This window comes from Falco cherrug, chromosome 1, assembly GCF_023634085.1.
Source record: "Falco cherrug isolate bFalChe1 chromosome 1, bFalChe1.pri, whole genome shotgun sequence".
NCBI classification, from domain to species: Eukaryota; Metazoa; Chordata; class Aves; order Falconiformes; family Falconidae; genus Falco; species Falco cherrug.
The window spans coordinates 121233680-121522037 of NC_073697.1; the positions used below are offsets into that span (position 1 = coordinate 121233680).

At 38.5% G+C, this 288358-nt stretch overlaps 1 protein-coding gene across 3 annotated transcripts; it reads right to left on the reverse strand.

Moving 5' to 3' along the window:
- Positions 1 to 26050: 26050 nt before the first annotated feature.
- On the reverse strand, positions 26051 to 235883 carry CA10 (carbonic anhydrase 10). 3 transcript variants are annotated; one of them, XM_014281538.3, is made up of 11 exons: positions 235578 to 235883; positions 234769 to 234909; positions 234423 to 234510; positions 196907 to 196981; positions 153239 to 153381; positions 74685 to 74870; positions 40149 to 40244; positions 37801 to 37873; positions 30156 to 30310; positions 27643 to 27817; positions 26051 to 26796 (listed from the first exon to the last, which is right to left on the reverse strand). In XM_014281538.3, exons 3-11 carry the CDS (start codon positions 234481 to 234483, stop codon positions 26774 to 26776), a joined length of 987 nt encoding a protein of 328 aa, XP_014137013.1. In that variant the 5' UTR covers positions 234484 to 234510; positions 234769 to 234909; positions 235578 to 235883; the 3' UTR covers positions 26051 to 26773. The 3 variants fall into 3 exon arrangements, with proteins under 3 accessions (XP_014137013.1, XP_055556742.1, XP_055556741.1); XM_055700767.1 differs by lacking the exon at positions 235578 to 235883 and adding an exon at positions 234991 to 235057; XM_055700766.1 differs by having other exon boundaries at positions 234423 to 234909; positions 235578 to 235882.
- Between the last annotated feature and the right edge of the window lie 52475 nt (positions 235884 to 288358).

Genomic DNA, 288358 nt, shown 5'->3' on the forward strand with positions numbered 1-288358 from the left:
TGGCAAAATTTAAAGATTTAGTCAAACATCAAAGATTTTCTTATTCTGCCACCTGAAACAAACGGATCTAAAGCCAGTTGAGTAAGTGTAAATTTACTGCCAATGTGTGGTGGAATAATTTATGCTCTTTAGTCTTTTAGATGACTTGAATGCATAAATAATACCAATTTTTCAGCAAAGGAAGATTATGTGAGAGTTAGAGTTCTCTAGCAGTTAACTTTGTGGCTGTGTGTTGGTTAGTTCAGTCTGTATTTTCATGAACTTTTATTCCCATGCTTTTCAGTTGTAAAAAAATCAGGGAGTAGTCTAATCTAACTCCTTTATCTTTAATGAAAAATGCATTATTCAAGTTTTTTTAGTGTGTATATAATTTCTGTGATAACACAAGTTTGAGACTCTGAGTCATGCTTCACAGGTTGAGTGTGATGGACAGCAAGAGAAGGGTAAATAAAGCACCCTGTGCCCTAGAAGTCCTATCATGAGCAAAGATGAAGTTTTTTTTTTTTAAATAAAATATTTATTGAAGTGAAATATACACTAGAGTAATTAAAACCACTTTATGAACAGAATTAAAAAACCAAAGTTCTTAATAAAAACGTAACAGACATTTTACCCCAGCTCTTTTGTAAATCAATGCATATTAACCCTACTCTTTTTCAGTGTGTTTCTAGGGCATCATTCAGACATTTATTTCTTCATACACAGTCAAAATGGTGTTCAGGGATACAGATGATGCAGCTAGACATCCTCTGCTATGTGATATTTTGGTGATGATTTTCAATAAGAAGAGAAACAATTCACGTTGAGAAGCAAACATAACACTGGCAGAGGTATTGTGCTGTATAGCAGCATTGCAAGGTGTAATGTATAAATTGGCAGCAGGACCTGGGTTCTACCTGAGCTCTTCCACTCACAGCTTTACCCAGAACAATACTCTGCAAAATTCTTCAGTGAGATAATTTTAATTTGTAAGTAACTTTGTGTGGATTTTGGAGGGCGAGTTTTTTTGGTTGGTTGGTTTGATTTGGGTTTTTTTCAGGGTTTTTGTGTTTTTAATTAGTGAAGGGAGTAGAAAACTTCTGAGGAAAAAAGTGCTATTGTATGGTCAAGGGAGAAACCAAATTTAAAAACTAAACAGCTTTTTGTTCATTAAGTACATTTTTGCATTTACATGGAATTTTATCAAAGGCCATTGTCTCCATTGCTGATTTATTATTGAGTAAGGAGTCATCTCTAAGATAATCACAAACTACGTGTAGTCGTTGAGGCAAAAGTAATACATATGACAGGTGGATTTTGATGATACTAGACTTGAAACTAGAGGCTGTATTGGTAAACTAAGACACTGTTTCAGTACTAAAGGGAAAACCAATGTGGAGATATCAAGTGAGAATTATACAAAGCAGCTAATGATGTGCATTTCCATTCTCTCTTGTTCTTCTGTGGACTTTGAGGAATCTCAGTCTTTTAAAATTCTAAGATACATCTCTGACTGCATGATAAATTTGTGATTATCTAATCCAATTTATATGGTAAGAGGGTAATTTCTTTATGCTCTGCATTACAATTCTTGTCCATGATTTGGTAGTTCCCTGTGGAGGATAGGTTCTTTTATAGGGTGCTTAAATTTGATTCTAATCAAATGTAAAATCTAAAAGAACTAGGAAGCTTATAAAAAAAAATGCTTGAACACTAGCAATAACCGTATGGATTTTTTTAAAGCAAATTGTAAACAAATTGTTTTCTGCAACACCATAATGTAATAAACATAGCACTAATGATCTTGATAAACTGTAATTTATCAAGCCTTGATCATTGCATTTCAGATGATCTGCACTGTGCACAGGAAGGTTGTGAGCAGGGGATTAGCTGACTGCATGCCCTGCAATACCCAGAAACAGTCCTGGGATCTATTTTCCAAGGCAGATTATGAAATAAGGAGAGGGCATTGGTAGGCTGAGGAAATGGAGACAAGACCTGGCCTTGTGGATCATCCAAGGGTAGGGGATCTGGGTTTGGGGGGAGAAGGAAGCAATATGGAGGAGTAAGACAGGGTGAATGTGAGGCCTGTGTTGAAAAGATGAACTGTTTGGGGGGGAAGTTGTGGAAGTGGTCTTGCAAAATTTAAGCTGGGTATTTTGGGGGGCTTGAGACAGGTTTGTTTTTTTCTTTTTTTGGAATCAACTATTTTTAGCACAATTCAGAGACCTGTCTTCAAGTCTTGCTTGGAGTGCTATTTATATAACATATAGTCATAGAGAACTACTACCTGATACATCTTGTGTGCAGGGAGTTTTAAAAAGTTCCGATTATGTGTGTGTTAAATATAATTACATAAAACAAATGAAACCACAGAGAGAAAAAAAAAATGGAGAAAATAACACTGTTCAATTCCCAACACAAATTCAGAGTCCGTGATGAAGGCTGCAATCATTTCCTGAAGTGCCCCATCTAGATTTTAAGTACTACAAGGGCTTTCAAAGAGGTCACTAATCCTACTGCTGTGATTCTAACATATGGTGGAAGAAAGACCCATTATAGCATTTAATATTTTAGACAAAATCATGCTTTCCAATGTTTTGAAGTTCTTGTGAAAGAGTGGTGGGGTAGGCAACTGGAGTCTAATAGTGGTGTAGCTATTTCTGTGCCTATATCTAATGTCTTTCCCGCCCTGCTGTTAACTCCTCATGCCTTTCTGTTCTCGAGTTGTGCATCCCAGCTATAGGTATAGCTATCTATCTCTTAAAATGCGCTGAATATAGGTGCAAAGTAAGCTTGCTAGTTTGTAACCTAAACATGTTCAGAACCTACTTCTCTGTGGTCATGCTATTACTAGGCATATGCCACAGGTGAATGAAAAAATGGAAAGTAAGCTTAAATACAAAACTATTTAAATGGCAAAAAGAATTTGTAATTGTGGGGAAAGACCTTTCACTGCACAGCAGGGACTAAACTTTTGCTGGCAAAGATGTGGCTCTGTCTTAGGCACTGCTCTGAAATGCTGAAAAACTTGTAGGAAAGTCAAGAAAAACCAGGTGACTTTCTGTCTGTAAATGACTTAGCACTTACATGGAGTCTTTGGTTTGAGAAGCTCAGAGCACCTGACAGATATTAGTAAAATCCCATGACCCTGCTGTGAACAGCTGTATGGCATTCTTCCCTTCTAAAAGCTGGAAGTTCCCCAGTGTAACAAATACAAGTACTTGTTGCAGTGGGCTTCTGAGCATAGAAGTATTGAGAAACTTGCAAAATGGGTAATTCTTCAGAAGTTTTGATGTTTTCCAAGAAGTCTCTTGATTTTTCTTATTATCTATTTTTACCTCACACCCCCTCCACCCTCCTCCAGTATGTTCTAGATATTTGCCAGTGATCTTTGGTTAGCAGGGAAACGGGTCAGGGAAGAATCATGTAATATTTAAAATATGCTGTCATTTGTTTGTTTACCAGTTTGTTTCAGTGCTGGTACCAGGGTGCCAGGAAGCACTAAAATAGCCCTGAAATAGCACTTGAATAATGTTTAGTATTTGCTGAAGGAAATGTAATGATACTTTGAAGGATATAATAGATTAGGACTTAATAGAAATTTTTTGCCTTTTCCTAACATTTGTTGATCTAAAAGATTCTGTCTGTCATTGGGGATTCCTTACAGGTCTTAAGCATCTTATATTTTATTTAGGTCACATTGCTTATCCTTCCTTTTTCTGTCCATGTCAATGCAGACTCTGCTGTTATTTCAGTCTGCATACCTGAGGAAGAACTAAATGCTTAGCAGCAGTCCAAAATGAGTACTCTGTTCCATTTAATCCCATCACACAGCCACCATAATTGAACAAATGAGAGTATGTACTGTTTCTGTCAAATTACTAAACCTGTGGTTTCACTAATGCCATAAGGTATTGAAGGTAGCACTTCTACTCTTTGCTTCTGTGCTCATTTTGCCCCATTCTTTGTGCCAGCAGTGGCCTTTACTTAGGAGCCAGGTTAAAACTGAGTACATACTTTTGATGGACACATTTTAATTTGGTTTTCTGATCTAACTCACGTCTCACACATACCTCTTCAGATACAAGGGTCTGAGGCAAGATTGAACATTTTTGAGGAGGGGTTAAGTGGAAAAAGGCTGTGATCAAAGTTAAAAGCTGCTTCTAACTTTAGCATTGGCTTATGCAGTTTAAGGTGTTTCCAAAATCATTGCCTTGAAACCAGAGGAGCTGAAATGGGCCAGGTCTGTCCTGTAGCTACAGTGATACTTGCATACAGGAGCAGAGTGAAAAAGATTTGAGTGATAAAAAGGGAGATCAAAAAAGAAGCCAAAGGTGCTCTGTGCATAGAGCTATGAGGAGCTCTAAAAGGGTGTCTTGATGACTGTCACTGGAACATGATCCATTCCCCTTTCTCATGCTTTTTTTTGCTGTGGTAAGAAAACTTCTTGAACTACCAAGCCAATGCTTACACATATTGACTTGAAATCTAATGTGCATGTTTGTTTTAAACCACCACCTCTGACAATTCTTATTGCATACAATAGAAAACCAGACTTTGAATTATTCCTAAACATTTAAATTCTCCTTTGCTTCAACATATTTCTACTTCCCTTGTTGTATAAACTACTTTATAAATTAATTGCCTTATTAAAGTATGCAGATGTATATAAGTTTGTTGTCTTCTTGTATCTGGTTTTGCTCATAAACCACCCTAAGTATGCTGATTTAGAAACGTGGCAGATAACTTATCAAGTATGAATGAAGCTCTGTGTTTCTGTGGGACCTGTTTGGATCATAGCAGTGCAGTAGTTCATTTAAATACATTGCTACAGTGCTATCAAATTCATGCAGTGTTTGTGGATTTCTCTTGCAGCTCACGTCTCTTTTTCTTCCTGTATGTGCTAAATGTAACCTCCGGCTGTTTCAGATGAACTGAAAACGAGGCTACAAGTGTATCAGCATATGTTCCTTAAGTGATGATTGCAGACAATAGTTTGGCAATTGTCTGTACCAATGCAATTGTTTTGAAGCCAGATGGCTATCAAAAATCCTAGCAATCCATAACACTTACCGGTCTGCAAGATTTATTTTCTAGAAAACGATCATGCTATATATTTAAAAACAGAAAAATGTTGTGGGAAATATCTACGTTTATTTAGTTTGAGACATGTTGTGTGTTCCTGTATGGAGAGTCTAATGAGGCACTGTTGAGACAGATGTAGGTACAGCACACCATCCGCCTCGGTGCGGTCATGTGTGCAGACTGTTGTGTTGCACTGCTTGGTGCTCTCTGTTCATTTAAGGTGCACTGTGGGCTCTGCTATCACATGCTGCACAGAGGCTGGCTTTGTACTGGAAGAAGCTTTACGTAGATCTTGGGACGCCTGAGTTTTCACTCTTCTATTCTCCTGTGATTCTAGGTACAATCACATTTGTATAAATAACTGTGTGTAACAAAGATGGTACAAAAGTTAGCACAAAAGGTACTTTATTAGCTTTTGGAACAGCTGAACGTCAGATTAATACATAATAAGCCATTACTACCTTGCAGTAAACCAGAGAAAACTTGATATAGCCAATTGCTATAGTTACTGCATGGGGCTTTCTATTTAGTTAATAAAATATGTTGAATTTATTATTAAAGTGATTTATAAAATGTACTTATGTATGTTTAGTAAATTCTAAGGCAATATCAAATCCCCTCTTAGTAAAGAATATATATTGAAGATGTTATGGAGTTTTGAGACTTAATTCACCAATATTTTTGTGTTTAATAGCCCTGTACGACGCATTCTGTGAGTGTCAAGCGGAACAGGATTACAATGCTGAAATGAAGCAGGGTTCAAAAGTAAAATTTATTGTGGTAGTGTCTAGATGTGTCTGTGAAATTTTAGACACATTTTTTTTAGGGACCAGAAGTTTTCCATTCTTAAGTAGCTGTTTGTTACTGTGAAGAATTCCCTTCTGAAGTAGCTAATTAAGTAATATTGCACAGTATGAATCGCAGTGTATTTCCTACAATTACTTCTTTTGACTACTAGATACATGTATTTTCCACTTAGGAAGTCTTGGGTTTGATCTTGCTGGCCAGTATGAGTTCTACAAAATCAGTGTGATGTAAAGTGATACCCCACGTGAAATTTAAATTTCTGAGAACACTTGCTCAGTGACTCATTTGTTTTTTACAGATAAATATGGTCAAATACTACGATGTTAGCAACAGTGTGATGACATAGGCATTGGGCACGTTAATTCAAGGGCATACCTTGATGTTTTTAATAAAAGAGCTTTTTTTAAGCCCCTGCCATACTGAATGCAATTATGGTTATTATTGGCTCTCCCTCAACTCAGAATTGTTAAAGCTGTGAACAAGTAACATTCAGTTTTGACTGCAGTAAGAAAAATATTTATACTTGCTGTTTATGGAGTAGATACTGTTTGTACAGATCCCAGAACAGCAGCCAGCTTCTCTCTCTTTCAGGTCACTACTTAACTAAACATTATGTGAAAGTAACAGATTATTTCCTAGAGTTTTAAGTATTTGAAAGAACTGCTGTTTATTTCCCCCCTTACATTCTCCCTTTAAGTAACTGATAAACATTTATGTTTTAGTTACAACAAAGTAACAATTTTCTCTTCAATGGAACCTTTGAGGGGGGTGACCTCCCCTATTTTAATTCAGAGAAATAAGAACTGCATGTACTTGGTATCACATAGGCTCCAAGCACTTTATAAAAGAAAAAAAAAAAAAAAAAGAAGCACGTTTCTATGCTCTTGAAAGGAAATCCGATGTTTTATAATGGGGAGAGTAAAGGTGTGCAGCTGTAATCCAAGAGAAGAGTGAGTGAGCACTAAGGAAGCTCTGGGTAGCACTGTTTCCAGCAGGCTGTTTGATGCTTTGATGACATCCAGCTGCATGCCTGAGTGTATGCAGGGCGGGCATAAAGTAGCTGCTGGGGGGGGGGGTGGAGGGGCTTGGTACTTCCAATTTTACTGTGGGTTTTCTGGCTAATATAAATGAAGTGATAAACCATGTTGAGCAAGTGATTTATAGCAGGTTGGAGTCCAGCAGGGTGATTATATCTAGCACTTGAGGGAAGCAGAGGGTATGGAAATAAATGTGTCAGAAATATAATTAAATGTTTTCTGCTGCTGCCGACAGATGTATAATTACAAATACCACCATCATCTCGTACCTACAGGGAGGGAACAATGAACAAGGCTACATTTGTGAACTTCTTGCTCTACAGGAATTCCCCAGCTTTTCTCTTACCTCACAATCCTGCTGGTTTTATTTTTAATTGAAAGGGAATAATAAAAGGTTTTCTCTACCACAAATACAAAGTCGGTTCATTCAAACCTAGATGTTTTTTTCGTAAAAAAGTAAACAACAAATGAAAACACCACCAACAAGCTGTCAGCTGTGGTGAAGATGTAACTTAATGTCTGTTATTTGGTTAGGGATTATTTGTCATGGCTTTAACCTGAGCAGTGAACTTGGATACTAAACTTGAAAAGCTATCCTTGCTGAATGCAAATAAGAAGTGATACTGCCCTTTTGAATACTGAATTAGAAGACAAGCTGAACAGTGACTTAAAATTAACATCTACCTGAAAGTCCAGTCCTTCAGCTCACTAATACTTGAATACTTGAAATCTTATTCCAAGGACTTTGCTACGCTATGAATGACATTTTTTTTCCCCCGGTAGTTTAGTAGTTCAGGCAGATAGCCACAGTTGATACTCTAAGTAAAGACAAGATATAGGCTTTTGGGAATGTCTGTCTTTCTGTCTTTCTCTTCACTGTCCATCATCTATGCTTGTAATTCAGCAGTCACCCAAAAATGTGAATCTGACCTGCCATTGTCCTTGAAATAAAGATCTGTGATTATACACTGTAAACTTTTGACCAAAATGTATGTTTTACATGGTTGGTTTTTTTTTTTTTTTCCATTTAGCTAATGAGGACTTCAGTAAAATTGGGATCTGGTCAATGTTTATGAAGATTTAGAAAGAAGCGTTATATTTACTATTCATAATTGCTGAAGCAGCTACTACTTTAGGGAAAGCTGGAAACATCTTTCAATTATTGTTAAATCCAAAATGAAACAAAAATGCAGCACACATACCTTTGACATTTGAAAGACAATTTATGTTTCCCACTGGCATGGCACCTTGAGTTCTGCATGAACAACGATTAATTATATTTTAGATTATGGTTAATTGCGCTAAAGTTAAGGAGATACATATGTATAGATTTTATGTTAAGTGTGTTAATACCATATAGTGGAGGTTTTAAACTGGACATTGAAAGGTGAGTAGGTCTTGTGATCCTATGCTTAAATTTCTCCGTGCTTTCAGATGGAACAGGAAGGTCTGTGTTTCTCTAGCATGGACATTTTTTCTGAAAAGTGTTTGCCACTTTGTTCTGTTTTGAAAGAGAGGATAGGTGGGATAAATAAGGTGGTTTATCTAGCAGTACATGATATTTATGGTTCATCTGCTGGCTTACCTCTTTGGACACATCATTATTTTACTTCTTAAAGAGTGATTCTAAAAGGGTGCGTAGACACCCTAAACTCTTCTCTTTCATCATCTTCCCTTTGAAGAGAAGAACTAGATCCTTGCAAACTGTGTTTTATTTTCTCCAGTAATCATTTGTAGCAATACTTCACGTTTCAAAATATGCTTTTAAGGTGTCAGTTTTGCTTCAACACCTTTTGATTCACTTTGCAGCTGTATTTACTGAATCCTTCAGCAACCAAGAAATGTTGGCTGCAGTATTAATTGTGTTATTGAGTATTACCCTGTATGCTTGAGATACCAGTAAGTGTAACTTCAGTGTATTATACAGTCGGATACATTTATTGTACAAATAAAAAATACATTGAAGTTATGGCATGCTTCAGATCCTTTAGTCACAAGACACGTTACATTTAGAATGTGAAAATTATTAATCAGTCCTCATACCTTATTTATAACCTACATTGTTCAGGTATTAATACTTAATCATTATTTTTTGCTGGTGTAAGCACCATTAGAATCAATTTGTTAGGACACAACATTCCTATTACCTTTCCTATAATAAAAATATTTCTAAAATTTATAAAATACCCCACAGATTAAATAGTGAAACATGCCATCTGCACTAGGCTGATCTGCTTGGTGAGTAGGAATGTAGAATTTGAAATGTTTGGTTTTTTTCCTTACTGAAATATCAAAACTAGCTGGATTAAATCACTCATCTTTAGCATTCATTAAAATAAGTCTGTGACAGGAATTGTGTAGCTGCTGAATTAAAGCAAGACAATTAGCTGCTGCTTAATGCTTGAGAACTTAATCCTTTTTTAGAAAAAGCAAGTGAAAAACGTGTGTCCCACAGCATGTTTGGGTGTTTAAAAGAGGCAAGATAAATCATACTCTATAGTGATTCTTTCTTTCCCCCATTTACTGCTTAAATGCCTTTTATGCTTTTGTGGTGTTTGTATTTGTTCCTATAATGAAAGAGTGATTGTAGTTCAGTAATACAAAATTAATTGATAGCCTTTGCTTCTTAGAGAAATTATATGACCCACTCTAAAACAAATGGAACTGAGTAAATGTTTACCTTGAAAAAAACTGAGGAATGCTGTTCTTGATCCCCTAGATTTTTTTGCCAGGGAATCAAGGTTGCATCCCATTGGGCTCAAGTCTTAACACTAAAAAAGGTTATGGGCATCAAATCTGTGGGGGAAATTGAGGGCATGAACTATTCTGAAAGGGAATATATATGGAATCACAAGGAGAAAAAGGAGTTAAGTGCAGAAAGCAAAGAAGATTGAAGGTCAGGCTGCTGATCATGCTTTCAGAGTATGGAAAGAAAAAGATATTAGTGGCAGAGATTTGAACTTTTCCAGAGACATAAGATTTAAAAGCCTTAATTGAAACATCACTTCTTTCCTCTACACTGAGAGCATGGAAATCCTTCTCATAGATATGCATAATGTCATCAAGAAAGGAGAGATTTAGACATCAACAGCTGTAACTTTAAAGGAACCTTTTAACTTACTTTTTAAAGGCACATCAGGGTTAGCTTAGACTACAGGGGTTTTTAATCAAAAAGAAGAGATTCGGACATATGTTGATCCTAGCAAACTGCTCAGCCTGGACCCTCTCTTCCTTTCCATAATGGGATCAACTTCTGCTGCTTTACCATAATAGAGTCCACCACATGCTCCCATGTATGACACAGCTGGCAAGAGAGGAGGCCTTTAGGATGTGGGGTTTTTTGTTGTTGTCGCTTGAGGAAGCGATTTTTGGTTTTAAGAAATGTGTTCAACATGTTTTGATCAAAATGCACGCTTGTTATATTTTGGGGGAGCTCTAGCCGTTTTAGCTCTTGCTACATCCTGTTTAGCTTAAGCTGTCTAGGTTATTAATAGTAATACAGTCAACCTGAAGTCCTTTTTCAGGTAACAGTAGCATGAAACACATTTTTCAGGCTGAAAAACAAGGCCTTTAGGGGTTTTCCAGAGATGACATTTCAATGTTGGGCTGGGACAGTGTGTGAATAGAATAATTCCAGTTGAATTTAATACATTTATTCTAAAGGAACTCACAAAAAGGTATCCACTGCCATTTCTTCTAAAAAGAAAAAACAACAAACCATTGTCACCACAGCGGTATGATGGATTGGAAGTTTCTTCATAAATATCAGCAGCTGTTTATTACAAACACAGCCATCTGTGGTAGAATCTGCCTTGCATATGTGTACAAGCCTACAGTGGTTGGTTGTTAAATGGTCAGAAATGTTCCACAGCAACTCTACAGATTTTCCTTCTGACAGAAAACAATGGTGACTGTTGAAGTCACCAGAAAGTGGTAAACGCTCTCTAGAGCTGGCATTTTTTCATGTAGTCATGGAAAATTAAAATTTCAAGGAATGATTTCTTTTAGTAGGTTTATTCTCGGGTTGACAAAAGCCTACTCCATGGAAACTGCTTCGCGTCTGAACAAATTCTGTTCCACCCCTTTGTAAATAAATGGACAGAAAATGGGAAGATTTGATTGCATCTGAAGGCTTATCCCAAGTGAGATTTTTAATACTGTTAAATAATCAACTTGATTAGACATTAAGATTATTAACAAACTATGAGTGTTTTGTGGTTGTCATGACCAGTTTGGTTTCAACTAAAAAGCTATTTTGTTATTGAATTATTGCTGCTGTTCTTGAGGACTAGCCTGCCTCCTTCTCAACTGATCATCTTACCCTAGCACCTCCTTTTGCTACCTGAGTGTTCTACTGACAGATGTTCTTCAACTCTGGTAAATCTGATGTTTAGACTCTGGTTATATGTTGCAGTGATTCTTAGCCTAAAGAGCTGTTCTGGGGAAACATCACACAAACTTCTGTTTATTGACTGGTGAAAGGAAGGAGGAATGCATACTTCTTTCTTTAGAAATTCACCCATAGTAGTTTTCATTATGGTGATATCTGTGATGGGGAGTAGTAAACCAAGTGCTAAGATACAGTATTTATAATAAAAAATCATGATTTCCCTATAGCATGGATCTCCATAGAAAAGTATCTACTAAAATAATCCATTGAGTTCTCATCTTCCTAAATCCTGGGCTGAAAATCTGGGTACTAGTTGAATGCCAATGGGCCATATAAAAACAAAGCTTCATTGGAAAGGAACAGCTAATTGTACTATAACAGAAATACATTTAAATGTGTTGTCTCCGTTGAATTTATTTTCACCTTAAAGTACAAATTATCTTTCTCGTAATTTGAAAAACTTTGAATTAACTGAGGGAGAGAAAACAAATGCACAAAAGGCAACTTCTTGACAGTCTTGTCGATACACATGTTTGGAACTGACAACATGAGAAATTAGGATATCAACCTAAAAAATGAAAATCCTCGGGGCTCTGAAAACATGAGATGAAGATGATAACATTGGTATGCCAGAGTTGTGATATATGAATCCCCCTAACCATTATAGAGTAATCAGTGACTACCACATGTATGGCACTTTGTGTGTGTGTATAAAAATTATATATAAAGTTGTAATGTTTTGAGCAGCAGGGGAAAGAAGAATTGGTATCTCTCTATTCACACTGGTTCCTTATCAAATGAGCGCACAGGTGAATAAAAAAAAAATATATCTCACAAATTTAAGAGAAATTTTTAGTCAATTTTAACTTGCATAATGCTGTGAAGCACAAGGTAATAATTTAATGAGCTTTTTACAAGCATGTTCATCTTGTACTTTAGAATGGTATGCAAAACTGTGGAAAGGAACTTACTTTAGTGTGATGGATTTAAGGAACTAATTGGAAGATACAAGGAGAAGAAAATTTGCTGTTAAAGAAATGAATGTTGTAACTTTGCTTACGGTTCCCAGCTGGACTTCAGATATGCTGGCTTTGAGGGATTTTAAGAGAGGATACAACAACAAAATGACTCAGCTGTTTGTTTTAAAAACTGGACTGCTGTTGGGTTTATGTAGTGTAGTGTGAACACTCTGTGTGGGTTTATATGGAAACATTCTGTTTCACCAAGGCTCTAAGTCTTCACACAGATTCTGCAAAGTCTGCAGGTGCCTGGGGTTTGCCATCCAAGTGTGGGTGATGCAACTTAACTCAAACTGTTTCTGTCTGATCTCTATTAATTTTTGGTTTCTGCCTTTAGGACTTCTGCTTACCTCCTTCACGTGACAGTTTCAGAAAACTGAAGAAACCCTGCTTTGTGTCCAGGCGATATGGAGTTGAGGATACAATGCTGATTCATCAGGTTTCAAGTCCCCCTACTTCAACAGGTAGTGTTGCTTCTGTCAGTTTTGGAATTGGGATTCATGACACTTTGTGGTTGAATCAAGATTGCTGCTGTACCCTTTTGGTGGGAATTGGAGAGTGCTCTGTGAAGGCTATTGATTAGGTTACGATGTCTTTGCTCTTTGACCACTTCTGAAAGAAAGGCCAGGCCCCAGGATTTGACTGTCTTAAAGGGATGAGACCACAGATATCCCATGAAAATTTGAGGGAATAAAGCGACATCAGGTTTCAGGCATTCTTGTCTGTAACCCGGCCACTGTGAACACTGGGTAGTCCTAGCTTGACACACTTTTTATATTTTACTCCTAGACTCATCAAGCTCCTTCATGAATCTGTCCATCCATGATACTTTATAAATGAATATAAGCAATATCCTGGCTTTGTCTGCAGTTTCAAGTGTCAAATGAAAGAACTTGAATGAAAGTCTTGCCTGAGTCATGTCCCTTGCTGTTGGTCTGTGGAGAAGATGAGTACAGTGTTTCTGTGACTTCTTCCAAAGGGATGTGAGGGAAGGGATGGGGCAGTGCAATGCCCCAGGTATCCACTGGGAAGGTTTCAGTGATACATGATATGTCAGTATATCAGTGCCAGCAATGAAGTCCTGGATTACTTTTTATTTGTTTTATTTGTTAACAGGAGTGACAGGAGTGTATGAGATGAGATGCATTAATTTTAGCTTGTTGTTTCTTGTGCATTTGGAGGTACAGAGTATGTTTTTGTGCAGAATCTGAGGTCTTAGTGCCAGTTTTTCCCATTACTGTATTCACGTGGGCTGTGAGTGTTCTCTTATAGCCCCTACATCTTGCATTTCTGTATCATCTTCCGTTCTTAAGAAGCACAAAATGGTTTACCAAGTAGAGAGGATTTTTCCAGGTGGAATCAAATGCAGATATTTCTGGGGTGGTGAAGTGCATCTAGGAGAAAGGAGTACTTCAGCTAATGCTATAAGAAGGGGAAGCAACATGTTAGGACATGAAGTTCAGCCTTGAGCAGCAATAGTCATTGCGCAGCTGCTGACAGAAAATAAAACCAAAACCAATTAATGCAGTTCATGAGAGAAGGCCTTCTCAGTCTTGTCTAGGTAAAGGATGCAATAAAACCCAGAGAAACAAATAATGTCTAGGGATTTGCAGGGGTGTTACTATATATAGTAGGATAGCTCCGCTTTAGAATTACATCATGCACATGCTGTAGAGCATTAATGAAGCAATTGTTTACAGTGAGGCATTTTAATAAGTATGGTACTTCATACTTTTCATTCTTCAATAAGTTTTAGTCTGCCATTTGTATGTTATCACACTTGCATATTGTGTGGTCTCTGTAAAGTCACTATCAAAAATTGATCATTGCTGAACTTGGGCCTTCAAATACATGAAAAGAATTTGGCAGCACTTGTCTCATGGCAATGGCTCTTCAGCACAGTGAAAGATGATACAGAGGTCTGAAAAAGAGATTTCTTTGTTTCATAAAACATAGGACATTCCATACATGGTTTTGTATTCCAGTTCCCTTCAGGAAGGTGTCTCCCACTTCTTAAAAATTGTGTAGACAGGAATATATCTTAAAAGTACTGCTAATTAAGCTGAATCATATCACTTATACTTCTCATTCAACACTGAATTTGCATACTTCTTCTATGCACTGTTAGACACTGCTAGTTCTTCTGTTCTCCCCATATTTTGCCCGTATTAAACAGCATCCTGAAAGGACAGTGTTCAATGTTATTAGAAGCATTTATTGTCATCTTACTCGAGTTATTCTGACCAACATGACACAAGAATAGTTACTAATGTTTTAAGTTTCATTTTACTATCCTCTTTTTTTAATCCTTAACCTTACCTTTTTGCTTTTAAAGTACCATTTTCCTTTTTTCATATTTTGTTTATCTTGTTTGTGGATTTTATGAAAGCTTGTTTTGAGCTTTGATGAAACACACTGGTATGCTTGCTTTTTTTTTTTTTTGTACATTGTCTGATCTTGCTCAGCAAGCTTTTCTGTATGCTTATCTTTATGCTCAGTATGGAGAGTGAGAGGATGCAGAGAAAAATATACAAGCAGTGAAATGGGCTGGAAAGAGAAAACAACTATTTGGAGGTGCAGCCTGCGCATAGAACTTGGTGTTTGGGTGGAATTACTTTTTTGAGTAGCCCTGTACTAGCCACTGAAGTCTACCTCTGTTACATCACCTAGAAAGAGTGGTATATAATTTTCAAGCCATCTGGAAAAGTAACAGAATTATCCAAATGCTAAATGTTGTTATCTAAACAACACTGGTTGTAGTTTGATAGCTCAGTTCTTGCTGGTCAGGCAGATCTAACAATTCTTCATGGCATTGGATGGGGATTAGATTTCTCCATATCCCTGGAGGTATCATTTTAAAAAGTGATGGGAAATATTGCACTGTTCTGGTTGTGTCTGTGCTGTGAATCTATACAAAACTTTACAGGGGCTTCCGTTACTGCAGTATCTGAATTGTTTATGTGGTGGTTCTTGTATCAACGCTTCCCTATTGTGCTGAGGTTTTATCGCATTTTTGTAGGTGTGAACAGAGACATAAGAGGGGACAGTGATTTGTCACAGATTGCAAGGACAGCCTCTTGGGTGGAACAAACATCTCACAAGCCTCTGGCTGTGGGGAAGTCCCAGAAAGCTGATTACTTCTCTTGAATGTCCATATTTCCTATTGCAGTGCTGTCAGCTTCTCATTCTGCTCAGTTCGCATTATAAATAACACTACAAATGTGGAATGTTTTAAAAAGATGGCTTCTCTTGGTGAGCTCTATTCCCATGAATAATACTGATGGCTATTGAGACAAGTCAGCCCTTTCAGTTCATTTTTTTGCATAGTATATACTCTGGGTTCTTTTTTTTTCCTGGGTTTTTCTTCCATCAATATTTCCTTTTCTAAAATATTAATAGTATTTGATCTTTCAGTAGCTTTTAGGTTACTTTAAAGAGGAAAATTATGAATATTTTCATGAGTGAATGTTTTGAATTAATGTTCTCCTCACCATTAAAAAGGGTAGCAGAGGTTTATGTTTGTGTATTTATCTCTGTGTTAATATAGTTCCAGCACTTATTTTGTCTGCCAGTGTTTCTAAATATCAATTAGGAAATATATTCAAAGTGAACTTGATTTCCAGTGACTGTGCATAATAAACGGACATATGCTAAACATAATTATGTCTTTTAATGCATTAAAATTCAAGAACGATTTAGGATATTTCTACAAAGCTCAGTAAAGAACTTTGGTAACCATCTACACTAATTGCTCCATATTTAATTGTACCATTAAAGGCATGGGTATTTATATTGTAACAATATAATATATATTAGGAAGAACTTGCAAAAAATGGCAAGTAATTGTAAGTTTTCTGTAACTAGTATTATTTCTATATGTATTTGTGTGGCAGCACAGTGATATCCCTATTCTTGTGGCAAGTGGAGAAGTTCCAATAAAATATCATTGATATTTGTAAATAATTATTTTCTGGAGGCATAACATGGTTACCATAGAATGGATCAGGTTTTTAGATCTTCGCATAAGCCAAATACCCTTAGACCTTTTGTTAAAATCATATAGGGGAAACTGTCACAGAAGAAAAGCTCTGTCTGACAAGTGTTGCCAGATAACCCTTGTGTGAAGTTAGTGCTTTCAAAAGCTAAAATATAGAGGAAAAGGGGTTGTTTTGTTTCCTGAATTAGCCAGGTGTAGGACCTAGATAATAGCTCTAGAGGCAGAATCTTCTAAATTTTTCTGTCCTGTTTTGCATGGATTGAAGTGAAAAGACTGATGTTCAGAAATGATACAAAGCGGGCAGCTGCAGAGGAAAATTGGGTCAGTATTGAGCCTCTCGTAACATCTGGGTTATGAGGTTATCACAATGTAGAGGAATCTGAGCTTCAGGCTATGTAGGATATAGCGGACTTCAATGTTAGCCTTCTGAATAGAGATACTTGAAACCAAATCCAGGTAGTGGCTGGTTAAAGTATTTCAAAATATTTCAAAATACATACCTTTTGTACGTACACGGTGCATTTAATGTGCAAATAGACTCAGAAAGTAGATGCTGCCACCACTACTTTTTTAAAAATAAACTTCCATAACTTGTTTTAATTATGGAAAATAGCCAGAAAGCAAAACAAAGAAAAAGCCAATTTGACATAATTCTGAATTTCAGTAGTATGTCACTAAACCATAAAACAAACAAAAGGACCTTTGTGTCTGTGTTCTTTTAAAAACCTATTCAAGGTCATGGTTTGAATAGAAAAGTAATTGGATTTGAGACACCATATGTTGTGGGATGCTTATGACATCCCTAATGAATGTTACAGGGTACTACTTCTTCCAAAGAAATGTTGACATTAGCATTGGAATGACTGTTGACATGAAAACTTCCATTAAGAGAGACACCTTGAAGTCAATCTTGTCTGATTTTTTTCCTCTTTTTTTTTCTTCCCCTCATCATGATAAGATGCCCACTCCTGAAATGCAGAGGTTTTGCTTACCTTGCTAAGCTCCATCCTGTCACAATCACTCACCAGACTTTACTACCTTTTCACAATACCTTCTGATTCACAGTGACAAATCCTAGACTATAAAGCAACTAGATTCCATTGCTGCATGTCTCTTGTTAGTCATTTCACAATATTTATGGAGCTGCTTGCAGAGAACATTATTCCTGTGCTCTTTTTTGTAAATCAAATAAAGGTAAATTCTATTTAAAGAAAATATGTATTTTAAGGTTGTAAAGTTTGGGGAAGTTTCTTTGTTTTATGTTTGCCTGTTTTCTGTGGTTTTGGCTTTGAGAAGCATGAAGGTCATATGAAATATGCTACCTGCTTCCTGTAGAGTCGAACTTTGAAGAATCCTTTATGTAAGGAACCTTAGTAGAGTTTTCATAGGACATCTTCCCCTAAATGCCCCAAACAGGCAACTTTCTCATTAACTTGTGAAAACTTATTATAAAACTGCAAGTAAATAACAAATATGAGGAAAAAGAACTTGATACAGTTATTCTGAGATGTTAAAACTGAAGAGGTAATAAAACGTAAAAAAATTTCACAGCAGCCACGCAACAAATTAGAAAAAAGCAAGCTGTTGTAGTCTAAATAATCTAACCTCATTCCTGACTTTAAGACAGTCGCTTTCTTTTTCATCCACTTGTGGGTAGCAAGATCACAGACCTTTCCAAATCACAGTGCAGCATCAAGTAGGTGTAAATAGAGCACAGTTTTGTTAGTACCGAGTACAGTTTCTTTAAACTTGAACTAGGACCCAGATTTCCCATGTTTTCTGTTTACAGGGTTGCGTGCACTGCTTGTGAATGAAAATCATGCATCAAAATAGAACGTGTAGGCTGTACTTTTGCAGAAACATTTCTGTGTTGGAAACCAAAATTCATATGTGTGTATAAGCACTATGGTAAGAGGTAAAGAAGGCCAAGCTAATTTGCTTGCTCCTAATAGTTACTTTGCTTGTCCCCAGTACCTGTTTTAGGTGTGGGCAGTAGGACAGGCCAGTGGTAACTAGCTTAGGTATTTTTCTCTCTGATCTAGCTGATACTGAAATTTTTGTGATTAAAAACTAGCATGGATGTATAGAGGCATGGAAGCAAAAAGCATGCTACATATTCCTAGCGCTGTGCCCCGTTAACAGCAGTCGGTGTGATCTCCGTTCTTTTGCTTGATTTGTAGTGTAGCAACATGGTGAATCACAACCGCATATCCATATATCAGCTTTTTGATGTGTTTCTGTGGGCTATGCAGTCAGGCTGCTGGAGACTCGCTTGCTTTCTGGCTTGCAGCCTCAGGCACTGGTCTGTGCAGATGAGCCTCCTGTGAAATGTAACTCATACAAAAGCATAACAATCCCGAATGCCAGCCACAAGGGTCGCCTGGTAGCTTGCCATGTAATGGTATCAATCCTTGCTCAGAGAATTGAGCTTACAATTTGCCCTTAGCCTGAAGGTAGCCATTGTTCGCATGTGCAGTGAAAATCCAGACAGTGCTGTAACTGCTTTATGAGCCAACTTCTTTTATCTAGTTTGGAATTTTTATTTTTAAAAGATAGGGCTAATTACTCTTTACACAGTGGATGAGAAAACAGGGCTCTAAAGAACTAGTGGGAAAATATATTTCAGCCCTGGGAATAATTATTTTGCTGTGCATGGTAAGTACATGGGAGTAGAAGAATCTGAAAGACAGGTTAATAAACTAAAGAGCTGGCTGAGCTGCCAGCACATGAATGATGGGGGGGAGGAAGGAGGCAGGCGGGCTCTGAGCTGAACGCCAGCAGCAGGCCTGTACATCCACAGTGAAGCTGTACTGAAAATGTTATACATTGCCTCCCTGGAACAGTGTGATGCAAAACCAGAGTTGAATGATAAATCTTCAGCAGAAAAAACCCGTTTATTAGAAGACTGAGTGAATTTCACCTGCTTTATATTTTTTTTTTCTTGGCTGTATCAGTCCACCAAAAGGTAGAGTTGCATTAACATTTCAGTTCAATCATTTAGAGACCCTACAGTAAATCTTACCAAGGGTAACGACTATGTCTTCTGGCATTTCCCACGCTTACAGGAAGTATGTTCCCTATGAAGAAGTTCTGTTTGTAAGAGAAGTGACATGTAAGGAGGTGGGGGAAGAGTCAGTCCCAAAAGTTGAAAGCTGGAATTATTCTGTACCTGCTTCATCATTTGTATTCTGAATTATGCTGGGATTCATCTAGACTTTTAAGAGCCAAAGTCCTATTGGTCTGTAACTTGGGACTGATGATTTAAGATCTCAAAAGGAGATGCTTGCTTTGGTTAGTTCACAAGCTTTAAGGAGACACCACGTGGGACAATCCATCTTGTAACTGCTTATGGTATGGCAGAGTTTCAGTGATTGAGTTTCTAACACAAGCATTTCAGCTGGCCATCTGTGTTGGAGGAATGCAGACAGCATTCGGGTGAAATGTTTGTCAAAGGAGACCCATTTCTGTAAATTTTTCTGCAGCTCATAGAACACAGCTATAAATAAATGTTTAATGAATGAGGCCTCCAGTATGGCAAAACTTTGGCATGAATGTCTGAAAATGTCACTATTATTTGTATTGCTGTCAAATTTTAAATTATGCCTGAAAGAAGGCAAAAAGTTGAAATCAGCTTGCTGCTGTATTGCTGCATCATTAAGGGAAAAATTCAGGACAGAGGGGAAAGATTGATCTTTTCCACTTGTGATTCTCCTGAATTCTGTTTTCTGCTGTTACGCTTATGACTTTGTGTGTTGTCTTAACGTACCTTCATAAGATTTTAATCACATATTTGAATATTAATATGGTGTTTCCTCATCATGTTGACATATTCCCACCTCTTTACGATCACGTGTGGTTTACAATCACTCACTCATCTTGCAAGTTAAATCTGGCTGTTATCCAAGAGCGTTTTAGGCTATAAGTCTGATGCGCTAGTGTTAAAGAGGAATTAGCTTTCCCCATCAAATGGTCAACTACTTAAAAAAAAGTAATTGAGAACTATCTTGCATAGATGTATAAATGGTACTGCCTTAATCTTTTACTTTTGGTCTTTTCATCAACTTGCTCATGATGAATTTACTAGTGCTGTTGGTAGAACTTCATCCTACCTATTGTTCCTTTTCATTATTTACACTTTGGGGGGGAAAAAATCCAACGGCTTTTTTTATAGTTTTCCCAGTACTATTTTTTTTGTGTGTCTTCCCAGGGACTCAATCATTGCACAACCAGGTGTCACAAATTTCCTGTGACTTTTTGATAGTCCTTCCTGTCATTTCCTTTTCCTTCTTTTTCCACTGTTTCATAGTTTTTAGCATGCCAACAGATTTTAGTGTTAAAATTTTGTTCAACTGTGTGACTGCAGCCAAAGGACCCTCAGCCAAAGCGGGGTGTTTAAACAAACCTTTATGTTTGCCTCAAACTTGCATACAGAGCTGCATTTCTCAGGGAATCTTTACATTTTTATTTTCCCTGGAGAAACACCACTAAGGTGGAAGAAAAATAGCAGGAATAAACCTTGAACCATCTGCAAATGTGGAGTGCTCTGAATGCTGGCACTTGGGAGAAGTTTGGAGGTGAGGCGCTGTCAGCAACCCATTCTATGTGCCCTTGTAAGACGTAACTGCAATGCAGGTGAGTCAGGGTGCAACAATCATATTTGCAGTGGCTTGTAATTAGGTTCTTCTTCATGATTCATATTTTGATTGCCCTCTCTTTTCTTCAGCTAATCCTACATCATTGTAACTGAAATGAGGTCTGCTTTGCCTTTCAGACACCAGCTTTGCATAGATTAGGTTCCAGGTAGTCTCAACTAAAGTGTAGGTGTGCAGCAGGACAGCAAGCGAAGCAAAGCACTGAGGTATTTCTGGCAGACTGTGATTTCTTTGCAAAGCCCTAGAGACAGGTTCACAAAATCCCTCGATACAGCATTGAGAAGGCATGTCCATAATGGTAGTCAAGGAATCAGGAAGGACATTCTGAATGTGACTCAGCATTGCTTTCCCTTGATCAGGCAAAACCACTACGGCTGCGCATCTGATATGCCATGGATGCAAACATCAGAATGTCTCAGAAAATTGAGATCCCTTTGCTGGCTGTTGGTTGTTGTCTTGTGCTGGGAATAGCCACCCAAGCCTGAAGTTCATAGCCCTAACCTTTGTTCTTGGGCAGCTATAGCATTTTGCAGCTGTAACTTTGTTACACTTGGATTTACTTTTGACTCTAGCTCTCTCTTCACTTACAGGGTGGGTACATCTGCCTAAATTAATAAACTGTGTTTGTTTTATTTTTCTTTCTATTTTTTCTAGTACTTCCAAGGATTTTTTGCTCTATTTAAATACTAAGGGTTATTTTCCCATCCTTAGAAGATTTATTATCCTGTTTTTCATTTTCTGTTCTGAGTATGTGTTTGACACATCTTCAGTTATTAGAATAGAAGCCTGACACTGCAGGGAAACAGAAAATGTTTGCCTGCTTTACGTTTCACATTATAAACGGTTCTTGTTCTTTACCATGCAAACAGGCTCCTTGAATAATTTTATGGTATGCTGTTGAGAACTGCGGTAAGCCATTTGCTAGTAAATCAGTATTTCTTACAGCAAACTCTCTATGCTTTGTCAGCCACTACATCTAGGGAATAAAATCTAATAATAATAAAAAAACCCTCACACCATCAAACATGGAGCAGTTATGGCTGATCTCCCTGAAAAATTTATACTGTTTTGAGTATAGGAACCAAACATCTGGGATTTTTTGGGTAATGTACAGCACTAAAGCTTTGAGATGTACAGTAGAATATGCAAGACATCTGCCTTTTAGCTGCATTTCTGGTATTTACAATAAAAACATACTGACCAGTTACAGTTTTCCTTTTGGTTCTTGACTTCTGGGGAAGGTTCAGCTCCTGAAATCAGTGGCTAAGGAAAGTTTTAGCTTTATTTTCAAATTGTGATGGAATTTTAATATTGCTAGTCCTGAGCACTTTAAAAAAAATAAAAAAATTAAACACCCCTCCTCCTTAATATTAAAGATTATGAGGAATACCTTAAATGTTGGAGGGGGTTTATTTGCTTTTTGGTCTTGGCCATTTGGGTGCAATTGTATCCTGCATTCCAGGTTGTCTTCACCAACTAATAGATGTAGCAGCTCTCTTTATATTATTATTTCAGTTTTTTTTTTTAATGGCAGCTGAAATATTTTGATTCCAGCAACAGTTAATGTCAAGAGACTTACCCACTCTTGTATTTTTATGGCAGTATTGTGCTTCTGTGAGGTAGGCTCTTACTGCATTGCTCAGAGCTACTTATAATTTTGAAAGTGAAGGCTAGTGCTGTAAGTAGCAAGGTGTGAAACCCCCAGAAAACCATAATGAGGGGAGTAAAGGCAGGGTCTGTCTGAAGCAGGAAGCAATCTGAAGTATTATCCTAATTATCCTTTGTTTTATAACAAATTTTTTGAAAGGTCCTATGGATTGAAACACCATTGGATGCAAATGATGTTGGCTGTTGGCAGCCCACTTCCACCAAGCCCCCAGTGCCTCAGGTGCCTGACACACTAATGTTATATCAACAGCAGTTATTGTTGACATTTCTTAGGGCCAAGATGTGGAACAGTTTAGGGATGCTCAGAGCAAGCAGTGCTATTCATTCGATTTGGATGATTTTCAAGCTCTTCTGACCTTTGCTGGCCAACTTACCTTTTTGATTGAGATGCTTGTCTGAGTTGGAGTTTCTGGATCAGTATAGGGGAGCGTAGCCTTACACACCTTAAGGCGTAACTTTCCCCAGCCTTGCTGGAGGTTGCCAGTGCCTTGACCTCCAGCATCAGTTTCTCAGCACCTTTTCCCTTGCCCCCTCTTCTTTCAGAGTATATACCTTACAGAAAAGTGAGAGGTTTTAAATGGTGAGAAAGGAAGTTTTTTGATTGATAGGAGTTTCATTTATAATAAAATATCCAAGCCTCTTGGCAGATCCTTGAGATGTTTGTTTGCTGGTTCAGCTTTCAAGGCTAGAGTAGAATGGTGGAAGGACAGAAATGTGTGGTATCTATAGGTACAATTATGCTGAAGGTCTTTGCTTTCTGCTTTCATCCCACAGATCCTATTTAGTTCTTATTTTCTGTATAGAAATAATTTTTCCCTTTGATTAAAGGAAAAACTGAGCTTATAAAGCTTGGCTATTACACTTTCTTGAATACTACTTGAAATAGATGCTTTTGCAGTACTGTAAATTTGATGTTTCTCATGCTTTTGATCATCAACTGAGCTTGATAAGTTTGATACCTAGTTTGATATTCTTAACCATGCTAGCAGAAGATCATATCTGAGCATTTCCTCCCACTATTAGGTTCTTAATGTCAATTATCATCATGGTATGGCAACCTGCTCCTGCCTGTGGTGTTGATTGTTCATTGAGGACTGTTGCCGGGTTTATATTCCCTGCCAGGTAACTCATGCCTGTACTGAGCCTTATCACAAGCAAAGAATCTCATAATCTGAATGGCTCCGGCAGGGATGGTATTGAGGCCACAAATTCAACTCTTTACTACAAAGTCCTGAGTACCAAGCTCCATGTGCAGCCAGGCTTCTGGTGAGTATTGTGGACAGAAAGCACTGAAGTTGGAGGGATTACTATGTGCACACGTTACTGTGCAGCGTAGACTCTGAACACTGGAAGATTGTCTGTGCCAGCTGTTTGATACTGAAACATTATCTTTTTGCTTAAAGGCTTTGTGATAAAGTGTGGCTTTCTTTGGATGCTCAGCATCTCTTGACACAGAGATACGCGTCTGATCTGAAAAACTGGAACTAGATGTATAGATTTGAGCACTACTGAAATGTGAGGGATGTGCAAGGTATTTGATACTAAGGTTTAGTTTGATCTATTTCTATTGCAATCTATTATTAAAACAAAAAACTCCACAAGTCATGGCAGGATGGAGTTCATTAGCTCAGAAGATAGAGTTGGAAATGTGGACAAGTACATTTGTGGTGTCCCGGTATGATTGTTCCATTTCCCTATTTGCAGGGCTTCTATATTGCAGCCTCACCTAATCCAAAGCACAGCATGACTCCTTCCCAAGACTAGTCCCTTCTATCGTATCTCTTCCTTCTCTTAAATCCCTTCAATCAGCCTTCAGTAAAATAGAAAATGGGTTTTATTACTTATTAAAAGTTTTATAATGGAGGCCTGGCTTATCTTCCCTACCTTCTGTCACTGACAAACTTGGATCAACAACTGTCAGCTATTCGTCCAAAAATATAGATTGAAGCATTGTGGACTTTGTGCTATCAGTAACTTTACAACCTTAACAATCCTAGGAGAAGCTTCAAAAAACCCAAACCACCCAAACAAGTAGTGGAAAAAAATCCCAATGGCACAAGTTTAAGTTGTAGATCACCTATGGCAACACAAAAAATACTAAATGTGTGTGACTTGTGTTGTTTTTTTATTAGCTAGGTAAAACTAAAGGTGATAATTTTGCTTTATTTCAGCTGCAGAATTTGACAATATTAATCTACCGTGCAATACTGTGTAACATTTCTTTGGTTGTGTTGAGGATTTTTCAGATCACTGCACAGTGTTAAGCTGTTATATGGAAGTCATTTGAAATGCTCAAAATGAAATAACTCAAGGATCAGGGACTATATATGTGCTAATAGGATCCTGAGCCAGGGTCATCAGTGCAGAATCCTGCTTCAAATACGGCATTGCTGTACCACAACCCATCTAGGCCAACCTCCACTCTTTCACCAGTGGTTTCTCTGCACCTTTCCCTGAGCGATTTCTTGACAAATTTGGGTTCCTTAAGGTTTCCATTTACATTCATGTACCTACTTTGAGAGTCCATGAATGCCAGCTCATGCATGTTATCACTTTCCTGATAAATTTCCCTTTTGTGTCACAGAAGTTATGATCTATCCAAACCCCTGACAGCAACATAGACTCAAGAATTTCCTGTCTGATGCTGCCTGCATTGTTCTTTTCAGCCAAAGCCAAAACAACGCGTTTGTCATGTTAAAGCTAATTGGCTTGAACATCTGTAACTTCTTTACAGTGGTTCAGTTCCCTCACACTTCTTGTAGTGCCTATTTTTGCTTGGTATAAACAATTCATTAGTCAAGCATGGTACTTTTCAGCTTTGTCTTATTTTCTGTGAACCTCAACATGTTATGTGTTAGAAAGTGAGGGTTAGGAACAGAATAGCATAGATCTTCCCCCTCACCATGTAAAAACAAAGAACAATAACCCCTTAATGTGCAAGAAGGTCAAACATGCACTATGTGAACTTGTTAAACACATTTATTGAGTTCTTGACAGTAACCAAACACAGTGAATGACCATTATAAACAAGAAAAAAGGCATTCGCTTTTACTTGGTCAGCTCCTGCTTTACCTGTAAAGAAAAGATATCCCTTTCCACCACCAATTTACGGGATTGAATCTGTTTGTCTCAATAATGGATTCAGCAGGGAAAATGGCAATTTTAAACTGAGATAAGGTTCAACTGCTTTTTGCTTTTGAGCCCAGCTCCTATTAATGATAGACCATAAGTGGAGTTAAGTTATACTAGCTTTAAGTACATTCCCAATTGCCATTGACTCAAATAGGCTGTAAACAAATAAATGAAATAAAAAAAATAAAAATAAAAAAAGAAAACCACAAATAATGCAGCCACAAGTAGTAGAGGCTTATTATTTCAGAAAGGAAAAAGTAAATCAAAGCAAATTTACTAAATTAATTTGTTAAACACATTTATTGAGCTGTTAATAGTAACCAACACAACGTATGACCTGTTGTAAAACAAGAAACAGAAAATGGATCAATTCTGATTTTGGCAAATCCTACTACAGATATGTGACAGAGGGAAATATTTCAATTTCCTTTATATTCTGCAGTGATATATTTACAATACTTATCTCTCAAAGTCTGTCCCTTTTTAAATTAAATTAACAGAAAGATCATAACCTAGAAATAAGTTTCCTCTACAGTCGTCTTGTTCTGTCTTGTCAGTATCCATTAATGATAGTGAAATAATGAGAGCTTTCCAAGGATTACTTGGCACACAGAACACAACTCCACTTTGATGCTGAACCGAGCCACCTTTTTTCGTTCCTTTTTTTTTTTTATTTTTTTTATTTTTTTTTAATTTGAGGGAGGGGGGGAAAGAGGAAGAATTTCATATGTACAAAGGCTGAAAAGTCTTTCTTTGTGAAGCTAAATTAGTTCAGGAAAATTGTAATCACATTTACTGTAATATTGTCTTTTTACTTTTTTTTTAATTACCACCGATCATATGAATGAATTTTTAGTTGAGTCTCCAACATGGCAGCTCTTTTCCTACAGCACGTTTGCATGTGCTGTCGTGAACCCAAAGAAAGTGAGGTTGGGTGCATTCTAGATTATGTCAACTCACAGTAGTAGCATTCCACCGAGGTTATGGGTTCTGCCTGCTCTGTCTTACTTGAGGAGCCATTCATTTACTGAAAGGAAAGAGAAACAGAACAAAAACAGTTATGCTTTAATAAACTCCAAATACGAAACTGTCTGGATTTAACACTGTATTAGGCATTTAAAATGTCTTGAAAAAACCAGGAGGTTCAGTTTCCTCCTCTTTCTGGAAAAGAATTAACTCTGACTGACTGTTTCTTTGAAATATTGCAACCCAGGCATCAGTCTTGTTGCTGAAAATGTGCTTTCTTTTCCACCCTTCGTTTGTAGTCCTTCATAACCATATTATTGGTAAGAAGGCACTTTTACACCATTATTTCAGGTAATATAGCTGTATGTGCATAGGCTAAAAGACACATAAGACACACTACAGCTCAGTTGCAAGCCCCCCGCTGTGGCAGTGTAACGCTCTGGTGTAACAGCTGGTGACTGGGTTGGTTCCTTTGTTTAACATCCATTGTGTAATACAACCCTTTCCAATCTGGGTGTTATGGTGGTGCACTGCCAAAGTGAAATTTATTCTTTTGTTTGAAATCAAGACTCACACATCCCCCTTTTTCTTTCTGAGGTGGGTAAAACAGAGCAAAATGCACTTCGTAAGGTGAGAAGACTTTAAAATGAGGCTAGAAAACTGAAGGCCTCTCCTATCTGCTTTTAGGAAAATACCAGATGTCCCAGACTGGTTTTTTTTGTCATGCCTTTCCTACATGTTTCTGGGCAAGTTTCCTCACCCATTTCAAAAATTGACTCTTACCATTAGACCCCCAGATCTGGAGTTTCATCTGCTTTTGTTTGTATGCTTTGCCATGCACTTGGGTTTCTCAAAGAAAAGAGCTCGGTGTAAGCATAGAAAGGATTATCCTGGAGGTAGAACGTACCTCTATACTGTAGTTTCTGTGCTCTATTGTTTGGACAATCTTTTCCCTGTAAACTAAAGTTGATATTAGTTCGGATACATCGATTGTTGAGAGGCTGGACTGGTCTGAAATTGTCGCTCATGCTCAGAAATATCTGTGATGGCTGATTCTGGCTTAGCAGTCGTAAAGAATGCATCTATAGAAAATACAAAACACGAAACAAAGATTTTCAGTGCTGGTCGTTCCTGTAAGTAAACAGCATACAACACTATTAAATATACTACTTAATAAATGAAAGTAAAACAGAATTTCAGTGATTTGTAGTCAGAGGTGAGTTGAAAGTTGTAGTCAGAGGTAACTTGAGATAAAACTGTTCCTTCTGTGGTCCTCTGTTTCTGAGCCCCATTTTAAACAAAAGTAATTAGTTTTGTGCGGAGTAAATGAAAATGGTATGAGGTGTCCTTGGCCGATCAGGAAACAAATGGAATCCACAGTACTGGGTGGCAGCAGCTGGTGCAGAGAAAATGAACTTGATGAATAACAGGAGCTTATTTCCTAAGTTTTGTAGCTGTTAGTGTAGCTTCCAGTTGAAAAGACACAGTTTTGGATGACTGTACTCAAGAATCAGGTACAGCCAGTCAGGATGCAAAGGATAACTGACAGTCATGCTGCTGAAGTCATGAAATTAATGATGTTAAAAAGTGAAAGTCTCTTTCCATTGACAGGTCTGTCTTGATACTGTCTGTGCCGTCTATAGTGGTCTTATGGTAGACTCTGGCCTTCTTTTGAGGTGATTTTACAGATCAGCAGAGAGGGAATTACTGAATCATCCAGGATTTTCAGTGTACCCAGAAGTGGTTGGATGCAAACTACAAGCAGGCAGCAATTGTTCTTATGATGACTATACAACTGTGCTAAAAGCATGTTAATTGGTTCAAGTCAACCAAAACCTTTCAAACTTTGTACAGGAAACTGGAGAGACAGAGGGAAAAAAAATATCTGCCACTTGTAAATCAGAAGCACTCAAAATATTTTGGCTTATAAATTTTAAAAGATGGTATTTTCCATGGCGGTGTACAATTTAAGAGGTTTGGTTGTGGTATTTAATGCTTAAATGGGGAAATCCAGTAGCTGGGGTTTGTGTACTGAAAATCTTTAATAGCTTCCAGGGAAAATTTGAGCTGTGCATTACTTTTTCTGTCTGAGTACACAATGTAATTAGTAAGTATTCCATGAAATCAATTTGCAGCACTAATAATGGAGGATGTAACTAACCGGTAAAGCATGACAGGGAGTAAGTATCGTGAGGTTATGACCCACAGACTCCAGAAGTATTTCATTCCTTGTTTTATACATTAATGTTGCAACTAAAAATTTTGCTTGTAGGAAAACGTTCAGGTCCCCTCCTTGAAAAGTTCAGAATGTACAGCATGTTTGCCTGTGTTCAGCTGTGTCATTCTCCCAAATTACCCATTTTAGAAAAGAAACAAAGTGCTCTCTCTGCATCTAGACAAAATTGGACAGAAGGAATATCACAAAGATAAAACATCTCTCAGGCTTTTTAAAGTCATCTTATTTACAATGTTAATATGATTTTAAATCCCAAAATAATATTTAGAGTTGTTTTATGGTTCCTCATTTAATTTTTCAGGCCAGATTGCTTCTGCTGTATGCTTGGGATGGGCAGATGGTGGTTCAAGTATTCCTTTGGGATTCTAGTACACAAGAGAATAGTTTTAGCTCAGCTCGCAGCTCTGTAGAGCTGACAGAAGCTCTGGAGAAGACTGCAGTTGGTGTTAAATTTTTTGTTTTCTGATGTTAGGCCTTGGATTGTAAGCAAGCTGTATAGAATGTAGTCTTTATGATTTTTCCGCTGGTGTGTTTCCCCAACAGCATAATTTTGACTATGAAATTAATTGTGTTTGCTTTTGGATAATTTATCCTGCCCCTTTCTAACAGGGGCTTCAATTTGTCAATCTGATTTTTCTGAAGATATTTGCAGTGTCTATCCTGTCATCTTAATTCTGTGCCAGAAAGCACTAGCTGATTATTTTTCTTCCAAGGCCCTGTGTATTGGATCTCTGTCACATTAATGGGCTGCCTACATGTATTTAAATGGCCACAAGTGCCACTCACAAATTCTCTATTTCTTTCCGATCTGAGAATCATCTCTGTTATACATAATAACCTCAGTTATTTTTGTACAACACTGCTATATGGGTCTATTCACAGAATCATAGAATAATTTAGTTTGGAAAAGGCTACTGGAAACTGTTTGGTTCAAACCCTCACTGAAAGTAGGGCTCACCTCAAAGTACATACATGTGTGTATAGATACGTTGGGAGCTCTAAATAGTTAATATTTTTATTTTAGCAAAAAACTCTTCAATGCTTTTTCAAACTGTATAAATTGCAGGCAGAGATCCCTACAGCAAAACATTGAATCTAATTTTGTATGTAAAACTACAAATGCGTATGTTTAAAATATTCTTTTGTACCTATACTAGATCAAGTAATTCTTTTATTATTCTTACCTGCATCCTTGTTATGTAGACAGGTTTGTTCATTATTATCCAGCTTGCTGTTTCATAGCAGGGTGGAATTGTCATTGACCCATCATAGGTAATGAAACTAGATGTCTCTGGATAAAGTTCCTCAATATTTAGCCCCTGTAGTAAGTATGCGTCATCTGGAGAATAAAGAAGGAAAACAACTGATACAAAACAGTAGCTTCACAAAAAAAATATCCCACTTTTTTAATATATAATTCTTATTCCAGAACATCATAATCAGTTTCACAGAAATACGAAGTGTAATGACTTCACTTTTCTGAATGGTCCAGTGGTTTGGACAAGAACAAGTAACATGAGTTCACTAACCCTGCTTGGGTTGAGTTCTACTCTTAGATGCCCGTGAGTACCTTCTGTGAGTTTAGCACAAGCATTCACAGTGAAACTGAATCATGTTTAAGAACTGGAGTTCAAAGCTTCTTGAAGTTGCAGTTATTGCTTTAGATGCAGAAGTCTTTGGAGAATGTCAACTTACCATATTTTTGAGTGATTAACTATTTTTGCTCAACAAAACTTTGGGAAGGCCAAGATTGTTAAAACTTTAATTGCCCTTCTACCACAGGAGGAAGTTAAGGTTAATGCATGATAATAAAGCTGCTCAATGAAGCCTGCTGGCCTTTCATGTACACAGTGGGGGTGGATGCAGTGCAAGCTCACTCAGAATGCTAAAATCTGGGTCGAAAAGCATGCCAGTAAGCAGCTTACTAGGGGTCCCTGCTTTTATCATAAGTCTCCCGGGGAATTAATGAGGTATCCCTCTGCAACAGAATTCACTCTGTGGACATGTATCAAAGTATAATGAGATATGGTTATATCTCAAAATTCATCAACATTCCTCAGCCTTTCCTATACTGTGTGCACTATTTCCCTTGGGTAATGCTGGCCCTACAATATTTTTGGAAGTGCTGTCAAAACGTGAGCTCAGATATTCCTGACAAATCTTAGGTTGTGGAGTTCCTTAACAGGAAATACTCAGGGACATAGACACTCTACTTCTTACATGAAACTGCTATCGTGTATTTCAGAGAAAGCTGGGCTGGTTATGAGCTGTAAGATTGTGAAATCTTTTTGTGTGCTTTCACTTGCATGTAGTGTGTTCAATACTGTTTGTTTGCAGAGCAAGCACTAAAATGCAGGTGAGGAAAGCTGTGTATTTAGGCATGTTTCCCCTTTCAATACACAAGATGAACTAGCACTGATTTTAATGGAAGGCAAGGAAGATAGAAAAAATAAACAAGAAGATAGTGCTCAGACTAAAGACGAATGTTGAAGTGCATCTTTTAAATCAATATAAATAATTTAGGCATTTCTGTTGGATTCTCTGAAGTTTTTCATGTACCATTCACTCTAAGTTTAAACAGTTTTTGGTTTTGTGTGGTGGTGGCTTTTGTTTTTGTTTTTGTTTTTTTTAAGCTGATAAATGGTTTCTTAGCCATCAGGAAAAGATTGTAAATGGAACGAAGGAAAGAAATATGAACGATCAAGGAAGTGTATGAGGACTAAAAAAAGAAAAGAGTAATTTAACTTGAATTTAACATATAGCTGAAGGACAAAACTTAGATGAGCAAAATGCTTGTCTCATACTACCTAATGGAAAAAGAAAAGGACTGCAGACTACTGTCTTGGGTAACAGAAAATCAAAGAATACAGGCAAAATAAATGTGACTTTTTTTAAATTTTGACATAGTACAGTCAACACGCTACAGGCTTCTGGGGTAGCAATATTAGTGGCTATAGCATCAGGTGTATGTCAAGTCAGAGTGTAACATTTGTACCACATTGACCAGTGTCTTACAATTATTTCACATTTTAAGTGTGTGTGTTATTTTAAAAAATATAATCTTGGCATGTCCTTTCAAGTTTGTCAGAAATACAGCCATCTGCCATATTTTTGCACATCGAGCCTGGGTAACTGCCATGGCATACAGCTGGATTCTCAAGTAGGGGGGAAAGTACTATTAGTGTCTTGTAGGTGGCTGACTGTCACCTTTTTTTAACATGCTCAGCCTTCATTGGCCTATGGCCTGGGACACAGATTCTTTCTAAACCTAAAATTTTCCAGACAAAAGTGCGAAACCATTGCTATAGTATTAGAGTCAAAATGCTGCTAAATTTTAACAGCTAGAGATGACTGAATACACCTGTGTCCTATTCATTAAAAACATTATTTGCAGTGCAGTGGTAATTTTGCTAGAATTACGTGAGAAGAGAATGAATGCATTTTTTCAAGCCAGTGCCTCTTTTCAATGAGTCATCACACATTTTTCCCTTTCCCACATGAACATCCTGTTCATTATTTATGAACCATGGAGAGTGGTGTGTTAGCTCCAAATGGCACAGAGTCAGTCAGAATAGATACTTTCAAACTCTAAGGACCAAACCTGCTTTCTCGCTTCCATGCTGACTTTGGTTGGGCTAAAATGATTTAAGCAAGGTAGGATTTGCCCTGAAATGTTTACTAGGAGATGGAAAGCTAACTAAAGATTAATACAGATAAGGGATCTTGATGATATATATTGTGTGCATGCCACATTCTAGTTGACTAATTTGTATTTAGAACAGTGCACAGATTATTAACTATAGGACTACTTATCAAAAAGAAGATACAGAAACATATTTACGGCCGGCATTAGTGCAGGTAGTCATGGGGGTTTGGGAGTTGCCTCACATTGCTTTAATAGAGAATGCAATTCACTATTTTGACATGGATTTCTAACTTTTATCTGTGGATTTGCAGTGTTTAGTTATTCTCAGAACATAGTAACACTCCAGGGATGGAATATGGCATGTAACTGTGTGGGAGCAGTGTGGGGCACAGTCCTCCTACTCATTCAGGCAAGCCTGATGTATGCCTGTGCTCTCAAGATCAGGAGAGATGCTCTTCTTAGCCCTACTGATCTTCAAATTAACTCTTAGGTTACCTTGTTTGCATACTGAAGACCTAAAAAATGTGTGGCCATCTCCCCCACCAGCACCCAGCAGTGAAGTGGCTCCAAACCTGGTTCTTTGCCTCTTCCCTTGGAATATGTTTAAGGAGAGACAGCGCATTATGCCAAGTGTCAAAATTCATCAGGGGTCATTAATGGGAAACTGAAGGAAAATATCACTTCAGGAAAAGGGGAAGACAGGGGTGAATGAAAGAATGAAATACAAGAGTTTGGTCAAGTAAAAGCAGTATTTATTCTTGCTTGTATATGAAATATACTCCCACGGGAAGTCACATGACTCCCTGAGAAAAGACTACAGAATAAGCATTTAGTTATAAGCATATTTTTCTCACGAACAGCTCTGCTGTTTTCCTTTCCCCACATCTTGATAAAGTTTCTCATTCTGGAACTGAAACAGAACTGGTGGGTTTGCACTAATACTCGACTGCAACACTTTAATGTCTTGTCTTATGTTTTTTGCAAGTATGTAGTTCAAAATGGTCAAAATCACCATGTGTGATCTCTTGCCAGTAATAAACTTCCTTTAATAAACCCATTCAGTCTTTACTAGATTCTCAGCATCATTCCTATCTACAGCCCACATTCTGGTTGTCTTGACTGCTTGTGCCTTAGGGTGATTTCTGAACTCATGAACTCGTATCTATAGAAATCAGATTTCATTAGATTTCATATATATTTATAGAAAGGCCTTGACTGACGATTTTCTTAGCAAATGATGGAAATACTCTTATTTTATCCCTAGATTTGTAACAGGCATGTGGAGTCTGCTTTCACAGCAAATTCTATGTACATTCTCTTTAAAACAATAGTATTTGTAGGGAAGATACTATTTACTGAATGAAGGAATGTCCATTTGGTTTTGAAGTTCATACAGTGATAATCCAAAAAGGGAAAGTACATCTTTAACTAGATTTACAGGGTAAGGAATGTAGAGATTCTCAGCTTTTTAATCCTAAAACAGTTTCTCCATTTCCCAGCCTTCACAAGTCACTTAGACCCAGGCTGACAAGAGACTCATTTTGAATACCAGGGTTATCCCTTGGGGCCTGTTTGAGACTGCTGAGCTTTTACTGCTTATGACAGAAGGTGCAAGAGCTCAGTCCTTCAGAGAATGCACTGAAACATGAACCTTGAGAAATTAATAGTCTTATTTCCAGAATTCTGAATCTTCAGCTTTTTCGAGATGATCTCTTAAAATCAGAATAGTTTTATTCACTTGTGTGTTATGTATAACATAGCTAAAGACTGAATTTGAGGAAATTCAGAATTTTACAGCTTTTCTGCCTAGCTGAACATGTGGCAGTATTTTGGTGGAGAATGGCGAGCCCAAATTTTCATATGGAATTTTGGGAATCTAAAATGTTACTTCTTTCCAATGTTATGCAAATACTGGGTGAAAGCTAATGTAGCGTACCTGTTCTGAAAGAAAGCTAACTTATCCACTCAAATGTCATACTCAGAGGAATATTAAGGCAGTTTTTCTTTAGAGATATTCACATGGCCTCTGACTAAAGCCTGTTTGAAAAAACACTTGTTTCAATAGTTCACAGTAGATTTTTGTGCTGTGATAACAGAATAAAGTAAGCCTTTAAAATCTGCTTAAAAATTCCTTGGGGTCCACTTCACTACACTGTAGCCATTAATATCGAAGAGTAGAAATTCCCCTTTTAATGCATTTTGCCCATGGAAATTTCATGCAGCAGCAGTTAGCTCTGAATTTTGTTGCTGTTCTGCAAAAAAAAGTACTTTAGTTATGTTACTAACTGTCCTGACCCTGAACCTCAGCTTAATCATTCGCTCCACACTCCTTTTGAGCACACTGGGACTGGTCATTTTGTTGGTAGCCTGCTGAGTATTGACTTCAGGAGTGGACCCCTAAAGCACAAGCTAAAAAACTCCAGCTGCTGAAGGCAGAATAGAAATCCTCACAATCTAAGAGGTAAAATTAGTTTTCAGCAATGATGCTATAATCCATCACGTAAGACAACTGCAAAATTACTTTCAATAACACGTTCACATTCCCAATTTACACGAAAAATTCCCAGTCAATACTTGTTACTACAGTAAGTAACCCAATGCCCTGCAGAATATTGTGTGCATCGTAGCTACCAAAGATTTCATTTTAACAAATAAACTTGTTAGTGATAAACAATGGCTAAAAATTAAAAGAGTTCCGTTAATCATTGATTTTGCAGCTTATGTTATGGGCTCATCTTCATGTGAAAGTTCATTTAATAAACCCAAATTAGGTGTGATTGTAATTGCATTTTCCTTCTAAAGAGGCAAAACAACCAATGAAAGGTTGTAGGATGCTGTCAGCTCCAGACAGGAGGAGTGCCCGCTTGTAAACACAGCACACAAATGAAATATTTTGTATTGGGAGGCTATGCTTGCTTGCTGGTGTGGGTGGCAGTTGCATGCTTACTCACGCACCAAGGGAGAGATGCTGCTGGTGCCTTCCCACCCTGTGGAGCTGTATATCCCTAATCATGGCCTCTCCTCTTCTCAGAGCCACCAAAGATGCCCGATCTTTGACCCTGCTGGCCAGCCATTGTAGCATGTGGGGCCAAGGACTACAAAAAAGGCTGTGACACTCATGGAAATGCATGAGATAAAGCTGCTGTGATGGGAAAAATGAGGCAGGGGTCTTTACTTGCTCAGTGTGTGAGACCCAACAGGGCTCATTGTGTGTATGTGGTGAAAAGCCGCTTTTCAGTGGTACAGAGATCTCCTGGCTGGTCCCCAGACAGAAGCCAGGAATATGTAATCTGGGAGCCTGAAAAAGCACATACAGCCGTAATGATAATTTCCCGTTCCCAGGACGCTCCAGCAACACTGGTAGGCAAGAAGCTCTTACAGAACAGCATTGCTGTGTTTTTGCAAGAAATCAAGACAAGCAGTTTAAAAACTGGGTTAATCTCCTGCTTCTTCCTTGCAGAGAATACGACATTTCATACTGACAGGACGATCTGGAAAAAAATATTCTGAAGGGAACACTCTGTCACCTTCCTTTCTATAGGTATTGTGGAGAACAGAGTTTTATCGTAATAGAAGCCTCTTATTTGGATCAAAGATGTAACAAGATTTGTTATCTGTAAGGTCAAATTAGAGAAACATCAGGGGGAAGAAAGGTGTGTGCTATAGGAGAGGACAAGGAACCATCTACTTCAGAATGGGGTTGGATTGGCTCCGTTATTCAAAGTCTGCAAGGCTCAAAATCTTTCTAATGTTCCCTTGTTCAGGAATTAGTGGGTAAAATTCAGTGCTTTCACTTCACATTAGCCTCAAATCTACACTCTTTGTTTTTACAATCCTGGCTTTGCAGGGATGGGGAAAAGATGGAATCTTTGGAAAGAAATAAGACCGTATAATTTAGGGACATGTTAGAAATGTCTCCAAACTTTTCCATCATAAACCTGAAGTTCAGTGACTTTTTGTTGAATTTAAATGGATATTTCAGATCTCTGGAGTTTCAGATGCAAAGTTTTCCAAAATTGTTGTAGAATATATAGTACAATATACTTAATTTACAGAGAGGTAAACTGAGGCAAACCCTAGCAGAATTGTGAACCAAATCCTGGGGTCCTGACAACCAGTCTCATTTCAGTTATCATGAACCATTCTCTCCCAGCTTCTGTAAACAAAAGCAAGATTAATGAAGCTTATAAAAAATGTCAAGTCATTGTCTACAGAGTAACAAACGAAGGCTGAGTTTTACAATACTTATTTTTTCTGTTTGCTGTATACTTTCTGCAAGTTTAAGTTCTGTTATTGTTTAACTTACTTTATTAACTTAATGGCTGCTTGGAATTCAGTGAGTATTTGACAAAGTGAATAAGGTTTCCAGGAGAAGAGGTTTAATTTGTTCCATTGAGATGCATGTATTTTTTATGACTTTCTCTAAATTAGCCTAATTTTCACTGACACTTAAGCTCCAGTTTTCCACAAGTTCAATATACTAGCATGGAATTATCAGTTAAAGGCTTTCCAAATGTGAATACAACAAATATACATGCTATGTTAATGACCTCTATAAATATCCACTAAATGCAGCAATAGTTGAATAGAAATGTCATAACTTTTCTGTACAGAAAAAAAGCATTAGTGAATACTAAATCTACAGTTAATGATGCAGCATCTTGACATAACTTGATTTGGTATAATCCAGGCTGCTCCACATGTTACTTTTATTGCTAACAGTAGGCAGTTTCTCCTGAGTATTCTGTGTGAATACAGTATATATATTTATCAAACATAATTTCATTAATTTATTGCTTGTTCAAACATAAAATAGACTTTGAAGTTCAAAATTCGTTTGATGAACTGATGACCTTACTAGATTTTTTTCGGGTTGCCAAAGTTTATCATGCAGAGTGGCTGGCAATACAAACTATAATTTTTGTCCATAAGTGCCTCTTGCTTCAGTGCCCGGAGCAGCTGTGGGTGCCCCATCCCTGGCAGGGCTCAAGGTCAGGCTGGACGGGGCTGGGGGCACCCTGGGCTGGTGGGAGGGGGCCCTGTTCATGACAAGGTGGTCAGAACTAGATGATCTTTAAGGTCCCTTCAAACCCAAACCATTCTATCATTCTGTGATTGCTAAACACATTATCTGATGCTAAAAGCATACAGATGTTAGCCATAGTAAATTAAAAGAAACTTACTTTTATACGTTATTCTTGTTATGGTGTCTCTGTTAAGCATACGATTTAGAAATGGATTTGATGATTCAGATACCTACGAAAGAGAAAATGTACAATGTCAAAATCTTCTCAAAAACATTTCCTTTCTGGAAGTGTAGCTGTTCTGTGTGTGCATGCACATGCATACTCATTCTCTCTCTCCTGCCACCTCTCCAAACTGTTTCTGCCTTTTTTTCAGTGTTGCGGGAAGACGACATAATTGTTGAGATATTTTTCTAACAAAACTTGTTAAAAGTTGGTATCTAAAAATAAATCTAAAAAACCAAGGATGGCAGAATATGATGAACAGAAATGAATGCCTGAATGCAAGTGTGAGTACAGGTTTCTTCGCCCACAGCTCTGATGCAATTTGCAGGTGGTTCATGTAATTAGGGAGGATTTTCATATAGTAGTCTATTATTTTTCTGTTTATTGGGAAATACAGTTTCCTTGCAGCAGACTATTTAGATTGCAAATAAAATCTGTCTTCCCTTTGTTTTATATACAGGTATGAAATGCCAAAATTTCACCCACATGCACTCAAAAATATGTATGCATACATGTATACATACACATAAAATGTTCAGTCTACATTAACATAAGCATACCTGAAAGAGATTTAATTGTGGGCTTGGAGGCGTTGTTGTTGTGTTGGGTTTTTCTGGGGGTGGGAGGGTAGGGCAGTGGATGTACTTTATCAGCAACATAATTGTTTATTACCAATGATAATTTAATGAGAGATTTTATTGCGCTGCAAATGGCAAAATTATTATTGGTTAGCAACATAATTAGAGTCACTTTTAATGGAGATATTTTAGTAACTTTGTAGCTAGCCTTCTAATATCTTACTTAACTTCCAATTATTCTGTGACACTTTTTTTTTTATCAGACACTGGATGCTGCTGTTACACATCTAGCATTGATCCAGAATGAAATCAAGGTATTTTGAAAATGGAAAACGTCATAAAAAGTTTAATTAAGATTTAGGAAAATAAATGGACTATTAGTCAAACTGTAATCCAGCTTTGTTTGGCAGGTAGCCTTCAAGAAAGTTCAGTTCAGGTTCTTTTTTGTGGAAGATCAGATAGTTATATCTCCACTCAGAAAATTTTCTAACTACTTTGGACATTTAAAGTAGAATGCATCTTTTCATGCCAGTGAGAGAGGCCTAGAGAAATATATGGTGAGGCAGATACTAAATTTTATTGCTTGTTACAAGAGTTGAGCAACTCACTCAGCAAGTCCATGAGCGATGCACTATTTAGACAAAATTGGCATGCTGGGCATTTTGAAGGCTTGTTTCAATTTTATCCTTTTGCACCAATTCAAGTCAGATCATTTGCTTATAATAGAATACATTTTGGATGAAAAAAGTAACCTAAATATCTTTCTTAAGTATTAGACCTGTATGAAAATTGCCCTTTTACATAAAATTAGTCAATAGGCTATGTGAAATGCATGTTTTAATTCTAAGGTTAACACTTTATCAGGAAATTTATGAAATGGGATTAGAGAGTACTAAAGGGAACCGATACATATCCAATACATAAAGTCTGATGATTAAAGCGATTTATTCCAGCATAAAGCACTTACTCAGAAATATATGCTTGTTTAGACTGATGACACAGAGATCACATAATGGCAGAATATGAACAACATTTTGGGAGGAAATGCATTCTTCATATAAAATGAGAGCAAAGGTCTCTCCAACGTAAGCAGGAAGGTTTGAGTAAACTATTAAGTCTCGAGTTCAATGCTAGATTACTGTAATTCATGAACCTAACTATGCATCTTGAATGCAACAGAACGGGGCCTTCAATATGACAAAATATTCACATGTCTGGAAGATATTAAGTGTCATGCTTTTAATGTTCTTTCAGTTCTGATAGTTGAAGATGTTTTAAATAACATTGTGAGAAAGACTTATGTTGCTGCCTTTGAAACATCAGCATGTCTACAAAGAGCAAATGTGCCCTCTTTCCCAGGGCCTCAACCTATTAGGAGAGATTCACTTTTAATTGAATGAATAACATTTCATGAAGAAACACCAAATCTGCAAAATTAGTAGCTTTTGTCATAGCTACTAAAGTGTTACGAGTGATGTTTATGATGTAAGGATTTCTCCCCTGCTTTCCATTTTCCTTACGTTAAACTGTAAAAGCTTTGGAGTAGAGATTGTGTGTTCAGTTCCTAGGATGATGCTGCCTCTGGATTTCAGATCAGAGCCTCTAGGCATTGCTATAGTATAATGAGGAGTGTAATTCCTAGATTTACAGTTCATGGGAAAAGTCCATTGTCTATATGTTGTGTTGATGATACTGAATACTTACTTTCATAAATATGGAAACTACCACCAGCCCATTAGGACTTTTTGCAGCTTCTGTGACATTTGTGTACAGCTCGTGGTTATAGTGGATTAGTTGAACCTAGAAAACAAGAAGGGAAAGATTACAATTAAACAGTAGCAACTCATACCGTACACTGTTTGCAAATACTGTTTATACACTAATTGGTTTGTATTAGGATCCCATCTATGCTTAGGATATTTTGTAACAGTGCAATTTTTCAGAGGTTTGCAACATGCATGATTTTAATAATTTCAGTCACCATCTGGCTCCAACTGGCACAGCACCAGCATGTTTTCTTCTAAATTGCCAGTAAGTGAATTTACCCACATCAAGTTATGAATTGCACTGCAGGGGTTGACATAATTTCCCTGTTGCAACAGCACTTGCCATGGGCATCAAGTAATCTGTACTTTTCAGCCTCAAGCCAAACACAGAGGAGTCAAGGGTTGAAATATTTGAAGAAACATATGGGCTATGGGTTTGAAGCTGTTTAAACCAGCACTCACAGAATTCAAAATATTAATATTCAGATTTTACAAACTCGGTTACAAAAGCTCCTACAGTTAGGCACTTACTGTATTATTGTTAACCAGGTTCTCCTTAGCTCCTACAGCTTTCCTTCTGCTTTTTAGTTTTATGATTTGCTGGAACTTTTAAATTATGAAGAAACAGTTCACCTTTCTCCCTGCATATATACATGTCTTACCCAAAGCAATGGTATTTGATTTGTCTGGGATCACTGGACACTGTTACTATTTGCATTGCGATTTGTAGCCTCAATTTATTTAAAAGATGAATGACTTCAATGAACTTGTGAGGCAGTTAAGTACTTCTAAGAATTTGAAAGACTAAAGATCTCTCTTTTAGTTTTCAGATGTCAATTAGAAAAATAAGGTGGTTGTTCTGGCATTTTCAGAATTATAGCAGCTTGATATTTGTATTTAAAAATTAGGTGTGTTTTCCATGTGCTGGCATAAATCTAAAGGCTGTCCACTGAAATTTCTGGACTTACATACTATGAACAACATCAGTATTAACTTGATCTATGTCTGGTAGTCTTTTTGACTGTACAAATAGCCAAGGACTAATACTTCCAGTAAAGAAATTTCATCATAGTGTGTGTTCCATGTTTATTATTAGGAAAAAAAACCCACCCCAAAAAAACCACTGAGATGGGGTTTAGTGCCAGCATTGGTGACTTTGTCTTTTGGATGAATGCAAAGTCTGGCGCTTCAGTAGTGAAATAAAACTGCAAAGATTTTTTGCAAGAGTGACCTCCTTATATGATCTGCAGTACACAATCAAGTGACAAAGACAAAGCCTTGCTTTGCCATCCAAATATGTATGTCCACCAACACGTGTACCAGTAGTGATCTGAATTATAACAGCACCCCAATTCATGTGTAACCTATACACCATTATTATCTCAATCTATGATAAGTGAGAAATAAGTGATGCACCTGAACTCTGGGAGTGTTCAGACAGTTCTATTTCCTACACTCTGCTCTGACTGCATAATTTATCCTTCCTATAAGTAAATTACTCAGAATCAGATCTTATGAGCTTTCCTAATACAAAAATCCACCAAGCACTGTCCCTCTTCACCCCCAAAATCCCTTAGTGGTGCTGTTTTAGTGCTTAGACATTGGTGTAAAAAGCAGTAGTGGAAATTCTGAAAAGAAAGAGAATATTTGCATTGATAAGGTTAAAAGATCTTTGGCACATAGCTTTACTATTTACACCTAACAGTTCACAGACCAAAGAATACGGTACGGGTCAAAATTACTGCTATGTGTTAATTTCAGTTAGTTTTGTCCTGTCTGGATTGGGAACTATTGGTTGTCCTTTTTGCAGTTCACACAGTAAGCATTTTTTAAGGCAAGCAAACAAACCAAACTGGAACGAAAAAGTAAAAATGTCAAAGTAGGCAAAGTCATCTACTAAATTCTGACAGCTAGGAAGAGGATGAATGCAGTATGTTTCCTAAAGGTCTTGTAAAGAATTAATGAGAGCATTTACTCCACAGCACACAGAGGTTATAGGCTCATTAGTCATCACTTTGTGGTACTACTGAACTTTGATAACATCATGGTTCTGGGTACTGTGCTCTCACTGAAATTTTTAGGCTTAGTAACGTATTTTTCTTTTTATGTACAACAATTCAGTCTGGCAGACAAACTAACTTGTGAATTATCAAGAAAATAAGTGATGAAATGTGCTTTAGACTAAAATTCCCTCTGTACAAAGTCCCAGAATAACAATGACTTGGTATCATGGTTTAACCCCAGCTGGCGACTAAGTACCACGCAGCCACTCACTCACTCCCCTCTACACCCAGCAGGATGGGGAAAAGTATTGGGGAAAATGGTAAAACTCATGGGTTGATATAAGAACATTTTAATAATTGAAATAAAGTATAATAATAATTACAATAATATTTGTAATGAAAAGAGGAGAGAAAGAGAGGAATAAAACCCAAATGGAAAAAACCTCCAACCCCAAGCAAGTGATGCTCGATACAATTGTTCTCCACCTGCTGACAGATGCCCAGCCAGTCCCCAAGCAGCGATCGGAGTCCCTGGCCAGCTCCCCCCAGTTTATATCCTGACCATGACTTTCTGTGGCATGGAATATCCCCTTGGCTAGTTTGGGTCAGCTGTCCCGGCTCTGCTTCCCTCCCAGCTTCTTGTGCACTTGCTAACTGGCAGAACATGGGAAGCTTGAAAAGTCCTTGATTTAGAGTAAGCATTACTTAACACACTGATGTTTTAGTTGTTGCTATCAATGTTATTCTCGTACTGACTCCAAAACACAGCACTGTATCAGCTACTGAGAAGAAAATTATTCCAGCTGAAACCAAGACACTTAGATTAACTTAGTTTATCTAATAAACCAAAATGTCTACTACAGGAATGGGTAAAAGTAAAGACCAAGTTCTTGCACACATAGAAGCCCTGAGTCAGTGTCAAACTCATTTTCACTGATGGGACTTACGGAAATAAACCTCCTAAAGTATATATGACCACATATAGGAAAGTATATATGACCATATATAGGATATTTGTCCCAGCCTCTCTGGAAGGAGCCCACTGTTCAGTGCAGCTCTAGTCTTGCATAACGCACTGTACTGCAATAAGAGATATGGGCCTCAGCACGTAATGCTGTCTTTATTGGAGACCTCTCTTCATGTCAGAGAGAAACACAATTCACTCTGCGCAAAACTCACACCCAGACTGCAGGCAGTCAATAGGTATTCGTGGGAATGAGTTAACAGACTTGAACTGATTAGAAATTAGAACAGTTATTTCCTTTGGTGATATAGAAATGATCTCTCCACACTGTATTGCACAATCTTAACAATAAAAGTACTTGTCTGGGAACTGGCATTCTTTACTGTGCTTTCAAGTGGGTTTGGCTTCAAGTTTCCCATTCCTGCAGGTTTGTATGTCTCTGCCCCATTCCTCCTCTCCTTAACCCATCTCTGTTTGGTAACGAACCATCTTGGAGAGTGTGCTTGAGAGATTTTCCTTTGATATAGTTTGAAAAGATCTCCTTGCCTTCTGCATTATTGTTTCTCAAAGATCCCAGAGCCGAATGAAGACAGACCTTTTTTCTTTTAAAACCTGTCAGTTTCTCTGTGTTAGAGTTGTATCCTTCTTCCCTGCACCCAAATTAATTTTAAAGCTGTTTCCATGGCACCATGGTCAAACTCATTAGGTTTTTCTTTTTTTTTTTTTTTTAATGTAAGAAGACATCATTTTCAGAGTTTCTCACATGGAACAGACTAATTTAGAAAGCTACAAATGAATAAAGATGTCTTAGATGTAGAATATTACATGCAGGATAAAAAAATGTAATACCCTATTAAATTCCTTCTTTTGAGAATAATTTCTTTAAAGTTGCTTGAGATACCTGTAATCTTATAGTCTGTATTAATATTACTAGAGTCTCCCATGAAGGTAAAGCCACACATAACTAAAATTGCTCGTATGTGAAAATCTCAGTTTTCCAAATGATGACATGGCATTAAAACCAAAGCACAACAAGAGCAAACTTGTGGTGCTGAAAGTACCCTCTGATTCTAGTTAGGGTTTCAGGGCTCAAACACTATCCAGAATCTTGTTATAAGCTATTGATTTTCTTTGGAAGATTTCCCCCTTTAAGATTAATTTGCCACCGAACAACTGATAGCTCTTTGTTTTCCTCAAGCTATGAAAGTTGTATTTTTCAGGAAGAAGAAGAGAATTAAGATTAATTACTCTCTTTTAGCTGATGAAAAAACAGAATGTGCCCTTGTTCCATCACCCAAGTATGTGCCTTGGACCAGGAGCAGACACAGCACTTTTTAGATGCCTGAGGTGGTTGTTGGTGGGAATGTCAGCAAGAGCTGACACCAGTAAGTTAGGAGTAATCTCCTCAGACTGGTAGGCTGTGTCCTTGGGGCAAAATAATATAGATAGGCTGATATGATGGCTCGTGTTCAGGCCACTGCAGGGAGAACACCTGATTCCCTTTCCCAACACATATGCATGTATGTTTATAACGGTAATAACCTGTTCGTTGCCTGTAGTTTGTTAAAGTTCAGCCCTCTACTCATAGTACTCATATTGCTTGTGCTGTTTTTCCTCTGCAATGGGTTTGGCTGTTTTTCTTGCTCCTTCACCCAGGTGAAATGTGCGTCTTCGGGCAGAGCTAGTAGCAAGATATTTTCTGTGTGGCATTTGACCAAGGTTCTTTGGCTAAGCAAAAGGACGCAGTTTGCTGTGTTGATGGTTGTGGGTGCCAAAAATTCCAGGGACTCCTTTCAGCAATTTTTTAGCAATTTTTTAACTTAGACAAAGAGCTAATGTGCATGCATAACGCTTTTACAAATGTCACATCACTGTGAGATGTTCTACCATGGTGAGACATGGAGAAATATGAAACAGGGAATTTAGAGTATCACAGTACTTTACATACACATGTTTACAGAGTCCTCTTGGGAATGATGGAATACCCTTTATTCTTATTTCTAACTGTTTTAATTGAGTGAATAAACATTTTGATTTGACAGAGGATCTAAACCATGAAGTGAATGGCAGCTAGGAACAGCTAATCTGCAACTATAATATTTATATTATGGGGTGCTACTTGATAAACCGTTGGGATACCTGACTGACAGCAAGCAGAAAGCATGTTTCTAGCACAGCAGGGAATAAAAGTAAATGAAATAGCCGAAGAAGACAAGTTAAAGGTTTGTTTTGCTTCAAAGTCCTTGTAAAAAGTGACTAAGATTTTTTTAAGGAAAAAAATTGCACTTTTTTGTTGATCCAAAGTTTAATAAAAACAGCAACAGAAATGTAATTTCTGCTTGGCAGGAAAATAATTTTAATGAGTTAAAACCTACTGATATCAACACTTGATATTCCAGTGTTAAAATATAGTTGCTCTTACAGGTTTTGTAAAACCCTTTGGAAAGAGCAGTAATGTCATATCACCTGAGAGTTCTTTATGGTATTAATTTTGTGTATCTGAATAAGTATGAGAATTGAGATGTTCGCTGTTTTGTTAAATGTCACCTGGTTCTAGGATGTGTAATTTGTATGGCTGACAAATTTGTCCGATTTCTCTTAAATTAAATTAAATGAACCTCTTGCTTCATGGAGAGGTATAGCACCATCTGTGCAAACATGCACCAGGCTCCTTAGAACCCGTGGTCCCAACTGGACCAATATCCGGCAGTGATGCAGTGGAAATTTTCCTGTCTTTGGCAAGCGATGAATGACTTTTTATGATGTGTTGCTTAATAATAGGCCTAAATACCACATGGGGTATTCAAGGAAGAAAAAACCCCAGACTTATTTTTTTTCAGTTGCTTGTCTTTTCCTGAGTTCTTATACTGACCAAACTTTGTCAACACACATGCTCAAGGAGAAGATTGTAAGTATCTTGGTGGATACTCCTGAGCTGCTCAAGGCACAAGTTATTAGTTTTCTCATGCACAGGGCACTCTACGACGAAATGTTAGGATCTGCCAAGGTAGTATTACCCTCATACTTATTAATTAATCCATAGATCTACCTCAGCAGCGCTACCACAGCAGTGAGGTACTCTTACGTTGTCGGTAAATTGGTAAAATAAATTTCACATGGCCACCTGTATTTCCAGCAGTTTACTTAATATTTTAGCAACCTATTGTGGTTTTAAGAAGATCAGCTATAAGGATTAACTTAGTTTAATATAACAAAGGAGAAATGCAAAAAATGTTTCTTTGAAATAATTTTAAATCTCTGACTCTCTTTGACGTTCTCTCTATTAAACTGAGGTCCTTTAGGCTGTTGCTGACATATGTGGTTTGTGTTTTTGGTTTTTTTTTAATGCTTTTGACAGTTATTTTGTGATTTTAAAGAAATGCCTATAAAATGCTGGTTTAATAGAAAGGCTCATCATCCACATTTATAGCAATATGCCAGTAATTGTACCCCTGAAAAATAAAAGAGATTATAATTCTTTTTTACTTAAAAGAATGCAAGGAAAGAACTTGTGTTTTCTCCTGCTTCTGAGCAGACAGCTGTATAAAAGCAACAGAGAAATGCAATAATGCATCATGCTGTATAGTGGAAATGCAGTCAGGAGTTAACTATACTTGGCTTCCAAATCTACTTTACCAGAAATAATGGTACGCTAGGAATTAGCATTTAAACTGCAAGTGGTGTCTAACTCTTCATTAGACCAGTTGGTAACAAGAAATAACTTGCAATACTTCTGTTCAACAAATGGTGTTCAATGGCAAGCTTTATCCAGTTAAGCATTACTTAGCATGGTAAGCAGTTAACACTGTGTTTTATTTTCCATATATTATGACTCTTAAAAAAAAAAAAAAAAGTAGCATAATCTGCCTGAGGTTTATAGTTGTTATCTCTAGATGCAGGCGTACAAATGAAAGGCGAGTGAGAGTCAAGCTTTCTGGGGCATCTGTTCTAAGGTACTCTCACTGGCTGTTTAGTAGCAATTTGAAAAGAGATTGGTGAGAATCCGATATGAAGCAGGACAGTCATTTTGGCTGCTCACTTGGTATCTTACACTGATAAGGCTAATAACAGAGCAAAACATACTTATTACTTGTTTATATGCAACCATAGCAGCTAGAAAATATGAAAAATACGACATGAATAAAGTGTAAATGATTTCAAGGTACTTCTCTTTAATATTATTATGTTCTTATTTCTTTTGTAAGTCTTTAATTCACTTGCATGTGAAAAAACGGTATTTTAGACAATATTTAAAACTTAATGTTTCTTTTAAAAATCCACAGGACTACAGTAAAAAGTACAAATTACCAGCTTATGAGATCAGATTGCATGTGCAGGTCTTGGAATTTGCTATTAGGATTTTTCACCTTTCTGCTAACACCAAAAAATTAAGTAAATGATAGGCTGAAGAAGTAGATGTGAAAGGTGATGGACTCCTGCCATCCAAATGCTGCTGCAAGTGTTGCAAGTGTCACAATCATTTGTACTGTCTTCCAGATAGTAGAAAACACAATGAAGGAAAAATCCAAATTGAGCCCCAGAGGTACAGAGATGTGTGTGATGCTGGTTGCTGTGTGACTTAGGAAAATTTTTGACAAGGCAGTCGTTTGCTGAAGCCTTCCACCACCGATCACTCTAAACATGGGGTGTTTTTGGCTGACCTGCTAGTCAACCACTCTTGTCATTCATTGTTAGCAGATGAGCAAGAGCTGGATAAACATAAATAAATGACACTCTTCTGCAATTCACTTTGTGTGAGGATCAAAATGAAGTCTTAGACTCAAATGTTTAATGTTGATTATGTCTTGGCTAATGCAAAATTTCATTGCAAGCTGTAATTTGGCACCGACCCAATCCATCATCTACAAAAGTTACATCTTAGAGAGAATAGGGGTAATGTAGGAAAAAAGGCTATTAGATGAGCCTATCATCATTTCTGGATTCGTGCAGGATTTTCTGACTAAACACTACATTTAAATTGTTTTCTCATTTTAAATACAACAGATGCTCAGGCACCATGATGATGAATTCAGTATAAACGCTCCATTTGTGAGATTCAGTTATATAACGGTGCTCTGAATTTCTGGGGGAATTCTGTATTTCTTTAGCAATCAGTCCAGAAAACAGCAGAAAATGGTTCCTGCAAGTCAGAAATGTGATGAAGTAGACGATTGATGCTATTTTGGTTGTTCACTGTGTTACCCTGAGACATCGAGTCAAAAGGACACACGTGCAAGGTCACTGAACGGTGCGACAGAGATGCATTAACATTTCGAGCCTTCTCTAACAACATGTGATGCCACTACAGCTCTCAGTCTACCTTGCCAAAGTACCATCTGTAGCTACATCTCTGTTCAAAGGGTGGGCATGATGGGCAACAGCAGACAGTGAAATATCACAGACTGATGAATAAAAGAACAAGCAAAAAAAGTGAATAGAATTCGAGCTAGTGAAAATCTAGTTGTTGATGTAGCCCTTATCCCTTTTGTCCTCATTTGACAATCTAGTAGGAAAAGGAATTGTCAAGCTTAATATACTTGATATTAACTAACAAGCAAAGAAAAGGTTAGTGTTAGGATTACAAACCAGAAGCAGAAATAAGGCAATTATCAGTTTTACCTGCTCTCTTGGATATGGAAGTGTACTCTTAAGAATATAATTTTTTTGTGGTAAAAATGAAGCATGGGATTTTAGGTTCTTAAAAGCACAATAAGGTGTATATACGAGGAAAGCACAGAGTATCATTGAGGGTGTATTTCAAGAAGCTCTTGGTGTGGCCCATCTGAGGTTTGTGGAAGTCCTTGTCCATCCCATTTGGGCAGCAACTCCTGCCTAGCTACCCGAAGGCTCTCTTTTGTTGCCTGATCTCAGCCTAGTACAGGCATCCAGTCTGTCATTACCGCTCCTGCCACAGCGCATGGCCTGGTGACCTCTCCTTCCCTGCTCCCTGCTGGCAGGTGTAGCGTGGGAGAAGAACTTGGCACCCGATGTATGGAAATTGGCTGCTATTGAGGGAGGCGGGGAAAAGGGAGGTGGTCTGCTTGCCCTTTGGGAAGGGAAAGCGGTGTGTGAATATGGAGGATGGCCATAGGCACTTGGTGAGATGAGACTTTCTGTTTTAAACCAGTGGAATTGTAAAATATTAGTAGTATATCCATGGCAACTGCAGAATAACCGGGGGATCAGGCCCAGCCAGTGTGGGTTTATGAAAGGCAGGTCCTGGCTGACTAACCTGATCTCCTCCTATGACAACGTGACCTGCTTAGTGGCTGAGAGAAAGACTGTGGATGGTGTCTACCTAGACTTTAGTAAAGCTGCTGACACCATTTGCCACAGCATTCTCCTGGAGAAACTGGCTGCTCATGGCTTGGATGGTTGTGCTCTTCACTGGATAAAAAAGTGGCTGGGCGGCCGAGCCTGAGGAGTGGTGGTGGATGGAGTCACACTCAGCTGGTGGCCAGTCACAAGTGGTGTTCCCCAGGGCCCAGTGCTGGGGCCAGCCCTGTGCAATGTCATTATCAGTGATCTGGAGGAGGGGATCGAGTGCACCCTCAGGAAGTTTGCAGGTGACATCAAGCTGGGGGAGAATGTTCACGTGCTGGAGGGCAGGAGGCTCTGCAGGGGGGTCTGGACAGGCTGGACTGATGGGCCGAGGTGGTTCAACAAGGCTGAGTGCTGGGTCCTGGACTTAGGTCACAACAACCCCACACAACGCTGCAGGCTGAGGGGAAAGTGCCTGGAAAGCTGCTCGGTGGAAAAGGACCTGGAGGTGCTGGTTGACAGCCGGCTGAACATGAGCCAGCAGCATGCTGGGAATATTTAGGTTGGAAATTAGGAAAACTTCACGGAAAGGATGGTCAAGCATTGGGACAGGCTGATCAGGGAAGTGGTGGAGCTACCATCCCTGGAGGTATTTAAAAGTTGTGTAGATGTGATGCTTAGGGACATGGTTTAGTGTTGGACTTGGCAGTGCTGGGTTAACAGTTGGACTTGATGATCTTAAAGGTCTTTTCCAAATGAAACAATTCTATGATTCCTTGACACATGCTTTTCTTTCAGGAGTGTCCTTCCCCTTTAGTGATTGGGTTGCTCATCTATGACTTAAGAAAATTATGTTCAGCTCCTTCTCTGCCCTTAAGCAAATCTTCCTACCCTTTCTACCCAGCTTGCCATCTCTGATATGGGAATAGCTGCAATTCTCCATTCACAATGCTGTGAGATGCTCAGATCTAACATTAACAGTGTTGGAGAAAGCATCTAGATAATGTATGTCATGTTATGAAGTTCAATTTATGTTATTGATCCATGACAATCAGTGACACATCACCCATTAAAAGCACAAAAAGAAGCTCAGAATAGTTTTGGCAGGAGACTGTGGGACACTGGTTTCCAGCACCTTAAAGAGTGATAACAGGAAAACATTTAAAGCGTGATAAAAGAGGAGAAGAACCTGAAATAAATGTAATTGCTAGTGATTGTAGCATTAAATCTTTGAATGTAAGTTGATGGCTCAAACAGAGAAAAGTTTGAGGAAGCCCAGCTTGACTCAAAATAGCTAAAAGCATTTCTGGAATGAATGTTTTATTGAATTATTGAAGATCCTTTAGGATATTAATGCTGCAGTAGGTGAGATGATATAATACAGAGTCAAATTTTTAGAAATCATTTGAAGAATTCACACCAGGATTTCCTATTTAAGGTGCAGAGTCAAAGACTGAGAGGAAAGAAGGAACAGATCTACCCTGTAGGCAGAAAATAAGGGTGGGGTTTTTTTTTGTTTGTTTAAGAATATACTGGAAGCTTTTTTTAAAGCTAAGGGAAGTACAACTGCCTTTAGTTGTTTATGTAAATTGCATAAGAGTTTCACATTTGTAGTTTAAAAGGTAAGTTTGAAGCTGAGAAATAATGAGCACAGACGAAACAAGGCGACATGAATTATCTAAGAGTATGACATAGTACAGCTTAAGGCAGACAACTATTAAATTATCTTGTTTCTAAATGAGTTGACTGGCATTACACTCAATAGGAAAGATAACTAACACTTAGAAATAACTAAGCCGGTTATCTAAAGTAAGCCTTTTAGCTCTATCTGCAGATTTGGTGAAAGCAAGTAGGATATTGGCAAACACTACTGAACAAGTGCAGTACAGCATAAATTAAAAGGGCACGAAATTGCACACAGCAGCATTTGTTTATCATAAGAACACATTCTTCTGGGTACCTTGCAAAGGGCACTGGAAATTGCCACGTGGTAAGAGCAGTTCAGTAGAGCCACACACCTGCAGATCAGTGCCATTTACAAACAAGCAGGAGAAGATGATGATGATAATCACAGAAGCCTTTCCAGTAGCCTTAATTATAATGCAGTTGGTTGAAGTTCACAGACCTAACAGTGGTTTTCTTTCTTAAGGGTATTTTTTGCAATTTCCTGTTCTGTATCATCCCTCAAGGCTGCTTCATTACACCCACAACAAATAAATGTCTTGGCTTCATGTAGACAGGAAAGGAACCTGTCCTTTTCCATTTGCTTCAGAAACTTTCTCATTACATATTTCAGCACAGTAGCAACCTTTTTCTAACTTATTGGTGACTGTTGCCCAGACTAGCTAAGCACCAACGACCTCTGTTTCAGTTTGTCTTGTCTATAGAACACGAATGCTTAGAAACAAGAAACCCTCTGAAAATCCCATCTGAACATTAGGAAGTAAAGCCGAGAGTTACCTTTGTGAATACACCTCAGAATTACACTTTTATTCACAAGTTTTTAAAGTTTGTAAGTTAAGGTCATTGAAAAATAATGAAAACCAATTGCATCTCCAAGAGAAATATGGTACCTGCCATGTCTCTGTGGGCTGTCTGAGCAGAGAGATGTAAATATTAAATAGACAAAAGGGCAAAGAAAATGAGTTACGCAGACAGCACAATTGTAAAAAAAGCGAATAGTGCTTCAGTTAGGAATTAGACGGAGGGAAGAATGAACAGAGGGTGAAGCCATGGTCACCATCTCTACCCTTAAAAGTAGATCTGCCTAATGTGATTTGAGGTTTGTGGAAGGGAGGTTCCTGAGCACAGAGTGCTTTGGGGATCCTGTATGTCAGGGTTCAAAATGTAATCCGGCTCGTTATGAATCTGGAATCTTTTAACTGGTAATTCAGCTCTTCACTGGATGGGGTGGTGAGTGCGGCAACGGCACTTCAGATCAATACCGCAAGTGTTTTAAAACATAGATGAGTCCAGAGTCCTTTTAGTACTGAAATTATACCTCTTGGACATGATGGTGGTGAAAGGGGCAGTAGTACAGTCACACTTGCAATTTGTATCAGCAGGCTATCTGCATCAGACAACAGAAGTTAAAGCTTTTTTTTCCATTATAAAATGCAGTCTGTATTCATTTGCATGTTAATTTATGTAGCTGAAATGGTGAAAATACTGGCATGGAAACACCTGAAATGCCAAACAGATATTTTCCCTTAATGAAAGCAAGCCAGGGAACATGCCATGCTCCAAAATGCTGAACTCCCGAAGAAATCTTTAGTCAATCAGACTTTCTGCAATTAGAAGAGGTGAATTTGGGTGCTGATCTAATTAAAAGTCTTTGAAATTACTTTTGTCCACATACTAAACTATTTTTTGTTGGCAGAAAGCCTGGCCTCAGTCAGCCTGTGAAAGCAGCTCCTTATTCTTGCTGGCAAAGGGCCTGGGCTTCAGAATGTTTCTGACTGCCACGCAGATTCTACACACTATTTATTTCTTGCTGCTCCCAGTTCCCACTGGAAGAGCTGTAGATCCCTAAAAATAGTAACTGAATGGGGGTCTGCAGTGGCACTTCCATGGGGAATTAATGTCTGAATGAAGTGAGGGATTGTGAAAGGTACAGCTGCAGCCTTGCAACAACCTGCTTTCAACTTGCCTCATCACAGCACTATTTCCTTGAGTGGCATTGCTGATCATCAGGGAGGAGGGGAGGCAGAGAACAGTGATGGTGCCTGCCCTCCCATCCCTGACAGCGGCCACCTCCACCTGCCGAAACACCCTTGGGAGGATGGTTGCTTTAAAGAGCGAATTGTGGGTGCTGCTATCCCCACACAGTTAGGGAGCTGTGTGCTCACAGCGTGGCTGTAAAGCTGGGCTGTGGCAAATACTGTGGTTAGCTATGAATTCATGCTAGTCTCGTAAAATCATGCCAATATTTACCAGTGTTGGTGCACAGTGACTGGAATGGTATTGCTTTGTTAGATGTGCAAGAAAAGTTCTTGTAATACAAGCAATGTCTCCTGTGGGTTTTGTCTTGTTTTTCCCCCATGAAATTACTATTCACAAATTTGACCAGCTGTAGTTTCTTGTTAGTCCTAACGTTGTGCCTGCCACTTCTTCCTTTGTTTAATTTCTTTGTTATGTACGTTACCCTGTGGTATGGCTCTTGTACAGCAAAAGAGAAACCTTCTCCTAGTGCACAGATGAAATGGAGCTGAAAATTACAGTGGATAAAAATCCAGCTCTTTGAACTGTAATGTTAAGAACTCTTCAACCAAAGTAGACACCTAATTGAAGATGTTGACTCTAAATACTACTTTATTACTTTGTCAACCTTACATCATTAAACATGTATTTGATTTCATTATACTGCAGTAAACAGTTGTTGTAGTCAGATATGCTGGTTTGTAATGTCTGTAGGTAAAGCTGCATTAAACTTTAAATGCAGATAGTGCCGTCTTTATGGAGCAATAGTGTAATTATCCTGCTACCTTGCTAAAACATCTAATTATTTGTCAATGATGTGAAAACCTGAGAACTTAAATTGAGAAATTATAATAGAAATGTAGCTATTCTTTTTTTCGTTGACATTTTAACAATATCAGTTTGCTAGGCTGTTGTGAGGAATGGATCCCATATAAAATTATGGTAATGGGGACTGCATATCTAAAATGATATCTAATAAAAGATTGATTTCTGATTTTTAGTAACTAGTATATACACAAAGTATGTGTTTAGCTTTATAATTCGTTTAAATATACATGATTATGTTTTACTGAAAATTATGTGCTACTATTACTCTAGCCTTTGTAAAGCCCATTACTACAAGTTTAAATTGAGACAGACAGATAGAAAAAAGTTAAGGAAAAAGCTAGTTCTTCCTACTTAATAATAAAAAAAAAAATCATTGAACTGTGAGCTCAGTTTAAAGTCAGAATTCAGTCCCCAGTGTTCCCTGATCTCAAGAAAAGAAGTTTCTGAATTCTATTAAAAATTGCTGGTTTCTCAGCAAACAGCATGAAGAGGTTTTCCTAGGAGAAAAGCTTTAATAATTAAAATTAGTCAATACTGAAGCGCAGGAGATTATTTGATCTTGTTCAGAAAATGACACTTTCCAGAAGGGGAAAAAAAAATGCGATCTCTCTAATAAATCACTTTGTGCAGAACTGGGAGTCAAGTAGAAGAAATTTGCTGCAGAAGAAAAGAGGGCAACTCACCAGGGAAATAGGTTTGCTCAAAATAATTGTGAGTTTGAACATCAAGGTTGAGATTTTTAGGACATTTCCAGAAAAAAATCTGTAAGATTCTCAGGATGAGATGTAAAAATGCATTTGTTAGTACTTCAGGGCATTACATCTCTCAAACACATAATATAAAGTTGCTGTTGGCTCTTGTGCTCCAGTCCAAATTTCAATTTGTCTACTTTCCCCCTGTAATTTCAATAACACTCAGCTGTTTTATCAAGTCAGTCTATATTTTGTGCAGAACTGAGGATGCCCACCTTCATTTAATAGACTTGAATTTTGCTGCAATAGCCCCTGTCAACTTTGGTTACTGCCAGCAGATGAAGAGATGAAATCAAAAACATGCTAGTGGATAAATGTGCCCAGCACAGACTGGATTCCTTTCGAGCCATGCTCATTATTATGCTTTTCTATAATGATGCCTGTGCCATATCTATGACGTTTTCCTTGCCCATATTCAGACCCATATATTCCACTTCTTTTATGAAAACCTCTCCCCTGCCCTTCTCTGTCCTGTTTCTTCCTGTCACAATCTGTCATTCTTCTAATGTTAGCACTGCTATCCAGCCGTGCCATTCCTCACTATGCATTTCCTAGAGAAGCAAAATGGTCCTTAAATATACCCTAGTTTCCTTTCACAGTGGTGTTCAGAGGTTAGTGAATATATGTTTGAAATCAGACTGCTGCTTTTTCAAGGGGCCATCACTGTGGGAAAGGGCAGCACTGCTGCTCTGCTGTCTACATCATTCCAAGGATGTCACAGGTTGCTCTTGCAAGTGTTTCTGAAAGCACAGAAAAATAAGTTCAGATGCTCTGGTGGGTTAGAGTATTGCACCTTTTCTTTGTACTGTCAAACTGTGTCTGCATTCCGTGTTTTAGCTTTGATGTTCCATAATTAGAATCACTAAATTTCAAAAATTCAAAAGATCTCAAATGTTTCATTAACTTAACTGTGTTTTAAAAATATTGTACTACAGCTTGTTATCATATGAGGAGGGCAACGTTAAGTACGACCTAAATGTACAGAGTGATGCTGCAATTCAGAAGAATCGATGGCTGTGGCTGAAAAATCCCCAATGTTATGAGTTGTTTTGACTTGTTTGATTCACCCTGTTTGATCTTTCGTTGTGGCAGATCAAATGAGATAGTGAAGAGGGAGGCAAAAAAAAGACTGCATGGACAAGCAAACTAATGCAAGCAAAACCAGCTTTTCTGTTCTCATTTCCCAATTTTGGAGCCCTAAACTTTTACATTCTGTAATTTTTTAGTTAAGTTTATTCTGTGTTATCTGAAGCACTACAAAGTACCTATGCTGTTTGAATAAAGAAAAAAAAAGATGACACAAGAACTGCCTTTAACTTAGAACATAGCTGGATGAACTGCTATAGGCTAATCTGCTCATACTCTGAGTTGTGATGTTAAAGTATTTATACTTCAGATTAATGATCTGATGTCCTTACTATCTTTGATAGAACTTCTAAGTTTTTAGCAAGGAACAATAGAACAGAACTTATTTTTTAGCATCTTTCATGCCTCTGCTGTACTTTACAAGTGAAGTATTTAACACTCAGAAGTAGAGGAACACCTTGGAGTTGGGGCTTAGCATCTGGCAACCATCACAAATTCTCCTGATATCAAGGGCAATTTCATGGGTGGAACAGGGACAAGTTATTATGCAGGCCTACAAGACCAGCAGTAGCTGGTCCCATTCCTGTGCAGCTTTATTCCCCCACCATACATATGCTGGTCTCAGCCAACTGAGTCTGGTGAATAAACAGTTTCACAATGGATGAGAATTGATCTACTTTGACAATGTAATTCCTACTACTTAAAAATACCCAGATAAAACACTCTGGTCCCTTTGGCTGAGGTTCAGTTACAGGTCACTGTTGCAGAGTAGATGAGACAATGTCACGTGAGTGATGCTATTGAATAGCTCCACTGCCACTGACTTCTGCAGTCATCTGCCTGTATTTCCCAGAAACTGCATTTCAGTGAAGTACCTTTGACCATACAGATCCATCCGCATTACAAACCCAAGCTCTAATGTCAATGCAGACAAAACTTGAGAGCAAAGCAAAGAATGAATGAGGCTGCTGCTGCCACGACAAACTCATCTGCAGTCAATGAGCCAAACGGATCGAAGACGGGGGCAACCAGCAGCTAGGGTTCTGTCAGCTCCTCAGACACACTCGTTTCCTTCTGGTTCCTCCATGGTTAATATTGAACGGGGAGAAGGGTAAAACTACTAGCAGCAATAAAAGACTAGCAATTCCACAGTACAATCTACCTAAAGAGAAGCTGTTCACATTGCTTCAGAATAGGAGGAGGAGGAAAATTTTCCATGAATCAAAACACCGAAGACAGCTTCTCAAGCAACGAAGGAAAATATTTTCACCTGGCCAACTATTTATAGCAGATTGTTCATACAAAACAGCTCAGCATTCAATTGCTGCTCGTTTGATCTCATATATATATATATACATATCTGTATGCATGTAGTTAGTCTGTAGCTCTTGCTGGGCTGACTACTCAGACCAAAAACTTGAAAGCTGACGCATCACAGCATGTCACAGACTTCTGATTACAAAGGCTATGCTGTTCTTTCTCACGTTATTGGCAATAGTTTTACTTTCTTGCAGCTGGAGTTGTTCACACAGCCATACATGGCTTTTTTACTTTTACACATAGCAGCAGTGCTGTAAATTAGATTTCCAATATGAATTAAAATTAAAAGGGAAGCCTGTCGTTTTGCTGTTGTTACCACAGTGCAGTTTGTTTTGTAGAAACTAGTAAGGCTCGACTTTCCACACAGATGAATGGTGTAAGTAACGTATACAAATGAAATGTGTGCATGTTAAGGATAAATTGCTCTATTTGCTTCATTAACAGCAATTTGATAAGCAGTTATTCAGTTACAGATCTACTGATTAGAATCAATCAACATCTCAAAGTTTGAAGATGTCAAAATAATTAAATGGTTCAACAAATTTGAGACTATATATCCAAAGAAAAAATACTAAATATATTTAGAGACATTTTGAAAGATACTTACCGTACTAGCATTCTGTGAACTTTGAGGATATATCTTGTAAATTATTTTCACTGCTTCATTGACTTTTAATATTGTCAATGCTTACAGCCCTACTGCAACTCAGGAGAAAGTATTTTGAGACCTACTTAGCTTGGCATATTTATTGTACAACAGCCTTCTGTTTTTGGCATTGTTTTTTATCTGCCTCTGTGGTGGTTTGACCACGGCTGGACACCAGGTGCCCAACAAAGCCACTCTATCACTCCCCTTCTAACCACACAGGGGAGAGAAAATATCATGAAAGGCTCGTGGGTTGAGATAAGGATGGGGAGATCACTCAGCAGTTACTGTCATGGGCAAAACAGACTCAACTTGGGGAAATTAGTTCCATTTATTACCATTCCAATCAGAAAAATTCCTTCCCCCCACCCCTCCCTTCTTCCCAGGCTTAACTTAATTCCTAATTTCTCTACCTCCTCCCCCCAAGTGGTGCAGGGAGATGGGGAATGGGGGTTACACGTTCATCATATGTTGTTTCTACTGCTCCTTCCTTCTCACACTCATCCCCTGCTCCAACGTGGGGTCCCTCCCACAGGAGACAGTTCTCCATGAACTTCTCCAACATGAGTCCTTCCCATGGGCTGCAGTTCTTCACACACTGCTCCAGCGTGGGTCCCTCCCATGGGGTGCTGTCCTTCAGGAACAGAATGCTCCACTGTGGGTCCCCCCATGGGTCCACAAGTCCTGCCAGCAAAGCTGCTCCACCATGGGCTTCCCACGGGTCACAGCCCCCTTTGGTCACCCCCTGCTCTGGTGTGGAGTCCTCCATGGGCTGCAGATGGATATTTGCTTCACCATGGACCTCCAAGGGCCAAGGGAGATGGCCTGCCTTGCCATGGGCTTCACACAGGCTGCAGGGGACTCTGCCCTGGTGCCTGGAGCCCCCCTGCCCCCTCCTGCACTGACCAGGTGTCTGCGGAGCTGCTGCTCTCACATAGTCTCACTCCTCTCTTCTGCTGGCACAGATATTTTTATTTCCATTCTTAATATGCTCTCCCAGAGGTGCTACCACAGTCACTGATGGGCTCAGCCTGGGCCAGCGGTGGGTCCATCTTGGAGCTGGGCGGCATTGGCTCTGTCAGACATGGGGGAGGCTTTTGGCATCTTCTCATAGAAGCCCCCCCTGTAGCCCTCCCCGCCCCCCCCCCTCCAAAACCTTGTCATGCAAATCCTCTACAGCCTCTTTTGCTATATTTACATTACAAATTTGGAAGTTTAAAAAGTAGCTGGTAAAGAAAGAGGTTCAGGTATTGATGATAAAAGATTTTCTGGGTGGCAGAATATTGTGCATATACAATGGAAAATTCATGATGGTCCTTTAATACAGCTGGAAGTTGTACTCTGCACAGTGCAGGGTGATTAACTTTCGCTGTAGAGGTAACAATGACAAGACTTGCCTATTTAAGATATCCATCTATCACTATGAGTGATTTTTGAGAAATCAGGCAGGCAGAATTTCTGGGACTTTGAAAACACCATGAAATCTCACGTTCTGGTCCTCACTATGCCATGGTCTGTTGTCATGACTGCAGTTGACTCAGTCGCTGTCTCGGTCTACCCTTTTGTAAAACTGGCAAAATAATTACACTGCAAGGTAATTGATAGTTAATGGCAAATGTGTTAATGACCGTAAAGCATTTCACAAAAAGCATTACAAGGGGTATCATTAGTGTCTGTTGTGAGCAGCTATCAGCAGTTCTGAATATCCAAGGGGGCCGCGATGTGACTGCTTTCAAACGCTGGACATGTCTGAATTAGGGTTTTGGTTCAGGCCCAGCCCTAAGCAAAACAACAAACTAAAAGGAGACAGATGGTCTCTTCCAGCTCTTCATTGCACTTTTATTTTCCTCTTCACAAACATTAAAGGACAGATTTTCAGCTGATATAAGATGCTACAGCTAAGTAATTCTGATGGCTTTCTAGAATTCCCCATTTTTTAAATTTTATTTTAAACCATGTACATCTTTAGATTTAATAATGGTCATTCACTTTGAGTTATAAGCTGCCACTTTCGGAGCACAAAATAAGGAATACCATCTCGCAGTACACAGGTAAAATCGATCTACTTCAAGCTGCCCAAAGGTTGTTTGATGATCACAACCAAAATATTGATGAGTTTACAAGATCATTCGAAAGATGGATGGCATCACAAAACTGATGTGTTCTGTGCTGGTAAAGAAGTCTGTGTCTTTTTAAAAATTCTGTTTTCATTCTAATCACTTGGTGATTTCTGCAGTATTAGCCATTTCTAGATACTTTATTATTTGGTACATCAAATAAGAAAAAATGAATGTGAAGTTCATATATGAGATCACAGTGGAGCCAAAACATTTTAAATGTGGATGGATTTAAATACTTTACATCCTAGACATTGCATCCTGCTCTCCTTGTATTGTGGCCCAATGTATTGTGCTCCCGACAGAAACAACTGCAATGTAAACACACATCCTACCTTACTTTACATTTATTGGCAGGCCCATGGTTTCATTTATTTCAATGGGGCCGTTAATGTATACAAAGATTTGTGGGGACAGGCCTGAACGTGCTGCCTGAAAGCTCAGAATTCTAACAAAAGATTTCCAACTTTCTTTGAAGTATTTATTTCCAGTACTGAGTCTATCTAAAAAGAATGTATGTATTTTCAAATAGGCCACAGGAAAAAAGGCTTTTGGAGCTTCTGATACTGATTTTATTTTATTTTTTTTTTACCCTGTCATTTTTTCTTTCAGCATTTTCCTGGATTTCTAAAAGAAAATCCTATGAGAATGGAACAGACAGACGTTCATTAGAATATTAGAATCTGGAAAAATAAAGGTAATTTTTTTATTGCCCCCCCCCCCCCCCCAATTAACTGCCTCAAGGAATAGCTCTACCAGTTAGGAGGAAGAACAGTCCCGCTATTGTGCCTTTTGTGACTTAGAAACAGTAGACGGGGAGGTTTTAAGCTACAAATCAAACAGTGAAAATCCTCTTAACTCAACACACCCTTGGGCTTCACACAGAATCAGGCCTTGCACTAATCATAAGCAGAACTAGTTGGGATTTTTTTTTGCTGAAACAGGGTTTTGCTGGAAAATGCTTACATGTCAAAACCAAAGTACCTCATGGAGGGAAATTGATTTCAAAGAAATTTTGCTGAAATACAAGCAGAGGCTATCAGAAATCTGCCTGATTTCCTTCCAGTTTGTCTTGTGATTTAGCCAAGAGCCTGGAGACCTGATGTCTTCATCACTCTAGTTTATCTTACAGTAATTTGTGGGTTTTCCTGTGATGTCCCTGCCCTCAGCAGGGCTGTAAGTGTGTATAAAGTTTTGTTTGTGGGTACAGGCAGATGGTCAAAGGGACAATCTAGAGCACGGGAACTTTAAAACTTCCATAGAGAACTATGCCTGAAACCACAACTCCTAGAGTTAGGCTTTAATTTGCAGCCTTGGATGTGCGTGGAAGTATTCCTGTCTGATACCTCTCTTATGGCACTAATCATGCCTAAAGCAGGAATGGTCAGGACTGGACCATTCTGCTTAAAACCACAGCAGTACCATTCTCCCAAGCTTGTCCATTAGCCACCTCACTGAAAATAGCTCAGTGACCGCCGTTCTGAAAGTAAAAATGGAACAAAATATGCCCAAATCTACCTTAGCTGGAGCAATCTTGGTGTAGTAATTTCTATTTTGCGTAAAACTGGCTCCACAGGTCAATGCCACAATACTCTTTAGAAACAATCCACAAACCCCAAAGCCACAAAGTAATTTCACAACCTGCAGAATTGGGACCAGAGCTCTGACTCTTTGATTATTAGTTTCTGTCTTTGAAGTATAGGCATGTCCTGCTAAAGGAATGTGTGGTAAACAGGGCTTTAGGTTTCACCCATGATGGATTTTTCTGCAAATACTTTATGTATTTTTAATTAGGCTTTTATTGGTAGCATATTTTTATGATATTTTATTGACCCTTCCTTGTTGTTTTTATGTGAAGAAAGCAAGTAATGAATAAAGTAATGAATACTACCTGTCTTCTCTCAAAGCACTTGACTGTACTACATTTAGTACTGTGAAGTCTTTTAACCTTTTCTGAATCAGAATTCCTTATTTCAGATGAGTATGCTAATTCATCATTTATGCATGTTACCAAAAGTTTTTTGGTCTCTCAAAAAATTAAAAAAAGAGTAAAGGTTTCTTTCTTGCTGCTTCTGGAGAATTTTAGCAGAACCCACAATTTGAAAGCCATGCTTCGCTACTGCTTTATATAAATGAATTTTAGTGCAGTGCAACATACTGCATTGATAGTTTGTTGGATTGGAGCAGCTGGAAGAAACTTCTGTCTGCCTCAGACAGGGTATTGCAAATGAACAACCTCGCCAGGGTATTTCAGACTTACGTGGTATGAAGCAAAAAAGCAGCAGGCAATGAGAATTGGGTGGCTGAGCTCCTGTAGCCATGGATGTTGTAAGATTAAGTCCTGTATAAACACAAAAAATGATGGGCCTCTTGGGACCATACCTACATGCTGTGCTTTGGACACAGACCTCAAAGTATCAGGCTGGACTGGGGATACTGTGTAGGATTGATAGCTCAGTCTTTGATCGCTTTGTGCTTAGATTGCTGGAAGAAATGGGAAAGATATTGCTAAAGGTGAAAAAAGCAAAAATTCACATAAAAAATATGCCAAATGTATACTGTTCACATTGAATATGCCTTGAAGAATAAAAACCCCCACTTTTTTATTGATAGGAATTATGCAACTGAGACACTTTGACAGCTGTTTCTGACCAGTTCTATACTCAAGGTTAAGCAGATTAAGACTATGTTGCCAACTGGTTCTGTTATTAGCAGAATTTCCAGAGACTAGATGGCAGTAGCATGTTCATATTTTGATAAGAAAGAGTAAATAAAATTTGAGATGGTGGAAAGAGATGGGCAGTAATGGACTTGCCCCTTCTAGCTAAAATCCAGAACTCTCTTTGCTTTTGATAGAACTTTCAGAGTAATAACTTGTATATGGTCCTTTTCTAGTGTGCCTATGGCAAATAGCCAGTTAGAAAATGTTTTCATGGCTGTTAGATTAAAAAAACCCAACCTACCTACTGAAAAGTAACTGAACACGTTGAATTAATTTCTACTGAGTTTTAAATCAGCAAATCTTGGCAGGTGTGTGCAGTAATGTCCAGTTAGTTTATACAGAGATAAGAGTGCAGACAGATAGTGGTGGTGAGATATTAAAAGATAAATGGAAAGGAAGTGGACTTCGAAGGAATGTGGTTTAACCTTGTTGATTCTGATTCTCCGCAGTGTTAACACTGACGCTGTTATGCCAGCTGTCACTCACATGCTATTTTAAAGCTAGGTAAGCCTAAGAAACTGATCTAATTGTAATAATTTTAGAAATATATGCTTATGACATGATAACAAAAACTTGTTTGCCTCCCTTTATTGTTTCTAAAATATCCTCATCTATTATCTATCACAGTTTTGTCTACCGTGAACAAGATTTAGAAGTATTTTCTTCTCAGTCTCTATTGAAAATATCAATTACCTAGATGGTTAAAATACTTTAAATTGGAGGTATTTTGTTTTGACTTCTGGGAGGCAGTGTGTGCCTGTGTCCTTTTAATTAAGGAAAGGTCTACAGTGATGGTGGAAGGTCAAGTCAGTATGCTAAATGAAAACTGTAACTCTGCAACCCCACAGTGTTCCCTGAAAATGTAATAAAAAGGCAGCTAGAATTGACATGATTTAGTTGGCTTTTTACTAAGATGCTAAAATGTCTCATAAGCAACTATTAGACATAAGGTAAGGGACAAAGACCAACCAAAGGAGTAGCTGAAGCTACAGAAATAAACTGAAGGTTAGACAGCTAACAGTAAGGGCTCACAGCTGTCACCATGTATTAGAAAAGGTAATTATTATCAGGGAGGAGGGAGACTTCTGAGCTGGAGCTCCTCCTGGGCTAATTCAGTCCTAGGAGGATGTGGTCCCTCCCACCGTTCAGGTCCCAGGTCCCAGCCACCAGGGCATCCATGTAGGACATGGAAGAGCTTTTACGCTGTCTTGGCTGCCTCCTTTGCCTGATTTGGACACGGGTACAAGCCAGGCACTCCTGCCTCTTGCAAGAGAGATCTACCAACAAGTATAGACTGTTCAAAATCAGGGTCACATTTGCTGTCTGAAGCTCTTCCGTTTGTACGTGGATGATAGCTTCCAAAGTGAATCCTCACTCTCTGGGCTACAAGGGCCATGCTTGCTCTCAGAACTTAGTTGGCTTTGACTCCATTTAGGCTTTAAACAGATTGCTGCAGTCAAGACACGCGTGGCTGTGTGAATGCTCAGCACCAAACACGAAAGTGCCTGAGGAACTTCGCTGTGTTCGCTGGTGACTGATCAGTATTTTGAAAGTGTAGCATCTCACCTGTTATTAACTCTGGATTCTCCCGTTTATGATTGATTGCCAGCACTCATCCTCCAGTGCACAGGCAGCATCACTGAAGAGAGACTGGGCTAAAAGGTTACTATGGTTTTTTGCACTCTGATGTCTGTGCATCAGATATTGATCAGATATTGATAAATACCAAATCATACAATTTTACCTCAGACTAAAGTCCATTGCCTTCATGAGAGTTTTTTTCCAGGGTGATGTCTGCAGTAATTATTCACTGTTTTTTTATTGTTTTGGTAAATTGCACAGATAATAAAAATTCACATATGCTTGCTTTTTCTTTTCTTTTGTGGTTGTCCATAATGGCTGCAAAAGCTTTTATATAAGAAGTTAGTCTGAGTCCTCCTTTCTCTGTAATGTTACATTAAATACATTTTTGGGAAAAGTTAAAATTCTCAAGAAGTGTAATGGAAAAATCACTACCAAGTGAAAAAAAATAATTCAAAGTGACCATAGTTTTTCATCTGCAGAGGTAAATTACTCTTTAATTAAGGAAGAATCATCCCGTAGCAAGTAAAGGCAACCCAAGCAAATGATAATAATTTGGAATGAGGCAGAGCGAATACTTCCAAAGTGACACTGGAGGTTTAGAGTGCTGAATGTTTTAATGTCCCAGTGGTTTAAAAGAGCAAATCCTACAGCTGCTACTCTAAGCAGAAAAACTCCACCTTATTGCTTTATGATGCTGGATTTTAAAATTGAGGCACCAAAGGGATTTAGATTATAGTCAGTGACAGACTGTGCTCTCAGTACATTGACACTCTTTTCCACTTCTCCCTCCCCCCCAAAAAGAGAACAGTTGGTAACTGAAAAATAAACACGTGCAAAAATGTATTTATTATTAAAGGGATCTGTTTCACTCAGTTTCAAAGAAATTCAGTATTTATTATTTCACGCAGTAGATATTTTGCCGTGTCACATGCTGCATTAATATAAGGTTGCGATTTGTTTGGACAGGTCCTACAATTCTGCTAATGGATGGATCGTTTATAAGATTGAGCAAAGTAGTTTCCAAAGAAGGAAAGTTTTCTGATAAGGAACACCCACGTATATAGATAATGAAAAGGAAGAGGGGAAAAAAACCCAGTATTTTTGAATATTTGCCTTGAAATATTTGCCTGTACAGTTTCTTAAATTTCAGTATATAGCAGACAGTATCTATGGAGCTTGTGTCACAAAATCTCCAGGAGGTAATACATAGAAGCAAAAAACCCTGGGCCCCAGAAATGGAACTCCTTGTATCAAGCATCCAGAATTTCCTATACAGAATCCAGGAAGAATAATGTGCTTTGGTAAAGCATTGAGAAATCTAGGGAATCTGGATGCTTTCAGACTTAGGTGATAGATAAGCAAATATTTGCAAAAACATTTTTGATTCTTGCTATAACTGACTTGAGAGTAGAAGTCCTATTGCACATCAGTGGAAATAATGAAGAAAACGTCAGTGCCATGTAGCAGCTGGTACCTAACTTAACAGCCTTTCACTCATTGCTTTAAGAATGACTCCCTTAAACCTTATATATAAAATTTTCAAATACTTAAATTTTTAATAATGCTTTCTAGAAACCAATTAAGAATCTACAGAAATCAGGTGATTTCTGTATAGTTCGTTGTCTGAAATGTTAATGTATTTAATTATTCCAGAAAGACTTAATGTGATTTGTTTCAGACAATTTTACCATGTCAAAATAATCAAAATGATGGCATACTAAAATATTTCTGTAAAGGTCCTTCATTTATCTGATGTGACAGTGAACTGTAATTTTTCACCTGCAATGACTACAAAAAAAACTCAGTAATCTGATAAAGTGACAAACTGCAAGCCTAAAACAAAGATCAAAATCCTGCTTGGGTACCTGAAATTTAGTCTCAAGTTTTGTAAGTGGTTAAACACTTGTTCTAAAGCATCATTCAAACTCCAGATGGTATCTAATGAATGTTTGGGATTATAAAATTAGATGACTGTTCCTTTCAATTATATGTTATTGTTAGTCTTTCTGCTAAAAGTAAATATGTAATTTTCCCCCCATATCTTTTTCTTAGTTTGTATTCTACGAAGAGCCATAGCTGTATCCAGGTCCAATCCTGACTCCCTGTTGGTGCAATAACTAAACCTCTGTTGTTTATACACCAAGAGAAACATCCTATTACTGTTTGCTTCAAATAAAACCATTAAACTTGTGCAGTTTTATCTCTGCTATCATAAAACGCACACTTAGGTCTACAGTGTGAAGTGTAAATTCTTCCCCTTGCAAAAAAACAAGTAAAAAACCTCATTTGTATTTCCACTGGTAATCAGGTTTTAGAAAGGTGAAAAAATAACATGAATGATATTTATGATATGAGAAGCTGATTATACATGAAGTAAAATTCTTTATTGCTGATACAAAGTTCAGACATTATATAACTTGATTTGTGTAATTAACGTTTTTTCCTAGGGGAAGGATAAAACAGGCTATTTCTAGAATGCAATTTTCCTTTAAAAATGGCAGTATGACTACAACAGCACTAAATGTAAGACTATGACTGCAAGAGTACACTGGCACTGCCTAGCAATGCAGCCATTCATAGAAAAATGAATTTTACTTGCTGTGTATTTTTTCTATTTATATATTTATGATCAGTGATTTATAGCTGCTACACCTTCACTTGATTCTATAACTTCTCCTGGCTATTGAATTTTGGGTTTTGTTGTTTAACAAGCATGTATTGCCCATGACTTCAAGATGACTGTCTAGCAAAAAAACACAGGAAGGAACATAAGTTAAACGTCAACTATTCCACTTCAAAAGTGTTAAAGATGAAACTTCTCTTGAAGGTTACTAAGGATTAAGATACATTTTTAGCACATAGCTAATGTAGGAAGTTTACTGCATTTTGATGTAAAATACACCACTAAAATTTCTGTTCCATATTCCTGGAAAGCCATCTTTCGTGTGGTTTCCAGTTGAGTAGTTCAAAAGGAGAGACTTCCTTGCTACAAAACACTGACTGCATTTTAAATATTGCCCATTTGCTGCTTTCAAAATACCTGGATGCCAACATGTTATTCTGACTGGTACTTTAAAATTGTTATTACTGCTGTTGTAGCCAGGGATGTTTAGACGGTTCCATTCCTGCCTGGCTTTCCACCCATTTTCAGCTTTTGCTTTCAAGGAATCACTCGTTGTCATCTCCTGTCTGTAATTCATATAAGTGTACATAATGCTGAAAATCTCACACCAAAAACCCCCTACAAAAATCTAATGGAACATGAAAGCAAGTAAATGGAATTTGGCACAGCAATTAGTTTGCATATTATCTTCAGACCTTGTTTCTTATCCATCGACAAAGTAACAGTTAAATATGTATAGCTCAGATGCTTTGAATTCTTTAAGAAATGTAAGTACAGAAGGGTCAGAACAAAATAACATGAGACATCTGGGAATTAAAACGTAGCATTCAGTTTTTCAGTATTAGATTTTGAAAAATTATTTGCAGTAGCTCATGAAACCTGCAGAATTTTTTATATTTTGTAGCTTGTTCCTTTATATAGTCCTGTGTAGCAGCTGGGGGATAAGTTTATTTCTTCAGTTGCTATGTGCCCCAAACTTTTCTGTCCTTATTCCCATTGAAACTATTCAGGTTCAGGTGGAAAGCTGGTGCTGAGCTGGCTTGCAGAAGTGCAGGAACGTAACTGCATTGCAAGGTACTTGCACTCCACAGAGCTGAGAGGCATCGTGTGCCTCTTCCTCTGAGAGCAGAGAGCAGCCACAGATGATGTACCGGTACATGTGTCAAAGGCTTGTTTAAATGTTGCACTTTGACGGGGAGCATGAGGGATGTTCAGGTTTTCTGCTTTGCTCGGGAGACTCAGAGCATTTTGATCTCCCCCTCTAGCTTCTGCCTGCTCTCAGCTACAGTCCTGGAAGGGAGGCCACAGTCCGGCAGTTTAACAGGCTGCGTAATCTAAATTATACGTTTGCACAGACTATGGTTAATTATTGTGTATTACTTCATGCAGTGGTTCTGGAACAGTATGATCCATACCTGACAGAAAAATATACCATAAATTCAAGCATTACCTTTTATTTTCCCACTCCATTTATAGTGTCTTATTGTTACCTCTGTTTTATTGCTGGTTTCAGGTACAGTAAGTGTTGTATTAGCCTTAGCACCTTAATGACTCTTTAGTCAATAAAACTTTTGCTTAGAATCTGCACTTATAATTTCATTTTTCTTTGGGAAGTATTTTGGGAATATTTACAAATGTTTTTGATAAGTTTCGCTTTAAAAAATAGCATGGGTTTCCAAGCATGCCTCCCTGCAAGCTTTGCTGTCTAGATTACCTCTGCAGTGTTCTTCCTCGGATCATACTTTTTCTTTTTTTCCTATGGACCATGCTTTTAAATCCAAAGGGCTCTGCTGACCGGAGGGACACCCATTTCATATCCACAAAGTTTTACAGGGGAGACAGACCAGACAGCCTGCTACTAAAACACATCTCTGCTGAAGAGCCTAATTTCTTTATAAAGTCACTAGAGAGTGGAAAGGAATTTCCATTGGATGATTCAGAGCTCTTAAATTAGCAGAGGACAGTCAGGTGTGAGTATCCCTCAATCTGCGTTAATATATTGTTCAATCCTATTTTGTGTTATATTAACCAGCAATAAAACCCCATTTAACTGTAAATATAAAATTGATTTTGGTTTAGAAAAACACAATAAGCGTGTGATGATGAGTAAGTGTCTTTTGGATTCTAACTCTGCTTTTTGTGGATATGAATATTTTACAAAATTTCGGGTGACACCACTTGTAATCTTTAGGATGGACAGAGGTGCATTCTTGTAACTAATGCACATGTTCATTTCCCACTGATTTTGAATTACTCATGTGAACAGTCTCCTTATCCTGTAGTGATGACAATACCACCACCTCTTCCTGATTTATATTCTGTTCCTATAGCAATTTAATTCATTATCCCATTGACTTTCTCCTCTGAAGCTGAACATTAATCTGAAGGTTATAGAGATTTTACTAAACCACCCTTCCATTAGACATGTGTTCTCTCATCTGGTACTTTCCTCAGAGGCTTATTTTTCAACATTAATAAGCACCGGAGTACAGTAAACTTATCTTCTGGCTGAAATACTTAAAAATGACCGGCATCATTTCCAATAAAGTCTCCAAAATGTAATACAGATGGCCTGTGGCAACTGACAGATCTGAATTTCAAACTTCCTTCTGCAAGCCGTTGGCAGGAGTGCCAGTGTTCTGAGGCATAGTAGGGGCTGCTTAGAGCTAGGTCTGCTTTGGTGTTGCAACCACCTGTAAGGACGCGGTTACGAAGGAGCACGAGTGTCCTGTCCTCCCTGCTCAGTGGCATCACTAGCTGATTTAATGCTCCCTTCCTCAGGAAGGACTATGTGCTAGCAAAATCTGATGTGAAGCCATGCTGGACTCACAAATCCTCACAGCAATGAGGCTTCCTATAGAGAACAAACCAGAAATCAGACCTGGGAGAGGAATCTAAATATTGGGTAAGTGTAGGGAACTGTGTGGAGAAAACAGGAGGGTTTGTGCAGAACTGACCCATAGGTTAGAAAGGTAGGCAAAGCCTCGAGCCAAATGGCACGTGGGAGGCGCAACTGAATGGTCACCTTCTAGGGGATGAAATTCCGTGGAAGAAGACAGGGGCCTTATCAAATAAAAGGAGATGTAAATGGCTTGTAACAAGCAATGCGATATAGTGTTGGCCTGTACTTGCTGTTTGTTGTGACATGTTAATTGGCCACGACTTGTTCTGCTTTGCCAACGTAACTGAAGTCATAGCACATATACCGTACTACAATACTTTATTCCAATAAAGGTTTTTTTTGTTTGGTTTTTTTGGGGTTTTTTTTGTTGTTGTTTGTTTGTTTGCTTTGGGTTTTTTTGGTTGTTTGTTTTTTGAGTTGTTGCGGTTTTGGTTTGTTTGGTTTTTTTTGGTTTTGTTTTTTTTATATAGAGAATACCAACATTAGGGTTTTTGGGGAGGCTGTTTGGAACCACACAGGTAAGTCAAAGGTGCACAGAAGGTCTCAGTGACAGAGCTGCATTTCTGATTTAACAATTCAGACTAATTCTGCAGCAGGCTGGATTAAATTATTCCAGCTGGCTGGATGCTTCTCATAGGCTGTCTGTCCGACAGTCCTGCTTCTAAAAATATCAGAAGTTGGATTTGCAACACTGATCCCTGTGATAAGTAATCCTTTACTATCACCAGAAGTTACCCACTCACATTGAATATGACTGCAGTTAAGAGAAATTGCAGTAGCAGGAGAAGGCTGATGTTTCAGAATTTCCATCTTCCCCCTTTGATTCCCATTTTCTTGAATTTTATTTGGTTTTCTTAGTGGCTTTTAGCAGCAGCAAAAATAAATGTCAGTTCCAAGCTGTGTGTATAGCTTGCAATATGTATTCATTTATCTAGATACTCTTCTGCCTTTTATTTTACTTCTTATGTAGTGAATGAAGTAATTGTGTGTTTATAATCTCTGTCAGAAGAAGAAACGTGGTTTTTTATGTGTTGTGGGCTATGGTCTGTTGTTTGAAAGTCTCCAGTTGCTGAGTTTGTGAAAAGTGCATAACCCCAAATAATTAAGCTCCTTGACTTTCTGCCTTTACATTGATAAGGCTACTATAGTGCACAGCCATAAAGTCGTTGGAGGTCTTGGCAGCACATTTTTCATTATTCTGCTTGGGGGAAAAAAAAAAAAAAAGGTATGGGTTTTTATGACTTTGTCACATGGTAAAGTTAACAGGTCCCATTTCCACCATGGACTTTTGGAAGTTGTTACCTTTTTATTTTAACAAGGTAGACAGAGCTAGAACAGCAGCACTCTGGTAAATTCTGCTGTAGTTTGTACTGCTGCTGTCTGAAAGGAAGATCGTCTTTCTTATTAAATTATATGGACTCTGAAGCATTAAAACCTGTCTTGCATAGTGACATTAGGCAGCAGACACAATTGATTGGTGTCTTAGTTGGGGACTTTGCTTGACCCAAGATTTTCTTTTAATCATTGTAATACAGTAGGATGCTTATGCAAAGAGCAGGGAATTAAACACACTTAAGTATGTATCGGAGGGACAAGTAAATGCTTGATGTATTTATTTAAGTATTCCAATGCCTGCCTTTCTTGCTATGTTAGCAGTGCCAAACATATTGATGATAATCTGATACACAGTTTTAAAGCCCTTACACTCAAACTACTTAAGCATGAGTTCAGTTATTCTGCCTACTAAAGTGATAATTAGGGGCTGAAAGGTAACCAGATTATTGTAGAGATCTCTCTTGACAGCCTTTAACACCTAGTTAAATGTTAAAGCCTGGAAATTACAAGCCTCTTAGTATCATTCAGACCACAGTATATTTTGAAATAATTTGCTGTTCCTAGATTGGTTTTCATGCCATGGTGCCACTCCCATGCTGTCTAGCCTGCTCTGTGTGCCTGCCCACTTGCATAACATCTTCACTAGGCAAAAATAAGTCGCTAAGAACAAACTGCTTGCTTAGTAAGGCTGTTAGGTGGGATTTCCAGATGCGTAAAGAACATTGCAGCTGATTCAAGATACATTGGGGCTGTTTAAAAGCTTCTGCCTTGTCCGCACTTGGATTTAATTTAGATTTGTTTGAGCCAATCTGATAGTTTCCCAGTGCTGTGAGGGAGAGGCATTGCTCCTTCCCCTGACTCCTCCCCAGGTTCTCCTTGTCCCTCTGCAATGTGCTGACTTGAACATGCCTTGGAGACCTCAGTGAAAATGAAGGGTCAGATCTGGGTGGGAGTGGAGGGAAGAAGGAGCAGGAATTATCCAATTGTGATCTACTGGAATAGTTTGCACTTCTTGGGTGACTTCATCCTTGGGTATTGTTTCCATAGGAAAAAAGAGGTTTCAATGTAAAACCTGTAGTGATTTTGTCCGACACAAATAAGAACAGCAGTAACAAGGCAGTGTCATGGGAGTTAGTGTGCAATTAGCAGTCAAACAGTGTAATCCTGCAATGATTTTTCTCTAGTTGCCTACAATGGCTAAAGCCTAAGCCAGCAAATATTCATTGCTATTCTTACCTGCACTAGCTAAATTAAACTAATGCACTTATACAGTTATTTTTCTTTATCCCATCTCCTCTGACAGCATTAGCCAAAGCAGAAGTGAACAGTAATTAGCAGCAACAGTCTTGAAAGCATACGTTACATTATAAAGACATGCACTCTATCATAAAGTCAGCTAGCTTGTTTACAGTTTTCTTACTATAGTTGCTGGGAGCTGTAGACATTACATTTTCCAGAGCTGAGAGCTTATCGAGAATCACTTACTTATACAGACAGCACTTGTACAGGTGGATATATATTCCAAGAACACTGTCAGCTGCCATCCTTCACTGAAAATGTGCAGCCATGCTATTCAGCGCGATTGATTTGAATCTGTGCTTGTAATTTGGAAACAGTATGTGTTCTGTAAATAAGACTTAATGGTGCAGATGCAGGTTCAGATTAGTAATTAATACTTGATCTTATTGGAACTTACCTGTCCAAAACAACTATCTGAAACTTTGAAAAACACATTCTCAAAGGCCAGAATTCATCCCACCACCTGAAAAGGAGGGGTCTAGTCTAAGGTATTTGGCCTGTTGTTTGTCTCTGCTCTGTCGTCAAGGGAGATGCATCTCCACAGAGTGATTTGTCCTGTCCTACAAGATGCATCTCTGGCCCTCAGGAATGATCATCCTCTGAAGATGCTAATCTCTTTCTATTCACTGTAGGAGGCATTCAGATAACTAGATGAATCCTGCATATGTGCATGACTGACTGACAGCAGTTTCCACTTAGCTAGGTTTGCTGCTTTTATTGAGGAAAAACTGAAGGTCTCTGTTAGCAAATACCAGACATTACCAGTACTTCAATACCACTTTCAAAACCAGGGAGCTTAGTTAGTTAGTATTGCAGAACAATGCTCTATGTTTTTACCTTTTGTTGCAGTCTATGACTGATGAATTTATAGCTTAAAACCTCTTAAAAATGATGCTGATACATCATATCAAGTGCAACGGTATGCTTCAACCAGATTTTTGCTTTGTTCTTCAGTCAACTTGCTTTTGTTTGAATATTGCTCTTCTGTAAATTGGAATAGCAAAGCAAGGACCTTATTTACTACAGCATTCTTAACTTTCAGCTTGTAAAGGAGTAATACATCATATGTTCACTTATCACAGAATTTAACGAAGGCAACCAGCAGTCAAATGTGTAAGACATGAATAATTTCATAAAAAAGCTGGCATTATTATACATCTATGTATCTTATAAAACAAAGCAAATTATTACCATCAATTATAATACCATCATTTGACAACTCTGCAATTAATTTCCTACTCTTAAATAACTGCTGTTGCACAGTGCCAAAGAAAATGCCATGCATTAACTGACTCATCACCAGAGTCTGTGATAGATAGTACAGATGGTAATTTGATTATTCATCTCCAAGAAAATAAATGCTTTATTATGAAAACCTATTCATTTAGGTCTTCTGAAAGAATGATGACAGGGATAACTAGAGTGTCTTTAAAAATAATCCCTACAGGAATATACAGTTATTCTGAAGCATTATTTCATTTGTTAAGGTTTGTGGAGTAGAGTTGCGTGCTAGATAGTTCACAGACATGTCACAAAGCTGAAGAAAGTCTACAGAACCCACGCATCTTTTCTATGTAAAAAAGTTCCTACGTATGAAAAATGGAAAGGCTCTGCTTTGTCTACTAGAAAGTCTGAAAAATTTACTATACATCTTGAAAAACTACTCCATATACAAGACTAAAATATTTATGCAGCAAGAGTAATGGGCCATCCTGCAATAGCTAGCAGGATCATGAAATGATGGTCTTTCCTGGGACTATTACAGACATGTATTTAAAATACAAAGCGAGTACCAATTCTGCCATGGTTCACTTGTGGATTTAACTTTATTTCTTGAGGAGACCAACAGACTTCTGTAGAACCATCTCTAAAATTAAGTATCACCTTATTTTCACATGATTCAAAGACAGAATGATACTCAATGTAAAGTGTTACACACCAGTAAGTAGCAAAAGTAGCACTTTCACAAGAATTTGAAGCACTTTCAGTATTACTTTGTGGTTAATCTTGTATTTGCATTTACTAGAGATATAAAAGACCTATCAAAAGATACTCCATTACTTTGTAAGTAGCGCATATGAGAATATAGGCTTGCATATGCATACAATAAATACAACAGTTTCATTTTTAGATATGTCACACAATTTTCAGTGCATAAGGGAAAAAAAAAAAAAAAAAAAAGCAAGTCCCCAATTTTCAGAATCGATAAAGGGAAACAATTTTTATGAGTGCAAATTAGTTTGTAATTTGTAATACTAAAAAAGTACTCAGGCAGGAACGGAAAGCAAGTAATTCATACTGGTTCATTTGTAACTCCAAGTATGTTGACATACCTCCCCAGAGAAAGCCTGTCCATTGAGTAGGTGCTCTGATCCCTGGCTGTCTTCACTTCCAAAATGTAACCGGATTTCCTCTAAGCGGTGACTATACGTCATCGGTCCTCCAGAGATGTTGACCAAATGCTCTTTGTCTAATCGTAGAGATACATGTCTCCCTGTATTATACATTGTCCCACTGACCTAAACAAAATGGGGGGGGGGAAAAAAGCATTTTTTTCAAAATAATCTGTAAATCCTGGAAAGTAGTTATACATACTTCAAGATTTTGCTCTTTACACATCTTCATTTAAATGTAGCAAGACATCTTATTGTTGTGAGATGATATACACAACCTGAGGTTATGCTTCAACTTCTGCTTTGAATCTTTTACACTATATTCAAATATTTTGCTAAATCCATATGTACATATTTTAGCCAGGGGCACATGGTTAATACAGTGAATAGTAATATTACACTTCTAAGCAGGCTTTTAAATATTTTTTTATGCAAGGTCTGAATAATGGCTTCATTACACAATTTCTGCACTGAAAATGGGAACATTTCAGCTGACATAAATTATTTAAATACACTTGAACAAATCTGAAATTTAAGTCTTTTTTCCTTCTTTTAATATTTACAACAAAGTTATCCAAAACTAAAGGTGCTGCAAAAAGCAGAGATATAATTATTCATAAATAGGGAGCCCTACTCCTACTGGAGCCGCAGGTAAAGAAATTCATTGTTGTCCTCTGGAAGTCTCTTTGTTTTCTTATGAATATTTTATGTTTACAACTGCCGGATATTTTAGCCATAGTAGTACAGAATTAATTACAATTCGATCATGTATATCTCTCTAGTTCCTACTACACCTCACATAGCTATAATGCTCTTAAAGATTCATCTTTATTTTTAAAAAGACTGGATGTTGTGCTTCATTTGCAAACTGATTTACAGCTGCTGTAAGGAAAAAGAAAATAATTGTGGAAATTTTTCATATGGAATATAATTCTGTCATGATTTCCACTGTCACAGGAAAAGTTCCAAGAGCAAGAGATTCCCTAATTTATGCCATTAGAAAGTGAAATATGCCAGTTTGAATTAAAGCAGAACTGTGATTTATTTAAAAACATTCTGCATGGATACAAATGGTACACTTGAATAATATTCATTTCCTTTAAGAAGAGGAAGCGTAGCAATAATATGCTTTGTTGCACTTCAATTTAAAATTAAAGACATGACTATTATGTATTATATCCTATACTACATCAGTGCTATAGTAATTAACATTGCTGCAGTGTCATTTTATCTGTAATACTAATTACTGAGTTTAAATGACCTGTTTTCTTGCACAGTATGTTGTAAAAAGTTACACTGAACAGACTGTGCAATAGAACTAAATGGATGAGATTAAACAGCCTTTGATTGTTGCTTTTTAAAAAAACTTTGATACAGATGTTCCATTTTTTGTGTTTATTCCAATTCAAAATAAGCAGTAATAAATTTCTTATGAAAAGTAATAAACACAAATAATCTTATTCATTGCAAATAAAACACAATGATCTTATTTATAAATGCTGCTTAGTTTTTCTGCTTGACTTTGCATGCATCATAATTAAATACCAAGTTCAGTTTAATAGGTGGAAGGTCAGTTTATTGAATTCGGTTTCAGTACACTGCATGTGAATGACATAAAATTGCTAATCATAAGTAACAAATGTAGATTAAAAACAAATAGGGGAAAATGGTTTAATGCCTCTTACATTTGGAAACTCATGCTTCACTGAACACAGTTAAATTTAGCAACTATGCAAAATATTCAGAATCCATTTTCTGACTTAAATTGGTACAAATCTCAAATTAGGTTACCATTATTTTCTCTCTCAAGGTAAAAGTGACCCAAATAACCCCTAATATGAATCAAATAACTCTCTGCAGAGCAGAGAGGGGAAATTATAAGAGGCAAATTTATGAACAGGAGTAACATTTGTCTTTCTCATTTCTCCCCTCATAAAAATGCAGTGCTTGTAATGAGGCTGCATCGACTGTTCTAAAACAGAATTTCCCCACATAACTGCAGACGAAGAATACAAGTAGTGCAAGGAAGGATCTGACATGCCTCATTTCTGACCTGCAGGGAGGGAGGAACACTTCAAGGGAGACTCTAAAAATCTCCTCCATGGACACACAGACTTGTCACCACGTAGGACAAAATCCAAGAATTTCCATATAAAAAATGCAAGACCTTGCCCTTTCATCTGCCTTCTTAGGTTTAAATGAAGCACTACTATTCTTGTTGTCAGTGTGTGCCCAGGGGAAGAGTAGCTGCATATACTAGTCCAGATGCAGGACCAAACTGCACCCTCAGAACATGCCCAAGCCCATTTCTTTTCTCGAGTGTCAACAGACACCACCATTACTGGCAGCTTTTAATGGGCACTTCTTTCATGGGCATTTGCTTACTACAAGAAGAACAGAAGTGTCTTATATTTGCCAGCTACTCAGATTATATCTGAATGAAAAATCAAAATATTTAGGAACATTTTTTAAAAATATATTTCTGGAGACTTTCTGACTTGTATGGTAGGCTGTGCTTAATTGTGGGAAGTACCACCATAATGCTATGTAAAATTGTTTATTGCAGTTCAGGATACTGTCTGTTTTATATACAACCCCCAAATTTTATCACCTTTAAAAGCGTGCATTTCAAATATAACCATTTACAGTTGTTAGGACACAGTCACATAAACACAATTCCTTTCTCTTTGTGAGCTCAAAGTGCACAAATGCATTATATTCAGTAGGAAAGTGTCATGCAAAAAACAATGCAAGAAAAAAAGAAGTTTGTCTTCCATTGTTTTCAGCAGAAAACAACACATTGTCTTTTCACTATGCAGTTTCAACTGCTACTGGAGAAAAAGAAGGTTCCAATCTTATTCACTATGTGAACCTACCGATAAAAGAAAGATTTTCCATATTTTACGGTACTGAGCCTTTAAAGTAATGGTGCACCCTCATTTTAGAAGATCAAACTGAGTCAGTTTTGTTGAAAGCAGTTGCATGTGGTCTTGTAAAAAGCTGCAGGCACAGAAGTGAACAAGGAGGTATTTCCTGTATTTTGTACGTTCTCCTACAGCAGTATGAAGACTGGGGTACCGTCTGGGAAAGACATTGACTCTGCCTGGTACTGTCAGCAATATCTACTACTCCAGAAAGCATTGCATTTATTTTTTATAGCATTCTGTGGACTGGATAAAATGTTATAGGGTAGTTTAAAAGGATAATAGAAAAGATCTGTTAATATCTATATAACTATTTTCCTAATATGTCAGACTAATCTTTGGTGCTAAGTCCTTCATAGTGATGGCCTTTGTGTTGCTTCTTGCTCTGCTATCTAGTAACCCTTTGGTTCTGTAAGTTATATAAAGATGTAAACACAGCAAACAAACTTGGGGAAAAAAGAGCACTAGATCCTATTTTTCAGAAGGATCAATATTCACATTTATCTTATGCACTAGAAATGAGACTGCAGTAAAGAAAATATATATTAAAATGTCAGTAAGACCCTGTCTGAGAAAACAGCGAAGACCAACATTGTCAAAGTTAATGATCATATCACACTCTCAGTTGATCCCGTTTTCCTCATGCACTAAGAAACATTTCCAAACAGGTTATTTTACCTGTGGCAAAATCCCCACGTAGAACAGAGCATGTTGTTGGGCTTCAACCTTAATTGCAGAACAGTTCAACTTTGGTAGACTTTAATTAAATTATTAACATATTCCTGATGTAGTTATTTTCTATTTAATCTCACTACTTCTAATTCTTGCTTCACAGAGCTTTGTGCACATAATTCCCCAGCAGCATTATTCTCTCTTTATCTTGATGCAAGACAGCCACACAGGCGCACGCTGCTAATATATTCTATACTACGTTTCTAAGTAAGATCTGAATACTCATGTGGTATCCGTGTATAACTTGCTGGCCCTGTGATCACAAAAAAGCCCCAATTCTGCGCTTTGAAAGGTGGAACACAAGCAATGTCAATACAAATGCATCCCTAATAAACACAAACTCTTTGATGCATGTTTATCTTGAAACTCTGCAGACTTTCATGACCATTAGGAAAAAGAATCCCAACACATTTTTTTGCCTAATGATGTTCTTTAACCCTGCAGCTGTGGAAGTATTTTTGTTGTGTCCTAGTTAACTGTACGTATTGTTCCCTTCATCTTTTCTTCCACAACTAGTCCTGAACTAAATATTTTTCAGAACTTTGTGGCCTACATCTTCACATTACAGTGTGTGTTAAAATAGCCTTCAAAACCCTAAGCAGGAGAAGTGACGGAAAAAGAAGCCTGTTTCAGGGCAAAGCCATGCTAGAAATGTGCGCAGGGGATGCAAAAGGAAAGGAGAGGGAGCTGAGGTGGCTTCTTTGCCTTTCAATCCCACGCTTACGTTAGCAGTTCACTTGCATCTTTCTTCAAAGGGTAGCACAGGCCCTCTGCTTTCTGAGGGCCTTCACAACGTAATGAAATAGTGCATTGTGGATTTATTCAGGTAAGAGTGGTCTGAAGATTAGTTCCAAGATCATTTTTAAATTTGTATCGGTCTCTACCAGTAGAGCAGCACTGAATGTAAGGAAGCAAGAAAATCAATTGTGTATGGCTGCCTGCTGTGGTGTCCTTGGATCTTATCTGCAATATTAGATGTTCCTTTCTTTAGGATGAAAATAGATACAGTCGGAAGAAGGCCTAGTACTGTGTAGGGAAGCAAATCACCAAGGGCTGAAAAGTGTTTTGAAGGTGTCGTAGTGCCCCAGTTTTATGTCCTGCAATAACCAAGTTTCGATTATCTGCCACCTGGCTTCCGTATTTCCCTCCTGGAGCCCGATGTTGCAGCAGAGCAGGAAAGCAGCTCTGCTGGCTCAGCGAGCGGTGGGCTTTCCTCCCCCGTTAGCAGCGCCTGAACTGCTCATGCCACATACTTTGTCATTACCTTTGCTTTCTGCCATTCAGTATCAATGCAGCAGCAGGCAGTGGCTGGCCTAGGGAGCACAGCACGGATCCTGTAATGCGCCGCAGGGCTTCTGCTCAGCTCTTCTCCTTAGCAGCTTCATGGAAGCACCTGGTGCTCCGTGGAAACACTAAAACATGGACACTAATACTAAACTGAGCATCTGCCATCTGTGGGTCTCAAGAGTTTTTTTTTAAATGCTAAAATAAGTCTGCAATTGTTTTTTGTCTCACTAGGGTAAGTCAACATTAATACCAGGTGGTTTTGTTTTCTTCTTGACACTTGGGACAGGTTTGTCCTACGCAAAATTCCACTCTGTAGCTCAGGTCACCTGAACCTGAGTTCCTAAGTGCAGTGATAAACTCAATCATGTTTTTCTGAGTCCTTCAAGCAAGTTCCTTTCATTTAATGTTCTTTTTGGTAGTTGTTCATAGAATCTTGACCAGACCATATTATGTGATACGAAGTACCATTCTCATTGATTTAAACGGATTGTACTGTAGTAAGTACCTTGTACCTCTCATGTGCAAAGCAACGACTTCACAGTTTGAACACAGAGTTTACACAGACCTCAGGGCAAGTCTGTGATTTGAAATCTGACTTTAGGGACAGTGACAAAGCATTGCACCAAACTAGAATTTCAAATGTAACCTACTAAGGCACGCTGCTTTGCTTTCTACAGCAGAATTACATTCCCTTAATTCAAAGCAGTGGCTATAGAAAAACATTTATTTTCTTAATATTGTGCTTATGGCATCCAGTTAGTTTTACAAGTACTTTTATGCTGCTGGCTCGATTTTCTGGCTGCTGTTAGAGTGGACCCAAGCTGGAACATAGAAGGATTTTAGTTTTCTTCTTAGTTACTCAACAGTTATTTAAAAAGGTTATTCTTGTTCTTTAAAGTCTTCTCTTAAAGAGGAGAGTGATATAATCAAATAGAAGACAATTGTTCTATAGATTTTCCAAACTTTTGAGAGCTCTGTCCTTGTCCTGAAGTTTTCTGTGTGTATATACACAGACGCATGCACAGACCTAAGAATTTTTTAAATTGTTTTTAAACAACTGCTATCTGCAGATCATTCAGTTTTATTTAAGTGCTTTTGATGAATACTTGTACATTTGCATAGTTAGTTTTCATAATAATTTTTGCTTGCCTTTACCTTGATGCTTAATCATTTTATGCAACAGTATGTAAAGAAATTATGGGAATGCTGCTAGTACAACATAATTTTCAAAATCATGCTTCCAATAAATGGCATGCTTCTTAACCTTGTAAGTTATGGTCTTCTATAGATTTGCCTATAAGCGTCTCGGGGCCTTAGGCACAGACACACATTCAAAATATTTCATGTTTTATTTTTGAAGGCAATGTTAAGGCAGATTCCAGCTGTGCGTCCTGCAAGCTTTCCTTGCTGCCAGCAGAGAGCACTGCTGACCCATCCCAGGCAGCTTCCACCTTTATTCCATGGGGACTTCCACAGCCAGGAAGAAAATAAAAACTAATCTTTTTTGTGTGACACGACTGTAATCCGTGGCTTTAGTTTCAGAAGTGGTGGTGTCAGCTGTAGGACTCTCAGAATTGTGGGCTCTGTTGCAATAAGCAGGTTTCTTGTCTACGACAGAGTGCTGGCGGGATGCAGGCTCAGCAGGTTGCTTGGAGGCCATCGGATAAGCAAAATATCCTGACTGCCTTTCTGGCAAGAATCCAATAGATCTTATGTTATGTTTATTAAAAAAAAAAATGGAAGGGAGGGAAATAAAGATAAGGAAATACCAGAGTTTTGATACAGTGCCACTCACTGGGAGGGAACTGCAATATAATTGCTGAGCTTTTGAAGAACAACAGGCATCATCATCAATATTTGATTAAAAAAGGCCTGCGTGAAAAATGTAAAATATAAGAGAGAAGTGTAAAGACTAAAATAATCTTTTCATCTTCTTAGTTGAAAAGTTTTAAAAAGGATATGATGTTAATGAGTCCAATTAACCCATTTACCTGCCTAATGTAATGTGTTATGTATCAGCATATGGCACGACACACTTTTTTTTGCTTTTTAGAGCACCATTTTCAGTAAGCATCTTTCCCATTCACTGCTGCGCAGTTTTGCCTGTTTACTTCCTTTAAGTGACTGATCTGTAAAAAACTTGGAGCAAACCTCATAAATTAAATATTCAGGCTTACTGGCTAATGAGCACAATATGTCAATTTTCAGTGATCAAAATAATGTGCTTCAATAATGTATACACCATTCTGTAACAAAAATATAATTTTAATAGAGGACCCGCAGGGTCATGGTTAGTCTGAGATAATTATATGCCACAGGATGTGAACGAATGAAACTGCTCCTAGGACATCGGTAATAGCCCACAGAGTCTATATACCACATGCTGCCTTTTAAGGGATAATAAAGTGCTTTATTGTATTTCCACTACTCTGTTAATGCAGTGATTTTTGCTTGTTAGTAACTATGGAGCCTAAAGCAGATGCAGCCAAATTTATGGTGTTGACAGCGTTAATAATTGCTGGGCACGCTGACTCTAGCTTTACAGTAAATTCATGCTCAACCACAGGTAAATCATAGAAAGTAGGTGAACTTCATCCCAGAGCTTTCATTGGATTTTTTAAATTAAAATCAAATTATTGAAATAGACAAGCAGAAAAATTGGCTTCTGCGACTGGATAAGGGATCGGCTTGCACCAATGCTGGCTGAAGGCTGGAGGGACCACAAGGATTTGAAGAGGGGGATATGTCTTGCTGCCAAGAGCTTCCTGCATGGAGGGATCCATTACGTGCTGTTTGGGTTGGAAAAAAGAAATACTGAAGAACTGAAGAAGGGAAAGCAGCCTGGATCTCCATGTTCACCGCTTCTGTTATGTAGTATTATCGTGAAACCTACAGGCTAAATATTTGCAGGCAAACTGAAGTATGGAAAAGGAATGTGTGAAAAGAAGTTATGTGGCAATGTGACCTCAAGGGACTTCCCATACAGCAAGAACCATGCAGCACGCAGTTACCCAGCAGATAAGGCAACAATAATCACAGTCACCTTCAGCCCAGTTAAATGGTGAAGGGATTATGAGACATTCTAAGTTATTTGTGATTGTATGTAGAATGGGGCAGAGACTCCATACTGAGATCATTGTCAGCTTTTGGTTTTTTTTTAAATAAATAGTATTAAGGCTTAAACAGCAGACATGGATGTGTCTGCACTGTGGTAGATTCTGGGGTGACTTTGGTTTGTTAGCAGAGAACTCAAGTTCATTGTGAGGAGCCTGTGCCGTGTTAGTGTTTAAAAAGGATCTTTCAGGGTGTTCTACACGAGACTTGCACCGTCCAGTTGCAGAACTAGACTCAGCAATTCGCAATCCTGTGTGTCTACAGCCACCTTTTACCACTGATGGCAAGTCTCGCACTGTGCTGTGACACAGTTGCAAGCAATGTATGAAAGAGGGAAAACTTACATTTGCGTGCTCCTTTTAGTTTATTAACCTTATTTAGAATTAGGCTAAGTCAATAAGTAATTGAGAGAATAACTGAGGCTTGGAGAACTCATTACCCTAATTTAGTCTAGCAATCTGTACCAAGATTTTAGTTTGAAGAATCTGCACTAAAAACTGTGTTAGGGATAATTTTTGTCTCTGATAAAGGCATGTCAAAGGAGCTGCCTTTTTAAAATCTAAAGGCTTACATAAATTTTCAAAAGGTTGTAAATGGTACAGAAGCCTACAAACTTGTGAGAAATCCAGATAAATGAAAAATTACTCTTTCAATTTTTTATGTGGGTTTAAAATGTAAAATTGAATATATTAAAATCCTGAGGGTCTAATTGAGTCATTTTTTAGTGAGTGATACTGAGATGCACTGACCTTTGGTAGCTGCCTGGATTTCAGAGCTCTTCTTTCAGAGAGCTCTTTGGTTGAAATGCCAGAGTTTTTTACAATGGAATCCAGATCAGATGGAATTTATAGGACGTATATTGAAATCAGCATGTTTCACTTTCCTTATGTTTTTCCATATAGCAAGAGAGACTTTAGGCATTAGTTGCTCAATATCTCATATGATCAGTTGCATACTAATAGATGTATTCAAACTTTCTAATATCTTTATTTTGCTTGTACATTTTCTTCAATATTTTTGTTCCCAATGCAGCTTTTAAAAGAAACTTCCCTGCTGAACAGATGACATACAGTATCTTCCTGGGATACTGGGAAGTATCTTTCAAGCTAAGTACTCAAGTAACAGTGTGGTGTTGTGTAGATTATTAATATACTCACAACTTTATTTACCTCCATCTATATATCTTTAGATGTATATACATGTATCTATATATGTGCGTACATATATACATACACAGAAATAAAATCTTTTCTTTTTTACTAACGGCTGTGAATAGAAATTGGAAGGAAAATGTCCTCACACACAAGCCTAAATTAGTAAGTCAGCAAAACCTTCTTGCTGTTGTGCATCCAGAACATCAGGTTGCTGCCTGAAGGACAGAGGAGCATACAGCTTTCTGAGCAGGGTGAAGGACGCCTGTTCAAAGTTCATCTGTTTTGCACAGCAATAAAACACACTGTTATTAAGGTTAACGATACAATTTTACAGGAGCCAGAAAACCCCATTTGTTGTAGATCTTTATTTCTCTAGTTCTTTTGCTTCCAGGAAGTTCTAAATTTCTACACCTATTAAGTTTTCATAAACCCTCTAAAATAATGAACTGCTGCTTTTTGAAATCCTCTGGCCACTCTAGCCATGGAGTTCCAAGAAGGAGCAACGTACTGAACACTGCTCGAGGGAAACTGTAGTGTCTGCGTTGTGGTGTAGCTGGAGAAGCATGGTAATAGTAAGTCAGTGGAAATGTGGAGAATCTATAAAGCTCAGCTTTTTAGCCATGAAAGGGACAAAAGTTTTATCAGCTTTTTTAGCAGAACTGTAACAAGTTTTTGAAAGTAGTATATTTCACAATATCAAGCTGCTTCCCAAATCACTGCCAAGGAAAAAAATGCATCGTTATTGCAAAATAATTTCCTGAGCCCTGTATCTCTGGAGGTAAACTAGTATTTAGATAACTTGAAATTTGACCTCAATAAAATTCATTATGTGTCAAGGCAAATCCTTTGTGGCATGCAAAAATCATGAGCTATTCTGCCTAGTAGCATATTTCACTGGTGCTTTTTTGAGCAGCAGAAGAGAGCTGTTGTGTCCTGGCCTGCTTTTTCTAGTTCTTTAAAGAAGGTGAATAAATTAGCCTTTCCAGTTACAAATATGCCTGCTCCTGTTTAACAGGGGATTGTTTTACTTTTTTCGTTTTATCTGCCTCAAAAGGATTTGTATACCTTTTTATGTTGAGAAAACAGTGGAACTGCAGTAGAGGTAGAAATAAAAGAAAAACAAACAAACAAGCCCTATCCTGAACTTATCTTTGCTTTTCCTGACATTTCACTCTCTTCCAAAACTCTTTTTTTTCCCCTGATAATACACTTTAAAAATCCACAAACCCACTTTTTTTTTTTTTTTTTTTTTTTTTTTTTTAAATAAAAGCTCTCTAAAAGCATCAGTTCTAGCTTAAGTAGAGGAATCTTCTCTGTGTCCCAATATGCCTCTAATTCAAATGTGCCTGAGAGCCAATGTGCACGTTGAATGGAAGACTGGGAAACTTGGGCTGCAGCATGAACTTGAGCTCCAGGCTAAATGACAGCATAAAGACAGACCTTGCCCCTCCTGATGTTTCCAGACTTGCTGTTAAGTGTGCACATCATCAGTCCAGTGGATGTGCACACTGAACCCTCTCAACCAGAAAGCTTCCTAAAACTTCACTTATGAGCGCTCTTCTGCTAAAACTTGGTCAAGAGATGTTGTGTGTATTCTGTTGGGGTTTTTTGCTGGTTGGTTGTTTTTTTCCCCCACTCCATGCTACCTGCTGTGTTTATAGATTGCATGGCTATGTGGGAAGAGCTGTTTCTTTTTTTGGTATTCTAATCTGTACAGCTCCATGTATACTGGAGTTGTGTAAATGAGAATTTTTACAAGTAATCAAAATGACACAAAGCTCTGAATACCAAGAAGCACTATTTTCCTCTTGCATCATTCCCAAGCATGTTTATTCCATACAGAGTGAAAAGACACTTTTCCACTAGCTCAAATCAGGAAGAAATGGTGAGAAACTATTCTGAAAAAGGCTATTAGAAAAACTGATTTTCTATCATGCCAATTTACCACCAGTTCCCTTCTGTTTTGCTTGGTCACCGTGCTTACCAAAATATGGATGTATCTGGCTTTGCAGAAAAGTCCATAAGGAAAAGAGAAAGATGTTAAGGGATAAAGTTAGCTCAGGATCAGCATATGACGAAGTGCTTTTCCAATAGGGATACAATTTAGACTTGATAGGATCTTAGCTTTCCAGGCATAAAAGACAAGTTCATTTTTAACAAGCGTTTTATCATATATATTCTAAAGAGTTTCAAGGATGTTTAAGTTGTTGAAACAATAATGTTGACAAGTCCACCTTTATTATCTTCCCAGGAAGAATCTTTAAAAATAGTAGTTGATATTCGGTTATGGATCAGCACTCCCATTTATTAGTAATTGCTTTTCCTCCTATTTTTTATACCCTTTTCCTTCTCCGTGGCATGCCAGCTGGAGGCTGAATGCTCCCAAATGCCTGTGATGTGGTACCTTTCCCAACTCTAGGTGTTTGCACACGCACTTGAGTGTTCACATTCCCATTTGTGATGAATTATAGCTGGGAAGTTGAAAGGTACTGAGCATTTTATTTACAGTGTAAAGACAGCCTTGCGCTCTTTATCCTGGAGGAAGATGAGTTTTAGCGTTCATTCTCACACTCAGATTTGCTGCTCTTGCCTGCAGTAGAGGAAAATACTTTAAATGTGCTTATGTTCTTACTAACTAGATAGAACTTAGGCAGAGGTTGAACAGGAGCTTTCAAAAATTAACTCTTGCAGATCAGAATATGTATTTCCTACATGACGTTCATGAAAATTTCAGCACGCTTAGTATTTTTAACAATTTTAAATGCACAGATTCTGAAAAATGGTTCTGCCCCTGAGCTACTGAAATCTGTGAGAAGTACGGGCTTTTAATATGTTATTTGTGGCTGACACAGTCTAAAGTAAAGATAGGAAATGCTTTCAGGCCTTCACTTACCGAAAAATACCCACTCCCTGATGTAATTGAAAGATTTGTAAGTCTATTGTGGCTTATGCCTTATTATTTTCCTACCAACTACTTCTGAAGTCTCGATGATGCCTAATAAACAAGTCCTTTAATCATCTTTAAAATGACAAACCTGTTGATAAATTGAATTTTCTCCAACAAGATATTGCTATATTGATTTTAGTACTCCATTTTTAATAAGCAGAGACCGTTCAGAATTGCTTGCTATGACAGTCTTGAAAGTAGGGCATCAACTGACTTGGCAAATAGCTGAATTTATAAGGGAAGTTTTTGCTAGAACTTTAATCCGTTATCCTTCTATTGTTGACATTCATTTGCAATAAGGACACTGGGCCAAATCTGCTGCATATAAAAACCAGACAGGCATGACTTCCTAAAATTTTCTGTGGTAGATTTCCTCTTTTCAGAGGTGATTTCAGTCACCAAACTGAATTATGCATACAGCCTTAATGACAACTTCCATCGCTAAGTACGGGCATGTTGCTGAGTGAAGGGCTGGAGCTGTTTAATGGGAGCTTGGGTGAGCACCAGCAGTGAATGTGCAGGAGTTTCTAGAGGCAAGCTAGGATAGCAAGGCTGCAGAAAGGCAATGCTTTCTTTCATAAGCCGGAGTTGACCCACCAGGGCAAGGGAAGAAGGATGATACTTTTCTTAATTGCAGCGTTTCCAACAACTGGTTTCTTCACGTATAGCAGAATAACTTAAGTGCCTTCACCATTTAACAGGCAGAGATGTTCCTACCTCTGGTCTAAATCATTTTGCTAAGGAGATACGGTACACACAATGCTTCCAGATAACATTGCGGCTAATTACATTACTCAGAGAGGAAAGGTGACAGAAACCCAGTGGCTAGGGTATGTAACATTTTAAAAGATGCCTGTAACTGCAAAAGTCTACCTACTGAAAAAGGCTTATGTACCTGAATGACTACTTAGATTCCCCTTTGGTTAAATGGGCAGAAGGTTTATATGATGATAGCATGTCTGGTACTAAAGCACGCAAATACAATGGAAACAACACACAATTTGTGCACACATTAGACTAACAAAATACATGTAGGGGCAAATATCCTAAAATATTTCCATCTGAAACTGAAAAACTATTTTTGGTATTCCAGCTTCCACCTCAGCAGTGACTGTAGCTTGTGTATTGAAATTGTGTTTTTGTATATATGAAAATCCATTCTGGGACTAAAAGCATGTACATAATTATCCAAATACGTAGATGCCTATTTGCATGTCTTATTAGTGATGTGCTGCAATGCCAGCTCTTTATACAAAAGCATTCCTTTTTTTTTCACTTTTCCTACCAACTTATGCTTTCCTAGCACAAAAAAAGACTTGCAACATAAATTTAGAGAATAAAGCATAACAGAACCACCCAGGGATTACTGAACAAAATGTGATATATACAAGCTGACAATTGACAAAGTAGTAATAGATATTGAGTAAAAACCTGAATAAAAATATTATGGCCAAATCACCTTTAAGGGTTTTTAGGTTTCCAGTTTAAATACTGTGGCTTGTTGTCTTTTTCATTTATATACTAAAAAAAAAAAAATTAATACTCCTAAATCCCTGTCTTTCATTCCTTGTATGTCTTGTCACACAAAAGCAAACCAAAATCACACCAACAGCTGCCAAGATAAAAATTCTACACTCTAGGCTGGTGTTCCTCAAACTCTGGGCCCTGATGCCATCCCACTGAAATGAGGAGGCACAAAGTGACAAATGCCAGTAATTTAATTCCCCCTAGATGTGAGACTGCCAATGACCTTCACTAGCTGGCAGCAGCTGAGCCCCTTTGAGGCAGTGGAGTCCATTGTAATGACCTGCAGACACACGAAGACTGATGAACCAGAAGTGGTCTACACACGCTTAAAGTCTGAGAAATACTGATCTAGGTCAACTTTTTCCACATCTAGGCACCTTAGCAGACATGACCTCGTTCTCAGAAGTGCTGAATAAACAGAATTCTGTAAGTCATTACATTTCAACGAAGAGGGTTGCTTTTAATAATCCTAGTTAACTCCTAAATACATCCCTTAGGCTATCAGGAAAATGTTAATCCTAATGTTTTCATGTGCAATTGTGTAAACTGATTTTTTTCCCTTCATCTTTCAGTGATTTGATTAGTTTGGTCTCTTTTTTACTGTCCTCTATATATGGGCAGTCAGCACAGTTATAGTTGTAAGTCTGCTTTTCCTATAGTACCTGCTTCTGTGTACCTCTGCAGTTAAATACAAGTGGGAAGGTTCCTAGGGGCTTCTGCTCTTCTGAGTAAAACCATTGTCTGCTCTGCATCTCTATTCTTCCTGATGTTTGCAGAACAACTTCTGAACGCTTTCTGCAATTTGCTGTCTGAAAGATACCTAAATCCTGAAAAAAGCATGTAGCACAAGAATGCGTGTGTTCTTCCTGACTGAAAATGCTCAGTAAATGTTCAGCTTTTCATTTCCACAGTGCAGTGCTTCATCCAAGCTAGGGAACATATTTTTCTCCTGATCAAGGCTGTGGGACAGTTTAGAAATTCTTATCTAAATGTGCATCTGGTAGTGCTGTAAGAGCATATGACACAGGAACAATTCAAAACACATTGTCAGCACTGACCTACCTTCACTTCTGAGTCTGAAAGGATGAACATACCATTCTGCATCTCTACTGTTGTTACAGCCTGATTATTATCCTATAGGAATCAGCAGAAGCAAAATCAGGTGATAGTTGTCCAGATAGTTGTAAATTTTACTAACTCCTTATTAAAAAACCTCCCTATCTCTGTGGAAAATTCCTATTTGCCCGTAGGGAAATCTAGAAGCTTCTCTAGAAAGCACTGAAAAAAGCACATTATGGTCCTTGTATAGGATCCCGAAACTGTTTTGCTACAGAAGTTTATAGGGACAGAATTCTCTAACATACTGTTTCAAATGTCCCAAACTGAGAGACCTCAGTTTCTGCTACAGGATATCTGTATGAAGGAGGGCATTAAAAAAGGTCAGTAGAAAAGATTAATATTTGTCTTATTAAGCATATAGAGTTTCACCATTCAGCATGCACTGCTGACTGACTGTCTTACATCTGTATTTATGTTAGTAGAAGAGGCCTATCCATTTATTTTCTGTACTCACATCATCAATTACAAGACGCTAAGCCATTAACTAGTAAGGAAAAAACCCCCACCTTTTGATTATAATTGGATAACCGATATGTTACAAATATAAAATATCTACCTGCAGTATTTTTGTTCTTATTCCCAAAATGTGCTCCCTACCCTAGTCACCAGGTACTCGGAAGTCCTTCTGCCCCTGCCCCAGCAATGCTATATGCAAAGTCTAACTCTGGGATAAATGCACATACAAAACAGCACCAGCTATGGCAAAGAGATTGAGCAAACCCTTGTAAAGCACAGAACAAAGCATGGACTAAAATCCTGGATGACTGGACCAACTTCACATACTTTTAATGAATATTTTAGCTGAATATATCAGCCCAGACGGAATAATCCTGTGGTATCCCAGCACAAGGCTGCAGTAATAGCTAACCTACCAACATGCTGTTTCTAGCAAATCAGAGACCTAAGGCTTAATCTACATCATCTAGAAAGCATGTGTGCAGAAAATGTGTAATGCCAGATCTTCCTATGAAAAAGAAGATTAAGGCTGAAAAAGGATTAGAAATTAATTAAGGAGCTTCTTCATGTTTCCTGATATCCTTCTGATCTGTGACCTGCCTATCTTCAGGGTTTCTGCTACTGATGCAGTTGTTAGCGATAGTTCGAATCACAAACACTACAAAGGATTATCATTACGCTTTAGGAAGAGCTGTAGCTTGGTGGCATGGGGTTTATTTCCCAGTTCCACACTTTCAGATCTATTGCAAGGATCAGTGGGAGAACCACAGACTAGAAGCTCAACTTCCAGGGCTCACTACTAGGAGCAAGCCGCCCTTTGATGGCGGGCAGATGTGGGAAAGGGGTCAGAACCGTGAACTGGCTAATGGAACAATGGGGAGATACCAGCTCCTCTCTGATCAAGCTCTTCCGTTTCCCAGAGTTAAGCAAAATTGATCCAGGGCTCAGCTTTGCCAGCAGGACAGCGATGGGATGGTTTGGCAGCCTACGGCATAGATACACCATACAACAGCAACAAGTTAGATGCTAACGTGAAAAACATTACATCTTGGGAAGTTGCATTCAAGCTTTGCAGTGTGCTCACTGAAAGTTTTAAACCTAAGTGCTCCACTTACAGATTAAGAGTATGCAGCAGGGAAGAATTAATTCTGATTGATACTAATTAATTCGAGTTACTATTAATCATTTTGAAATTAATTACAGTATTCACTATGCAGACCGTTTCTCACTTATGATATGGGGTGTTTCCATTTTCTGGACCTTGATTATACTCTAAAATTCAACCTTCACCCCAGCAAGGGAGAACAATTATTATTTTGTTTGGAATTCACATCTTAATTTCCACACAAATGGAATTAATATGGCATGACTGTATGAGATATTCTATAAACAGGAGCCTCATCTCTTTTGTGAATATACAGCTATAAGCAGGTTCTGACGTAGAGAGTATCATATGCACTGACAGCATTTATGAAAGCAAGTGGCGATAAAAGAGCAGTAAACAACTTTTAGAGAAAGATTAGACAGTTTGGTTTCAAATTAAAACTCTAGAATTGAGCATGGAAAAGCTGGCTTGTCAAGCAGAAAGATTTTTACCGATTGTGTGTATTCTAGCACAAACACCACTCTCCTGAAGCCCCCCTAAACTCATGACATTGTCAAATTAGACAAAAATGAAGCCTTGAATATTAAATGGTTGCTTCTAAAAACGTTAATGGTATCTGAAAATTACTGTTATTATTATGTGATGCGACATGATTCAACATGAATTGAGACAAAATCAAAGCATTCATTTCTTGTTACAAAATTTTAATATATGAGTAATTCCATACAGCTGTCATGCTCAGCTCTGCGGTATTTAGTACATTCCTTTTTTCCAGCACAAATTCACAGCAGGAGGAGCCTATTCTCTCTTGCATACATCTTAGGAGTTGCTTCAATATCCATTTGCAGCTGCAGGTTACCACATTTCCATATTGCTATGGGCTGGTTTAACAGAGCTGAGAATTTCTTCTGTTCTAACTTCTCTGTCACAGAGTCTGGGGGATAAAGCAGGACGCTTCTTTGCATCCACACTGACACTCTCAGCAGATCCCACAAGCCCTTCATTCTCTCTTCCCTCTGCTTAACTCACTGTGACTAATAGGTGCAGACCACCGTCTCCAGCCGAACCTCAACACTGAAGCCTTCAGGCTGGGTTTTCACAAGCTATCAGCCCCAGACTTACTCTGCTTCCACTTAAACTGCAGCGTTGCAGTGAAACAAAATTCGATCAGTGGTGAGATGTCTGCGCTGCCTTATGTCCTCAGCTGCAGAACCTGGAGCTGCTGCTGACAAGAGGCAGTCCTACAGCCAGAAACAATATGATCCCACTGGCAGCTAATTGGCCCTAGTGAGCTAATACTAGAAAGCTGTTTAAAAACTGTCTTTGTTGAAACCTGTGCAGCCATGGATTCATACCGTCTCTGACATGCAAGAGGTCTGTTTTCAAACTACTGTCAAGTTACGTTATTTTCGCTGAGCGCCCCAATGTATGAGGTATTCACAATCTGTGCAATATGCTGCACTGATAACTAGTGAATTTCCTCTTTATTGTTTTAAAGCAAAATCCTATTTTCAGCAAAAGCTGTCATTTCACAGAATCCACAGACTTCCAAAAAGACAAACCTTTGCTTGCTACTAAAAATATACGGGAAAGGGTAACTTCAGGGAATATCTAACAGTGCCTGAAAAATACAGGAAGGGACTCAAATCTGGTATCGGTATCACATTGAAATTCCAGTGAACTTCTTACTATGGAAAATACAGTTAGCAGCTGTTCTTCTTTGTCTTCTGACAGTAAATTAGTAATAATTGTGTGGCATGTGTGTGCAAATATTTATTTATCATTAGCTTTATGATTATCTTTCTTTTTTCTTACCGCCACAGCTATTCAGCCTCACTAAGTCTTCTAACAATTACATAAAGATGCCATTTGGGAACTCTAAACTGTATGTTTTCTCCATACGTGGCACACCCAGCCTCCTGTTCTCACATATACATATAGATAACTGCATCAAATTATCTTGTATTTCATGCAGTAAACCAGATTCTAAGAATTACCATATAAACATCAGGTGAAATATATCACAGCTTAAAAGGGCCTCATTAAAATGTATTTATCAAATAACTTTTGCCAACTGGAATGGACTCAAGGAGGCTTCTTGCCATTTATTTACATGGAGCCTGGTGTTCTTTTTATCGATGTCAATGGAAACTGAGTGATTCTTCTCTCATGTTGGACTTATTGTAGTATAAATCTACTGGCTTCAGTATAGCTACTCCTGATTTACGCTGCTGTGAGAAGAGAATCAGATCTAGAGTTTATAGCTGAGAATTTGTAAGTGACCATTGAAAAGATAAAATATTTGATATGCACAGGGAAGGATGCCTTGCGAAGATAAGTAGTCATTCTTTATGTATAGTTCACTTGGTTTTCTGCTTTGAATATCCAGTCAATGATCATTTACAGCAGAGTACATATAAATCAGGCTTATGAGCTATTAAATCAGGTTTACGGTAAATTTTCAACTTGCCCTAACTAACATAGCTGAAAAATGGTGGGTATATTTACTTGTCCAAGTCAAGTGGCTACTCACTCCTTTTTAGTACATGTGCACACAAGATATGAATTTTTGCCTAAAAACTGTGGAGGGCACCTGGTGATTTGGTCCACATACCTAGAGTTTTGTGTGAAAAAATATTTCATTGCATCCAAATGTTTTGCTTTTCTTTTAAGATTCAAAATTCCTTGGTAATTTTTTTTTTTAATTTTAGATGAAATGACAAACTGTCTCCTAGCAGTATAGCAGATTGCAGGATTATTGGCAAATGAAGAGTTTTGCAGATCTATGCAATGTTTACAAATTCGCAACAAGCGAAGTAACATGCAGGTTATCCTGTAATAAAATTCCAGGTTTTAGACTCAAAACCATAGCAAGATCAGCTCGATTTAGGCTATTTCTACTGGGAAAGAGGCACCACCCTATCCCAAATTCTTGTGAATTTTTTGGCTCTCAGTAAGGCTTAAGTTCTTATTTGGTTTTGACAGAAAGACTTCTTCAGTTAGGCTGAAATGCCATCATGCCATCTCAGTAACAAAAGGCCACGTCCAGCAGCTAGCAGTGACTGGAGGTACCCTGTCTGTGGGCAACAGGAACATCAGCAAAGTTCCCGATAGAGTGCTCTTTGTAGGACATCACAAAATGCACAACTTAATGCCCTGAATGTACCCCTTTGTGAGCCGAGGAGATGACAAGTCTTGATCTGTTGCCTGGGTGACGGGGTCCTGATCTGAGTTACATTTGAATGCTAGACCTTTGTATTTAGAGTTTCAGAAAGTGCTATACATGCGAATAAATGTATATGTCAGTGAAGATGTAGCACAGCTATTGTTCATAGCTTAAGATGTGTAATTTTACATAACCATGTGTATGAACAGCACGATACAGTTAAGTTAGCTTCATATGGGGAGAAATCTGTAACGAGTGGGAAGGGTGCACCAGGTGGGGTAAGGTATGCATGGGAAACAACTCAGCCAGGCGTCATTTAATGAAAACTCTTGGCACGGCAATCTTGTTCACAGTTTGATTTCCCTTTGCCTAATACTCCTCTGCCTTCTGTGCCCTGCCAAATTTAGAGCTCTTAAAAAACACTTTTCTCTTTCCATTTTGTTTCTTGTGGGCTCCCACCATTTTTGTATTCCTAAAATATAACATACATATATGTGTGTGTGTGTATCTGAGAAAGACTTGGTTATTTTTAAAACAATTTAATTAAATTGCTACGAGTTTTTATCTGGAAACTATGTAGTAGTTTACATGGATTTATTTTTAATTGATAGAGAAACAAAATACAAGGCAGATAGATTGTGGGTTAAGAGAGGCCATTTCTATGTAACAAAACTGATTTACTGTTAAATAAACCGGTACAAACTGCAGTATAGACTGGACCTTCAGATGTGGAGTTCTGCCAGCATCAGTGGGAGCTGGGGAAGTTTCAAGCCAGGTCTTTTTCACTCAAATGATGACAGCAGAGGCACATATAATTTATTTTATTTATCAAGGGAGATTTTAAGAGGCCTGATCACTCAGAAAATGCAGGCCCTTGTCCTCAGCTGTACTGAATAAAATGAGCCTTCACTGAGCTGGAGCATCATAGTATAGATGGCTGGAGATTCCCCCCAAATGACCACAAACCTTTCAAAAGCTGGCAGCTCACAACACGCTGCTCTCTAAGGCAGAACATTTGTGTTTGGATTCCCAGATGGTCCTTCCCTACCCGTTCTCTTATTCAGGGTATATTTGGAACTGCCAGCAATATTCACAAGACAGCTATCTCTCCAACAATAGAGACAGTGCTACTGGGCTAGCTTTTCAAGTCCTGGGAGACATCATAACAGCATCTCTGTCTTGCCTTGTTCCAGGCAGCTGAATAGAGGAATATAGCGGAAAAAACAGTCAAAGAATCAGAATTTTACTACCCAGTGAATGGCTTTAGTCACCCCGTGTAGCATGGTATGCATTCTCAGAGACCTTAAGGGTACTACCTCTGTTCCTAAACACTCGTGTGATGTCAGTAACCAGAATACCTAACAAGCTATTGCACCTTCAAGCATATTAATAAGTTAAGGTGACATGCTCTGTGTTTGAAAGACTCCCCTCCAGCTAATGTGAGGGAAGAATTCACTAATGATCTGAGCAGTTGCAATGTCATGATTTTAATAAGGTTCATATGGCTAAAAACTTAAATATATGCTTAAAACAGCCACGTAGGAATGCATGTAATAGCAGTGGTGTGGGGCAGAACTAAAGGATTTTAAGGAAACACTGCTGTTTTGCACGGTGCAGAGGGGAAGCCTCTAAGATCACCCTGTGCACCAACACGTAGCTTTCGGGGCACTTGTCCACTGGAGTCTCAGCTGCTGAAGTCCAGCCCAGCTTCCCCGCCCCCCCCCCCCCCCCCCCCCCAATCCCAGCAGGGAAAAAAAACTGGAAGGTGGTCCCTCTCCTGTTTCTGGAGGAATGCTTCGCTTCCTGCCCATCTCCAGTGTCTGTAGAATATCCTCCTAATGTGTGCTGGGCTGACAGTGACAGATAGGACCATCGACCATAACAATTATTTGGATCAATTTTTTCCCCAATAGTAAAATGACACTGCAGAAGAAAAGACCTTTGGTAGTTAATTTAAAATTGAAATGAGGCTAATTTCTTTTATGCTACAGAACTTGTATAGAATAGTCAGGTACATCTGACAATTTACAAAGATACCGGTTTTTGCTTATGCACTCCCTAGGCAGCAACTTATAATAATCTAGAAAATACTCTGGAAGTGTCTAAGCAACAGAAGAGAACTTGAAAACATTTACTATACAACTAACTGCATTAGAATAATCAAATTTCCCTAAATCAAGAGGAAGAATTAAATTAATGGAGCAATAGTTTGACAAGTTTGGCTTCAGTTAGTAGACATAAGCAAAATCATTACTTAAGCATATTGTTAATTATGTTTAAATCAAGAATAAATTGAGTGATAGCTGTTAATTAGGCTTGTGTGCACAAGAAAATAAGCAATAACATTACAGCAGGCTATAAGTATCTAAGTGTGTTTGCACAATAGTTTTATCCACATGAGATGTGGGTGAGGGAAGCGGGGGCGCACGTGACTGTGGGTGCAGGCAGGCTGGGAAGCGGGCACCTCGCCTGCTTTGTTTCAGGTCGAAGTTGTTTTATTGTTTAATATAGATGAATGAACAGAGGCTCCGGTTCTGCTGTCAGTTCACTCTGGGCCACTGATTTACCCATTTTTCAATTAGACATGCCACTGAGACCACAAAGAGAAGAGTCACGATCTTTATGAAGTGCAGCCCTCACACATACTGCTACAGCCACAGCCAAGGGTCTCAGTTCCACAGAGCTGATGGCCCAGTAAATGGGAGGAGGGGTGGGTCATGAGGGGGTAGAATCTCCTGAGTATGTTGGACCCTTAAACATGTTGCATCCTGCAGACTCATATAAGGCCACGTAGGTGTTCAGATGGCATTAAAGTTCTCGATAAAGGAAAACTATTTGGGTCTGAAGAAATATAGATCAACTCATATGAAGTATCTTTGTATCCCTGGCTTATTTTCTAACCTCTAAGTCACCCACAAAAGCACTCGTGTCCACGTACATAGGTGGTCAGAAACAGTCTTGGAAATGAAAGACGAACTTACATTAACTGATTGATTCTGTGAACAAAGTCGAACCACAGTGCTATTTATATATACAGACTTCGTAATTCAGCAGTTTAGCTAAAAGGACAGAATGGTACATGTGAGCTTGGTATGCTGTGACATCGGCGTAATCAGGTAGACATCAGCTGACCTAAATCTGCATGTCAGCATCACTGTACTTACAGTGGTCAGGACAGCTCTGCAGCTAACGTCATCTGTGAAAAAGGTCTTAAGAATTTTGCATTTGAATTGTTAAAATTTCAGCCTGGGCTGACTCTTAGTCTGTGTAACAGTAAATCAAAAAGTTACACACTTTTGTACCTTCCTATGTCGTTTTACCAAATCCGGTGCAGTGGAATTTCACTCATGGTAAGGGATAATAGTCCTTCCATTGCCAGTTACAAAAATGCTTTCTGATGCTTCCTGAACAGTTCTCCAGTAAGTTATAATTCAGAAAGTTGGAGTACAATTTGACTGCACAAAATGAACCAAGCTTAAATACATGAATGGGCTGGTATTAGCCTTGGCAATGCACCCATGGTAAAAATTACCTCCTTCGACAGAGAGCGAGTTTGTTCAGCCAACACGCAGCATTAGACCTAAAATCCCAAACCTTCCTCACAGTGAACTTCACTGAATGTGCACAGTAATGCAGCAGTGCAATTGCACATGACTGCCAGGTCCTTCCTATCTGCAGGCTATTCATGAGACGTAACTTAGAATGGGAGACAGGACCAGCAGCATGATTTGGAAAGTAGCGATATTTAGTTACTCTAAGCCAGTGCTTGAATTTATTTCCAAAGCCAAAGGTTCCTGAGACTCTCTGCTTTTAGAGCAGTCATGCTCAAACCACACATAAAAATCAGACCAAGGGGAAAAAATGCAAGATATGGCAAGTACGGGGGCCCCATTTAAGAATTATTTGTTTTTCCAAGGTGCAAACAATTTCATAAAAATGGAATCTAAAGCACTTATTTATACTAATATTTCAAGCAGATATTGGATCAATCCTACAGAATATTTTCTGCACTGTACTGTTAAACAAAGGGACCCAAAAGTCTCAGGTGATCAAACATATTGATTGAAATGGCTTCTTTTCTGTGCCATAAAAAACTACTACACAGAGAACCTTTTTTGTATGTGGACAGGCAGATGAGTAAACGGGCTATTCAGAAACAGTTCGGTCTTCTAAAAGAAAGCTCAGAAACTTCAGTTCCCACCGGTCAGTGGGACATAAAAATTCTTAACGTTTCTAAAAACTAGGTCATCAATCTACAGTAGAAGAGATCTTACTCCATACAATAACAAAAATATTAATCACACACAAACTGGAGTGGTTACTGTAGGAAAACAAAATGTTGACAATCATGCATTAAAATTCTCACACATTATAGTGCATGAATGCACTTTTTACATTCTTCTGATAAAAAGTATTTCTTAATGCCTGCAGTTCTTATTATTTTTGTTGCTTCCCATTACATTATAAGGGTAGAAGATAATTAAAGGTTATCATTAAATTGCACAAGTTACAATTTAAAGAAAATGTCAGTCAGTATTAAAGTGGTTTAAAAACTGAATAGACGTTGATAACTAAATTATTATATGGAAACAGTGTTTCTGTGGAGAAAAGACAGCTTCCTCCTCCCCAGCCTCATTAGGCACACGCTCCATGTTACTTGTGACTTCTTTTCGCACAGTCTCATTTCTGACTTTTCTTTGTCAAGTGCTCATTGAAGGTGAGGTTTGCATTTATCTACCTGCTGGGCTCCATCTGCTTCTCAAAAAGCTCAGACCTAGACATCCTTCTAGTCGCAAGCCTGACAGACACTGTCAGTTTTTGCATGCACTTTGTTATTTATTGCAAGCAGTAGCAGCCTGTAACTATTAAAATAGTCAGGACAAGTGACCAGATTTGAGTGTACCACTCAAACTCTTTCATGTGACAGAGTTCAGATGCTGGAACTGTAACTTAGCCTTAGTGTCCACTTCCCTGTCTCGCTGACAGCACGGCAGGTCCCAGTTAATGTTTATGCCTTTTCCAGTATGCGGACATTACCTGTGCTCTGATCAGTTTTGAGAGATAGCCAATGAGGGCTGCATTTTCAGAAGGGTTTTGAACGCAGGAACTCAAACTGAGAGCAACAGAAGCTACCGGGGGTTCAAAAAGTGTGATGGTTCCTGTATTTGTTAATTGGGAATGGAGCTACTTTGAAAATCCAATCAAAAAACCAATGCACCCAAAATACATGTTATTATCTGTTACAGTAAGACTGCTAAAGATAACACTCGGAAATTCAAAGGGCTCACCTACATATTAACCTAAGAAAAAATAAGACACATTTAAGCAGCTATCACTTATTCTGTTGATTTTTTGGCTACTCTAAAGTATTCAAAACTCCCAAGAAACAATAATGAGAGTGGTTTAAGAAATACATGGATTGATGCTTCTTTTAACATATGACTTTTACTGTTTTCATATCATATTTCATTTTTTCCCATATATCTATTGAGAATAAGCACTTCTCTTAAAATACTGAAGGCTACATTTTGTATACAGACCAAACTGCAGGACGTGCAGCAATTACATGGAATTGGGAAGCCCTGTTATAGCAGGCTCGTGCACTGAGGCAGGGAACAAAAAAACCCCCAAAATTCCAGTCTGTACTCCAGCTATTACTAGGAAAGTTTCTCCATAAAATAGAACACAACTTTAAAATAAAAATGTGATCAAGGATGTGACTAATAACCTCTAACATTCAAAGCACAACTTCAATAAGCAGTAAAGTGAGGCAAAAACATTTAAACCCAAGCGTAGCTCTCTTTTCCCCTGTAAAGAGCCAAGCTCAGCAAAACTAAATTAACTACACATGAGAAAAGAAAGGAATATCAAGATTGGAGGAAAAAGTAGTCATAAACTGTAACATCTACTTAAAGTCAAATGTGAGGAAACAAAATTTTGGTTTGAATGTATTCAGTGTAAATGTGAATGTCTCTTAAAGAGATCAGAAGGAAAGTAGAATCTTGATTAAATTGTGTTAATTAATGGTAATGGGTGGCTCTCTTCAGGAAGAAAACAACTACAGTTAAACAATGGAGTTCAATTAGTAATTACTATCCAAGGTTTATAAACATCATGCTGTCTTGGAAATGCAGATTCATGGATTCTGATCCCTGTTACCTTAAGGTAAATACACAGTAACTGCAGCAAAATTACATGGACTCAGGCAGGCATAACTGAAAGTAGAATTTGGCTGTAATCTATTACTGGTAATTCCCACTGAGTTGATTGTGCTATTTCAAGCTTAATCAATGATGTGCTAAGAGGAGAGCCCTATAAAAATGTCAGTGCAAACAAAAAGAAAATCAGGATGATTTCCCCAGTGCTGATGGAATTCCTGATGCTCCAGATGCTGCTCTGCTAAGCAGCTAAAGACTTTTCTTTACTACATGTAAAGGAATTTCTAAAGAACAAATATTTTGCTACAAACTTCACAAATTGCACAAGATGGCAGGCATTTCGAAGGCACTTCCCAGGGTGGTCTCTCGCCCAGGAAAGTCATAGTTTTCCACCTATTTGTTTCAAATTGCACAACACCTAAGTATAATAATAGTATTTGGAGGAATGTTTCCAATAGATGTGCTAACCGCACACCATTTCTTTGTGCTGCTGCACGCTGCCTGCTGGAGAGCTTACATCAAGCTCAAAAGGAAAGTGGTTGAAATAACAGGAGCTTGAAACCGAGGGCACATCTATACTACAAACTGTAGCATCGTGCTCAGACATCACTGAGGGGGGGTAGTGAAAACTGCCCAGCCACAGCAGCAAGTATCTATGAAGTATCTATGCATTTCCAAGACAGCATGATGTTTATAAACCTTGGATAGTAATTACTAATTGAACTCCATAGTTTAACTGTAGTTGTTTTCTTCCTGAACTATCTATGTGAAGGTTATTTTTAAATGTTGTTTCAATTCATATTTTATCTATGGGATAAAGTTAAAATCCAAGGCAAGGCACCAATCTACACAACCCAGATAAAATGTCAGCAATAGATTTATGATGGCTAAGAATGAGAAATTGAAATACTTCAGAAGTTATTCTGCTCTCTTTCTCAGAATGTGTCTGAAACATATGTCTAGCTATAGAGTAGCTTCTCCTAACTGAAAGACCTTGAGTGAGAAGACGTGCTGTCCCAAATATCAGTAGTTTTGGATTGCTGGAGGGAGGATCTTACTGTGAGAGGTGTTTTCAGATGTCTCTGAAACCCCCTGCACAACTGCACATATCCTCATCCTTACTTTTGCCTACACACGTGCAGTAATGTTAGATTTTTTAATTTCTGCTATCATGTTGGGTGGTTCCCCAGATGCAAACTACATCTCAGTAAATAGAGATGAGGAGAAGACTTGCTTTGAAAGCACACTCTGGAAATAAACTGAAACTCTGAAGTAGATGTACATTTAAAAACTCCAGCTGATTTTTATAGGACTGGGCTGTGAAAACACATATTTTTTTTGCTGAAAGTATTGACCTGCTGCTTATAGGTATTAGAAAGTCTAGCCGATGCTAGCATGGCAGCTACAGGTGATTATACCGTTACCAATGGGTTATTAAATCTCCTTGAAATCAATGCCTCATCTCCCGGAAATGGATTAAAAAAGCTGGGGAGGTACAGAAACACCCAAGGGAATTATACAGAAGCCATCCCATATTTTCTAAAAATCTAATTAACTGTAAAGTAATTTCACTCCACTGAGACCATAATAGCAGAGACGTAAGAGAAGGAGCATTAATTTGCTTTCGTGCCTATTGATTTCTGGAATGTAACTGAAAGAGGCAGGTATTTTTAGTCCATCTTAAAAAAAAATAGTTTGTAAGTGAAGCTTTTTCAGTGCTCAGAGAGAAAATCTAAACAACATTTAAATGTCTTGTTTTGCTGCATGCTCTACTCATACTGTGGAGTTTCATCAGTAAGTCGGAATAGTTAACAGCTCTAAAAATGGGCTGGTCTGTGCTTTGGACTTTTCCTTCTGATCCATCAGGAATATTGACTTTACACCCCCACCCACCTTCCCACTACTATAGTGCTAGACTGATCGAAGGGAGCTCTGCAGGCTTGCCAGGTCACCTACGGAGGCATGCGGGAGTGCGTTTCGCTCTTCATCGCTCCGTCTTTTCTTTTCAGTTAAACTGTCACTATTTTGCAAGGAACACTGAAAACATCTGCCAGCGCTAGTACCGGTGGGAAGGCCTTTCCACCCCGACCAGCCGCCTGTCTGTTTGACAAGGATGTTCCAGCACCCGCACAGCAGCCTGGCGGAGGGGAAATTCCAGGAGCACTGAGGCACGGCTTGTGCTGGCCACCGCCGCCGCCGCTGAGTGCTGACACATCCTTTCTTGCAGGGAACGGCTGCCACGGGGTAGCAGGCTCTACTGAATTTTACATGAACCTGTCAATATAGTACATAACGTTACAATTTTGGTGCTCCTCAGCAACTGAAATCAGCAAGACATCACCTCATAATTTACCGTAACAATAATACCTTATCTGGTATTATCTAAAATGTGCTCTTGTTTATGCCCTGTTGGTTTTGTTTCCAGAACGTTTCATATACATACAACAGGAACATTGTTGCTGTACCTGAGCCTGCTCCTGGTAACAGAGCAGCAAGATTGATTTGAACAGCGGTGTTCTGGCTTTCCCCGTGTCTAAGGACATGTGTAAAGGCACAAAGTTCAAAGAATGGAATCCTAGTCTCAAAATAAACACAAAATCCCTATTGATTTCATTCTGGGATTTAAAAGCTAGAAAGATGTAATGATAAAGCACAACATGAAAGAGGACTTAGTCTGGGCCAGTGCATCTTTTTCAAGACTTGAACCAGAAACAGGTTGTAGTTTAGGCTCCATGGAAGAATGGGACAGATGCTTAAAAGTTAAGAGATGGCTTGACTGGACCAGCAGGTCAGTTTTCAGACAAAGCCCCTAGTGTGAGGGATGTGGTGTTTCTGAAACATCATGTAATGATGATTCAAAGCAGATATTTCATTAAAAATATATTTTGCAGAAAGTAGGAAAGTTACTTCTGATCTTTTCTGAATCAGGATTACAAATACAATTGAACGAGAAGATTTTACCAAGTTTTAACCATCTTTCTTTTGGTTTGACCACATCTAGTAACGCATCAGTTGAGCATTTCCTCTTCAAACAAAATGAGCTTTGCAACTCGGTGTCATACTATCCTTGGTTGTACTGCAACTGTAATTCCAGAAGAAAAATTCTGGTTTGGTTATTTCAAAAGTCACCTTCTCTCTGTTACATTAATCTGCCAAAGTCCAACTGCTGCAGTTAAACTCACTCCCACAATTTATCTCACACATGCACACAAACACACAGAGTCTCTCTCTCTCTGTCACACACACTACTCCAGCTGGCTTATTTCTGGAAAGTAATAGATCTTCCTTCACACCTAAATCTGTGTTTTAATTTTAGTTCACTCTCTTCAAAACCAGAAGCCTGCATTCTCCGTAACCCTAATTTTTGTTCCATCTGCATCTAAACTGCAAGGTAGATATTCAGTGTTATGATAAAGTGAAGCACTTAAGGAAAAATTCATATCAAAAGTCTTGTTTCTCAGAAGTAAAAGCTAATACGCAGTTTTGGGAAAAACATTACAGTTGCAATCCTGTGCACCTAATGTGACTATTTATCATTGTTGGGCACTTCTGACTGGATGATTCAAGATTTAGTTCATAGTTTCAAGACATTTACAAGAAGATAAAGGAGAAAACATTTGGTAAAAGATGATCCCATACGTTATAAATAATGACTTCTGCGGTGTCACCGTAAAATATCTTATAATAATGAACCAAGGTGAATAATTCACACAATTTTCTATTGGCCTGAAAAATTAGATTATTTTTTAGGAGCTAAGTGAACAATAAATTCCAGTTCCAAATGAGCAGCACTGCAGATAGTTTGCAACCCTTATGCAAATACCCACATGAGTAAGGGAAATAAAGGCCAACAAAGTGAACACTGCTATACTCCACTCACATATAGTATGTCAAAGCAATATGACCACAGAAGTCACTGGCAGGGTATGCTCCACCAGTTTAATAATTTTTAAAGGCTTTTACAATAATTTTCAAATGCCCCTAAAGTGGTCTGTCCTTTCTGTTAGAATTATAATTACTATTCCAATGACAACTTAGAGCACTGCAATCAACTGGTTTGCTCGTGCGTTCTAAACTTCTGCTTCATTTTTCCATAGAGGGTTATTTTCCTCACAGAGCGGTTGCTGCCCTAAGTCGTTCAATAAATTTGAAGATTTGTTACTGCATTCAGTAGCAAATACATTATTGTAAAATACACTGTAGGTGCAACTAAATAAAGGTAAAGGCTGAAACTCTCCCTTTTTATTGTAAGCAAGAATGACACGGTATATGGAAAGCTCAGAGGTTAATACACTAATAAAAGCAAAGTCAACCCCAGTGATTTGGTCTGATACATTGTCTATTAGGTCTGTGTAACTCTATCCAGAAATAAATACCCTATTTGTTGGAATAACGAGTATTTGTAGCAGTGTCCTTGTGACTTGTTATATACAAACATGAAACTGCCCTATGAAAGACAAACAAGGAACCTAAAGAAGGAAAATTCCTGTCTGTTTAAATAACCTTCATATTCATAACCATTCACGCACTCCAAATGTGGAAAAGAAGCCTACATACAATAAAATGTCAGTCTACAAAATTAAAGGAAATAATTTTTAAGCATTATCTGTTCATTGTTCAGGAAACTTCAATTTAGCCTGCTGCATTCTGGAATTATGACCTTCAGTCTTTAGCACTGGAGAAAACCTAATATTCACTAAGCAGGCATAAAGCATACATTAACTTTGGTTCCCTGTCACGCACCCTCCAGCCACTCAGTGTATCTAAAAGTTTCCAGTGCACAGGGATGCAGGCTTAGTCCCCAGGGATATTAAATATTACTTATGACTTAAGCAGATAAAATGCTTTCTAATAGTGAATAATTTCAGTCACTAAACATTGAGATACAAGGACCAAATCAGTACAGGAAAACTAGTCTGGGAAGATCAGTTCTTCTGATGCCTCCAAAGATCTTGTGTTTGGGTTACTACTCAGATCTCATGTACATTGTCCAGCCCAAATTTTAGGCATAAAACATATGACAAACTTCTGTGAAATGGTGTAATTTATTATTGAAAGATAAGTTTAATACTTTTAATATGGACATGCAAATTGAGGCTGCTTTGGGCATTCTAGGGCGGGAAATCCTTGCAATTCTGCTTTACATATGTTGAGCTTTCATCTTTCTTTCAACTGTAGGAGTGATTGTGTATATTGTCCAGGTAAAGAATCTTGCTTCTAGTTTCATCACTTGACTTCACAGATTGCACTAGCTGTACTGATAGTACCAAAACAACTGTAATATGTTTTTCCAAATAAAGAACGTGTTTCAAAAACATGCTGGTGCAAACATGTGCCCGGTGCTACAGGGTTTACACCAAAATTCCTTTGTGACGTTACTGTACATCAGGTGCTACTTTGACAGAATTAATTTATGCCACATCATTGTGAAGAATTCAAGAATAGGTATCAAAATATTTATTATTCTTTTAACCTCTTCTGATAGCACAGAATACAGATTATTCTGTGTTCAACTGAAACAATAAAAAAATGGAATTACAGAAAACCACTTGGAGTTTAAACTTGCGTAACTATTCTGTCATGATGGAGAACCCCTTAATATCACTGAGCAAGGGACAAGAAAGATTATTACAGCTGGATTACCAACTGTGTTAGTTAACATTGCTGGTACAAAAGCAGTTCTTGGTCACCGAGTTGGCATGCCAACTCCACTTCAACTTGTAAAATGGGCTTTTTCAGCCAGGAAAAGAGGTATTGATGCCAAATAATTTCAAAGGGTCCTTAGGAATGTCATTCTTCCTTGTGGCTTTGGAATCTCTCTGCTGCAACGTGGTTGGAGCTGCAGCTGCTCCCAGTGCCTGGGGAGCCAGGTGCAAGACTGCCATCTGCTACTGGGGGGGACAAGAGGCTCCTTTGCTTTCTCTTCTCAGTAGCACAGAAAACAGGTTTTTATTCTTAATATTTATCTGGTTTCTATGTAGCTGCAAAATATACCTACCTGACTCTTCGTGTTTGAGGTCTGCTTAGCTTTGCATCGTAGATTGGCTGGAGGAGGGATAGAGACAGTCAGAATTTCATTTGTGCAACCAAGCCGCTCACCAAAGTGCATGTCAGTATACGGCAGCAGTTGAGCCGAGCACAAACCAGGAGGTGTAAATACCACGCACACCGTGGCCTCCAGCAACAGCGAAGCCATTTAATGACCAGCACGTAAAGCTGCACACTATGAGCTCTCAAATTCCAATGCTGCATCAATTACTCGGTCAGTAAGTAGTATTTGGGTTAGTAAGAATATCAGCTAACTGACCATGAACTTTGATCGGGATGCAAACCCCTCCCATAGGGCCTACCTATGGCTCTTTATACATTTTTATACAACTTTATTAACTCTCCCTCTTCTGAAGCCGTCATTACTAACATCTTATTTTGACATGTAAACTTGTATCCATGTTTAGGTTTCCTGCTAAAAAAGGAGTCTCATTTCCTCAGCACTAGGCCAGAAAACTTTGCAAGTTTCCTTTGAAAATGAAAAGCAGAAGTGGTTTGCTTGAGATACATTCTCTAGATCTTGGCTTGGCTACAGAAACAATTCCAGGAGAAACAGCCTCCTCCCCCCCTGAATCTAACACTTGACAGTAGGAAAATAATTCAGTACAAACAGAAGCTTTGTAACCACCAGGAATGAAATCCTGGCTTCACTGAAGAAAAAAGAGACTTCTGCCATCGATGTCATTGCAGCCAAATTTTCTTTCCAGGTCATTTGAATCCATGTCTCACAGCTGGTTGCCCAGGTCTAGAAGCACCACAGAATGTTTTTTGGCAGTTGGATGCTACTGGAATACCCAGCGTCTGCCTGCTACTTTGGCCAGTGAATTTCATCACGGCAGAGCTGGTATCACACAGAATCAGGCTGCAGTCTGCCAGCGCGGAGAAACTGCCCGTCCAGAAGAGGACCTTTCCAGGTTCATGTGCTTTACCAATCTGTAGTTACGGCTGTTTGTGCCTGGAGTCCCAGTCCAGCGGCAGCTCGTTCTGTTGATGAACACAGCATCTGTGTGATGCACAGCTCCTCTAAGGAACCACCGCTTTGTTATTTAAATAATAGTAAAGGTAAACACAACTGCTCACAACTCTTATTATTTACTGACCCCAGGCATAAAAGAAAGAATGTTTTCTGTGAACATGGTAGGAGATTACCGCAGGGTTTATGTGGAACATTTCTACAATCACCAAGTGATTTTTTGTTATCTTTTTCAGGAAGAGAAGTGGTTAGTGTTAACCCAAAAAAGTCAGTAAGCCTTCTGTTGCTTTTAGTTCTTTAAGGTGTTGGAACTATTAACCATTTTTACAGATACTAAAACTGAGTTTTTCACATGATCCCAAGGAAGTTAGATATCATTGAACTTCAGGAGGGATTTGGCATCCAAATTTAAAAAAAAATCTAGCTAAAACACATGAATTTTTGTGACTTGGAAGTCTTGTGAAATAGAGGCATCTCTTTTATCCTAAGAATATAATGATATCCTAGATGCACAAAATTATGAAGCATCAGGACAGATCCGATAACTTCAGTAGATGTTCCACAAACTATAAGGAATATTTCCAACACATTGTTTCTCCTGCAGTATTTTCTCTTTTTGGACTTCTTTACATCTCATTCACAAACCTTTTTTTCGTACTGATATCTTATCCTTCTTCGCATGAGAAAAAACCCCACCCTGACCTGTGTGCAGTGACTAACACTAAACCTTTCCAATCACTTTACAGACGTTCAGTAGTTTAATTCCCTTTATCATCATTGCTGGTCATTAAAACCACTGTCCTATTGTTCTGCAACAAAAAGTACATTCAGGCTATTCATGCGTGCACAGATACTATTTGCTAGAATGTTCACCCTGTTATTTCCCTGTATAGAATACTACGAGGAATAAAAATAGTTCCAATAGTCTGTAGCCCAAAACCTTAAAAGAGATGTAAGAAAATGTGTGTGTGGGATCAAGCTACCAACGCAAGAGTCTGGAATGACTGTGGGCTTTGAATCAATGGATTTTTTGTTGCTACCTCTCAAGTTCAGAAGCTTTTTCACACTGCGAAGTGTTTTCCTTTAATTAAGTTAGGACAGGTTTTGTATTTTTTGGAAAACTCTCAGAAAACAGGATTTGGAAAGATCTCTTGAGTTTTCATGTTAGGAAGTTTATCAAAATAAATTTTTTCTTTATATCCATTTTGTTTGGTAAGTTATTGTGGATGACCTTGCCGAATCACATATTTTCTACTCCATACTTTGCAAAAGAAATAACCATTTATTGTAGAAAGAATATAATGTTTAATGTAGTTGGATTCAGTGCTGCTCTGGCCCTTTCCCTTCTCATTCACTCTTTTGCCTACAATTTCTCTGTAGACCTGTATAGACCTGAATTAATAAGCATAAAGAAAAGGAAACAGAAAAGCACCTTGTCAAAATCTGAAGTTACTGCTTACAGCCTAGCTTTGGCTGCCAAATACATGAGGTGCTGCTGGAGAGTCCTTGAAATCCATCAGGATTTCTGCAACCATTACTGAGTTTAGACAGTTTAGATGAGTTTAGACACTACAGTGATAGGTGGCTGCGGAGCTACAAATAGAGTGCTGTGCCAGGAGAATTGTTTCTGTTCATTTAGCCATCATTGACTCAAGATTTGGACACTGAAAGGAGCAAGCTCCTCAGCTGCCATTGAATTTCAATTAGAAAATGGTACCCAGCTCCCCCAGGGACTTTTGACCCTAACTCAGCCTAAATTGTTCAGACCAAAGCCAATGAGTGGTCAACTGCGCATCAGCTGCTCTGGAAAGCTCTAAGCACCTCTCGGAGTTCTCAAGTACATTTCAATGTACTCCTTCGCGTGGACCTGTGCAGAGGCAGAATCAGCTGCCTGTATTTACTGAGCTCCCTGAAGGAATTTGTGAATGAACTGCATTAAGAGGCTGCTGGTGCCTTGTGGGAAATCTCTGAAACACATTTTGGTTGGAATTGATTCTTTATGTGCCCTGTAGCATATTTTCTCTGTCTCTTTTCTTTTGCACTGGAATCCTTATGAGAAAAGTTGTTGTCTTTTTTGGGGCAAGATTTCCATTACTGTCTCATCTCAGACTGAATTTCCATGTTTAAGTATATTCTGTTTGAAGCAGCAATTAATGCATGCTCTATTCCCCAGAAAGAAGAGGTTGGGATTTTTTTTCTCAGGGAGGATGAATGGGAAGTATGGGAGGCTTGCATCTGCTTAAAAGTTCTGTTCGCTTACCTGACGAGGGTGCAAGAGAGACATAAGAGAATGAGCAGAAATCGGTTCCCTGCCTTGTAGATCCTAGCTAGGAATTTTCTAATGAGGAATTTCAGTATTTCCCAGGATGACTTAAGAGGGTCTGAAAGTAAGGCTGTATACTGCAGTATTGAAATATGACACAAAATTGACATTATTTAATTTATTTTAGGGTTTTTTTCACAGATAGCATAGCACAGTAAGTGCATTAGACATTTTGGGATTCTACCATCTCGCACTTCACTGCTGTCATCTCAGTTTATCAGCAAAACAATATTTTAATAAGAACGAGCCAAGAATATTGGATGGGATCCAGGTCCCTAAATGAATTTTTCCTCTTTCATCTGACTACATATGCTATGGATGTGGCCAGACAAGCTATGTCTTCAATTACACATAAGCAAGCCTATCTTCTTTAGATTATATTCTGAATTACTGTCAGAAAATATTAGTCCTCCTCAGCGTAAGGTGGCGGAGGAGTCATGTGCACGCAGCCCATGGCAGTGTTTATGCACCGTGACAGAGAAGAAGTTGGGGCACCGGTCTGACAGTCACGGGCACACAGGCTCGGCCAGCTCTCCACAAGTGCTGTTCAGGAAAACTAAATCATTGATGCTGTAATTAAAGTTAATACAGAATCAGGAAGATACACTTAAATCAGGACTAAACCCTTACCACTTAAAACTTCATTTTAGAGGTGAAACACTTAATAATAAGGATAGAATGACACAGAGGACTACAATTTCTTAAAGTTTTGGTGTTAAGGGTAACAATGACCGCTGAAGAAAATAATGGCAATCGCCGTACAAAGTCAGATATGTGCGTATATTTTGGAACATGACATTTTATAGCTGGAGCAAAATCTTCCCTTGCACAAAATACACAAAAGAATTATGATAACTTTTAAATGATGGAAATTTTAAGATTAAATTCCAGTCTTAAATGCAGTAGATAATACCAGTGATTTGGGACTGCGTGTAATTAAAAGGAAAAAGATCTTCACTTTCACTGATAGCTGTTAGAGAAAATCCCAGGTGGTAGCAAGAATAACAGCATTTGGCACTTTGTAACTGTGAAGTCTAATAAAGAACTGCTTTATCTTGTATTTACTACAGAGTTTCATAAAGCTGAACTGAAAGCTCTAGTAGCTTTATGTTTGTTCAAAAATACCACATGATATTTAAAGGTGTGTTACTAGGACTAAGCTGCTCCTGTTGCCTAATGCTGCACAATAGCTCCCACTGGAGCTACTATTGAAAAAAGACCATTTTCTAAAATAAATGAAGAAAAAATGCATAAAAACCATTAAAGCATATGAAGCTAAACCGTTTCCGTTGTTGGAGTATTACCTGTATAGCTGATTGCCCAAGCAGTTAAAGATTTATGCCTTCATTTTGAAGTTGCTCAGTACCTTAAGTGTTACTGTGTGTTTAATAACGAACGCCTAAAGCCACTGGGGGACCTATTTGCACAGCTACCGCAGTGATTTTTACCCCATCCTGGTTTTACAAGGAATTTCAGTGTTGCAAGCACATGCTGTTCAGATAGACTGAAGTGCAGGAGTGCCAAGTTCAGAAAACTCTTATTTTCCAACAGGTACATATAATCCCTATTTAGCCAGTGATTTCCATTTTCACTGAGCTTTTACGCTGAAAATATTTACCGTTTTCGAACCATTACTTTGCAAAAGTGTAAATGATAATTTTGAATCATTCATCTGCAATTAATTCAAGCTTTTAATTTCAGTTTTTTAAAAGGTTACTGGTCTCCAGTGACCATAAATATTAATTCGATTTTTTACATACATATCTGAGCCTTTCCAAAACATGGCAAGTGTAAGGACCTCATCACCTATAATCAACACTCAAGAATAAAAAAGTGGTCCTGAGAATGTACTAATAATTTAATCTTTTTAAAGTATTTTTTCATTAATAGAAAGACAGATTGTAGAAACAAAAATACGGATGCAAAATTAAAAATTACTGTAAAAAGGACAGAGAAAGGGGATGAAGAGGGTGAAAAAGGACAGAGTGGAAGCAGGGTGACCTGAGTCACAATTCCAGCCACCCGTGGACGGCTCCACGCTGCCTATGGCCACCCCGTACCCGTTACTTGCTGTAAACAGCTGCTTGGTGTGTTTTGTATACTCGGGCCTCTTTTTCACCTTTCAGATGTTTGGGGTTTGTTGCAGCTTCCTTCAGTATGTGCAGTACTTCTTGTAGTGAAGACAAAGTCCTGGGCTGTGTGACGGGACTGCTCTGCGCTCCTCTCTGCTTGCTCCAGTCATTGTTGAGCACCTTGGGAGCAATTCCTTGCTGTACTCTTGATATACGTGCCAAACAATTGTGAACTCTCCAGTCAGCACTAGATCTTCAAATGGCCTGTGCTGTGGCTGGTATATTCAAACTCCGTCCTGCTTTCACCTGTATGAGTTAGCCGAAGCTTCTCTGTCTGGGCCAAGAAGGTCCATCCATTCCCTACGTGACTGCTGTCTGCACAGCTGAGGACCGGAAGTGCTGCCCAGCTCAGTGGTTCGCTGAACAAACTTTGTAATTCTGGACAAGTCCAGATCTGGTGCAAATTCAAAAATTCTGTCACTTCTTGATACCTTCCTCCTCTCTCTGGAAGCAGTAATTAACAAGGTAGAACAGTGAAGATCTCCCTTTGCATGAACAGCGGTTGCTTTACCCTCCTTATAATTATTTTGAAACGGTATTAACAGTTCTGCAGTGTTCTCCTACCACGTGGCCATTTCTTTGTCTCCAGTGACATTATTACAGATTTTCACCCAAAAACTGGAGTGTAAAATTTTGGAAATGTTTTAGTGCCTTTGAAACATAGCTTCATTCTCAAAAATACCTGCGAGGTACATGCAGCTAGGGCTGATGGATTCACCCAAACCAGCCAAGTACCTGCTCGTGTTTTTTATCGCTTATGTATCGCTTCGATAAAGCACATCAGACTGTTGTCAGGCAAATCCTCCCGCATCCTCACCTTCTGCTGGCTCCAGACTGCACATACAGTGGAACATAGTCAAGACCAGCATAGCTGCACTAAACTCAGAAAAATTACACCAGCAATTATGTCTGTCCTTTCAGTCTGCTTTTTACTACCTTTTAATGTGATTCATGTTTCTATTTTGTTTTTACATCTTGAGGTATATTCTTTTTCATGACTGATTTAGTCTTCTATTTTAGAAAAATATAATGGCAACATGATTCTTAAGGTTATAGAAAACTACGCACAGTGACAAGCCAGAAACATGAGGCCAGAAAGCAAACATCTGAAATTACTATCTCACTTTTGAGTCCTGAGTATTACCTTCAGTCAGAAGCACTAAGGCAAGGAACCAGTGGCTTCTATTTTTCAAATAAGTGTCTTGGAGAAGGTCTTCACAGAAGAATAATTTACAAATTTTTTACTGATTATTTATGATAAATGTTTAGTGACTTTTATCTCAGCAGCAAATTCACTCTACCAGTTACTGTGGCACAATGTAAAATAATATTACAGTTTGCTGACATTAATTTATCTTGATTATTCTAATGATTTTATATTTTTATTGGTACACTGGATTGCAAAAAATGCAGTATAATTTAATTTTTACCATCATATGTGGAGAAACCACTGGAGGCATTAAACTGATGAAAGAAGAGTTATGCTAATATCACAAAAAAGGATGCAAAAATGATTTATGTTACATTCTTCTCCCATTTGCAGTTCATTAAGTCACTGTCTTCTTGTAATGACCAAGTGAAAATTAAAGTACTTCAGAGAAGAACTATAGGTTCAAGCATCATTAGAGGAAGAGAAATGGGTTCTTTGATGAACTTGACTGCAGAAATCTATAGAGCACAACTTAATCAGACTGCACATTGATCTTTGATGCTAGAAGGCAGGCCTAAGATGGAACAAATCTTTTTAATGCATATTTTTCCTTTAAAAAGTAGCATATGATGCATGAGAATGATTTATATTTAATGTACTTCAAGTTTATAAGGTATAATGGTACACTGCCCTTTCTTTTTTACTCACTGCAAACTGAAATTTAGAAAAAGTAGGTACCTGTAAGGTTAGGTATTCCCTTATATATTCTATATTACGTAGGATCTATGACTTTGGGAAACAGCATGTTGTTTCTTAACTAATGAACTCCCAATTCACTCCAAACACATAATTTACACTCCTTTGAAACAAAAGCCATGAGTTACAGTCAGTAGATAGCTGTAGATGGTAAAAATATCTTCAACTTATTAACTGTCTCTCCTCGAAAAAGATTTTGTTAACAACTTAATCAGATGGTAGATTGAATTCCATTCAGATATTTGCAATGCCTCTGATTTTGTAAAGTTACTGCAAGTCTGTAATCTGAAGAATTTGGTCCTCTGGAAAGAATACTACGGGGTTGCATGCCACACTGCGGTGCAGTGTAGTAGTGATTCTGCTCCAACAACTCTCTTGGTGTTCAGGAGAAAAATGCCTAACTTCTAAATTCCTAAAGGAATATGGGAAGTTAGAATGTAAATGTAAAAGGTTAAAAGGCTTTTTCCCCTACTGAAAGAACAAAGATTAATACTCCTCTTCCCAAAATGATCATAAAACTTTTTACAATAATAGGCCATAACATATCATAGAATCATGGAATGGTTTGTGTTGGAAGAGACCTTAAAGATCACCCAGTTGCACCCCCCACCACGGGCAGGGCCCCCTCCCACCAGCCCAGGGTGCCCCCAGCCCCGTCCAGCCTGGCCTTGAGCCCTGCCAGGGATGGGGCACCCACAGCTGCTCTGGGCAGCCCGTGCCAGCGCCTCAGCACCCTCACAGGGAAGGATTTCTTCCCAATATCTAATCTAAACCTATCCTCCTCCAGTTTAAAACCAGTACCCCTTGTCCTATTGCTACAGGCCCTACTAAATAACACAGGGGTTTATATATACTTTCTTCCAGAAGGAAACTTTAGTACTGTTCATATATAAATCAGTTATCTTCTAGGGCTGTATTTCACATCTTCCGCTTGTCTGTTCCATTTCCAAAAATAAGATGTGCTAAACCAGCAATAACAGATTTTAATGTGTTTAAATTTCTTTTGAAGTTCAGAGGTTAACCCACCCTGAAAATGTTGTCACTACTCTAGTTCACTATTTTTTTTTAATTTTTTATTGGGTGTCAGCGTAGACATGGCAGTGGGAACCAAATGCATTGCTCCTATACGTCACTGTAAAACACGTGTACCAGGACAAGACAGAGCTTTCTGAGCCTCCAGTAGTTTGTTCCAATTATGTGTCATGCTCAAGAATCTTCCTTGAGTTGTCATCTCAGAGGAAAAGCCCTCCAGCAGATCAATTAATTTCTAAAGGATATTCTTCCTTTCCTCCCATTAAACTATTAGTGCTAGTCAGACAAACACACAGGAAATTAAATAACTGCTTCTGAAATTACCAACTCCTTTTTCGCTTTCAACTTCTCCAATTCCCCCTATTTCATTCGCTGCTGAACACGCCTGTTTGACAGAGCAATCCCTTCTCAGCGTAAACCAATACAGTCACGGCAACAAAGCTGCTAGGTATTAAATACAGGATGATGGAGATAATTTTTAATCAGGTTAATGTGCTTCAATTACTATAAATTAGATTTCATTTCTCTAAGCAATCAAACAGTATTATTTGGGCTATTTAAAACACAAACTCTTTCAATAGTCCAAGTCATTTAGAAAACAGATATATCAACAAAAGTACGTCATTGTTCTTGATGTGCCAGTCACTTTATGCATTGAGTAGCATTTTTCTGAGAAAATTGGTCTTACAAACCCCATGAAATTGAATTTTAATGCTCATCAATAACAAGCCTCCTAAAATGGTAAAGAAACAAAGATCCAGCATGAACAAACAGCGAAAGTGACCTACTCATGAAAAATAAAGTTCTTACAACGGTAAGTACTGCCTGGGAGCCATCCCTCTTCTATGTTTCCAGTGGATTAAGAACTGTCAGCAGCACACTGCCACCAAGTCCTCTGGTTAGATTCTCTTGGCTGGATCTTTGCACCAGTGCAACCTCTTTAATTTTATCTGAGTTCAGCAAATGCACTCCACAGGACAGATTTTTATGCCAGCAAAGGCACATTCAATGAGCAAAGTGGTTTTATCTAGAATCATCTCAACAGCTGCAATTTCAGACAACACGAAAACACTCTGAAAAGGACATTACTGATCTGCCAGTGACACATTTTGCCCCCAAAATTCCCTACACTTAATCTTTTTTGTTCGAATTAGATGTTGAAAATAGATATTTTTTCCCCCTTCAAAATGGATATCCAGAACTTGCCTAAATATAAAACTAACTAAGCCTGCCCTTAATCTCAAGCAAGGGGTCACATAACAGACATGAAAAACAAACCCCGTGTGTGATGAGTTTGTGTGATAGAGGGCATAACAAACACCTTACTACAGTTTAATACAAAAATCAAATGGAAAGCTTTTGTATCTAGATAATGCAAAATCTTGATCTGCGGCAAGCAAGATCTTGTTTTCTAGCTAAAGCAATGATAAGCCTAGGTTTTATGCACTTACTTTCATTTTGTAGATGAAAACAATGGATAAGCCCTCTGAAGGTACAGAAAAAAGGATCCCCAGCAGCTTTCCTAACTGTTCTGGACTTACACGTATTTGGCACAGTGTGCTGTTAACTGAACCTTTGGAATACAAATGGGATGGGAGCAGAGAAGACTTAAAGCTCTTGCAACATTTAAACCCAAATATGTGTAAAATAAAAGTGCGGAGATGGATATGAAGTGATTTATAAACTGAGAAATTACTCTTAAATTGCTTAATTTTTGCCTGGATTCTGATAATCAGTAGTGTTGTCCTTGGTTCTCATCTTCTTTCCAACTCCTCTCTTGGTTTGTGGGAATAAAGTAAAAGATTATATGAAAATCCCTCCATTTACAGTATGTCTGAGGATGTGAAAACTTCTGAGATCTCCTGCTTGCTGTGTAAGCCTCCTCAGATTAAGTGAATTTCCAAGAGGCAGACACGGTCAGCACAGACACGGCAGTATAGCAGTTTTGGAACTCTGCTATTAGGAGATTGTATGGATGGTCCTTGCCTTTGGTGGATGTCAGTACTGTTGGTACTAGTGTTGATAGCTGGATTAGAGAAACTGAGTTAGCCGGCATGACAGGGTCACTGAGGTGAATACAAGAAGAAAATATTCAGGAGACCCAACAAGAAAATCTGGCAAGCTGAACATACATTTTTATTTTCACTTTGGCAATGATGCATGGAGGAGTATCTACAGTATTTAATATCCAGGAAGAAGAGCATGTGAAATCAATAGATAGATTGTAAGAGTATATCATGGACCTCTTGTATGTTCTCTGTCAAGTATGTTTAAATATTAAACCCGTCACTATCTTGGGAGAACTGTATCTCTGCCGCACAAGCCCTCCCTGTGATTCTATGATTCTATTTTGCTGCTGCAAGTGACAATGACAAAGCTTCCCACTATCCTTCTGCCTCCTTCCATCATCGTGGCCTCTTTGTATCTCTCTGTAACACTTCTGACTACTGTTTTGTTAACAGATTTTCTGAATATTATTCATGACCAACTGAATTTGAAAGAATACAATATTTGTATTGCATAATAAAAGAGAGGATAATTTTTATAGGTCTTATATGTTAGGTAATCAGCTTCACAGATGATCAAAGATTAACTTTAAATGGATGCTGCTAAGAAAGATCTTCAGTCTTAAATCAGCTTTTCTGCTTTAAACCTTTCTCTTTAATCCTTAGCTTCAAGTAATTTTATAAATAGATAAAATTGGAAAATCTTTTAAACTACAGAAGTATAATATAATCGGATGAGCCTCAGTGCTATCTTTTCTTTGCTTGAGATAACTGTAAGAAAACATAAGTGGTTTGTCCTCTTATAAGCAGCACTGTACATCAGCAGTGACACAAAATTATTAATAAACAAAACCTGGATCACTTTTAACAACAAACTAAATCAACATAAGTCCTTTTTCCCAGTTACATAGTATTTCAGAGTTGTTTCTATGTTAGGCTTTAAACCAAGCTGTACAGTAACACCAGCACCGACCAGTACACGTGTGCCACCCAGGGAGCCATTTCGGCTGCAGCGTCCCCGGCTGCATTGCTGCTGCGCCGCACAGCACTGGTGTGCACGCAGCTGGCCCCAAGGCTGGAAGGTGGTACAGCGAAGATAACCGGCTGCAACAATTACCTTGCATGCAGCCTACATGCTCCTGCACTTCTACAAGTATCAGCCAGATGAAGGCTGAAAGATCGTTTTTCTCAGAAGAGGGTTTGACTTGTTTGGTTTTTTCAGTTTATTCAGATGTTAGGGCTCAGAGTCATCTTGCCTTATTTTTGCTATTTAATACCAAATTATCTTGCTTTAGACTAATAGTCTGGTCTACCACTGTATTTGGAGGACAGCGACAGGTGCCTACGAAGTATAATTTGTTCACCTATCTTTTACGATGATAGAGTAGGATGAATCGTAATTCTGGAAATGCCCATCTCTGCATTGATGTAGCCTAAGTGAAACTTGATGGTTACAGTTACAGGAGATTAATCCCACTTGATGAATCAGATCATTTACTCAGTTGCACTAGAATAAATCTAGAGTACTTTGAACTGCATTGCTCAGTTTATGCTGTGTGACCCACGCCAATTCAAACCTTAGAACGCTTCCATCAACTTGAAATATACAACTTAATAAGAAAAGTTTAAAACCAGCTTTTATTTGAAAACATTTCTTGAGGTGCTTGCCAATTTGTGCAGTTTCATATTCACAATAATGAATAAAAAAGGCAATAACAGTAAATTGCTATCATGTCCGTGAAAAAAATCCATATAAAATGAGGGAAACTGGGTGTAAGAAGTGTTGTTAAACGAAAAAGAGTAACTAGGATTTGGAAAATATTCCATGCCAGTTTTAATTACTTTTAGCTTTGCTGACAGCAAGGTAAGAAAAAGGTAAACAATTTTCACATTAAAACGTGATCTCTAAACCCACAGTATTCTTGTCTATTGAATTGGTAGACCTGATTTTACCGACATTTAAAATGCGTTTGCAGTGATCTCAGGCCACTAGTTTCAATGCAGTTACTCCTGATTTGTACAAGTGTAAGTGAGAATACAGTCCTACGGTCTTCTTTGTTTTGACAATATGCATATTTTTCCATGCAATTTAAATAATCAAATCCCCTTTCCTCCTTATGTATCGGTCACATCTCATGAAGACAGTGAATTCTTTACAACTCCAGTAAACAGCAGAAAAGGCATTTAGAAGAAAAACTACACATAATCATTAAAAAGACAGAGCATAAAAAACCACCAGAGCTGCAGGGCAGCAGTAATATTCACAGACAAACTCTACATTTGTATTCAGCAATAAAAATAAAAGCAGATAGAAAGTGTCACAGCCCGTGCTATGTAGGCTAGACCTGCAAAAAACAGACTTGAAAGAAATGCATATAGATGGTTATGAACTGCTTTTGAAATGTCATTAATAAAAACAAAAATTGCTCTGAAAAATGCTATAGAGCCCACTTAAACATTTTAGGTTAAAACGTTCAAGATGAACGTTACAAGACCTATGTTGCTAGGAAGAATGAATAAAGTGGGGTTGAGAGAAATTTCTAATGGAAAATTAAATGCATTCTGTTGTGTCTAATGGACACTGGCGTGTACCAGTGTGTTTATAAAGACTTCTCAGCTTGCAGCAACCATTGATTGGTACAATGAGACAGCAACTAATTATTTTGACTGAGTATTTCTAACCTCATGTAATAACAAAGTTAAGGAGCATCACTGATAAGAAAGCAAAGGAACAGGGGCTTCCTGCCAAGGCTATATTGACTTTCATATTCCCTCTGAGTGCTCTGGGTACACCAGGAAAAAAGATCGGTTTGCGAGGCTTCTTTGGGATAGTTCCTCATAGAACGCTTTGTCCAGCTCAGTTTTGAGACTCTCAACTAAGAAGAGCACCTCCTGTTTCATATGGGGGACTTCTTCATAGTCTAGAAGCTTGCACTATTGGAAAGATTTTCCTGATACTCAACTTCAATCTTCTATTGATTTCTGCCTGTAACTCTAGTTATATGGTACTTATGGCTCAGCAGTGTAATCCAGGATGACAGTCTTAAAGTCTTTCCTTTTATAATTTTACTGACTTCTTATAATTAGCAACCTGCAAAATTCTCTAAGGAGATACTCAAGTTGCCTATCAGAAAAGACAAGACATTTCAGTGCCTTGGGATTGTTACCCGAGGCAATAACCTGTTAGATATTACCCTTTGAGTAAGGGTACGCTGACAGGCACAGGAGCTGCCATCCCACTTTTATAACTCTGCCCATGGGTAGCATGATTTTTTTGTTGTAATACACATCTAGGGCTACATTGGGCTCTGGTTCCCCTTTTCAGAGCCATGGGTGAACATTGTAGAAACCAAGCCACTAATCAGCAGTACTTGGAGCCACTGAGATGGCTCTGAGCAGACAAGTAACACTTAATTTGACATAAACCCGAATCAGCATTTGAATCAAACTCGGGTGCTCAGAAAGTTTTAAATCCCCCCTCACAGCTTTTAACATGGGCATTTTTCTTTATCTTGTACTATCCATCTAGTGCCAGCAGATGCAATCCACAGAAACAATAAAGGTGCCATGGCAGCTAGTTTAATTTATTACTGGTGTTTCAATCTCATCTTGATGGTGTAGAATATGTAGGACTATAAGGAAATACAAACAAAAGCAGAATGGTAGTAATTATTCATTCTGCTGGCAAGGTATACAAGTCAGGCATTAAAAATGAACAGAGCTGTAAAGATTCTTTTGCAAAACCAGTATGTTTTCCTGAAGTTCTGCATTATCAGGAATACACTTACACTAGCTGGTTTTGCTGGGGACTAAGCAAGCCTACGCCATGTCACGTCTGTCTCACTGACCCTTTGTGCGCCGCTCCCATCCTTATCCTTTCCTTGAACAACAAAGTATTCCTTAATAGAAACCTAAATTAATTATTAATGCTAGCATTTATATTAGTAAATAAAAATGGAAATCTGGTCTCCTCTTTTCAGACCTAATGTTTTTAGCCTAACACTAAACCTGTGGTACTCCAGCACTTTATTCATTAAAGTTTAATATGGTTCCAGTGCATGTTTCAAGCATTCTTTACTCAGGCATACTAAAAAGCAAGTAAGACAGCTAAGTTAAAAAAAAAGTCCCATAAAAATCCAGTTCTTGTTAAACTAAGAGCAAAGGAAAATGTCAGTGAAGATGAGCTATACTTTTTGCTTATTAAAGCCAGACAGAGCTGCACTGTAACCCATTTAGACTTTGGCCTGTTTGATTCAGACCATTTGGGTTGGGGCCAATTTTTAAGTCACAATGGAAGCCTGAAAGAGAAAAATCTACACATTCATCCAGACAAAATATTGTCACTCTGTTTTCCAAGCTCCTAACCTGTGTGCTTCATCAGCAGTTTATTTCCTACTGGATCTTCTCAACACTGCAGTTATTCTCCACTGTAAAACTTTATGGCCAGGTTTGCGGCTGCCAGCCCATCGAGCCGGAGCCCCAAGCAGGGCTCCCCTCCCAGCCTGCGCATGCTCCTACCAATGCATCTCCTTCCCTTTCCCGTTCGCCCCACAGAAAAGCACCAGCATCAGGCATCAATGCTCGTCAGGGCAATAAACAGTATTGCTGCTTTGATGCTTACGTTTTACAACTCGGTGGAGCAGGTGCAACCTGGAAACAATGCTGCTTTATCTCGGGAAGTTAGAGTGCTTGCTGGCTTTTAGTTTTGTTATCTCAACTAATTTGCTTCAGAGATGCAGGATGAAACAGAAGGAGCAGGCAGAGCTGAGAAATATTTGACTCTATTTTAACCCTCCTAAGAAAGTAGATTATCCTAGTTTGGGAATTTCTGATACGGATCCAAGATGAGTATCTCAAAAGGTCCTCCCATCAAAAAGCCCAACTGTTCATAACGTTTCAGGCTCAGAAGAAACTGAAGGACAGGCCCAGTGTTTGTTACTTGTGAGTGGGAATTGGGAAAAATCACATGAAAACAGTTTTGGATGGCTTTTTCTCATGTGTTTCCCTTTTTTAGCCGTGACTCCAAAAGAGACAATGTGACCCTTAGATTTTATTCAGCCTTACCAAGATATGTCCGGGTTGTTTCCTGGTGAGAACCCTCCCAAAATATCAAGCTGAAACTTCTGGTTTTACACTCTGTCTTAAGAGAAGTTATGGGAATCAAATTAGGACAAGAAGCAGCATGTCTAAGGAGCCTGACTGCATGAGTATTTGCAAAAACTGCCCAAATATTACTTCTGTAAATCTTAATTATACAATCCTTGAACCTTTTTTTTTTTTTTTTTTTTTTAATTTTTGATGATGTGTTTGTGGTCTCCACAAAGCAGCTGCTCACTATTTGTGTTTCTGTCTGTCTAGGGACTGCTAACATAGATTGGGCACCACCACTACTGAGCCAGGTGCTATGAAATATGCAAAGCTGTTTCCCAAGGAGACTGCTTCCATTATCCTGTTTTTTTTTAAAACAACTGTTAAAATCCTTCCTGTAGCTGTCTGCCATCTCAGCTCACTCTGGAAATGCATTTCTTGAAGTGATGCTTGAGACTGCTTTAAGGAATGCTCGCAGCGTACAGATGAGCACGAAGAACAGCGGGCAAAGGTCACAGGAATGAAAATTGTATTTTTACTTCTAGCCGTATAAAACTGGAGTAATCTTATTGCCTTTACGGGATGCACTAATGTGTGTAACATTGGACTCTCTAGTGCTTTTGGTACTCAGCTGTACTCCCCTTTCCTTCTTGAACACATCAGACCAGATTCTGATATCAGCAACACTGCTGATGAGAGTATCGTGACTTCACAGCACTGCAAAAACTGAGATCATGATTAAGTTCCCTTCTTTTTAATTATTTCAGGTACTCTGTGAATATATACAGAAGCTACACCTATACAAATGCATAGGAGAGCATCCTAATATATACTGAAAAATACCAGAATGGGCTAGCTTTCTGAGGAAGTAGTGATAAAGAAAATACATATAAATGATTCTATGGGCAGATCGGATAGGTAAGTGTAAGTAGCTTTTTCAAACCAGTTATTAGAAATGCAGGCTTTCTTTGTAAACACCTGCTTGGACATTTGAAGAACATATCACAAAAAGTCTGATACAAATTTAGATGAAACTGGAAGGGCTACAAGGGAATGAGAGTTCACATAGGCAACACACATCCATCTCCACTGAGAATTATTTGCATAGTAGGCCACCGGATGAATCAGACCGTTGACATTTTTGTGTGCAGAATTCCAATTAATTCTGGTCTTCATGGAGGAAATACTTGTTTTTAAAATTGACAAAAGAAAGAATATTTAGCTGATGCCTGTCAGGTGCGTGGCAAACCCAAGGATGACACACCCATGGCTTCAGCCCATCAGTACCCCTCCAGACAAAGGCAGCTGCTGTTTCATTATTCTAAGATTTTCCATAACTACCTGGCAAGTTTTATGGTGCCAAACGTATATAGTGGTATTTCTTATTTTTCCAACTAGCTCTGAAAAGTTCCCGGTAATCTTGATTTCTCCCCTTTCTTTTTTGTTGTCCATTGTGTTCCCCCCTCTGCCATTACCACTTGTAATGTGGTAGCTGCGTAGTGTGCAAAGTCATGGTTTTACTTCTCGGGTTTTGTACAGGACTGTCATGACAAACTGCTCAAGAAGACAGGGATTTGCCACTACTGTCTCAGCCCCTGGCTTTTGAGTTGTTACAGTGGTGCCTCCCTTTTCCTATATAAATATGAGAAACAGTATTGGCTTGGTTGGATTATAAGGAGCTGTTCATGCAGGTAAAAAGGGATCCCTTCATCAGGACAGTTCTTACAGCTGATTACGATGGGCTCAGCTGCTATGGCAAGATGTCTGAAGAAGTGCTTCAGAACACGGTGGTAGTACGAAATGTACCTTGAATGTCCATCTATTCAGGTGGGAGATGTACTATTAGCACTAGATTCTTTTGTATTGTGTTACATTCTCAGATGTGAGACCTGGTAATTTCCTGTGTGGACACGGACTGAGAACTGGATGTAAGGTTTACAAGTGGGTCATACTCGCTAACTTATTTACCAGTACCTGTGCTGGTCTGCTCTGGCAGCAGGAAGTTCCAGTCCCCTGAGGTGGCTGAACATGATTACAGAGCAGCAGCTGTCTTCCAGTTCTCAAAAGGAACGGAGACAAGGGTCAGTCTCTTGTAAAGTGTTGGTGCTGGGTCTGTAAGCTTCACTGAAAACAGATGAAATGAAGGAAAAAAGAACAATTGTCCTGCAGATGGGTTTTCACTTGAGCTTCACCTAATGTTTCTTCACACAGCGAAAGATGCGGTCCCAATGCAGCCTGAATGTAAGGGGTGGGTAACAGTCCTGTTTTCCCAAATCTATTTCTACTGCTGCTTTTCCGTAATTTCCCCTCTATTTTTCATATAATCTCCTTCACATTTTCCTGCTTTCAAGGCCAGGATTCTAAAAACTGAATTGCTGATTAGGCAATAGTTTGCCTTTTCCAGGTTTGTCTTGTGTCTTTAGCCTCGACCCAAGGTGAAGACAGCAAAAACAGCCCCTGCAGTGAATTTTTAAAGTGCATGTCACTGCACCTGGCATACGGTCTACACTTTTAAGTGCTGGAGTGCTTTTGGATTGCATAACGACAACTTTCTGCAAAGGCTCCACGCAGGTGCAGGTGGAGCATGATACGTATATAAAAGTTGTATAAAGGGCTGCTCTGCTAGTCAGGCTTCTGCCTTGGGCGACAGCTGCCAGCGCAGCTCTCCATACAGCCAGCAGCCACTTCCAGTAAGCCCTTGCTCTTTTGTCGGCGTGCGTGGCCACTTACAATAGCTTTCTCTGTAGTTATCTGAAAACCCATCCTGTCTTCCCTGTTTGTCTGCGTTTCCCTGCACTGTATCTGTTCTCTGTATTTCTTCATAACCTTCTCGTATGAAATGTAAACACTTCCTCGCCATTCTTCTCTTTCTTTTATGGTTCCACGTTCTCTAGTCTGGAACATGTCTCTTCTTGAACAACATATTTATTATTGACATAGTTTTCACCGTATTTGATACAGAAAACTCTGAATCTGTCTTGTTATGAGATCACAGTAACAACACAGCTATTTTTAAATGGCATAAAGTGGATATGTGGGAATGTGCATCAGGTTCACTGATTTTTAACTGGAATATTAGAGAAAAGTATAAAAAGGACAGACTATGCTGTTCTGGAAACACCTGTAGTTCCACGAAGGCACATCTGTAAGTATCCCTCTGATTAGCAAATCAGTCAATTGCCTACCAAAAAGAAGCCGAGCATAAAGCAACCCAGACGGTGGTAGGATGAACAGAGAAGTGGAACAGGTTCTTGTGGGAATACTCTAAACCCATAGATTCCTGGCATTCAAGACAGCTGTGAGAATATAGGTTTGGTTTGTGAGTGTTCAACAAAGCTGAGGTCTGTCAGCTCGGCAATATGACATGTTTAGCCCGAGCACTTCTCAACATATCTGCACTGGGAATTTTTTAGCATTTTATTAATTCAGTGAACAATGTAAACTTACAGTGTCAAACTGTAGTTATGTATCCCTGGATTTACATCAGTAAATGTCTATACTTCAGGGATTTCAAATAGGCTTAACTCATATTATGGGTTTTGTTGGTTTTTTTTCTAATTAGTCATGTAAGGCTTGGATTTTAAACAGTTTTCCCCTGAATTTAAGAGATGTGAAATGGTTCCAACTCATTATGAACCTGAAGTACAGTCAGCATACTTTCATTTTGGAATGAAGCATCGGCCAGAAATATCCCACTGTTTCTTCTGAAATATTTACGCTCTCTGGACAGCACAACTATTGATTTCTTAATCCTGTTAAAAAGAGGGTAGTGGCACAAAAGGCATGATATGTGGAAACATGTTGTTTCACAAGTCAGCAAAGATGCTTAGTTTGTGTCAAATTATCTGTGGATATACTGCAGGAAAATTTCATTTTTTCTGAACATCTGCAATACTGAGCAAAGCATCTGATTAAATTGTATTCATAGCTAACTATAAGATGGTTTTGGGTCATGTCCTGGTATTTCATTATTCACTTGAAAAATTCATTGAAATGAATGCAATAATCTGTATAAGGAAGAAAATGTGGTTTGGGCCTTATATATGTCTTCTGCAAATCTAAATATGCTAGAGTTAATTGAGTTTAAATTAATGTTGGACCCACCCTTTCAAAATCTACTCAGAGGAGTAGTTCTCCTAACACATATTACCAGTGATGCCAAGTGTGTGTGTGGGAACCATAGGAAAAACAAAACAGAAAATCCATACATTTTCCAGAAATTTCAAGAGCACACAGAAATTGTTGCCCTGACCATGAACAACTGCTAGCTTCTTTAACTTCCTAGACATGTAAACAAGTTACCGTTTTGAGAACTGCTTATGTTTCAGTGACCTTCATTGTTCTGAAATCGTAGGTGTTTAAAAAGAGTATTTATCAGTCATTTTCCAAACACAGGGCCCAATCCTAGAAACATTCAGGCAGGGAGAAAGGCTCGTGGGATGATTTATCACACTTGCAAATCTGAAGCAACAAGCCTCTTCTCTATTGCCCAACTTATTATTTTTCATAGCATGAAAAAAGCACATTTTGATAGGTATAAACATCCACCTCATCCAGGTGGGAGTGGAAGATGAGGCCCATCAGAGAAAAGGTAACACACAATTCCTGTATTTGAAAGGGATATGGCTTTCTCCTGATAGAATAAGGGGTGACAAGATTTCCTTGCAAAAGTTCCAAGTCGGTTCTAATGCAGTAACGTAAGAAACAGTTTCTGCCATTTACCTTCTGCGGGATGCAAATTAACTCAAAATCCACTGCACTTAGCCTGTGAAGTGAAGAAAGGAGGGAAGATAAAACAAAGGAGAAGAACAGCCTTGACTCCTGCAGTGAAGCACAAACGCTCCTCCAATTAAGCTATACACTGCATTTCCTCTAACAATTCATCAAGCTGCTCTGGGCTTCAGAAAAAAAATTGTGCCACCTCTCAAAAGCCAGGCTGTGTGTTTCACAGGCACCTTTCGGTCCCTAGCACCTAGAGAACGCTATGAAGACTCACGTACAACGAATGAAGTAATGCCAGTATAAAGTACGACAATCCCATCCACTGAAAGGCTTGCGGTGGGATGCTGGGCTGTGTGCGTAAGCCCCTTCTTACCTCCTGCTCCATCTGTGGTGCAGGTTTCATCCCTCTGCTGACACGTCCCGGTGCAGAGACACATCAACGCTGATAACCCTACAGCTACGTCTCTTTTAGTTCAAGTCCCCAGCTCCGGTCCAGGCACGCTGCCTGCGATGTCAGCTGTCACACCAGCATTTGGCAACATTTTGACGGTGACAATTCCGCTAAGATGGGCTCTGACATTTATCCGTCGAGGAGGCTTCACGAGAAAGCTGTAAAGCCCTTGGTGAGTTTTAAAATCTATCTACCTACACCGCAAGCAATTAATACTTAATCAACATAATCTGCTTGTAAAATAGGTAAGTACTGTCATTTGCACTTCCCATAATCCAGCCTAAACCACTTCCAGTGCTTTTAGATGCCAACTAAGCAGCTCTGAAAAAGCCGTGCTGAGTCTGGGAGAGAGAATTCCTTCCTAGGGAAGCAGACAGGTTTCTTTTCACCTTTAAGTTGCTGGCTGCAAAATGCTTTGAAATTTATGCTCTTGGGTCAGGGTAGGTACCGAATGCAGTCTGCTGTGCTTGCTCCCTCTGTTCTCCAACATGTATAGGAAAATCTGGGTCAAACTAAATGTAAAATGCACTTTTCCAAATTACACACCACAAAAACAAGTGAAACTCCCACTTGCATCAAAAGAAGTTACGTTCACCTAAGCAAACCCGTAATTTGGTCCCTCCATTCCCAGGTATTAATCTCTTAAGCAGCATCTTTTCAGAGAAAAATACTGGTTTGGAAAGCTGACAAAATAATAAAAATGCATGGGAAACTCACAGTCAATATCAAACATATTTGGAAATATTCATTTCTCTCTAGTTCACAATCAGGCAGCTTATTTACATAAAAAGTGTAAAATGAGCAATGGACAAATACAGGTTAAATAAAATAGAGAATAAAAAACAATTTAAACCATACAGCATATTCCTAACCACTTCAAAATCATATAAAGTAGAACTGTGTGATGAATCACCACAAGATTCCCATTTAAAAGAATGGATTTTTTTCCTATCTTCCCATGAAACTGACTTTATTCCTCTGAAAGTGCTTTAATGAACTCTATAAACTATTTGCTTGGCAGAAAACTATATAAAAATGAATCACCAACGGTATAGAAAAGGGAAAAGAATATCGTAACATATGCAAAATAACAAAATGAACACACTTGCTGCTCCAGTAGCACATACACAAATGGGACAAGGGTTGCTGGTACCGCGCCACCTCAGACGGCTCTGGGAAGCTTTACAAGTATGTTCCTACGGTGTCACCAGTCTGCTGGAAAGGTGGGCAGAGCAGCTTTGGTGACACTAACACACTTCTGAGAGAGATGAACAATGAGCTACTGGGGATATCGCTCATTATAATTAACATGGAAGAGCAGTTAATGGTCTGGCCAAAGTGCAATGAATGGAAATAACGGGGAAAAAACCCCAAACCCCAAGTGCTATACCGACCAAAATATGTTGTTTTGAAGGAATTTATTCTAAGATGCAAGTTTCTGAGAAAGTAGAAAATATTCATGGGAAAAAGGCTTGCTTTTCATCGATGACCTTGAATGTCACTGCTGGTTACCCCTGGCAACAGCCAAAGAACAGCTGGGTTTCAATAAAAGGAAAATGCAAGCAAGAGCAAAGACCAATGTTGCCAGTGAGTTTAATTATCCACTTTCATGTTTGTATTAGTAATTGCTTTCTGGGGTGCCGTGTTTTTTTAATGTTTAATCCATATGAATGGTAATGCCCTGTGCTACTGTTGTGCCTTATGCATGGCTGAGCGTCTTTTTTTTCAGAACAAACATGGAACTTCGCAGCCACCGAGGGAGGTTTTGGCAATACCGGCCCCCTCGCCACGCCGCTGCGCGCTGCCTCTGTGGGGGGCTGCCCACCCCACCGGGCTGTCAGTTGCCTTGTCTCAGGTCCCAGCTCCATCCATCTACTGGCCAGCACAGGTAGGAGGGAAGCAGAGCATCTTTACTTGAGAGAAGGCATTCCTGTACACCAGGAAAGCCACGCCAGGACCGATACCTGGCTGGGTAAGCAGGGTGGCTGTTTCAAGGTCACTACCTGCCTATTGTGCTTCCCTTTTTTTGCCCTCAAGAAATAATCAAATTAACGATCCCATTTCCTGGCAAACTTAGAAACTCTATTAATTTTACTGATTCATCCTAATACAGTGATCACTGCCAAGAATTTATTTCAGTGTTTGGTGTGCGGTGAAGCTAATGTAATTTGAAAATTATAACATTGTAAGATATGTAGTGACACAGGATTGATTAAAAACGCAATTTAAATGAATCACATGCTTGCTCCGCTGGAAAGATTAGTTATGGCCAGTAGAAAAGAAAGAGATGAGACTGGAAACAGCAGGGGCGTGGGTTTGAAGCAACTGAGCTTCCCCACATTGGCTTGTCACTGCTAATCCAGCCTGTAGCACATACTGTGAAGCCTTTAAATCACTGTGCATGTTTGGGTGAAGACATTTTACATGGATATGATCAGAATAACATCTAAAGAAGGTGTTCAACCGATTTGTAATAAAATCTATCTCTTCCCATCACTAATTCTACACAGTGACAAAGCCCACAAACATCTTGGTGATATGCAGTCTTAAAATTAATCAGCTTTAAGGAAAGCTGGAATTGTTTGTCCTAAACAAGTCAGTCATGTGATGAAAAGGAAACAGGTGTAAGATGCAAGAGTCAGGGAAGAGATTCTACTTTGGGTTTTTGTTTTATCTGAAAAGCCAGCCATCTCATCTGTTGCATTCATTCTCCTTTAGGAAACATTAAGCTGCACAGATGGTGAAACCTAGTAATCTCTGCTACCAGCTGCAGAGTGGAATTTTTAATGAAATGGGAATTTGAAGGTTTTCACAGAAAGCACTAGAATCACTCCTATTATTTCCCGTGCTGCCCAAATTACTTTGACTGTTATTTGACATCTACTGTACTGTAAATATAACAGCCGCATAGATTCGGTCATAGCCCAAACACAATCATTTCAGAACAGCCTTTGTTGTTTGCAAAAGCCAGATGCTGAAAGCATTTTAGTCAAAGAGAAATAAGTCATCCACCTTCAGCACATCTACTACGGAAAGGCTGAGAAATTATAACCTCTTATTTGGAAACTTTATTTTACCTTTCTCTGAGATTTAAAATACCTTCAGCATGTTTGCAAACTAAAGTGAAGCCAGAGATTAAACATAAAATAAGATTCGTAAAGAAAGACGACAGCGAGAAAGCACATAGTCAATACCAGTTTTTCCTCCTTGTGATGTAAAGATTTTGGCTTAAGAATGTACTCCAGCACAGTCTGGACAGGGAAAAAAAAAAAAAAAGGCAAAAGAAAAAAAAAAAGGCCTGATTTCCAAAGAGAATTATAAAGTAATGGTTTGGAGTAGCAATCCTAATCAATACTAACTAAATCAACCTAAACCTAGAACCAAGTATATGAATTAACAGTTTGAAAGTTGTAGTAACATAGAGAGATGAATTTTACCTTGAAATTAAGGTTAATTGTGATTTCTTTATAAGCTTATAACACCTTGGAGAATAGCAGTAAGCTCTATTAAAGAATTCCTCTAGTACTTATTTTTATAATATACTAGCTTTACAGTGCAATTAATCAGATTCACCGAAGTGAAGAGGATTTTACGCATGTGTGCAGGACAGGTGTTGGTCTCTACAATGAAAGCTTATGAATTTGCCTGTCTGATGTGTGTATTTCACCACAGCTTCCCCACTAAGCAAGTTTCCCTGCAGGGACTGCAGTGCTACAGCCTACTGTAGGAATAGGTAATATAGTTAAGACAGAGGTTTGCATCTGGATTGCAAATAGAACACACAAAATGTACATATAAAAGCAACCACAAATGCCAGATTATTCTTGTGTAAATTTAGTTTGCAAACGTTCTGAATGAGCCATAATTCCAATAAGATAAAATCCTCTGATAACACCCAGGTAAGACAAAACTTTCTTCATTTGTGAGATGCAGGAGCATGGAGAAAGAAGAAAAGACAGATAAAGAGAAAGAAATCATAAACCATACCCAGACATACTTTGCTTATTATTTTTTAATATTTTAATTTATTTTCAAATAAAATTTACTTCTTATTTTTTTCTAAAAATAATTTAAATGCCTTTTTTTTTTTTTTTTTTAAGAATTTATACCTAGGCTCCATTTCTGGTCATTTATTTAGGGCTTCTAAACTATTGGTGCATGCTTGAAGTAGAACAGAGTTCTAAATTGTTTCATATCGAGGAAGGGTAATGTGGAACGTCTGCTTGTGGGAGCAGAGATCCAGGCTCTGCTCCTGCCTCACCATCACAGTTACCTCAGATATTGCAGCTAAACCACTGAGCTTGTGGGAATAAAACCTTATCTTGCCTTTCTGTGTCACAAAATGGGTAAATTCAGACACGGGCGAGAGCCAGTATTGCTCATTTGACTTCAGTGGGGATGAAACCATTTATGCCAGACCTCATTTGTTCCTAGCAGTCCAGACAGAGATGAACAGGCACCGTGAGGTGGTTTGGGAATTAGACAAATTCAGGCCTAAACTCTGAACTCTTTGCTGCATTAGTATGAATACAATCATATTGTACAGCATGGTAAATACGATGATGTAAGTTAGTAAATAAGGCATTTATCCCTGGAGACTAGGGACTTGTGTTTTACCTGCGTTTGCCTGGTTAATCTGGTCAGAACCAAAAGGCCAGAAGTTCACAAAATAACCTAAGGGTAAAGTAAATAGTTTTGAAATAAATCAAGTAAATGATTTGTGTTATATGTGTGCAGCCTCCATGGCAAAGGTGCCATCAAAGTGTTGGGTCAAATCAATCAGTTAAAGTGCTATAAAATATGAATGCAGAGGGAATAGATGGGATCTTGATGTGAATAATAAAATAGTCTATAAACTACCTGAAATAAATCAATCTTCCTTTCATGCAGCAAATACAAAATGCAGTATATTTCATATTAACTGTGGCTGAAGTGAAAATATATTCAGATGAAGATACAATATTAGAAGTCTATTTAATCTAGTGGAGGACAACACTGCCTTAAGTGATCATTCACTTCACAGACGTCTAGGGCTCAGCGTTTTAAAACTAATTCAGTCCTTAAGATGCAAATAAACACTTGAAGTGAGTTTGAAAGACACAGACTCATGCTGGTACTAAGTTCTGTTGATGAAAATGGGTCAGAACATTTGTAAATCTTCATTAAGTATGTAACTACGTTAAAAATATGGTCCCAGAACTCTTACAAAGTTTCCTCTGAAGATTCTGTACTGGAAATGGCTTTATGTTTCAGAAAAAAAGTTTTAATGGAATAGCTTTATTTCTCTTGAAACATTCTTTAGCATGGTATTCATCCCTATAGTGCAGAAAATAACGGAATTCATCTTTTTAATTAAAATGAGCAACAAACATTTTGATGGGAGGTGCAATAGGGGGAAAAAGCCCTTCCAAATCTATTTCAACCAAAAAACTCCCACTGAAAGCATCTGGCTTTTCTGACTACTCATCAGGAAAGCATTCTTTTAGTTATACGTAATCTACGAGTCAAATTCGTGCATGAAAAATGTTACAGCTTTGGCAAAAATGGAGAAAATCCATTTACAAAATCAGTCTTATTAAACTCAAAACAATTTTCAAATTACAAAATGTAAGTATCCTATTCTATTTCCCTCAAACCAGTTCTCCGTATTATTCTGAGTATATTTGGAAGTATGCAATAAACACAAAAAGCTACCTGAGTATGTTTACTTCATATTCATTATGGAGACTGACAAGACAGCAGTAAATGGAGAACGGAGTATGAGGATTAACCTTTGTGAGAAACAATCCAAATCAGTCTGTGAGAGCTTCTTCCCTAACTTGAAATGGGAACAAACAACTCGTATTCCTTTTAGAGGGAGACGAGAGTTCTAAAAGAAAGTCAGTATGTTTACTATCATTAGCCTTAATTCCTGTTCCAAATGTGACAGTCGAAATCCTCAGCACATCTTCAAATGACACCTGTCTTCCCAGGAAATCCACAGAAATACTGTCAGTTATATTTTTCCACATTCAGGGACTGACGTCTCTTTCTGCACTTCATCTTTTCTGCCCTGCGCAGACACAACATGTGCATGTTTTCCCCAAATGGTACAGCACAATCTGTGGATGAGCAGTTACCTTTGAATGTATTCCAGCGACTGTAGATGAAACACATTTTTCCTATGTGTGTCTTTCCTTATGATACCACTGCCTGCTCTGAGTTTGCCTTCTCAAGGAGTCATCAGAAAACACTGTACTCCTCTGCATGCAGTATTACAGATTCTCCAGGGGCTGCCATGAACGCTCCTGCTGGCTCTCAGTGAGGCTAAGGAATGTCACCTCTCCCTGTTTAGCCAAGTGATTTGCAATTTGGCCTGGATAAATGTAACAGGTCACAATGGATAAAGATATTCAAGGATAGATTTGTGTTTCAGTAATACTGGTGCAAATCCAGATTTATACTGGATTTATATTTATCTGAGACAAGAATGTAATGTACACAGGGATTTTTTTTACAACACTATTGGAATGGTTTTGTATGCATAAATGAGTAAATATTAGTTTCCCTAAAACACATCGTTCTTTTAGAAATTATTAAAGGACAACATGAAAAAAAAACCCAACCCTCAGTCAACTACTACTTGGAATTGCTAACCAGATTTTTTCCTGACTGTTGCTTTATCTGATGAATTCTGTTTTTACAGCATATGGCTTCCATCTAAGCTAGTTACGAACTTGTATTATTCCTTTCATATTTTCTTTTCATAGAAGATACAGCTTCAAGGTCTCATTTATAAATGAAAAAGTCTGTGCTGTAATTCTCAGCAATAAACAGCAAAAATGTTGTCTTTGTGAACCACTGCAAAATATTAAATATTCTTTCCTTAGACTGTAAGTTTCCTTGCATCCATATTCATAGAAAATTACAGTCTTCCGTGAGGGTTATTGACCTATGACTTATTTTTCTGTCATGTAGTTTGTGTCAGCAGTTAACTATAGTATCACTTAAGTGTCTAACTTGCACAAATAGCTACGGTGTGTTATCTAACTACTATTATGTGTGCCAGTAAGCTGAGGCTGAAAAATTGCAAATGCAGTTTTATACACTGCATTTGATAGGAAGCCCCACAGAAATCTGCGAGAGTTTATCAAACAGCCCTCTGTTGGAATAATAAAGAGTCTCATCACATTTTAAAGAAAAGACTCTTGACAATCATGTGGTTTAGTAAATTATAATTGCTAAAAAAGGCTGTTCAGTTTTAGATAACTCATCATTAGAAAAGCAGTGCTATTTGTGTAACAGAGATTCCCTAGCATTAAAAATGTTGTAACTAATAATACTTCCGCTTCTAACCTCCGTAAAGTGGCTAAACGTTTCAGCCTCAAGCATGCTTGTTAAGAAAACTCTGAAGTGCTGGTGAAAGTAGAGGTGATGATATTGTTGAAAAGAAAAAAAAAAACACACACACACAAAAAAGTCACGAAACATAGACAAATGCAGTAGCAGCAAGACCAAAAATCCAGCTGGGAATGAAGGGGGCCTCTTGTGGGGTGGGCAGAGGAGGGAAGGACTATCATCAAGAACCTCCGTAGTGATTTGAAGAAGGACATTTTGCTGCTTTTATCCCAAGCAATTACACTGGAACTATCTCCCGTTACACCCTATGTGAACAATGAAAGCCACCCACGCCATTAAAAACGAGAAGGAAGGATCTATTTGGTGAAATGAAGGCAGCGCTACAAAACTTCCCAGTCCTTGCCAGACAAGGCAAAGAAAAGCTTTTATTTAATGTTGTGGCTTGTTGAGCACAGCTTCTCTTTGTGACGTGTTACTGTGCTTACAATAAACAGCTTTTGGGGTTTTCAAATACTTCAGCTTTGCTTCAGTGTGTTTAATCACCTGCAAAAGCTGTTTATTGCCTTGTATACTTCCCCCATCATGAACATTATCCTTTAAGTATAAGGCTTTATGGTGAGTCTAAGCAGGCCAAATGATGCAAGGGTACAAGGCGCTATAAAAGCTGTGTGCAAGCACTGATGAAATAAATCCATATGAGGACTACAGACCATGAAAGTAGAAAGATAAGCTATAGTAATGCAGTGCAATGATTTCACAGGCACTCAGCTTATCCTTTAAAATGCACCCTTGTTTGTTGAGAGCCACGCTGGTGATCTCATATGCAACTATCAAACAAAGATGTATGCATTCAAAGAGAGCTATGAGGGCTCATGATAGACAAAGCCAGAAAAGCTAACAAAGGGCATTTTTGTGTACTTTACTTCTGAAGGTTTCAGCTAAGGTGCTTTAAAACAGCCGCAAACATAATTAAAAAAAAGAACATTGAGAGAGTATTTAAATGAGAAAATGTGGTATTACATAGAGAACTTCCTTTATCAATAGAGGAGGGCTACGCAGACTTGTAAAGAACCTTTTCTAAAAGGATATCAAGACCAGGAAAAATTAATCAAAGGCTTTTTAATATAAAAGAGTATTTTTTCCTCCTGCGACAGGCAGAGATAGAAAGACGGTTAAATTAAATTCAGAGATCTTTAAAGGGTTTTTTTGCAGGTATTTTTGCTTTGGTTAAGAACATAATAATAGCAAGACATGCAGCAACTGTGTTGCTACTGAGTTTGGTAACACAGATAGAAAATGGTGGCCAGCATAACCTCAAACAAAGCAATGACAGCGACACATGGCTCTATTTCAAAAAAAGTCTCGTCTCACTAGAATTCCTGACTCCTCTGTGGCCATTTTTTACAGAGAAGACAGAAAAAGCCCTGGTGTATTAAAAAATGGAAAGATAAATCTGACATAAATTGTACATTGGAGGCAAAAGCTTTGGGCCAAATACCTTTTCTTCTCTTTAATGTCCTGAAATATTTCCAAGCAGAAGGCATTTTACAGCTATTGACAAGCAGTTTGCCAATTCTTACTCAGTAGAAATTACGAATTTACTACTCCCTTGTGTGGTTTTTAAAAATTTTATTTTCCTTTTGTTTAGAACTTTGGCTGTTAAGTGACTTTTCAATGCCAGGAAAACCTTAACTTCTATCTTATTTTTTTAATGAGGCTTTTGTTGTATTTTGTGTATTTCTATTCCCCCCCCCCCCTCCAAAATCATTAAATTACTGTACTCATTTCTGTAATAATTTTTTAATTTACAGTGATTTTTCAAGCCCACACTCAATGAGTTCTACTGTAGAAACATATATTCAACAGTTAAGGCTACAACTTCACTATGTTGCACTCTTTATTATGCATTAAGCTATCTTCAATCTCAAATGTGTTTAGCAAAATCAGGTTTTCTACACCCTAGAAGTATTTATACTACTTAACATATCTACCGATTCCTCAGCTAGCACCAAATATTGCTTGTTACCCCCTTCCCAATAGTTTCCTTTGATTGCCAAAAGCAACTCCATTGAATGCAATGAGATTCTATGTTAAATTAAGCAAAATTTGGTTAATGAAAAAGTATTAACACTTAGGCCAATGAGCTCTGTTGGATCCTCAGCTTCAAAAGGTCATGATGAAACTCAAACCCATACAAAAGAGACCTCATAAGTTCTGAATTAAAACTTGCTTGCAATCATGAACAGGCCAGAATAAAAATCCTACTGGCCTCTATAAAGTCAGTGCTGCTTCAGAAATTCAGGCAGAGAGAAAGCAAAAGGACTAAATCTTGCTATTTCAAGTAAAATATCACCACAGATTCTTTGTAGAAAAACGGTGAAACATTTTGTAGGTAGGTAGGGCTCCTTGAGAAAACTTTATTTGGACAATCGTGTCATAAAAAACATAATTTCAATGTGTTCTTAACTTTTAGGGATGCTCAGCAAGTAACAGCCAAAGCCATGAACCCTTAATTCATGTTTATGTTGTGTGAAGTTGCAAAAATAGTTAAATAATCCTGTTTTTTTTAAGAAAGAGATTATTTTGAGTATATTCAATGCAATTTCACTGCGCTTAGAAGATGATCAGTTGAATTAGTAAACTAAAACTGGTAACGTTGAAGGAAGTAGTGTTGTAGATGCTAAATAACTGATGTAACTGCAAAGTCAGTAAGGGTTTCCATAAATTCCAATCTATTATGAAAAAAAATTTCTAGTAAATGCTTTACCCTTTCATCTCATCAAATCCATTGAAAATTTATCTAGCTACCTTTAATTTACAATGCATTTCCTCTGAGGTGCGAAAGACAGTCTGAACTGCTTTATATTCAAGAAATAAGGGGGGAAATTTGTTTCATTAAACTGCAGGCATCTAAAAGCTACTTTTTCCTTACCCAAAAAAGCCGGCATTTCCTCAGGCTATTCTTAGGTGCCTTTGTTAAAGCAGAGAGAAGTTAGGATTAAAGCAGCCAGAATCTGTTCAAAAGATAGATTCAGCGCAATGTTGGTTGACAGCTTTCTGGAGTTTTCTAGTCCAGTCTCCTGCTCTACACAGCACTACTGTCAGTCCTGCATAAAGCAAGCCATGGCTTCGAGTCTTTCTCATGGATTTTGTGTTGAAAAGGAAAAAGCGGGTGTACCTCGCACATAGTCCGTGTTCAGACATGTCTCACTAACTTCAGTTTAACAAAGGACGGTTCTTAACCTTTTTCCCATGCCCTCTGCATGCATTTGTGAAAGTACGCGTAGATGCACACACAACTACATGAAGGAAGGTGCTGTATTTTTGTTGTTAAGGAAATTCCATAAGCAGCCACAAGTCCTTTGCCCTCAGTGACTCACCTGTCCTGAAGTCACCAAAAAGCAGGACCAGTGGCAGTTCATTTGAGCAAAACTAACTGGGATTGTAATGTACCCACAAGACTCAACTTACGTATTACAACTGTCAACTTTCAGTCACAGCTGACCTACTTTAGATGGAAAAGTTTTTTCCTGCGCTTTTAAAAAATCCATGAGCAGCACATCTTGAAAAGCTAACCAACAAGTGCTTAGCTAGTTTATACTTGTTGGCTAGCTATACTGAACTTCCTCTCCTTTCTTAGAAGTCATACTAGTAACGTCATATTTGTTACTGTATCTTGCTAGCAAATGAATTAAATTTACCACTTAACCAAGCATGAAATTATGTTTTCAATAATAATTCAATAAAAGCTGCATAAGCTGGGAACAATTACATATCTCATTGAAGAATCCAGTATCACCAAAGGTGTCCATTTCAGTCATTAAATAAAGTGTGATTGCCCATCTATAGTGTATCAAGACAGAAAGCTGATAGCCCAGTTAGCTTCAATGAGCCAACAGAGGATGCAGGTCGTAAAGCTTATTGATTGGGCTCAAAATACCATAAAAAGCTAATGAAATGTAACTTTCATTTTGCAAAAAATTGCAAAATATATCTCCTTAATGCTTTGTGGACTCTTGCTACCATGGCAAATCTTGAGATGAGAACTATCCTTCTCATTTCGGAATTGCTGTTGCAGTTTCCCTGTTGTCTGCAGGCAGTTTCTGCCTGCTCTAGTTGGGTGCTGGTCCCTGTGCTCTCTGCAATAGTATCATTCTTTTTCATAACATGTGATGCGCAGAACTCCTCTCTCTTGCTGTCATCTCATGCTATTAAAAACCAATTGCGGTCAGACTAACAGTAATATTTATAAAGTTTGTTGTAATAATTCGACATACTCAATATTTCATCTAGCACAGCTCGTTTATTCTCCCATTACATACACCAGATGCTCTAATATTGTGCCTAATTTATGCATGCAGTGTTCAGTTAAAGGCTGCTGCATACTTCTGCACTGTGCAGCACCAGCTTACAGCTCCACAGCACAGCTCGCTCTCCCCAGTAATCACCTCTATGCTGCTCACAGGAAAACGGCAGTCCCAAACCTTCTAAAGGTAACAGATGGTATCTGGCAGAGGCAGGAAGAAAAGTTAAAGTGCTGGCGTGCATTTTGTTCCTCCCAGTAGTTCCTCTTTTTAGGAATCTCTTTAACATATAGCTCACTGCACAGCCCTTTACTCGTATGCTTAGTTATGCAGGGCACAACGGTGCACTAAAAAAGGACCATCAGTACTAGACAAAGGATTTTAGATGTTGAAATGGATATGTGGTTTTACAGCTAAAGGGCTTTCAGGAAAAGAGAAGCGTAAGTGAAAGAGAGGATATGAGCAAAATCCATTGGCCAAAATGATACTTAATCCTTTCAATGAGATAATCAGAGAGCCCAGAACTGAGGAAAGAGACTGGATTGAGAATACCTCATTGTTAACGGCATTATCAGAGGTCTGAAAATGAAAGAGGTTTTTATCCAAAGAATGATGGAGATGCAAGTGAAATACTCCCTGACTTGTGATGCTTTCTGGGTTCTTACCTAATGCCTTGTAGAGGTTTTCATTAGCACGGCCTTCAATGAACAAATATATTTTTGGGTCCCTGCTGAAGACTATATTCACAACTGTGTTTCTGATTTTATATTTTTTGCTTAGTTTGCAGGGGACGAGCGGCAATTGTTATCAGTCCAGGCATCAACACATACAGGAGAGTCATCGAGAATGAAGGATTTGGCCTTTCATGAGGAGATTATGCCTTCACTTGCAGCGGTGAGCATTCAGCATGAAACTGGTCTAAGACTTCTTCCTGCTAAATAATTTCTCCCCTTCCCTTGAACTGTTTTGGGAGAGTAGAACAGGAGGTGATAAAGCAGCTGGACACATATAAATATCTTGGTGATATTTGCAGTGATACTCTAATGGGAACTGAGTAAACCTTCAACTTCAAACAGTATTTAAAGAACATGACATTTGGAATATCAGTCCACTCAAATATCCTGAGCTGTTTAGGCAGAAGCTTCCCCCAACCCTGGAGGTGAGTGCAGAGATGCCCACCATGGCTGGCTGAGCTCCAAACCAGCTGTGCAGGACCAAGTCAGATACCTTGTGCTCATACTTTAAGCTGAACCCCTCTGCTTGTTCTCTGAGCTGGCTTTGGTACTTTTGAGCAGATTCTCTTGTAGCGCACCTCTGGCCTGTGAGACTTGCCACATAGCTGTAGGAGGATGTGAGCTGTGACCTTGCTCGGTACAGGTACCGTAGTCCTTACACGTGTCCTTGCACTGCAGCTGGCAATGGTTCCCAGAGCGCTTTCTGATGCTTAGCTCCCTAACTGGAGTTTATCACGATAGGAACAAAACAGCATTCTATTTCTATTCAAAAGCTGCTGGATCTTCTAAAGAGAGTTCTAAAAGAATGAAAACTCCTTGGGTGAGACACTCCTTTGGGTACATTGTTAAGATTTTTATCCAAGTGATGTTACATTCCCATTAATTTATTAACATTGTTTTGCTTATAATGTTCAGTTCTTACCGCTGTACTCCCTGAAAGATACTGAAAATGATACATTTCTGCGGGAGAAAACAGCAGCCAAAAACTGATGTGCAACACAGTGATGCTAAAAGTGGCAATCTACAGGATATACAGTTTCTTTCTTTAATATACATCTACTTGTGAAGTTCCTTGTTTGGTACATAAGTACTTAGCTTTGATAGCTCCTCGCTGCACAGGCACACACTGCTTGCAATAAGATGCCTATGACAAAAGATACTGCAAATAGTTTATTATAATAGTAAAAAACTGGTTGTTGACCTGTTTCCTACTTTCCCTGCACTAACTCCAGTATCTGCTGGCCAGTTTCACCCAACTTTGATGAAGAAGAAATCTCAGTGTTTTGTGAAAAATGGGTAGAAGAAAGGCCCAAACCAATTTTGTACTGAGGAACAGGCTGGTAAAACTCAGATATTATAGACTGTTGTTATCATCAATCAACTGGGCAATGAGGAGGTGCATTTGCAGGCAAGCTGGCACAAAGGAACTTGGAAATAACCACAGCGTTTTCTGCATTTGCCTTCTAACGGAGGGGCTCTGTGGAGCAGTGGAGAAGTGATAATGGGGGACAGAGGCTGTACAGAAGTTAAAATGAGACTCTGCAGGAAACCAGGCTGCACTATTTCTTCATGTTAACAGAAGACTTGTCACAAAGAGGCCTCCCAAAAGGTCAAACAAGATACAAAAATAATTTATAACCAATATGTAGACACCCCAAAGTCCGAGGACCTTTGGGTTACGGTAAATGGGTAAGTAGACGGCACAAAACTTTGCATGATAATAGAGGACCATTCCATCTGAAATCTGATCATAGATGCTGGCATACATCCCTGTGCTTCAAAACAATATCCTTCTGTAAATATACATATATATATATACATCTATATAAAAGGAATGTGGTGTAAGCACTATAAAAAGCCTCCATCCATCTAGTCTTGGGTACCTAATAACTTACTTGCATCGTGAAGATTTCAAATAGACAAGATAAAGTGCCAAAGTTGTAGGCCTAAAGTTGAGATTTAGAGGCATGGATTTACTGTTGGGTGGCTGATGAGTCCAAGAATCTCTCCAGTATCACTGCCTTCTGTCCACGCCAAATCCATCTTGGTAGTGAGGTTCTGGGTGCAGAATTTCTCTCTCCAGCATTCAAATCTGTCCTTGGGCAACATCAAACCCAGAGACCTGTTTCACGGTGTGTCTGTGCTTCTAACTGAGCAATACCTAGTAAATAGCCTTGTATGTGCCAAACAGGGATTTACATCCTAACCCATCTTCAGGCTATTCAAACCATGGCAGCATGTCATTTTTAGTAACACACTGAAAGAAAAGATCATGAATTTATATTTTGCATCAAAAGCTTAAGTCACTCAAAAGTAGCTATTAACGTCCATCATATAAATAATATGCTTTACAAAACTAAACACAAAAATACATTTATTTGGAAAGGCTGTGATGAAATTAAAAGTACATTTGTGTGATTGAAAATAATTCACATTTTAATCCTTTTTTTTTTCCAAAGGCTTCTTTGCTGAGTACATTTGCATGCTATTTTCGGTAGAGGTCTTAAATAGTCCTAGATGAAATAGGACTAGACTAAATACTTAGTTAAGTTTAAATACTTAGTTAAGGAAAGTATCTTCAAAGGAGCTTTTCAGTGCCACCTCAGCACAGCTGTGCTGCCCTTGGCATAGCCCTGGAAGATGCTGTGATTTAAAGTCATATCTGTGATATACTTTGCACTGTTGTGTGGCAGGGAATGGAGGACTGCAGAATGTGAGTACAGGGATTTAATACTATCAGTAGCAAATTATGATGTTGATATGCTGCTTCCAGCTGCTGGCTAGGGCACAGAAGAAAGGATATGGGAGTAAGGGGTATACCCATTCCTTTTTACTGCACATCCAAGGGAAGTAAAGAAACACAATTTGTCCTTATTAACCCTTGCCCACTCCTTCCCCTTCCCACTCCCCCTTGATATATACCTCAAATATATCCATGTGGCAACATGCCATGCAAGTTATGTATTCAATGCAACGCCCTCTTCTGCTGTACAGCTTCCCTGAGACAGGTGGCACTGAGTTGTTAAAATAAATAGGAGTGCAGTATGCAGTACATTTTTTTTCTGAGCAGTATGTCACAGGTTAGAGATTAGCACTACTTGTATTTATATGATGTAAGTTTTCACCTTGATCCAGAAGTGGCTTTGAGATAGACTTTGTGCATTCATAACACTGAAATAAAGTCATCTTTCTTGAGCAGAATTATCTCTTAATACTCACTTCAGGTGCTCCAACTGCCTTGTGAAACAATCTCTTCAGGATGTATCAGCACCCGTAGGCACTTCCTTCAGATGGTTTCAAGTTACGATGCAAGTTATACAGATTTAAGCTCAAGATAACTTTACAGAAGCCACCCCTTTCCCTATTCACAGTATTATTCAGAGCTGGAGCTGATGCAACAGAGACAAAACATAAATTCAAAAAATCAACAGTTTGACTTTCCTTACAAATGATGCTGTTTCTTCAAACTGATGCTTTAATCAAATGCCTTTCTGTTACTCACGAGGGGATTGGGCACCCTCAGTCAGTTTGCAGGTGACACCAAGCCGGGGGGAATGTTGATCTGCAGGGGGGGCTGGGCAGGCTGGACCGATGGGCTGAGGCCACTGGGGTTCAACGGGGCTCGGTGCCGGGTCCTGCCCTTGGGGCACAACAGCCCCACACAGGCCACAGGCCCGGGGAAGAGCCTGGAAAGCTGCCTGGCAGGAACGGACCTGGGGGTGTTGACCGACGGCTGAACATGAGCCAGCGGTGTGCCCAGGTGGCCAAGAAGGCCAGCAGCATCCTGGCTTGTATCCCAAACAGCGTGGCACACAAGGGCAGTGATTGTCCCCTGCACACTGGTGTGGCCGCAACCCAAACCCTGTGTGCAGTTTTGGGACCCTCGCTACAAGAGGGATGTAGAGAGGCTGGAGCGTGTCCAGAGAAGGGCAACGGGGCTGGTGAAGGGTCTGGAGAGCAAGTCTTACAAGGAGCGGCTGAGAGAACGGGTGGTGTTTAGCCAAGAGAAAGGGAGGCTCAGGAGAGACCTTATTGCTCTCTGCAACTGCCTGAAATGAGCAGTGAGGCAGGTGTAGGCAGGTGTTGGTCTCTTCTCCCAAGTTACAAGTTACAGGACAAGAGGAAACACTGGTATTTTTGGTAGTCAGGTTTAATTTCCCTCTCTTATTTCTGTTTAAAAGCTAAAATTTCCATTGTCAGACCTACATTGATAGTTTGGGTCTGTTTCTTGTTCAGGGACACAAGCAATAACTCAATAAAGAAGCTGGAGGTAAAACCGTTCAGTTGTAATTGCTTTCGGTGGAAAGTTACATAAAACAAACAATAGTTACAGGTTCAAACAGGTACCTAAGTGACACAGAGGGCTACCACCCAGCCAAGCAATACTACTATGACCTATGATTTTCTGTCACTTTGTGTACAGGAACAACATATCCCAAATAAAAAAAGGGTACATGCAAAAGGATTATTTTCTCTTTCCAATTTCCTTGCAAGGCCTGCAATCCCATGTAATATATGCCGTCCCTTACATTAAGAACAGTTTCTTACCCCCAGTTTATGTACATTTTCCTCCTCTGCTCCAGAACCACCTACTGATGGTTTTCCTCAGCCTGTTGAGTGATACACATCTTAAATACCCCCACTGCTTTACCATCCAGATCCCAGTTTGATGAGGAGCTGCTGATCCACAGATTTGTTTTTGATTACTAGATACAGTTCATTGACCACTGCTTCAGTTTTTTTCCTGTAAGCTCCTTTCTAGCATCTAATCCTAAAAGACGTAGATTATTTCTCCTGTCTATAAGCAAGCCGTGCCTGCTTCAATCTTCAACAATCAGAGATTAACAGGACCAGGAGGGAAAACAATGAACTTGCACTTCTCTCTAACACCATACTGCTACTCAGAATTCTGAATGGCACATTTGACTGCCACAGCAATTTGTATTTCACCCTGGCAGCAGCGTTGTTTATCCTCATCTTTTCTAGCTTACAGCAGGATTGACATGTGTCTATCTATTATAAAGCACCTACTTCAGCAGCAAGACAGGCAGAAATCTGTGCCAAATATATTGTGATTTCTTGATTACATTCAGTGTAAAACAATACAGGGACATGTGATTAAGAGAAATGTTATCTGTCATGCTGGAGACACAAAGCCAAAACAAAAGTTTCACAAGCACCAGATTTCCAATTACTTTGGGCTTAACACTCCAGCCACAAGGCAGGTTTACTTAACCTTAACTTTCTTAATTGTTATGTGAATGAACTGATGATAAGTCAGGGTGGATTTTCATTTATTTCCTGAATGTTTTCACTTACTTGGGGTTGCTGCAACCCCATGACAAATCAGTCTCCAGGCCATAGCTTTAATCATTTTGGACGAAACTGAGAGTTGCGTAAAAAAATGAAGAGAAACTTTTCCCCAGGTTCCTGAACGGCTGCATCAGGTGCCTGTTGCTCAGGCCCTGGGTCTCAGCACTCAAACTTCACAGCTGCCACCAGCAGGCCACGTGCAATCCGGATGCCTGCCGTCTGTACAACTACGCAGAGAACTTTCTGGAAGAAAGCTTACCTTTCTTCCACTAACACATCTTCAGCCAAAATGCGTCTCCTGCCTAGATGGGCAGCAGACACCTAGTGTACATTATAAAATCTCCTCTCTTCACGTATAAACTGGTCTCCTACTCTACACTATGTTACAGCATTCCAGAGCAATTTTTAAGTCATCTTCAGGAAAAATATCTTGGCTATAAATACATACTTGATGGATGCAGGACATAAAGGCTGATCGGTTAACAGTCTTGCCACCGACTTAATTGATGAAGAACCAAACCACAGCCGACACACGGTTAGTGTTAGAAGCCCTATTTACTATGCAAGATACACCTGCCAGCTAGGAAGCTGTAAAGCTCAAATGTTTACTCTCACATAGGAGAATAAACTAATATTGAAATAAAAAGACCTGAACTTTTTGAATTGTTGATAAGTAATTATTTACTTACCATTTCAAAATAATTTCAAGATGGACTTATATTGATTACAAAAAGAAAAAAGCAAATGTCTTGGATGCTGTGTAAATTATTCTTAAATGCTGAAAGAAACTGTTGCAATGCTGTTTTTAAACACAGGTAATGTTAGCTACTATAGCTACGTAGCTATTTAGGGTTCTGACTATGTCACCTTCCTAAAGGACTGGTAACTGAACATAACAGGTACCTAACATCTGCTTTCTGAAAAGAAAAAAAGTCTCCAATATGCACAACCAGCGATCATAAAAACTGCTTTACAAATTGCAGCCTTTTGCCATTGAACTGAGAGCACGCAACTGTAAAATGTTGAGGCCAGGATTTACCAGGAAGAGAAGAGTGTGAATTCTCATTAGTTCTGGTCAGCATGGCAAATCTTTTGCCCCAGATGAACTGGTGGCAGCTGAACAATAGCATTATATGTGCTACCTTCTTCCCCAGATAGCTTGGCTTTGATAGTATGATTCAACTTCCATGTACAAAATAACATGGAACATCCCCATCCATCAAAGCAGGGTCTCACTTAAAAATGTTTCTTTGATATTGTGCCAAAATTACCCCATTTCAAGAAAATGTTATCGTATTTTACTAAGTTTCAGTATATCATACTTATTTTATTTTTGTCACAAAAAACACCAAAAAACCACACACCAGAAAAAAAAAAAAAAAAAAAAAAAAAAGAACCAAAGAATGAATCACCTGAGACCAGGAAATGTGTTTTAATAATGCTAAAACAGAAAATTATATTCCATTTAAAGCATATGGTGTTAGAAGACTTGCACACCTTTACTACGACAGCAGGATGAGTGCGAGAGAAAACAGAGTATCTTCAGTCTTTTCACATCAGTGGTTATAGCCTCAAGTACAGAATCAAGTACAAAGACAAGATATATGTTACTTTTACTTCTGCAAGGCTTGAAATAAACATTTAGGTTTATAAATAGACCTAAGTGCAGGATGAAATAAACCCAAATAAGATACTACAAAAACCATGAACAATGTATATTAGAAGATAGAAAAAGTGCATTAAGAACAAAGTTGGTATTTTTGAAAATTCCTTTGAATATATCAAACTATTTAGTAGTTGGAGGCCAGCTGCTACTCTAATCGTTTTTAAATGTACATTATTAGGAACCGAAAAGAGGAAAACACTATTGAAATAAGCAACTGAGTAAGGAAAAAAGCAAGCAATGGACAAGACCTTTGGCTAGGGTCAGCTAGCCCAGCTTCAATGATACCACAGACTCTTTTAACATTCTAACGGATCTGCTGCCCAACGTCTGTAACAGCAGATCCGCTGGATGTTTCAAGTCACATCCCTTTGAATGCGTTCCCAGGGTTAGCACACCTGCCTTTGCAAGGATACCACGAGTTGCTTTTAATTACTACACAACTGCAGCTGAGATATAGTTTAACATAGAATTAGAAAGGTATTGCTGCCAAAATGAGAGCATATCCTGAACTCTAAACCAGGGTACAATAGAGCTTGTGTGGTAAGCCCGCTGAATCACTTCTTGCCAGATCTAGGATCTCCTAGGAAGTTTCCCATGGCAGACAAGTGAGCTTGTTTTATGACACTAGACAAGGTTAAACGTCAAGCAGAGTAGTTATACTGGAGCAAAACCCCCTTGATACTATGCAGAAGCTGTAGAAACGCATTACTGTGCCTGCTCGGGACTCCTTCATGACTTCATGGGTGTTCTACTATCACAGATAATCAGAAATTCAAACCACAAGTTGCACATCTGAGTCCCCACATATTCCCAAGTGGTTCAGTCTCAAGAAAGGATCATTGCAGTGATAAGGAAACAGATGTCTCAGTATAGAGACAGACCAAGACCCCGAATGTATGTTTTTCCCCATATATCACCCATTAACAGCAAGGTTTGCAAGTACCTCTGCAATAATACTTAGCAATTTTTCCTGTTCTGAAATCAATGACAAGGATGAATAAACAGGTTACCTTAACCTGCTGGTTTCATTTTATGTTCATTTACTAACACATCTGAGAACATGCAATACTGTTGAAGTGTTAGAAATGCTGAACAATTATTTAAGCAACAGCACTATATTTCAGTTTTTCTTCATTAAAGTTTTTGATATTTGCATCAGACTTTTGACTTTCTAAAGCCACTCTAAATCAAAACATATTATTAAGCCCTCTAAAAATTCATCTCAAGTCAGTTTACAGATGACATTGATGTCTTACTGCTATCTATTCCTCCTGGACCATTTCTAACAATTCATTTTTTACATTCCTGCAGTGCTGAAATATGGTTCACACCAGTATCTGTCCTTTTAGTAATCACCAAAGCAAAGCTTGGCAGTTGTCATATATTGCACTCTTGAGAAAAATGCTAGTAATACTCTGAATTGATTGAACAGCATGGAATCAGAACTAGCTGGCAGAGAAACCATTTAACTGATTTCAATTCATAAATCTCTTTTCTCCTATCCCATTTTAGTTTAGAAACTGCTAAATATTGCCATTATCTCATGATGCACAGAGTGAGCCAATTATTTATAAAGATACTAATTTAAATAATATGTGATCGCATTCATTAATGCCCCATATGAGAAGGCAGACTTATGGATCTTACTGAGTAACTTTCCTTTATGCAGACTGAGCTAGGGAATGTTTGTAACAGCCCTGGCTGGCACAGATCGATTTATTTCCCCAGAGGTCAGCATCAGGCACCATGTCCTTCCTTGTCTTCAAAATAAAGTGATTTTAAACAGAACTTTACCTACTTTAAACCACAATTTAAGTCCCTGAACATGACCTAAGATGATTAGTAAGACATAGCATTGCTTATGTGACAAAGTTTAATTAATTGGCAGGGATGCACTTAGTGTCTAAACCACTGCTACTGTTAAGTAACATGCTGTTACTTAACATGTTTCTAGGAGAAAAAAACCCAACTAAGTATGGCCAAGAACTGTAATTCAGTCTTAAAGAATCTCAGAAATAGGGCTTGTGAAATTAAGTCTACAGAGAATCAGGAGATCAAAGGCAGATGGGCTACAGGTAAGTCAGGGGACAAATTCTGGGGGACCAAAGGGAAGAGCTCTTGGAGGAGACAGCCAGCACTGGCGAAAGCAGGATGAAATCCAGCAGGGGACTAGCTCCGTGGGAAGTGAGGTGGTTTGTTCTTGCACTGCTGTGCTCCATGGCAGTCTGTAAAACCTGCTTTGGAGACTGAAACCCATAGTGCTTGCTGCCCAATCGTCACTAGACTACACTGGGTTGTTGAAAAATATTATTCTGTTGTCCTGTTGCTGATTGCCTGGGTGCTTATGTGAATCCAAAGAAAAAAAGCAGAGAAAGTAAAGCGGTGTTTGTGACAGAGTGGAGAGGCATGATTAGCATATTAATAAGGGTTTGTATTGTTTATTAAAAAGGGCTGTTTATCTGAAATGGGCTGCATGTTAAATTCACTAAGATGGATAATCAAGAGACAAAGCTGGGCCTGAGAGAGAACTGAAACTTGGGGAGTTTCCTCGAAAGCAGCATTTCTTCTGGGGAATTTATCTGCATGTAAATTCATTAAGTATTTTGTGCTGAGATTCTGGATCTTGAAATCCAATTATCTGATTCAATGATATTCAGTCTTCGGGACCTGAAAAGCCACTTTCTCAGGAAACGGAGAGGCACACATACCAAATAACACAGCACGATTCAGAATAACATCTGATGATGCTTGAATTTTAAATCTCATGACCGACGCTGCACTGCAATCATTGGACAGCACATAAAGCGATATATTATTGCTCACTGGAACTTTTATTGTGAAAAATTGGATCAGAGAGATATAAATATTTGGCAAATTGCATTGCCATCCCATTTGCTCCTGAATGGAAGGGGAAGAATTTTCTTCTCAACCTCGGATCAGAAGTAACTCTTAAGTCACCTGCCATGTAACAAGCCACAGACTGTACTTCTTGCCCCTTGCAGGTGGGGTAGGAAGACAGCGATGTCCTTCATACTCTCACTTCAGACCATTACTTTTCTTCAGGAACAAGAAAATTATTATGTTATTCCCATGTGGTCTAAAAATTGTAGGAAAGACTCAATCTGGTTTACTAAAATGCCTGCCATTACTAATAATGAAATAAACCATTCTCTCTAATGGAATTGGCTAGAAAGGTATCTACTTAAGATGGACTCTTTAGACATAAATTCTGTAATGGAGTGGTTTAGAACAGTTTTGGTCTACTGAGGTGGATGTTGAGAACTAAACAGGTAACTGGTTTACAGAAATTCAGCAATGCTCTCCACCTCCAAAAAGGCAGGCCCAAGAGAAACGAGTTGGTAGGGAATGAAAGAGTTAAGAGCATATATTAAATCAGTGATCATATCACCCAGGTATGCGTTATGTGCATTCCTCTAGACTGGTCTTGGATACTGGTCCTGTGGTGAACCCCTTCTGTTCCTTCTTAAGTGAATTTCAAAAGCGAAGCACAAAAAGTAGAAATGTTTTTTTTTTTAAAAATAAATATTTGCGTTTTCAAATGCAAATAAAACTGACTTTAATAGCAAAATAATTCATTAAAAATTTGAAGTTACTGTTCCAAGGCTAACTGTACTAAACATTTCCTTTCACCTAGCTCTCTCTTAAGCCTTGATTCTCCTCACAGCTCCCTTTTCAAAAGGTGTGTAATTTTGACTGTGCAACTAGCTGTCTCTCTTGTTCACCTGCATGTAAGCTAGCTTATTATAACTTTTATTTGAATCCACATCAAATCCCTTTTTTATTTATTCATCATTTTTCTTAGGATCAGTTGCATAAAATCCTTTTGTGTACAGCATAATCACGGTTAAGTCTTGCCTAAAAAATTCCCAGGCTGTTACATCAATTGGTTCATTGCCCTGAAAACGGAGGTGCTTTGGTCCACATGAAACACACCTCCATTTTTAACATATAAATAACATTACCAAAAAAGTAACACAAATATACCACCTGCCAACTCAAATCCTCACTGAAGCCATAACTACCAGCAAAGATTATTTTTTTTTTAAGGCATTAAAATTGCAATCTTTTCCTCAAAGGAGAATTTTGATTCAACTATTTTAGAAACCTCTTTAAAACAGACTGTATCACAACTAGAACAAATCCTGTTCTTGCAACATGACAGGCAGCCATCGCTGTTTGACAGCAGCAGGATAATATTTGTGAGTGTGGTAAGACCAACTCATTACTGACACAGCATCTCCCACGGTATCGGTGCCTACGATATTTTATTAATAATCATACATTTGCTTCACCCTGAGTGGGTTCAAAAAAAAAGTTGAATTCTCAGAATTGCTAAACAAGTTAAATATTCTGAAACTCCTGGCTTCGACTCCCTGACATCTTACATGTGATTTTATTCCTGACTTTCGTATCACGTCATACTGTAATTTATAAATAATCTGAAATATGTCAGCCTTTACACAAATAGCAGAGTCAAACCCCTTCTTTTTTGTATCATAATGAAAAACCTCAATGCATTTCTGCTTAAAAAGCAAAATGTATGTATTACCCTGAAATCTGGGCCATAGTTGGAAGCATTACTGTCCTCCAGTAACAATATCACCATTTTATCATTTCTGTGATAAAGCTTACATCGATTCTGATGTATGTGCACATGTACCACCAGAACCTCAGCAGGAAGTACAGAGCAAACTCCTAACATCTCATGCTGTTTCCAGCAGAAATCTCATTTGTCAAGACAACCGGAGAAGGTAAGTCATTTTGGAATCATCTTTTGTTAAGAGTCTGTGCTTGTTCTGATACTGTAAATCACAATGCCTTTTCATCTGCATTGTTCTGCATTACAGATTGAACTAAAGAGAACTGCCTGCATGGAATAAGCAACAAAATCTTTAAAATACCCTTTTAAGCACCCTCACATAAGGGAAGCAACACAAATCCATCATGAACTAATGACTAATTCCAAGAGTGCCAACAGGTCCAAGGTGCTATATTTATAAAATAATTTTAGAACTGAAAAGTATCAGCCCTTTAGTAGGATAAACTGAACTGATAACTTAGCTATCTGAGGATTTTCCTTAAGCTTCCATACTGTGAATACATTCCTTAGTGAAAGAAAAATCATAAAGCTTAATCATTAGCATCAGTTTGGTATTTGCAAAGCTTTGAAATTACTATCTCTCTTTGAATTTCTTTTCAAATTTCAAATTTGAAATTTCTTTTGGTGCTGCACTCAAAAATTTGTCGGAACTCCTGATTTTTAGTAAGTATAATTATTTTAGTAAACATAAATGGGAAGAACGAGTTAGCACCTAACCTTGGCAATGCAGAAACTACTTTTAAGAACCAGGTATGTAAAATGTCCCTAACTAATCTAATGATATGGGCATGAGATTATTAAAAGTGAAATGTTTGGGATCCAAATCTGCTTTCATTATTTGTATTTGTTAACTTTCTACATTTTTCCACTGTATACATGCATAACATTTTCAGTTCTGCTTCTAAGTGCTAGGTCAGCAAGCACAAATGCACATACTTGGGTGTTTTTCAAATCCATAGTCATAAATTATTTCTTGTGAATTATGTTGACTTACAATGCTTCCGCATCTCAGATGCAAAACCTCATAGGAACATTACTGAACTCAAGGTTTTTACTACAATAAAATAATATCCTTGTCCAAATTTTAGCTCCTAACTCAGATATAGTACAGAAAAGTGAGAATATAATCACTGATTACCACCTATCAGCAGTATTTCTATATGTACACACACTTTAGAGAACAATCTCCACCTCTTTGCAAAGCACCATTTTGTCAAGATTATTTCCTGCTTCCACCTTTAATCTACACGGACTACCCTAGAAGCTGAGGTTATCTAGCTCAGAATGACTTATACCTCGTCTTATTAAGATATACTTTCAAAATCTGAGTAAACAAGAAAAGTTTTCTATATACATAATTTAAAAAATATTGTTGGTCAGAAATGGTTGTTAATAAACTAGTCAGCTGTGGCAGTCACTTTCCAACAAGAAATTATGGTGATTTTAGATGAGTAAGATAGTCTTTGCTAACCTCTCATTTTCATCTGATACAATATCCTTGGAGATTTACTTATGATCTACTAAAATAAATGTTGCCATTCCATTTTCTAGTTAATATATGTGAGGACATATCCAATAAGAAAAATCCTACAATGAGTGCCAATATGCTCTAGATAACACAGAAACTAGATTACTTTTTGAACACATCTGTCTGCCTCTCCCATGCTTAGATATGTATCTCACAGTTCCTTTTATTTCATAACATAAAGAAGCTCATTCATCCCTTCCTACCCCTTAATGTGATGGCACTGCAATGTTATCCTGATTTAGATGACTAAATGAAGGTCTCGGCCAATCTTAAACAAAATAGCACCTTTAAAATGCCACTCAGGATGAACACCTAATTTAATTATAAATGTGGAGTTTCCAAGTGAGATGCTAATCTTCCAGACAGCAGAGTTTCAAGTAACAGTTAATATGAAAATATAAATACAAGTTAGAAGACACCTAAAAATGTACAGTTGTTATCTCTCCAGCAGTGATGGAATTGCGTGATACGCAAAGCACTAGGTTGTTATTCAGCCTCAGAGTTTAGGGAGATAAAAATGTAAATGCTTTAGAAATATAAATTATAGCAAATGTTTGTAAGTCTAATAACATCTTTTTTTTTTTTTTTTTTTTAATAGGAGAACATGATAGAACACATACCTTTCTTCCCCCTGTGTTTATGCGAAGAGGAGTTAAGAAGGGATCAAAAATCATATGGCTGGTTTCAATATTGACAGGTGACTGTCTTTTCCCAACAGAGCAAAGATTCCAAGCTGAGTTCACCAAACCCCAAAAGGAGGGAACTGCAAAATATAAAAAAGGGCAAGTTTAAGAAAAGTCTGGAAAGATTATAAAGAAATACATGTAAGGCAGATAGCCAGATAATTAAACTTGTCGTATTGTCTGCACACACAAGCCAAAACTGAAATCAGGCAAATTCAACCAGCACTTGAAATTTAAAACTTCACGTACGGAGACCAAAACTTAATTGTTTCATGTAGTTTTGTATCAGGAAAGAAGGTTGTGGTTTTTTTCTCTTTTTAAAGTACCCCGATGCAATTATAAATAGTTCCTTTGCTGTTAGTATTATAGAATATTTACTGAGCATTAAGAATGTGACTCATTAGCCCTTACACTAATTATGCAACCATTCAATATGTTCTCAGACCAAACCCATTCCATTCTACTCAGTTTTTTTAAGTCTTCATATTTAGAACAATTCATTAAAACCCACAGAATTATTATAAAAGAAGCTCACACATTACCATCCCAGAGAACAGGCCTGCTCTCTAGACAGTTTCTTCTAATTTCTGTTACATTCACCCAAACCTTTATTTAGTCAATGTTTTGATCTAAAAAATAAATCTCATTGGAAAAGCCATACTGGTGGTGAAGAAGGATAATTCCTTCCCTCTACACGCAATGGCTTGGAACATGGAGGACCCCCTGATTTTTGACAGGCTCAGTTACTTTCTGCACCCCTAATTAGAAAAAAAAATGCGGTGACTATATACTGCTCCTTATCAGATAACTGCAGGCTGATGGTCATAATGCATCCCATCTGCAATTTATAGACAAGATCAACCTGAACTTCTCTGTGGGTGCTGAAAAAATTTCTGACTAAATTAGTAAAGAGCAACTAACAAGATACGGGAAAGACACATTTAGATTTCTTGTGCATACTTTGTCCCTGTCTAAAGTACATAAGGCAACTGTGACTTTATCAGAATTATTCTGCAGTTTTATGTAGCAGGTGGAAATTTCACAGATGCTAATATTGATGCCTTTTTTGGCTTTATTTTTTTTCTTTTTACATGTTGTTAAAAGTTTTCATAACTTTGGAGCCTCAAACCATTCTTCTAAACTACAAACTGTGTGGAGCAAATTCCACACAGCCAGACTGGGGGAAGGAACACGTGGCTGAGTTCTTGTGGCAGGAGCACAGGTGATTTGCCCAGAGGGTGGAGTTAAAACAACTCCCCAGCTGCTTATAAAAAGCTTTTTGGTTGCTGTTAGCTAGTTGTGTGCAGGATTTTGCAGTGGGAATGCTTGCTTCTGTTTGTTGGTTTGGTTTTTTTGTTTTTTTTTTTTGTTTTGGCTACTCTAGTGGGAGCTACACAGAGGTTTGGCAGAGTTTGAACCTCATGTTTGTAGTAGACTTAACCTGCTGGGAAGATATTCCTTGGAGGGGAGACAGACAGACAGAAAGTATCTTTTGAGTAGGGCAGTCTTAGGAAAATGGCTCGTCTTGGTAAGTGTTTTCCTATCATGTTCTGCAGAACAGCTCAGTTCTTTTTGCCCTCAAAGTTTGAGTATGCTTAGGTGTAAAACTTTGGTTGAGTTAACATATAGCTTCCTGTAACTTTTGTATAAAACTAGGGCTTTTCTTAAGCTATTGCTTGTACAGCAAAACTTCTGTATGAGTGTCTACACAGAAGTGATGGAAAATGATTTGCGGTTGTTGAATATCTGTCTATTCCAGTAATTCCTCAGCTATTCTCAACAGAAGTTACCTTTATTACAAAATATCTGAAAACTCAGTTTTCAGCTGAAGCTTCTTTCTTTGTGCCAGCCTGTCTGTGCATGTGCAGGTGAACTCAAACAGCTCTGAAGGGATTCAAGTGGTTCAGCCATAACTGACATGTTACAGCTAGCAAAGTTTAAAGTTTCCTTGCATATAGTTTTGAAGTGAACATGCATTACTAATACCTTAATTTCACTAATGACGTATCTTTCTTAGCACCTGACAGACAATCAAATCAGATCACACATGCAAAGTCCAAAACTGCTCTTAGTATGTCCTGCATGAAATACTTAAGGAGGGATGATGGTGTAATGCTCTACTCTATGGCTCTGGGAAAGCAAAGACCAGGGAACAGCACCCAAAATAGCTAGAATTGCAGACGCCCCCATCAAATTATGTCATTAAGCTTTCCTTTGTGTAATAAACCCTGTGTGCAACCACTCCACAGAAGGTCAGATGGAAAGCTCTAAAATAAGCAAAGCTTTGTGTGATCAGAAAATGAGTAGGCAGTAGCCTTAAAAATTTATTTGGCTCCTCTGTTTACCCTACCAGTCAATTCCTGCTTCCACTGGAGACTAACAAGACTACAGAAGTTCCCAGAGTCTGCTAAATGATAGCATTAATGCTTTGAAATTGAATAAAACATATGTACTGCAATCCAAAATAAAATGGAGCACACTTAATTATTTGTGCTCTTTCCACAAGAGAAATACCACAGGATTTCACTTCAGTTTTTGTCAGAAAGGGAATTCCTATTTATGCAGAGACCTGAAATAGTTTAAGTTAATTGAGATAGCCTGGTTCTCTTGATAAATCCCCCTGTGTTGTTGTTCTTAAAAAATAAATTAGTGATGAAACTGTAGAGCTGTAAGTTCAAGAGGGAAAATATTAGAAGGGAAATCTGTTGCTTGAATGGCTACTAGTATTACTAAAAAAGTCTTCTGGGCAGAAATACTCTTGGTCTTCCTCAGCAAGCTTTTAGAAAAATAAGTAAAGAAACTAGACACAGTAAGTGCAATAAAATGGCAAGCTAAACAGGTCAGTCCATTATTTTTGACTTCACATTACTTAAAGAATTTATGCTGTAACTGGGATTGTTCCAGAAAAGCTGAAGTGGAAAAGAACTGCTATGAGACAATGTTTTATAATGTTATTTCTGTTTTTGACAAGGAAACAGTCCATTCTATGCAATACCCGTCACACCAGCCTATCGCCGAAAAGTCAGGAAGGTGGAGCTCCAGTATGGTGATGCTGAGCTGCAAAGGTTACACTTGTCACCCAAACATGTAAGTTTGATGCAATCATTTCCTTTCTAAACGCTTAGGAAGCTTCTGCTTGAGAATCTCTAATAAGTGCTTGCTGCTAGCTGTTAGGTAGGATTCTGCAAAAAGAAACTGCAGGAATTGTAAACTCACCCCAGTGATCAGAATTACTTTGCTTATGCTTCAGCTGAAGGTTGGTTAAGGATGACTGACCTAAAACTGCACACCTAAGTTAACTAGTGGATGGGGTTATTATGCAATATTAATGTCTGATTACATCTAATTAAAGTAATTAGTACTGCTTAGGTGCTCAAAGTAATACAGAAGTATTCAGAACTGTAATGGAAAAAGTCCAAGGAGGCTTCATGTAGGAAACCAAAGCTTAAATTAAAAACTGAATTAACTGTTGAGTCTAAAGAAATTAGTGTATGAGTCTAGGAAAACATATGGAAATGTTCACTGTTCTATTATTCCAGCTTAGCTAACAGACAAGCTTCTATTAGGGGTTAAGTCATTAACGAAACAGTATCTCCTTCACAATTATGTTGTCTTTCCATAAAAATCTAGTCATGAATGAGTGGGAACACGCTGTACCTCTGTGTGCGGACCCCTGAAGCATTTTAGATGGCAGCCTGGCTCCTGCCCGCTACAGGAGCTACTCTTACAAGCTAGTTCGCATGCAGCCCACATACTAGTTTACAATCTCATTTAACAAGGTTCTCTAGCTACTGGCTATTCTGCCAAAAGTTTCTGTATACTGATCATGTCACCTCTGCCTTCATTTCCCTAAATTTATACCACCTGAGAGCTGATTTCTTGCAAATATGTTACATAGACATAAGGTGATAAGTTTTTGTCTCATCAGTGTTATGCCTTCAACATTCTCAGAAATACAATTGAATAAATTCAGAGTTTTTCCTCTGTATGTTGGCATGCTATGGACAACAGATTTTTTTTTTGCATTTGTGTTATGTGGTGAGGGGGATTACTTATATTTTATACCTACGCAAACACCTCTGACATCCTTATTCAGCCTGTATCTTATTGCAGCTGTTCTTTCTTTCAATTTACTGGGAAGAATTTATATTGAGGTATATGAAGGTGCTCTAGTATCAGCATGACACAATAGAATGAGGGATTCTGATGGCTTTTACCAAACCTATGCATAACAACAGTGAAATAATAGCAGCTAGAACAATAAAGCAAGGATTGAATGCTATTGTCCTAGCGATAAGTACCCAGGATTTGTGTAAAAAATACAAGCCTCCCCTCTCCAGAGAAAAGCAATGAGTGAACACTGTCCCGTAAGATGCCCTTCTGTAGGTACAGCAAACTCGCAGATAAGCATAATGGTGCTGTCTACAGTGGGTGTTGATGGACGTGTAACAGTCTGCATCCATGTTGTGAGAGGAGGCAGTAGTTATTTTCTATAAAATTAGATAAAATTAGGGCTTTTCTTAGGCTATATATAAATATATACATAAAGTTATAACATCTTCATTACTTGATCTTAGGGAGAAAAATTATGCTGGACTCAAAGGTTTAGGTCATGGAAGGGTTGTGGACAGTTAAGCGGTGTCTCCTAATCACCTGTCTGGTTGTCAAGGGCTGATTTATAAAAATGGTTCTCAGGGTTCTACCCCATGCTCTGTTTCTGCGTCTTGTTCTTGGCAAAGTCATAAAAAGTTTGTTGCTAGAATTTCTCCAAGGCATTTTCTGAATCCTTGTGAGTCCCTGTGATGCAGTGACCGAAACAGTTTGGTCTATTTGAGAACAGCTGCATTACGTGGGGTGGGGTGGCTCTGTGCTTCCCAGCACATCTGGCTCTGCGTGCAGAGCGCTCCTGGGGCTGGTCCTGTAGCAAAGCTGCCCTGGGCTGTGCCTGGCTGCTACGTTCAGGGCTGTGTTCTCCATTCCAAAATGACTGAGAAAGACCAGAAGGCAGTGCCCCACCTGGTGAAGGGTAACCCCCTTAGTGATCAACTTGCCAGTCTAGGGACGACTTAAAGATACTTGCATTCACTTGGAAATGTGCCTGTAATTGCAGAGTGGCTCTGCAAGGCTTCTACACCAAAATAATTTTTTTCTAAGCCATAAAACATGAGAATTTATTTTAAAAAAAATCCTGTCCCTCTCCCTGCTTTTCTCTTTATTTAAGGCTCCAATTTCTGCTTTTTGCAATGATGAATCACTGCAGGAGACATTCTTAGGTGGTTTTCACGTTTTCAAAGAATCCTAAGTTTCCCCCTCTCCCTGTTCTATCCTCCTGCTCATACTTTTGCAATACCTTCTTAGGTTCTCTCATCCTCAACTCACAGCTTACTTCTGTTAAGCTAACTTTTATGAAGTGTTTAACCTTAGCAACACGCATGATTTATTACTGCTTTGGGAACAAAAGCAAAAGGCAGGCAGGTTTCATGCATGGTAGGCAAATGATTTCTGTCACTGGGAAGTTTGGTAATATCCAGGAAATATCCCCATATTTCTCAGTATGGCTTCCAAGTTCAGGGAAAATCACAGCAGAATTTCTGTTATGTTCCTTGTGTTGTCTCATGTAAGTAGATGAGATAGTATAGCAGCAAATCAAAGAGTAAGGTGTTTGGGAGAAAAGCATGTTATAAAAGCTGTCATCCTCAGAACTAGGTACAAATGGAGACTGTCTTCCTGTCTATCTTGTGTCTTGCTGATCTGATGATCATGCTGCTTACACTGGGCACTTGGAGTAAGTAGGACATTAAAATAGTGTTAGCTATACAAACCTTTCTCTCAGGTAACAACCTCTGTTTTAGGTCTGAGCAATGCAGGGACTCTGGTTTAGGAGTAACTATGGAAGCAACGCTTTGTATAATGGGTATCATGCTACACTGAGTTAAGCATCTTTTATATGAAAAGCATTCACAGTTGATTTTTGTTCAACTCCTGAATGGTGAAATGGACACTGGAACTGCCAGATTATAAACAAAGTTTATAATACTTAGTGTTTAAGGTGTTACATGTTTATTCTGAGCCTTTGCTTAAATAGGGCTAAGAAGCCAGCAAGCTTCAACAGAAAAATAAAGGGGGTGGCTATAAGTAAGAGAGCATCCCTCAAAAAATGCTGTCCAAATAAGAAAACTGAAAAAGATTATAAACTCTGACAAGTAAAATATAAAATTAAGTCAAGCCAAAAGAAGATGCTGAAGACCGATTTTCTGAAGGCATAAAAGCCACTAATAACTTCTTTCAAGTGTATGAGAGGCAAGGATCCTGCCTGAGTCTGTAGGGCCAGCTGATGATCAAGTTGTAAAAGGAGCACATGAAAGATTATGTAGCAGCAAGTTCTTTTCCTTATTGCTTACAAAGGTGCCTAGGGATGTTCCCACACAGGAGCTTCTTTTGGGGAATGAATCTGAGAAACTGTCTCAAAAGCAAGCATCAGAAAAATTACTTTCAGTATAAATTGATAAAATGAAAAAATTCATTGGTGTCAGTCAGAACTCTAGGATGAATACACAGTGACTTGAATTGCCAGAATCCTTACTTAAAATCGGCATCAGTCTCGGAGAGATAAAACAGTATCAAATCTGATCCAGTTTTTATGGTGCTTATTTTAATAGGTGCTTATTTTTCCCAAGGTATCTGCTGCTGGTCACTGTCAGTAACAGGGGATGGAGTCTAGCCAAGTAAAGTTATTTGTGTTGCACTGCTCTAAGACTGCAACTTCCTCTTTGAAGTTCGCTCAACTTTCAAAAGCACAGATTTTCTTAATTTAAGTTAGAGTTCATGAGTTTAAATAAAAGGAGTCAATTTATTTATGCAGCAGATCGTTGTTTATATATTTAAGCTTTAACATCAGCCCTGGCAATAGCATAAAATACAGAGTGTATTTGTGCAGCAATTATTCTTGCCCTGTGTAATTACTGGTCCCTCAGATAAAATCTCAAGCTACTTTATTGAAGCTGGGAATTGAAACCACAGAGAGAATCAGCTATCTATGTACATCAATAAAGCAGTCCATTAATTATTTCCACCTACTCGAAGAAAATTACCATACTAATGCCTCTGGATAACCACATGACCTGCTCTGCTTCTACATAAAAGCCAAACGTAAAGTCATAAAGGCTTTGAGAGATAAATCAGGGACACCAAAGAAATGACAGAGTATAGAATGGCATTCATGTAAGTAATTGGTCACAGAAATCTCCAGACTGCAGTAACATTAGACAGTACCACAATGGTTTCAAATTTGCGAACTGAGAGTATTCTGTTTTCTTTTTAAGAACCCGAAAGTTGATAGCTGAAATATATCCTCAAGAGTAAGACAGCATTACCATTATTCAAAAGATGGTAAAAAAATATTAAATTTTTTCATCAATAAATCTTGAAACATATCCAAAAAATGAAAATTTTGAAGCACTCGAACAGCATCATATTTCATGCTGGTCTGTTCAAATGTCTTCTTACCTCTGCATGAAGGAGTCTCAATGACAGGAAAGGTTCAACAACCGCACTGGCTAAATGAGAGAGAACAGAAAACTGGAAGGGGGAAATGAGGATTTAAGATTCTGGGAAGATACTTGCTTTTAAAAGGGGTTAATTTTCTGCTGTGCTTTTAATAGAGACATCCTGCAATAGCCTCTTCAAGTTGCCTTTTAAATTATAGCTGCCTATTTCTGCCTAACTAAATGTTTTCTTCGATTAAGAGTATTACCTGCAAAAAAAGTATTTAGTAATCACCATTAGTGACTTCTAACCTTGCAAAGCTTTTACTTATTTCCATCTGCATGTTTGGGATACCAGTGTAGAAAACACTACCGCTTCTTTCATTACATTGATTAAACCAGACTAATCCACTTTTATAAATTATGTGAATCTTATGGTAAAGGGCAGTTACAACACTATGGGACCAGATTGTTTTCTCTGCCACACTATGGTGAGTCAACACATATGTTAAAACTATCCAATCAAATACTACTTTGAGGTTTCCCAAAAATATACACCAGCTGCTTAAAAGGCACTTAAAGATGCTTTTTGTATTATCTCTTCTTTTTGCATTATTTATATGGTGGGAGTAGTAAGTGGTGTGTATCTATAGGCAGAGGTATATCCAGGACCAAAACTAAGCAACCTCAGTAACAAACTTCTAGGACCACTGTTACTACTATTCTGAAAATACAACGTACTTCTCCTTCTCTTCAATCAAAAGGATGTACAGTCTTGGGGAAAACTGTGTAATGTTAGTGAAGTTCCCGCTGCTGAAAGGTTTAGTATAACTACATCAAGAAATAGAAATGCAAACGGATTCAAGGACAGTTTGGTTTAAAGATTAAAAAGAAACCAGGATGCTTAGCGGAGTTGGCACAAGTTGCTCATTAGAATGTCAGTCTTGGGTAAAAGGAATCCTTGGTAAAAGAGCAAAAAATGAAAGACGGGAGGAAGGCAACACCCTTTCCCTCTGTTCTCAACACAAGGCACTGAGCATACATGTGGACTGGATCGGTGCCAGTGTTTGCTGTTCAGTCAAGCATTGGGCTCCCTTATTATGTCTGCCAGTGCCTGGGATGCTTGTATGACTAACTAGCTGCATCAATTACTTGCCACTCAGCTGGCAGTTTCTAATCAAGTCTGGTCAGTCCTTCAGTCATCAATCACTGCCAGGGTTCAACAGATTCTCCTTGAAGCAGGCACAGAACAAGGTGGCAATCGCAGCTGAGCAAGTTTGCTTGACACTCATTGTAATTTGGGGGGTGGAAAAAAGGGAGAACTTCCCTGGATTTAAATGTAGGCTGAAAGGGAAAAAGATTAAATGCAAAAAAGCTGCAATGGTCTTTCTGCCCTTTAAATAGGGCTTCACACTGAAATGCAGGAAACCCAGGTTTTGAGCTATTGTATGATCTCTAAAAGTAACCCTTCCTCTTCATGTTTCTTAATCTTTCCTTTTTCTGTTTGTGCTGTGGTTCACGCTGTAAAACTGGGGACTTTGGCTGTTACTATTTAAATGAGGGACTGTTCTGAGGCAGGATGAGTGAGATCTACGGTTTTAAAGAAGATCCAGAAGAAAAGCGAAGAAAGCTTCACACAGATGGAATTGGAACAGAGGAGAAAGTTGTTCAGAGAAAAGTAATTTGGAATGTATTGGTTTAGGGAAAGGGGAAAGACTGCTTATCTAGAAGATAACTTGAGGTCTGTTCTCTAGATTCAGCTTTATTTTAATGTCATCCTTTTGCTGAGAAACATAAATGAAAGAAGGAATATTAAAAAATTACAGAAGACAGCATATTTCTACCAAAAGAGCTCTTTCTGGATATTCCAGTGCCTCACAGCATACTGTTACTAAACCAAACATAACCCTCAGGCAGTAAGTTGGAATCTAACTATTTCTTGCCAAATTTGGTGTCTCTGTCTGTTAGCGCTTCCTTCATTAGGTGGAATATAATGAACATCACAGTCTGAAGGTACAGGGCACTAAGGGATTCAGTTTGGAGAAGGCAGGCACTGAGGCATAAGGGCTATGTGTAAGGAGTATCCAGTAAGGGTTAACCAGTCCCATTCTCCAAAACATTTGTGTCTGCTGTGACAGGTGCCTCTTGAGAATTACTTGAAGCTATGTACTGCTTTGGTTTCCCACAAGACTCTTACAGCTAATGACAGCAAGTAATGCAGAAATGTCCTGGCCCTGCTGACTTGCAAAGACAAGTGAGGAGCAAGCGCGGAATTCACTACTGAGTGCTGCAGTTCATATCTGCAGTGACAGTTCAAGACAGAAACACTTCTGTTCTGTGCTCTGGTATTTTCTAGAGTAATCAGATTTCTCTGACCCCATTCCGCAGGGCTCTGGCCTTGCCCAGGGATGCTGCTTCCACAGAAAGATAACCAAACCCCTGTAAGTTTGATTGTTCTTGGAAAGGCTAGAAGTCCTTAGGACAGCTGACTAGATGCACTTACAGGCTAGAAGAAAAGCTGTCTGGGCAATACTGATCTCTCAGAAGTCAAACACGGTGCTGCCAAACCACAACTCTGAACTGATGCGTTACTACAAAACATTTTGGAATGGAAAGAAACGATGGCCTCTCCTCAGCTGCTACGTCAAACTATTCAGCTAATTGCTGTCCAGTGACTGATCTTTCATGGAGTGATCTACTGCTTTTTCTAACAGCAGTTACACTCTGAATATCTGGTATTTCTGTTGAGGAAGATCCTAACTGCTTCTGCGATAACATGATGTACACATGGCACGTGGCACAGACTCTGCAGATAGGCTGCAGCTGGGCACAGAAGCCAGCTTCTTCACTATGTAGGAAAACCTGCATGTTTAGGGAGAATCTAGCTTTCTTGTACAGCATGATTGATTTGAAATACTCCTGGGATGTTTCTGCTACCCTGTGTGTGCAACAGGCAGAAGCAGAAAAGGCTTAGCAGGCCCTCTGGCTCAGGATGAACTTGGTTGCGTGAGAGTCCCAATAACGAAGGATCTTCTAGTGGAGTCTCACTTGCTGTCTTTTCCCTTTCTCCTAAATAAGTGTTTATCTCACTGGCCTCTACAATGTTTGACAAACTCTTTACACAGTAATTGCTGCCTGAGATGTAAGGGGATAGCTGAGTGTGAGGGTATTCTTTTAGTTCATGCCACATTATCAGATTTCTGTATTCTGTGTGCACACCGTGGAACAAATACACTGCATAGGAACAACAGATTTCTACCCAACAAATTCCTGCATCAACAACCAGCTGAATGTCAGGTGGTAACTAGTATAATCAGTGTAAGGCTGATCATTTTTGGCCTAATTTTCAGAAATGCTGAATGCATTCTCTGAATTCTGTGGAGCTGGGTGAAAATAAGAGAAGAAAGGATTCACTTTTTCTTGAAAAACTGGGCCACTTAAAATCTGAAAATTCTATCAGTGTGGTGTCTAGTCCAGAAAAATCTTGTACAAACAACATATACTGAATAGCTTGTTAAAGAGGAAACAAACTGCACTGGTGCAAGACTATCTGTAAATCTCCAGCAAACTAGAGAAGAAACAAAATTATTCCTCTTCAAGTGGCTAAAACATAACAGGAGATGGCTCTCCTGCCATTTGTTATACACCTCATCCCTTTCCAACCTGCTTCTGCTTGTTAGAGCTTCTCAAGTGGCTTTGTCCATGGTCCTACGAGCTTTTGTAGCAAATGCAAGGCAAACTACATGCTTCCTGAAGTTTTTGCATACCTATTACTCCAAGTTTTATGTTTTAATATCCTTTATGAAACTGCCATTATTAGGAACTCCTCTACCACTGGCTTAATTGCCATGTGTTGCTCAAATATGCTGCAATTTTTTTAATGGCAAGGTCTTATTTCAAACCTCTCAGTCCATTAATGCTTTCAGTTTTGAATTCTGCTGTGAATCTGAACTTCCATTCAACCTTGCTGGTCTGGCTGAGGCTGCTTTTGGACAGTGATAGAGCACATGAAACTGTTGAGTTCTGCTGTCAGTAAGGAAACATTTTGCAAATCTGTTGGTTTTCAGAAGGTTGTGAAGGTCCTTAAATACTCACCTAAACGTGTATTTAATGGTACCGGTAAGTGTTTTCTCATTTGCTGAGGTTTCTGTATTTGCAGTCAAATACAGATAAATGCTCTGCAGCACTCCCAACAGACAGGCTGGCTGGGAAGGTTCTCAAGCTGGTTTTTACGTAAACAAACAAACAAAACCCAAACCCTTCCAATTCCCCCCAAAAACAGAAGAGAGGGAATAAAGGAAGCAAATTCTTGGGCATTGCCTGGGAATGGAGAAAGGGAGGAGACTGGATGCTGGGCTGGGGAATACATATGGAGAGGACTCGACGAAGCAGGGCAGAGAGGGGCAGCAGGGAGTGTGGAGGCAGCGTGGGGCAGAGGCAGGGTGCACACTGATCGATCCACTGCCCTTCTACATACTTTATGAAATAAGATAGCCTGCAAAGTTCAGCAGCTACAGATTCAGCCTGTAGGGGCTGAAATTTATGTTGAACTTAACACAGAATACAGATTGTGAGCTCTACTCCTTTCCTTTCACTGTCTAAATTTTAAATCTACTCTCTGCAAAAAATAGCTAAACCTGTATGTTTCTTATTTAGTTACATTACAGCTACTAGGTCTTTGGAGCCAAGAAATCAAAGCATGGGAGACCAAGACATGCATGAGTTTTCTTAATGCTTGAATTTATTTAAGAAAAGGCCTTGTCAAGTGCCACAATATATTAGTAGAGTGGCAAGTTAAACCCTGTCAAGGTATTGTCATAATTATTCCATTTCAAATTAGCCACCAGAGGGCCGATCATTTGTTCTTAAAGGGTTGGCATGCGGTGCCAGGGATCTGAAACGGGCAGTACCTGATCAGTGCCTCCCCTGAGCTCAGTGTCTTCGATCTCCTTGTAAGTGGCTCTTTGGATGGATGGGGAGAACAGGCCTGGGATTACACAAACAAGGAGCCGGTGAGGGATGAGGATGGAGGCTGTGCTGTCAGGAGACCAGTAGTTACAGAACTGAGCATCAGGTCAGAAAGCAGACCTGCAGGACAGGCTGTTCAGTGATTACTTGAAAACAGCTCAAGGAGACTGTTAGCATAAGCCAAAGTGCCAGAGCAGTATGGATACTCTGAAAAGGGCAGGGAAAGGAACTGTCTTCTCTCGGTGTTGTAGGGTGACACTGTCATACTCTTGTGTGACTGATATACTGCTGTTGCTGTTCCTAATCTGATCATGCCTGATCTCACTGTTAACACATACATGTAAAGACACAGAGAGAACCCCCTCCAAACTGCTCCGGAAGCTTCTGACTGCAGGCAAACACTCAATTCAGTCTAACAATTGAATTGTAGGATCAAATTTGCTCTGAATGCATCAACAAGGATAGGTCCAAGTAATGGGCAAGGAGCGGATGCTCCCTCTTGATGCAAGATAGGGTTTGGAGATGTGCTGCTCTGCTGTCATCAGTGCATGGAAATGGAAGAGCAGTGCCTTGATGTAGAAAGCCAACAGCAGTAACTGAGTTCTGAATGTCAGGTGTGTGCTCATGGTCAGATCAAATAGCCACTGCAAGGAGAACCCTCTATTCTTTCCAACTAGCAACCACAAGCAATGACTGAAAAGCAGTTTAGCATAGCAGTAATCTTTCCAGAACCCTTTCTTAGCTGTTTTCTTATGGTATGGGTGCGTATGCATCTCCCATGCTCATGTCAATCACAGGGCACTACAAAAAATGCTGCTCATCTGACCAGTGCTGACAGGTGGCATAAGTCTGTAAGGCAATAACCATGTGACGTTTTCTTTCTGTGGCTCATAATGACTTAATTCAGCTTGTGAAAAATGTCAGCAGCAAGCACACTATGGGAGAAATACAGCAGTGCATGAGTGCCATCCAATCTGCAAAGTAACTGTTACACCTTGAAGAGCATCATAGCAACACCCAATACATTTAGAAAAGCAGTGCAGGGACTACTCAGAGGTGCAGTGCACAGAACGCAGAACTGTAAAACCTTGCACAGGCACAAAGACCATCGTCTACTTCCCAGCGTATCATGGGGAGAACAGAGGGCCCATAGCTCTAGAACACCCCTGACAGCCTGTTTCTCTCTGCCAGAGATTGTAACAGCTCAGAAGGAATGAGCATCAATTGCTTCCAAGGGAGTTGTGTAAAAGATAATGTATGTTGCCTTTTTGGCAGCAAAGATTCACTGGAAGATAGTGCCTTGGAGGCTTTATTACTTGTGACCTTCACACAGAACCGAATAAGTCTTATTTTCTGAATAATTTCAGCCTGTGGGTACGGCATTTGATGGTCTTTCTAGCAGCAGCAGAATAAAATCACACCTTGCTTGAGAAAAAGAGGCTTAGGAAGAAAAGTGTTGAATGGTTACATCCAGACAGAGTAGAAAATTTACGGCCATGCACATGGAAAAGGCTGCAAAGATGACTAAAAGGTACCTTCCTATGGATCCAAGCTCTAAATCAACTCTCAAATTTATTACGAATATAATTATCAAATACACCAGGCAATCCAAAAAAACATTGCCTAGAGGCAAAATCTGTAGTCTCACAATCACTGAAAATAGTAGTTTAAGTTGACCTCTGCGTCACAGGCTTCCTCGTATTTTCAGAAATCAAAATACTAACAGAGCAATCCTGGAAACAGGATTAACTCAGCTAGTTAATCGTAATTCCTTAGGCTTTGTAACTACCAGCTCTTAACCTTTCCTAGCTAATTGTTTTATAAAGAAAAAAAATCTTCTCACTTAAGTTCCCACTTGATTTTTCAGTTTTAATTTAATTAGTTGAATGAACATACTAAAGTAAATACTCTCTGACCCAACATAGCAACTGTACCTGTCAAAAGGTCATTTAGAACTGTACCAGGCTGGTTCCATACATTGGTCAGTATCTTCCATCGGTGCACCAGTCTGTGCTTAACACCATCAAAAAAATAAAGTACTCCTTGTTAAACACAAATTGTAGTAGCTGATCTGAATAAGTTTAGTGTTAGTTGACAAGATCTCAGTTTGCACTCTCAGTGAAAAAGTGAACACAAACTGTGTTATTCATGACCATCATGCTTATTTTCCTATAATGGCCTCATGTGTTTTAGGTATATGGCAATGTGCTTTAGTATTACTTACCCACTTCTAGTAGTAGTAGTACCCAGAAGGCTTAGTAAGTACAGATTAGCTATCTCTAGTGTTCTTGCTTCTGTTTAAACTTCCTTTAATGCAAAGCTACCGAAGTTAGTCAGTAATCATAAGCCAAATTACAACTGCCCTGTACAAATACCCACTTGCTACGGATGAAGTTTACTCTCGTTTTTCCAGTATGACCTGACCAAATAAAGAAAAGTAACACCAGGCTGATAATCAAAACTTCAAAACTGTATTTTTTCCTGGTTTGCATCACCAGGTTTCTGCACTGTCTTAGGGAGACAGGAAATGGAGTGATTTCTTGAGCCTTGATGGGACAAATAAGAGTTGTTGCTTCCTTTTTTTTCTTTTAAGAAAAGCTTTCTGTCTTGATCTCACAGCAATAATGTAATGATTTTTCTATCTGAGCTTTAATAAAAGTATTTCAAGAATAAACAAAAAATCATTCTACTGTGCTTTTAAAACAGCTGTAGAAATTTTGCTGAACTGTAGCGGTACATGTTAAAATAAAAATTCTTTTAGCAGGAGAGCTACAGTGGTTTACCAACTATAAGCTATATGCAGTGGCTAAACTTACTACAGTCTGCGTGCCTTTCTTCTTTAACAGAAAAGACTGAATATATTGAAGGAAAATGGAAAGTGCTTATTTCAGAAATATTTTCTAAGTAAAGAGTTGAACATGAATCAAAAGACGTTAGCAAAACAACAAAAAAAATTCTCATGGCTAGTGTTAGCAACACTGTCCTAAAGTCTTAACTGTACTACCCAGAATTACCTTGCTTATTTAGTAGTGGTGCAAGAGAAACAGGGCAGAGTCTGAGTCTCCCAGTTAGGCAATTGTCACTGGAAGCTTCACCTCCATCAATAGTGATGCTTTTTCTTTGTTCTGCACTATTAGCTGTTGTCAGCTAGGGTAACGGATATATCTATTATGCTGCCAAAGGAAACCAGCAGAGCAATATAATGACAATTCCTGGACCACTTATAACCAGCCTACTACCTAATGTACAAGAGAAGTATTAATTTATTTTCTGTACCATTAACTGTGGCCAATTTAATAAGAAAATGGTCTCTATACATCATTTCTTGGGACCTGGCCCAGTGATTTGCTACTCAGTTTTAGGATGTGAAGTAATACGTTATGCTATTTTTGCATATGAGGTATTTCAGAACCATAACAATGCCTGGTGTTCTTTTTATTCCATCAATTTGCTATGATTGTGATTTTTAGCAGTAATCACTCTTTTGAAACCTCAGTGTGATGTTTTCAGTGGCAACACATCCTAAGTTTGAAAATCTTAACAGCTTCAAAAGGAAACAATTTGAGCACTGAATATTCCCTAACAAGAAAGTAGCAGCTAACAACAGTAAATTATCTGGTCTTGCAGAAAACAGTTTGAGTCTTGGTGATTCAAAATGGATGCCTTTTAATTTTTTTTGGGTGTGAAAATATCCAGGTTTAGATTATTTGAGGTTCCCTCCTGTTTGTGTGTGTGTGTACCTTTAACCTTTCGTTTCCTCAGAGAAGTCATAGTTATCAAGTTATTTTCTTTTCTGGCTGAAACATTTTTATTCAAGTACAATTCATGCTTACAGTTAAGTGCTTCCATGAATTACAGATACATTCTGAATGCACATCACTTGCCAAAAGATACTAAATAATCCATGTCTGTCTTCAGATTTATGATTGATGTCTTTTACAATCCCTGAAATTTCCCCTTTAACTTCTACTTGTTGGCATGTTTCATGTATGTCCTGTTTTTGCTATGTAGCATCTAAAATCGAAATGGACACATCCTTTTAGGAAGAGGGGATATTTACACGCGGCTGAGGAAGACTCTCTATTTTTGTTCATACAGCTGTGTGCCTATTTTCAGTTTCTTTTCCTTCAAAAAAAATACACCAATCAAAAATATACAATTTGCAGGACAAAAAAACTCCAAAAACTGTAACCTCTGGGGAATTTCTTCTCTGATACCATCTGACGGTTCTTGCTGCCATCATTGGTGGAAGGATTTTTGTGATAAATTTTAAATCAAAAGTTCTTACGAAATGTTGTCTGGATGAAGTAGTTCAGATGGACTACCTAATGTACAAATCCACAGCAGTCATCACGGACCTGCCTGGCTATCTCCAAACTTGCCAATGATTATAGGGTTTCAGTGCTATAAATTTCTTGGAAAAAGTAGGAAGCACAGTTTTTGCAGCCTGGTGAGGTTTCTTTAAGATCGTTTCCCCTCAGGTAACACTTCTTGTAACTCCTTAGAAGTCTGAAAACACTCTCTAATTTGTTAAGCAGATGAACCTCATTTTCTGCAGTCAAAACAAACATACTGCTTCTAAGGCAACTGCTACTCTCCATAGGCTGAAGATGCACTAAGCTCACATTTAAAACAGGTGTCAACAGTATTAAAAACCCAACACATTCTGATGGACTCAATCTTCCTCCTGGGAACTATTCATTATGTGTTTGTTGGAGGTGGCTCTTTAACACATGCATTACCTATCTACTACTTCTAACTACTCATGATTTGCACTTCCTGGTAAAATCATGTTGGTCCCCCTATAATGGAGTAGAAGGTGCTTTTCCTCAAATCTGCTCCTAGAAATTTTATTTGCACTCTCACAAAACCAGCTGGACATTAAATCCTAGACCCTGGGAAAATTCACTTGGGTATTGCAAAGCAAATGGACACTCAACGAATGAGAAAATCACCTAATGAGGACACCCAAACCTAGGAGAAAATAATTTTCATTTCAGAGATCTGATAAGAACTTCTACTAGATTTGTGTCACAATGTGCTTTTAAGTAACATACAAGATTTAGGATGATTCCTGCAACTTGCTAGCCTGTATATAAAAAAAATCCAACTTAACTTGAGATATGCAGGATACTCATTTTTTAAGCTGAATATTCTTTTTGTAGTACTTTAAGATTCATAAAAATTTGATTGTAACAAACAGCCTGTTAGGCAAGATTTGGTGTGTTACCTGGAGGATAGATGAATGCAGATACCTTGTCTAATTCTGTCTGCTCTCATACTTACATACTCACCTGTTTCCTAACTCAGCTGTGCTATCTAAATACCCTTAAAAAGATATTTGAATGTTATTCTTTACATTTAAGCAGTATCTGACAGGATGCTCTGAGGCTAACATTTAGTAACACTCTCACAGGGAAAATTCTCAAGAAGGAAGCGTAGAAACTCATAAATACATTTAGCTTCTCAATCTGCATGCACATCCCTGTATTTTGTCTTGAATTAATTTTAATTAAATTGAAATGCCAGAGTTTCTCAAAAGTTTTTAAATTCTTTTTTTCCTAGTTCTCGTTATCCCTTTTACATTACCAGCTCTAAATTTTAAAGAAATCCTAATAAATTGTGCATTAGAAAACAAATTCCACAGATCCTGCACTTGGCAATGACTGTTCAGGACACTGTACAGGAGCAGGTGGAACTGGGAACAATGAATAGATTTAAAATTAAGTAAGCTTCTTTTCAGTCTGAACCAGGTGATGTCAACATTTTGGACTTAGGCTTAATATAAAACAAGACATAAAATTAAGGCAGCTTCCCTGAAATATTGCTGTAAGATAAAAGCACCCTAGAGCCAAATACCTGCCACAGCTTTTAAGAAAGCTAATTATACGAACCTTCACAAGCATGTTTTGAATTACCAGTTTTACAGTTTGCCAGGACTGTTCCAGAAGGAAAAGAAATTGTGATTTCAAATTCCTCTGCTTTGAATCTCTGAATCTGGGTGTATCTGAATTTGGGAAATGTTGACAGAATGTGTCATTTTCACCTGCCCATTGTTCAGTGTATAAATAATGCTAGTTAAAAACCACCAATGCTGGCTTGCACCTTGTCCTTTAACACTTCCATGCAAACTATCAGTTCTTCACATTAAAGATACATTTACTTTTTTCAAAAGACATTCAATCTGACTCCTAATTCTACAGCCCTTGACTTCATAGCCAGAATAAACTTTTAAACAGTAATTGAGTCATCTTCTGATGAACTGAAAGGGAGAGAAAAGTATGATGTTGCCAACAGCATGCTGTTTGCTCAGCAGTAAAGTTTATGGAGTACTGCTTTATTCAGACAAATTATTAGGTTCAGAACAGGTGGTAGGTGGATGACACACAGTCATGATGTCCAGAAAATCCATATCCATTATCTAGCAGAATCTTCTAGCCTCGAGATCTGTGAATTTACAGCTGACTTTGGAGCTATGGCCGACAGTGACATTCAGCATGGAGTCTATGTCAACTCCCCCTGTGCGGGGCATAAAACTCACAAGTAGAAAAGATTGGCAGAAGGATCTATTCCTCTTTTTATAACTTAAAACTTCTGACACACCGGGGTGGGGTATTGACAATGTTACTGTTAGGAGTACAGATGGGGAAATGAGATAGTTTTCTACATGTCCCCTCACTACAAGCACCCTATTTTCTTTTGTTACAGTGAAATGCGTGAGCTACTTACTCTTACCTTTTCACACTAAGTGTACCAAGATCATTCGTAAGCCAAGAATGAAGTATTTGCTGCAGCTTTTTACATCGTTGACAAACATAGCCACTGCTGAAAAACATCCTGGTGCAGTCCATTCATAACTGAGTCTTTTTGTTTCCATTTTGAAGTACTACTTGTACTACTGCTTCTCACATCATGTATTGTCTGCTAATTTTTCTGACCCATCTTTTATTTTGAATGTCACCAACAGTGTATGAAACTTTAGAGTTTGAATTAGAAACTGGTTCTTTCTCTGTTGATTTTAGTGCTTAAAACGGCTGAAAGCCTGCGTGCCTCTTTGTTACTCTAAAACAAAGTACAGACACTGTATTTTTTCCTTCAGATCTTTATTTTTTATATTTCAAATGGAAGGCAAAAGGATGAAGAATGATTTAAACTTTTATCAGCAGATTCAAACTATTTTTTTTCAATGTGGACATAGCTCATTTTATGCTCCTTCAAGAGATTAACTTTGTACACCTACAAAGTATTTGCACAGTGCTGAACCCCTGAAAATCTGCCAACCTTACAGAGGTTCTGATAATGACAGCAAGTATTTCCTGATGCAGTATCAACTCAGCATTCCATTTTCTGCTGTTAAAATGCCTATCAAAAACATGGTAAAGGAGGAATACTAACTGTAAGAAAAAGTTTCCAAACTGGTGAGGCAGTGACTTTATAAAAAAGATAAAAAAGTTAGGGTTTGGTTCTTCACTATTTTAAGTTTTTTAAATGTATCCAACTTAGCCTTAAATTCTAATATATTTTTTGCAGAACTGTCTAAATCCTCAAATGGCACTACTTGGCAAACATATTGCAGAAATATTGTTCCTCCTTACACAGTACTTAATAGACTGTTCTGAGAAATTCTGGTTGCTGTCTCTTGTTTTTATGTATTGTGCTGCACTTTATAATCCTCACTTGTCCTCAAGAGACTTGATGCCAGATTCAGTACTAGCGCTCCCAACAGAATGACACCACTTCAAATTCAGCCTCTGCTGGTTTCGCTTCATGAATCGAGAAACTGAATGGTTAAGACATCTTTTATTTCCTTGGATTTCACATACTCCAGATGACAGGAATAATTTCCAAAAGGCAAAGTAAAGGGTAGAAACTATTCAGGTAGAATCCAGTCGAGTATGACTTCCTACTGCCTTTCTGTCCCCCAATACATACTTCAGAATGTTCTACAGTTCTAAATTCCTTTTAAACAAAATTTCCCTCAAACTCATGTTGTGGGCTCCTGAAACTCAGGCCTTGCTGTATATAAAAACTGTATTCCTCTGACATCTTCATTTCTTTTTTTTCTGTTAAGATTAAAAAGAAATACATAAAAAAGCATCCTCTTTATGTTTTCTCTATCATGTCATTTATTCTGATTCTTCTGACAGCTTGTAGTGCTTCTAGAGCTTATGTTTCAAAGAACTTTTCAGCAGTTCAATCTCTTTTTGGGTGCCACAGTCTGGCCTCAATTCACCCAGCTGAAACATGGCCAAGTGTTTTGAGGAGCAGCAGAGATTTATTTCCGAAGAGTTAAAGGCGGAATAAGCAGCATCAGGCTGCCTTCCCCTTCAGCAGTTCTGTAATGTTGGGCTTAGCTCTTCTGAAGTTTTTTAGATGAGGCTGGCCACAGGTTGCACTGAATGTGATATAATACCAAAGCATCGTTTTCTCAGCTTCTGCTGAGGCAGCCTCATCAGCTTCTGAGAATCAAATCCCTCAAAGGCAGAGAGAAAAGTATTTTGGAAACCATCACTATCCCTTCTCTCTTCCTGGAGTGAGAGAAAACACCTGGAGTACTAGCAGCAGCAGCAAATGGCACAGTCAGGGTTGCTCACTGTAACTGAGGGCAAGATCCTTGTTACACCTAGAAAAGCACAGACCACAATAGAAATGTTCTTCAGAACCAAAGCAGAAATTAATTTAGCATCCTTATTCTCTGACTAATGGAAATTCCTCTGTGGCAATCTATGCATCTGCTTAAAATGAATATTAAAAAAAAATACCATGTGTTTGAAAGCACATGGATATACCATTTATTGTTATTGCTCAACAACTTGAATGATCCTGAAGATGTCATCAAGAAAGCGATAAGGAACTTAACTTGTCCTACCATGATATGCTAATTAAACTGTTTAGTGTAGAGATCAGCAAAAATAAGGAATTAGCAAATAATGATGCGAGCATAGGATGATTTGTAATATCAGCACATTGATGCACTGGGCTCAGATACTGTAATTTGATTGGCAGTGCTTTATTAAGTTTTGGCAGCGTTTAAGTAGACTGGGAGTGCTGTTATGAAGCTCAAGCACATTAATCCAAGCTCCAGCTCTCGTTAATACAGATGAGTGAAAGCAGTTAATTGAATTATGTATGAAGTACTGCTGATTAAATATTTCACTCCTTGCTATAGAATTAACTCTGCTTTATTAACAGTCACCGTTGTCTCTAATACTGAATGTCAGAGGGACCTTTTCTCAGTCATCCACTTCCACTTTTTTTTAACCATCTGTTAAGGTTGCTTATGTATGTACCCATCTATTCCTACTTGTACTGGCCTTTGAAAGAAATACTTTTGCTTTTCCTAAAAGTTGGTGTGATACTGAAAAACTTCTATTCCCTTATAAGAAAGGCTTCAATGAAACTTCTCAATTTTTCTCATTGACAATAGAAAAAGATTCTGCAGATTACACAAAAGCATACTTTTGACTGATGCCATCCTGAGATGAAATATAACATTAACTGACTATTTTCATTTTACTTTGTTTCTGATTTCAACTTCCTACTTTTTTTCTGCTATTCTAAGTATTGTACATAAAACAGGGACACACTGTTAATGAAGGAGAGAAAGGAAAAAAATCCAGACACAGAATCTCAGGTTACAAAGAAAATGTAAAGCCAGGCTTTAGAAAATAAACTATTATCCTTTCAGGAACTCTACTGAACAACTACAAGGACTACTGTCCTCACCAGTTGGCAGGTGTTTACAATTAATCTCAGACACCTGAAAGAGATCTCTGTTATTTAGCTGTTCAAAGGCAACATGGCAAAAGCTAATTAGGATAGTGGCAATGGTTTAACAAGAACACCAACAGCCTCTACACTGTCAAGACACAAAGGTTACTCCTGGACCATGATGTCGTGAGGCCGGATCTCAGCAGTCTTTCATGCTTTGCTAAAGAACACTATGAGTTGTCAAAAGATATTGAAATGATGTTCACTGAAGTTTGGTACTAACGTACATATTAACATGGAATACAGTATGCAAAATGTATCAAGTTGCAAGCTTCTATATTTACAAATAATAAATATTTTTAAAGTATGTAATGCTGGAGGTCTGACAAAGAACTACAGTTTCATTTTCAGTGCAGAGGACACACAGCCCTTCCATGACCAGCCTTGAAATATTCTAAGAATAAGCTTTCCAGTGATGCTCCTGCTCCTGGTCGTATGTAAAAAGTTTTTGGTGAAATGAAGCCCTGTAGTGCACAAGTGACATTGACACAACACAGAAAATATATTTGAACAGTAGCAGAGATCAAGGATGAGTTTTAATACATATCAAAACACAGAAATGCAACATTTTAACTATTCCATATTGCTTTGCAATCCATTTGTTTCATAAAGACAATGGAGGAACAGTCTTTTTCCAGTGTCTTCAGAGAACAGAAAGCCCAGAGCAAGTACCTTTGTACAGATCTATTACGATACTTCTTTTATTTCCATTACTTGCACTTGTGTGTCAGTTTCTTATAATTAAGGTGATATTATAACTGGAAACAGTGAAGGAAATGTTTATAAAACACTGTTTAATGAAAATGAATCAGATATTTCTTAATTCAAACTGCAAGAATACCATCAGTTAGGATCCAGAGGGTACAGCAAGGCCTTCAGTTAAGGTCGTTCACTGCTTTGACATGATTTTTCCCTTGGCATTCTTTTAATTATGATGTTGTAAAACAATTTCAAGAATGCAAATACTGTGTTTGGAATCCTGTTTCATGACACAAGTTTACATTTTGATATTGAGATGTCTTTTCCAAAAGAACTATAATGATATCAGTGATCTGCATGTACAGTTATGAATAATGGAAACGGTTTGTGGATGGAGCACTGAACTCCCAGAACCAGAAAGTTTTAATTCCATCTTATTTACCTAAGAAGTCTTGCATGATTTGTATCATACCTGCACAGAACTGATATATTAGTTTGAAGAGAGTCTTCTCTCATGTGGGGATAAGACTTAGCCTTGTGTTAGGACTGCTGGAAAGACTTAGGGGAGGCAGGTAAAACCAGTTGAATCCGATCTGAGCTAGGGGTATGTTTCTCTTAACTCACAGTGAAATGCAGATAACAATGTCCAGATGCAAGTCTTTCAAAAAACCGGAGGGGTGTCCATCATATTAGCTAGTTACAAGACGAAATTAATCTTGAGTTTTCTTCTACTCAAATATGATGGTGCCATAGCCAGCCTAAAATGAAAATTCATCTTTCACAGCACTGTGAAAGACAAAGTTCCTTAGTGAACAGACAATAGGAGGTCCCACTCTGAAAACACTGGTTCTTTCTGTATTTTGAAGGATGGGTTCAAGGAACCCAGAGCAAAGACCAAAGGCAAATATACAGAAACTAGAGCTAGAAAACTATTAGTCTTTCAAGTTAGAATCTGAGTCACTTTGCCATTGCAAAGTTGATTTCTTTTGCTTTGGTAGATATTTTGAGGAGAGCAGGGTTCCCTGAAGACAGAAGAGACTGGATAATGCAATAAATTCACCTTGGAAAGCCCAATTGCTGTTGCTTGGGGATGAAGACTTTCAACACCAAGAACCATTGGCTAAGCCCATGTGAAAATGGAAGAAATGGTTACCAAGAAAGGCTGGAAGAGTGCACGTCCATAGAAGGTCCAGCTGGAATTTTGAACTGGCTATGAAAATACTGACTTCAGAGTCACAGACTGAGGAATGGATGAGGAGGAGGATGATAGCCACCTGTGGAGGAAGCTTTGCCTGTTTCTCATGGGTTCCAAAGATCATGAAGTGCTGTTGAGGATGCCAGCTGGCCTGCTGAGGCTTCTCTGTTCCATCAAACAATCTGGGAAGCCTGCCCATGACATCATAGCATATATCCCCAAACAAGTACCACTTGATATTTCTTCACTCTGAAAGCTGATAAGCAGCAGATTTTCTTTCCAAAGCTCAGACTTCTGGGGCTTCTCTTGACTAGTTGTGTTCAGGCATGGCAGGGTGAGTCTCAGGAGAGCTGCTGACAGTTGTACTACAAGTCTTTACTTAGGGCTTGGTGCCTTTTCTCCATTTTTTTGGCTTGCTTCCGTGCACACTTCCACATGACCCATCCCAAAGACTATGGCTGAAGAATATCTACTAGATTTATATTTTCCAGATCCTAGAATTTCTTTAGTATTGTGAGGACAGGTGATGGTTTCTCATGTTAACTGCTACCCTTCTGTTCTCTCAATCAAATAGGAATGCTTCTCCAGTAGAGAAAGAGCTTCTCCAGTTCTTTCTTCCTCCTTGAAGAGAGACCTGAACCTTGAGCCTCACTATCTGTTGTTTAATCTTTTAGTCACATTTAGTACTGCTGATTCTCACTGAACTAACCAGATATGAACTAGCTCATAACTCAGCTGAATGTGATTCCCCGCCCCCCCCCCCCCCCTTTTTCTCCTTTGAAGAAAGTTACTGGAAAAGACTTATTAATGTAAACCAGCAGAGGGCCCTGGTGTAGGCAGCTAGGCTTTAATTAGTTGATTAGGTGCAACATCCACAAATCAGTTTCAACAAAACCAAGTGGCAAGAAACCAGACACGAGGAGCTGTAGTATCTTGTGATGAGGCCATGACAGCGCAAAAATACTACTGAGAATATGATTCCAGTGACATGTAATACATACAGGCTTCCATTGCTGGTTCCTTAAATACCTCAACAATCCTTAAGTACTTCCAATACTGTATCTCGTTATTATGTGCACTGAATGGCAATGCCATGCAGAGCTGAGAAAGAAAAAGGTATCTGAAAACCTCAAACATGCAGGAAGCTAGTTACTGGTTTTGGACAGAGATGCTTTGGGATGCTTTTAAAACTAGGAATTTTTATTTCATTTCATTTAGACATTTCTAATCAGCTTGATAATGGAGATTAAAATGGAAGCTACATACCAGTGTTATGTAATTATACATAATGTGCACCTACAGACAAAAGGGTAGTCATTTTTACTGATCAGTTTTATTTTTATAACTCGTATTACTATCATTTTGGTTGTGGAAGAATCCAAAAGCAATTCCCCACACCCAGATTATTCCCCACACCCTTTATACTAGGGTAAATCTGAAGTAATAATTGTGAGAAGAGACGGTTCCACAGAGCCTAAATTTAGAATGAGAAATACCTACAGAACACTGTGAACTCAGTAGGTGATTCATTTCCTGTTGAAGATGATTCCTAAAAGCTCAAGTATCTCCAGAAGGTCACTCCCACCTTCAGAAAACATACACAACAACTTATTTTTAGAGTTCTGTAGAAATGCCTTGCCCACACAGTAAATTGGACATATGTTCTTGGATTTAGCTGCCAGTTTTGTGAAAGTTAAAAAATTCTGAGCTTACTGTTTTTCCTAAATAAAATTTTCCATTTATTTCAGTCAAAGCAAAAACCAATTTTGCATGAAACTATTGCTCACGGACCTAGCAATCAGAGTTAAGTCTGCTGTTGACATTCTTACATTTCATTGTGGGTTGCTGGTCCTCCTACAAGTACCTTCCTAACTTTAGATAGAGCAGCTGGAAAGGATGTTGGATTAAGCGCATGCTAACTCGCATTGCTAAATCAGACTGAAAATGGTAACTCTCCTCCTTTCCATTGCCACCCTTTGCACGACACAGATATGCTGTTCCTCTATCCAAAACATCCTATTCTTCCTTTGCTGATTAGCCCTAGCAGCTCTCTATTGTGACTGCACAGGAACACTGCAATGCTTGTTAGGTTAGAAATGAAAGAATCGAACCACCAAACTCCTATGATCTTCTATCAAATTAATTACTTGCAGTAGATTCAATACTAGAAAGGCATACAAAATTTCTCGTAGTTGGGATGTATTTTTGTAGGTGAAAGTAGAATTTGGCTGGTTTGTTGTTTGAGGGTTCACATATTCATGCTGTGTTTGAAACTTAAAATCAGCTCAGATCCCCAGTTCAGCTGAAACTGATTTTCTGAATCACTGAAATCACTGAGAACACTGGTTTGGATACAATACTCTAGATCATTTGCAAATGGCAATGTACAAGCTATTAAAATAATAATGAGTATTCTGAAGGTACGTGAAGATAACTAGATCTGTGCATCACTTACAGCCAGGTATTCAAGCACAATGAAACTACAAAAAGGAACAGAGTAACAATTCTTTAGAAATAATGAGAAACAGGGTAAAAGTGCCAAAGAGATGTTAGCAGTTTCCAATACAACCCATCTTTTTGCATCTAAAAATAAGACAATAGGCTTTTTCCAATATTGGTTGGCAGATAATAATGTAAAACTATATATTATGATCCTGATTTCCTGTGGCTTATTTCTAGAAATACAATTTTCCAAAGCCCAAATCCTTTCAGCAAAATATTCACATAAAATGTAAAATGTTAAAAACCATAAAAGAACGCATAAAGTGACTGCCTCTTGACAAGACAGTGCTAGAAAAAAAGGTTGTGTGATCCAATGGTTGTCTCAATTCCTAAAAGCAATACATAAAAAAACCCCCAAAACAAACAAAAACAAACCTGAAATTATTTGTGCATCTTCATGCAAAGATCTCAGCATTCAAGGAGCACCTTCTCCATCTCCACACACCATAAAAACCCACTGAATTATGCTTTGTCTTGTAGTATAATTTTCATCCGCTGTTCTTCAACTGCTAGATTGATTTCTACCATAGATGTATTATTTCCTGCTATTGTTACACAGCTCACGTAAGGAAAGCTGTAGATAAACATTTTGTATATCAAACATTTGAGTGTTAAATGTTAAAAATGTTAAAACTCTCTATAGATATAGGTGTAGATACACACATGCATGTGTCTGTCTGCACCCCAAATAGAGTGCTGCATAATAAAGAAGATGGTTCTGAAAACCCTGCTTGAAAAAAAAAAAACAAAACACCAAACAATCAAACACCACCCAACCCAAAATCAGGAACCTAGTATCATCGTGAATAGAAAAATGTTAGAGGCTAGTGAAATGTAATATTGTGATGTTCTTCTCCGGTCTTTGGTATTTTGGTTTGCAGTACACAGGAGCTGGGTCTATTTAGAGGTTTTGGTTGTGTTAGAGGGAGGAAGAACAAGAAGCAGAATTTGATCACTTACTAGTGCAATGCCTAAAGATCCAGCTATTTCTGCTTATTCTTTGGACCAGGCAGGTTTGTGGAGCTCTACCAGGTGGCTGAATGCCTCTGCTGAAGCAGTGGGACTCCCAGCATGAGAAATCTAACTAAGCTCATGAAAAGGCTAAAGTTTCATCATTTCTGTTAAGCTTATAGTGAATTCAGACTCCAACAAAGAACAAATTTGAGCATTAGCTCAGACAGCCAATGAGGAGATGTAAATATATTTGGGATTAAGTCTATTCATAATATGAAATTATCTATATATTTACCATACTTTCATGCGAAGTATGGCAGGGAGAGAATATAAAATAAACTTGTTCTGTGAGAACATTACCCATAGCCATTCAGAGGTGAGGCACAGTATCATCTTGGGGTCACTGAAACTATCTATCGCTAGGTGAAGAGGCAAGTTAGGGAGTGAAAACAGCTATCAAATTTAGAGATTCTCTGAATAAGGACACTTGAATGTGGTTCTATTTGTTAAGCTTCTGCTGTAAAAGGAAAGTACTTCACTAAAATATGAATTTCCCTGTATTTTTAGCACTGCAATGCTGAGGACCCCTGTGAAGTGTAAGACATTTTTAAAAGTCACATCAGTAAAAACATTATCTCATAGTTATAGAAAAATATGTATGGTGCTAGACTGCCCAATGCACTGTTTCTGACAGCAGATTCTGGCTATAAAAGCAAATATATCAAGCTACAGCACAGGCCGTTTGGAGGCAAAGTGGAGCTTTCCTTTACTGACTCAAAACAAGATGGAAGTTCTTGTGCCAGTCCTTTTGCCTTTAGTACAGAAAAGCACGACAAAAATGTTCATTTACTCTCTCTATCTAGGGATAGTAAATGGCAGGGCTTTTGACAACCATTCTGCCTATAAAAGCATATAAAATCATATAGAATACAAAGAACCCAGTACCCCCCTTCTACAGCCCAATCCCAGAAACATAATGTTTACAGACAAGTCACATTACAAGATTTAGAGCACTGTTTCTCTACAGTAGCAGATGTTAGACAGATGATTATATTCTGTAGTTTAATACAGTTTGGGAATGTGACTGTAGGTGTGTGATTGGTAAGCAAAAATACATCTTTATAACACTTGTGAAAATATTTTCTTATTAAAGCCAGCTATCATCATTCCAACAGCTTTGTATTTAAGAGCCTGCAATGAAGAATCCCCTCTTCTCCAATTACGAACAGCACACTCCACAAAATTCTCACTGTAAATATATGGCCCAGCAACAGTATTATGTACTAAGCAGTTGAAGGTGTTTTTATGTACATTATGCATGAAAACCAATGCAAACTCATGTTGCAGAACAAGGTCAAGCAGGAAATTGAAAATTAAATGCTTGTATCTCAGTAACAGCTTCCTGAAGGGCACATTAGAAACAGTTTACCAGAAATCTTCCCAGAAGCAAGCAAGATACAAGCACATCTTTTATTTGAACCCGCTTCTTCTGCCTATACTGCTCTAATGCCATTTTAACTTTCTCTGGATTTCTGTACAATATGTGCTAGGGTTTGGGAGATGGTGGGTTAGCTAATACATCAGTTATTTATCCCGCTTTCAACCCCTAAGAGGACAGAGAACACTCTTGCAGGGACTAAAGTTCATATTTAAAGATGATTTAGATACTTTGCAACTTCACAGTCAGAGTTATGATGGTCTTCAGGCACTAAGTGATACAGCACGTGCCTCTTGGGATCTTCTCATCTTCTTGCCTAAGCAAGTTGGATGCCCAATTCCCAGAGCCTTTTGGAAGAAACTGTGTATCTTATTATGTACTTAGCTCCTTTTCCTTGGCCAGTCGTTTGCATTTTAAAGCACTTAAGTAGAGTTTGTAGATCTGGCCATCAATCTTCAAAAGCCACTGGGACTTAGACTGCTAAACCAGTTCTGAAAGTGAAAATGGTTAGGAAAAAAGAGTAGTATTGTTTATGAAACTGAGTAACTTTTTTTTTTTCATTCAGTATTTATACTATTCATATTCTGGAGCTCCTTCATGTCTCTGTCTTTACAATCTTCGCGGTGTTTTAGGTAGCGTCTTGATGCAAAAACAATGCAAATGTAAAGTGCTTGTTTTAAATAACAGATACAAATAAATACTCATGACTTGATGTAGCAAGCTGGGAGAATTTCTATGCTATCTTCTACAAATACTACTTTCAGCTCTGCATCCTTCCTTAAGTGTGTATTTGTGCCTGTCCAAGTGTACTGTGGTTGTGAAAAGAGTAGTTACAGAATTGGCAACAAAGGAGAAACCCCGGTAAGACAGACAGAAACCTGAACATCATTAATACAGAAGCTTCACATCTTTTGATTGTGTACTTTTGCCACTTTAATTAGTACTTTTCCTTTGGTCTTTTCCAGAGTTCCATTGTGGTTACACTGAGTTAAAGGTATAGGAAGAGAATCATATCTCTGCGCACAACTCTATCTCATTTCACATCTCAACAAATATGCAATTTTTCATCTTTTTTCCCTCTTATTTTTTTTTTTTAACTTAGACTATGCATAGAAATTGTGAGAAAAATAATGTAAAATAAGTTGGGATGCAGTATTTAAAATTCTATCTTAAAATGAATTTGCACTGGACAGCCTTCTTAAACAGGAAATTAAATCCAAGCAGTCGATAGTGAGAATAATGTGACTATAGTCCTGAGACAGAGCCCGTTCAAGTCAAGTGGAAGGGTTTCCATGGATTTCACCAGGCTCCAAGTGAGGCATCATCTTCTTACTACTATGCTATCTAGAACTAAAAAGCCACAAGTCCTGCCACAATGCAATAAGCCCATAAACATGAAATTACAATGAGCAATAACATCTTGAGAGACTAGTTTCTCTATTACTTTAATTTATACTCCTGTTAACCAATTTTAAATGCACATTAAAATACAGGGTAATTCTAAAGATGTCAGTATGTGGATAACAGGGCCTGCCAAGGTGATGCAATGTAAGTGTTTCAGCCATATCCTATTAGACTTCAGTCATTTATTTCTCCCTTATTTAAAGAAAGCCTAATGTAAGCCTAGGAAGAAAAGCCATTTAAAGATGCCCAACTGCTGGATAGCAAAAGCAAAATGGAATCAGAACTCCTGGGAAATAGCCTGACATGCACTAGTGAATGGGTATTCTGTAGCCATGGTCTATGTAGCCTAGTTTGAAAATACAGAAAGGTTGACTACATTATCTGAGACGTTTTCTCCTATGTCATGTGCTGTATTCCCTGAGTGATATGGAACAGATAAAACCTGCAGTTCTAAATGAGGACTAAAGCTGGGAATTAGCTATCATTCCTATCGGCATGTTGGAGAAGGGCAGCTGGCCCATGATGTGGCTTGAACTGCATCTGACTGAGATTTGAAGCAGCAGCTCCTCTCAGAACTGAACATCGTATGCATTCCATACCTGTTAGTGCTGTGGTAACACTAGCACAATCCCAGGTACCAACGTTTATCCCTCCTTCCACTCAGCCCCTCGCCTCCATGAGAAACAAAGGATACAGTATTACAGCATGATATCCTCAAAAAGCACCTTATTAATGCGATTGCAGTGTAAACACTCTAAGAGATGGAGGCTACGCTGCACAGCTGTGTAAATAAGTAATTTCACTCCAGTTAAGGAAGTTGGAAAGAGATGGTGTTAAAACCATCGTAAAAGGAATACAGTCTTGTAAATATTGATTACTTTTTTTAAAAAGAATCAGTTTCTGATTCCCTTATTCAAGGGATGTAGCACTTGTCTCAGCAAGCAAATCCCACTGTTTTCAGTGGGACCTATTTTCAGACAAAAGTAATAACCTAGGATTTTCAAAACTGGCAGTGGCTGGCTTTTGTAGGGACTACTTCAGCCAGACTTGCTTTCTAATTATTCTAGTGTAGAAACAAAGAAACACCTGGATTTCAGAGACATTACTAAACCTGATGTGACCGAAGTATTTCTTGTAAGCAAGGAAGAAAAATTTCATCTCCTCACAATCAGATTGAAATGTCAGTGCTTAAATGATAGAGCATCTCAGCCCTTGGGTTTGTTTTTTAAACCGACACGCAGTGGCTGTGCAATTGTCCATTACTTGGCCGGCATATATCCACCCTTCTTCCTTCCCACTTCTGAAGTTATAACATAGTATGAGATAATGCCAAAATTTTACTACAAATAATCATGTAACATGCTTCAGCTCTGTTAAAATGAGCCTTTGAAATGGAAAATCTGGTAATGCACATGAAGCAGGTACGCCAAGTGCACAGTGCCCATCCTGTTGCCTACTGTTGCTTCTCTGTTGGGGCAGCTGTACCACTTCATTTTAGTCTGCCAAAAGACATGGGTTTCTCCAAAGGATCTGCAGAACATCTTTTTCCTTTTTTAATCAACAGCATAGGGACACTAGGCACGACAGCTTGATGACGCAGGTGTCTAAACTGGTTGTTTAATTCTCTCCCAGCCTCTCTGCTGTTGCCTTGAACTCACCTTATCCATCTTTCTTTGCCCTGTATTTTATTTAATATTATTAGAATGCCCTCTCTGTGTAAAGACCTTCCTCACCTAAGCCTCCATAACTGAAGCTCCTAGATATTCAACACAGAAAAAAAATACGTTAGGGGGAGGTCATAAAAAGGTCCTAGAGAACCACCTCTGTTTGGGGGTGGAACACCTATCATGCTGTGTGCTCTGGCATCAAGTGACCAACTTCCAGTGCAACGTGGTTATTTTGTGCCACATACTTCAGTATTTTTCTCTTTTGACCGGATAATGAAAGGCTGTAGGCTGTGATGTTGTCTACATGCACTTGTGAATTATAGCAGTGCCATTTGCACAGCTGTAGTTAACGACCTGTCAGGTTTCCCATTATGATGTTATGCTGTTATTTTCAGGGTTTATGTCCTGACTATAAAGTTGGTGACTGCTTGGTCTGGAAACACTAATGCATTTTTGTATATTTTATAAATACAAAATGAAAAAGTGCCCTAATATAAAACCACTCTATTCAGAAAGGGAAAAGTGACAATTTTAAGTAATATTTTCAGTAGCAGAAAAAAACAATCAATAACATTCAGGAAGCTCCCTTCTTTGACTGGAGTCATTAACTATAATGCTCTGAGCAGGGTCAGCAGGTAGCTGGAAATGCATTAAGCAGGTGACTGTATTTTATGGTGAGCTCCTTTGTAAGAGATAGCAAACCTTTCAGTGACCACAAATAGTATGTGCCCTGAAATACCACGGTGGGTTGATATGATAGTTGTATTTTAATGTGTGTATGTAACACCAGTAAAACTTCTCCAAACAATAATTCCATGTACTTGTAGCCAGGCAGACACAGCATAAGATGAGCATGGATTTTGCTCCTGAGTGTGTTCAATGGATAAAGGTTCAGTTGTGAATTCACTGAACCACGTTAAATTGGTGTTAAAAGAGGAGGAAATTTTTACTGAGTACAAATGAGCGGTTTCAAACTATCTAGTCACTAGCAATCCCCTAACTGAAGAGCCTAAGTAATCCTGTACACAAACACACATGGCACTTTCAGAAATAAAGTTCTTGCAGGCTACTGAATAAATACTATGATAAAACAATCCTTCGATTTTGTGTTTACAATTTAAATCATAGCAGTCTATGAGGAAAGTACTTGTATATTATATGATGTGTTTACCTTTAGGTAACGGCCCTTTTTCCTTTTCTTTTTGACTTTTTTCTCCATTAGGCAGGGCACAGGATTTGACAGGGAAGCTCCTTGTGAGTAAGTTAAAATTTCCTTGACAAACAATAAGCAGAGTTACTCTGTGTAACCATACACAGAACAGTGGTGTAATCTTACTTCACAGGAGTTTATCTTAACCACAGATAAAGGTGTAGCTGCAGTGACCATATCCTCCTCTGCATGAAGTGGCAAATTCTACCCTAATGACACTAAATTGTACTAATGAGATGTACGAATTGAAAACCGCATGCTTTATTTATAAAAAGTCCTCTGTGGTGCTGGGTTCATCACCAATGTAACAGGTATAATCTCCCTTAAGTGACTATAATATCCCGATGTAAATAGTCTCAGTGAAATAAGAGGTGGATTCCTAACTGATAATTGCAAACTGTAATTGTAGTACTCTTAAAATACAATTCTCTTCATCAAAGCATTTTACAAGAGTATTTTTTCGTAAGTGGGATAATGACAGGAGGAGTGGTGAGGCAACCTTTTAGTGTCAATTATCTCAATTTCCACGCTATACTGCAATCCCTTGCAGTTCTATCTCATCTCATACAGATTTATGGGAAAAGTACCTAAGCAAACATAGACCAAAGCATTGTAATCCTTCTCTGATAAAGTCAAATTACATGCCACTAATGAAGAACGTTATTAGCACAGAAAAATACCATTCCTTGTTATTCTCAGTGACTTCTTTCACCACAGGACACTTATTTTACACTATACAATGAAAATCTATAAAGAAAGGTGGTGGGTTATTTTGTTTTTTTTAACGTAGGGAATGATAACTGCTACTATCCTTCTTGTACAAAAACACATGCATACACACAAAGTACTACTACTACTACTACATGGTAATTAATAGCCAAAGCTCCAAGTCCCCTCCTTACACAATCAACCATGGCAGATGCCATTACTCACTTTCAGTTTGGATTATTAGCTTAGAAAAGTTCCTTGGGTGTCTGAGCAGCCACTAATTCTTTTATCAGATTTCCTTGTGCTTCAGTTCTACTCCTCTAAGATATGGATGCCATCAAAATGTCTACTGCCAAAGGGTGACAAGAACTACTAAGATACTATATGAAGATTAGCCTGTCAAGGCATAAGATAAGATACAACTTCCTAAATATACCATTACATACACTCAGCTGCACCAATACACAGGAGCCTTGCTGTCTGGCATGTAGAACTATTCTGAATAATCCTTCAAAATAAGGATTTACAAGCTTTCAGTTATTAATGACTTAGTCACAGACCACTCAACTGCTCTTATACTTAGCTTGTCAAGACTGTGATAAACTCTTTCCTGTATATACCAGTACCTATATGTGGAATTCATTCCTTTTCTTTTAGGTCACAGTGGATATCATAAGAAAAGAAAGCTTCCTAATACTAGCCTTACGTTTTTATTGCAAACCCCAAATTTCTGTTGATACATCTAAGGTCCTGCACAGGACTGATCCTTCTTTTTTTAAACAAAAGCTTAAGAGGATGTGTTTATCATGGAATGATGAACCCTTGAATGATCACAGAGGTGGGCTTGCTGGTTTTTCACTTTTAACAAGTTCAAAGTGGGCTGGGTAAATATTTTAAAAAAATAAATTGCATTAAATGTTCAGAAAGAGCAGTTACTTAACCAACAGTTAACTCCAGGTCTTCAAGATTCTGTAATGATTGTAGACTCCACAGTGTGTAGGACAGCAGATGTTTTGAATACTGCTTCCTGTTCTGTTCGAGGATAAAAATGCCCGAATAGTAACCACCATCTCTTAAACTTCCTCCCAGCCAGAAGCCATCACCATGCAGGTTGTGGTAGCCCTACCAGCTACAGCTGTGTCAAAGAATTAGTGGTATTTAATTGTTCTTCCTTCTTATAACCCATACTAGTATCACTGCAAGGTACATAGCAAACACTTCAGGACAGTGGGAAAGAGGATTTTCAGCTTCATCAAAAACTGGACCACTGCTATCCCTAAAATTGGCATCTAACCTAACAGCAAAGTGTGAGGTACAGTAATGGACAAGGATCTGAAGATTACTGCCTTAAAGGTCTTCTGTATTAGCCCATTCCAAAAGTAGTGGAGGGATACTGCTTGTGTCCTAGCAGGGGGAACCTGTGGGTTCAGCAGGAGAGGTACTAGACAGCTGGTAACACAGCAAGATCCAACGTGCCATCCAATGCAGGATTTGTTACTGGCGGAAGGCTTGACCTTTGCAGTGCCTGACTGGGGCTAGAAATAGACAGGAAGACAACCTGAATCATTTGGTCCTGTCAGTATAACGAAGCAAAGTCCAAGATACATCTGTTACATGCAGTTTGTCTTCTGTGGATATTAATCATAACTTAGGAGGAAAAAACAGACCCAAGAAAGATAATTAGGCTGTTAAGGGAAAAGGGATCTGAGACCACTTTAACAAAGAACTGTGGTCCAACCACAAGTCTGGCAAGGTTTAAAATTTCAGATTTTCAGAATTCTCTACTGTGGTTAGCTCACCTTGCTTGCCCTCTAAAATTGTTCTGCTTTGTTGAAGGAGTGAAGGAAGCTTAAGGGAGAAAAAAGTATTCTGAGATCTCTTTCCAAAATGGTTGCAGCTACAGGCCGTATGTAACACAGTAACTTTGTTTGAAAGGCCCTTGTAAAACTGACTGCATGGGTAGGTATTTGAAGGGGTGGGAAGGACTAGATGGTAACTTTTTGAGTTCTATGCTCAAATGGTGACAAAGCAGCTGTAAAGGATGATCCCCAGTCCTGGGCTCCTTAGTCAAGTGAGAAGGGGGCTGTGGAACCAAATCACAGTGCTACCAGGTGTTATGAAGGGGACAAGGTCCATACTGCAGGCAGGAAGCAGAGCTGCTGGCTTCTGAGTGTATTCCCTGGAGGCCTTCTGCCAGGACACCTCCTCTGGTCAGACTGCCTGGAGAACCACACTGCATAGTGTCCCATGGTCCCGTACACCTTCCTCTGCACTGACTCAAAGTTTTGTTACAGTCTTCTTTCACTGCTAAACAGAACTAATGGAGAAAGTGATAAAAAGCTGGAGCTATTTCCTTCTGGTTAAGACGTATTCTACCTATTGCTATCTAGTATAGAGCATCTACAGACAGTTGGTTCTCCCTGACTGTCTGTTAAGTGTGAGCTTAGATTACTCACCACTGGAACATTAAAGATACACAGGTGATAACCAGAGGAAGGACACTGATACAACTAGGCTTAACAGTCTCTATCACAGCTTTTACAATGCAATGTGGACAAGATAATGCAACTACCTGCTGACCCCATGAACTCCTGTTTTACTGCCCTTCCTCCTTTTTGTTCCTCCCTTTTATTCCCTTTCGAAAGGGAGTTTTGATAAACCTCTCACTGCCCATCACCTTTGCATCTCTGGATAAGACACCATTCAGAAAGGTGTAGCGGCAGTTTTTCTTCCTGGCTTGACAACTCACCATAGTTAGTAATTCAGGAAACAGTCTCACAGAAAGCTTCCAGGGAGATCTCCAAGTAATTAAAAGCTAGGTAGAAACTAGGAACCAATTAGAAGAAATTTTCCTGTGCATATTGGGAATCCATTGCAGAAGTGGGGTGTAGCTTAAAAAAAAATAAAAAAAAAAATCAGCAAATTGCTAGTTAACGCAGCCATCCTTGTTCGTACCTTTTTCTAAAGGCTAGTCACTGGCAAAAGAAATGGCCCAACTGAAATTACAGCAAACCGGGCTGTCCTATCGGTTGAACTGGTTTACGCCTTTGAAGCTCATTTTGCACTTATAGATAGATGAGAGTTCAGGATTTAGCTTGATTGGCAACCTCAGAGAAGGACTGCTACCAAAGCATTTAAGACAAAGCCCTTAAACCTGCTTAATTACTAAGAGCTGCTGGACAGATGAAAGACCACTGGACCACAGCCAGATGAATGACCACCTTGTATATTCTCACCTGAACTTGCTAAGAATGTGCCCATTACACAAGCAAGATGCCTCTAGTGTACATCCTAGAAACCTAGTGTCATTAAATTGACACTTTTATTCAGTACCCACTTGTAGCATTTTCTTAAATGAATAAATTAATCCCAATTCTCACACAGAGATCTTCACAGTCAATGTCAACTTTGATTCTTCTGCCCCCACTATGATTGCTGTTGAAAGAGAACATTACAGATCAGCACTGAAACACAGTTATCTTGCATTATTTTTCCACCTATTTGTGAAAGCGAGCAGATTCACATTTGTATTTAAATCAGATAAATTCATAAAACAACTAATAGTGTTTAAATTTGCTCAAAGATTTGCATGATCTGAACTTCAGAGACACAGACTGAGATTTTAAATACACTTGCTATGAATAAGTATGGCATGGTGGTTTGGTTTTATCACTGACTTCCCAACGGACATTCATCTCCCACTGAAATCCACATCAGAGGAACATCAGAGGCTTTGTGAGGAAAATATAATCCATGAAATCATTAATCTGGAAAACTCAGCTTTCATTCATTGTACCCATAAAACTCTTTTAATAAGACCAATTGTTGACTAAACCTGGAGACCCAAATTGTATCACATGGAACTGTACTTCCTTGTGAAGGTACAATATTATGTAGAACCGCAAAAATATCCTCATATGCTAAATTCTACTTTTTTTCATATTTAAATTCAGGGACAAATCAACCTTTGAGGTGTGACTCACCCTCTAACCAGCCTCTCTACATTTTTATGGAAGATTCAAAATTACAGACTCATTCCGATAGTCTCATTAAGTACAGCACTACTACTACTGTGAGAGTGTCTCAAACTTGGTAATTTGGTTACAATTCAGATAAAGATGAGCAAGTGTTGCCATACTTGTATTAGAACTGAGGCAATCAAATGTCTCCCCTTAATAGCGTTCCTTTCTTCCAAATTAACACCAGTCAACTCATCTGTTTCTTGCTATTTTAAAATAATGAATTATATCAACTATTATTGAAAGTGAGACAATGATTTTACATTTTAATTATATTTAATGCCCATGCAAAAATATGAAAAGATCTAGTTGCCTTTTTAGTTACATGATTTGTAAACAGTCACTTTTTGCAGCATTGCCAAAGAAAGTAAGAAACCAACAAAAGATCTGGTACAAAATATATTTCCTTCAAGCTATCTTTAACTGACAACCAAAGCTGAAATATTATAAATTCTAATCTAAGGTCAAATCAATAAGTGAATGATTTCCAGAATCTATGCTCTATCACCCTGAAGAAATGAAGTGTTCCGATATATTGCTTTCTAAAAGAAAAACTGCTATTATTGTTCCAACAAATAATTACATATGGCTGGTTAATTCTTCACCAGACTGAATGATTTTGAAGAGTGTGTGGAGACTGTTTAAAACCCTGCTATAGCTCAGACAGCACCACTGTTTTCACTGACAAGAAAAATGCACCAGACAGTGAGTGATGCAGCAGCCTCCTGAAGTCCCAAAATAAGACTAGAAGAAATATTATAGTTAGTACAAAAGTAAGCAAGGCAGGAGAAGTAATCAGCAGGTTTATGGTTTGTATTATTCAGGCAGCCAAACTAAGTGATCACCCGTCTCAATGCATGAAATAGACCCCTGTGTGCTTGGAGAATGGCATAATACAAGAGCTTTGCGGAAAGTGTAAGACGCGTTTGGGTTTGAAGTTTCGTATCTCTCAGTTTCAGGCCATGGACAAAAAATTCACGGTTCTTACAGAAACCTGCCCATCAGAGGTCATTTTTGAACATGAATATAAAGAAATGTGTAGTTTAAAGGAAATCTTGAAGTGTACACAGGAGAAAATAGGGACACTTGAACTGCCTGTGTGGGCCATAAGAAAAGCACATGGTGACAGCAGGAAGTTTAAAATCAGATTTTGGCACTCGTGACCAAGACCGTCAATCAAGTTTCTTTTTCCTTGCAAACCATTACCAAATTCATGCATTTCCTCCTTGGAGGAAGTTTCTCAGTGCTTCACAGACACTGCTCATGTTGCTTTTGTCAGTGTAGCTTTGCCAGCTGGTCTATGTTAGGGCATAATCCTATCAGCATGATCCTTGCAAAAGGCAGGAGCAGCATTATCAATTTCTAGCAGTCTTTTCCCTTTTACAGTAAAATGAGTTGTGAAAGGAATGATGAACAGGGGATTTCTCATCTCAGAATCTCAGGGAAACAGAGCCTTTGATTTGGTAATCTGTAGGCCAATAATGAATCATAGTGGATGTAGATCTTTATCTGGAATTAAATTTTACAACCTTTATATAAGGAAGGAGAAGAACATTATCTGCTCCTTCAGCAAAGTTCACTCATTATTTGGTAGAGATGGATTTCCTCCTCTTAGTGAAGATTAGCACTATCACCTTGTAAAGTAACTTTAGACTTGTTAGAGTCATGAAGACAGTGTCTCCCCCAGGCAAGATACTTACACCATCGTATTAATATGCAGTCCAAAGTTTCAGTAACAGCATGGAGTTTTGACAAGTGAATTCTGTGATCACAAATTAGATTTAACCACCTTTAAATTTTATGCTTACCAAAGCCCACTTTATGACGCTATGAAAAAAACAGGAGCATTATGAAGAGAATCAATACAATCACACACACAAGAGTATCAAAGGTTATACACATCTATTTGAAGTAAAAGAAATGGTACAGAATAGTTTGAAACATTATTGCCTTTGCCACTCTGAAAAATGCTTGCGCTACTTTAATGACACAACATATTCGGTCACAGCACAACTCAGTCAAACAAAAGATGAAAAAGGCTATTGAAATGTATTTTAACTCATCATGAACTACTTTGATATTGCATACCAGAAAAAAGTCTATGTAGTGAAGTATGTAACAATATAGATTATTTGATTATTATGCAAATCACTATGCATAAAGAAAAGTATTCATTCTTCATCCTTGAACATTCCCTGAAGTTTAATTTGGAACCTAATTTGCATTCAATTAACATTTTAAAGCACTACTTACTTTCTACTTTGTTTGCCTACATGATTTAAATCGTAAGAGCAATTCTTTGCTTTTAGAAAAGGTGAGAGATGAGAGAGTGTTTTGTGCATCAGCAGTACATACACAGACCCAGCGACTGATGATGAACCTTCCTGCACTTCACAGCTCTGCACCCTCGCTTGCAAGGCTTGGCATTAAGACAGACCTGAGCCACAGTTACTGTAGGTTGAGAACCTGTCAGTCACCACTGCTCTCTCCTCTGTTGCACAGTGCAAAGGAAGGTGGGGAAGACAGTGTGATGGTTCTTGCACCTCATCTCTGCCTATATCCCCTCCTACCTGTGAGATACACATTAGCAATTGCAGGCCACTGGTTTACAGTGGAAAAAACCTGTCCAGATTATATTAGAAAGGGATTTAAATAATTCTTCTAAAATCTATCCCTGAGAATAGGGAGTTTAGGATTTGTGGAATGTGGTGAAGTATGGTTTGATTTTAAGAACTGCTCAAAGACAAATTTGCACAGGATCCAGAGCATTTGTTAGAACTTGACTTAAACGCATCCAAAACAGGGTATTAAGCAGAAAAACTTATGAATGACATATTCTAACCTAGGCATATTGTGATTGCTCCCAAATGCATTCTTAAGCAACTATACATGAAAGAAGTGATGGTTCGAAGAAAGACAATGACTTTGTGTTGAAGTAGGCTAAAAGTATCCACACAGTTAAAGCCGTGACAGATGAACTCTAGCAACTCATCCTGGAGTGTTTTACAATGCTATTACCCCCAATTAGTCACCTCTGTGCTGGCCATTGCTCCCCCAAGCAGCTAATGAGCTGTATTGATGTCTGTGATATAGCTTAGATGCCAGTTTTGAACTGCAGTGACAAAGTCTTGGACAAATATTCCTTTCTAATATCTTTGGGGGTGGTAACTTCCAGCCCAGGGACAGGACAAACAGCTGTGGAAAGGAAACATCTTGGCAGATGGCCACAGCTCTTTGCTTCAGTGCACCTCAGTCAGCAACTTCAGCTATAGCTCCTCAGACTGCCCTCACAGCTATCGCCTCCAAGGTGCTAATTAGCATCTCGTGCAAGATCTGATATGTGACTGCTTACACTATGGATAAACTTATTATGCACTAATATATCCTTTGTGATGTGTTAGCCTGAGATGATAACCATAAAATGCATCCTTGAAATGCTTTAAATATGGTTTTCAAAGACTCCAAAATCTAGGTGCTGATGAAAAAAAATTAGTTGTTTGTTCTGTAAAAATTCATGGGATTTCTCTCTTCTGCTAAGTTTTACAGGCTGCAGAGCTGAATCTGAAAGAAACATGACAACCTGCAAGAAAGGTGCCCCCAAATTACCCTTGCTTTCTTCATGGCTGCTTCAGTGAGCTGTTCATAACTGTCCTTCTGGACCAATTCTTGAGGATGTTGTGGTAGGTTAGCAGGACATTCAACAAGCATGAGTAATTCAGGGTTCTCTCACAAAGGAGGTGTCCCTCCACACTAAGCTAAAAGCCTTCCTTCTTGAAAGCTGAGTCATGAATGTTTTCTCCTTAATCTTCTAAGGATGTTCCCAAAGCAAATTTCTCACTGTATTAAAACCAGAATACCACAAGCATTACCTGATCACATATGTTTCTTTACATGCTGACAAATTATTTTTCTCAATAACTTTATGCGGAAATAATCAGAAAGCCTGTTAAACAAATACCTTCTACTGGGCATCTACCTGGGTTATGCAGATCAGGAAGGCTGAAATTTCTTGAAAGCAGGTGATTATGTTCTCCAGTTTTTTCCTCCACTATCAACATTAGGAACTAAATATGCGTAACAATACACTGCACTGTCTTTAACAGCCCAAACCGATCTCAAGCAAATCTGAAAAGCTACTTTATTCTACATCAATATGTAATTAAGTTCTAGGCTTGTAGATGTTGATTTTCATATGTGCTTTTCACAAGAATTTTAGTGCCAGAAACTTGTGGGTTGAAATATTTAATCTCATTTGCGCTTGTATTCCTATCAAGATAATCAGCATTTTGGATATTTCGAATAACTGTCAGATGGTAAATGCTGTCACAACAATGAAAAATATCTGATGATCGATCAAATTTAAGATTCGTGGGAATAGTTTGTACAATGGCCAAGCAGTATTTTCTAGTACATCAAAGAAATAAAGATCATGTAGCAATTTTCATGGTGCATTCATGATAGAACTTGAGGCACTATTTTAGCTTATAACATATAGCTAGTATACATAAATTAATGCATATTCATCTCAATTGCACTGAAAACATACTGAACAAAATTATCACTGAATGTTTCTGTGTATATTGAATGAAGAATGCACTGTCAAATCAGCTCTACAACTGAACAGAAAATGGAGGTTGCTGAAGTTTCCTGACTCCTAAGTGGAAACACCTAGTCAAATGGAGCAGCGAAGACCCTGCTCCAGACAGAAAGTAAGTTTGTTTGAAAGAAAGAATAATATAATATACAGAAAGGGAGCACAAAAGATCAGGTGTCAAATGTAAGTCAAAAACAAAATACAAAAATGTCAGTCAAAGAACTACTAGCGTGTCAGGCAGCTTAAATCCTGAAATGTGTTAAGAGAGATCCAGAGCTAAAAACAATCTAAGGCCTGCTCAGAGCACTTGATACTAAAGGACTATACAGCATTAGGGGAACCAATACACATATTTTGGAGGAGTTCTGCAATACTGACCAATGCCATGCTACTGCTAGCCTGAATTTCACTTTTGCCTATCAAATTCAGCTGGTGTTGCTTATTTAGATCCTTTTAGCTGCCTATTGATTATTTACCATTTACTAAATCTTACTAAAGCCAAGTTAGGATTTAATCTTTTTTCACTCTCTATTTCTTGTTTCTAAAACAAAAATTAGTGAAACTGGCATGTTAGGTTCACGTTTCAATTAGGTTCCTTTCCTAATATACTCTTTGCAGAAATGGGATTATCTAGAAGTGCTGCATCAGAGAAGTAAATTAATCCAGTTAACAATCCTGCTTTTGAGTCCTCCCTTTATCTTTCCTATACACAGAACATATATTCACAAAGTAGCATCATATTAGTTTTACTGACAGAAACCAGGAATGTCATCAAAGCGATTTCTTTCCTGGAAAACAGCCATGGTCTCTGGATGATGTATTGACAAAAACCTTTATACACTTCACTAGAATATGATGTTGAGTACTTGTGCACTTCAAATCTTTGCAATGGATAAAAAACCATAAACCCCCAAAATCTCCCCCAAACCCAACTAGATTTAATTTCAGTGAAAAAATATTTAATAAAACTAAGTTTTTAAAATTACGCTTACCTGGAACAAAGCTTCCCTGGACCACCTCCTTATAAGCCCACCAGCCTTCATGGATTTTTGGTGAATTTTGTTGAGCTAGAAAGAAATAATAAAAGAAACCATAAAATTAAGGCAAGGCACAGGAAATATTTAATTATATAAACTTTGGAAACTCTGAACAGGGTATCAAGTCCTACAGAAGAGCTATTCCTCAAGTTCCCAAGTAATGTTTGTTCAATTTATTGAATTATGCTACACATCTATCCTAGAGGACGTTGTCCCTGTTTCTCATACAGTTAAACATGTTTGCCTTCTGAAGAACTGATCACTGAACTTAAAAATTCAGGTGGAAAATGAGGATCTACAGCACTACTGATGGTTTCTGTGCCACCCACAAATTCAGTACAGGATAAAAATGCGGAGAAAAAGAGCATGCTCATATACAGTAGCCAATAACTGAGTCCAAGTTGGTGGACTGAAAAGTAGTTCCTCCCCTTCTCTTCCAAAGCTCTCCAATAATCTCTCATTTTCAATGGAAAGAAGTGACAGAGTGATCCACAGGCAATAGCTGTGTCTTTAACTGCTTCTCCTCTCATCCCATATGCTCTGAGTTCCAAAACCATAACAGAAAGGCACAGCCCATAGCTTCACAGATATTCTATTATGCTAGAATACTAAGGCAGAAATATAAGTTTTTTTCTGGTATCTTCTCTGTCTGCAGCGTAGCACTCACTACTTATGCCTCACCACAGTCATCCTGGTAGCCAGGCAAGATACTTGCTTCTGTTACACGTAAGTGACATGCAGCTCCCATAGAGTTGCATTTGATACCAAAGTGCAGTTAAACAATGCAAGGTTTCTTTGGCCAGTATTCTGAAGGCTGCAACAATAAGTCTTTGCTTTGGGTAAGGTTTGGCCCTGATGAGATTTGCCCGTGATGTTGCTTAAATGACTTTACATTCCTGAAAAGCCAAGAGCAGAAAGGTCTTGATCAGTCAGTTTGCTACTCATAGGGTCGTTACTTTTCTTTGTCTTGGAGGAAATCAGAACTGGAGCAAATTTTGTGGTCAAAATGTAAAATCTCTGTTAATCTGAAATACTTTCAAAGGGCATACAGACACACAGCAAGACAAATGTGCTCCATAAGATAGCTGATATGCAAATATGTTCTGCCTTCACTTGTATTTTGCTTGATGTTTTCATATTTAGAACAACTCTCACTGAGCTACAGAAGGCTCAGCTACCTTGTGTATCATTTAACTTAAATTCTGGGTTGGTTTTGTTTTTTAAGATACTTTCAGTCTCTTCCAGTAGGTCCAAGAATATTTTAACATAAATATGCAGCTACAGAAGATGCTGGATTTAGCAGCTTTCTGTTGCCGTTTCATTGCTAGATCACATATATACAAAAGACACAATTACCCTGGGAAAAGTTCCAGCAATATAATAAAAATTGTTGTCATTAAAAATTACAAAGAGGATGCGACATTCAGACTAAAAAAGATACAAGATGAGGACCATTACATACTGTTCTATCAGCTGCAAAACAATATTTATGATTTAACTGACTGTAAATTTCAGAAACAAAAGTAAAGCTATAGTTAATTAAATGGACTGACAGAAGGACCAACACTCTGCTTTACCAGAAATCCAGACACACTAGTGGAACGGTGTATGTGCGGATGCAGATTTCTCTTTGCAGTATTGATGCTCATTCCATTAATTGAATGGTGACTTCATTTTCAGGTTTAACTGAAAGGACTAGTCCACTGTGCACTCTTTACAGTTTGCAGATGACATTATCTTCATTTGTTTAGCTTTTTTATCATTGCCTAGAGCACTCAAACTGTGTATGGCTTTGTTGTGCTGGACTGCACTATACAAACATTTGGAAAATGGCAAATCCCAACCCACAATCAAAATATCTGAGTAGCAAAATATTCAAATCAAGTCTGAACTGCAGTTTTTTGGATCTCAGCACTGGTTTACGCAGGTTGCTTTTATGCCTCCCTGCTTTGCAACAGAAGTTCTTAAAGATTTCAGGATGCTTCAGCAATAGGAGAGGATACCAGTAAGTGAATCCCCCAAAAGCACAGCAATCATTCTTCTACTTCAAATTTCCCAGAAAATTACATTGCATTAAAGTGCATCTTGTAGTAACGTACACAGCTAAAGGTTGTTCAGCCAACCAGCGGTAGGCTGCATTTTGTAAGTGGGTGAAAAAATATTGTATGTAGATAGAGACAAGTTAAGAAGATTTCAGGGAGTATGGCTATTATTAAATGCAACTGCTTACTGTCAGCATTCATAGAAACATATACAATCAAAACATGTTTTGCTTTTGCCCACTCTGTGGCCAATCTAAATGACACATGCCAGGTCCAGAAGAAAAATGTAATCTATTATTCAGAGTCTAAATTAAACCAAAATCAAAATATGCTGGCTCTGCAAGCTCTGCTTCAGTGTGTTGCCTCAACACTTAGTAAAGCTAATTCCAAAAGGAATATCAGGAAAACTAAGATTTTGTCATATTTTTTCAAATCTGCTGCATTCGTATGGAACAGACTGCATGAGATGAGCAAGAAATTAGATTATCAAAGCTTTGTACTTAATAATTGGATGCCTGTGCAATTGCTTCAGCTGTCAGAGAAGAGCATGACCTGGCATTATTTTGCACATTCCACAGATATCAGATTCTTATCTCTTCAATACACATGAAAATGAAACACATAAAAAGGAATACAATAAGCAAAATAAGATGTACTATGGCCATATAAAATATCTAAGATAGGGCAAGAGCAATTCTGGGAGTACTGCTGATTTACAGAAAACTGAGGCCACTGAGGAAATGAAGAGGAAAGGCAGGTGGTTGTTGTGAGAGAGCAGCTAGGGAGACAGGCCCCAGTGCCACACTCTTTCTTGAACCCTGAAACCTTAGTGGGTTTTACCAGTACAGGCAGAACATCCTGCAAAATAGTGCACACAGAGTGACTGAACACAGATTTCCACTCTGTTGTACATATGAAATCTAGCTTTGTGCCAAAGATTTACTCTGATGGATCCTACAGGGACTTTGCTTAGAAAGGAAAAAGAATTATAAAGCTCTCATTTCTATGAATGCAGAAGGAAGAGGTCTGGTAAGGCCAGGGAGGAAAATTTGTCTTCCAAAAACTTCTCCTGAACTATTATTCCAATCTATGTTATGACGTGGGCAAGAGGTCTTACTAAAGGAGAAAAAGGATTTCTCTATTTTTGAACCATAATCAGACCTGTACCTGGATTAGTAACGGAAGAAGGAAGTATAAAATTAGAAAGAACAGACATACGGACAATCCTTGCTGGGAATCCTATCTGGGACACTTACACCTGATGCACATGCAACACAGGGTCTCTACAATTGGTTTATCAATGCCCATCTGACAGAATGGCACTGTGCCTGGGTAAACAGGTTCAACCTTATGGCCAGGAATTGTTGCCAAGGAAAAGGACTCTTCATATGTGCCACCTCATCACACTGAAAATAGCAAAATTCTCTCAGCATCCTTCTTATTTCGGTTAAACTACTGTACCTCTAATTGAAATTCTGCCGCTTGAGGATCACAAAAAGAAATGTGTGCTTGCTGTGTGGATTTGGATACTCCTATATTCCCACCAGAACACTGCAGCTCCTTTTTTTGGCATGACATGACACATAAGATACTGAGGAGACAAAAGGTCTAGAAAGCAATTCTGTATTCCTAAAGAGGGTTAAATATCTTTAAAATAAATATGTAAAAAATAATTTCTGATACCTCAGAGCCTTCTCTTTCACTGCTAAAAACAACCTAGGAGTAATGCCTTTTTCTTCCAAGAAACATTGTTGCTTCTGCAAGGCATCAAAATAAAGCAGGCCCATCTGAACAGACACTTTGCTGTTAGGAGCAGGTAACCTGCACAATTAGCTCTGCAACAGCAATTTTTAGCATCAGCACTGTATTCTGTCATTAGTAGGGACAGTCCAAAATGCCACACTTGTCCAAAGTGCTAGAGGATATTGAATGACCTCTATTTGCTACAGGGTTCTTCCCCTCGGTACTGAAATCACTAGTATCTGAGATTAGTAGCTCTGCTGATATAACACCATTATGTCAGATCTCTTTCAATGCAGCTGCTGTAGAGGAGACAGGATATTTATTTGGAGCTGATATGACATGTGTTGCTTTCATTTTGTCAGATTATTGTACGTATGTCTCATTGTGTAGCATAAAATTACAGGCCAAGTTCTGCACAGTTGCGCATTTTTGTTTCCTAGTGACTCTTCACGTATAGAGAAACAGCACTGCAGAGGATCATTAAAATGTAGAGCGAATGCAAACAGCAAAAGGTGCCAATGCCCCATAAAGTCAGCAGTTAACTATATCTAGCTTAGAGGTTAAAACGAGTAACCTTATGTTTCAAAGGGAAGCTGCTGCTCAGTCAGTAGAACTATTTTAAAATCATTAGATAACACTGTATCAGATAGCAGGTACCACCATGCAGATGCTGACTTATTTATATACAATCTTCAGCACAAAGAGGTCTTCATCTTGTTGGAATGCTAATGCTAACATAATATAAAATACTGTAATTAATACAAAATACCCCTCAGTGAATAGGCTTATTTGCAAGATATAGACAAGTCATTCTACAACTACTTATTTACTTTCTATACTTAAACAAAAGATATAAAGGCTTGTATCTGATGTCGTGGTTTACGTCATTCACATCGAAGCACAAGCCAAGAGTAGAACCCTGCCAGATCAGAATTCTCCATTCACTTTACTGCCATTTCACACAGATAAGAAATACTAGGCATGGACAATCAGGCTCACAGCAGTTAAGAAAAAAATCTTTTTTCATCTGAATTTTATTGATCTGAGCTCTTCTGATTGCTATATTAATCACTCTGCATGCTTATCCCTATTTAACTAATGTTCTAAGTCTTACTTGTGATAACCTGGCTAGTATTGCCTTGGCATTAAATACATGACAATGTTTTTATCACTGTTACCCCTTCTGCATAGTTACGAGATTAGAAAGAAAACCAGCTGCAACTACGAGCCATTAGTTTCATACTAAACTTAGTGCACGGCATTAATTCATTGCTAATACTTTGATATGAAACTCACATAAAAAAATGGCATGGTGTCTAGTACAAGAGAAATAAATCCTCAGATCTGCTATTACAATGGTGAACACTGAAAATTAAAGGATATATTTATAAGGCATTAGATGCTGGTGTGATCTTCACTTACATCCACCCTTTGTGTTCCACAGTCTGTTGTCTTTATAGGCCTTATCCTGGTTCTCTCCCAGCTAGCATGAGCTATTGCTTAGCTATGTAATACTATTTGATTTTCCATTCAGAGTTCCATAGTTCACTCTGAGTAGCTTCATCACTCTTAAGGTACCTTCTTCAGTCATGGACAAGTAATCCAAGATGGCTGTGCCTTATGGCAGAAATTAAAATTAGAGGAATCTTCTTGTAGTGTTTCAGAAGAAAATTAGCCCTACAGAGAACAGTGCAGGGTGTTGTGGTTTGTTTTTTTTTTTTAAAAAAAAAAAAGCTGTAAAAAAAAGTTTATTCTTTTTTTGCTGAACTCCATTTCCAGAATCTTAGGGAATGTACATACTTTGTATTTATTTTAAATATCCCTAATTACTACATTTTATATGGGTATTTTGCACACTGTTAAACCCAAGGATGCCTGAACTTTGGAGGGAACACTGACTTAATCTAAAAAATCAGCTTCAAGATCTTCAGTCATACAAGTACCAGCTTTGGGCTCACACCAACAAATGCCTCAAAGCAAACGGAATACACATGTATAAAGCAAATCTGACAGCACGGGAACTAAGCAGATGCAATTAGCTAAAGATTCAGCCCTCTATAATTAATGCTCAGTTTGCTTAAAACAAGTCTGTACATAATTGCAGCTATTATTTAAGATGGTTTTCTTTTAATATAAAAAGTCTGCATAACCTAACACCACACACTTCAGGCATTATATAAAGCGTCATTTTTAAGTGAAGAGTTACAGGACAACAAAGGTTAGTCTGCTTATGAATATTGCAGCCTACATTGTATATATACGTCACCATACAATGAGGGAGGAAAAAGAAAACAAAGGATTATAAAGGGATCAATAAATGCTTTCATCGGCTATACCAGATTTTTTTTTATATAATGTTTTGCTCAGAAAACATGCAAATGCTCTTTCATTAAGTTGATACTTTCCAATTCCATAAATCCTTCTTCCATCATCCCCATGTGTAAAAGCTCTCACTGCTGCTGTGAATTCCAAACAGTATTCAACAGAAGCAAAACTGACGTGACCTGTTTTTATCACATCTGAGGGCAAAAGTAAGGCACTGTCATGGGAACTCTGCTACAGCACAGACACTTGACTACTCTGTATTTTCTATTTAATGTAATTTTTTCTTCTGGTAAGATTCCAATTAAAAACCTAGGCCAAAGGATGATATTTCATACAAGCAGATGCATATGTATGCAGCTAGTAGTGACAAACAATGTAGCGTAACATTACAACACAGCTAACCACTGCATCTACTGTCCCTGTGTAGCTGGCTTTTGAGGAGAGCCACCAAGTGTCCACAGTCACTAAATGCTGCTTGAAGAACCATAAACTAAAACGTTTACCAGTATTTAAGCCCATATTAGGATGCACAGCCTGCTCACAGCACTCTCACACGAGAACTCTGCAAGACTTCAGGAGTATCTAACAATAGCTCAGTTTGCAGGAAGTAAAAAGTGCGTATAAGGCTCAGCTCTGTTCAGCAGCGAGAAGGATCTTTTGCAGATTTTATTCTCATCCCTTTCAGTCACACGTATTTGTGAACCTTTTCAATAGGAATTTCAAATCTTAAAAGCCAAGGGACAGCCATTCTAGAGACCACTACACAGAACTGGCAGGAAGGACTGCAGAACATCAGTTCTTCTTCTGCTGTCAATCTTGCAGCTGACTGGGCACTTTCATTATCTACCTGCAAAAACAGGCTTGTAATACCAGTTATCATCCCATTGTTCAAGAAAGGGTAGAAATATAATTTGTTAACAACTTCCTTGCCTTCTGACCTCTGAATACTATCAAAACAGTTTAAATATGCTTATGTGTACACAGGAACCATTCCCAATAGTGTTTATGAAGAACGTGAGATGAACATGCTAGGTAATGGCATGCTATGTCATGCTGTTAAAGGAAGCTGTATAAATACAAGGGTTTGGGTGCTGTGTCTGAACTTGCAATAAGCTATTTTCCCTAAAGCACATATGCCCGATCATGCAACTATTATTTAAGTTCTAACATAAATGAACAAAACCACAGGTTGTATCTAAAGCTTTTAGTCAGAAAAAGTTAAAACCATTTTTACTCACTTTTCTCTGAGCACCTAAGCACGCCGATGTAAATGATGGATTGCACTGCAGGATTAATTACTTTATGTCATCGCACTCAATTTAACATGGAACTCTGCATACTGTTCCTAACTCAATTTGTAGAATATCAAACATCCCCGTAAAGCGGCTGTCCTTTTAATGTGACCAACACATATGTACAAGAGTTAGACCACATAGCATGTTTGCCCTCTCCAAGTATTTTTTGCCTAAGGTGGCTGGAATGCTAAGGCAGTGTTACATTTAATGTTACTTGCTTCAATTTTTAAAGTAATATTTTTTGGTAATTTTTCTTCAGCAAATTTTATTTCTGAAACAACTGAGAGACAGGGAACCTCTATATAGCTCTCTGTGTTGTCTGGGAAAGATGAGCAGCTTTCCTTGATATGAAAGAATGCTTAAGGTTCTACCTACAAATTACTATCAACTAGGGAGCTGAGCAGCTTTCCTTGATATGAAAGAATGCTTAAGGTTCTACCTACAAATTACTATCAACTAGGGACGTGAGCCTCTGTTTCCCCAGACCCCATACAAATCTATGGGATTCAAATTACTTTTGAAGGTGGTACAGTTCTTTTCCTCCTCTGGCACAAGAGTCAAAATTGCATCAAAGCTGAAGTACTGCAAAATATCAAAACAATTAATTACTGGAGGAGAAAAATACATAGCTGTATTGGAGCAATGAGAACATAACACTGATTGCAAGCAGTGTGGGAAATTCAGAGGGTAACCTTTCACCTCAGTCACTGATGGCATGCTTAGGGTTTCACGTATCCTAAACCACGTTAACACAATTTGGCTGTCTCAATGTTTTCCAGAGTCTCTGACAGCAGTGTCAGCACACACAAGAGCCTACTCTGTGTTGTGTTAGATGGGGTAGTTCCTCTCCAGCAAGTTGTTTAATCATGTCTAGATACAAAGTCTGAAATGTTTTATAAAATAACGCAGTAAGAAGTAAGATATCTTGTGATAAACTTCAGAATAGCTCTCGCACTGCATGCCCTCCACTCCCATTAATTTCAATGTGGTTTGGGGACACTCAGTAACTCAAAGAAATGGCCTCAATACCCTTGAGCCTTTAAAGTTCAATACATTATTAATGTTAAATTAATAGGGCTTCCTTTAAAAGGAAACCACTAAGTTCCTTCCTCAGAAGCACATATGATATTGACATCTCATCGGGTTTCTGACCCTGGCTGCTCTCTGTACTCTCTAAACAGAAAGTTACAGTCAGTAATAGTACAAACAGTTGGGGACTGTCCTGTTAGCTGCCACAGACAGACCTTTCTTTTCTTTTCCCAAATCTTTGGCTCCAGGAAACAGAAATTATTTCTCCAGCAGTCTTCCCATGAGGGAGCTGTGCCCAGAATTTAAGTATTCATCACTGCTTAGGCAAACTCAAGGGGAAAAAATAAAGGTCTTCCAATTAACCTCAAGACTAATGGCATGGCATCAATATTAGGTGCTTGATCCTACAAAATACACAGCAGCCTCAAATCCCACAGAGTTCTACAGCCGACAAAAACTTGCAGTCCACAACGTGATATGGAAATATTCTGAAGAGCTACATCATATGCAGAGAATTCATAATGCTTAAGTGATACTATCATGAGCACTTTCCACGGTCTTAATAAAGGGGCATACCTGAAAAAGAGGGAAGAAGACTGCCTTCAATCTCCCTTGAAAACTCAGCAGAACTACCAACAGCAATCTGTACGTCTCGTACATATGTTACTCCAACTTCAGCCAACACTAAATGATGCATGTTCCTGAGGTAGGAAGAGTCATTTTCTCCTGCCTAACATACTTACATATAAATAAAAACAATTGCAACAAGCAACATGAAGTCATTCAAAAGCTAATGGCAGAGAGAAGACAAAATTATTTTAATTATACTCAATTGGATTCAGAGACCTAGATTTCTAGTCTCCTGGGGTTGGCAGTCAGGGCACTAATCCAGATCATGTCACAGCTCACTGGACTACCTAAATCCTCGGCACTTAAACCTTACGTCCTGGTGCTTTCTGAGATGACAAAGTACAAAAAATGTTTTTCTGGCCATATAATAACAACATTGCTACCATCAAGAAGAAATCTAATGTCAGTGGATAAGCCAAGATATGGATCCATTCCAGGCAGTGGCATCATGACAGAAAATTGAACCCATCACAATGTGGCTTTATTGCAATTGCTCTTTACCATTGCCACTGCAGTTTATCAGTTTCTTAGCAATAGTTGTTTCTTGGTTACTAGACATTTCTTAAGAGAATGGGGGGGAAAAACCAACTTTGTAGCTAATTTTTCTGAACTGATAAGTGACAGCTTTTCTTCCAGTAAGTAGCAGTATTTTCAGTCATGTTAACAAGATTGTGATGTATTTTTCAACAGAAAGCATTGTTTCTGACTAAATCAGATCTTGACTTGCCCAAAATAATGTTTCTACATCATGTGGATTTTCAAAAGAGCCCAGACTTTGATCTATTCCATAAACAGTACAGGGGTTTTCCTTCACTCACATTGTTGGGAAAACTGTGGAAAATAGAGTGTATTACTGGAGGCAAGAAAAAGGACTAAAGAAGGATATCTGCCTCTGAGATAGTTGGGGCAAGTTAGAGCAACTCCCAACAAAAAATGATTAAGAGTCCCCATATCCAAGCAGAGACTCTGGCCCTGCATCATAAGAAGCTATCTAAGGTTGCAAACTGTCATTATACTTACCCACTATGTCATTAATGAGCCCCAAATAATTTAATAAAATGAAGTGCACAGCTCAGAATCCTATTACTATTAAACATGATCATTGTTTATCACCAGCATTAACTTAATTTGCATAAATTTAATTAAATTTATATTAAATTAAATATTAATTAAATTTATATTAAAATAAATTAGGCAGATTAGGAAAGTAGAAAAGAAAATACAGCAGTCTTATTGACACCTCAATCCATTTATGTCCCCATAACCCAAATGATGAAGAGTCAATCCCTATGATAAAAATGGAGTACATATATTTCACTACTACCTGTTTACCCTAAGTAACAATCAATGTCAAGGTGAAAGGTTATCCAAACCTGGGAAATGTGAAGAAAAGCAGCTTTTTTTTCAGGCTTTTAAAATCACAGATGGGAAATAATTGTAGAAAAGTTGAACTGCAGTGGAGGAACTGAGGAACAGCAAGAGAGAAAAATCATTCTAGTCAGATCAGCTGTCAGGGTAAGACAAGTCGGATAAGAAAAGAATGTACTTATTCATCTCAGTTGCCAGCCATGTTGTATGATATCGATGTTCCAGTTCATTAATTACTGCTTAAATATTACAGTGATGACAGGCATGTAAATACCTGAACATAGACCTTCTACTGATTTTTTCTGGACTATTTTCAATAGACATCCCTAAAAATTTTATTAGTTCGGAAGCGTTTTTTGTTCATCCCACTTGCCAGGTGAAGATGGGGAAGAATTTCTCCACCCCACCGCACACCCTCCCTTTATCATGCTTCCAATGTTGACAAGAGACAAATCACTCTCCATACCTCCCCCCACCATTTCTGCTTCCCTGCAGTTCTGTGGAATATCCCTCAGAGATTACTTCTATCATCCATCTGTCCATAGTTGTGTTTATCTACTGATCCTGGAAGAAGTCATACCCTTCCCCCTCTTTCGACTGATTCCTGAGACAGCAGTGCTGTTCTGGCACTCTGCTGCTATTCTGTGATTCCTATCCCAACCAACAATATTCTTGGCTAGAACTGATGCAGCTCTGTCTTCCTTGGGTGACTGCAGAGACCAGTTTATCCTTCTGCACCCTACTAAATTTCTTGGCTTCTTGGTCCTTGCAAAGGTGTCCCCTATCCGTCCTCCTCAGCCACTTCTGTAGCCATTAGTCAAAAGCAGTGATATGGATATGCTTCTTTCCTCTCTCTCATTTAGTTTTCAAGTTAAGATGGAAGATATTTCACACTGGCTGTGATGCATGTACTTGCTTCATTTTGCTGTTCTAGAATTTTAATCACTTTTTAAATTATTGATGCAGAAATCCCAGGTAGAAATAAAAAAACACCTTCACTTGGGTATCTGTTATTCATAGCTTGCTCCCCCTGTCTTCTCAGAGATGAGACTTTGGACACAGATAAAAGAAAAATTTAAAAACCACCAAAGGTAAGAATTTAAAAAATGTATTTAGTTCAAGGAAACCGTATGGAGAAATATGCCATTGCAAAGATTTCATCAGGGATTTCCTAGCTTTCCTTCTTTTCATCTGTGTGGTCCTGTTTCTTCCAAGTCAAAATCCACAGAAGTTTCAGACAGTCTTTTATTCTTGCTGGAAGCAAGAGGGAAGAATATTATTTTTTTTTTTTAGTAAGGGTAAAACCAACTCAGGACTGGAAATCTAAGTTGTAGATTTTAAATGTGTATGTTCCCCTTTATCAGTCTGGCCTATCTAAAGCAGAGATATCTGATAGTTTGAAAACCAGACAGCATTGCACCTGTTACTCACATTTCTTCCGTATTTTATTCATATTTACCTCTATTCTAAAGTCTTCTAAAGGCCTACTTCTCTTCTAAATCTTTTTATTGTTCAATGTTCCATCTTTGGCCAAGACATTGACTGGAGGAATTAAAAGAAATTGTAGGAGCTGTGACAGGCCTGCCTCCTGCACCCTCTATGGGGCAGAACTTGTGGAGACAAGCTGCAGACAGGCTCGCTCCAGCAGCTTAGCCATAAAGACTAGCTGCCTGCCACTGCCGTGTGAACCCCTGAACGGGACAGCAGTACAGACAAACCTGTCCATCAGTAATACTCATTGCCTACCTCATTTAATTTATAAAAAGGCTAAACTGTTGTCCATCTCTTGGTATGTATAGATACTCAACTTAAGAACAGAACCACAGTGCAATACTACAAAGTAACATACTCCAGCAGCAGTAAGTCCAAGAGCCCCAGTATGCTAGCTTTCAAAATAACAGAAATAGAGGGAAATGTCCTTGAATTCAGGCCAATTCTGGGAAGCTTTGTTTCTTTCAGTTAAGATTCTTATTGCATTCAATTTTGATCAGTGAATGCTTCAAAGAACAATTCAGGGTAACTCTGGCAAATTCATTGCTGTGCAGCTGTCTGAAGAACACACTACACACCCTGGAGACACAGACATCCCATACCTGATTATCCACAAATAAAAGCCTGCTGAGTCTCCCACACATGCTGAGCACTGCAGATGGGAACAGAGAACAGTGGGATATGCAGACCTATAGATCTATTCCATAAATACAGCATCTAACAAAAATCACATCCTCCTCTCCTGTACCTGCCTCCTCCTCTGTATTTCAGCCTTTGCCACTTAAGCCTTTGATTTATGTATGCAGAAAGGATTGCAGGTACAGATGGAAAAGGCATGGCCAACCAGACTGCCCCCTTCAAAGCATCTGCAGCCCTGAAAGGAAACTATCAGCCACATCCTGCTGACAACTGACTTGTCATGTCCTTTACTATGGTTTGCCATACATGGCATATATATCCAAGCAGATATATATCTGCTCCTCAGCCATACTAGCTACAGTACACAGCACCAGACTAACTTGGCTCTACGGCTGCAGGATCAGACCTGGTTTGTGTCTGGGTGGTGAGGAACACAAGTAGGTAAGTAATGGGTGGAAAGGCATGCAGAAGTCAGTGACCACACTGATGGGAGGAGTCCAGCTCTGTAGGAAGTCAGTTACTTCCAGTCCTTTGATCTTCCCACTGGAACACACTGAATTTTATGCATAACATCTCAGCTATTCCATAAACTCTACATTTGAAATAACCGCCTGAGTGCTAGACAAACTAGTTAGGAGATTCAGTAGTATTTTGTTTTTTTTTAAAATGGGGAATACTGAAATTAACCTAAAGCCAACAAACCTTTGTTTGTGTCCAAAAAATATTAAGAAAGTTGGACATTAGTCTCATAGATGCTAGAATTGTCACAGTAGTAGCCAGGAGAAACTGATTGAATTCTGCATATTTTAGTTCTCCCCTTCGCATAAATGCCTGCCTAGCTCTCCATGAAAGTCTACACTAACCACCAGGGAAACCCAGTGAGGTCTGATGAATAATGCACACAAATCAAAGTCCACTATCTCCGGCTTGGTGACCATCCAATTATGCAATAAGCAATCCTACTGACTCTGTAAACTTGATTTTGAAACCCGTTAGATGCTTAGGGTCAAAACTGGATGATGGAAACTGGATGCATGGAAAGGATCTTAGACCACGGTCCTCTATCCAGATTTCAACTTCACACCAGGCCAGGTTTTCTGTGACTGGCATGCTACAATGCCAGGTTCTCACTCAGCTACACAGGGAACTAAGCTCAGTACCAGAAAATGCCAACTTAGTTTACGTTAGTCAGGCTGATCCCCACCCTGCCACACATGCTTGGACTTGATTCAGCCACATACCTAAAAGGAATCATGTGTTTTCTTAAATCCTTATGGTACTGTGTATGTGGCATCTGCTTGTTTTTTCCTCAACACAACTTTGTGCAGCAATATGTTGGTAAGACTGCTCTTTGTTTATTTTTTTTTTGTACTTTTTGCAGCAGCAAAAAGTTGTAGAGGTCATATGCCAGAAAAAATACAAAATACAGATGATAATCTCTATTCAAGAACTTGAGAGACTCTATTATTTAGCTGGAGAACAAACAGTTTAACCATGGCTGCACCTGCTTCAAACTATTGTACTGATCTTCAGACTTTAGGCCAAATCTTTTCTGTATGTGTTTCTCTTTTGCTGTGTTTGACCATGTCCTGCATTCACCTCCTGGTTCTCTAATTCATGCATGTTTATTGTCTTCTTACTGGTATGCCACCATACATAAGGAGCTTGAGTCTTTAACTCTAAGTAATGCAAGCATTTCATGTAACTCAGGAGTTTTCTTGTACAAGACAGTATTAGTAAGATTTAACAAGACTGATGCAGCATTCTGCAGAACACAACATTTTGATAAATGATGCTCTCATAGCAGCTTACACTGGGCACATTCTAAAACATTTGAACTGACAGAAATTATTCCGATGATTTCAAACACACACTGAATATGGTTCCAGAACAAACACGAGTCTTTTGTGACCCGTCTGTATCATAGTCTTTCTTTTTGAGTAAGAATTTCTTTAACTGTGATCTTCGCAACTGCAACCCAAGGCAGATATGAAGCATGTGGTACTGGACTTGTACTATTGTTACACAGCTCAGCTGGTTCAATATGGGGCTATGCCACCACCAGGTTCACCCAATGGTGATAATAATTACTTTAAAAACACTCGCCATTTGTTCTCATCATTTTCTGCCATTAGAAAGCAGCCTGAGTGTGTGGGACATGCCAGGACATTAAACAAAAAAACCACTTCCAATATTAAAGAAGTAAGAAAGGTCTGTTTACTCCCCCAGAACCAGAAGACTACTCAAGCAAAAATAATCAATTTTGGGTTCACACTTTCTTAAAATATGCTTATATGCTTCTCTTCAAAGACAATGCAATAATTCTCAATGTTTATCCTAGCAGTCGTAGCACAACATTTATTCTAACAGTCTTTGTAGGGATAACAGTAGATATGAGTTGAAAGGAGTTCTACACCATTCCCTCTCCCCCACCAGAGAAACAGCTGATAGTAAAAGAAGAAATTTTCTCTCCTTTGTGTGGTATTTAATTAATTCAATTGGAAAACTTTTTTGTGAATTTAGCGTAAGTAAAATGACACTTTGGTATGACTGGCATTTAGCAAACTTTATCTTTACCATATAAAGACATCAAAACTTTCTGTCCTTTAACTCTTTTTGCAGCTATTCTACATCAAAGAGTAAAACAAAAAAATCATGTAAGGTTTTGTGGGCCACCAAGCTACATTACTACATATTAAAACATACAAAAACTCAAAAGGCAAGGCATTCCATTTTGGAAATTTGGAATTTGGAAATAATCTGAAAGTGCTCACTAATCACTTTCCATCATACACCTTTAAAGAATTTTCAATACACAGTTATAGACTTGCCACAGATCAGAGGCTAAGTACACATTAAAATGTTAGGCATTAACCATTCTGTTGCTATTAAACACAGTGGTAGTCCACACATAACACTTGTAATTTGAGTGCCAAGGTGATCCAGAAGCTTAGCAAATTTTAACTGTCTCAAGAAGCACAATTCTGAAATCATGTCACCCCTGATCTCAAGTGCCAGTCTTTCTCTTCTCCCCTGAACAACTTTTCTTTCATTCCAAGTTTCAAAAAAATTACAAAGAAATGCTAAAGACAGACTAAGGAAAATACTGAACCCTAAACTCCAAATGCCTGCTTAAACAATAGCATCACATTCCTTCCATCTGCATTCAGCCACATTCTTGAATTTAGTGTGGCATCATGTGCACAGATGCTGTGATGAAATGGAGTTGACAGTACTAAGTGACATGAGGGTCATACACTGGCCTATTTCCTTAGGACAATTATCACCCTGAACAGGCATTTTGTATTAAAGTTCATGCTTCATCATCTAACACCCTCTACCCTTCTCCGTGGCACTGCTTCCTAAAGAAGTCAGAGTCCTGTCTGCAAACCTAGAGGCTCCATCAATTCATGTGAAGTCAGTCAGTAGAAACTAGTACAGTACTAGTCAGGTTACCGTCACAACTGTAAACAACTTCAGCCATAAATCAATTTAAGTGAGGTCAGTATCCACTTAAAATGTTAACGCAGACATTTGCATTGGGTTTAAGTAATGCAATAAAAAACTGGCATAATTTACACTATTTCAACTTTCAGTATCAACTAGCTGTAAGCTGCCCTGCTTCATATAAATCTGCATTACAAACAAGACGAGATTTGGACCTGGAAGCCTCAAGACCCTCAAGGCAGCTTTTTCATTGCTTAATAGTTTGTCTGGGCAATTATCTCTGTGAAATGCAGTGCAAAGCCCTGATATTCTGATTTGGCAGTGAGCTATGAGTCAGCCGTCTTTGACCTACCCAAAGAGGGTTCTACACACTGAGCGGCAGCATCTCTTTATTTCTGTTTAACAATGGAAAACATTTTGAGATAGCTGAGTAAAAAGTACTATAGAAATAGAAAGTACTGTTTAAATAAATGACATTTCTCTAGGCTTTGAATTAAGAACCACAGTCACTCCTAATGGATTACAACATGACATATTTTACTTACCTCCTACACATGCTTGTATGCTTTTATAAAAGGCTAACATAGAAATTCTTTAATAGTCTTCCATGCATTAGAAGAGTTAGATGGTCTATGATCATCAATACACAGATTAAGAAGCACTTTAGGGGCTGGATGAAGCCAGCCACCTCATTACATATGGCCCACAGTCACATTAGCATCATCCTGTAGTAACACAACAAAGTAAGATTAATTTTAATGCTTGCTCTTTCCCTTCAGAAAGATATCAAAAGATCTGTCTGGACTTTAGGAAGGAACCCAGAGCTGCACCTAACAGTTATGTAAGATCCTAATGGTTCTTAGGTTAGATAAGCTATAGAAATTCAGGTGAGGCCAACACTTGGCAGTAGAAACTGGAGTAAAAGGAGGGGACTGGTTTTGCTTTATGCTTTCCTTAAGATGACTATTGAAGTGGTTTTTTTCCCCTCAACCTAACACTCAGGACTGCGATAAAGAGAACAGGCTGCTGCTTAGACCCTCAGTGCAGAAGAAAACCCTCAGACATTAATTTAAGACAACCAGACAGCGCCATGACCACTTCAGCCAGTCTTCCTAGCACTTCGAAGGTAAAAGTATCACAGATTTTTAGCACATGATTCAAACTCCCCAAAAGTTTGGTTCCTGAAGAGGCAGTGTCCCTCTTCTATAAATGTGCACATTAATGCCAGAGTCAGAGAAAGATATTCTCTACCTTTTATTTGTCAGTTTCTAGCCCCAGTGTACAATTTTTAGAGCACTTAAACTTGCCAAGCATTTGATACATACAAAACATTTCTCCCATTGACCTGTTTTTAGCTGTAACTGCTCAGCACTTCTGCAAATCAGGCCTTGGGGGAAAGAAGAAACATACAATTAGTGACCACCCTTGAAAAGTTTGATTAAAATGTGTTGCCAAGCAACACAAATTCTGGCAGAGACAGTGATAAAATTCTGATCTCTAGAGAAGCCTTAAATTCCTTCGTGACTATCTTTTCCTCTTGCTGCAATTCCCTCCTTTACTCACTGTGTCCCATAACCTCTGTAATAAAATAAGAATGTGCTAAATTAGTGTCTTTTCCCACACAACCCTTGCACAGGCAATCAAATTTCTGTTATTTCTAAAGTGTTAAGATAACTTTATATTGTGAGTGTGTATGAATTCCTCGCTTACCTCTCCCACACTCTTATTTTTTAATAAAACAAAAAAATTCTGACAAATGGCATCATTCTTGTACCTACCAAAGTGATAACAAGGTTAGGGTTTTTCTCCCCTTTTTCCCCCATACCTAACTGGCTCTCAGACCTTATTTTCTCTTTTCTTTCTCTGCCGCCACCATTCCATAGCACCTCATTTGGACACAATCTCCTCCGCACCAACTGTCCGCTCTTCCTCCCACCCCAGCACCTAGCACAGCTGTCTTCACCCAGCCAGCCAGTTCCAGTTATAGCAGATACCAAAATCCAGCCCAAAGCACTTCATTTGATAAAGATGTAGGCTTTGTAACGTATTTCAAGCTTATCAAGGGAAGCTGTTTCTCTCAGAAGCTGAGTCCATTTTTATCACACTTATATATGCAAATATATGTATGTGTGTGATGTGGTATACATCTGTGTACAAATGTGCATAATATTTGCAACCATAATAAATGTGAATGTAATTTGTATGAAAGAACAACAGCAAATCAGATCAAACAATCTGGGAAGAACCTGGTAGATGAAACATCAGTGCCTCCTTTAAAAGCAGGCTACTGAAAAGCTTCTGGGAGTAGGTTTAGAGGATATAACTGGGGAAGTGAGTACCTGGAGCAGCAGTTGCAGCAGTAAAAAGAAACTTGAGAAAAGGGGCAAGCACTCCACTCAGCAAGGACAGAACGAAGGCTGCAGGTATTGAGCTGAGCCCCTACTTTTTAGCAATGTTCCCAAAAGAAAGTAATTCCAGTGGGGGAAGACTGTGAAGCAATGGTTAAGCTCTGAGCTTCTCACACCCATAGACACTTCTTGTTCCAGATCTTTCACACTCTTCACCTTTCTCCAGCAAGGATTCTCAGAGCTGCTCCATTCCCCATTGTCCCATACCCTGGATGCGAGGGAAACAAGTCTGTGAACTACTGATCTGCAGCAATAGTCAGCAACAAAAGTGTTGGAAAAAAGAATACAAAAACAGGCAGCACAGACAGATCCTTCATCTAAAACCTTCCAGCCATTACAGCTAGAGGTTTAAGAATCTCCTGAGCCAGAGGTTCCACTGTATTAGCCTGGGAATAAGAATAATAATAAAGCCTTCTCATACTTGCTTCAAGTTTCCTTACTACCTGCAGAGCAAAATAGGGCCCACAGCTCTCATCTCTAGGAAGACAGCCTACAGCTAGTGCAAGTCAGATGTATATTTAGCAAGATCAGTGGAGCTGTGCTGACTTACTGTGCACAACATCACTAGGTTGGAGCAGCATCCAAAAGCTCCAATTAGGAGGACAGCTCCATCCTGACAGGCACTAGATAAATACCTACAGTCATGCATGCCCTATCCCAGGGAGACAGGCCAGACTGCCTTCATATGGTTCTAATTGGGCTCTCCTTGAAACTGATCCTGAATCTGCAACATCTGCAGAATGTAGCTGTTTGTTTACTCTGCTGAACTGGAACATGAGAATTACTTTAGCCTATCCCTTGTGAAATGCAGGCCTTGCCAATATACCAAAGTATAGAACTCCAAGTCTAATGATAAGGTATAAAACATACCTCTATCCTCCAGGCTCTAAGTATTTGAGAGGCTCATCAATTTCTGTCTGTCATAAAAAAACCTGATCTCAGCCCTGTAGGCTCAATAAATAGGACATTCATAGTTCAGACATCTTTCACTGCCTATAGAAAGTTGCTAGAACCATCCAGCTTTTTCAGGTGAAATTTTGACCTTCCTCTTCTTTTGGGGAGGAAATTAGGGGGAGAAAAAAGAAGAGATGGTGTATCTCCATCTTCCTTTTTCTCCTGCATCAGAAAGAAATTGACATTTTGCTGGTGGCCACTGGTAGTTAATCTGCTCTTGAGTCAGCCCTTTCTGATATAGCCTTTCCTTATGCTTTTTTCATTGTGATATTTACATGTTATTCTAAACAGCTTGTATAAGCGTCTTCAACAACGCAGAAATGCTAAGCACCTAAACATGATACGAGATCCATACTGTCATTTATGTTGTAACTAATCAACTCTCTAAGAGGGATCATTAAGCTGATCATAAACATCTTTAAAAAAAGGTTTTGAGGCTGATAAAAGAACAAAAGCAAAGTCCAAGTCCCAAGTTCAAATGATGTATAAATTCCATCCTGTAAATAACAAGTATAGCATTCCTTTGGGAGTAGTGGGAACTAAAACTAACTGTTGCCTTTCTGCAGGAACAGCTATGTTTAGGTAATGCACAAGGGAAAGGAGGACACATGAAAGACTTACAATATTTCAGCATCACCAGAGTTTAACCTGGGAAGGCTTTTACTGGAAAGCTTCCAACTCTGCCAGCTCTTTGTTACATAGTGGATTTTATTCCATAGCTGAAGACCTTCAAAATAACAAAACCATGCACAGGAAAAGCAGATTGACTTTTTGGCAGGAAGTCAATGTGCAAATACTAATGAAATAATCTCAGTAAGCAGTCAGAGTCCTCAAAGGTCAACAGCTACGTAGTGAAGAACTTCAGCATTTAAGTTATTAACAATTTTGTCTTCAAGCATTCTGACAGTTTCTGTGCTCTGTTAAGGGCCTAAAAAAAATAATATCAAGACTTGATGACTGAAAGTCAAGCTCTCTCTATTTCTATTCTGTGATTCTTCAGACAAGAAGACTGTATTATTCCTGTGGATGCTACTAACCCAATTCCTATCTATTTAGGACTAGAACCAAAAACAATTCAGAAAGTGGACTGTCATCAGTTCTCTTTCTCATTTGTTTCTGGCAAAGTGTGCTATGAAACACCCAGTCTCAGTGCTGTCTTCCTCTGCTAGCACCTTCCCTGTTAGTCTGTATCCTCATTCTTTTACCTATTCCTCCACTCTTCTTTTACTCCATCCCTCAAAACTAAATACTCTTAATCCCCCTTACTGGTCTACTCCTGTCCTTTTTTTCTCCTAACTCCAAACTAAAGGAATGTGTGCAAGCAATGACAGAGGGCAAAGAGAAGAAGAAAATTATCCTCAGGAAAAAGAATGAATGACCTCAAACTGCCTAAGCTTTGAAATACCTTAGATGGGTCACTTGCTGTCCCTGCAGTCTGGTTTTGCTAGAGTGAAACTTCGTGGGGATACCTTCAGCAGTTTTAATGGGATCAGAAGCAAGACTTGTAGGAGAATTAAGCACAGCTTAACTCTTCCAGTTACTCAGTGAAGCAGCCTCGGTTCTCATTTGTACCTCTTTAAATTACAGAGCACAGATAAATGTACTATATCTTGTGTCGTTATGGATCAGGATCAGTCCCTACTGTGCTACTGACAAATATAGTAGCATTGCTGGCATGTTGATAATTATCACAGTGACAAATTTTCATGCTTAGGGACACCACTCTTATAATCGTACATGAAAGAGCATTTTGTCCCACTCTTGACTGTCCCACTCTTCATTTTCTTAAGTTGGGAACTTAAAAAATCTCTTTATTTTCTTGATGCTACTTTAAATGGCCCCTTCCTTCTGCAAATTGACATGAGTATAACTTTGCCTCTTGTAAATCACAAGGAAAAGATGTGCATGTAAGGTAGGCAGTCTTCTTGTCTATGCTCAGAAATTGTACCGGATAAATTTAAACTGGGTTTACTAGGTTCACTTTAGCCTCTTCCAAATAAACAAACTAAATTAATACAAATCAGGTTGATTTTCTCTTGGGAGTGTCTACACAGCTTTCTGTAGAAACTAATTTATTTAAAATCACTTTTTATTTAGACTTCATCTTTAGAACTTGAAATATCCCTAGCCAAGAGAAAACCAGAATCACAAATACAAAATACTAGGAGAGATTACTGAATTTCCACTCCTCACAGTGCTGATTTAGACCAGCTCAAACACAGAAGAGTTGAAGTGTTTCTTTCTGTAAAAATGGTAGGGGTAGATCTCATTTCCACTTAATGTACTATCCACATTTTTAGCTTCCTTATCCCTAACACAGGCCAACTGTGAAAGAAATGTGAACTAAATTCTAACCTTCCACGAACCATGGAATCAACAACTTAACCTTTCTGATCCAGCATTTTACTAAAGAAAAGAAAAGCTTAAGAGAAACAAGATGGGAGCACCCTATTTCTGGCTATATTGATGTGTTTGGGATTGCTAGTCCGATCCCATCAGTTCCAAATCAGAGCAATAAAGAGACAGAAATGAGAATTCTTATCTGCTACTTGGATTTCTGCATCTCTCACCACCACTTTGAAACATATGGAAATTGAATTCCACACTGGCACAACGCCCTTTTGACTCACACATTGAAGCGCTGCCTCTTCAGACAAAGATACATTCAAGTTGTGAAAGCCTAAAAGTAACATCTATACATCTAATCTATTTTAAAAGTGTCATCACTGCAGACAGGACAAAAAGAAGAGCTAAGTATTATAGAGAAAGTGGTCTTAAGGAAAAGCAAAGGCACCTCAGGTGACACACGTAAACGGAGGTGAGAAATTAAGTGTTACAGATATATAGGTTTAATGTCCAGCATTAAGACATTTATATAAAAGGAAAGAGCTGTTGACTATGACACTATCAAAGCACAAATATGGCAAGTATGAAAGAAACAGACACCTGGACTTGGCTAAATTAGAAATATTTCACCAATGTATTTGTAACTCCACTACTGTAGCACGTAAAATACACTGATAGTGAAAACTGCTCATGAATACCACAGTAAGTTCCAAGCTTTTAAGCGCTTACTGCAGTAACATGGTCTGTTTCCCAACATCTTTGCAGTCCTTGGAGAGGTGTAGATGCAGATTTAATGAGCAATGCCTACCATCTGTTAATATTGCCTTTAAGAGCAACTGAGAAAAAAACAGCAATACCAAGAGTGCAAGAGATGGCAGGAGCTTTAAAAAAACGGACCATCAATAATAGGGTTCTCTGTGTACGACTGCCATAAACACAAATCCCCCCAAATAAGCAGACCACATGTTTATTTTTGCAACTGTTAAAATACTTAAGTCTCTCTCAAACCTGGATTAGAACCATGCAATAAACATACAGGTTAACAGAGCCAGTGGGTATATTCTGATCAAAAGCCAAACTCACCGAAATGATGCATCCTAGGACCTGATCCTGCAGTACCCATGCTCTGGGTCAGTTCCTTTCTCTAACAAACTAGAACAGATCTTTTGAGTTACGCTGATTTACATAAATACAGGATCTGACTGCTTATTAGTTTACACTCAAGCCAAGTGGATAAAAACTGCTATCATTCTAATAGAGTAGTATTTCTCACTTACATCAGTGGGGTTAGAAATAACTACTTTGGATGCTAGACAGTGGACAGTCAAGCCCTTTGTCCCAAAAGTGCCTAAACAGAGAAACCTAAGCCTGCCAGCATAATACATTTGCAGCTACTAGCCAGGGCAATTCAACTGAACTCTCTATTGCCATTTAGTAGGCAGTCACAAATGCATTACAGGGATACAGAGGAACTACCTGGTGTCTCTCCACTCAACAAATGCTTCATTTGTTTGCAGCGTGGGCCCAATCAGTTAGGAAGAAATGCTCCATGGTGGGCCTAAGTGCTAGCTAAAGATCAGGGTACTGTTTTCCACCCTATCGTGGGCCTATAATTTAGACCCAGATCTAAATCACTTGCAATGTGGTTGAAGCTTCAAAGCCCGTCTATGAAGGTGCAAACATTTACTCCCTTATGTTGTGAGTTCAATTAGTGTCTACTTCTCACAAATTAGTCTCCCATAGAACATATCCTGAGGACAGGACTTGTGTTGAGCTGGTCTCAAGTTTTCTAAATAAGAAAGAGGTCACTTTTTCTTTCAGTCTCACAATAACTATTCTCATTGATCTGTTCACCTTAGTAAGGGTGACTTGTTTTCACTTAGATGGTGAACTCCAACTATCTTTTAGATAAGGACTGTATTTCCTAATAGCTGGCAGCACAGTAACTTCATCTTTTTCATCCAGACATATATGTTTCAGTTTACATTAATAGTTTCTTCTTCTTCAAGAAAGCTTTTAGAAATTGCCAAAAATCCATTTAAATGCTTTGGGTTAACTTCCACAGTCCCAGTTTTATTTGAACACAATATTACATCTGGAGGGAAAGAAGTAAGTGGAGGTCCATAGTTTGCATGAGTTATCTTTGGCCTACTTTATCCTACATAGCTTTGCAACAAGAACAGATGTAAAAGCTCCTTGCAGACCTTAATCAAGACATACTATTACTGAGATAACCAGAAGGCAAAAGAATAAGCCAAGATACCAGGGTTAGGAAAAAGAGATGGTTGCATGAAATAAAGGGTTTATTTTGATCACTAGAATTCCCTGGCAGAGTCTGACTTTATAATTGACTTATGTTACCTTGCTGTACGTTAGTATAAACATGTCAAATACATTTATAGTAATATAGTAATCACAACATTTTGTGACATACTGAACCTTTAAATTGGAAATGCATTATTTTTCAATGATTTTAGTAGGTTATTAATTTATAAAATTACAAATACAGCTTACTCCCCTTTCCCAAGCAGATTAATGCAAGTGCAGTTAAAATGCAAAAGCGTACTTTCCAATGACTCTTCTGCATCTTCTGCAGTGAAAACAAAAGCAAAAAATTTCTGCTTATTTTCAGGATATGACAGGAATCAAAACCACAACCAAAGCAAGACATAATTAGATGATAATTCAAGCGTGCTTCCTATTAAAAAGGTAATCACACTGCAGTTTCAACAAACACCAAAACCTAGCTGTCTACAGCTAAACTGTTGTCATTATTTATTCAATCAAAACAAACTTCTTCTGTATGTCATGTAGACATTGCGTATGTCCACACCAATCTGGCAGGCACCAGGTGCTCGACTCCTTTCATCAAAGGAAAAAAAAATTAAAAGACTGTATTTTACATCCTTCTAGAATTAAAAATCAAGTCCTTTTTTAAAATTACCTTTTGGAACGGAGTATTACACAAAATTACAAACACCTGAAAGCCAAAACAATTCCAATTTGCAACCTTAAGCACAGGCATGGTAAACAGGGCCCAAAACACATATGTGAGAGGCTCCATCCCTCTCCTTGTCTAATGTAAAGCTATCCACTCAGATTAAATACCCCCAGAACTGTCCCAGCCACAATTACAGTCTGATTTCTTCCACATGCTACGCCCTCTCCCCTAACTCCTGCTTCTCCCACACTGTATTGATGGAACCTGTCAATTCTCTTCATGCACCTTGTTTACAGATCCCTACTGAAACCCAAACCTCTACACTGTTGTGCCCAAAGTTTCCTCATGTCTCAGAGAGGAACTGTTTCCTCATTTCTTTCCTCTTTTTTTTTTTTTTTTTTTTTTTGTACCTTGTTTTTCACCTGGGGAAAACTTCTTACACTTGTACATAAATAAAGTACAGAAATTGTGCCTAATTTCTAGATCTCTGGGAAGAGTCCTGAGCCCTGATACTCCAAATACTGCACTAGTTTAGAACATAAAATTTCTCAAAAGCTTGAGCAGCCATTTTGCTTTTGGTCACATCTTCAAATGTCAGTAAAACCCACCTAAGGGGACAACCACCACTGTTAATGGCAGACAGAATGAAAGGAGATCGTGGCTGTTGTGACAGTTAGGGACAGTGGCCACCATTTGTAACAATGAAATAAAAATAAGATTTAACTTCCGTTGTTTGCATTTGATCTTCCAGTAATGCCAGGACATATCTAAACATAGTAAAGGTTTCTTTATCCACAGTCATTTAAAATTATACACACTTTTACTGTGCTATAGAATAGTATAAATAAAAAAGTATAAAGTTCACTTCCATTCAAGAACAGCCAAGATCACTGTCTGAAAGAGCAATAAATAATAGGATACTGCTAACACCAAATGTCAAGAAAGGTAGTTAAAACCATTACAAATCCATATCTCTCAGTAATTTAACAATCTATAGGTTCAGTCAATTTAAAAGATCTAGGAACAGGGGTTTAGTGGATTAGTAACACCAGACCATTAATCTCTGCAGCCTCAATTTTAATCCAGCAATAACCAAAGTGATTGAAAATCATTCTGACCACATGACTAGTAAAGCTCCTAAGCACGGTTCTCTCACATACCTGAATCCCAGCAGCAGAGGTCAAAGTATGTTTCTAATGTTTCTATTTACCAAGAGACCTCTGCTTAAATACTTAACTACACTCAATGCCAACATTTTTGGCGGAGTAATTCCACTGCACACTACCTCTGTGAACTAGAGCTGATGTGAAGATTTTATTTTAGACTTTATTTCAGTCTGTATTAGCAAAGCTCACTTTTTTCCCTGGCAAAACATCCAAAACAAAGTTGTGTAAAACAAGTACTTTTTTGTTTCTACATTATTTTAAATAAATGTGTAGGAATTGATGAGTGTCATTCCAAGCAAATGCCAGGAGATTATTTCTGTACAGTTTATATAATATCAGTGAAAATTATATCCAAAACATTTCAGAGTTTTAAAAATAATGCAATAGTATTATGTCATATACTTTTGTTTCTATATAAAAAATGCTCTATTTCAAAGATTTTAAGAGCTGGAGTATTCTGTGACTAGAATCAATTCTTAGGTGTCCAGTAATGTGATGATATTATGTGATCCAGACACACTTCATCATTTGGTCCCTCACAACAGCAATCAGGTTATCAGTAAGGAAGACATTGAAAGGGAGATCTGCTAAGTATTTAAAAAAATAAAACCACGGTAGACACAGAAAGTCCCAATTACACAGAGTAAGGAACTAAAAATGGGAGAGCTATAAGCATGAATTATGAGAGTTACTTGCTCCTCTTTGTGAAGCATCAAGCAGAGTCAAAGCAGGACAATGGCTGGAGGAAAGGAAGAAGGTTTACAGCCTCTGTGGCCTTTGGTAGATATAGCCCAAATACGTAAATACAATGCAAATGTATTGTAGAGCTTTGTCTGGTCATTTTTATAAATAGTGCAATACTTATGTACACTTTCTGGCTCATGGTAGAAATTTATTCATAGTATCATATATGAACTCTTACCTCATTTAAAATGTGGGGAATTTTTCCACTGATACATACTGAATATGCTACCCCCTTCTCTCAGCAGTAGGGAGGACATGTTTGGCTTATTTTGGTCCCAGACAGAGGGACAGATAGAAGCTCAAGTGTTTTTATACCCCCCACAAGACGTTTCCTATATCAGTCTGAATAAACTCTGCTTATGCAATCTAGACTGTGCCAGCACCGCCTGGCAGAGTGGGTCTTCCCTCATGACACAGCACAGCTGTGCCACTGTCCCTCCACCAGCCATGCCATGCAGCCCCACAGCCCGTCTGTATACAGCATGTCCTCTCTATAGCACAGTTTGAGGTCTGATCAAAATAAAATTAAAATTTGTGCTGAAAAAAAAAAATGGAACAGATGTTCACAAGGGAAAATCATTGTGATTACCACTTATCTCTTGCTATTTCACTTTTTAGGTTTTGGGGTTTGTTTAGGTTTGTCCAGGGCAAATCTGTTTACTATAGTGAAAAATGGTGTCCATTTCATTCTGGGCATCCATAATGTGAGAATTAACAAATTACAATCCAGGTTATTTTAAGTCTCATTGCACAGTTTCTCTTGCTATGTTAGTCATACTAGAAAAGTCTGTATCTTCATTTTACTACACAAAGAACTGATATGATTTTACCTGGATAAAAATCTGTTTTCTACACAACTGTATAATTTCATCAGAGATTATGAAAATTTCTGCTCATCTTAGCTGGGCTTTTCCAAAGATTTTGTATTATTCATCTATTATACCACTGCTACTCCTTGCTTCAGCAAAGCACTTCAGCACATCCTTAATCTAAGTTGTTTTATACAATTACGTATTAAGACTCAGATACAGAAGAACACTTAAGCATGCCTTTTAAGTTTTGCATTTATCTGAATCTGTGTATTAATATATCACAATAAAATCTTAAAGAGGATGACTGTTTTTAGCTTGCAAGTATGAAAACATACTTATGCTAGCTAATAAAAATAAATCATGTTATTTATTACTCTGTTTTGCATCCTGTTCCATAGTGAGTTAAATACCTGTGACTCTAGAGCAAAGGCACAACTACAGACTGGCAAAGATGAATTGTTAACAACTTACAGAGAGTGCCGGGGGGCTACTGAAGATAAAAATTATGCATCTGCAGATAACTTTAAATCCCACTTGCAATTACTAACTGCCACATAGTACCCTCAGGATTATCTGGGCAAACGAGAGGAGATGTGGAGTCCTTGTAGATTACTTTGTTTTCCAACAGGCACAAAAAAATACTGTAACAATAAGATATCGCTTATAAATACGAATGCGAAGAAAATAAAACCACAAATGGTGAAGCCAGGTGAATATATTGGAAAATAAAAAGTAGGAGCTACAGACATCATGGGTAAAATGTCCTGGGGTGAGGATTTCACCCCCCAAATAAATTTGCATATATGTACACAGCATATCCAACTGCATCAGTATGTAAAGGGACCTGTTGGTCTGTTGAGAGAGCAAATTTCAAAGAGAAAATTTAGGGCCAAAACCTCTGGTGCCCTTAATTTCCTCTTGTTGCCTACATCTGCACCAAGTGGATGAGAAACATGAGGCAGGCAAAGTGCTGCACTTCGAGGAACCTATTTGTTAAAAACAAATTTGTTAGTCACAATAAAACCATAAAGAGGCCAAGTGAATGAGTGTTCATAATTTAAGCAGAATTTACGTAACACATGTTTATGGAGGAACCTTGTGTGGGTCAGAATTTTACCTTAGTATAACACCAACTCCTGGAAACCAATTTCAGGTAAAATTCTTAAATATACCATAATTATACCTCATGATAATTTCACTGCTATTACCATGAAGAGAAAAAATACCTCATAATACACAGGCAGTGAGAGGAGGGGGCCAGCCCCTGAGAAGACACACCAGGCCCCACCAGGAGACCCTTCACTTCTGGGGAAGCCGCGCAAGTTTAAACACTGAGGATAAATCTAGCTGAAGCCATCCGCACAAAGTCAGGAGGCAAGGGGGCAGATATGACCGCACACTCGCTGCTCATCTGGGCTTCAAGTTTGAGAGTTTTTACAAGGTCATTTTTAAGTTTCTTGGGGCCTGGCTGCCAGGTTCCATCATCCACTGAATTTGCTGAGCATGCCCAGCTGTAGCCGCCCCCTCTCCAGTCAGAAACCAAAAGGCAGCGGTAGCATGTAGCTCACTGAAACCATTCTCAGATATTTCTAGAAGTTTGCAAGGACGGTCACCTTCCTGCAGGGCACAGCCTCTCTGCCCACCAACATGAGGAAGGCAAGGAGGCAGCTCTGCAGCCACGCTGGTTAGTCCCGTCAGCGAGTGAGGAGCAGCAGGGCACAGGGCTGAGGCCGGCTGACAGGGGTTGAGGTCGAAGGCACCTCAGAGCTGCTGACATGGCTTCTCACCGTTCTCTCCACAGCCTGACCCTAAGCTACGTGGCTGTGCAGGACCCGCGTTGACAAGGTTGAAGCAGCTGGAGCCCAAGGTGGGGGATGAGGCTGCAGAGCCTGCGGGGTCATCCCAGGGCCCATCACTGCCTTCCCTCCTCAGCCTGGCGCCATGGAGGCCTCGCGCTCCCTCATGCTGGTGAGTTGCTGTCCGCGAGGTGATTCAGTGTCATACCCTGACCAGAAACAAGGTGTAAGGATAATCCTAGTGTTGCAAGGCAGAAGTGAGGGTGAAAATGGACTGTAATTACTTAAATTGCTGCTGTGTGACCTTTCACATATTTTACCTCAGTTTCTCTGTGAAACTGTGGCCAACACTATATAATCCCTGCAAACTATTCCAAGGTCTGCCACCAACATTCGTTTTTTCTTCTTTTTGACTGCAATATAATGCAGAGCTCTTCTCATTCAAACCATTCATTCTTAGAAAAATCTAGACTGCACATTCCCATTCAGAGAAATCTCCTGTCAGTAGCTGTTCACACACTCCCAAGCAGCAGGATTAGGAGCAGCACAGGATCAAACGTGTTTTCTCTACAGCAGCAGCAGCCCTTCCCTTGCATAACTGCAGCTTTCCACATGGCAAATAACGCACCTCAGCTGCAAATTATATGACATTCCACCTATACATGAAGAAATAGCTCATTCTCCATACAACTTCATTTTTAGGGAACACTACTATTGTTATCCTTTTCTGCCAGCAAGCATGAATCTTCAGCACTACTTTTTTCCTAAAGAGTTTCTTTTCTCTGCCACAACGCCAAATGCAAACTAATGCTCTTTCTAGAAGCCCAAGTATGTCACCTTGCCAAATAAAATGTAACTGTGTCAGTAGCAATCCTTCCTGACCTGCTTCTTCAGCTATCCGACTGCCATCCTACCAGGAGCACAGCTATCAGTCAGGGGGAGGACATGGTCATTCCAACATCACTTCAAATGGTGCCATTTTCTGTAGTCACATATGAAAAAACCTTTCTCTGTTACTCGTTATCTTTTTCTTTTAACATTAATAAGGCAAATTCTGTCAGAGTCCTGCTGTGCTAGTCTTTCTACCCATGGCAGAACAGAAAACCTCTATTCTGATGACTCTTCTTGAAGCAGAACAGGGATTAAAGTAGTTAACAGTAGGAAAGAACTTAAATTGGAAACAACCCACAAAACTGACAAGATGGTGTTTTTTCAAAAACCATGTTTCCCTCTAAATCCATCTACTCAAATGCTACTTCCAAAAGCTGGAGATGTCAACACATTTAGAGGGGAAAAAAAGGATAACGTTGCTTAGCTTCCTCCTCCATGCCTGTGCTTAGAAGCAACTTTGGACCAGTCAGTGCACAACTCTTGGCTGTTTCATACTTAAAAGCCAGATAACAAACATACAGTATTCTGAGCTTGACGAAGTTAAGCACTAATGATAAAGGGACAAAGAAAGAATGTCAAAATGAGAGATATTATGTCTATACTTATCTTAGTATCTTGTTAAAAAAGTACATTCTAATTAGTTATTTGTGAATTACAGGTACTGTGATATTTTCCTGGCAATAATATTACAAAAGATAAAACTGTCAGGCATTTAGGTTTAATATTAATTTTACTACAGAAATTCAAATGTTACAGATACATAAATTTACACCAGAAATGTTTTCATGTGGAAAAATACACCAAGGAATAAAAGTGTTTATATTCTTTAGTTCTGACCATTGCTTTCAGTACACTATGTACGTGGGAACTGATCACCTTCCATTCCTCCAGATGAAGAAAAGAAAATTAAATACTTTAGGGCTATAATCCTGGATAGGCTGTACCTAGCACTCCACAGGAGCACAGAGACCTGCCATCTAAAGCTGTTCTCATTGTCAAGCTTTAAGTTTTTGCAATTTTTAAGGCCCAAATCTCATTAACACTAAAGCCATTTATAACATTTTCAGAGCTCCAAGGTCTTTTAAGGTGGGTGTAAATATAGCTTTCCTTATGCCTTCTTACCTCAACTGTCAACTGCTAAGCACTGCATGAAAATGTTTCCCATACTGACAAATAAGAAATTTACATTTATAAGCACCCATGTGCCTATAAGGCCCCCAAATACTTGTCTACATCACCAGGAAGGCTACTATACTACACAGAATATAGGTCTAAAATGTTTCAGTCCTCAATTTTTATGACAGTAATAACTTGCTATTTTATCTTCAAAAAATTCCATTAAAAGACCCTTGACAGCTTTTTAACCATCAGTGGTTAAACAGCAATAAAATATTCTACTACTTTGAATTCAACTGTAAACAGGTTAGGCTGCAAATTCTCCTAAATTCCAGATTATCACCCTTTTCAAAAATTTATTTCCTATTTATTTACCCTTAATGTTTCATTTTATATATCACAGCAGAATTTTTTGCTAACTGATATTCCCCACTGTATGGGCAGGCATTTTTGCACTTTCTGATGGCATTTCTATTTTCTGTTCCTTCCTATATGATGTTACTAAAGATAAAAAGAAGATAGGAGCAAAATAACACTTATCTCAGTATGTCAGTGTTGTCCATAACTAACTGTCATCTAGTTTTGTCTGCTGCTTGAGCTGGTAATGAGATAATGATAAAACAGTTTTATATAGTCTTCTATTAACAGTCCAGATGGGCCAATCATCCACTTCAGTCTTTGCCATGTTAAGTTTAGCCATAAACAATCAGGAAAGATGAAAACAGCAGTTCCCTCCTCAGCTAAATTACAACCTTTCAACCAAGAAAGCAGGTGATACTTTGACCAATAGCAACTAATAAGCAAAACAACCTTTTAGCGTAAGCAGGAATCCCTTGTTCATTGGTATACAAGGAATATTCATAATGCAAATGAAAGCCATTTCAGTCCTTGCTGAATTAAAAATCTAGCTGTTGTAGATTGAAATCTAGCTGTTGCAGATTTAAGAACTAAAACCTTTCCGAGAATATCAAGGGCAAAACCTCTCTATAACATCAGTTGTATCTCAAAGATTTACAGAATACCTTAAATTCCTATCTTAAATAAGAATACATTAAATACCCTAAATTAGACTTAAATTGAGAGCAATTATTTGAGTTGGGGTTTTATTCCTATTTTTAATTTCTTCTTGGACCCTTGGTATCTAGTTCAATCGCATTAACAATGAGGCAACTCAACAAGGTGAAGAGGTCCCTTTGAAAACTGGGTATCTTCATAACCGAGATTTGGAAAAAAAAAAGCAGCAATTACTGGTTTCTTTCCATCAGTTTATTGGATGGAAAATAGCTCGGCACAATATGTGCAAAACTATTCATAAACGTTCCCTTCTACTACCTTTACATAAACTAAAAATATGTGTGTTGTTTTGGCACTTTAGCGCATAACTGGTCACGCTGTAGCTGTAAAACTAACAATAAAAATAGAATGATGAAAAATACAGGACACACACACATTAAAAAAAAAAAGAGTAAAGCAGACATTTATAGGAGACTACAAGGCTATTTCCATAGAATTTCAAAGCATAAACATCTTCACACCTTTTGCAAAGGCAGCAACATCTCCAAGGTGAGAAACCATTCAAGTGCTAAGGAACTGAGAGTCTTTAGATCCAACATATGGCCTCCATCCTTTGTATGAATGTGAACAGGAGGATTGAATTCACGTGGATTTTCAGTAACATCAACAAACCCCGTGCAGGCATGAAGGTTGGCCCACACACATGAAGCTGTGGAGATGGGACAAAGCAGGAAAGAATACTACAATGGATTGGATGCCAAAAGCTCTTAGCTACCAGATGCACTAGGCTGCATGTCATACCTTCTTATATGCCCAGTGATTACTTTCTCTCATATATATTTATCTGTGCTATGAATAATTTCTTTCCCTAGGATATCACATTTCTTACTTAAAAGTGCCAGAAAAAGCTACTTCTGTGACACTATTTTAGAATAATTAACTTGGTTTCAACATTATTGTCCAAACATAGCAATGAACTATTCATTGTTAGTTGCTAATGGACATTAGAGTCTAGATGCTCTTCTCTTCTGCAAAACTACTGTAGCTTGAATTATCTCAGGTTGTACAATGCTAAGACAAGAAGAGTTACCAGACCTTACAGACCATCATTCAACAGGTAATTCAAGCCCTGGCATAATTTAGAGTTCCTGTAGGATAACTCTGTGTTATGCCAAGTAATAAGAGCTCAGAGACCACAGAAGCAGCAAGACAGAAAATGAAGTGCAACTGCACTCCAAATACACCCTTAGTCCTCAATGCCAAGAGATGCTACATTAGATGCTCAATACACAGTGGAATTCCCTGATAGAAAGGATTTTTTTTATACCATCTTAGTTGTTCATGATACATGATTTATGATCCCTGAGTGCTGCCAAACAGGCCAAAGAAGTTACATCATAAAAGGGATCTGCCCCTACGTGACTCGAGGATGACAGCAAAGGATGAAAATACTTCCAAATAATGAGAGTGCTGTAGGGATTGCATGAATTTCATCCATATTAATTCCTGCAAGCCAAACAATAAGAGGTAATATATCAATTCATAGGAAGCCACAAAGATGTTGAATATGCAGGTTTTATACATCATTTTGTTGATGGATTAACAGAAAATGTACATAGAAACCTTCTTAATCGATGCCCATGACAGTAGCATTTTCTTCTTTAAATGAAGTATCCTGCAAAGGTTTGAAAACAGCATCCTGGGTTGTTTTTTTTTTTCTTGAAATTGATTGTTAATACCTAGAATCGCAAAAAAATTGCTCATGGTTTATACAAATGACTATGCAAGCAAAGGTGGCAGCCATTATGGGATCAACAACATCCTATCTGAGAACACTGATGCTAATTAAATCTTTGGTGGTATTATTATTAGCCAGGAAGGAAATTCTAGACATCATACCAACTATTATACTCTTTCTATATAAACAGCATAATCCCCATACCATGATTATCTCTGTCTTTAAAGTAACAACCACCAGAGAGGTCTTATTCCAGCATCCTATCTACAGGACACCTTCACTTCCACTACCCTGTGTTCCTTCAGTGCTGTAGTATCATTAAAAAGAACAAACCCTCAAAAGTCATAATACAAATCACAACTGTTTTTCCTCAGAGACTACAATTCAAAGGAATAAATATGCATCATGACTTTGAAAGAAAGAGAGGCCTTTAATTTCTTTCTAAAGAACAGAAACTGTTTTGTGGTCCTTCAATCTGTTCTTACTTCACATTTCCATTTGCACAAAGAAACTAGATTCTCCCTTTAAACAAGCAATTTCAAGTAGAAAAAGCCTTAATTCAGTATGCCAAGAAAACAAAAATATTCAGACTATGAAGTTCCACAGATAAATTATTTCCCAAACACAAGGGCCAGTAATTAAAAAAAAAATAAATCTATTCCTAAATCTTAGTATCATTTCTTCCAAACCAAGCAATCGATCATACATACAGGTAATTGACTGATAAAAAATACTAGCTATTAAATATTTTGAAAATAGATATACCTCTTTCTAATAGATAAAATTACTTTCCATATAAAGTCTCACAAAAATACATGCATGAGAGACACTAAAAAGCCAACTGTATAACTTTGTTATTTATTTTAAATAAGAACACAGCCTAAGTGCTGTATTTGTCATAATTTACATAAAAACACATAGCAAAAGAAAATGTGACATATAATATTGAATAAGTTTAATAAGTTTACTAATAATGATAAACTAACTTCATAGTTTATTCATTTCAGTGACTGACATCATCCCTTTGAATAGGAGCCCTTAACAGGCCCTAATCCAAATAACCAGTGGAATTAGTAGGAGGGCCATTACAGGTTTAAATAAGACACTGAATCGAGTGTTTGCTAATGTTCAGGAAAGATCCATGCACAGAAAACCAATCTTGTATCTTTGTTGCTGAAACAACTGATTTAATAAGAAAGGGGAAAAAAAACAAACCAAAACAAAACAAGACTACCACACTCCTTAATTCACAATTCTGTCAATTGCAGCAGTGTGCTCAGCTAATGGGGTTTTCCAGTAACATGTTGAATGAATGACCAGTGCTGGCGCTAAAAATACAGTTTCTGGAATCCAGTGTTGAGGCAAAACTTAACAGGCTTCAATACACCTTCTCTTACTTATCCAGACATCCCAGCTAGATAATATGCTACAGAACATAATGTAAAAAGGTTGACAGAGGAAAGATACAAAGTATTAGTGACAGTAAAATATCTACAGATCTTAATCCTTTTTACCAAGATGACAAATACTAAGGCTTCCTGAAAAAAATAAAAATCCCTTGGAAGAAAAAAAGAGAAGAAAGACTAAAGAATGCAGACATTCTCTAAGTGGTTAAAATTATTTGAAACGACAGCTTTAACCATGCAGCAAAGGCATCCCACCATTCACTTATTCACTTTATTCCCCCCCAAAAAGGCACAAAAAAGAGAAAACAGAGATGGATATCAGTCTGTTCTTAGTGCTAGAGGGAGATGGAGAGCGAGGAGAGCCCCTGCAGGACTGATCCTAGTATCGGTTTCCAAAGCCTGGGTTCCTATGTCTGAAGATGAGGAAAGGCGGGGGTGGAAGATAAGGAAACACTGGCAGCTAAATGTGTGGCATAAGGACCTGCACAGAATGGGACAGCTTCTTTCTGTCTCAGGATATTACTGTCAGAATGGCCAAGAAAGCGATGAGCTTCATTTTTCCATTCTCACTGTGGTACTTTAAGAAGTGCCTAATTTGAAGAGAACTGGACAGGTGGCATATCACGCTGAGCTAAATTGATAAGTGTGAGATTTAAATGACAAGAGACAGCAGGTTTTGCTGTTCTAAAGACTGAGAGAGTGAATTATTCTGATGGTACCAATGGGCACAAGTGGAAGGTCAGCCTGGGGAGCTGCCAGTATCACCCGGGTGCCTGGTAGCAGATGGTGCCAGTCTGTGGGGATAAAAGAAGGACTGACGTACCCCATGGGCTGACAGCAACACCATTTTTTCAGGAATAAAAAATCTGCGGGCAAGTGCAGACAAATGAAATTAACATAGATGCTGCCACCCCAAATGTTAGGGTAAGTGTCGCCAGTCCGAGGGCTGTAAGGGTGGATCTGTCGGGAAGCGCTGCAGAAGGCGCAGTGGGGGCAGGCACTGCCAGGGTGAGATGCTGCAGGTGCTGCTGGCTGGGGGCTGTGGCTGGGAGACAGTCCAGGCCAACCTCTGCATGGTCCCAAGGGAGCTTTAGAGCTCCCTCTTCCTAAGCACCTCCAGGCTGGACACTGAGATGCCCACCAGGACACCCTGCCTCCCCCCAGCAGTGCCATGCCTTGCCTGTGCTGCTTGCGTTCCCATTTCCGGACTTACGCAATGACTTGAGGGCAGAAGCTGCCTGCAGAGAAGTGGAACAGCAGGAGATGCAGGCAGCCTGGATCCCCATGGGGCTCCCTGAAGTGTCCCAAACTAGAAAACTGGCCACCTCCCCACTCCTGCCTCCTGCAACATAATTATTCCAGCATGACTGACATGACAAATTAACAAGGCAGACAGGGCTTTTGCAGTAGAAGGGAGTGTTTTCCCCAAGAATAAATTGTTTCAATCCTTTATGCTAGACACCTGGCTGTGCCTATTCATTAATTGGACAAGCTCTGGTGACAACTGAAATTACCAGACTTCTACATACTGGAGGGGAGAGAGATCTTTGCAAGCTTAAAATAAGGCGGCTAAGGCTGGAATCCCAGCCACCAAGGAGTTCTTTGAATGGAACGATTATTTTTTTTTTTTAATTCAGAGCACGGCCATAGTAAAGGTCCTTTTAAAAGCAGAGGCACATTATTCACTGTTATTTCTCCCTTTGCAGACCCTGAACCATGGCACCAGAACATGACAACTCTGCCAATGAACCGCAAACCTTTTAAGATCTGTAGATGAGCCAAGTTTAAGAACTTCAGGAGCTATGAAATTCCAGGATTACTGCAATTTTGCAATTAATTATCACAATCAGGTACATTAGGAATTATAAGCATCTCCTTAATCAGTACACTGTTGTTATTTATTGCAAATAATCATAATTACTACACAGGTATCGGAAGGGGGGGGGGGGGATGATGTTTTATTTCTGTCACGACCCACTCGCAATACATCATTCACATATTTTTCAACTACTGTTTTGGTTGGGGTTTGACAGTACTTCTTGTCCCTTATTAAGGGGAAGCCTGGGAACCCTCTAGGGTATTTCTCACACACCCCTCCCCCCCCCCCCCCTTTCTGTGCTAGCTGTGTACCTGAAATGCAGACGATGAAATTCGCTTGCAGAAGAAAAAGCACCTCCCAAACAATTTCCATCCTCCGATTCTCATGCCAAGTGCATCCCTCGGCGAAAAAAAATAACAAAGATCAATATCGCAGTTTGAACGATCCCAGCAAATTTCCTTTCGGACTTGCAGACTGTATTCCCCAGATGTGCTGACAACACATGTCCGAGCTCTCTCTCTGCACGGCTCAAGCGAGATCCCTTCCCTTCCTTCGCCCTCCAAAAAACACCACGAAGACAACTGCCAGCACCGGGCTCTTCCTCCACGACTGAGAAAAAAATCCACCAGATTTCCCAACAAGACATAGACAACAAACCCCAACTGATCCGGTCCGGAGAGTCTCTATTCCAGGGTAGCCAGATGCAAGTTCCCCCCAAACTCTGCACGTCTCAGCGGGGCAGTGCCAGCATGCCGGGGGGAGGGAGGCGGCGGAGGGAGGGGGGTTCCTCTCCTGCTGCTACAAAATGAGCGGAAAGAGATTAACACCCGCTGCAACGCATCCCCACACCCCCCCACACCCCCCCGCATGCTACCGCACCTCCACGGCGCGGAGCACGCAGCAGCCGGCTCCCCCCAGCCCTGCCGGGGTTCTGCAATGGCCGGCGCGGCGGCTTTCCGCCAGGCGACTGCAGGGGTCGTTCTTGCCCCGCGCACGGAGCTGCCCTTCCCCGGCCGGGATGGCCCCGGCGCCGCCGCCCCCCGCGGCCACCTCCGCACCGGCGGCCCCGCAGCGCGGAAACGCCCTGGGCGAGGGATGCGTGTGTGTCAGTGTTACACTGGGGGTCTGGGTCCGTCCGTCCGTCCACCCCCTCCCCATCTGAACTGCACAAGTACAGTCTGCAAGCAGCCGCGGATTGCGTGCATCGCCGGCCGGTTTCGCTGAAGATGCCAACGTTTTAAAACTTATTTCAACAAGAAAGAAAAGACAAACAAGCCCAAACTTCTCGCGGGTTTGATGGTAGGAAGGACGAGAGGCTACAGCCAAGAGTTAGCCAAGTACCTGCGCTGCAGTGTGTGTCTAATTGCACCCCCCCATCCACAATACTTCTGCGTACATTCCCCCCACCCCAACTAAAAAAAAAAAAAAAGCAACCAGTATCAGTTTTGGGGCAATCTCTTACTTACCCCCAAATCCTCCTGCTTTTTATTTTTTTCAGCTCATCGGATTTGCCACTCCTGCCTGCAGTCCCAAAAACAAATCGAGGCCAAGCTCCCAGCCGCCTGCTGCAGCCACCTACCACCACCTCAGCTGCCAGGAGGTACCATAGCTCGCTGGCTTCCCCCCGCTCCTCCCCTAAGCCCCACTATTTTGCCATTTCCCCGAGCCGGGGGCCGTGTTGCGGGGGGCCGCGGGCCGCGGGCGGCAGCGCCGGGCACAGCGGGGACTCGGCGCGGCGGCGCGCACGGCGCGGGCCGGCGGGGGAGCGCTCCGCCGCGGAGGCGGTGCCTGAGCGGGCGGCGGCGGGGCCGCACCGCGGCAGAGGGGGCTGCGGCTGGGACCGGGCCGCCGGCAGCGGGCAGGAGGAAAGCGTTAAAAAAACCAACCCAACAACCTGCCTCCCGCGCGGCCGCCTCGGCTCTCTGTCTTCTCAGGCACATTCCAGAAGGTGCTGCTCACTTTGTTTAAAATATGGGTCCGATTTTAACCGCCCCCCCGCCACCACCACCACCACCCCCCAAAAGAAAAAAAAACAAACGCAAAAGAATAAAAAGGAGGTGCACCTGGCGCGGGGGGAGGTTGGGTTTCCCGTTCTGCGGAAAGGGAAGCTGGGCGCAGGAAGGCAGCGTTGGCAGAGTGCAGGGGCTGCGGGCTGGGGAGCGGCGCGGCGCGGGGAGGTGGGCAGGGGTTGCCCCGGGCCGTGGCGCCCTGCGAGGTGGCTCGGTCTGTCATGACAGAAGGGAGGGGGCTGGGGTTTTGGGCTGCAAACGAGAATCCTGGCTCAGGGCAGGTGTGAAAAGGTGATCCTGCAACTGCTTCGACTGCGGATGCTTTCATTGATCACTGTAAGGCAGAGGGAAGGGGGAGGGAGAGAGATGCTCTGGGTTTCAAACTGGTATCCCAGCTCTTGGCAAGTATGCAGAGGTCATATTACAAATACTCCAGCGGGGGATGCATGCATAATAGATCTAACATAGTTTGGTTTATAAACAGCTCTCCAGCCCAGGGCATACTTGTAAAATGCACCTTTGTCTAGATTCCAGCAAAATGAGGATGCCTGGATCTCTAAATGGGGAAGGAGAGGATCTTTAAGAGAAGAAACCACAGGCTAGGTTGTTATTTTCATCAGCTCTGAGAAATGTGTAGGTGTCATAGGTTTCAAGTCATCCTGATGGTATTTAATTGTGGTAGATCAGATTTCTAGAGTGCTTCAAAGCAACTGGATGGGACAAAAATCATCACTATTTGAAAGGAAGAACTGGACTGCAGGCACTTAGTAGTCAATGTGATTCTTGTATTCATTTTGCTAGTTTTCCGGGTACTGTAAGTGCTCTTTGCACTGCAGCAGTCTCTGCTGATGTTTCCTCCATCTCTTCTCATGGGTTATAGACTCAGGATTTTAACAAACAGATAATTGCCATCATCTGCCCAGCGAGAACAGCAAGGCTGGAGATGAGGCACAGTCGTGCAAGGCTTTAGGGACAAATGACTTAATTCCCATATTTTTTAATGGATTTTCATTAAACAGTGGGGCTGTGCAGCAAGAGGGATTTTTTTCCTTGATAGGATTGCGGAATGCTGAGCGTCATTTGAATGCTTAAGTTTAGGCAATTGAGAATTATCCCTCTTGGGCAAAATGAAATGCATAGGATTTAGGGAACTAAGGCAGCCTGTGGGTGAGTAGGCATTTATCAAGTACGACATTATATAGATACACCTTTGGTCACTGAATGAATTGTCCAGAAGCACCAGGCTAGTACAGATTTTTAACAAGGCTGAAATATGATTTGCATCTGATTCTTGAAAAGTTAATGAAATAAGGACTGCAGGGAGTTGTCCTGAGTCATTCCTTTAAGATCACGTCATCAAATGAAGGCTCAGATTACCACAAGAACCTGAGACCTTGGTTGTTGAGTGTTCTGTTTTCAGTGTCATGCAAAATAACATATGCAATTCTCTTCTTTACGCCTTTTTTAAAATCCAACTTAATATCTCCTACTCTGGTAGTATAGAAAGCATGAGTGGCATCTTCTACCTGTAGTCTAGATGTGTGTAAGCACGCTTTAGGAAATGTTTAGTAAATGTTTCCATTGATAGTTACTAAACTGCTCTCCTCAAATAGATGAACACTTTCAATAGGTTTGTCTGTAAACTCTCTTTTGGGCTTTCCCAACTAATTTCTTAAAACAACATCTCAATTGGGAACATAAAAAAACCAGAAAGAGACCTTATCTTTTATATTTACACAGGCATCCTTGTTCCTAAACAAGTCTCCTTGTAATTATGTCATTACATGTGGGAAAATAAATGTCTCAAGCAAGTGAGATGACCTGCCATAAAAGGGTGTGTTGTCCATTAAGTCATCAAAGAATTGAACTGGTGACAAGAGAGAACGCCAAATCCCAAGCGGCAAGCTCATGTTTAATTCCTATTTATGTCAGTGGAACTTCAGCATGAGTTTAATGGCAGGAGAAAAATAGGTAGTTGGTGTTGGCTGCTAGCAGATAGCCAAGACACCCAAATATATCAATTTTTGTGCATCTTTTTAGTGTGGTATGTTTATTGTCCTCATGCAAACCTTATACTCCTTTCAGTGACCTAGACTGAAAAATCTATGAAGGATCAAAGGCAAACCGAAAGTTTTTTTACCTGGAAAATACAGTAGTGAGCTCAGAAACACACATTATTTATTTTTTTTAAAAAATAGACAAATAGTAATGAGTTTATTCTGCTATTATTTATGTGCTGTGATGTTATTTGACTGGCAGTAGCCTTACAGCTTGGTTTGGAAGTCATTATGGCCATATTGGCTGCTGCAACTCCACAGGAAAGCTTAGTTCAATAAAGTTGAATGGATGTCAATATGAGCTTGTTCCAAAGCCCACTGAAATCAATTGGAATATTTCTGCAGACTTCGACAAGTTTTGGATCAGGCTTTCACTGTAGAATTTGGCACAGTATATTTGATCTCAAGGGAAATGGTTTAATATAGTAAGGTGTATTTGGGGTAGAAGCAGAACATAACTCTCCTGGGTACATTGGTGGTACATTCAAAACAGACAAAGATGCTGGCTGCAGCATCAATTTTTTATGATATGAGTTTCTATTCAAAACTCCTTCTTTAACTCACTAAATTGAAGTAGGTTGATATTTGCAGCATTTATTTGAGTTCCATTCATATTTATACAGTTGGCTAAACTTCTTCAATTTAACCTTGCCAACCTTTAAGCTGTACTGAAGTCATTGGACTACTTATGTGCCTAGAGGTAAAAATGACTGCAGAGTGGTTTAAGAGTATCTATCATATTAATTGCACCTGGACACCTAGGTTCTTCAGGCCAGATTTATACAGGAAGACTTTTTGTTTTAGCTATGCAAACAGAGTTCAAAAAGTACCTAGAAAATCCACACATTTAAAGTTTTTTATAACAACATAACACATTCCAGTTCAGTAAAGCAGAATTAAGGTTTGTACCTTCTCAGTGGAGCCAGCATTTTGACTCATTTGACTCAAAATTAGCTTGGATCAGTAAAGATCAGTTGTAAAAACTGTTCTGAATGGGCAACTTCTGAGCAAAATGGGTTGAACTGTGGATCACCCTGTGTCGGTGGAAGAGGTTGCTGCCATTCATCACTACTGTGCTGCTGAAGGTTCCTACTGATCTGGTACAGCAGCTTGCCTGTGTGCTCCCTAGCTCATTTCTGTCAAAATAAGTCAGATCAGCAAAGGCCTGCTATTGAAGTTGTCTGCAGCTTCTGGCATGTTTCCAGCAATTAAGCTGGCAGAGCTGGAACAGTTCCTGCTCTTACTTGTTTTCCCCTGTCCCCAGGGCTGCTGGCCCCATGGCAGGGATGATGGAAGGACTTGTGAGTCAGCTTCTGAATTGCCACTGGGAACAGCCCAGGTTGTAAGCATGAACCAAAATCAATGTTAGATCAAACTCAAAGAAAGGGCCAATGCTGCAGTTCACTCGGGTGGAAGAAAGCTCAAGGGTCTCCAAATCCAAATGGGGATTTGAAGATTGAATGTTTGTTTATGCCTGAATTCAGTCCTCATAGTCATGTGTCTCATTTTTAACTTTCAGGAAGCCCCGCTCAAATTACAAAGATGCTTAAGTACCCTCTTGGTTCAGAGCTTAAGCAAGTTAATATTAGAAAGCCACTAGCAACAGGCAAGTTGCCGAAAATGTAACTATAAATACCGAGCAATAATACTGCCACTTCATTTCGACCGCTCCTGTTCCATATATTGTTAGTGCCATGCTTTCTTGTATTTTCTGAGAATATCTTCAGTGCTTATAAATAGTGCTGACCACACTAAGGAAACTGATCAAAAATTTAACATATCATTGTAAAAATACAGCTTCTAAGAATCCATCAGTGCAATGGACATTAAGGTAATTCGTTTCTTGTATTGATGTTTTTTATCAAAACTGAGCTAGAATTTACATTTTACCGGTAGAGATAATGATGCAATTTATTTGAAGTTAAAAACACTCCTAACAAAGGAACAAGGAAAATGACTGGCAGTTAACTGTTAAGTCAGTCAATGTGGTTTTCCCATGAGTCAGTCTATTCATTATCATAAAGACTTATTTTCAGTTCAAATCCCTTTTTCATGTCTGAACTCCAGCAAACAGTGTTAAGACATCAAGTATTTGTGAAATAACATTCTTCTAATTCAAAAAGACATATGTAAACTGAAGTGATTTAGTTTTTCTGGAAGTGAGAAATTAGTCACAAAAGTGTTTAAAACATCATGCTATCTTGCAGTTCCTCAATAAACCTCAGCAGGTTCTTTGGGAGTCTTTTCTGCTTTGCACTCACAGAATTAGATTCTTTTTAGTACCTGTATAGGGTGGAAAAACTGATTTTTTTTGCCTAGTGTCAAAGTCACCATATAAAATTTGCTTCAGGTGGTGTAGTGATTGCAGTTCTTGTAATGTTCTTATTTTCCACCACCAGGGAGTATATTAGTGAACGTGCCTGTTAAAAATTATTAAAAAGATAAAAGAACAGGATTTGGAGGGGGATTGTTTTTGTAATAACTGACTGCAGTGTAGTCCAAGAGTCCAAGATGATGAGAAAGGACATTCTTGAAAGTCAGCTTTTGGTTCAGTTCAGAGACTGTGGACTGATGAAGTTGTGCCAGACTCCTGGGGTTCCTGCAGGGAACCTGCATGCTGGCAGACAGGGGTATTTGGTCTGTATCGACACCTCTTCTGTGTCTCCTTTCCACTTTAGCCTAACACACATGGGCTGGTTATAGCACACTGCTTGCAACTGGACCTTGCCCCAGATTCAGAATCCATGCAAGACCAATTCTGACACGTTCAAGGCAACTTTGCTCGGTACAAGGGAGACAAAGTTGCTGTCATGTACCTCAGCATGCCACCCTGTGTTTCTGGCTATTTCTAAAGCCACCTGCAGTAGCTACAAAGCAGAAAATGTAGCTTCCTGCTTTCTGGTTTTCTGCCTCCATCCTTCTCTCTTGCAAGTTTGAATTAATTAGGAGATCAAAAGCAATATATATTTTTTGATACTGAGGAATCTTTGTCATCTCAATCTAAAAGAAAAGAACACACATCTTGAAAATTAGTTTGATATGGATCTTACTGGTTCTTCATTACAGATTTTGACAGCTAGTTGTCACCTGGTGTCTGTTTAAGATAATTTCTTATGCCACATAGAGTAATGGTGATTGCAATATCATATTAATATTACGCATATGTGAGTCAAGGCAGCTACGCTGTAAATTTTCAGGCTATGTTGCTATCACAGTAGATTGAGTTGGGAACTCAGGTTCCCACTAGGATGTAATAGGTGTCTGCTGGCTGAGGACTTCTCCCATTATGCTAAAATTTGCCCCCAAGGCACTTGGTAGGGAAGAAGTAAACCCTGAGCGTATGTTGTCTCCTGCATGACTGCCCAGTGTGAAGTGCATGAACTCATTAGAAGTTGTTCTCTCCCAAGCTTTGTGCTTGAAGCTGAAGGATATATGTCTAGGAAAAAAGTCAAGTTCCCTGGCTGCTTCATGTGTGGATACGGTTTAAGTTTGTGCACACATAGACAATAAGACACAATCTTGTTTAAATTGTTGCCTGGGAAATACATTGCTGAATTTTTCTGCAGTTATGAATAGCAATTGAGGAGGAAGAGGAAGCACACTTAGTAAGCAGTATCATTTTTGTCTCTAATTTTTTTACATTTTCTAATCAAGGTTTTCTTTAAACAGATCTTTATTCTGCAAGAAAATACTTCACTTCTCTAGTTTTTTGGTGTTTTTTTTTTTGAGGCAAGTTCAATTAATATGAGTATTCTGAAACCAGAGATTAAGATGCTTATTTTAGAATTAGATGTTGTTCCCTGCAACTTTTCACATGTTGCAAATATCCATAAAACATCAATTATGGGCCTGAGCTTCTTCCCATTAAAGTGAATGGGAGTTTCCCCCCTTTGATTTTTAACATTTCCTTTGGAATTAAGCCTCAGTTCAACATTTCACCAGCTGGATAACTTTCATCACAAAAGTAATTGAGCAAATGGCATTATTCATGTGCTTAAAACAGACCATGCATTCAGGCTTTTTTATAGGAGGCTTCCAGAGGCACAGTGTTTCATGCAGCACAACTACAGTTTATAGTCAGCAGATTAGAATAGCTGCAGTCTGAATGGCACTTCCTCACCTACAGCGTGAACTGAACGTTTGTGTTCATCTGCAACAGTTCAGAAGAAAATAGCCCTCACAACACTTTTGTCTAAAATCCTTCAAGTTCCTGGACGAATTACTTGTACTGATGCCTGGTTCAAAATTGGTTTCATCTCTTGCACTTTTCCTCCGTAAAATGGGGGTACTCCTCATGAAGATATAAACATATAACAGTTAATGCTTGCAGTAAGCCCTGAAGATAAATACCATGTAAGTCCTAAGAAAAGCTGTTGCCCAGTAAAGTCCACGATGGCTGATCTGCAAGTGCTATCAGTAGATTTATGGGACCTGTGAAACTTAGGCTTTGTATTTTTCTAGAAAGAGAGTGGAGAATTGGCATCGACCACAATTCAAAAGAATGAGAACAAGCCCTCAAAAAGAAAATAACGCTCTTCTGACTTTTAGAAATCTTTATAAACGTCATTTAGTGTCATTTTCAAATACCTTGAAGGGATCATAAAACTTTGCTGTTCTCTGATCATTGTACCACTTAGAAGAGGAAAGGTATGAACAGCCATAACCCTGGCACATTTTTAACAATACTCAGGACCAAAGGGGATTGTAAGATGGAAGCTTTGATAACAAAAACATAAAGATGTCATTGTCAACTATCTCAAAATATACAAGCTTGTTGTAAATGTCACATAAGCCTACAGCTAAGTGATGGATCAGAATTTCCTGTGTTTTCAGAGTGCTTCTGTTGATGAATACTTTAACTCCTTCACGAACAAGTTATTTTGTGTCCCACAATTTGCTTTCTGTACTTGTGCTTTGTATCACTAAAACAAAAAAACTCATTTAATATGAGTACATTACATATACAGGCTAGAATTTCAGTTATATTCTGCATCAAGAAAAAGAAAATACTTGGAAAGCGTTTGGAAAATACATGCGTAATGTTGTAAAACACTTTATTAGCAATAGTGTGAAATCTTTCCTTTTCATTAAAATAATAGAAGTGGTAATAAGTGATAAGTAAAACTAAGTATTGGAGATGTAAGGACTAACGTGCCCCAGTAGAAGTCTTCATTCAGCAAGGTATTTACGCATATGCTTAAAATTAAGTGTTTGACTGTAAGCATCATGGTTCAGCTCAGCATGCAGTAGAGCACTTTGCTGAAAAAAACCCCCAAACAAACATATGACACCATTAAGAACATCAGGTGCATCAGGATAGATTTTGACCTCTTAAGCCCTGATCCAGTGATTCACTCATATTTCCTTGTGTCTGCCAGCAGGCTGGAAGCTGCTTTTAACAGCGACATTCATGATTGCAGAGTCAGGCCCTTTTGGGGAACTGGAGGTCTTGGACGTTTAAGTGCTTGAGGATTGCCATCTTCTGGTACAACCTATCCCTGCTACACGCAGTCTCTCACCGTGTGATATGGAGAACATGCTACTGATGTTTCTATATGATTACATAGGTCGCATGGGATAGGAAGAAATTGTTTTTAAGTTATCTGTCTGCACTATTTATGGACCTTGCTATCACTTCTTCATCTCAGTCATCTATTCTACACTTACCAAAACCAAGAGCCACCAATGTGCTGTTCTTATGTAGTTTGCTCAGATACATTTGCACGTTTTCGGCACAACCATTGAACTTTTATTTGGGTTTAGACATGTTTATAGTATTTAAGTGCCCTGCTACTACACAGAATCAAAATAATAACTTTTCTGTAGAACTGCAGGTGCAGAATACAGGAAACATGTATTGCCAAAATTTATTAAGTGCATTAGGTGACTGGAAAGAAACTTCATCGTATATTAAAATTTGTAATCCCAGTAAATTAAAAGATAATTTGAAAATTACAGGCTGGTGGGTAGCCTAACTCAACTGTTAAAAATCTGTTCTACAAATTGCAAGTCATTAATAATTAGTATTACAAAACCTATTACATCTTTGATTGGGGAGAAATGGACTGAGGCTAGTATTACATTATTCAATTAGATTTAATTCCATTTGGTGTGTGTTTTACTTTATTTCAAGTGCAGGCTGTAAAAGGATCATGGTAACAACCATCCAAAATGTCAATTAATTTGTGTATAGAGCAAATAGCACACATAATAATTTGATCATATAGTGCAGCTCTGTTGACTGACAGTGGAAGTGCTGTTAGACTCACTATGGTTAATTAGATTTCTTTATGCATTGTACAGTAGCATTACAGACAATCATTTATAAATGAGTTTATTAAAATTTCTATATTCGTATAGTGAAAGCACATTAAACTCTGTTTCTTGAATGTTTATGATGTCACCTTATCATACTTTGCCTCTTCACTATGAAAATGTAAATGTCACAAGGAATATTTGTAAAATGAAGTAAAATCCTAAGTCAAAGCAGTCTATGAGTTAGCAGATCAAGTAAAAAACTCCAGGGATCAGAGTGACCTGCTAACTGGTAAAGAGGTTACTAAAAGCCTTATCTTTTCTAGAATTTTATCTTCTGCTAATTAACTTGAATTACATATATTCCCAGTTTATAAATATTAGTCATATCTATCTGAGCAGCTGAGAAGTTCAATATTTATCTCCCAATTTGCTGTGTTTTCCACCACATTTCATTCAATCTGTTAGCACTGCAGTAAACCTATCTTTCCATTTATTTCCCAGTTTTACTCATCTGTTTCTTCTGTTTACTGTATGCTCATTAGGAATTCCTTGGGTTTATGATCTTGTCATTGTGTGGATTTCTTTCTGTCTTCCTGAAACACCACTTGCCACCATGAAGAAAGCTGCTCCAGCAGGTATATTTATATGGCAATATTCCTATATGAAATACCACGTAGAATATAATCTGTATTACTTGCATATTTTACAGAAATAATCCATTTTAAAACCTTGATCACTAGACGAGTCCCTTTATCAATATCTATGTCAATGCAAAAGTAAACATCGAGGTTAGGAGGGGGATATCTGTAAGATGTCAAGCAGAGAGTTCTTGAAAATTCTGCCTGCAGCTGCTATCCTATCTGAGCTGAAGAGTTCAGACACATAAAACAGAAAAGAATTGACCAACAAGTTTAAGTTGCATCTATTTGTTTCAGTCATTTTCCCATGTGCAAAGGATTGTTACGTAAACTTGCTGGTTAGTTTCCCCCAGAGATCTGGGAGTATGTGTACCGGTTGGTAATTTATGGATGTAGTCAGGAATTACTCTGAAATCACAGTATTACAGGGAAAGCTCTGTAACAATTAAACTGAGCTGTAGTGACAAGAATTGGTAAAGGAGGGGACAACTGGAAGACCAAGGCAGGGAGGTAGCTTGTTATTCTAGCCGTGCATATGAATAGTGCCACAGTAAGTGAAACATTTCTATATTTAGTCAGGGGGTGGGGGTGGGGGGCAGGGGGGAAGGCAATAGATGATTTAGTAACCATAATGGAAACACTTCTCAGTGTGATTCATGCATCCACATCCCTTGGTTCCTGTTCAGCACTCCAGTCTGTCTTTTGTCCCACATATTAAATGTGTCATGCATGGTGTGGTTCAGCAAACTGCAAAGTCATCCTTGTAGATGGCCTTCTGAAAGAGAATTGGGAACATTTTTATTACTAGATTTGTTTTAAAGAGTTGAAATGTGTAGCAAATCTTTTGAACTAATTTCTCTCTTTTGCTAGCTGATAAATGTCGACAATAGTATAGCACAGTGGAAAACCAGAGCCTTGATGCTTAGAAGTCATTCAAGATGACAGATCTCTTAAACGGAATAGGAAAATTTAGAATTAACATGCTAATTCCTTAGAAAATTCCTGTTAGCCTAAGAAGGAATGATTGGGAGTTCAAACTCCTGTTGAAATGTCTACAATCAAGGCCATTCTTACTGATTTTTCTGCACTGAGAAACAGCTTAGATGTGAGAACAGTGTTCAGGATACACCACAAACCAGATCCATGAAGACATTTAGGCACTTAAATCTTACTGGGTAATGAAGCTGGCTCACTGTTACTACTAAAGCTCGCACACATTATTTTCCTTAGCATCAACCCCCCAATTTCCAGAAATACAAATCTGAATCAAATGTACCATCTTCCTGCCTTAGACTGGATGGTCTAATAATGTTATAGCAGAAGTACATAGATGGATCCTTTATTTTTTGCATATACAAATGCAGTCTTATGCACCTGGAAAAGAAAGTATTTTTTACTACCTATCTAAAATATAGCTGTAAAATATATATACTCTGTGCAGAAGTTATATTCGCTTTAAGGGAGGTAAGTATGAACAGATTTTTTTTTTTTTCTTAGATTGCCAGTTCCTTGCCAGATTACTTCATAGACATGTTTTCAAGGATACTCTTAAAAGGTGTACCTATCAAGTCATATAGCGTTTGCATACTTTAATGTACTGTGTGACCTAAAGCCAATCAGAATAAGAAACAGCCAACACAGGAAAAACATTTCTGTGATGTTCCATGAGCCCAGGTCTGACTGTTTACTCATTTTATATCTCTCTCTCTCATATCAGAAATCTCCTTCTAAAAGTATTGTGCCCTTAACTCTAGCTATGTGGACAGCTGCATCGTAGAAAACAACTATCACATGTGGAGGAAATTTGTTCCCAGAATAAGCTAGCAAGCTTTGGAAAAGAGAACTCATAGTGAACTGGGACACAGGAAGATTTTTGTCTCTTCATACAGTATGAGGTTAACCTTAATACTCTATTTTACCCTGAAATCTTTTATAACAGTGGCCTGTCAACATTACACTTCCATCCAGGTTTTAATTTTAATCTGAAATATTCATTTATATTAGGCCACTTTCAAAAAGTCAAATATTGCACAGGGACAACTGGAACAACTGGTGTGGTACTGTCTGCATACAGAAGCTGCAGAAGGGGAGCAGCACTAAAATATTTTCTGGCATGACAATTAATTACCTTGTTCCTTAGCAGAATTGTCAGATATGAGCCCTTAGATGCTGCAGGGAACAAAGCTTTCACATGCATTATATTTGCATCACAAAAATATGTTTTGTAAAATTCATGCCCTTCATTCTTCAAGCTGAATCCTGTTTCCTACAGATATTTAAATCAGAGTTGCTACTAATATGCTTCTAGCACCGAGTCTTATTCTTTAGAAAGGAATGGCAAATAGGAAGGAAAATAACTCTTTATTTTTTTCATCAAATAATCCAGCTTTGCAGAACCAACCTGACTTTTGCTGCCATGGCATTTTTGCTCTGCTTGTTTGAGGCAGTCCTTTCACCTATGCTTTCTTTCTGCCTGCATCGAAGTCTCTCTGGGTGATAGGCTCTGATGTACAAAGTCTAAGACAGTTGAGCCCCACTGCCACTTGACACTACTTTAAGAAATATACTTTCCACTGCTGAAATTGGAAGTTCTGTTCCTCTGACCTGTATTTCACTAACAAACAGTTGGTGTACGTTCTGTCTTCTAGCAGCATTAGCTCTTACTCATGGAATTTTCCTATGAAAACAGAGATCAGCTGTGTTCGTATGGACCTCCAGGACGGTGTGTGAGATAGACTGGTGTATGCTGAAGGGTGCGATAATGGCACACTCTAGGTCATGAATTATCTGTCTACCACCTGGTAGAGGTTTGCTGGCCCCCAGTTAGGGGATATTTATTCCCTTGTGGAGATGCTTACCCTCAAATTGACCTCTGTCATACATCGGGAGTTATACTCCTTGTCATTACATAAATCGTTGGGCCATGTCATGCAGAGGAGCCAACTCATTAGCAGTCAGCCTCTTGAAACTTTAAAGCCTGTATGGAGACATGGACTGCCACAAGTGAAGGCTAGTCAAAACTTCTGATTCTCCTGACTCCCTCTTGATCCTTTCTCCAAGATGCTTTTCTCTCACATGTTTTTCTTTTTAAAATAGTTTATGCTGCCAACTCGGATTCATCAAGTAGGGCTCTTCCTCACCTTTGAATTCACAACAGTCAGGTTTCTTTCATCAGCACAGATCTTCCTCAAAAAAAAAAAAAAAAAAAGTCTCTTTCTGGCCACAGCATTCCCAAGACTACTATAGTTTTTTATAAATTATGAAGCATAGTAGTTCCACAGCACTTAGACTGATACTTAGCAAGAACTAGACATGACAGAAATGATGCAAATGACAGACTTGGCAGTCATTTTTACCTAGAACCCCTGTTATATTACCTAAAACCCCAAGGAGACATAGAGCTCTACTGAGATGGCTACCTAGAACCTGTCCCTTGATATCTAGATCCCTTGGTATGATTACCTACAGCGTGTCCCAGCACACCAGCATTTTGTCTTTCAGTCTTAGGGAACTTTCCAAAATGCAATATGGTGGAATGAATGCTAAAAAAAGGTCCAGAAGATTTGCTATCAAGTACAAGGATGATCCCTGTTAACTAGTTTATGGGAGAAAGATTATGAAAAGAGAGCAATTAACTTTTTTCTTTAGTTTACTAGTTACTAAAACTGGGGAGGACAAAAGCAAGGAATATTGCTAGAAACAATGAGAAGTCACAGGACCTGAATTAAGAACATCTCCACCATGCAGTGACTATGGAGTTGCTGTTGATAAATAAAGTTCTGAGAAGAGACCTGTAGTGACAGCAGATCCACAAGCACATCTGAAAGGATGAAAATGGCCTAAGTTCAAAACAGATAGGCTTTCATTCCCCTGTCACGCAGTATGTGACCTGAATTAAAAGCTTACTCTTCACCCCTAACATTCTCATATTTTATTGAAGATGCAATTCTCCAAGAAGACTGTGTATAGTATCAAGCAATAGAAATAACACACCAAAGCATAGGAGAGGGCTGAGATATATAGACAGAACTGAAGTTAAACCACAACCATATTAAAGTCACTGTATTAAAAAATAAGTAGACCTGATTTTCTTCTGCATCGGAGCTTACTTATACCACTTTGTCAGAATAATGGGGCCATGAAGTGTGCATAACTGCAATTACTCCTGCTCCAAAGGTCCTTTAACCTGACAGACTGATATAAATGGAGCATTGTATAAATGAGAATTGAATTCAGTGTGGAGTAAATTGCATGTTTCTCTGAATTCTGAATGCATTTTAAAATTTTAAGAAAGAAAAATGGCAGGGATCTCTCCCTCTGAAAAATATGCATATTTCGGAGTCACCATTTTGTGTGTAGGAGGATTTCATTGGCTTCACTGTACATCTTTACCTCTCATACAAGTATGGTCATCTATGCAAAGGTGGTGAAAATGCTGCAAAATCGTACTGTTAAATTTTTGCACCAAATTTGTTCAGCTATGACTGCAAGAGAGACTCAGACTTTCATATCTTACATGGTGTAGATCAATTCAGAGGAGTGTCCCAAGATGCGAGAAGAAACTGAGCAAAGAAAGGAGAAACACAGCCCCAGAACAGGGTTAACCCTTTTTGTCTTGCAAAGGGTCTATGGCTGCCATTCCAATTGATTCATCCAACAGTTGTACTGAGACTGAAGGATACTTTAATGAGTGATTCTCTCTGCAATTCCTTTCTAGACTGAAAGGCTGGCCTTCTGTGGCAGCAATTCTTAGGTATCAGAAGCATCAAATACTGTGTGGAGTATGTTCTCTACTTACATAATAAATAGACGGACAGCCTAGAAAGATGCTTTTAAAATCATAAGATTTCTCTAGGGGTAGGATGAGGTCAGAGGAGCTGGGGATGTAATATAAGTTTGTAACAAGGAAATTGAAAAGCAGGTGAGAGAAACTGCCTTTCAAGATTCTCCTTTATTATTTCCCTTTCTTCAGTGAAATTCATATCAGGATAAGACCCATACAACACTTTGACAATCTCCTAAGTCTGCTACAGTATAAAATGTTCCGCTCTGTTCAGGTGAATTGTACCTACTGTGTCTGTATAGGTTAATGAAATCTAATTCTCTACTCTTGATAAAATCCATTAAGCAGTGACCAGGTGCTCGATTTGGAATCCCAGCTCTGCTGTATCTCCCCTTCACTCCCATCTGTCAGTCAACAAGATTTCTCAGGGAAGGTTTTCCATTTATCACCTTGACTTCTGCAGCCCTACTGCTTTTGGATCGCTTTGAAAAAGACTAGCTGTAAAATGCAATAATAAGGAATATCTGTGGGACCTGATTGTCTATTTGTTTTGGATTGTTTTATTCTGGGAGCAGGCTCCCTAGAGTCTATTTGATAAATTTAAACAGGGTTATACCAATTATATACTATGTCATGGGGAAATATGGCTAGCTAGAGCTCGCTTTTATAGCCTTAATGTATTTTCAGTCTCAATATGTGAATGGCTGCCCTGGAGTCTTTAACTGCAAACTTCAATAGGTAAATTATCATGATAAAAATATATCTGGGAATTTGGGGTATCCCCAGACTTCTGGCCAAATACAGACTATTATGAGAGGAGTTAACTAGCCCTGATTAGGGTTTATGGAATTTTAGCTTGTGAAACGACTGCTGAGCCAAGATGCACCAACTAAAATGCTGGTTCTGCAAAGCACTTAGTCATGATCTTAAGGTTTTTACTGAATTGGAGCCTGAGGCTAGACAAATTTTAAATGGAAACGTAACCTCAACTGCCACATATAAATTGATAAGTTATATAGAGAAACTTTCATTATTATATTTTCATTCAGAAAATTCTGTAGAATTAGTCAAGAGAAATAAACCTGCCATCATCGACAGGCCTAGAGGATAATCCCTGATTACAAATGTCCTCCGAGGCACATCTGTTGGTATTAGCCTAATTTTTTAAAAGGAGGGTTTGTGCTGCAGAGAAATGTATGTTCTTAACAACAAGTGAAAATGAATCACGTCCTGCAAAAAAGTCTGAAATCTGTACTGTCCAATTCTATAGCAGTCCTACCTAGGTAGAAATTTATTATGCAATTGTGATATCTGAAAAGGCAGTGCTCATCTGCAAAACAGAGACAGTAGGAACAAGAACAGATACGTATGAGTACCTCAGTAAGGAGAAAAAAAAAATAATATAAAGTGATAAAGAAAATCCAGTCACTGCTTCTGTTTCTGCTGGAGAAATAGGAGAAATAGTGATGCTATGATCTCTGAACTTTTATTAACAAGCTAGTCACTTCCAGAGGACACTGATTCATTGCAGGCCACCTTATCTGCATTTGAACAGACTCACCCCCAAGGCATTCCTTTGTCATATACTGTAACTACAGATGGCAACAGATTCCCTGCGCTAGAGGAAATAGATTTATAAAGTTTAAAGTGCTACTTTATCCTATCTGCAATATGAAAGAACCTTTAATGAGATTTAGAAAATTATGGATAAAGCCTAGTTTGACTTTTGTAATAAAACATACATTGACATCTCTAACTAATGTGTAATGTCGTAGTGTAAGCCTATAGAGAAGAAAGGGTGTCTTACTTGAATTATGGATTCATAAAAGGAATATGATACTGTATTTGAAGGTGGTACGAAGGCTGGAATTTTCCATAGGAATAAGAAGGAATAAAATGTCTTTCTTGATCTTGCCAGTTGTATTTTGCAAGTCAAATCGAGGAAAAATTTCTGCTCTAAATCAAACATTGGACAGTTGCTGAGAGGTAGGAAACATTCTTTATACAGAATGGGTAAATGGTTCCACTCTGTATACCTTTTCAGACAAAGTTTGGTACACCCTTACTAACCACGATTCTCTGAATTAACTCAATGAGAAGTAATCAAGAGGCTGAGACATCATTCGTTTAAAAATCTTCTCAGGAAATGCTCAGTATCAATATACAATCTTTTCAAATATAACCAAAACAAACAATTGTGTCAGTGTGGTTACAGCTTGAAGGGTAACTTTTAATGTAGTAAATACAGGGTTGCTTTCTTTTATTTTTATGACATTTATCTTGTTCCTTAAGTTCTGGATGACTTTCATTCCCACCTAAGCCTATGCATATTGCTTCAAAATTAAGCTTTGGATATAAACACAAAAGTCCAGTGACCCTATGGGGAGCTAATAGCTTTGCTGTTTCCCAATCCTGATTTACAAATAATCAGAATGTATGTAAATTATGTAAATACCATTGCTGTTTCTTCCTTTGTACAGGCTATTTTCCCTTTGTTCCTAGTCACAGCTGCTTAATTGTCACTGTACAATCTGGATGGTTCACTTTAAACTCTCCACACATAATTAGGGTTTCTAGTACCGTCATATTAAATATTTTATCAGACATAATTATACATGCATTCTTTTAATGCTTGTGACCTGTGATGCATTGTCATTAGCTGCACCTAAACTGAAGGGCCTGGGAATATCTCATATCTTGAAGGTCCAGGTGTGCTTCCACACTCTCTTATTTGTTTTCCACTCCATGATGTTGTTTTCATAGGGGGAAAACCCAGACACACAAATAGAGCAAGAGCCATGACTTCTTTCAGAAGTTTTCCAGTTTGGCTATGGAAAGACTCTTGTCATGAAGTGTGCCTCTTCTATCATGAAGATATGGTCCCTAGAGTATGAATGTGACATATTATCAGCCAGGATGACAGACCTACAGCACAGCGTGCCACTTTCTCTACATAGTCATCTCTCAGTTTGCTTTCCTGTAGTTTCTTAACTAGTTGATGCTCAAATTTAAGGGAGCTTGGTAATAAGTACAAATCTGTAAAAAACATTTTGTGATCAATTATATCTTTGACTCAGTACCTGTCCCAGTAATCCAACTACAAGGTCAGTTTGCAGACTTTTACTTCCAACAAAACTATGAAGGGTTGCAATGCAGCTATGCTACCCTCATTTTTCTTACTCTAATCCCCCTACCACTGCCAAAGAATATCTCCTTAGAGGTCACATTTCCAACATCTGCAAGACTTATTTTCTGTGAATTTTGCCATGTCACATAGACTAATCTAACACCTATGGACCTGTTTGATTTGTCAAGCTTATTGTATTCTATACCTATAAAGCGTATATACCTATATCATTCCATTTTGATGATTCACATCTTTTGATAATACAACACCAAATTCTTAAATTTAGTAGGTAAGTTTATGTCATGCAAGTGCAATCACACAGTGCAAAGTCTGTTTAAAGAAATCTAAGAAGTGTACTGGGGAATTCTTCTATTTAAGAGAAAATCTCTGACATCAGAAAGCTGTTGAAAGTAGCTGCACCCACTCTTTCACGTACTTCTAATATGCATGTGAGGAGATAGCTTACGCCTGGAGGACTTCCGCAGGGGACAAGGTGTGCAAGCATAGGATAGTCCCAATAGAACAATAATTTGACTTTCTTACCAGCAACAGGTAAAGCTGATTCCTTGCAGACAGCTGAGAATGTGGGAGGTGCAGTTTACTCTCTGTTACCACTCTTCTCCAGCTCCAAATGTCTGTCTTGTTTACTTTTCTCCTGTTCTTCTTATCATAAAATATTCCTTTTTGGTTTTGAGTCTGTGTTTTGATTTAGTGGTCTCCTTGGGCACCTTCTGCTCTTGTGGGTAATCCTTATTCATAAAGAGCTCAGTTACAGGCAATAGGGCCTTAAATCTAATTTTTGGCATCTCTACTTGTATGTATGAAGAACTACTCTTGTGAATAAAGTTTTAGCTTGTGGTAAACAATGGTAAGTAATGCCAACAGCTACAGTCTTGCTCCAGCTAAACCACCTCTCATGAGCTGAAAACAGCCCTCTGTCAGACACTGTTAGTTTTCTGATGTGGAAAACTAAATAATTCCATGATATTTGGAAACATTTCTTCCACTAGCAGATTATGAATTTTCAAAGTGATGCTTAATTAGTTTTGTTATTTGTTAAGGAACTTTGAAAAGATATCATGGAACTGTTAAAGGAGGATAAACCTGGATATCAGAAACTACCTGGTAGCTGGGAAGCAGATAAAACAAAACCTCCCTGCTTTACCTTTGTACAACAAAATGCTTTCATCCTGTTTGCACTGCACACCCAACATCAATATAGCACTACGCGGATAACAGCAGACAGTGCAGTTATCAAAGAATGTGACTGGAAGATCATAAGGAGTACACATATTCCTTATTGTTGTTTGAAAAATATTGATTAAAACTGGTAGCTTTTGATGTGACATAATAACAGAAGCATATTGTCATTAGTCTGTATCCCTTTTCTTTAACTAAATATATAGAAAGATGGATAGATAGATAAATAGATAGATAGATAGGTAGATATTTGATAATTTGTGTTTTCTACCTCTCCTACTAGTAAGATTGTGGGTTTGGTTCTGGTAATTACTGGCTGCCTTCTCTCTGGTTTTGGCCTTCTGAAGTCTGCCAAGTTCAGGTGACAAGCAATTGAAGAATGGAACAAGCTGTGTCATTATATTAACACTATAGATCATGAAGCTGTCTAGCAGAGAGGAAATATAACAGACAGGTGGGTTGGTGTGTTTTTTTTTTTTCTTTTGGTGTAGGTTGTTCTCCCATTTCCAAGAAATAGACACAAAAGAATGAAGCTCCCAAGTCTGCTATTTCCTCATAACTTCCAGTGACCCTTCACTGCTCTGTGCCCGTTAATATCACATTTAAGAAAGAAGTCTCACTAGCAGAATGGTGTGATAGAAAATTAATACAGTTCAGAATTCTTATTTTTTAAAAGATTACTTGGTGGTGTGATATATTGTATTTTAGCACACTCATTTTCCTCTGGCCCACCCTTCTTTCCATGCATAGCTTCTGGGCCAGGGCAAATGCTTAGTTAGGTGCAAGAAAGGGATGGTAACAGCACTGTTGGACAACTGCTGAGCCCTTCCCCTTCTCCTTAGCTCTGCACCCCACCTCAGGGGAGCATGACATTTAAATGGAGGGTCTTCTCTTCAGAATGATTTTTAAGACATTCACAGACTGCAAGTAAGCACTTACATGGCTTAGTAATTTAAGAGGAGCAGCATTCCTTTGGCAGTATTTTTAAAAGTTGTGGATTGGTGTCTTGCGAAGGAGAACTGATTTCATTCCTAACTCCAGTATAGCCTTGCTGCGTGACCTTGGGCAAGCCACTTAACACCTGTGTTCCCCTATTCCCTGCTGTGTAAAATATTGCTGATGCTTATCTAGATTAAAGAAGAGCAGTGAGGCAATGTTCATTAATTATTGTTGGAGAGTGTTCTGAGATCCAATCCAATAAAAGTATAGGATACAATGCTTTGCCCTTCTAGAATACATTTGAGGAAGGTAAAGCATTATATCTTCCATTTTTATGTGAAAGGAAGGAAAACTGAAATACCACTTGGAAGCCTCATTTTAATTGGCTTTGTTGGCTTTTCTTCTGTACTGTACCCAAGGCTAAAATCACAGAGGTGTTTATAAAACATGAAAAGATGCAGACAGGCACCTTATGCAATTTGCATAAATAGTCTGGGAATCTGCTCCCAGTTGAGTCAGGCTCCTAACATGCTTGGGTGGCTTCATCAATCCCAAGGGAATTCCCACCTACATCCTTAGGAGGCTAATTTTCTCTGGCAGTCTTAGCTATTCACTATTTGCAATGCTTAATTTATTTTTTTTTTTAAACATTGTAAAGCCATTTTACAATATAGCCCTCCCAGAAATGTAAGGTTTTTGAAATGTTTTGTGATATGAAATTCTGGGGTGAGGGGTGAGTAATTATTAAAATGCTGCCCTTATTACTTTCTGCATATTAGTCCTATTTAATTTCTGAACTGAGTTACTATGAAAGGAGAATGCCTTAACTGGCTCCTCAGATGTAGATTCTTTCAGTGTTATGAATGCAGAGCAGGTTGGAGAGCTCCTGGATTCCATGGAAAGATTTAGAAATAGTTATTCCTCATGGATGGGATTTGCCCCATTGCAGCTGGTCTGATGCCTGTAACAAAGTTGGAAACCCTGGCATGGTAGAGGGAGTAGTTGGGTGATGCTAGGCTGGGACTTAGCATATGCTGTTGGAAGCTTTCATTTTAGATGTGTGTCTAAAACAGGTCCTGCCAGCTCAACTCTTCATTGGTGCATATACAGGTCTTACAGAAGAGGCCCAAATCAAAAGCTATCAATTCAGATTTGTTTTTCTGTGTACTTCAAAGTTACAGACCTATTGTAAGCTCTGTAACCGTTCTTCGCACTGCATATCCCTCAGCTGAAGTTTTGTCTTGGAAAATTGAATTTTTGGCTATCTTATGAGGCATAAGGACAGAGACATGGCCATTCAGTTTGTCATTGTCTCATTACTAGTGTGAAAAACACTCCAAGAATGAGTCAGAATAGCTCAATCTCTGTATTTCAGAAGAATAGATAGATCTTTGCTTTATTCTTCATTAAATAAGTAGGTGCCTCCTTTGGATGTGCAGGAAGGAAATTTAGATTTTTTTGGATATTTTAAATTTTAAGGCAATAGTTTGACAATTACTTTTGTATTTGGAAAAAAAAATAGTGTCTAAATTGCACTGAGATCTATTTTTTTCTGCCCAGCAACATCATAAGGAAAAAATACGGCTAATGTCACAGCCTGTGAAATGTAAAACTCCTTCCAAAACAGGCCAAAGAGGTGGAACTGTCAATCCTGCATGGCCTTCTGCACTGTGGGAAATGCAGCGCTTTTTAATAGAAAGAAGGTTTTGACAAAAGCTGGTGCCACAGTCATTTCTAAGCAGCGTGGCAGTTACAGAGTTAATTTTCTGGGCCAGTATTTCCCCAGGTGCAAACACATCAGAGAGTACTCAAAGAAAAGGCATTGGGTAGCTGCCTAAAAGCTTTGATTGGACTCAGGTGGGTCCTGAGTGCTACACTAGATCTGCGGGGAAAGCAGAAAGTAGAAACCGAGAGATTGTTTGGTCTGTATGGCTTTTATTAAAACTATTGAAAAAAACTTTCTATGCTGCATATATGATATTTCTTTTGAAATTTCTGTCTCTCAGTGTCCTGGCATGAATTTCTACTGCTCTGCTTTTGAATTGCTCAGTGAGTAACCAGAAATAATAAGTGAATTAATGGTTGAAGAATGCAAGCTGTTAAGCAGAATGTTTTCACTGGGGCAGGGGGGAGCAGTGCTATCTAATCCATAGTCTTCTTAACAGTTAATTGTTACATATATTTCAAAAAACTCCTATTCAGGTGTGTAGTGGGTTTTTTATATGCTGTTTTATAAGAAATCTGTCTTAGTAGTTGTAGTGTCCATTAAACGCGGTTTCCTCTGTAAATGTATATTTTTACGTTTTAAAAATGGTAAGCAAAATCTGAGCGGGCATGGTTTGGGTGGAGAGCTCTTAATTCTGGTTCAGCGTGTCAAAGAACTGTTTTCCTTGCGTACAACTGTGTACTGCCGTACGGTCAGTTCTGTGGGAAAGTCTTTGGTGGTTCTTGTGGAGGCTTTGCTAAGTGTGCAATTCACTGTGATGCTATATGCTTGTTCTATAGGGAGCTTGTCATAATTGAAATAGTGAAATAAAAAGCGTATCTTTGGGAGGGGACAGGAGAGAGGTTAGATTATGAGGGCCGCAAACATGCATGTAAAAGAGTAAGCAAGCTTTAATATTTCTGTGCATATATACATGCACATACATAAAAAGGCTGTTGTGTCTTCCAGTCTCATGAGGATAAGAAGAGCTTAACAATAGTTGCACTGCTACTTTACATGTGGTTTTTGCTTTTGTGATTAGGGGTTCTTGCTCTAATGTTACATTTTGGCAGTCAGTGAGTACGTGCATTTTCTCCTCTCCCACAACGCGCACATTTTTTTTTCTTTTTTTTTTTTTTTTTATGAGATGTGCTGGAAGTACAGTGATTGTTATCATCCTGAATACTTAGTACCAAATTAGATACTTCTTTTCTTGTTGCTTCTCTGAGCAGCAGCTGCCTGGGATGGATAATAGCTTACTTTGTTTGATAAAGCTGGAAGAAGATGAAACAAACCAGGGAAAAATCAATAAGTCTCCCTATAATGGAAGGGATGTGTATGTAGCATAGTTCTTGTTGATGCATGTACTGAGTCATCATCTTATACGTGACCAAATATTCCATAAATTCTTTCTATTCTTACTCAGAGATGTAGTTCCAGGTAGCTAAGAGGTGTGCCTAGAAAACAGTTTATTTTTCCTTGCTATGCTAGAGCTCCCCAAAATAGCTACTGCTGCATTTTTTTAACTGGCTGCAGATGTTTGGAGAGTTGATCTAAAAGAGGCTTTACTTTTTCTAAAAGTAGTGCTACTTGGAATGGCATGGTTTGCACACCTCTACGTTCATTTTGGAAATGCTAGGCATTAAAAGGTGAGGGTCATGACTTAGACTGATTCACACATAAATTGGGTTATAGTCAAGATCCTATGGGAAGGAGCAGGAGAGGATCCTTCTGAAGGAAAAAAAAATCATAGAAAATTTTAACCTTCTGTGTCGTTCCCTTTCTCCCACGGACAAGGGAACTTGAGTTCCCTTAATGTTTTGATTTGCTGCTTCTGAGGCTGACTAAGATAAACCGAGAGGTCAGCATGGTTTTCTGCTGAACTAATGCTGTATACCTGCAGGAGATGTCTGATATTTGAAGCTGGTGGGTCAACACAAATGAACTTAGGAATTCTAAAAGCTTTACAAAGAGATAGTATAATTAATAACAATATCCTGACAAATACCAGGGAAGAAAAAGTTTTTTTTAAATACACAGGAATCCAAGAGAGGCTTAATAATTGCATTAGGTATATTAAGCTATACCATTGCTTTTGCCTTCTAGAAGAGGTGTCCTGACTTCTAGGATTAGCCTGGACAAGATGTACTGCGTTGAACCATCCTGCATTGACAAGTAGATGGAGGTGGCTTGGCTGGGCTGCTGTAAATAGTCTTACAAATCTTTTCTTTTGAGTAGTGAATGTTTCTTCCCTTAAAGAAATAATATGTAGGATATTCAGCTCAAGTGAAACTTATTTCTTCTGGGATCTTCAGTGTTTCTGCCCTCATTCATCTATCTGAGGACTGTTCCTTGCAGTCTCGTTCTTCCTTTTCCAGCTTATTTTATTTAAAATTTATTTAAAGACCTGTTGAAGTGTCAACCTCTGTAACAAATCCTAGAGGCACATCAGTTTGACAGAATCTGGTGCCTACACAATGATGTGGAGTAAGGACATTTTCTTTGTTCTTAGGTAGTTTTTTTTTAAAACTGGGGGCGGGGGAAGCTCTGAGATTAACAAGAGATCTTGAAAGAGGAGTGTGAAATCTTTGTCTTTCTCTTGCCCTTGAGTTTTCTTCCTCCATGCTGAAGCTAAACTAATCAAGAGCATGAATCGACAAGATGAATATGATGAATGTCCACCAAGTCATTAAGGATAATATGTTTTCCTCGAGCCCTTTTCTCTGTGAGTATACTTTTGTTTTAATAGTACACATTTTAAGGATGGCTGTTTGTGAGAACTGAAGGCACCTTTTTTTTTTTCACCTTTTTTTTTTTTCTTTTAGAATTCTGTTGCAGTCTGCCACCTTTAAATCATGCTTAGAGGCTTCTGATCTCTGCAATATACCCTACAGTGGCTTCTGACACTGCTTTCTATTGTAAGTCATTTAACACATGATAGTCCCTCCAGCGAGGTGGTGGAAAGTCTTCTTTAGCTTACGGTGTTTGGAAACTTGAGGTCTTGACTCTAAATGCAGAGATGATTCTAGTATGCAGAAAGCAATTACCAGCCTTGGAACCTGTCCAGAACAGTGAGGCTAACAACATTCCTCTTTTCAATAGTGCCCTGGTAATACTAATAACCAAAAGCTCACTGTTAATGTATTTGCTGAGAGACATGCATTCTAATAGGCAGTCATGGTCATATACGTATTTTTCTCAGTTTTCATTTAAATATGTATGAATACACTTAGCATCAGACAGAGCAGGTCGAACAATGAATTTACAAGTAGACATGCAATATGGATACTTATAGAATGCTTGCCTTGGTAAAACTGTAGCAGGTAAATTATGGGTACTGTAGTGTATAATCTGCACTATTATCATAATTGCTATCTGCATTATCTTTTGAATGGAGATGAAAATATTTTATATAATGGAATTAAATAGCAGTGTTTGTTGTACTATATTTAATACCTTGATACCTTTTAAGTACGTTATGCTGTAAAGAATAACTCAAGTGGAATTTAGATCAGTGATTGCTTGTAAAATGTCTGAGATGAAATGTCTCAAGATTGAGTGCAGCTGAGGCTTCTAGAATACTTTGTGAATGCAAGACATTGAACTTGTATTCAAAGTTCATTAAAGAACACTGCTAATTAAATAATAGGATTACTATTACTACTTTTTGCAAAACTGTTCCAAACTAAGGCTCTATTCTGCTGTCCAGGTATTTTCTGTGATTAAATGATTTATGGTCAATTAGCTACTAAGACTTTGCATGCCATCCTGCTATAAACCATTTCCTTGTTTGTGTACTGGGGTGGTTTTCAGCTCTGTTGCACTTAGTAGTAGTCCAAGGAGGTGTCTTTCAGCTTTCTGCTTGTGAAGACCTCTGCCTTCCACTTCACAACAGGCACTTGGCGTTCACTGTTATGAGCTCTAAAATTAAGTGCAGTGGGAGATGCAGCTATGTGTGGGATTTGCAGCCGCTGACAAACAGGTCCTGTTGCATTTATCTGGCAATTTTTAGAAAGCCTTCTCTTGCAGTTATAGTTCACTTCCTTCTAATATCTAACCCAAATGCTAATGCATTTCAATAAGGGGCTTGATGACACCTCAGACTGTATCTAGGGTTGTGGCCTTTCTGCATGGAAAGACTCAGCCTCCTCTATTGGTCTATATTCCCTGGAATTTTCACGAGGTGTGCTAGCAACACAGGGCTTCTTGGTTGGCGTGGGAGACTGAGGCAGGATAAAAATGGTAGTAAATGATCATGGAATCTTAAATATTTTTACTTGATCTGCAATACTTGGGGATGAGCTGTGTCTTTTGCCTTTTCAGCAAAGGTTCTCAAGTTCAGTTTGCATCAACTGCAAAAAAAAAAAAAAAAGTGAAGCATTTAATCAGCCACAACTGTCAGGAGATGTTAGATCAAGTTCTGATGTCTCTGTGCTTCCTCTGACACCACAAATACCACTGCTGTGGGTTTTAGTCATTCATTTGATGCTGTTCAGGTGAATACATTTCAAACTGGTCAGGTAGAGGATATGGGAGAGAAATGTCTTACCCTCCATGTAACCATCCAATAAAGATAAGAAAAGTTAAGATAAATGGAAACAGATGATAGTGTTGAGGTATTGTAGGAGAGCAGCTCAAACTCTCCATTGTTCACAGCCACTCTTCCAGTGCAATCCCAACAGTAAAAGCCAGAGCAGACAGTTCCTTGTGGAACATTAAATAAATCTTTTACCCTAAATTCAGATGGGAAAATACCTAGGCACACGTGAAATCTGTTTACATTTTATGGACCTGACTTACTATGCTTCTATGGCTTATAGGCCTGACTAAACGCATACATTAAGGTCATAAAGCAAGCAAGAAAGCTGTCATGCCTGGCTATCTCACCTGTGTCATGTACAGACCCAGCTATCCCAACCCCACTGAGATTGTGAATGGTGATTTTAGGACAAAGCCATTGAATGGTGAAGGAAGGGGAAATGTTGGTTAAAACATGTACCCTGGCGGTTGGGTACTTCCGTGTACTACTGTCATTTCTGGTTACCGAGACAGGGAAGTGGAAAAAGACCTGGAGAGCCAAAAGCAGACGTGATGTTATGAGCAACAGAGAAAGGACATGCTACTGTTACGGTCAATGTCATCCCTTTCCTTTCCTATGCTATGACTACTTAGTAGATGCTGCCCACTGCCTGGAGCTCTTGGGACAAAAAGGTTTATCTGTCTCACTGTGGTTACGGTCTGTTCTACTAGTAATTGCTGGCGTGTGCTTGTGATAAAGCTCTTTGTAAGCAAACAAAAAGCATGTAATGCTTTGATTCACAGGATATTAAATCTTGTGTGGAGTCAAAGAAACAATTTGCTGTATGGCACAGAATGACCTGTCCAACTGTAGCTAGTGACCTTTATCCAAATGAAAAAGTTACATGTGAAACATCTGCCTTAAATGAGAAAGATTTCTTGAAAACCTACACTGAATGCTCAAGTCTTGGGAACTGTAATGTATTTTGATTAAATAAGAACAGTTCCTGTGGAGTTTGGGGCACATTTCATTACCATATGATAAGCCACAGTAGAAAGTGATAGGAGTTACCTGAGTTGGTAATTTTTTTTTTTTAGTTTGGGCACTTTTGGGTTTCCTTCTCAGTTTTCAGAGCACAGATGTGGCACACATTTGAATGTTGCTGTTCAGCACTCTGAGGACTTACCTGGTAACAGGTATGTAAATGTTTTGCAACATTTGGATTCTTAAGAACAAGTAAAAAGCTTGAACAGCATATAAACAACTTCTGTTAAGGCTGGATCCAAAGCCTGGCTTTCTGATTGAGCTTGGATACATACTAGTTCTTGGCACCTAGTAATTTGGAAATGTGTATGTGTTTGGTGTTTTTGTCTGAATAAGTGTGTGTTACACTAAAGACACTGGGCTATGCCTGCGTGCTTCTAGCACAAAGAAGGCTAATTTGTAAAACTGTTAGTTGCTTAACATGGAAAGTTTATAATTCTACATATTTCACTATATGTCTGTTGAAACATAGACTAAAAACTTGATTTAGCAAAGAAGATAAAACTTCATGATGTTTTTTTAAAACTCATTAAGCGATGATGAAAATCTACCAGTTAATCTTGTTAAACTTATATGGAAGTAAATTAACTTGAAGAACTGGATGACTTAAACCCCTAAATGACATTTGAATAATTTAGTATTTTATCTGTAGCTTGTTAGGCTATAGTTACATGTGAATTTTTTGCTAGGCCAAAGAGTTCCCGCATTTTTCTTCCTTCCCCTAGGTGTTCATTCCTACCCTCCGTGGTGGGGCTGTATGGATTAACGTACAGGGCCTTGGAGCAGTGGGTGGGTAGGGTAGCTGCTGCTCGAGCTCTTGTAAACAGCACTGGTGGTGAACATCTAACTGTGGTCTCATTCTCTTTGGATCACTGTTTTACGAAGTCATAACAAAATGGGTAATCTAATTGTCATCCTTTATACTTTTTTAAGTGATCACTGTAAATATAGCAGGATGCAATTGGAATGCTTCACACACTTTTTGTTTAGTGTGCCTTTTTCCTTAGGCTTCTTAAGCAAGATGAATTGTTGAATATATTTGCATGCTATTGTGCTTCAAATTATGTATTCACAGATTTTTGTCTGCACACAACTAGTTGGGTGTAGATACTCATTTTTAATAAGAAAGTGGCAAGATTCCAAGCCATTGTTTTCTGCTTTTTTGTGGTTTTTTTTGTTGTGTTTTTTTTTTTTTTTTTTAAGAAAAAAAGTGTTGTTCTCCCCGAGGAATTACAAACTAAGATGAGGCAGATTGAGGGCAAGCATGTGGTTACAAAAAATTTCTGAATAATTTTCTTTAAGATGCTCAGCAATGACTTTGAAAACTTTGCAGGTAAAACACAAACTTTTCATGTAAAACAAAATCCATCAGATCAGTAATTCCCTGTGTGTGCATCTTCAATTTGGTTTTTTGGGGTTTTTTTTTTTCTGTTTGTATTTATTGCAAGGAAAGTCTAAAAAATTCTGATGTTCCATTCATGCAGAAAACTTTGACAAAGTTCAATATATTTCAGTTCTTAAAGCTTGTTTATTTTCTTAATTAAATCTCAGCTCTTGTGCAGTGATGTCTCTTGGTTTTGTGAGGGGAAGGTGGCATTTGGAAAGAAGACATAAGAATGTGGACGAGCCCTAGGGCGATGTCTCTCATCTTTCAAAGCCAGGTGGGAAAACACTTTGGCAAAGCATCTTTCCAAAGCTCTTCCTCACTGCCCTATAACTCAGTGGCTTACGGGTCCCCAGTTTAAATTCCTTTTCTGCCTGATTGGGAGTAGTAATTTGGACTTTGCTCTTTCGAATGAGCCATTCATAAAATATCTATGTGCTTCCAAGTGGAGCTGTTCCACCTTGGATAATGTAGTTAAAGCTGTCAACTGCAGTGTGAGGTGCTGGCTCAGAAGAACATGCAATGTTGATCTTGCCCATTACAGCTTGCTGATCTACCCTATGCTTCTTAGACTAGAACACTGTATCTTCTGTGGAAGAACTGGCCTAAATAAACTTTGTCTTGCAGTCTTTGGAGGTAGTCAGCAGGCTCCTGACTCTGTTACAGGAACAGCCATATGGCTGTTAGTAGTTCTGCCCCAGTGTTTGGGGTTTGCAGATGTAATAGATTCTTTGACCTCTCTGTCCTAGAAATAATGCAGTTCTCTGAATCTCATCTTATACTGCAGGCTTCAGCAGAGTGTAACCTGCTGCTAAACTGGCAAATCTTTGGCTAAAGTCTTCTCACAAAGCTGTGCGGATCTTACAGCCATTTCTAGCAGTTCCAGCTGTTGCTCTCACTGTTAATATAGTGGAGCTCCTTTAGGCCAGTATGTCAGATGGTAACATATTCTGCTGTTTAGTGTTGACTTCCCAGTCCTAAAGCAGGTAATTTTTTTTCCTCTTGGCACGTCATGCTCTTCTCCTGGATGTGGTAGTGGAGTTAAAGCAGTATTCATAACTCATCTCATAGCTTCAAAGAACCAGATAGGATTACAGCAGAATCAAAAAATGATGCTAAAACAGAGGCAAAAGAGTGAAATATATTACACTGATGACATTATGGCAACATAATGAAGAAACTGAAAGGCGCAAAATGAGATCTTATATTTTCCTTAAGTTTAGTAAACCCATTCTTTTGAGCTTTATGGATGTGATGAACATCAATAAAATTGATTTAAAAAGGCTGTAGAATGTTAAAATTATACCATGTTGCTTGCAGCTTCAGTATTATTCATGCTTACAATGGGCCATTACCTATACACTGTTCTTTACAGGGGAAAATAATAAATTAATTGTTTTCCTCTGTCTGTTTTTACCTTGCCTAAAGCTTGTCAACAACTTCTCTTTAAAGATTGCTGCAATTTCCATTTGCATAGTAAAATCTGTTTCTTCAGCTTGGCAGGAACTTTGCTATAAGCCTTGTCTCTTCTAAACAATTGGCTCTGCTTGCTTACAGCATGCAACCTGCTGCTGTTTGATAGGAGCCATGGGAAAGCTAGTATCACAAATGGCAAGAGGTACAAGGGACAGACCTTGGAGGTGGCAGTAGCTTGGGAGGGGCAGGGGCAGTGGAACTAATAGCATTTCAGCTGAAGTTGCTAAAGCGTTGCTGGTAGTGTTATAACTGCAACCAAATCAAAGCCTGTGGTTGCCATAGGTCATGCAACACTGTGTTTTGGAGGATGTATGGTTATTTAAGCCTTAAACTCCTATTTATGAGTTGCAAAGAGCTTCCACAGAGAATGCTTTCCCCTTGACTTGACTGTATACCAGAAAACAGAAATCTTCTGATTTACCTCAAACACGTTTGTTCATCCAAAAGTTAAGGAGGAAGACTAGTGATGGTGTAAGGTTGATTTGAAGCACAGTGAAGCTGAGGAAGAGTGGTCAGGCTGTATTGGTGTTTATTTAACCTAACAATAGAGTTGTACTTCTGGGAGGCAAATGTTCCTGTGGGGGAAATGTAAGGGGATTAAAAAGGGAATTTAATCTTTCATCAATTTCTCTGTGGAGCTGACAACATTTGGGTAATTAAACTGTTTACCTACGTTTTGTGTGCCTGCTGTTACAGCTGGATGCTGTCGCCCTCATTTTTTCCACTGTATAATTTACTGCATTAGCAAGTTGCTGAGACTTCACCTGCCTGCAAACACATCCAACCTTCTAACGAAGAGAGAGGCTTTTGCACTAGTTTACAGGTGCTTTAGGGATCCATTGAAGGAGAAGGATAATTTTTATTCACATAATGTGTGTATTTTTGTATTGTATGTTCTGAATTGTACCTGGAAAAGTAGAAGAAATCTTTTTTCCTTTTGAATGAAGGGATACTTGAGCAATTGCAGTTCTGTAGGGAAGCCAGCCAAGCTGTTTTTTTGAAAACTGCTCATTCTACTTGAAGTCTTTGGCTAGTATAGATAGCTTATAAACTACAAGAGGACCATATGTGGTATTTTTGTCATGTACATGCTTTATGATTTGCTAAGGTTAACTTGGGTAATAACCTTTTTGGATAAGAGGCTGTGTTGTGCTCCTTTCACAGCTTTTTCTTTTGTTGCTTGTAAGAAAGTCAGCCAGATCCCAGATGGAAGGAGCAGTAATAGAAACAACCAGGCAGGGCTTCCTGCAGCTCAGACAGGACTTTATTCTGTTCCTGTTTGCTTGAGTATTTCCTTTGTATTTCTTACTTCATACCACTAACTCTTTCTTAAGTTCTGTTTCTTAGCCTTTTCTGTTTTGTTGTTGTGTGGTTGTTTTTTTTTTTGTAGTTCGTTGGTTGGGGTTTTTTTTCCCATTCCTTTGTGACCTTTACTAATTCCTTCCTGCACCAGAGAAAAAGAGCTGATGTTTGTCAGTTAGTTCATGTACTTTTATTTCTCTTTATAGAATGTCTTCAAGGTAGGAATACTTGACCGCCCTGCATGCATAGCACAATGGTATCTATTTATGACAGGACCTTAAATATGACTCAAACTTCATTAACAATATTTATTTCTACCATTGTTTTCATCCTGAATGTATGAAGCAGTCAGTTTGACTTGAAAAAGCAATAAAAAAATTAAGCCTTGTTGCTCTGAAAACTCAGACATTAATTTCAAAATCTCCTTTTTTTAAGGGAGTTCTCTGCTTTCTGTTGAAGAAAGGCCCCTTTGAAAATATCATTCTGAGAGGTGAGCACAGTCTCTCCTTTCCCTCTAGCAGAAACAGAAGTAGTCCCTTAGCATGGGGCGTACTGTAGGAAAATTTGACTTTTCTGTTGGTATTTGAATGGCTTTCACAGAAGTTATGAATAGAAGCAGATACTAAATCCCCCATGCCACACTTACTCGCTTCATGTGCTCCTGATGCTTTATGGGAGATAGTGTCAAAAATGACAGTGAAATTAGACTTTCAGAAGTAGGCATAAAGAAAGCTCTCCTTAGTTCTGAAATGAAGCTTGTGGACACCTATGGCATCTTTATGAATGAAAGAGCACCTAGAAAGCTAGCAAGATGGACCAATGTATTTACTGATGCTGAGCACAATAAGGAGTATAAATGGATGTGAGTATTTACTGTGTGGTAAATTCCTTGAATAATCCCAGAGGAACAGTGGTGCTGAGGCACTGTACCAGCCTTTGCCCCAGGCTAATGAAAGAGGGAAAGAAGCACAGGGCAAAGAAAAGTTTACGCAAAACCTGAAACCCAAACCAAAATAACCTGTTGAATTTGCAGCGAATGTCCTGGACAAAGGCAAGCACAAGCCACCCAAGTTCCTTTCTGTCTCAACATGATGAGATACTTGCTAGGTGGCTTTACAGATGTCTCCTATAGGCTGTGGATGTTATTCCTGGCAGGATTGCTAATGTGACACCACTCTTGTGAAATGCCAATTTAGCATGTCATAGGAGGCCTGGAATGCCTGAAATGTGAACTAATTGTTGCTGGCACTGTCTGCTGTTGATTCACATTGAAATGGTATCGGTTGTTTGTTTGTTTTTTTTTTTTTCCCCTCTTTGGCATTAACTTTATATTACATAAACAGGGAAATCTGAGTTCTTTTCTATTAAAAACTTGTATGTATTTTTCATGCTGAGGCAGACTTCATTTCAGTGCTTGTTTGCCAGACTCAAAGTATTTTTTGGTCTGTTTCTATGTAACTGTTTGTGTTACTCTACACTATTTTTTCCCTACCGGAAATCTTACTGAAAACAGTTCAATTATTCATTTCAACAGACTTTGCAAAGCAAGGAACAAAAAGACAGGAAAACTTCTATGGAGTAAACTGTAAATTTTAGGAAAATCAAATATACTTTTAAATTGCTCTTGACAAAACAGAAGTAAAACCTACCAAACACAGTGTCTGAAAATTGAAGCTGAATCTGTTCTTATTGTGAAGCTAAAAAAATACTCTAATAACTTCTAGAACTTGTGAGAAAAACTGTCTTTTCAACAAGATCTTGTTTTAAGCCATCTGTGATTCAAGATGGGCAATGCTATGCTGGTTTTATTTCTTGTATTTTAAATGGGAGAAGTCAATGATATATGTAGTTCTTAAACAACACTATGTGGTAGTAGTGTACAGAAGATACTAATTAAGGTAAAATGATCCTGGTAGAGATCATGCAGGCATGTAAAAGGGAGTAATCCTGGGGAAACAGAAGTCTTTATGAATACTTATTTAGATTTATTACATCTACAAAACACATTAGAGCTCTAAAAACCACCATGCCTGTAAAACCAAATGAGCAAACAAACTGTATACAAAGGTACTTAAGGATGCTGAGGGCCACCTTCCACCCACTTGAAAGAGAGGATATATGAGCAAAGAATGATATATTCTTTCATGCCATGGTGTTGCTGATGCTCATTTGTTTCAGTATCAGGGAAGACTTCTATTCCTTCTAGAGCACTCTATCAATATTCACCCAAGCCTCTGGAACTTACCTTCAGGACAGGAGCCCTATTGCATCAGGTTTGGGTTTTGTTTTGTTTTTTAAATACTTTGAGGAAGCTATTTTGCCTTTACCTTGATCAGGAGATTGTTAGGGGGTTGTTCAGCAGCTGATCTGTGCAAAAGCTCAGAAGTCCAATTATTTCAGCTCCCTTTTTAAAAGAGGTGATCAAAGCAGTTGATGGGGAGCAGGGAGTGCACCAGACTGAGGAGGAAATGAATGGGCGCAGACAGAAGCACAGTAAAATTTCCTTTTCTTCCTTCCGCCTGTTCAAAGGGTAGGGCAGAATGGGGTTGGAAAATAGCTCATTTGTAACCTCTGTGTGATGGGAAGCTCCGACTGGTCACTCTGACGTGGCTTTGATACGAGAGCGCCTGACCTGGGTTCTCTTATGTCCAGATATACCTGGAACCTTCTGTACTGGGATCAAAAAGGAAAGGTGAATCCTGGCTTTTGAGTCTAGTTTGTAAATAATGCTGGTATCTTACAGGAATATAATCACCTGATAGGAGCCCTGTTTTCAGTTACCAGAATGTGGGCTACCATATATTGGTCTTATTACAGAGAGGTGTAAGCACAGGCTGTGTTATATACTCATGTTGGGGCAAGAGCTGAACTACTGAATTTCCTCAGCTTTTGCTGTTTCCATCTGCTCATGGGTTTTAAGGACCAAGGGAGCCACTGTGATCATCTTCTCTGACCTCCTGCATAACACAGGCTGTAGTTTTCATGTACTAATTCTTGGAACCAAGCTATAACTTCTAGAACAACTACAGCATTAAAAGTCCGACAAATTTCATAGCTTCTGCAACAGCTATTGACAGATTTTTAACTACAATATCTTACAGATGAAGGATAAATCTTTTCTTCACACAGCAATTCTCATCTAACTATACAAAACCTTTCAAAAACAAACTATATGTGTCATGCTATGCAATTATTGCAAAAAAATAAAACAAAAATTCTCTGCTGTTTCCTGTAGAATTTTTTTTTATCCTAACCCAATCAAGTTTTTGGGGGCTTTTTTATTTTTGTAATTGTTACCTAATCAAACCTCTGTTGTTGTTAAATGGCAACTCCATTTGTGTAGTTAATTCTTTTAGTTCTGATGACAGCTCAGCTTTGTTTATTTGTCTCTGTAATGGACTACTCTGGAAACTGCTTGGCAAATATTGTGGATTCCTGGCATTTCTGGTCTTCAGCAGTCTTATTTTCTCAAAGTGTGTTTTGGTTTTCCTCCTGTTTTATTTCAGATTACACTTTGATTCCACACATCTGATATGGTTTCATATCTGTTTTGTAGGTGGCAGCTATTTAATTTAGGAGAAAACTGACGTCATCTGACTGCCTTGGAATTTTACAGCTCAGCCAATTACTAGTTATTTGTAATAGTAGAGCCAAAGACTATTTTTTCTAATAATGGTGTTATATAGACACTAATAACTACTGCTTTCTGTAATGGCTTTACAACTTAAATTGCATATACTTTATTTTTACTTTATTATGAAAACTATTACCTTATTTACCTTAGTCCAAACTGTATTCTAATACTTAAAACTGAAGCTTCTTTTATTAAATACTGGAGGTTTTCAAATGTTTTATATATTATCCTCCCAAATAAAGGAGTACTCTGTGGACTCTCTACCATTCAAATGGTTTACCACATCTTATGGTAACTTTGAAGCACTGTGTTTAAACTAATTCCTCTGCATAAATTGCAATCCATGAATACTTCACCATGAGTAAAATAGACCAGTGCATTTTTAAAGGGGGGAATATAATGATGGGCTGGAATGAGAACAAGTAGTAAAAAGCTTTTTTTTTTGTCTGATGACAGTCTTAGCTTTTAAAATTTCTTAGTGCAGGCACATAAGGTTAAAACTTGGAATGGTTTGTGAACGGAATCTAAAAAAGTATGCATTAGGTGAATCAAGACATTTCATTGAGATGTTCACCTTCTACATTTAAGACAAAGACTAAAAACATTCTATAATTCTGAGTCTAAATGAAGAAATACATTATAAAATGTCAAAATATGATTTTTCAGCAACTTAAGGTTTTTTTGGCTGTGGTTTTAGGTTTTTTTGCCAGAACAGAAAATTAATTGGAACAACAACAAAAGAAAAAAATAATCATAGAACTGTTTCCACAAAATGATTAGCAAATCAATATTTATTAAGAATTATTAAAAAATTAATGAGCAGCTCTGGTTGAGATGCTTAAGAAAATGACTTAGACAAGACACTTTAGCATTAGCTGAGAATTTGCCTTTACCTTTGAGAATCTGGAAATAACTTTGTCTGTCTAGCTTTTCCTTTGAGAATCTGGAAATAACTGCCTGTGTACCTTGAATATTTTTGTTCTGTTTTGATACTGTCTGCTACAATGCATGTGTAGTTCTTTCTCTAACCAAATAATTTATGTAGTCAGTCACTTAAATAGTATAAAATAGCAGATGATATCTTTGCAGAATCGATGTAATATTGCATGGGGGAATTGCTTCAGCCAGAAAGAATTTCTCTTGAAGAGTGAACATTGCTAGAGGAGTTTCTGATGCCTTTTTTTTTCTGCAATAGTATATGGCGCTCAATTTAGCATAGGAATCAGCTCATCAAATCACTTAGTAAGGCAGGTGCTTATGTGCTGCTGAGTAGACGCTCTTGTCATTCTTTTCTTCCTTCATCCTCTTATAGAGAAGCAGAAAGGAATTTCTTGGTTTCCCAGGAGTGTTGCAGCTGATGCCAATGCAACAAGCCTTGTTATTAGGGAAAATGCTCATCGTGTTCTCAGTCTCTTGCATGCATAGAGGAATCACAACAATCTGACACAAAACGTTTAGAACATCTAGTGTCTGGTATGCAATTATTTATTTTTATGCTGCATTCCTACCATGCATTTCAATCGTGCTTCAATATTTTACTGATTCAGAAGTAATGTGTGTCTGAAAAGCTGAAAGCTATAAATTTTATGTTAATTGACAATATAACATCTGAATTTAGAAATACCTAGCATGAATAAAATGCAAAACAGGGTGATTATGTGTGATTAAATAGTTGACTTTTATATTGTATATTAGTCATGCCATCATCCAATTAAAAGGATAATGGAAACAATAGTGTGTTTTTTATTTTTAAACCAGTGTGGGCTGCATTAAGGGTATTATGGAGCTTTATGAAGTAGTTTGCATAATGTAATGATCAAGAATAGAGTCTGAGTCAAAGCTGAGCTGCACATGGTAAATTAAGCAACTTTTAATTTCTCCTTGAGATAACTTCAGACTATATATTTTCAATATGAAATGGAACGGAAGTGCCTCCAAGTTGTGAAGAGGCTTGCGGAACAAGGTTGTCGTTTGTGCTTTTTTTTCAAGAATTCTTTTCAGGCTAGACTTGGGGTCCGGATGGCAGCGTGTAGGTTATGTGCTTTGATAGATGGGTCTTTACGCGCTCGTCAACTGAGGCTGATTTAAATACCTGTAGATACTTCTTGCCCGATAGCTGCCACTATGTTTTATCCACTGAAGCCTGCTCTTTGTGATCTGTTGCTTGTTATCATTAGTGAGCCTTGTTCCCTAATTAACCTGATGATCCTCTTCATTTCATCTGATTAACTGCAACATGGATAAAAATACAGTAGTGTGGCCTCTGATACCATTGACGAAAATCGAAGGAGTTGAATGCGGCCGTTTGCCTACATGACCAAAGAGCATAGGGCACAATCCAGGGAAATTTAAAGGACTGTGGGGAGGGTGTTTAGTTTCCCCCCCATCTTGTTCAAAACCAGCAGTGGTTAATTCAGCATCTTCACCTTAGTTCTGTTCTTCCCAAAGATCAGAGTGTTTCAGGTATTTGGTAGTTATTGCAGGGGAGCTGATATTTTTGTAAGTCTTTTTGGTCTTGCTTGTATGAAAGTCTCAGCCCTCGCATTAATCTTGTCAAAGGCAAAATGTTTTTTGTGTTGCATAAAATAGCTGCACATCTGTTGTTTTTAATAAAGTTTGCACATTCAGAATACCTTTAAAAATCATTTTATAATCCAACATTTAATGTATCCTTACTGTTCTGAAATTCTTTAAAGTTTGTTTGAATTGACTGACAGTTTTATTCTGAAATTTCCTGATTGTTATATTGTCACAGGGATCATGAGTGACACTGCGTGGCAAGAAATAGATTTATATTGGTGTGTTAATTACCTAGACCTAAGGAGCTTGGTGCTCAGTTGTACCACAAGAGAGAAACAAGCCTCTTTTTATTTTTTTAACAGGAAATCCCTTAATGCAACAATAGATTTATAGCTTAGCTGCTCTAAATTCATCATTTAGAGTTTCAGTAGTTTAACACAAAGATGGTCACACAAGGGATACCTGGCTGTAAGAATGTTGGAATTAGTACTCTTGGAAGGTGATGATTTAACTGGTTTACTGAAGTTGCAAGGGAGATGTTGTGAAACAGTCCTAATGATATGTGGAAGTAATTGAAATATAAAGCTGTTTTTCCTGATTTCCTATTACATTTGACAACCTATTTCCCCCTTCATTATTATATGTGAATATAAGGAAGAAGAAAAGAGAAATGGGGTACTAGTCTGTGTAAATTTTGTCTGTAGCTGAAATGCTAGTACTGTAAAGAAAATACAAACTGCCTGAGCTTATCTGTACAAGCAGATACAAAAATGACTAATGTCATTTTTCTGCGAAGCTCTGTATGGCAGGGTGTGTTTTACAGAACCTTGACTTGCAGAGCAGCAACACCACCTTCAGTGAACTTCTCTGGGCTCATCAGTAGCTGATTGCTGTAACTTGGAGATGGCAAATGAGAGGGGCACAAGGATCAATGTCCTGTGTCGTTTGTTCATATCTCAGACTGAAAACTTAAGTTTCCACAGTATTTTAAAGCATAGAATTGAACTGTTTAGTGTTATGGGGAAGGAATTTGACATGTCCGAGTGTGGCCTATTATGGCTATAGAAAGCAGGTGAGGCAGTCTAAAAATAAAGCGCTGCCTGAACATGACAAGAGCCATGTTAGAGGAAGAAATTTGCAGAAGAAACTGCACAAATTTGCTGCGCAAAGAACACAAGTCTGGGTGCAGCAGCTTTGGCAAAGCACAGAGTTGCTGCAGTGGGTTGGCAACATGAGCTTATGTGGAAAAAATGGGGAAAATCAAGCAGGATAAAATGAGGATGTGAATGGAGAAAGGGAAAAAGTCTGCTTTTGTTGTGTTCTTGCAGCAACATTTGTAAGTTTGTCTCAGACCAGTGGTATACTGGTTAGTTCACAGCTCACTGAACTGTTTCTTTGGAGAGGGTGCAGCTGGTAGAGAGAGAAAATGCCTGCATTTGCCTTGTCCCTGGGGAAGGAGGAGGGAAGCTGTGGGAAAGGCAAGGGGAGGTGGGCTGGAGCAGCGCCGTGCCAGGCAGGGGGTCCGCTGGAAGGGGAGACTGTGATCCCCGAGAGGGAGTTGGGTGTCAGCTCAGGTTGCAAAGCCAACACAAAGCAGCATGTGAAGGGAAGGTGTGCTGCGAAGCAAAACAAAGGGCTTGTCATCCTTACTGGTGCTGTTGGAGGGAGGTGTTTCTGAGCTTTTTATTTACTTTGTTTCACTCAGACCTGAAGCTTCTTTATATTTAAGGACTTATCTTCTATGTTATTATTTTTGTATTTTGTAATAAAATGTGGCTTTAGAGACTGGGAACTTTTTCCTGTCTTTTGCTCTGCCTATTTAAAGGAAAGTAGGATGGAAAGAACAGTCCACTTCGAAGTTTTAGCTGTGTTATACCATCAGTCAGCCCTGGAAATGAACCTTTTTAGTGCTGCAGTGGAGGAGAGCTGGATATGTGAACTGATACTCCAATATTCATTATTTTTGAAAATACATTTATTTAAAGATGCTGCTTTAGAGCAGCACAAAGATTTTTTCGGTTCCCAAAATGGCATTGCCTGGGAGTTTCTTTCCTAGAGGGTGGATGCATTAGCTGCCTTTTGCATGGTGGACATCCTGGAAAGTTTGTTTCGTTGCTGTTGTGATTTGCACTCTTCTGTGTCTTAGCCAGGCACAGGCTGTATTTTTTCACTTTCCCTTTAATCTGGTTCCAGTCTGGCATCACTTTGACTGAAGAATCGGTGACAACTAGGGCTTCTAGACAATTCGGAGAAGCTGTTGACCTGATTTGCCTCATGATTTGAAAAAATCAGAAGTCACCCAGGATGCCAAGAGTTCCTTCGAATGGGTGATTTCGACGTCACACCAACAAAGCGAATGGGACTTAACCACTCGTACTCACACATTTTCCTGAAAACTGCATGTATAAGATTTCCCACACCATTCTGTTCTGTTCCCATAGCTGATAGAACAGTGGTCACCCACAACACTCTTCTTCGTACCATATAGCCCCACAGTAGGTCAGCAGATGGTATGTTAGCTGAAGGGGAATTGAGCGGAGTAGGATCTTAGAAACAATTGTGTTGGAGGCACAGCAAATGGCTGACTTCCCACAATGAAACATTTGGGTAATCCATTGCCATCTGTTTTTATTTTGCAAACCCACTCAATTGGCCAACGCATTCAAAATATCATTGCAACTTATTTCTCAAAGAGAACCTTAAAAAAAAAAAACAACCAAGAAAACCCAACAAACCTGATAAATTACCTACAATTTCAACAGGGAAAAATCTGTAAAAGATTTCTTTGCATACGTGTTATCATAATGCATTGTAAAATAGCCTTTTCTTGAACCAAAAAAATGTATGCCTGTGGGAACTGTAGGTGCATGGTACTACTCATAAATGCTGTAATTTTGTTAGGTACGCAAACTACAGTGATGAACTGGTTCAGCCAAGTAGGCTGGAAGGCAATGACTCAAGACGGTACCTTATTTATCTGGGTATGGGTGGTCTAGCACTTAAAGGCATTGAAACTAGTGCTTGTGCTCAGCTGTCTTGTACTCTCCCTTGCCTACGAGATACAATAAGCACTTCTGTCTACATTTACATTACTGGAATGGCTATGTCCCCGATTCATGTGGGTTTTGTGGGGTAAATCCAGAATGGATGGCACTAGCAAGTCGGTTGACTCGCACGATAGAGCTGTCTGCCATTAATTTTTTGACTCATCTGACAACCTTCTGTTTTAGAAGGTATTTCAGAAGAATTAACAAGGGCAAGGATGACAAAGGAATATGCTGTTGGACAATTTGTCATCCTTAAAATGTCTTGAAAGATGGGCAAATTAAAAGGTTATTTACTGCAAAGTAAACATTTCTCCCTTGTTCTTGCTTATAGCTTGACTGACTGCTTTGCATCTCTGTACAACAATGCATAAAAAAACCCCCAAACTCTTAACTCTTCATATCTTATTTCTGGTTATTTAGCTGTAATTTATTTTGAATGAGAAAAAAAATCAGTGAAACAAGTGAAAGACTATTGCGGTGGGGTAAACATCTCTGCTGATTAAGATCCCAGGAAACTGTGATTTCTGTGTTTTATGTTGTCTATACTGGGCACCGTTTCTCTTTCTAATCCAACTTCCTAATAAGCCAAGCTCTAATCCTTGCACTGATTTTTTTTTTCATTATTTTTTTTTTTTTTTTTTACCTCATTTGACTTTTTTTGAGAGAAAGTACCCTAAGGAGGATAGGATATAAAGGAGAAACTGGTTTGGGGACTTTCCTGGAAATCACATCACCTAATCATCGGGTTTCACCGTGTTTTGTTCTCCTGTGTCAGCTACATATCTTAGTACAATACCATTGTTTTCTTCACGGAAGTGCTGGCAGCTATTTTTAAATAAGCCTGTGATTATTCCCATGTTCCTTCCCATTAGTTCAACTATAGTTACTCTAGGCTCAGATTTAAATTATCTCTGTCAATAGTGAATTTAGTTTTCTTCATGCTCTACTACAGTGTACAATGCAGGTGCCTTTCTCAGGTAACACCCTCTCCAGTATCAGTGTTGGGCCCACTTTAAACTCCGTGTTGACTTGCCTTCTGATGCTTCAAGTGAATCAAAGTCACGTTTCTAATGAAACGAACACCACATTTCTAAGAAGGAGGGGAAGATAACTGGTAGCAACCTTAAAAAAACTTACTGTTCTATGCGTAATGATGATACAATGTTAAAATCTAATGGCCTTAAAATTTCTAGGAATAACAGGAAATGCTGAGTGAGCTTCCTGAAAAGCAAGGTAATCCTCCCATTTCAGTGGTTCGTGGGAACTGTGTCTGTAACTTCAGAATTTGCGAGCTACCGGACATTTAAATCTATCAGTCTAACATTTCTGAATCCTGCCTTTTTTGTCTTGGTGGAATATCTTTAGGAAAGAGGGCAAACAGTGAAGCATGGAAGGGAATAAACTTAGAAAAGTTAATCTTTAAAAATTTTCATTGCTAGAAGAGCAGTGAACTTAAAAACTTTTTGCAGTTAGGTTTGTTACTACAGCTTAAAAGGAAAGAAGGCAGAAGCGTCTCCATGTAGCACTTCCTCTGTACCACAGTGGTGAGCAAGAGCTTTATGAAGAGTATAGAACTGCAGACGCTGCTTGCCAGAGATATGAGCTAGTGATAACCTGTAGTCCCATGGCTATGAAGCACCATGCATGCTTTTATAGGCCTGTATTTAGCTAGGACGAGGTGTACATTTTGTGCTTCTCTTCAGTAAATTCTGAGCTTGTAAACAGCAACAACAAATTGTTGCCCTATTTGTCAGACCCACATGTGGCTGTCTGAGAATGCAGGACACATTCCACTAGGTAAAAACAGGTGAAGTATTTTAAAAAAAAAAAGCACCTCTTAAAAAAAACCCAAACCCACCAGGCCAAAACTTCAACTCATAGGCCTGGTGTGAACTCTTAACACTGTTCAAACATGCAGTGAAAAGCTTATTTTGTAAATCTTTCACTTTTAGACAGCTAGGGAAATTAATGCCCTAGCCTGAGGCCTCTGTGTGGATGACCCCTAGCTATTCGGTGATGAAAGGTTTTGTACATCACCTTGTTCTCTACTGCTGAAATTCTTTGAGGAGCTGCATCCTTTTATGCCAAGTTCTTAAAAACTTAAGAATGTATCAAACATAGCCATTCTCCTTTTTCATTGCTCCCTCTTTGCATTGAAATGTGATCATATTAATGTTTACTGGGGAGACAGTCTCCTTTCCAGAGTGATTTTTATGGAGTCTTAATTGGTCTAGCTAGCGTGCTCTGAAGATTAGGCTACTTCCCATAGATACAGAATTGTAAAGCAGACTTTAAAAGATGATACTACGATTTTTCCAGCTGTCTATGATTCAGTAAACTTCCGAACCCCCCTGCTTTGCATCCATCATGGATCCGTAGGAAAAACCTGCCTGCCTCTGACCAATATTTCTGAGAAGGCACTAATTTCTACTAAAAAGACTCTAAGCTCATTTGTTTTTCCAGTACAAAGCCCTTGTGTTGACACAAGGGTCTGGCTTCAGAACTGCTGTTCTGCTTCCTTTCTGTCTGCTTCTATCCTTTCAATTTTTTGGCAGTATCTTAACAATCCCCAGGCCAGGTCTAAGAGTGGTGGGATTGCTGCTTTTGCAAGGAATGCTAATCAAAATTTGGCATCTAAATGTACCTACATTACATTTGATTGAAGGAAGCAAGCATGCCCTATGGATCTCTGACAGCATCCTGGTATTTGCTTGAAGAAAATACTCTTGATGTAGATAATTAAGCATCTTGGGTTACATAAACTCAGATCTTGTGGTCTCTTACAGGTAAAGATGCTTCAGACCTTTTCCTGTGCACTGTATCCATTTATCAATGTAATCACTCACACAATAAAACCCCATTTAACAAGCAAGCTTGAATATAGGTCAGAGGAAACTGAATCTAAGCATGAGAAAATTTATAGATCCTAAGGCCAGGAAGGACCATTCAGACTAGCCTGTCTGACATCCTGTAAATTGAGTAATTCATGTTTATTTTGACCTCATCTTATTTTACGAGTAAGAATGACAGCTCTCCTTGTCCTTTGCATCAGCTGCAGGATAGCTATTAACCTCTTAACTACTATTATGTGTAAGTTACTGGACTACTTTGCTATAGGTTAGAGTGCTGTGGAAGGCTGTGTGTAACCCTGGGATGTGCTGGCATCTCTCAATCTAACAGAGCAGCATTCTAGCTACAGAAAGGATCTGATGAGGGGGATTTCAGGTCATTTCTAATCAACGTGTACTAAATGAGCTCACTGGTTTAAATTAATCATGGTACAAGTGCTAGTACAAATCTTACAGGTGGGAAGTTATCTTCCATTTAACTTACAATCCTTAACCGTGGCATGAAGATGGATTTAATTCTGAACCAGATTATGATTTTTCTTAACACCTTTTTAATTGCAACTGTTCCTGATGGAATGGGCAGTGGTGATTTTAGATGTAAAACGTTCTGCTTACTGCATATGAACACAGCTCAATTGATTTTTAAGAGTATTTGTAGGATGCTTTCTAAAGCACTGTAGGAACATTAATCAGTTTCTGATTATCAAAGTTTTGCTTTTGAACACAATTTCCTTTGTCTGATCAGTCTACGAGTATGTTTGCTTTATTGGTAGGAGAGTTTAACAGCAAGAGGATGGCACTTGTGATCAGCAATTCCATTGAAGTAACACTTGCCTTGTTGATTAGGATTCTAGCCAAGTGAATAGCATTAAAACTGGGGCTAATAAAGGGCTTTTTCATAACTTTAATTGATAGTCTGCTTTAATAGCTTATTTACACTGTTTGCTTGCGTGAGCATCATATGCTAGTAACCAGACTCCTCAATCCTAGAAAATACAATATATTGATTTACTGACTGAAGTTAGAGACTCAGAAACATGCTTTAATGAGGCCAGTTGTTTCTGCATGTTAACAAAATGAACATGATGGGTAAAACAATCAGCAGTTAGTCGCTGTTAATACCTCTGCCATTCATAGAGGATGTATTTGAAATAGAGCTCATGTTGTAAAGAATTACAGTGACTTCATATTAATTCACTAGTGAAGAATTCAAGCAAAATGCTACAGGACTAAGTTTTAGCATATCTGTATTCGAGCTACAATACCTTGTTTTCATAGAGGAAACATAAGTGACTTGATTGCACTTTGGTTTATATATATTTTTTTTTTAGAATGAATGGAGCGAGAGATGGGGTGGGGGGAGTTGTATCTGAAAAAATGCCTGGTTATTACAGTACTGTGGTGTGGGACTGTAAATGAGAGCTAGTCAATGGCTGGACAAAACAGCATCTAACACTGTCCTGTGCACATACTCGGGAAGGACATGTATTTGTTCCTGCCACTTTGCCTGTTTCTATGTCACCTTCACCCTGAATTGCTCATTATCTCTATATCAATTAGCTCTGAGGGTTTGATGAATACTGTCAAGCTCCGCCCGCCTGTGACAGCAGACAAGAGTCCTGTTTAGGTATTCCTTTGTTTCTTCATCTACTGGGAATCAAATAATGCTGTTCTTTAAGTCTGTGTCGTCTTGACAGCTTTAAAATTCTACATACCTAACTTTTTGATGGATGTGTGAGTTTATATCTCAGTTGTTTCAGGCTGCTGGCAGACTCAAGTAGTAATCAGTTTACATTTTGGAAGGAATATGCAGGTGCTACATATTCCATGAAATCATACTAAATCATACTTTCTGGAGAAGAAGCTACCAGCAGACTCAGACCATTTCAGCTGCTGATTTCTACTTCTCTTACTACTTGGTCTGTTTGCTCTTGAACGGCAGAAGAGCCTGGCAGCAGCATCCTCAAGAAACCTGTGAAGGATGCAGTGTGTTTCGGGTGTGTCCTGTGCATTGCTTCTTGCTTCAACTCTCAGGAGTTTATGCTGTTGATTAAATTTTAAATAAATTAATAGTTGTCATTTTAATCACAGCTGCATTCAGGGATCTATGAAGAGGTGGTTTTGACATTTCTCACACCTCAATGTTTAATTAAAAGACACTTGAAAACAAATAAAGAATTGGGGATGACATTTTACATCAGGTTTTACCTGAGCTCTGTAATTCTTGATGAGCAGGACTAGAAGGCAGACTTTATGAAGCTTCTGTGTGGGATGTGGATGAAATATTATACTATTTTATGGCTCTAAGACACCTTTAAGAATAAGACATAGCAGAAACTAACAGAATAATCAATATTATAAGCAAGAACTCTGGACAGTACAAGGTAAATTTAAAAAGTGACAGATTTTGCTAAAATATTTTGAATGGATTTCATTTTCAAAGCTAATCCTTACACACCCCAGTGCTCTGTACAATCAATACCATAAATTAATATGCAAAACTGCCAGAAAAATGACAGGTGGAATCTATAACAGCTTTGAGGTGGCAGTGTTGTTGCAGCCTAAAAGAAGTGTGAACTCTTCTGGCAGTTCTATATGAACATCTCTGTTGTAGTTTTAGGGTAATTCTGCTCCCAGGGTAAGTACTGTGTAATTTGTGACACCATCGTTTTCGGTTAGTCTCCCATCAACGTTAAGGTTGTATTTGATGAAAATGAAAGGTTTTAGTGTTGTCCATAGGTGTCATATAAAGTGAATCTTATCAAACTGTAATTGAAGAGAAATGAAGTCTTAAATAGTTCTATGTGGCATCTTCAATTATTTTTAATAGATGATTTTTTTCCAGACTAATTCACTTGAAGATAAAGCAGGCTTGGTTTTTAAAATCTCTTATTAGTTAGACTTTCTGTGAAGTTGCAAAGGGATGAAAGAAGAGTATAAAACCTTACAGTTGCTCATCCTTCAGCATAGGCCAAAGGATGTTTGGCTTATAAGTAGTATAAAATAAGAGGCTGCCATGTGGTGATGGCACTGTTTTAAAAGTAGTGTGTCTAGACAGAGCATAAATTCTGACACCTCTGAAGCAAGAAAAGGCAGGTTTGCTAATTGCAGTTCGTTAAGGTTGACAAGATGCCTATTTTGCTGTATTCTCCCTTTTGCACCAAATGATTGATTGTAAGGCAAACTTGACTGTTGCTAATATGCACTTAATAAAATAGTCATGACAGAATTACCACAGCATTGACACGTACCACAGCCCACATCAAGTTTTATGGGTTTTCTGATAATGGCCTTTGAATTAATATATTACGATGTGAAACAATGGACTCGTGAGTCTGGTTTATGCTGTTGAAGCAAACTGGGAGTCTGTTACTACACCTGAGGACAGATCCCTTCCTGATTTTTAAATAACTGCAGAAATGTTGACATCAGTGAAGTGAGATCAAGCAGTTCCCATCAATGTAAGCCCAAGTTAAGATGGATAGCTATAAATCTTGATTGTGTTCACGGTTCAGAAAAATCCTGTTTTCCTGAACTAAGGAAGAGAGATGCTCAACAAATTGCTAAAATGAAAATCTGGCAAACCAGAAACTTGACCCATTTCTTTTAGACAGTTAAAGGAATAAAATTGGACTACTTTTCTCTCCTAAAGGAGAAAACGTTCAATTGCAAAACAGATCTCAAATAGCTAACACATGGCCAGAGCAAAGCAGGGACTGACGTATTGCAGACGTACTTGCTCTGACTTGTGGCTGGATTGTGCTATATGTGTGCCTGGACTCTACTTGTCACAATAAATTTTATTCTATTGGTCTCACTTTTCTTGTCACCAGATATTTAGAAATGCATTAGATCAGTCCCTGAAGTGAGAGGAAGCAGATTGCAGCAACAAACTTGATGGCAAAGTTTGTAGATCTTGTTTTAGGTGAGGGATCACTTATACAGGAATTCTGTCAGATCTGACCATAGTCTTATTTGAAGTTGTCTTCTCATGGAGAATCTCCTGCCCTCTTTAGCTAGGTGTGCCAATGGCGAAGTAATATGTCATCGAATATGCCCGGAAACTTTCTGCATTTGAACTGCACTTACTAAAATCTATGAATGTGTGTTTAGAAAAGAAACAGTAAAACGTGCTCTTTAGCTTCAGGAGGTTTTTTTATAGTCTTGGTGGGATTTTTATTCTATTATGATGTTTTGTGGCTCCATCATTTGTAGCTTGAAATGAGTGATAGGTTTCTCATTTAACCCCCCTGCAACAAATACGATGATTAAAAGCACTTAGTGTTTAATGTTGGTGGACCTTTTCATGACTGTGCACTTTAATCTGTTCTCTTATGGTAGTCTACATTTTGATATGCATAGTACAATCAAGAGGACATATTGACATAGCTAGGGTGAGGGAACACCTTTACCCTGTGCTATTTTCTGTTGTAATTCAGAAAGTATTATCTTAAAAACCACAGCCACACATCTAATTTTTTTTGTATCAGTCTTCTGGGCCTGATATTCTTCAATTTATACTAATGTAAATTAACAGTAATAATATCTACTTCAGTTGAGCTCTACTGGAATAAAAATGGCATAGGACAACAATAACTGGTGTTCAGAAATAATAGGAAAACTAAAATTCTTGTATTTATGTTAAAATAAAATTCATAGATCTAAAATGCACATTGACTTGAAAAAAAGGTCCTGGAGATTAAATCAATATTTTTTTTCATTTTTTTTTTAAATATGCTACCTATTGTTGCCTTGTACAAACAAATATAGAAATGTTTGGTGGTGGTGACATGATCCAATATCACAATTTTTAATAATAGGTGGGAATTCTTTTTATTAAGAAGTGTTTCATAATAAGGGGTGCTTCATTTGAGCTGACTTTCCCTTCCTGTGCTATATGTAGGTCTGATGCTGGGGATCTTTCTTCAGTATAGCACTGGGTGATCCATGTGCTGTAGAGTAAAGCCAGGTGGTTACAGGATGATCCAAAGGAGCAGTGCCTGGCTGTACTTCTCTGTTGATTGAGGAAAATGTCATTTTTCTATTGCCAGAAAGCATAGTATGCCTCGACTTCATTTCTGCATCTCATGATGTCTGCCTGACTAATATGTTCATCTGATCCTGTCTCAGGCAACACTTTGTCCCTGCTGTATTCATTTTACTTGTGTTTGCCTTCACTTCCAGGATTGCTATATGTGCCGAGGGAAGTACTGAATTTAATTTGGGCTGCAAAGGCAGGATGGTGCCTAGCCAAAACTGGCTTTTCTACCTAGTGCTCTGGAGGGCTGGGAGGGTCCCTTGCTGCTTTTCTTACTTTCCTCACCAGGACTTTGAGGGCTGAACAAAACAACTCTGCTGGAGACCAAGTGACCTTGATTCCTTAATCACATGCATATAAGTGGATCCTTCCATTAATATGGACCAAAATTTCCTGGACTCCTGTTAGTAGAACACAAGGCCACTGTACTAAATGCCAGTACAAACTCACGCAGGGTGCTTGGGTTTGTTTGTGGTGATGTGGCAAATATGCTGTAGACCTTCATGCAGTTGATATCTCATATATTGTTTGTGCCTAATATGTGGGATTCATATAATTGAATTTAATTCTTGGGGAACTGCTTTATTTACATGGCTGCAAAATGATTTTCTAAGAAGTCTTGGAAAAGTTACAATTAAACCCGTATTAACTGGGATTTTCACATTCCAGTGCTGCCGAAAAATGTTGTATTTCAGTATTTTGGGAGTACCTCTTCTGCAATTACTGATTCAAACAGTAAATAAAACATTTTTTTTGCATTATTTTGTAAAAGTATGTGTATGCTAAATCACTTCCTTGCTGAAAACCAGATTTGAAACCACATAAGTGGGCGTCTCCATTGCCCTTTTATTCATGAGGGTTAAAAACTGGCAATCCACAATTGCATTCAGAAGCAATCCAGCTAGTTGTCATGGAGACAGCCAGGATGTTAGTGATCTGGATTATTATTTAAAAAGCCGAACCGCTTCCTTGCGTGCTTTCTCCTTCCTCTTCCCTGATCCTGAGATCCTGTCAGGCTCTGGAAATGCAACATGCTCTTGAAAGTGAATTGTCTCTTTTAATATTTCTTCCTGTTGAAGGAATTCTTAAGTCAGGGTGCACATCATCCCTTAGCTCTGAGCCTTACCTGCCCTTGACCTCAGGAGTTTGTTCTGCAGGATGCTGTGGATCATAATCTACACACGCACCAGCCAAGGGTGCTTAGTGCTTTGGCATTTTAGGTTCAACTCCTGTTTCTACGTGATCCTTCCAGATGCAGAGAAGTCAGGGTGGTTACGTGCTTGCAGACTGTATCAGTGGTACAGCTTGACTTTTGTTTGCACAGAACCCTAATTCTTTTGGGATATATTGGGCTTTACGCTCAGAGAGTATATTCGCTTTCTCCTGGCTGACTGCTGCCAGCTGAACTGAAGAATGTGGGTTTTTCTTAATGTGATAAGGTTAAATGTTTAATGACATCTGTAATTAAATTGTCATTAGCTTTTATGTGGTACCCTTAGGCAAACTTAATTTAAAGCTTGAATTATCAAGACTGCTTATGGTTGATAACAAACTGTAATCTTATATATAAAAAAAAAAAGAATTATTAGTCTCAAAGTATGACAGGTGCTTTCCATGCATAATAGTGCATGAGGTGTTGACAAAGTTGTTTTTTTTTTTTTAAAAAAGCTAAAAATTGGGAGGGATGGGAAGACCAAAATAACCAACCCCCAAAACTTTATTAACTTTATTTGTAGTTCCTGTCCTTGGAAGGTACACTGTAATCTTTCCTTATTTATTCATTCCACTCCACTTTGCCCTCTCTGCCATTATGCGGGCTCCAACAAAGAAGGTGACCCCCAAGTATTCAAAACAAGTCTGGAGTAATATACTAATAAAAATTCATGTGGTGTTTAAAAAAAAAATAGAAAAGGAAAGCTCAAATCTTTGTTCAAGGTCCATTAAAATGTACAGATCATTCCGCAATACTTTCATTAGCAAGCTCCTTGCTTGAAAAAGGTCTGCCTATTGTGTGATGAATCCCCCACAGTATTATTGACTGTCTTGTCCTCTCCAAAGATGGAAGATAAAAAAAAAAAAACAAACCAAAAATAGTATGGTGGAAGAATGATAGCAGTTAAGTTTCATACGCAGTCTAGCATATGATATGCATTAGCTTTTAGCAAACTCTGTTTGACCCCATATCGTTTGGCCATTCAATATCATTGAAGGGGTCCATAACTCACACTGCAAGTAAATGAAAATGCTAGCAAAGGTCTACATTAGTTTACAATATAATACTGGAGCTCTAAAGAGAACTCTTCTAAGGCTACCGTGAAGAAGTAAAGGACAACGAAAAGTAGAGGTAAATGTGAACTTAAGGACTGGAATAATTTATCATGCCTGAAAACCCTTGTGCAGTAAATGATCATTTCAAAGGGGACGCTTACATTCTGGCAGATCTTTTCTCAGCTTTAGGGACTAAGGGACTAATGTTGCTTAGGAACAACCTGCATATTTAAACATGGTTTTAAACTGAAATACCCCAATTCAGTTAATTAATGCCAAGCTCTGAAACTCTAATTTCTGGACTACTACCTTATCTATAGGCTATCTTGGCTTGTGAGTGTATGAAAACATACAAGAGCAAGTTTTTAATCATTGAGGCAATTTGTAAGTTTATTTCTGTTTTGTTGTCTTCCAGTGGAAACTTTCCAGCTGGTGTCATACCTTGTGTATTTTAAGTACCATGCATTATTTCAAGGCTGTGCAACTGAGTAAACTGAACTGTCACAATTTGGTTCTGTGTTTCTACAGCTCAAAGTCTTTTGAGCTTGTAGATGGTAAGCATTCCTGCCTTTGAATCCAATGATCCTGGGTTTTATTCTTCACATTGTTCAAAGTCAATGACTAAGAGCTGCACTCTGCAGATGTGAAATGCTGTGCCTTCTGCTGGAGCGCTGGAAGGCTGAGAAATTGTTGATGAGTCTGGATGGGTGGTAGGCTGTGAGCATACATATAACCATGGCTGTGCCTTTGGTGTAGCACCTTGAGACTGTAGGGCTGAGATCAGAGTCATGTAAAACCTGTTCAGCTAAATTGCAATTATTTTAACAAGGTTTGTGATCATTTTCCCAGTGAAGACTGTAGGGGTCTGCTCCTACCTTACAGTTATGTAGACCGCTATGGGTGCTGCTGCTGCTCAAGACAGCAAGATGCAATGCTGCAGGTGATGCAGCTACTTGGCCCATAATATCATTGTCCTTAGTCTGTGCCTGATGTTGTATTATAGCTCTCACTAAATAAAGGGTCTTCGCAGGGCTAATTAGATCTGCGGAAGGTCTTTCCTACCTATTCAGTTCTGTTCCATGTCAGAACTGAAAAGGATTATTGCATCCACGAGGAGGGGTTTCAGTTTTCAGTTGGATTTGCCTGAATGCACAAATACTTTACCAGCTCATTTCTCTTCTGTGTTCTATTGAAGGTTTTCTAATTATTCAATAAACACATTAAAAAAGAAAGGAAGAAGGGAAATCTAGAAGATAAAGGGCTTAGAATCAGCTCAAAGAAAAACAGTCACTTGTGATAAATGTGAGGTAGTTTATAATTGATCACAATATTGAAGAATTTAACCTCCATTAGCTTTATGGTTTCCTAGTACGGCATGCCTTCCAATCTTAAGTAAAAAAAAAAAATAATCCACGTGAGCCTTTTGTAAATTAAGATCAGTTGATACTCCTTTAAAGATTACCAAGATGATTAAGACATTTTTTCTAAGTATTGCTGTGCAGCCTTACCCTTACATTTCTCTGGGAAGTTAAGTCTGCTTTTTGGCAATGACCATGGGGGCAAAAAGCAGAGTCTTTGGTTTTACCTTACATAAAGGAGGTGCACAGTGGAATTTGATGAGCTCTGTGTCTTAAGGTGAACATGAGAGAACTTTGTAGAAGATGAAGTTGGATATCTGGCCAGGCTTCAGTAAGTCTGTGAATACGAGATCAGTATCAAAGGACATGATTCACCTAAAATGCAGACAGAAGTTTGCTTTTTGGATTACAGGTTTTTTTTTTGTGTGTGTAGCTTTCTGCTTTCATCTATGAAAGGGATGAGTTTTCTTTCCCTTTTTCTATTCTTGCATTTGTGGCCACATTTATGCTTCCTGCTTACAGTAAGTACAGGTTTCAAACATCATACTTACTGCTTGTTGCTACTATCCATCAACACAGTGGCACACAATTCCACTGATTTTAATATAATTGAAGCAAATTAATTTTAATAACTAAAATCTGAACATTAGCATTATTTGAAATGGGAATAAAATTGCTCCCATCTCATGTTTAAATTACTGATTCTTTTCATAAATTTTATAGCAGCTGACTCTGAATTCTTACCTGCATTTTTTTGGAAAAAAAGTTATCACTATTTTTTAACATGGACTCATGCAGAACTCTGTCAGGGGCTGTAGTTACGCTAAAGATGAAGTGCAACAAAAAGGCTGACTGCTGCACCAGATGCATATAGTAGAGAATGTTACAGCATTATTTCCTAATACATAACTGTGTATCCCCAAAGGGTGGAACACATTATATTTTCAAATGATGTGAATGGATTGAACTGGAAAGAAAAATCAAAGTTTTGACTCATTGAAATAAGTAAATTTTATGTCAGGTTTTGTGGAATTACTTGGTTTATTGTTCTTGCACAAAATCCTCAAACTAATGCTGCAAGTATTTTGACCT

What these genes read in the sequence shown, in the direction of transcription:
- CA10 (XM_014281538.3), bottom strand. Translation starts at nt 234,483, where the DNA reads ATGGAAATTGTTTGGGAGGTGCTTTTTCTTCTGCAAGCGAATTTCATC. An exon ending in CCAGGGAAGCTTTGTTCCAG is followed by an intron (nt 153,382 to 196,906) that starts GTAAGCGTAATT and finishes TATATTTTGCAG; the next exon opens with TTCCCTCCTTTTGGGGTTTG. An exon ending in TAAACACAGGGGGAAGAAAG is followed by an intron (nt 74,871 to 153,238) that starts GTATGTGTTCTA and finishes CATTTTGTTTAG; the next exon opens with GTCAGTGGGACAATGTATAA.